Source organism: Salvia splendens, chromosome 1, assembly GCF_004379255.2.
Source record: "Salvia splendens isolate huo1 chromosome 1, SspV2, whole genome shotgun sequence".
Lineage (NCBI taxonomy): Eukaryota > Viridiplantae > Streptophyta > Magnoliopsida > Lamiales > Lamiaceae > Salvia > Salvia splendens.
The window spans coordinates 10,112,571-10,400,928 of record NC_056032.1 but is presented as its reverse complement, the minus strand read 5'-3'; the positions used below and the strand labels follow the sequence as shown (position 1 = coordinate 10,400,928).

The 288,358-nt window shown below is 38.7% G+C and overlaps 17 protein-coding genes, 2 long non-coding RNA genes and 3 pseudogenes across 33 annotated transcripts; 12 read left to right on the top strand and 10 right to left on the bottom strand.

Annotated features, from left to right (window-relative positions):
• Positions 1-14,825: 14,825 nt before the first annotated feature.
• LOC121741845 (MLO-like protein 6) lies at positions 14,826-20,100 on the top strand. The gene is made up of 15 exons (XM_042134777.1): positions 14,826-15,124; positions 15,196-15,253; positions 15,327-15,553; positions 15,632-15,748; positions 15,837-15,897; positions 15,987-16,075; positions 17,278-17,352; positions 17,511-17,605; positions 18,391-18,440; positions 18,700-18,740; positions 18,839-19,012; positions 19,107-19,142; positions 19,219-19,286; positions 19,371-19,431; positions 19,512-20,100. Exons 1-15 carry the CDS (start codon positions 15,005-15,007, stop codon positions 19,863-19,865), a joined length of 1,626 nt encoding a protein of 541 aa, XP_041990711.1. The 5' UTR covers positions 14,826-15,004; the 3' UTR covers positions 19,866-20,100.
• A 27,426-nt stretch (positions 20,101-47,526) lies between these two features.
• Positions 47,527-52,600, top strand: LOC121741813 (beta-galactosidase 8-like). Its single transcript, XM_042134741.1, has 19 exons — positions 47,527-47,921; positions 48,004-48,099; positions 48,296-48,408; positions 48,541-48,607; positions 48,699-48,791; positions 48,912-49,055; positions 49,171-49,259; positions 49,379-49,484; positions 49,570-49,657; positions 49,810-49,928; positions 50,003-50,167; positions 50,336-50,535; positions 50,608-50,717; positions 50,907-51,016; positions 51,093-51,206; positions 51,396-51,497; positions 51,576-51,787; positions 51,869-52,208; positions 52,294-52,600. Exons 1-19 carry the CDS (start codon positions 47,748-47,750, stop codon positions 52,447-52,449), a joined length of 2,598 nt encoding a protein of 865 aa, XP_041990675.1. The 5' UTR covers positions 47,527-47,747; the 3' UTR covers positions 52,450-52,600.
• A 2,627-nt stretch (positions 52,601-55,227) lies between these two features.
• Positions 55,228-58,544, top strand: LOC121741823. 2 transcript variants are annotated; one of them, XM_042134756.1, is made up of 8 exons: positions 55,228-55,450; positions 55,993-56,499; positions 56,640-56,802; positions 57,098-57,389; positions 57,509-57,581; positions 57,657-57,747; positions 57,922-58,001; positions 58,102-58,544. In XM_042134756.1, the coding sequence occupies exons 1-8, from the start codon at positions 55,349-55,351 to the stop codon at positions 58,315-58,317; spliced, it is 1,524 nt and encodes a 507-aa protein (XP_041990690.1). In that variant the 5' UTR covers positions 55,228-55,348; the 3' UTR covers positions 58,318-58,544. The 2 variants fall into 2 exon arrangements, with proteins under 2 accessions (XP_041990690.1, XP_041990684.1); XM_042134750.1 differs by having other exon boundaries at positions 57,098-57,395.
• A 3,588-nt stretch (positions 58,545-62,132) lies between these two features.
• On the top strand, positions 62,133-63,173 carry LOC121792474 (annotated as a pseudogene).
• Positions 63,174-65,206: 2,033 nt separating this feature from the next.
• On the bottom strand, positions 65,207-65,689 carry LOC121792402. The gene has a single exon (XM_042190359.1). The coding sequence runs from the start codon at positions 65,687-65,689 to the stop codon at positions 65,207-65,209; it is 483 nt and encodes a 160-aa protein (XP_042046293.1).
• Positions 65,690-81,490: 15,801 nt separating this feature from the next.
• LOC121792315 (proline-rich receptor-like protein kinase PERK10) lies at positions 81,491-81,982 on the bottom strand. Its single transcript, XM_042190249.1, has one exon. It carries the CDS (start codon positions 81,980-81,982, stop codon positions 81,491-81,493), a length of 492 nt encoding a protein of 163 aa, XP_042046183.1.
• Positions 81,983-110,225: 28,243 nt separating this feature from the next.
• On the bottom strand, positions 110,226-111,554 carry LOC121741808 (aquaporin PIP2-7-like). Its single transcript, XM_042134732.1, has 3 exons — positions 110,827-111,554; positions 110,588-110,728; positions 110,226-110,498 (listed from the first exon to the last, which is right to left on the bottom strand). The coding sequence occupies exons 1-3, from the start codon at positions 111,418-111,420 to the stop codon at positions 110,385-110,387; spliced, it is 849 nt and encodes a 282-aa protein (XP_041990666.1). The 5' UTR covers positions 111,421-111,554; the 3' UTR covers positions 110,226-110,384.
• A 19,108-nt stretch (positions 111,555-130,662) lies between these two features.
• Positions 130,663-131,524, top strand: LOC121803160. Its single transcript, XR_006050927.1, has 2 exons — positions 130,663-130,840; positions 130,961-131,524. It is a non-coding gene; the product is annotated as an uncharacterized LOC121803160 (long non-coding RNA).
• An 8,225-nt stretch (positions 131,525-139,749) lies between these two features.
• On the top strand, positions 139,750-143,728 carry LOC121741799 (double-stranded RNA-binding protein 2-like). The gene is made up of 4 exons (XM_042134719.1): positions 139,750-140,119; positions 141,202-141,421; positions 141,781-142,438; positions 143,416-143,728. The coding sequence occupies exons 1-3, from the start codon at positions 139,874-139,876 to the stop codon at positions 142,413-142,415; spliced, it is 1,101 nt and encodes a 366-aa protein (XP_041990653.1). The 5' UTR covers positions 139,750-139,873; the 3' UTR covers positions 142,416-142,438; positions 143,416-143,728.
• An 18,247-nt stretch (positions 143,729-161,975) lies between these two features.
• On the top strand, positions 161,976-168,802 carry LOC121741777 (homeobox-leucine zipper protein REVOLUTA-like). Of its 3 annotated transcripts, none has more exons than XM_042134687.1 (19): positions 161,978-162,266; positions 162,811-163,148; positions 163,251-163,410; positions 163,682-163,767; positions 163,873-163,963; positions 164,075-164,170; positions 164,276-164,389; positions 164,474-164,557; positions 165,005-165,160; positions 165,301-165,375; positions 165,662-165,768; positions 165,875-166,025; positions 166,436-166,624; positions 166,957-167,037; positions 167,128-167,262; positions 167,605-167,939; positions 168,027-168,132; positions 168,258-168,407; positions 168,475-168,802. In XM_042134687.1, the coding sequence occupies exons 2-19, from the start codon at positions 162,925-162,927 to the stop codon at positions 168,625-168,627; spliced, it is 2,493 nt and encodes an 830-aa protein (XP_041990621.1). In that variant the 5' UTR covers positions 161,978-162,266; positions 162,811-162,924; the 3' UTR covers positions 168,628-168,802. The 3 variants fall into 3 exon arrangements, with proteins under 3 accessions (XP_041990630.1, XP_041990621.1, XP_041990613.1); XM_042134679.1 differs by having other exon boundaries at positions 164,996-165,160; XM_042134696.1 differs by lacking the exon at positions 168,475-168,802 and having other exon boundaries at positions 161,976-162,266; positions 164,996-165,160; positions 168,255-168,396.
• Positions 168,803-168,934: 132 nt separating this feature from the next.
• On the bottom strand, positions 168,935-171,637 carry LOC121741791 (CASP-like protein 5A2). Its single transcript, XM_042134709.1, has 3 exons — positions 170,995-171,637; positions 170,304-170,436; positions 168,935-169,301 (listed from the first exon to the last, which is right to left on the bottom strand). Exons 1-3 carry the CDS (start codon positions 171,213-171,215, stop codon positions 169,140-169,142), a joined length of 516 nt encoding a protein of 171 aa, XP_041990643.1. The 5' UTR covers positions 171,216-171,637; the 3' UTR covers positions 168,935-169,139.
• Positions 171,638-177,257: 5,620 nt separating this feature from the next.
• Positions 177,258-187,883, top strand: LOC121795597. Of its 2 annotated transcripts, none has more exons than XM_042194142.1 (13): positions 177,258-177,600; positions 178,178-178,281; positions 178,407-178,493; positions 178,660-178,735; positions 178,855-178,929; positions 179,034-179,087; positions 180,097-180,156; positions 180,290-180,406; positions 185,601-185,683; positions 186,321-186,459; positions 186,544-186,576; positions 187,006-187,073; positions 187,424-187,883. In XM_042194142.1, the coding sequence occupies exons 1-13, from the start codon at positions 177,562-177,564 to the stop codon at positions 187,827-187,829; spliced, it is 1,341 nt and encodes a 446-aa protein (XP_042050076.1). In that variant the 5' UTR covers positions 177,258-177,561; the 3' UTR covers positions 187,830-187,883. The 2 variants fall into 2 exon arrangements, with proteins under 2 accessions (XP_042050076.1, XP_042050069.1); XM_042194135.1 differs by having other exon boundaries at positions 187,421-187,883.
• Positions 187,884-188,663: 780 nt separating this feature from the next.
• Positions 188,664-190,006, top strand: LOC121741772. The gene has a single exon (XM_042134665.1). The coding sequence runs from the start codon at positions 189,382-189,384 to the stop codon at positions 189,874-189,876; it is 495 nt and encodes a 164-aa protein (XP_041990599.1). The 5' UTR covers positions 188,664-189,381; the 3' UTR covers positions 189,877-190,006.
• A 1,288-nt stretch (positions 190,007-191,294) lies between these two features.
• On the bottom strand, positions 191,295-207,088 carry LOC121741763 (protein ENHANCED DISEASE RESISTANCE 2-like). Of its 2 annotated transcripts, XM_042134651.1 has the most exons (21): positions 206,657-207,085; positions 205,086-205,160; positions 204,909-204,962; positions 204,765-204,830; positions 204,639-204,694; positions 204,251-204,375; positions 204,136-204,182; positions 203,965-204,062; positions 203,553-203,648; positions 203,407-203,471; positions 203,255-203,326; positions 202,752-202,898; positions 201,666-201,973; positions 201,152-201,215; positions 200,852-201,027; positions 200,309-200,410; positions 200,130-200,180; positions 199,910-200,053; positions 199,667-199,762; positions 191,616-191,717; positions 191,295-191,511 (listed from the first exon to the last, which is right to left on the bottom strand). In XM_042134651.1, the coding sequence occupies exons 1-21, from the start codon at positions 206,810-206,812 to the stop codon at positions 191,419-191,421; spliced, it is 2,193 nt and encodes a 730-aa protein (XP_041990585.1). In that variant the 5' UTR covers positions 206,813-207,085; the 3' UTR covers positions 191,295-191,418. The 2 variants fall into 2 exon arrangements, 1 of the variants encoding a protein (XP_041990585.1); XR_006037921.1 differs by lacking the exons at positions 191,295-191,511; positions 191,616-191,717 and having other exon boundaries at positions 199,910-200,046; positions 206,657-207,088.
• A 2,658-nt stretch (positions 207,089-209,746) lies between these two features.
• On the bottom strand, positions 209,747-212,058 carry LOC121797120 (UDP-xylose transporter 1-like). Of its 3 annotated transcripts, XM_042195869.1 has the most exons (8): positions 211,962-212,004; positions 211,497-211,620; positions 211,170-211,354; positions 211,034-211,101; positions 210,827-210,959; positions 210,590-210,751; positions 210,246-210,512; positions 209,747-209,925 (listed from the first exon to the last, which is right to left on the bottom strand). In XM_042195869.1, the coding sequence occupies exons 2-8, from the start codon at positions 211,615-211,617 to the stop codon at positions 209,836-209,838; spliced, it is 1,026 nt and encodes a 341-aa protein (XP_042051803.1). In that variant the 5' UTR covers positions 211,618-211,620; positions 211,962-212,004; the 3' UTR covers positions 209,747-209,835. The 3 variants fall into 3 exon arrangements, with proteins under 3 accessions (XP_042051803.1, XP_042051794.1, XP_042051786.1); XM_042195860.1 differs by having other exon boundaries at positions 210,590-210,959; positions 211,497-211,617; positions 211,962-212,058; XM_042195852.1 differs by lacking the exon at positions 211,962-212,004 and having other exon boundaries at positions 210,590-210,959; positions 211,497-211,658.
• Positions 212,059-214,062: 2,004 nt separating this feature from the next.
• Positions 214,063-219,342, bottom strand: LOC121741749. 2 transcript variants are annotated; one of them, XM_042134643.1, is made up of 15 exons: positions 219,035-219,342; positions 218,432-218,574; positions 218,226-218,337; positions 218,006-218,128; positions 217,738-217,842; positions 217,212-217,295; positions 217,005-217,120; positions 216,526-216,627; positions 216,316-216,429; positions 216,141-216,197; positions 215,651-215,717; positions 215,222-215,275; positions 215,002-215,076; positions 214,505-214,540; positions 214,063-214,412 (listed from the first exon to the last, which is right to left on the bottom strand). In XM_042134643.1, exons 2-15 carry the CDS (start codon positions 218,449-218,451, stop codon positions 214,329-214,331), a joined length of 1,149 nt encoding a protein of 382 aa, XP_041990577.1. In that variant the 5' UTR covers positions 218,452-218,574; positions 219,035-219,342; the 3' UTR covers positions 214,063-214,328. The 2 variants fall into 2 exon arrangements, with proteins under 2 accessions (XP_041990577.1, XP_041990569.1); XM_042134635.1 differs by having other exon boundaries at positions 218,432-219,342.
• A 958-nt stretch (positions 219,343-220,300) lies between these two features.
• On the bottom strand, positions 220,301-222,201 carry LOC121791683 (annotated as a pseudogene).
• Positions 222,202-222,951: 750 nt separating this feature from the next.
• Positions 222,952-226,044, bottom strand: LOC121795687. 6 transcript variants are annotated; one of them, XM_042194293.1, is made up of 10 exons: positions 225,997-226,043; positions 225,681-225,734; positions 225,220-225,335; positions 224,671-225,084; positions 224,209-224,597; positions 224,009-224,108; positions 223,837-223,902; positions 223,619-223,708; positions 223,442-223,546; positions 222,952-223,357 (listed from the first exon to the last, which is right to left on the bottom strand). In XM_042194293.1, the coding sequence occupies exons 3-10, from the start codon at positions 225,298-225,300 to the stop codon at positions 223,049-223,051; spliced, it is 1,554 nt and encodes a 517-aa protein (XP_042050227.1). In that variant the 5' UTR covers positions 225,301-225,335; positions 225,681-225,734; positions 225,997-226,043; the 3' UTR covers positions 222,952-223,048. The 6 variants fall into 6 exon arrangements, with proteins under 6 accessions (XP_042050227.1, XP_042050222.1, XP_042050214.1 ...); XM_042194288.1 differs by having other exon boundaries at positions 225,220-225,318; positions 225,997-226,040; XM_042194280.1 differs by having other exon boundaries at positions 225,220-225,318; positions 225,681-226,044.
• Positions 226,045-229,203: 3,159 nt separating this feature from the next.
• On the top strand, positions 229,204-233,046 carry LOC121741738 (ruBisCO large subunit-binding protein subunit alpha-like). The gene is made up of 8 exons (XM_042134626.1): positions 229,204-229,371; positions 229,484-229,676; positions 230,519-230,640; positions 230,801-231,008; positions 231,141-231,286; positions 231,438-231,744; positions 231,889-232,340; positions 232,457-233,046. The coding sequence occupies exons 1-8, from the start codon at positions 229,315-229,317 to the stop codon at positions 232,751-232,753; spliced, it is 1,782 nt and encodes a 593-aa protein (XP_041990560.1). The 5' UTR covers positions 229,204-229,314; the 3' UTR covers positions 232,754-233,046.
• A 446-nt stretch (positions 233,047-233,492) lies between these two features.
• Positions 233,493-243,472, top strand: LOC121790757 (annotated as a pseudogene).
• Positions 243,473-266,699: 23,227 nt separating this feature from the next.
• LOC121741728 lies at positions 266,700-271,618 on the top strand. Of its 2 annotated transcripts, none has more exons than XR_006037917.1 (5): positions 266,700-267,267; positions 267,361-268,361; positions 268,772-268,810; positions 270,554-270,605; positions 270,677-271,121. It is a non-coding gene; the product is annotated as an uncharacterized LOC121741728 (long non-coding RNA). The 2 variants fall into 2 exon arrangements; XR_006037918.1 differs by lacking the exon at positions 266,700-267,267 and adding an exon at positions 271,567-271,618 and having other exon boundaries at positions 268,251-268,361; positions 270,677-271,024.
• A 5,160-nt stretch (positions 271,619-276,778) lies between these two features.
• LOC121795589 (high-affinity nitrate transporter 2.1-like) lies at positions 276,779-279,073 on the bottom strand. Its single transcript, XM_042194126.1, has one exon. The coding sequence runs from the start codon at positions 278,629-278,631 to the stop codon at positions 277,048-277,050; it is 1,584 nt and encodes a 527-aa protein (XP_042050060.1). The 5' UTR covers positions 278,632-279,073; the 3' UTR covers positions 276,779-277,047.
• Between the last annotated feature and the right edge of the window lie 9,285 nt (positions 279,074-288,358).

Sequence of the window (288,358 nt, the reverse complement as noted above, 5' to 3'; positions counted from 1 at the left end):
GGAATTTTTATAGCGTAATTTGAGAGTTGAAAAGTGAATCGAAAATTTACAAATGAAATCTGATGATGGGGTATTTATATAAACAGAATTTTCGAATTAAAAAAAAAAACTAAAATGCGTTGCATCGTCCGCATCATCGTCTGCGTCGGCCACAGTGGGCGAACGATGGCGCGGACGATGCCCTATCGTCCGCGGACTAAGCTTAGGGCGCGGACGACGCATCGTCCGTCGTCCGCGCACCCACAGTGGCGGACGATAGCGCGCCCGATGCACTGAGCGCGCTATCGTCCGCCTCATTGTGGATGCTCTAAGAGCATTAGCAATGGGGCACCCTAAGGGACGCCCTATGCACCGCCACGTCAGCATTTTATCCTCTTACCCTTCCACCTGCAGTGAGGCGCCCTATAAGCCGCCCTAAAGGCCGCCCTAAGCATTTTCTTTATTTGAATATTTAAATAACTACAAAAATTGGAAAAAAAATCTTCATTTCATTTAAAATTAATACATTACAATACGAATTAAAAAAATACGCATTCTCAACGACGGCGGTTACGGGCCTAAACTAGACAAAAATAAAATGACAAACGAGGTTTAAATAGACAAAAATTCGAAGAAAAAAAAAATGAAAACGCATTGCATCGTCTGCGTCGCCCACAATGGGCGGACGATGGGGCGGACGATGCCCTATCTTCCGCGGACGATCTATAGGGCGCAGACGATGCATCGGGCATCGTCCGCGCACCCACAGTGGCGGACGATGGCGCGCCCGAGGTATCGGGCGGCCTATCGTCCGCCCCATTGCGGATGCTCTAAGGTGGGTAGTCTAGTGAAGGTCATATCTCTTTTCACTTGGTTATAAATTATGCCATAAGAGCATCCACATATCTCTTGTAGTGGTTTGGAGGAACCATATTTTCCGTTTGTCAATGTGTTTAAATTTTCAAATCTTGCCACCACTTTAGTAAGTAAACTAAGTTAGAATTTAGTAAACTGAATTCGAACCCATTTTTGGGTTATAGTGTTAGTGCAAATTATTTTTGAGAGATATGCTAAAAAATATGTAAATTTTGAATTTAGTGTAAATCATTGAAGTAAAATTACTTTCTAATGTGACATATACTTAAAAATGGGTTTAAATTTGATGTAAATGGTTGAATATAGTCCATCAATTCAATAGATGACTTCATTATTGAAATGTTATGTGAGTTTTACAATTTGGGGTTAAGTTGGACAATATTCGTAAATGTATATTAATAGCAATTGTATGTAGGTTAATTAATTATGGACAGAGGCCCATTTTTTGCATCTAAAAAGTACTCCGTATATTAAAAATTAAAGGGTATTCGATATAAAGTATGCTTTTATTATTATTATTATTATTATTATTATTATTATTATTATTATTATTATTATTATTATTATTATTATTATAATAGATTTAAAGTATGATCAAAATATCCAATCAAGGGAAATAAAGTGGCACTAGTAAATAATGAAGTGCGTTCCACCTTTGAAGGTGACAATGTCAAAAATTTCCATGAACATCAAATAGAAAGAGAATATGGATTTGATAAAATTGAGTGAATTAATTGCGTCCTCAACTCCAGTCAAGCGAATACAAGTGGAGACCAGTTAATTAATAGACTTGATTCCAGGAAATTTACGTATCTTATTTTGGACAAAGATCGACTAGAAAGAGATATGTGTGTGTTCTACATGATTAATGGAGAAGCCGTATATACATATGCAAAATAGAGCGCAAAACAAAATAGTCTCTAAATATTAGAGAAGAATTTGATTGGCAGCAGCAGTTACTATTAATATATTGATGTACTATATTTTTACCCTTTTACGAAATATAATTTTATTTTCTCATTTGATTCATTCATTAAAATTAGTCTAGCTATGTCTATTTTAATGAAATAGTCTCTATTTTACTAATAATATGTCCACTACCTTTTTCCTATTTTGTATTCCAATTATTTTATCAATTTAGTATTAAAACATATATTATCTACTACTAAAACTATTTTTTTTAATACTACAAAGTATTAACTTGGATCTAATCAGCCAGAAACGAAACTTTGATTGGATGTTGTTGTTGTAGGTAGGATAAGGGTTTTGCCAATTCGATAAGGTCAGTGAAAATTAAACATTTAACATATTAGCGACATACAGTATTTTAGTTAGGATTGGATATTGTCTATACAGAAATATTATATATTGTTATATTTATACCTTTGTCTGGAGCATGATCCCTCAACAATTGTCAAATTATAGAAATATTTTCATAATTTCACATAATTAAAAAAATTTAAAAATCATATTCAAAATAGAATCTAAAATTAAAATCAATGTTATGTATATGATGTTCATATCTAATAATGTTTTGCTCGCTAATCACTCTAAGTACATAAGTCTAGCCGGCGTCGCGATATCTCCTAGACCACAAAGACTGGCATTCACCCACCCTCAGGCCTCAACTACATTAAGTTATCATAAATTTCTTTATTACTTTTACCATTTAATTAGTCTATAATTGTTATGAATAAACTTTGATAAAAATTGAGATTTCCAAATGGTTTTTTAATCTATGCTTAGATGGCAGAAGTAAAGCCTAAATTTGTTGATAAACTTTAAAAGTCGTCCCTAAATTATCGCATTTTTATGTGTGCGTGAGGTCTTCAGAAAAAATATCTTCAATAATACTCCCTCCGTCCTGGGCTACTCGCTCATTTCCTTTTCGGCTCGGAGATTAAGGAATGAGTGTATAGGAAAGTCAAAAATGACGGCTGTAGGTGATATTTTTTACTAAAAATGGAAAGAGTGCAAGTAACTTGGGACGCCCAAAAAGGAAATAAGTGCGAGTAGTGCGGGACGGAGGGAGTACATAAATTTAGTTATAATCACTTTTCAATCATTTTCACTTTTTTTTGTTTCTATCTTACAAAAGTATGCAAACCCCTTAACGGTTCGTTTAGTACACGGAATTGGCACGTAGATAATTGCGTCTCAATTTTTGCCATCTTTAAAAATTAGTATGTTTATTATAATGAGATGATTATAGGAATTCACAACTCTCCTTGTTTTCTCGTGATTAATTCCTATCAAATTATAGGAATTCCCTACAATACTAGGGTCCCTAGTAGTCACATTTGCATCTGTTGAATCGACAAAGTTTTATAAGGGTGAGTACTTAACCCAATACAGTTCTAGAAATTTTATCTAGGTAAGGGTGTCCACAATAAGGCGGACACCCCCAATAGCCCCGTCCCAATTTTTGTCCATAGCCCCAAAATTTTGTTTCCGCCCACTATGGTGGACACTTCCAATACCCCAAATTTTATAATCAATTTTCATTTTAAAATGTTTTTAGTTTTAATCAGGTATAATTAAAATCATCACATTGTAAATAATTAGAAAACGAGGTAATTTGGGCCGAATATTCGTTGTATTGCAAACGGGTAAATAATTAAAATTTTGTTTCCGCCCACTATGGTGGACACTTCCAATAGCCCCCTCGGGCTGATCGGTGCCCACCACGGGGTCCGATGTGATGATATCACACGCCCTCGCCACGGCAATGCTCTCATGTTTGGTGTAGGGCTTGCCCCGGTTGGAGCCAGAGCCGTCTCTACCGCCACCGCCGCTGCCCGAGCCGCCACCGCCTGCGCCGCTGCCCGATCCGTCCCCGACGCTGCCCGCGCCACGACTGCCGCCTCCGCCCCTACCACCACCCGCGCCCCGACTGCCGCCAGAGCCTCGGGTCGGAAAGGGCGTTTCCACCCGTGCCACCGGCGTATCTAGTGTGTCGGAAGTGAGCAGACCCATCATAGTATCCAATGCGTATTGATCTGCGTCTGTGAACGGAGATTGGCTGGATTGGAAAGGGGACTCCAGACGTGGCTGGTTAAGCGCGTCGAGGTTGGGTCTGTAATCTCCAAATGCGGAGCGACTCAGATTCCGCTGTATAGGTGGGGGCGTTGGAGAAGACCTCCACGACTGATATGGAGGAAGGTTTGGACTCGATGCCCACGGCGGGGGAGATTGATTCCAAATCCAAGGCTGGGACGGAGCCCCACCAAAGCCCGACGGCTGAGAAGCATAGGCGCTAAATCCCGATGGCTGTGAAGGATAGCCCGTCGACGGCTGTGAAGGATTGCTTCCATAGCCCGATTCCTGTGAGCCGGGTGATTCGTCGTCTCGACCGTGCATTTTTAGAGAGTGAAAGTGTAGAGAGTGAATGTAGGGATTGTGTGAAAATTGTGAAAAATAAGGGAGGGAGAGTTATATTTATAGAGGTAAATTTAAAAAAAAAATCTTCGAAATACACAGCAGCCGCGCCGCTCGCCACTCGCTATGGGAGGTGCGGCTATAGCCGCGGCGGACAGGAGAGCAGCCGCGCCCTCGCCCCCCGTCGCCTATCCGTCGTCCGCCGCATCCCACCCCAAAATCGTCGTCCGCCCCGTGGGCGGACACCTCCGCCACTATAGAGCGCCCCGAGCTAGCTGCGAGGCGCGGCTATAGCCGCGCCTAACCATTGTGGTTACTCTAAATCCATGTGAAAAACATTCATAGCCAGGGACCTACCTACATATTTATGTGATTTTGAGACAAATGTCAAACGCAGACAGCTTCAATATGGAGTTTTCTGGTCAAATCCATGACAGGGGAATTTAAATACTCCTGTACAAATGAATTATTCATGTTAAGAATTCATATAGCTAGTATAATTTTAATTCGTCTATAATATATTTATATATATTTAGTAAAACAATTAGTCCACCTACGTATATGTCATGAATGATTAAATACGATAGCGTATCTAATAAATTTCTGTTGATTAATCAAATATACTAGTAGTCAACTTAAACGCTAACTTCTACAAATACCAATGTTCCAATTGTATCATTCTCCTCTAATGACGCATTTAATTAATATTATTATAGTTATTATATAATGCAATGCAATTGGTATATCATAACTAACCTAACACAGATTACGATTCATCTCACATAGTTTGATACATTTGTTTTTAGAGTAAACTACGTCAAAAGTTCCTAACGTTTCCATTTGTGTCACTACAGGCCCCTAACAAAAAAAATATCGCCAGACAACTGAAGGGGCTGGCAGCGGAAGCGTGCGTTCAAAACGGATCACATGAATTTGATCTATTTAGCAGATTATTTAGACAAAATCTATTCGCGTAATTATCACATGTATCATGCTCATAACTTGAATTAAAACATGCTTTAGCACATAAAATCCCTAAAACATGCTTACTACGGAATTAGCCAATTTACCTTGTTGATTCAATCAAGAATCGATGATGGCTTGCTCCGTCTCCACGTGAAGATCTTCAATACAAGACCTCGGATCTTCTGACTGGTGTCCCGTACTATACGCTGATATTTGTGTGGGCAAATCTCACCAACGTACTAGGACTCGAATAATGGAAGACAAAACTCAGCTCACGGAGGAGGCACAAATTTCGAGCTCTCTCTTTAAAGGGGGACGGAAATTTTGATAATAAATTGTTATCTTTTCTGTCTCCTTTATTCTCCTATTTATATAAGTCACATATTGGGCCCAGTCAGGGATCTAAGGAAGAATTTGGAACATGTCTCACCCAATTAGCTTTTTACTAATTAAATTGAACCCACAATTTAATATAAGCTTATATTGGAATATTACGAGCAGCCACTACAGAAGTAATATTGCACTGCCTTCCAAATCTGAAATTACAAGTATTCCGGGTTTCCTTTAATTGCATTTGATTCATTTCCCGTGCTTAAGATGGAAACATCCATTAATCAATTAATGTCTGCTATAGACTTAATTAATTAACATATTTCGAATTCCAAGAGTGGACATAGCATGAAACTCTTATTTATTATTCATAGAGTAATCAAACTCCAACTAGCTAGGTTCCGAATAATAAAACCTCGTTTCGAGCTCCTCTTGTGGATGTTATCAAACGAGACTCTCCTCGCGCACGTTTCAACATAATAGCAATCCTAGCACCTCTAGATAATGATCACCACTACCCAATATACCTGGATCGTTGGGTTACAAAAAACCCGCACCTTTGGTAAGTCAAAGTAGTGGATCCTCAATATCGTATGCTCAATGCTAACGTACATTGATTAAGAAATTAATTTTCTAGACCTCGTCTTTCAGTAGATAGCATAAAGACTCGTCTTGCTGTTAGATCCATTCAGTGCTATACCACACCAACGTCATCTTATTTCAATAAGGTTTAGAAATAATCGGACTGACATTGCAACCTTTCGCGATAGGTAGTCTAGGCCTATCTAGGTTGTGAAATTCTTATTTTTCTTTGTTTAGAACTGACCGTGTTACCTTAAATTGGACGACGCCCACAACCGGTCTACTAAAACAAAGACTTAGACTTTGTTACGTTTGCTCATACATTTAAATATGTAATAAACAACCATTAAATGTAAAACATAACAACATTATGATAAAAATAATCTGTTGCATTTATTGGAAAATAACCATTAGAGTTTTACAGTATCCAATCACTCGAAAGGTGATTTCTAGTATACAAAACCCTAACAACAACCCTAACCTTAAACATAATCACACATCGTGTTTTTTCTGACTATATTGCCCTTAAGCCCTAAAAGGGCATTCCGGTCATTTCAATGAACATTCTGACAGTGGCAGCCTGCATGCTGCGACTTCTACCGTTCCTGACACAAGTGATTGTTAGCGATTGGACATATTGTGCAGCCATTTCGTATTCTTCACATATACACTTGGAGCGATAATTTTAAAACATTTCAAACTATTCACAATTTTGACTATACACTTCACAATATTTCCCTCCACACCACTTCACTCCCACACCCCTACTCAGTATCTGTTGTAAACCCTCCCTTCGTCATTGAAGTCTCTTGCATGAATGGCGCCAAAACGGAAGCGAGCTGGGTCCTCTGGTGCTTCCTCCTCGCGAAATGGGTCTCAGCGTAAAAAACATCCCGCACCACCGCCATCGCCACCGCGACAACCTAGACATGTATCGGAGGTCATCGATGTGAATAAAGAAACCTGGGATGTCCGAGATCCTGAACTGGATTTTTTCTATCCCGAAGAAGAATACAGTAAGTTAGGCTTTAAAATCGCAATTTACAATTTCACTAATAGATAGTCTCAGTTTGTGATTTAGGGCTCCGAAATTTCTAAATTTTGGTAATTTAGATTCATGTCTTGGTTTGATTTATTTCCATTTCTCAGTTTGTCACAAGTTAGGTTATTTAATTTTGTCTGATTTGGAATAATCTTAACAGAGGACGCTCTTGGGAAGTTTTCCGTTGCTTTTCATCATGGTGGTTCGTTCTTCGAAACCTAAGAAAAGAAGAAGTATGTTGGTGGTTATTTGACTTTCTTCGACGACTGCGACATTAACCAGTTCGAGCTGATAGACTTGTCTAGTATGGTACTTAAGTTGAGGTATGACAGGAAGACAATATGCGAGTTTTATTACTTTCATCCAAAGCATAGTCCTGGCTGTGAGGACAAAGTAATAGGAGGCCCTTTGATGTCCATTGTTGAGGATGCACACCTAATCAAATTCCTCAAGGTTGTTGCTACTAGCACAAAGCTAGTTCACATATACGTTTTGGAGATAACCCGGGCGGCCGCTATACTAAAAAAGTGAAAGATGAAACGCAAGAGGTTCTCAAATTCTGGCCGCCGAAATCCGCAGGAGTGATTATTGAAGAGATTGAAGAAGCTCAACCAATTGTCCCAAAGCGTCCACCGAGAAGGAAGAGGATGCAGGAGCAGGAGGTGGTGCAAGGGAATCAGCCTTTGATGATTGGGTGGTATGATAAGGATGTTGAGTTCGATGAATTTCTTATACAAAGTCTAGAAGATGTTCGTGCTAAGTGAAAAAGGGACGACGAGGTAGCACGTCAAAATTTGGAGAAAGCCTTTGAAGAGGTATCATCCGAAGCAGTACCATTCGAAGCCCAGTCTCTGAGGTTGAAGCTATGAAAAAAGTTGCAGACGCTATACCAGCAATGTCTGAGGTCGAAGTTATGCCACAAGTTGGAGAAGCAGTGCCAGACGTTGGAGAAGAAGTGCCGGAATTTGGAGAAGCAGTGCCAGATGTTGTTGAAGAAGTGCCAGAAGTTGTTGAAGCTATACCACAAGCAGACAGTGCATTAGAAGGTATCTTTGGCAAGGCGGAACTCCAATACCGGAGACTGTTCTACTACAAATCTGAATTGGAACAGACACACCTTGATTCGAGTGTGCATATATACTACGAGAACTTCAGGGATCCTGAAGCTGTAGGCCTGATATTCATGAGGTTTTATTGTTGCCTCGGGCCTTTGAAAAATGGTTGGATGCGTTTTTGCCGTCCAATTATCTTCTTGGATGCCTGTTTCTTGAGAGGTATGTACAGAGACCAACTTATGATGACCATGAAAATTGATCCAAACAACGGTTGGTGGCCTATTGCGTGGGCGGTGTGTAATATCCTTAACTTTAAGGATTATATATATATGGGTATATATATGATTAATATTAGAAAATAAGAAAATTGATTAAGAGATGGATGGGTAGAAAGAAACGTGTATTGATGAGGACTTTTAGGAGAGAATTATAGTAATTATAATTATTAATGATAAAAGAGTTGGAAATTAGAATAAAGAAAAAGACTTCCTCTTTCCTTCTCCTTCCCTCTCCCACGTATTCTTATCTCTATTGAAAACCTTCACTGCCACTCTTACAGTCTAAAAAATAGTTGGAATCAAAGGTTAGATTTTTCCCTAAGTTCTTCAATCTTGTTTCTAAGAAGAGTTTTGATGTTAAATTGAATGAATTCATGCCTAAGTTGAATAGGAAGAAAATAACCAATTTTGCCTTGTTGTTCAATCTTTAAAGTTTGGATTTTTTGATTGAATGTTGTGATGGAATAGACATGTATTAGAGTTTTCTAACATAATTGAAGTGTGAAAATAGTTTGATTGGTGATTATGTTGTGATGCCTTGTAATAGGCTATAGAAGAGAAATAGAGTGCCAGGCGGATATATGTGTTACAGAAGCCCTTATCGGGCTATAGTGCCCGTGTACCGTGTCTTTCACTAAGCAATATTTGGGGCTAAAAGTGTTGTTTGTGAGTGATCGTTATATGTACTTGAAATAATTCAAATTGCTATAGATGACTATTGTTTATATGAAAGAAAGTGATAAGTTGACATGATTATATGTTATAGAGTGTTATACGACTATGCATACGACTTTGGTTGATAGTTGGTATTTGATTTATGTGGTTATGTTGGTCGTGTGAAGTGATTGAATTATTTGGGGATGTTATATGAATTTGTATATTGATAACATATATATTGTGAATAGATATGGTTGATACATTCCAGGTAATAAAGTGTAGTTTGTGATAGTAATATAGATTGAAGTTTTAGATACTCTATTCTGGAATGCGTTTGCACTACGAGCTTGTCGAAGCTCATACCCCCTTCCCCCCCTCTTGCAGAGTATAGAAGCGAGTGTTATCGCTAGTTGGCAGTTGAGCGTGTCAAGTCACCACCCCTTTTTGGTGGTAATGTTGAAGTATACGTGGTATGCTTAGGTGGATTTTTGGGTTGTAAATATTGGTTATGAAGTTGTAAGGTTATAACTCTCTTTTGATAGTGGGGTTGTAAATATCTATCGAAACACGTGAAGTTGTTTTGTTATGTATAGCAATGAAGAGTTGTTGTATCATACCAGGTTTAGTGTTTATAATATAGTATGTGTGTAGAATAGTTTCTGTTTATTTTTAAAAAAAATATATAAGTAGTATTTGTATAGTTGTTAATCGAGCTGACCAGAAATGTGACACCACTTATTTGGTTAAGTCTAATCGAGTAAGGGGTGTTACATGGTGACTGAGGCAGAGAGCTATGATCGGTGGAAATGGTTTCTTGCCTACCTATCAGAGGACCTTCACATACATGAGAATGCCCCAAGATACGTCTTCATGTCTGATCAGCAAAAGGTACGAGTAATGTGATTTCAGTAAAAAGTGTATACTGTAATTGTGATTTTTTAAATAATAATACTTTAGTTATGATTTGACCTATAGATTAATAGTTCGATTTTGATTATAGATTTTGTATTGTGGCTTATACATGTGCTAATGGGTGTTGTGTTACATAAATTTTGTAGGGTCTTGCAAAAGCCATCCTTGAGGAATTCTCACAGGGCGAGCATCGCTTCTGTGTTCAGCACATATACAACAACTTCAAGAAGAAATTCATCGGGGAGAATTTTAAGGAAATATTGTGGGAGCTTGCGTCGAGTACAACCCACGAATAGTATATGGAGCGGATGGATGCGTTGCAGATTATATATCCCCAAGCACATCAATACCTACTTGGTGTTGTTCCAAAAGAAAAATGGGTGAAGGTATATTTCTCTTCACATGTTTGTTGTGATGTTATCCTCAACAATATCTGCGAGACCTTTAATTCGAAGATAGCAATTGCTCGAGAGTTGGCCATTATCACCATGTTGGAAGAGATCCGGACGAGTCAAATGGAGATGATTCAGATTAAAGGCCAGTGGATCAAGACATACGGTCACGCACTGCCGCCCGTTATCAAAGAGATTGTGGATAAGTTGTACGTGAGAGCTTCTTCCTGGAGATCAACATGGAACGGAAAGGATTCGTACCAAGTATCGGGACCGTCAGCCCAGTATGTAGTGAACATGCGTGAATTTACTTGCTCGTGCAGATCATTGCAGCTGACTAGGATCCCCGTGCACTCATGCCATCGCTACAATCAATAAGAATGAGAAGGATGTATCAGACTATGTCTCCCGCTATTATTTACGGTCCATAATGTCGATTCTGTATGAGAATGTCATGTACACAATCAATGGGATGGATAATTGGCCCAAGACTTCTGACGTTGGATTTGAACAGGCACCCCCGACGACAAAGCGACAGCGTGGACCGCCAAAGAAACTGAGGCGTGAAGAGCCCCAGGTTCGTCATCATGAGAATGGATCTGAGTCACTACGGCGAACCTTTGTACTCAGATGTCGTCGGTGCGGACAAGATGGTCATAACAGGAGAACATGCACCAATGATCCCCGTGTAGATGTTCGAACCGAAGTTGGACAGAGTTCATAGCCCAGTGAGCCACCCACGACGGATGGCGGTGACAGGGCTGAGTCGTCTAACGTGTTTCAAAATCAAGAGGTACTATTCAGTACGATTATATGAATTCCCTACCCGTTGGCCTGTATTTTAATGGTTTGTTTGTTACAGACCAATCTACCTCATCGGGGACGACCTAGCACACGTCGGTCTACGCGGCCAAACCAAGATGTAGTATTCGGTATCAATTTTTCACTTTTCATTTCCTAACCATTGGCAGTCAATTTGACCGGTTTGTTGTTTGTTGTAGACCAATCCCATTGGTCCAAGGGCTAGCACACGTCGGACCAGGACTCAGCCGCAACGCTGTGGCCGTCGCGGGGATCAGGATTGAATAATCGCAGTGATTAAGTTTGGGAACCTGAAAGTCTAAACAATGATGTTGGTTTTTGTTAGTGTATTGAAGCCTTTTTTTTGTCAAACATTATGCTGATATTATATTATGACTATTCTTGTTAGGGATCATCATGGGAAGGCCCTTGTATGTAGTTAACTGTCTTTTTTGTCAAACATTATGACTATGTTTTTGTCTATGCTTTATGGGAAGGCTCTTGTATGTAGTTATAGTTAACTGCATTTATTGTCTGTATTTTATGACTATACTTTTGTGTATCCTTTATGGGAAGGCCTTTCTTGTTTGTTGATAACTACTTATACGTATGTTATTAATTGAGTACTGCATATTTTAACTTTGTACGCATGATGTTATTTCACAAAAAGTCTTGTACGTCGGGTGTTATTAATTAAGTATTGCCTATTTTAACTTTGTACGTAGGGTGTTATTTCACAAAAAGTTTTGTACGTTGGGTGTTATTCAACAAAAAGTTTTGTACGTAGGGCGGTATTTCACCAAAAGCTGGGTACTTTATTCGTGATTATAAAACTTCAGAGTGTTAGTTTAATGTACCTATTGTATTTAAGGTACTTCATTCGTGATTATAAAACTTCATTCGGGAACTTCATTCGTGATTGTAAAACTTCATTCGGGAACTTCATTCGTGTACAATAATTAAAGTGTCACTTATTTACCCCTTATACTTACAATGGAACTTCAAAGGTTTAGTACTAAAAAATCTCCTCTTATTGATTGAAGAAGAAAAGTGTTACCATTACATTAGGAAAATAATTACAACGCATAACACCAATATTACAATCTTCATATTTCGGGACATTTTGGTGGTTTTAACAATTTCTAAATTAAGACGTACACACTCCTCAGTCTTCATGCTCAATTTTAACTTCAGCTCTTCACATTCGTCACTTTTCATGCGCAATTTATCTTCAAGAACACCTTCCACAATATTCTTGCATCGGAGTTGTTTTTCAAACTTGTCTCGTTCGAGCTTGATTCTTTGAAAGTAAGTGTCTTGGCTTGGCGATAGACCCGCATTAAACCAACGAAAGAATCTGCAATCATCTTCCTTCCATATTGGACAACGATAGTAACGTCGACCAGGATTAGCCGCCGTCCTAGATATCACTAGCTCAGCCTCAAGATCATGATTACAGTTCACAATCTCTGGACGAGGCCAATTCCAATTAAAACTTGACCCGTAAGATTGAGAACTAGAAGAAGACATTGCAACAATGACCTGAATTGAAAATTAAAACAAAAAATGTTTTAATTGGAATGACACAACCCAAAAATTGGAACGACACAACCTAACACACATAAACCCTAAATTGAACACAACCAAAATCAGCTGCAGGAACACACAAAAAGCATCCTACATTTTACCGGTCACAGTGGAACTTACCTAAATTGCGATGTCAAACTCAGCGATAGGGATGAATGAGTGAGTAAACGATGGTAGGTGCAGACACAAAACCCCCCAAGTGAGATAAATGATTTGAAGTGTGAGAAATGAAAATGAAGCATACCCCTAAACCCCTTACAATATGTATATATCGTGGGAAATTTCAAATATGACATGACATTACCGAGGGTAGGTCTGCAAGGCAGTAGAGGTCTGCAGTGTAGGTGTACAGGTTTTTGGTAAGTTGACTAAAATGCCCCTGAAGACAATTAGGCATTTTGGTCCGAAAAATGACTACAAATATATGATATGTGATTATGTTTAAGGTTAGAGTTGTCTAACGATATTTTTTTTTGTTAGGGGCCTGCAGTGACACAAATGGAAACGTTATGGACTTTTGATGTAGTTCACTCTTCTTTCTAAATATGAGATTTGAAAAATTGATGTTTCAAGGTTAAATGAAAAAATATAAAGTAAAAGAGAAAAACAAAAAATAAAGTTGATACATTTCTTTTGAGCATGAAATTTAAGAAATTGATATTTCAATAATAAATAAAAATAAATAAATTAAAAGAATAAAGTAAGAGAAAGAAATAGAAATAAAGTAGTAGGAGTTAGAATTAAGTTTTTGCTTAAAAAGTAAACGACCCCAACTCAACTCGTACATGATTGAGTACTATATTAATACATTATTACCTTTAATAATTTATGATGTAGTTTCAGTTTTTAGGTACATCCCGATTAAAGTGTTCTTTTTTTGTATTTAAAAAATTTACTACTACTATTAAAGTAGCTTATATATTAAGATAATTTTACAATTATTTAAAACAATATTGTTTTGCCGCGTTAAGAATTCTTGTTTTTATAATTTTATTTGTTTGTATTATAGAGTTATGAGCCATATTTACGGCCTAAGATGATCAATTAATTGTACAATCACGCTACATGTGTTCCCCCTTTATATACATCAACATAATACACTACTAAACCTCTACTCACCACTTATTTGGTATCGAGCAGCTCATGCTACTCCTATACGTAATTAGTATTCCCCGTCCCAAGATGGTTCACTTTTATTTTTTATTTGTCTCACTAAAGATGTTATATTTCCATGTTTAGAAAAAAAGTTTTCTTTTATAATAAGATAAATACTATATTTTCTCTTTCCACTTTATACATAAAATAAAACCTCCTAAAATCTCGTGTCGTCCTACAAATGTGACATCTTTTGGTGAGACGGAGTAAGTAATATGATTTGACATGTGCAGTATTATTGGAAATTCAACCACTGCGATGCTAATCAATAATACTAAAATGAAAAATCAATTCCATTAAAATGATTTTTTTCATTTTCCATTTTCTTTTTGAAAACCCTCCCCCAACCCGGGCAGCTGGTTCAAATCCAGCATCTGCCGGATCCCCGCTCGACTACACCTCTCGCCATTATCTCGACTCTTGATAGTCCACAAATCATTAATAAGAACTCCAATTTCAAAATAGAAATCCCTAAATTTTTATAACTTTGGCATTCGTAATATGTGGAGTATATTACTACCTCCAAAATTCAACGAACAAGACTAGCTAGACCATATATATAATTAATTAAAACAAAATAAAATGAACTACTACTTCTATTAACAATTACTACCCCAACTAGAAAATCACACTGCGTGTAATTATTCAGGAAAATAGTTTACATATATATATATATAGGGTTGACGTTACAGATTAACGAAAATAGTCACATGTTCACATATCTGATAAATTCAACAAAATTCGATCACGAACACTTTTATAACGCGTCTCCATTGTCCAAGTCTATTTTTTCAAATAGAGGTTTTACCATTATACCCTTAGTTCCGTATCTTCCCCAAACATCTCTCCCTTTCAAATAAAAAAGTTCACACTTATTTAATGCATTTCTTGATGATCAGATCTCATCTTAGTTTCAAATTTTACATTTAAAAATCATTTAACTTATCATATTTTTTGTACTGGAATCGATATTGAGTCATAATCAAGCAGTGGAATTTATTGGGAGCGGTGAAAATGGCCGGAGGTAGCGGAAGGTCGCTGGAGCAAACTCCGACGTGGGCGGTGGCCGTCGTGTGCTTCGCCTTGGTTGCGGTTTCGATCCTGATCGAGCACATCATCTACTTAATAGGAAAGGTAACAAATTGCAAAAGTCTTACTACAAAATTTGACATTTCTTTTTCATAATATGATCTGATGATCACCAGTGGTTGAAGTCGAAGAACAAAAGAGCTCTGTTTGAAGCGCTTGAAAAGATAAAGTCTGGTAAGATTTTGATTTCATACTCATGATCATAATTCTTCAAATTCTGATTTATCTTTTATCTTTTAATTTGAAGAGTTGATGCTGCTGGGGTTTATATCGTTGCTGCTAACAGTTGGGCAGACTCCGATATCTAATATATGTATATCGAAGTCGGCTGGTGCGTCGTGGCATCCGTGCAGCAAAAGCGAGGAGGAGTCGAAGGCGGACGACGAGGAGAGCCACCGGAGAAGACTTCTGTGGATAGAAGGCGGCGCTAGGCGGATATTGGCCGGCGGCGGCAGCGACAAATGCGCAGAAAAGGTATTAGTATTTGATTTTGATGTCGTGATAATTATAGAGAAAATTAAGCGTAACTAAATAATGTGTGCATGATTGCAGGGGAAAGTACCATTTGTATCATCGGATGGAATACATCAGTTGCATATTTTCATCTTCGTTTTGGCCGTTTTTCATGTCCTTTATTGTATCATCACCATGGCCTTGGGAAGAGCTAAGGTATGGTACATATGTATTTTCACCTCATCTTCATCTCGTGTTTAAAACCATCCAATCCACCTACTTAATTATACCTTTAATTAATTAGATGAAAAGTTGGAAAGCATGGGAGAAAGAAACAACGACTGCTGAGTACCAATTTGCACACGGTACGTCCATTTTTGTGTTTTAGGTATTACTATTAATTTCGAATTACTACAAATTGATTATGTTTCTTCTTAACTATATATATTTATAGACCCAGAGAGATTCAGATTTGCAACACAAACATCATTTGGAAGGAGACACTTGAGCTTCTGGAGCAAAACTCCTATTCTACTATGGATTGTAAGTTTTTCCAACTAAATAAATCACCGCCATTCTCTAATTATTTCCTCAAATTGTATCGCCAATATTTATTTTTTTAATTATTGCAAATATATTTCAAAACTTGTATAGTAGAGACATTATAAGTCAACAAATATGTTGTCGTCTGAATCTTGTTATAAATACCTGTGCGCATATATATGTGGATATCATTGCATTTCATAAAGTTGAAGCAATCATACTGCTTTTTCAGGAAATTATTATAAAAACTACACCTACTCTATTCATCTTTTATTGCGTTCAAATTGCAGATTCAAGGTCAATAATTGTACTGTATACGGGGCTTGACCTTTTCAGCTTTTATAGCGCTTCAGTGTTTACCTTTTTCACTTAAGCCATCCACAATAGGAATAGCCCAGCCATAGCCTAGCTATAAACTCCTTTTGCTACATCATCTACACTAAAAATCCTCATACCACATCATAAATAGCCCAGCCATAGCCTAGCCACATCATAAATAGAACAGGCACATCAATAGCCACATCACTCAAAACTATATAAAACAAATAATTAACAATCACATAAAATACGCAATTTAATTTACGATACATATACGAGAAAATTCAATAATATTATTAAAATTTTAAAAGTACATTAATTAAAAAAAATTACATAATTAATAAAAAAACTACTGCCGTGCAGTCCTCCGCGCCCATAACTCTTCAATTAAATCCTTTTGGAGTCGAATATGAGCCTCCGTTTGGCGCATGTCGGGCAAGTCGCGTATATATAGTGTTTCAGAAACAAAAAAAAATTAAAAATTCGCGCTAGGCGGTGCGCTAGGTGATCCGGACGCTGCAATAGCGCCTAGCGGATCGCCTAGCGCCACGGAACCGCCGAGCGCTAGGCGGTTTTTGTTCGCGAAAATCACTGGGCGGCTGCAATAGACCGCCTAGCGCACCGCCTAGCGCTGGCGCTCGGCTAGGCGGTGCGCTAGGCGCTATTGTGGATGCTCTTACCATTGCACGCACAGTAATAAATCAACTCAAGTTTATTAGTTAATTAATTAATTAATGCCTTCACAAATTAATATATGAATAGATCATTCTTGAAGTCTCAATCACTTTTAGTTTAGCTTTGAATGTTAGTATTAATTAACCTCAAATAAATCCGTTATTGGTGTCGTTAATTTTTACTATCATGTACTTTAATTTGATTTTCAGGTTAGTTTCTTCCGACAATTTGTAAGATCTGTTCCAAAAGTGGATTACTTGACTCTTCGGCATGGATTTATCACGGTAAGTAAATCCCAGTTTTATCTGAACTTTATTGATTAACAAAATCTAATTTGGTTTCAAAGATATTATTGTGAAAATATGGTTCTTTTTTTTGAATTGTAAGCATTGTTTTATTACAGAAACTAATATAAGGATTGTTTTGTAAAATTAATGATCAGGCACACCTTGCACCGCAAAGCCATGAGCAATTTGATTTTCAGAAATATATCAATAGATCGCTTGAAGAGGACTTCAAAGTGGTTGTCGGAATTAGGTTCGTAAATTTTAATACTCCTTCCGTCCCCTAAAAATATGAACTTTCAAAACGACACAGGTTTTAATGCAAAATTGATAAATTAAGAGATGGTTAAAAAGAAAAGATGGTTAGTGGAAAATGAGTCTCATCTTATTAGAGAGAAATAAATTTCCTAATATAGAAAGTTTCTATTTGGACGGACCAAAAAAAAGAATTTTCATTTTTAGGGAACTGAAGGAGTATCTTATTTTTGCATGCTCACGTATATCTCAACTCATTACGTAACCTGTGAACTATAAACCATATGGAGTATATATCTCTAATACATTAACATTAAGGAACAGAAGCATTAATTTATGTTAAAAAAAATTAATATCGTAGAGCTAGCATTAATTTGTGCGTAAGAACATATAATCTTGTCAAAAATCAATTTTGACCATTAAGATCTATCGACTAAATTGATCCAGTTAATAGAATCAGAACGATCCTGCTCCTATGCATATGTGTACATTATTATATTTGCGTGCAAATCCCTTATAAATTATTTAATCATACTTGGAAAAGTCTATTTATGTCAACTAAAATAATGTACATTGAGCCTTAATATATGTATAAGAATGATTCGTATAGGTAAGACAAATGATTTAATCCTAATACATGCGTTCATCTTTCCCCTGGTTAAAAAAGATGAATTCACATTATGATTAATATTCTAGTTTGAACAACATATTTTAAAGTAGTATTTATTAATTTCTCATCGTCATTACTTTAGTTCTAATATGCTTTAATCATCTTGTTTGCAGTCCACCAATTTGGTTTCTTGCTGTGTTATTCTTGCTCGCCAGTAAGCACGGTGAGTTCCACGCGCATATGTATATCGATTAATTAATTAACCTATATATATCCTGCATGCTCAATTGTCTTCTAACGTGACTTCAGTGATACAAAATGGCATTTCAAATTTATTTTATTGTAGTGCTATTTTGTAAAGAGAAAATTCCAACGAAAATATATCTTTCTTATTTCAAGAAGGTATATATGATTGATTCTAGAATTCTTGGCTCATTATGATTGACCATAATTTAATTAATTGCTATTTTGTATGTGGGCAGGCTGGTATTCTTATCTTTGGTTGCCATTCATCCCATTGATTGTAAGTTGTGAATTTTCTGCATACACATTCGAAAGTTGACATAGTTAAAGACTTTAATCGATTAATTAGGTTGAAATAAAAATGTTGAAAATGGACAGGTGATATTAGTGGTAGGGACGAAGCTACAAGTGATAATTTCCAAAATGGCTCTCAGAATTAAAGAAAAGGGTGAAGTCGTTAAAGGCGTTCTTGTAGTTCAACCGGGAGATGACCTTTTCTGGTTTAATCGCCCACGCCTTGTACTCTACCTTATTAATTTTGTACTTTTTCAGGTACCTACTTTTTTAATTACTAATTATCCTAAGTTAATTTTAAATATCTAATTAATTAAAATTAATATGAATCTTTTTTTTTGAAATGTTGCAGAATGCGTTTCAACTCGCCTTCTTTGCATGGAGTTGGGTGAGTTTCATAGATGAGATACAAAATTATCAATATACTGGCATATAAAATGTTAACCTTTTATTTTGTTGAATAGTTTGAATTCGGATTAAAATCGTGCTTTCATGAGCACGTGGAGGATATCGTAATCAGGATCTCAATGGGGTAATTAAATCTTCCATATAATAATGCTCGCTTGTTTGAAATTAATACAGTTGAGTAACGATTTGTACTAATTTTGATCAACAGGATTCTCATACAGATACTTTGCAGCTATGTGACTCTCCCACTTTATGCCCTCGTCACTCAGGTATTATTAAATTAAGCATCCTACAAAAATTAATTACGTATTAGAATTATGTGTTTATTTATTTAATAAATAATGTACAGATGGGATCAAACATGAAACCGACGATATTCAACGATAGAGTAGCGAGGGCGCTAAGAAACTGGCACCACACGGCCAGGAAACACGTAAAAGAAAGCCGGCAAACGACTCCGTTGTCGAGCCGGCCTGCGACGCCCTCGCGCCACACGTCGCCCATCCACCTCCTCCGTCACTACCGCTCCGAAATGGACACCGTCGACAACTCCGACACCGAATCCCCGTCTCCCAGCCGGTTCCAGCGCCCTGTCTCCCATATCGAGGCAGAGGTGGAGCTCAGCTCCTCACAGGATCATCACATCACCATTCATGTGTCTAAGGAATTCTCCTTTGACAAGAGACCCACACAAAATAATTGATCATACATTCCCATTATTATATTATTTGTTTTCTTTCCATTTTTCCCCCCAAAATCTTTTGGGGGAGGGGGGAGATGAGTTCATCACCGGAAATAAGATTGAATTTCTTTTCTCCTTCCTATCTCCCGGTAGATTTAACTCAATTATATATTGGAAATCAGTGTAAATAAACCAAAAATTAGTTGTAAAAACAACAAATACTTTTTTTATAAACTCCATATAGCTTGTATGTTTATATACTCCCTCCGTCCCTGAAATTTTGTCACATTTTTCCATTTCCGTCCGTCTCATAAAATTTGTCACATTTCACATTTTACTATTTTTGGCAGTAGACCCAACATTCCATTAACTTATTGTCACTCACCTTTTATTATAAAACTAATACTTTAAAAGTAGGACTCGCATCCTACCAACTTTTTCAACTCACTTTCAATTACATTTCTTAAAACCCGTATCCGGTCAAACTATGATAAAATTTAGGGGACGGAGGGAGTATGATATAGTACAATTAAACCTACACATTTACTCTTCATTCATCCGAAATTCTCCCAATTTAATAATTTCAATTTCGACCAAATAGCGCAATGGATCTTCGTTGAATTGCAAGGATAAAGGCAAAGGGAAAAGTTCTGACGACGAAAGACACCAAATCCAGCCTAGGGTACTCCGATAGAATGGACAAGATTATAGGCGCATTGTTTATAAAGCCATGCATACTCCACTATGCTTGAAACAAATACGTTAACGTAACGATGAGCGAGGCAACTAGGAAACGACATTGTGGTCGTAAAACTTTTTGGAGTATTATTTTTACTTTTTAAATTAATGTATTTTTAGATTTTTATTAAGTAGTTTTCAAATTTGTATTTATTAATTTAATCGCAATTCACAAAAAATATTGGAGAGTAACAAAATAAAATGATGAGATGGAAATCGAATTGAGACCGGATTTGGGATGCGAATGAGACTGCATTGTGGGTTAAAAAGTGAATTGGCGATTTGGCAACTGAAATTGAAAGTTTTTTTTGTCAATTGAAATTGAAAGTTGTGGTTGAATAAGGGCATAACTAAAAAATTATATTGATGGGAAAAAAAAAAAAATATATATATATATATATATATATATATATATATATATATATAGGGTGCTGTTAGGTTGAGATTATTTAGCTAAATTGAGAAATGAGATGCAATCTCAGCCACTAATCCACAAGATTAATGAAATGTCAACAACTATCACATTATGTCAACATGGGGGTATAAGTGTCATTTCATTAATAAGATGACAGAAAAAAATAAAATTGTATTTGAAATCATTTTCTAAAACCCTCCCTAAAATTCTCTCTGAAAAATCAGTTGATCTTCATACAATTCACACAATTGTGCAAAATCGAAGACCTTCAAAATCTATGAAGTATACAGAAGCTGAAATTGAAGCTGAAGAATTTGAGCAATACCGTTTTTTCCCCCAAATTGAAGCTGAAGAATTTGAGCAATTGAAACATGAATATAGGAAGTAAACAGAAGAGGAGAAGACAATTGCGATGGCGAGAAGGTAGGGGATGAAGACGAGCGTGTTGGCGATTAGGTAGGAGGAGAGGCGGTAGACGTCATTGGAGGCTTCTCGGAGGAGGATTGGGCGCTCGTTGAGGAAGATCGGGAGGGTTTCGGTGGTGGGGGAGAGAAAGAAGGTGAGTGTGAACGCGAAGAGACCTAATCGCTTCTCGATCCCCAATTTGTCTAATCCGATGTTGATGTAGATCGTGCCGAGCACGATTTCGACTCCTACGGCTTGCAATGTGTTGGTGACGAGCAATTGCTTCGTTCTGTAAATGATTTTCCAGAATCGGAAGGATAGGAGTGTGAATTCGTGGATTCTCGAGCTTCCAGATCTGATTTTGTGTTCAATTGGAGGAGGAGAGATGGAATTCTCCTTTGACAAGAGACCCACACAAAATAATTGATCACACATTCCCATTATTATATTATTTGTTTTCTTTCCATTTTTTCCCCCAAAATCTTTGGGGGAGATTAGTTCATCACGGGAAATAAGATATTGAATTTCTATTCTCTTTCCTATCTCCCGGTAGATTTAACTCAATTATATGTTGGAAATCAGTGTAAATAAACCAAAAATTAGTTGTAAAAACAACTACTACTTTTTTTTATAAACTCCATATTGTTGGAAATAATGAGTTGGGGTCTTAAGGAGTGTTGGAAATAATAAAGTTTGAGTATCAAGACTATTGGAAAGAGACATCTTATACGCTCAAGGAATATAACATTAATTCTATTATAATTCCAAGTGTATAGTACCTAGGAGTATTTATTTCTCTAGCATTATAAATAGGACGATCAAGTGTATCACAAATCATCTTAATTCAATACAATTCCTAGTTTTATCATGGTATCAAGAGCAGAAACGGTTCTGTGGTTCAATCGAACTCAGAATTAAAATTCATCATTGTTCAAACCCTTCCCAAACCTTTCGACTAAGATCCAGCAGAAATCCAAAAACAACCAATCTCGAACCTTGGCTACAGATCCAGCAGAAATCTCTCAAACCTACACCCAAAAACAGCCAAAATCAAGTGAGTGTCAATCAACATGACAAACACCTTTGAAAACGTCTCAACTGGATTCAAGTTCGATGGGAGAAACTTCCCTGTTTGGGCAAGAATAATGCGAGTCAACGTTGGCAGTCGAGGAAAACTCCATCATCTTGAAGGAGATGAAGATCCTCCAAAAGCCGACGACCCAAAGTTCAAAACATGGCAGGAGGCAGATTTCACAGTGTTCTCATGGTTGATCCAGAATATGGATCAAAAATTGGTGATTCAATTCGCTCAACACCAGACAGCGAAGGAGATGTGGAAAATCTTCAACATTACATTTGGAGTCAGGGCTGACCCTGTGCAGGTGTACGACCTCGAGATCAAGACAAACAAATTAGTTCAAGAAAATGAATCCCTCGAAAGCTACTTGAGCAATTTACAAAATCTGTGGGTGAACACGGATGCTCGAAAACCTTGCCCATATGATTGTTGCGACAAAGGTATCAACATTTACAGAAAGGAACAAGAAATTAAACGGCTTTACCAATTTCTTGCCGTATTGGATGACAAATATGACAACCTCAGAAGAGAAATATTGAAGGATGAACCAAACGCTGAAACTGCCTTCAGCCTCATCAAACAAGAAGAAGCTCTGGCCGAAGTCTGGAAACCATCAGATAGTACCACCAACGTCAACGCCGACATAGGCGCCGGCTTCGGTGCTCGTCAGGGAGCACCACCGCCCCAGTCCGGTGGTCAAGACAGAGCACCACAGCCACCGCCGCCCTATCGAGGACCACCTCCACCACCACAATCACACAACAATTCCTCAAATCAGAGAGGAATCGACAAATCAAAATTGTATTGTACACATTGTGGGATGACAAAGCATACCAAAGAAACATGCTTCAAATTGGTAGGATTTCCAGAATGGTGGGAGGATGGACACAAACTGAACCGGAATTCAACCGGCAAGGGAAGAATGCAGTGGGGAGAGAAGAAGGCGCCGGCTTTGTCACTCCGACGGGCAGCCAAGGGGCTGTCCACGCCGGAAACAACGGCGGAAAACCGATTGAAATCTCGGTAGGCGGCGGATGGTGGGGCGTGAACGAAGGAGGAATCAACCGAGAAGCGGAGGCGGCGGGAGGCTCTGCCTCATTTACAAAATCAATTAAAGGTACAGGGTTTGAGGGTTTGACTTTGCCTCAAACCCTTCCACTTTTCTTTTTTATAAACCCGCCCCCACCCTCTTTCATGACAACCCCCATATTTATAAAAAATCTCATGTTGACCCCAACACTAGCATTAAATACTATAGTAGCCCAATCTCAATCCAAAATCGTTTTTCCGTATTAAGAGATAACCCAGAAATTTCCATTGCATGTCAAGTCACAAAAATAGATGGAAAAAATGAAAAAGGGTGGATTTTTTTATTGTGGGGCAACAGACACAATGTCATGTGATAGGTCTGACTTTGGAGAGTTGACTAAATCAAAAAGGACTTATATTGAAATAGCCAGCGGGGAATTTATATCTGTTGAGGGGTCGGGAACCATTCAAATATATCACCATCGTTGAGAATCCCTAATTGTCTCTTTGTGCCAGCTTTGTCTAAGAAATTGTTATCTGTCAGCCATGTTACACGAGAACTCAATTGCACCCTTCTAATAAATCCCAAATTTTGTTGTCTACAGGATATCCGGACGGGGAGGACTATTGGGCGTGGCACTGAGCATCATGGGTTATACTATGTGGATGAGACGGTTCAAACTGGCGAAGGAATGTTGGCTCATGGAAATTCAGAACGGGAAGCTTGGTTATGGCATAGGCGGTTAGGGCATCCGTCTACTAGTTATTTAAGTATTATTTTTCCGCATCTAGATTTGAGTTCTGTTTTGCACTGTCAAACTTGTGTTTTGGCTAAAAGCCATCGAAAAACTTTCAGACCCAAAAACACTAGAGTTGATAATATTTTTTCCTTAATTCATTTTGATGTGTGGGGCCCATCTCCAGTTGTGGGGGGAAATGGTTTTTGATATTTTATTTATTGGTGATTGCACTCGCATGACATGAGTGTATTTTCTCAAAAATAAATCAGATGTTTTTTCCAAATTTTCAGACTTTTACACCATGATCCTTACCCAATTTCAAACAAAAATTAGAACCCTTAGGTCTGATAATGGGGGGGGGGAGTATGTTAATACTCAGATGAAAGAATTTTGCACCAATAATGGCCTCATCCATCAAACCTCATGTGCTTACACCCTCGAACAGAAAGGAGTTGCCGAAAGGAGAAACCGTATAATCCTTGAAATGACCCGAGCCATCATCCTAGATTCAAAAGTACCAAATTTTTTCTAGTCTGAAGCCGTGGCTACATCAATTTACACCTTCAATCGTCTCCCCACCAAAGCCCTTTGCCTTAAAAATCCTATCCAGATGTTATCCAGCATGACTACAATTCCTCCTGCCTTATCCCTCAAACCTCATATTTTTGGGTGTTCGGTGTTTGTTCATATTCCAAAACATGAGCGAACAATACTATCCCTGTGTGCAACCAAATGTGTTTTTATTGGGTATGGTGTCAATCAGAAGGGAGAAGGGGTATAGGTGTTATAATCCAAAAACTCGTCAAGTGATTACCACAATGAACAACACCTTCTTAGAATCTGAGTTTTTCTACAACACCCAACTTACCAGTCAGGGGGAGAGGGAAATTACTAGTGTTGACTCGATAAGTTGGCTACTTATGCCGAATAACCATAATCCCACTAAAGGTCCACCAGAGCCAAATAATACTGCCGACGAACCTGACTTAAACACATCTCAACCTATGGTTCATGGTAGCACTCCAATACCGCCCCCTCCGATATATGAGGTAAACAATCATGTTGAAAACTTTGTTACTACTACTGCTGACCCTGTCATTACAGAAGAAAGAATGGAGGAAGTCATAGACGAAGATACATGGCAGTATATCTTACCACCCCGAAGTAACTGTGGTGTTCCTCCCAAACGATACTCACCGGAGAGACCAAGTAAACGAGCAAAATATCCAGTAGGGAGTGTGGCAAAGGCAAATATGACAAGACTGGGAACAGCTTTTGAGGCAGCCCTATATGGAGAAGAAGAAATCCCACAAACTGTGAAAGAAGCCCTGAAGATCAAACACTGGAGAGAAGCAATGATGGTAGAGTTGAGAGCTCTAGAAAGAAATAAGACATGGAAAAAGTGTCGGCTACCAAAAGAGAAGCGAATTGTGGGGTGCAGATGGGTCTTCACTATCAAACGAAGACCCGATGGAACCATCGAGAGGTACAAGGCTCGGCTCGTGGCTAAAGGCTACACTCAAACTTATGGAGTTGATTACTCCGAAACTTTCTCGCCAGTGGCAAAGATGAATACTGTTCGAGTTCTGCTTTCTATAGCGGCAAACAAGGATTGGCCCATGTACCAGTTCGATGTTACTAATGTATTCTTGCATGGTGAATTAAAAAAATGAAGTTTACATGGAAGCTCTGCCAGGTTTCGAAGATGATTTTGAAGATGAAGAGGTTTGCCAATTGAAGAAAACCTTATATGGGTTGAAACAGTCTCCAAGAGCTTGGTTAGGGAGATTTACAGAAGCCATGAAGAAGTACGATTACCTACAGAGTAATGCAGATCACACTCTATTCATGAAGAAGAGAGGAGATAAAATCACGTGCCTGATAATCTACGTTGATGATATGATCATCACAGGAGACGATTGTGAAGAGATAGAGCAACTGAAGAAGAATTTGGCAAGAGAGTTTGAAATGAAGGATTTGGGAGCACTCAAGTATTTTCTGGGAGTCGAAGTCCTAAGATCAAAGGCGGGGATCTTCATAAATCAAAAGAAGTATACATTAGATCTCCTAGCAGAGACTGGTATGATGGAATGTAAGCCGGCAGACATACCAATCGCTGTCAACCATGGACTTAAAATCACGGAAGGAGCTAATTTGGCAGATAAGGAAAGGTATCAAAGACTGTTTGGAAAACTGATTTATTTTTCACATACCAGACATGATATAGCTTATGCTATTAGCGTGATAATTCAATTCATGCACCGACCTCAAGATGATCACCTTGAAGCAGCGTTGAGGGTTGTCAAATATCTCAAAAGGACTTTTGATCATGGGATAATGTTTAGACGTGGCAACCATCTTGAAATCCACGGCTATACCGACGCTGACTGGGCAGGAAATCCGATTGACAGAAAATCAACTTCAGGGTACTTCACATTTGTTGGGAGGAATCTAGTCACTTGGAAAAGTAAGAAGCAAAAGGTCGTGTCATTGTCAAGTGCAGAAGCTGAATTTAGAGGAATCAGGAATGGATTAACTGAAATCTTATGGCTCCGAAGATTGATGGATGAGCTTGGTCTTTTGTCACAGAAGACCTGTCAGATTTTTTGTGACAATAAAGCTGCAATCAGTATCGCAGAGAATCCAGTTCAACATGACCGAACAAAACACATTAAGGTAGATAGACACTTCATCAAGGAGAATATTGAAGATGGAATTGTTGAGTTCCCATTTGTTAGGTCAAAAGAACAACTTGCAGATATTCTGACAAAAGCAGTTGGAGCAAATGATTTTTCAGAAGCTCTTAGCAAGTTAAGTATCGGAAACCCTGTTACTTAACTTGAGGGGGAGTGATGGAAATAATGAGTTGTGGTCTCAAGGAGTGTTGGAAATAATAAAGTTGGAGTATCAAGACTATTAGAAAGAGACATCTTACAAGTTAAAGGAATATAACATTAATTCTGTTATAATTCCAAGTGTATAGTACCTAGGAGTATTTATTTCTCTAGCATTATAAATAGGACGATCAAGTGTATCACAAATCATCTTAATTCAATACAATTCCTAGTTTTATCACATATAGCTTGTATGTTTATATACTCCCTCCATCCCTGAAATTTTGTCACATTTTTCCATTTCCGTCCATCCCATAAAATTTGTCACATTTCACATTTTACCATTTTTTGTAGTAGACCTCACATTCCATTAACTTATTCTCACTCACATTTTATTATAAAACTAATACTTTAAAAGTAGGACTCACGTCCTACCAACTTTTTCAACTCACTTTCCATTACATTTCTTAAAACCTGTATCCGGTTAAACTGTGATAAAATTTAGGGGACAGAGGGAGTATGATATAGTACAATTACACCTACACATTTACTCTTCACTTATCCGAAATACTCCCAATTTAATAATTTCAATTTCGACCAAATTGCGCAATGGATCTTCGTTAAATTGCAAGGATAAAGGCAAAGGGAAAAGTTCTGACGACGAAAGACACCAAATCCAGCCTAGGGTACTCCGATAGAATGGACAAGATTATAGGCGCATTGTTTATAAAGCCATGCATACTCCACTACGCTTGAAACAGATACGTTAACGTAACGATGAGCGAGGCAGCTAGGAAACGACATTGTGGTCGTAAAACTTTTTGGAGTATTATTTTTACTTTTTAAATTAATGTATTTTTAGATTTTTATTAAGTAGTTTTCAAATTTGTATTTATTAATTTAATCGCAATTCACAAAAAATATTGGAGAGTAACAAAATAAAATGATGAGATGGAAATCGAATTGAGACCGGATTTGGGATGCGAATGAGACTGCATTGTGGGTTAAAAAGTGAATTGGCGATTTGGCAACTGAAATTGAAAGTTTTTTTTGTCAATTGAAATTGAAAGTTGTGGTTGAATAAGGGCATAACTAAAAAATTATATTGATGGGGAAAAAAAAAATATATATATATATATAGGGGAGTGATCAAGATATAACTAATCTTAAGTGTATAACTAGAGAACAAATCTCAGCCACATATCTTAATGGAACAAATATTATTTATTTTAATAATATAAAATAGGCCAAGGGTATTTTTGGAAATTACATTATCAAATTCAAATTTACGTGATTTCCTTTCTTTCTCCTTCCAAATCTGCGATCAAATCTCCTTCGATTTGGGGCGGCGCTGATGCAGGCACTGGCGACGTGGCAGAGTTGGGGCGGTTGGTTGTGATGGGCGTCGCATCGTGTTGATGTTGGTGGTGGTAGCCGTGATTTGGTGATAGCGGGAGCGGAGCTGCGTTGGTGCGCCACGGATTGTGTGCGGCGGTGATATTAGTTGAGAGAAACTCCGTCCAAGGACACTGTTGTTGAGAGCGATACGGCAGCAGCTGCGGTGTGTTAGTGATGGATGATTTCTTGGGCTTGTGTTTTTTGGATGGCATTGTTGGAAGTAAGGTTTGTGGTATGAGAATGTGGTGATGAAAGGGGATGTATCATGTATGTATATTGGTAGGTGGCCCTTGGTCCCAAGCTTGATCAATTATTCATTTTATGAAATGTAAATTGTTTAGTTTGAAGAGATTTTCAAAAAATAAGAGTGATGTGTTTTGTGAACAAGAGTGAAGCGTTTTGTGAACAAGAGTGAAGTAAAATCAGAATAAGAGTGATGTGTTTTGTGAACAAGAGTGAAGCGTTTTGTGAACAAGAGTGAAGTAAAATCAGAATAAGAGTGATGTGTTTTGTGAACAAGAGTGAAGTAAAATCAGAATAAGAGTGATGTGTTTTGTGAACAAGAGTGAAGCGTTTTCTGAACAAGAGTGAAGTAAAATCAGAATAAGAGTGATGTGTTTTGTGAACAAGAGTGAAGTAAAATCAGAATAAGAGTGATGTGTTTTGTGAACAAGAGTGAAGTGTTTTCTGAACAAGAGTGAAGTGTTTTGTGAACAAGAGTGAAGTAAAATCAGAATAAGAGTGATGTGTTTTGTGAACAAGAGTGAAGTAAAATCAGAATAAGAGTGATGTGTTTTGTGAACAAGAGTGAAGTGTTTTGTGAACAAGAGTGAAGTAAAATCAGAATAAGAGTGATGTGTTTTGTGAACAAGAGTGAAGTAAAATCAGAATAAGAGTGATGTGTTTTGTGAACAAGAGTGAAGTAAAATCAGAATAAGAGTGATGTGTTTTGTGAACAAGAGTGAAGTAAAATCAGAATAAGAGTGATGTGTTTTGTGAACAAGAGTGAAGTAAAATCAGAATAAGAGTGATGTGTTTTGTGAACAAGAGTGAAGCGTTTTCTAAACAAGAGTGAAGTAAAATCAGAATAAGAGTGATGTGTTTTGTGAACAAGAGTGAAGTAAAATCAGAATAAGAGTGATGTGTTTTGTGAACAAGAGTGAAGTGTTTTCTGAACAAGAGTGAAGTGTACTCGGAAATGATGTGGAGGAATTGGCGAAGATGCCGTTTTGATGAAAAGCTGTTGTCGTTTACTCATTTTTCATTTTTTTAAATTCATTTTCTGCCCCACAAAAGCATTATTTTACTTCACTCTCGTTTACAAAACACATCACTCTTAGGCATGATTTTACTTCACTCTTGTTTACAAAACACATCACTCTTGGCATGATTTTACTTCACTCTTAGGCATGATTTTACTTCACTCTTGTTTACAAAATACATCACTCTTAGGCATGATTTTACTTCACTCTTGTTTACAAAACACATCACTCTTAGGCATGATTTTACTTCACTCTTGTTTACAAAACACATCACTCTTGGCATGATTTTACTTCACTCTTAGGCATGATTTTACTTCACTCTTGTTTACAAAATACATCACTCTTAGGCATGATTTTACTTCACTCTTGTTTACAAAACACATCACTCTTATTCTGATTTTACTTCACTCTTGTTCACAAAACACATCACTCTTATTCTGATTTTACTTCACTCTTATCATCTGCTTAAAATCCAGCTAGTCAATTGATCAAACACCTTCTAGCATCAGCATTTACAAATTTCTCTCTGATCAAATAAATAATTAAGAATGAAAATTTAGCCGAATTAGAAGAGGATGAACTTCAATTACTATTATTACAAGAATTTCCGTAGCTCAATTCACTGTATTTATAGCTGAAACCGATCGCCGCCTTTGCTCGGGCAAATTCTAGCTTTGATGAACAGAGCTCCGAATTCTTCAATAATTCTTGAATTCACATACAACATTCAGCAACCTAAGAGTAATTAAACTCAATTTCGAGCCGGAATTCCCATACCGGATGATGATTCCGGCGAGCAGCGACTTGTCGATCACCGTCTTCAGCTTCACATTCTTCGGCCCGGTCAGCTTCTGCGCGCGCTTCGCGATCTCCGCCAGATGCTGCGGCTCCAGCTCCACCACCGACGCCACTGTCGCCACCTCCGTCTCCAACAGCCGGTTCGCGATCAGCTCGAACTCCGCCGCGATCTCCTTGATCAGATCCACTCGCTTCATGTCCGTGAAGTTAACCTTCAAATGAAGTAAAAATTTACATAATCTATTTTTTTGTGCAATGACCATTATACCCCACATTGTTATTGTGAAGTAAATTTGTGATAGATGAAACTAATTTCTCCTTAAATTAGAAAATTAACCCTAGCCCTTGATTTTGTTGATCTTGTGGTTGTGATTTGTTCTCTAGTTATTTGGTTAAGGGGTATTTGCCATAGATCACTACCCTATATATATATATATATAGTTTTTTTTTTAATTGAAATTGAAAGTTGTGGTTGAATAAGGGCATAACTAAAAAATTATATTGATGGGAATATATATATATATATATATATATATATATATATAGGGGAGCGTTATTCTCCTATTCATCCCTTAGATCCTTTATTCTTCTTAATATGGGTCGTTAGATCTCATTCATTAACGGTCCAGATGATCTGCATTATTACACTATAATGGTGCATTATTAGTCGGTGTGCATTATTCAACTGAAAATCTGCATTATTAAATGACACGTGGCACCAATCTAACCGTCGGATGACAAAATCGCGGGGCTGAGATTAAAAAGAACAAAGAACAAAAGATACAAAAAGGAAATGAATATATCCCTATATATATATATATATATATATATATATATATAGGGGTGTGTTAAGGTCCTTCGCAGCTTTTCAGTCCAAGCTTCAATCAGATCACAGCCCTTGGATCCTTGAATTGGATGGTTGTGATGATCTGCATTATTACACTATAATGGTGCATTATTAGTCGGTGTGCATTATTCATCTGAAAATCTGCATTATTACACTATAATGGTGCATTATTAGTAAGTGTGCATTATTCAACTGAAAATCTGCATTATTAAATGACACGTGGCATCAAAAGATACAATTGTGGGGCTGAGATTAAAAAGAACAATAGAAAAAAAGATACAAAAAGGAAATGAATACATCCTTATATATATATATATATATATATATATATATATATATATATATATATATATAGGGTTTTGATCCATGCAAAACCATTTTTAATACAAAAATGCAGAACCAAGCATACAAAAGTCATTTTTAGGTCATTGTAAGCTTATTTTTACGTCATTATAGTAAGGATGACATGAAATGATCTTAACATGACCTTAAACCCAAAGTTTATAGTATGACCTAAAACTGCTTTACAATGACCCTCCGTGTTTTTGTTTAATTATTGACCATTGGATTGTCAAATCTCATGGTCAGGATTTGGTCTGGATTTTGTATTGAGATCAAGTTTTGTATTGATCATTTTCCTATATATATATATATATATATATATATATATATATAATATGGATGTATTCATTTCCTTTTTGTATCTTTTGTTCTTTGTTCTTTTTAATCTCAGCCCCACGATTTTGTCATCCGACGGTTAGATTGGTGCCACGTGTCATTTAATAATGCAGATTTTCAGTTGAATAATGCACACCGACTAATAATGCACCATTATAGTGTAATAATGCAGATTTTCAATTGAATAATGCACACCGACTAATAATGCACCATTATAGTGTAATAATGCAGATCATCTGGACCGTTGATGAATGAGATCTAACGGCTCATATTAAGAAGAATAAAGGATCTAATGGATGAATAGGAGAATAACGCTCCCCATATATTTATATATATGATAAAGGGATATTTATTGATATTTATTTGTCCCAACAAACGAAGGGCTGGCTCGGCCAATATTGAATTTGGGGCAAAAAAAACCACTCTTATATAGGATTGCACTATTTTAATCTATAGAATTGGAGTGTGAAAGCAATGAAAAGACGTCGCGTTATAAGAATAGTGTGTTCCATTCTTATGGTTTTGCCCTATTGGGTTTGATTCAAAAGTTTGCAAGGTTAGACGTTAACATTCTTGAACTTTTCTGGAATTCGAATTGCCCATTTGGTTGAATCGTTGAATTATTATTATTATGCAAACAAGAATAATTTTCATGATATAAATTAAATACATGACATTAACGTGAATGCTGGTGGTACTACTACTATGTAGTAATGCAGTGCGTATGAAATAATGAACAACCTCTGTATATTTGTGTCTCAATAGTACACCGTACACATGAACCGACGCTATTATTATAGGTATATGTTTTCGAAATTTTGAAGTACTCTCATGTCATGTCTTATTTTATTTTATTAGTATAGTAGTTCATACTTATATTTCCTTTATTTTTTTATTATAGTACTCCCTCCGTCCCGGACTACTTGCACTTATTTCCTTTCTGAGCGTCCCAAGTTATTTGCACTATTTCCATTTTTAGTAAAAATTTTCACCTACAGCCGTAATATTTGACTTTGCTATACACTCATTCCTTAATCTCCGTGCCGAAAATGAAACGTGCGAGTAGTGCGGGACGGAGGGAGTACTTATTTTATTAACACTAGTATTATATAAAAATTAATTGAGATGTCACCTGCATTAAGAGCATCCACAATAGGAATAGCCCAGCAATAGTTCAGCCATAGCCTAGCCACAAACTCCTTCTGCCACATCATCAGCCCTAAAAATCCTCCTGCCACATCATCAAGACAAGCAAATAGCTCAGTCATAGCCTAGCCACATCACTCAAAATTATATAAAACAAATAATTAACAATCACACAACATACGGAATTAAATTTACGACACATATACGTGAAAATTTAATGATACTATTAAAATTTTAAAAAGTACATTAATTAAAAAAAAGTACAATAAAATCAAAAAATGCATTAATTAAAAAAATACTTTAATTAAAAAAATTCACTCCTCGTCTACGTAGCCTCCGTCGAAAATTAAAAAAAAATCCGCTGGGCGATGCGTAGACGTCACCACGGTTCGGGAACCGGCGGTTCACGGTTCGGAACTGCCGGTTCCGGTTCAAGAAAATCGTGAACCTGAACCGGCCGGTCCTAGGTCCGACGGTTCCGGTTCCTGAACCGTGAACCGGCGGTTCATCTCAACCGCCGGAACCGCCGGTTCCTATCCGGTTCCGGGCCGGTTCGGCGGTTCATAGAATTTTTATTTTTTTTATTAACATTGTAAATGTAATTTAAGTAAAAAATGTAAATATACTTGCATAAATAAAATTATAATGATGCGATGTACAAATGCAATTTTATTGATACAAATTACAACTTAAAATTTACAAATTACAATTTAAAGATTATAAATTACAAAAGATTTAAAGTCTTGATCACAATTTACAAATTACATATTCGAAACAAATGGGAGAAAAAAGAAATAAATGAAAATGACTCGAGCACAACTTAAATTTAAAATTTAAGTTGAGATGCCTACGTATCCTCAATGCTCAATTGCATTTTGGAATCAAAGTCCAAGTAGTTATTTTACCTTGCTTACCTATTTGGCTTGATAAGAGGAATTGGCCTACTCTTCTTCGCCGGGGAAGTAGTCTTGGTCGGGTTGTACTACTTGATTGTCCCAATCTACTAAAAGTATTTTATGTACCCAAACTTGCAAAGTATAGTTTTATATACCATACCGCCATATGTATTTAATACTTGCAATGTTTTGTACCCAAACTTGCAAAAACGTTGTACATCTAAGACCATTTTAAGGTTAAAGTATGTGAGAAATAATTTGGTGATGTTAGAACTATTTTAAAATTATATCATAATTATTTTTATTTTGATTTTGAATGTCATTGGAATCATTTTATGTAATAATTAATGTATAGAAGAATCTTAAATTTTGTGACAATAATGAAAAATAGACATTTTGCATAGTCAATATCAACAAAAAGTAAAACATTAAATGATAAGTTATAGTAATTTTTGTGTAAATAGACTGATTTGTATTTAATAAAATTGTACAAATAAATATTATTTTAGATAAAAATAAAATAAAATGACAACTAGAATTTAAAATCATTAAACTATTTAATATTAATTTTTTATAAAATATATATATAAAGAATAAGTAATGTTAATAAAAGTTGCCGGAACCGCCGAACCGCCGGTTCCGACGAAACCGGTGGTTCGGAACCGCCGGTTACGGTTTGCCAAAATTTGGAACCTGAACCGGCCCGGGGGAACCGGCGGTTCCGGTCACGGTTTGAACCGTCGCCGACGGTTCCGGTTCGGAACCGCCGGTGACGGTTCCGGGCCCGTTCGACCGGTTCGGTTCGGTTTGGGGACCTCTAGCGATGCGCTCGGCGATCCGGACCATGCAATGGCGCCGAGCGGATCGCCGAGCGCCCGTATATCGCCTAGCGCTAGGTGATTTTTTTTCGGAAAACCGCTAGGCGGTTGCAATGGTTCGCCGAGCGCACCGCCTAGCGCCGGGGCTCGGCTAGGCGATGCGCTAGGCGCCATTGTGGATGCTCTAATGTTTCTTTCTCATGTGTATTTGCATATAGGAGTTTGATACCTCATGCATTTGCCTAAAGTAATTGAGATGTCACATGTTTTACTGTATGTATATCTATCACATCTGCAGATAGTATTTGATGTCACGTGCATTTTTTTTAAAAAAGTAATTGAGATGTCAAATGCCTTACTTCTTTATTACTCTTTTTTACTGCAAACATGTCTACATGTAATTGCGGATAGTATTTGTGTCACATTCATATGCATCACTTATTTATCACTCTTTTACTGTAAGTGTGTCTATCATATGCATTTGCATATAGTACTTGGTGTCACGTACATTTTCCTGTAAAAGTAACTGAAATCAAAGACGTAGTCTGGGGTCGATGGGCCCCTCCCCCATTCCATTAGTACCATTGGAGTCGGGGTTCGAAGCTGCCGTCGACCATTGGAGGTATACACTCTTAAATTATCCCTCTCTTTATCATTTTATCATCTTTGTTTGATATTATTGAACGACGTCACGAAAGAATACAACGAGAGGGACATATGTACTATTTCTTATGAAAGGAATTTAAGTCGGTCGCTTTTTGAATATGAATATTTGTATGAATTAATTGCCGCGCATAATAAAAGATAGTACTACTTAATTTATATTAATATAAAAAAATAAAAATATAATATCTTTCGTGATATTAACTAAATAGAAAATGGGAATCAATATATTATAGGACAGATAGAGTTCAATTTGAATAATGATAGTAGAAAGGTCACAACTCACAAGTCCCTAGAAATTAATTGTGTAGTATAAAGCTAAAATAACGAAACAATAATAGAGGGAGAAGCCGCAATCCCAAACAAAACCATCAAAAGTTGAGAAATGTGATGATGCAAATTAAATATTCTGCACACTAAAAGACAATCTAGGAATTCGTATACGTGGTTTTTCTATATTTATCCATCGCTGCCGCCCTTCTCCACAAATTTCAAACATTTCAATTTTATGTCAGAATTTAGCACCGCAATGCTGTATGTACATAATCTCAATATACATTCGGTTTGACAATTATTTTACAAATTTTCCCTCAAAACACCGTTACCGGTAAGGGAACAGGGTTTCGGCACACAGCAACAAATGATTAAGTCTCATACAATGATCAAGTACAAAAAAGGTAACAGCTCACATGAGTGAAAACTGCAACCTACTCCACTTTTGTAATTAACAATTGTGATAAGTTTTTTGTTAATACATTATCAGTACTTAATATAATTATGTGAAATTAAATATACGAAAACAAATAGAGAAAATTGATTCAAAATATCAATAAACAAGATTAGAGTCCCAAGTTTATTCTCTATAAGAGAGTCACAACATAAACGCTAGACTAACACAAATAATTTACGCATCTAATCCCAAACTCTAACTTTTGTATTCATGCATTGATAATTATATCTATGCAATTAATCTAGCATGAAGTAATTAATGATTAAACTTCTCAATATTTTCAAATCAATACAACTCCAACTAAATAATTTCTCAATCTCATTATTCGTTATTTGAAAAGATTAAACAAGGGACAATTAGTACTCCTATAAAGCATATATACTAGTCCGATAAAACATAAATCATCAGAAACCACTATAGCAAAAAATCGGATAATGACATTTTTAATATTATAAAGAAGGCTAATTTGTATATTTAATTATCACTAACAAGTGTCCTTATTGTTGGTGTCCCAACTAAAATTAAAGAAAACAAATAAAAAAAGTAAAAAATTAAGATAATTTACTCTCAATTTAGGAGCGCTGTCTTTGTGTCTTAAATTATAGTAGTAGTTATTTTTACAAAATTTCAAACACTAATAATTACATCTCAATTTTTATCTCCTCAAAAAATAAGTTTTTTTTATCGAATGATTAAACTCTGTAGTAAAAGTAAACAAGTACTCCATCCGTTCCATAGTAATATAGTTATTTTTCCATTTTGGTACATTCCATAGTAATAGGGTTATTTTGTCATTTTGGTACGTTTCATATTAATAGAGTCATTTCACTTTTTAGTAAAAGTCAACACATTTTTCTACACATACTTTACTCTTTCTTATTTTTCTCTCTCCTCATCTCTCTACATTTTTCATTTTCCACTTTATTCTTCATTTACTTAACTCTCCTAACACAATTTTTCTTAATCTTCGTGCCAAAAAGAAACGTCTCCATTACTATGAAACGGAGGGAGTAGTACTACAAAACACACCTAAACGAAAAAGTAGAGAGATGCCTACAATTACAAATGAAACGCACAATATCTTAACACAAAAAAGAAATTACTGTTCTTTTATATAAAAAAATATTTTGAAAAAATAATTACTTTTATGAATAAATATAGTAGTATATATTAAAATTTATTATGAATAAAAGTAATAAAATATTAATGATTTTTATGTTTAAAAGTGAATATATTGTTTTTATTATTTAATACAGCTATAAATAAATAGGCTGCAACTGCTGCGCCCCTTGTTCGGCGAAAGAGAAGTGTTTTTATTCCATTCACAGTTTCACACACACTCATAGTAGTAGTACATTTGCAGCAGAGCAGAATTATTGCCATATTTCCAAAGAAAGGAAAAAAGAAATGGGTGTTTATGGTGGAGAAGCGCTGGTGAAGTTGAGCAGGCAATTTTACGCTGTGTTTTGCTTAGGTGTTGTTCTCATCTCTCTCGTCCTTGCTAATCAGTATTGCCACTCTCAATCCGACGACGATGAAGTTTCTGCCCCCCGCCGCCGTCAGCCCCCCAACCGCCGCCTCGCCGCTTCGAACTAGTTTGTTTCGTACTATATTTCTTTTTTATATTTCTATTAAGATCGATGTTTGTCTTTGTCTGAATATGTTTTTTGTTGGATTATGTTAAATGCAAGAAAATACTCTTTGCTAAAAGAGCGTGCCTTATCCTCTTCTCTATTATTATCCATTATGACAGAATCGGCCCACCCATAATTTTAGGGCCCCTAAGAGGATCTATATCCGTGCTCTTGTTAACAAGTATGGATGTGGGCTTAGACCCACTTTTACTCCCAGCTCTTAGGCAAGAGCACAACATCCACATCCGTACTCTTCCGCAAGGACAAGCTCAAGGGTCCCACCATTTTATTATTAATTTAAATAAAAACATTTCCATAATATTAAAATGCATTAAAATTAACCGAATTAATATTACCAATTACAAAAAAAATTTAAAAATTACATAATTAAAAATCCTAAAAATTAAAATTTTCATAATTAAAGTCTTAAAATTAAAAATTACATAATTTAAATCCTAAAAATTAAAAATTACATAATTAAATTCATAAAATAAAAAAAAAAATCCATTACTCGTGGCTGAATTTCGCCCAAATGTGTTTGATTAGGTCTTCTTGTAGCTCAACGTGGGTTCAGGTATCGCGCATTGTGTGCCTTGTTTCGATCCTCTCACCCACCGTCGTATGCACACCTCGGCGTGGGGGAGACCTCGCGGTTGAGCTTCCGGCTTCATCCTCGTCGTAAAAGCTAGCCGCTCTCGGTCCTTCGTCGGCTATAATCATGTTGTGCAACACATGATGTCGGCGATATTTTTCACGTACCACAGCCGAGACGTGGCCTTCACAATGTTGAATCGGGCTTGAAGGACCCCAAAAGCTCTTTCGATGTCTTTACAAGCGTACTCTTGACGCTGCGCAAAAAGAACCCGTCTCGGGTCTTGCAGGTTGCTGAGCGTTACGAAAGTCGACCTTGGGTAGATACCATCGGCGAGATATGCATGTCAAATCCATATGAGGTAGTCGACGACCGCTTCAAGGATAAGTGTTGGGCAGCCGCCTTTGTGGCCGCTTAAGTGTTGCCCCCTCTAAGCAGTCAGGCAATTCTTTCACCTCAAATGCATGCAGTCAATGCTGCCAAGCATACCGGGAAAACCATGGACTGTTTCGTGAAGACGAAGCAACCGTTGGCAATCATCGGTGGTGGGTGCCCGAAGAAATTCATCCCCGAAAGCTGAACGAACGCCCTCGCAAAAATTTTTAAGGCAAAGGATTCCAGTGGACTCACCGACATGCAAATACTCGTCGAAGAGGTCATCCGTTTGCCCAGTAGCAAGTTGTCGGATGGCACACTTACACTTCTGCAACGCCGAGAGACTTTGCCGACCGGCTGCGTCTGTACTTGTTTGAAAGTATTCAACACCGGCGGACAATGTGTTGACAATACGCATAAATAAACGTTTTGACATGCAAAAACGACGCCAAAAGTAATCTTCCGGAAACCGCGGCTGGTCGGAAAAAATAGTCGGCAACGAGTCTTTCGTTGGCTCCCTCCCTGTCACGATGGATGTATCGGCGAGTTGATCTAGTTGGTTGAAGAGGAGGGGTGTGGGTATTCGCTGCGACATAGGCTTCATAGGCGGCACGATGTTGTTCATAGTATTCTTGTTCTTCGCACTCCGTTTCCGCAATGAGATGAGTGAAATCCATTTGAGAGTTTGAGTGAGAGAGGAAGATATAGATATAAGTTGTATGAAAATATATGAATGAGAGATGATTTGATGTGAAAAATGAATGATGAATGTGTGTATTTATAGATGATTTTGGGGATAATAAAAATGAAAAATAATAATAAAAATCTAGAAAAAACGGTCAGATTTTTGGGATTCTGAAAATATATATATTTTTTAATTTTTGATATTATTTTCGATTTTTTAAAAAAAAATTGAATTTCCAACGGAAATGCCGTTGGCCAATCAGAACGCGCCACGTCAGCTGCTCGCTGGCACGGACGTGCTAGATGCATCGAGCAGCGCCGCGCCAGCGGCAAGAGCGCAACGGCGGACAACGGTGTCGTGCCGCTGGCACGGACGGACGGACAGCGTCCTGCTCACTTGCATCGAGCAGCGCCGTGCCAGCGGCGGACAGCGGTGCCGTGCCGCTGGCACGGACAGACGGACAACGCCCTGCTCACCGCTGCTGATGCTCTGGGATCCTGTCAAAATCGAACAAAGCTAATAAGTAGTAGTAGTAGTACATAATTATACAGAGAATATTATTATATGTAAAGTGCATAATCACGGAAAGAAGCATTATTTCTAATCTATGAAGATATAATCCCGCTTAAAAATAAATTTTGACAGTCCATCAATAAGATTTACGGATTAGATAATTTTTTTAGAAAATCTGACCAACCTTCCCATGTAATCACCAAAATTTAACCAAACGTAACTATCATCTACTATCACTTAAGATTTACATAAAAAATAATGTAATACTACAATGATTGAAAATCACGGGACTAAGATATAATTTTTTTTTTATCGATCAATATCAGAGACATACAATTATCATCAATAAAACATTAAGAATGAGATGTATAAATGTTCACAAAAGAATTGGACATACCTCACTATAATAGTAGGTGTAACTCAAAAATAATTTATATCACAATTTGACCGTTTTAGAACATACATCAATTTATCCGGAAACTCTCTGCAAAATTCGGCTAGATCAGAGAAGACATGACCATGCGATCGTAACTTGATCGCGGGGCTGTGTGCACTGTGAAGAACTTGGTAACAGATTTGTGTTTTTCACTTAGGAATGTCTTCTTGTTTTTTCACTTTTCTTAGATGAATTTTAGAGCTTTACTTAGAGTATGTTGTCTCCCCTCGTATGTGTTTCTTTACACTGATCTTCATGTGTTGGATCACTCTTAAAGAAACTTAAATCACTTCAAAGACTTAAAATACGAATAATCTCGTGATCATCCATTACTTTTCAAAGACTTAAAATTCGAATAATCTCGTGATAATTATAACCATTACTATAGTACTTCCTCATAGGAGGAATCCCAACAAAAATATCTTGTTATATGCATATTTATATGAAACTGTACGTGATATTTAATGTTTATGGTTATATGTGTTGGGTTAAAGAATATGCTTGATATAAGACTGGTGTGGAATTAAAGGTAGAGTTTTACACTGAGTTGAGAGACGTGTACACTACTAATATTTTTTTTTCTAGAGTAAGATATTTAGCTTTTGTAATTATAGATTTTGGGTGATCTTGTATTTTGGGTATGTGATTACATTATTTTATGTCGGATTTGTTTTTATAAGTGTATACGACAAAAGGTTGAGGTGTGACAGACAGGATTATATACACCTTCCAACTTCCCTCAAACTCTCGATGTGGGATGGGTTGGTACAGACAGATCAACCAGATCACATCGGGTTAAAGAATATGCTTGATATAAGACTGGTGTGGAATTAAAGGTAGAGTTTTACACTGAGTTGAGAGACGTGTACACTACTAATATTTTTTTTTCTGGAGTAAGATATTTAGCTTTTGTAATTATAGATTTTGGGTGATCTTATATTTTGGGTATGTGATTACATTATTTTATGTCGGATTTGTTTTTATAAGTGTATACGACAAAAGGTTGAGGTGTGACAGACAGGATTATATACACCTTCCAACTTCCCTCAAACTCCCGATGTGGGATGGGTTGGTAGAGACAGATCAACCAGATCACATCGGGAACAGACATATCAGACGCAGTCGACGCGTCGAGACATTACTCGAACTTGAGTCATCCTAGGCCCAACTCGACCTGACTCTGATACCGGACAAGATTATATGGTACAGACAGATCAACCAGATCACATCGGGAACAGACAGATCAGACGCAGTCGACGCGTCGAGACATTACGGGCCCGACTCGAACTTGAGTCATCCTGGGCACAACTCGACCTAGCTCTGATACCGGACATGATTATATACACCTTCCAACTTCCCTCAGACTCCCGATGTGGGATGGGTTGGTACAGACAGATCAACCAGATCACATCGGGAACAGACAGATCAGACGCAGTCGACGCGTAGAGACATTATGGGCCCGACTCGAACTTCAGTCATCCTGGGCCAAATACCACTTGTTCAGATTGTCGACTGCAACAGACGTTTGATATTGTCTGCTTTGGGTCAAGCCCGCACGTATTTATTTTTGGGTCACTCCTAAAAGACCTCAAACTGATTAGGGGTTGGACATGATTATATACACCTTCCAACTTTCCTCAGACTCCCGATGTGGGATGGGTTTGTACATAACACATACTCCCATTCAGAATTTTCATGATTAATAAATGCAACTCCGAAGTCCAATCATTTCAGGCTTCCTAAGAGCATCTCCAGTAAGACTGGACGTCAAATAGCCCTCACATAGCCTTCACACTGCCACATCATCAGCACTACAATTCTCCTGCCACATCAGCTTGCCACGTCAACTGGACATCAAATAGCCCTCGCATAGCCTTCACACTACCTATCCACATCACTAATAACAATTATATAATTTAATTTACACTCGTATCAACATACAGAATTTAATTTACGAGACAAATACGGAAAATTCGAATAATAATATTAAAACTTAAAAAGTACATTAATTTTTAAAAAAAAGTACAATAATTTTAAAAAAGTACAAAAATTAAAAAGTACATTAATTTAAAAAAGTAAAACAAAATCACTCCTCGCCGCCGTCCTCGTCTCCGTCGTCGCCCAGCGCTTCTTCACCGTCGTCGCCGCCACCTCCGTCGCCACCTACGCCGCGGCTATTCCCGCCGGTGTCCCTCCTCATCGCCTCCAATTCTTCACGCTGGCTCTGGAGCAATACACAAAGAAAATCCTTCACCTCGGGGTCCACCGCCGCTTGGAAGTCGGCTAAGGTCTTCACCATTTGAGCGCGCGTTTGTTGGCGCGCGAAGAATTTGAGCTCCTCGGTAGACCTGCCGAGGGGGGATGTCGAATGGACCCCCTGGGAACTCGGGGTGCCCCCCTCGCAACCTGTTGCGCCCGCCTTTGGCCAACCGGGCGAGGTCGGCGACCGAACGAACGAGGAGTCGGGACCTCCTGTGCCGTCTCGGGGAGGTCTGTCGAACCACCGCTGCTGCCGCTATAATCTCCGGTATAGTTCAGTTTCTGCCTCTTCCGCCAGCCAGCATCGACGCCTGCCCGGAATTTCTCCGACTCGTTGAGCACAACGTAGCAGTTCCAGTAGGTGAACTCATAGTACTTCTTCTGCGGATCGGGGTAGGCTCTCTCCGCAATCCTCCTGCAGTCTTCCTCTGTTTGGCCACTGGTCTGCATGCGGAGGGCGTTGGCATACAAACCCGAAAATCGAGAGACGTCAGACCTGATTCGGTCCCAGCACTTCCGGACCTCCTCCCCGGTGCACGGTCTCCCTTCAGGGCAAAATGCCCTGTAGGCTGCGGCTACCTTGGCCCACAAGTTGATGATCCTCTGGTTGTTCGAAACGAGAGGATCGTCGCAGACACTCACCCATGCCTTGGCAACCGCAACGTTCTCCGCGTACGTCCACTTCCTCCGGCCCCGGATTTCCGCCTCCGGCTGCGACGACTCGCCGACCTTCTTGGCCTTGCCCTTCTTCTTACCCCGCCCTACTCCATGGCTTTGAATGAGAGTTTCTGGAACCTCGTTCATATCAAAATCCAAGTCCGCTAAGGAGAAGGTCTCCGTATACTGTGCATCCGTTGGGGTCGATGTGTGCGAAGAACCGGTGGAAAAATCAAAAGTCGGTCGATAGGCGTTGTCCCCCCCGTGCGTCCCCTGCGCCGGGGGAATCATCTGCTGCGCCGGTGGAATCATCTGCTGCGCCGGTGGCTGCATCCCGGGTGCCCACCCCGGCATCATCTGCATAGGGGGCTGCATGCCGGGTGCCCACCCCGGCATCATCTGCTGCCACGGGTACATGTTGTAGTACCCGGTCATCGGAGGCCAACCACCTCCCCCAGGAGCCGGGGGAAGTATGGGACCCTACCCCGGGAGTCGGGGCCGTCTGAGACCCTACACCGGGAGGCGGGGGAGTCTGAGACCATCCCCCGGGAGTCACTGGAGTACCTTCGTAGTTGTTCTCCATTGCTCGTTATTGATCTTGAACAGAAAGTAAGGTAGAGAGAGTACTCGTTAAAACAAGTGGTGCGAATGAAAATGACGTTCAAAGCGCGTATATATAGTGTTTTCAAAAGAAAAAAAATAAAAAATAAAATCTGACGCCGGTTTGACGCTGATTCGGGACCCACAATGGCGCCATGAGGATCGGCGTCGGAACCGGCGTCATCGCGCGAATCGGCATGGCCACGCCGATTTTGACGCCGATTTCGCCGACGCCGGTTCCAATGGTTCGGCGTCAGAACCGGCGTCGGCGAAAAATCGGCGTCGCGATTTTGACGCCATTACTGGAGATGCTCTAATTGATCAGTTGTCACCATTGTTTTAGAATTCAGAGCCTATGCTTTGCAGTGAGAAATATACCACTAATATTTTGGAAATTTAAAATTTATGTTCAGTACAATTTGAAGCCAACTAATTTGGGCTTTATTAGAATGCCCATTTGGCCATTTCATGAGTTGGGGTCTTATGGCTTTAAAGGAATAATTTACCGATTCGGTAAAGCCACACTTGGGTGCACAGGGTCCAGGGACACTGCCGCACTTGGGTGCACCGGGACACAATGTACACGCGGGTTTATTTGATATCTGATAGTGTTGCATAAGTAAGTGACCTAGCTATGCAGATGCTAAAATCTTGGTTATTTGCAAACTCAAAATAAATCAATATTTTGTATTAAAATTAGAACAAATTAATAGTTAGATAATTTACATATACGAAATCAGAATTTAGCGAAATATTAGGAATTTACCTGCAATTCTTTTTTTTATTAGTTACAAGTGTTTAAAATGAGTAATGAATTTAAGAGCTGGGTTCGGACCGAGAGAGGCTCGAGTTTGGGCTGGGGATAGTTTTGAAAAGGGCTGCCCGACCCCACCGGCCTGTGCACATTAATTATCTGTCTAGGGTGTGTTCACTTTTCAAGAATTAGGCAATTCTTGGCCCAACTGAAGGAATTATGATTGTTCACCTTCCACTAATTAATTGGAGGAAGCCTTAGAATTGACAGAGGCTCGTCCTGTTCAAAAAATGGGTAAGAATTGAAATCTTGGACAATATGTAAAATTTGTTTGTGTATTGGGATCTCCACCAAGAAATGAACTTGATTTTACACATGTGCCCCACCTTTCCACCTCATTACCTTCTCTCTCACTCATCATTTGAGGTTAAATTTGTCGATCTATAATTCCATTAGATCAAAGTCAGCTTTTGGGTTACTATTTGGGCCATATTTGAAATCAAATTTTGTACACTGAACAATGGAGTCTTGAATTATATATGTGCCTAATTCTCCCTCAATTCTTGAAAGATTTCAATTCTTGAAAATGTTAAAATTAGAATTCTTATAAAGTGAACACGACCTAAATGTGTTTCACAAGTTCGGATAAGATGGTCTACTATTAAAATAGTCTCATTTATAAATTTTGATAATGAGTACACGCAGAAATCTGTGTTTTACAAGTTCAGATAAGATGATCTACTGTTAAAATAGTCCCATCTATAAAATTTGATAATGAGTATACGCAGAAATCTGTGTTTCACAAGTTCGGATAAGATGGTCTATTGTTAAAAATAGTCTCATCTATAAATTTCTATAAATTTTGATAATGATTACACAAATTTTGATAATGATTAGACGTAGAAATCATAATGCATGATTAATACTGAGAAGATTGCACTGAGAATGATGGATATCTAATTGCTAGTCTACTGCTGGTCCATTCCATTTCTATCACAAGCAACTATGCAAGTTCTGTCTTTGTACCATTATTGGATCTGGTCCATTCCATTTCTATCATGTTACTATATTACATTTATTGTTGCTCTCCTTCTCTAGTAGTATTCATTTTTTAATTAACTTACTCATACAAATCACGGAGACGATGTGAATTAAATTAAGTCGAATATTAATGAGACTTTATCCGAATATTCATTGAGCTAAAAATTGTTTCTAAAAATATTAGAAAATTATCCCCGTGTTTAATTTTAAAGTACTACAAAAATATTCACACTTTTGAAATAGGAATGGTAAAAATGTCATTAGTCGCACTTTTTAGGTATAAAAAATTGATGATTCTCGTTTGCGTAACTAGATGCTAGGTACTCCTAATTAGTAACGATTTGTAATAATTTTGATAGTTTGATTGTGATTGTGGGAAAGCGTTAAAATCTCCCAACCACACTTGAATAAGTATTAGTGCTTCCAAGTATCATCTATTTGATTGCTTACGATTTCATTTGAAGAACACATCTAACTACTTATTAACACGTCTTTTTTATAATCATCGTCGTTTTTATTATTAACTCGTCGTTTTTATAATAATTGAAAGACTCCGATTTATATATAAACTAGTATGTGCACAGATTAAGGAGTATATTTGTAAAACATTAATTTTTAATTTTTAATTAATTAAATAAAATTAGAATCAATATTAACAATGAACAATATAAGTAACAATTTTAGTTATATGAGAATAAAAAATCTATACAAATCAACATTGAAGCTTAATAAATTTGAAACAAATCGCATAATATGATGTTTAAACATTAAATCATGGAGTACGAAGATAAAAATATATCACAATAAAGAATTAAACACAATGGATAATTATTCATCATTTTTAAAACTTCTTTATACACTACATTAACTTTAAAATTAAAATCAATCTCATCATAATAAACTAAAACCTTCAATTCTTCACAATTCGTCACTCTTCAACAAAACTCATAGTTAAATAACTCGTTTGCCATCTTTAAATCCGCTCGCCTCACCTAAAACTACAATAAAATAAAGAACAAAATCAATTTGCAATGCACAAAATCAATAATCAATATATATTAAAACGATCATCCGTAGAGCAAAGCATAAGATGAGACTCATGAAAGTACACAATCGAACAATTCACACCACATGCATTCGATGAAAGAACAATTTTTTTTATTTGGAATTCTAATCAAACGTTTAAACCAAATTTAAATGATATAGTAAAACCTCCCACTCACTCCACTTAATCACACTTGGCATAGTAAAACCTCTCACTCACTCCACTTAATCACACCTTTAATGACCTTTAAATTATATATATTTAATTTAATATAATTTTTTAAATAAAATGGCAATCTTGTAAATTTCTCCAAAACTCCTCTTTGTATAGATGAGATAATTGAAAAAAAATTAAAACTTTATAATTTAATATTTTAATTGCAAAGATTATAGATCCTAATTTAACCAACCGCCATAGTTTTAATGACTATTGACCATTTTCAAAATACACTTTCTTTATTTAGAGAAATATAAAAATAATTAATAGTAAAATCATGAACTTTAATCAAATTCTTATATCTTCCATAAATTTTAAAATTAGAATATTAAATCAAGAAGTTTTAATTTTTGTCGTGTATGCACATACTCAAATAAAAGCATAGCTGTTGTCGTTAAGCTTAATCCAACTGAATTGTCACCCACCCCGCGCACAATAGCGCGGAGGACAAGCGTCCGTGAAGCTGAGTTAGTAGAAACGAAGACGACGACACGAAAAAATGCCACGTGGCTGCATTGGTTGCTTGTCCTCTCCGGCATACAGTAGCTTATAAATTTATTTTTAGGATTATTTTTCACCTTATAAACAAGCGAAGCAGTAACTAATTATTGAAGAAGAAAAATGATATGCGGAACAGTTGCGGCGGCGGCGCTTGATCTCTTGTTGATTTTGGCGGCGGCGACGCCGTTTTGTTTTGGCGCCAATGTGACTTACGATCACCGTGGGCTAGTAATCGGCGGCAGGAGACGCGTTCTGATTTCCGGCTCCATTCATTACATGCGCAGCACTCCTCAAGTTAGTAGAACTATTTACTATCTCTACATTTTCACACACACAGTGCTATTATTCAATTTTCTGAATATGAATGAGAGTGTAGATGTGGCCGGATTTGATACAAAAATCGAAGGATGGGGGATTGGATGTGGTTCAAACTTTTGTTTTCTGGAATCTGCACGAACCAATTCGAGACCAGGTGAATTTACATTTCGCATTGTTGTTATGAGCATTCATTGCTTCAAGGTTTAGGTTCTTTTTCCCCCTTTGCCTTTTCTAGCTCTTGTTTCTGCATGTGGGGAACTTTTTGAATGGTTGAAGTTAGTGATTATTCTTGGCTCATAAAACGAAAATAGAAAATGAATATAAAAAAATAATTCAAAGAATTTTTGCAGTATGATTTTACAGGAAGAAAAGATTTGGTCAAATTTGTGAAATTGGTTGGGGAGGCTGGTCTCATGGTTCATCTTCGAATAGGTCCTTATGCTTGTGCAGAATGGAACTATGGGTAAGCAGAATTTTCTTTTCAACATAAATCACTTGATTCCAGAAAGTATTACATCAAACATAATTGTTTTTGCTAACTTGCAATCCATGAAAAGGTATGCTTAACAAGAGTATTTACTCAAATTTCTCACAGGGGGTTTCCTATGTGGTTGCATTTTATTCCCGGAATAGTTATGCGAACTGATAACGAGCCGTTTAAGGTATCACTTCTACTGTCTATTTTCAATATTAAATCTGATTGCTGGTATTGATGCTATACAAATGATAATAGTACAACATTTTTCTGTTTAGGCTGAAATGAAGAGGTTTACGGCCAAGATTGTGAACATGATGAAGGAAGAAAATCTATATGCATCCCAAGGTGGACCCATTATTTTGTCACAGGTATAGTCTCACGAACTTTGGTACTCTTGCAAGCACTAAAAAACACTATGCATAAGGTATCATGAATTGTCTGCACGAAGAGACTACTAAGGACTTAATTTATTTCCTGCTTCTTTCTAGATTGAGAATGAGTATGGGAATATTGATTCAGCATACGGTAAGAGTGCCCAAACTTACATAAGTTGGGCTGCATCAATGGCTGTGTCATTGGACACAGGGGTACCCTGGGTCATGTGCCAGCAAAGTGATGCTCCGAATCCCATAGTGAGTCTTACTGTCCTGATCTTTCTTTTTTCTGTTTTGAGCATAATTAGTTAATCTTGGTAGTTAAGAGGTTGTCCTAAAGGCTCTAAACCAGTATTTGTGGGGAATTATACAGATCAATGCTTGTAACGGGTTTTACTGCGACCAATTTACACCAAATGCAAATAACAAACCAAAGATGTGGACAGAGAACTGGAGTGGATGGTAGGTCATTTACTTTTCTTCGTTTTTTTCGTGGATAAGCTATATGCATTTAACTTGCACGTTAGAGTCAAGCTTCTTCGACATGCTCTAACTGCCTATGGTGTTAACAAAAAAATCAGGTTCTCCTCATTTGGCGATCCTGTGCCTCGCAGGCCTGCAGCAGATACTGCTTTCTCTACAGCCCGTTTTTACCAGCTTGGTGGAAGTTTCCTAAACTACTACATGGTATTTTTATTGTCATCGCCACTCTTTGACAGCTTAAATTAGATCCTGCATGATATTTGATATGAACTATACTGCATTTTAACAGTATCATGGTGGAACTAACTTTGGTCGTACTTCTGGGGGACCTTTCATCACAACGAGCTATGATTATGATGCTCCAATTGATGAATATGGTATGCCATCGTTATCTGTTCTTACAGTAGGCATAGCTCTGAGCATCTAGCATAATGGACTGTCAAATCATAGAAAATTGTATTTTGTGATCCTTATTCCTTAATATCCTTCCTCGTCTTGATTTCTTAAGTTATGAGTTATGGTGTCATAGGCCTTCTGAGACAGCCAAAGTGGGGTCACCTGAAGGATGTACACAGTGCTGTAAAGCTTTGTGAAGAGGCACTAGTGGCAACAGATCCGACAACTACTTCTCTTGGTCCCAAATTGGAGGTATAATACCTAATATACCAATTACTCGAGAACAAAAGATGAGCAGTGAGAGTTGACCCTGCTTCCTGTTTCAGGCTACAGTTTACAAAACCAAATCAGGGCTGTGTGCTGCATTTCTTGCAAATGTGGACGACCAATCTGATGTGACTGTGAACTTCAGTGGAAATTCTTATCACTTGCCTGCCTGGTCTGTCAGCATCTTACCTGACTGTAAGACTGTGGCTATTAATACCGCAAAAGTATGGCCTCCTATCTTCTGCTTTATTTATCCTCGATAAACTTTTGATAATGCTGGTTTGCGCTCTATATTGTGAAGGCAAGGTGGATTTTTATAATGTTAGACCTTATAGTATCTTAATTCAGGTGGATATGACTGAGCTTCATAATGCTTCTTTTCCAAATGACAGATCAACTCTGTGGCCACCATTTCAAAGTTTGTTCGTCAACTCTCGCCAAAAGACACAACTGTTGAAGATGCATTCTCGGGGTGGAGTTGGATCAACGAGCCTGTAGGCATATCTAGCAACAGTGCGTTCACCAAGCTAGGCTTACAGGAGCAAATAAATACTACTGCTGATAAAAGTGACTATCTTTGGTATTCTCTGAGGTAAATGTCTTCCAAAATCGCTACTCTGTTCTGATTCAGTTCCAGCATTTTGATATTCCTTGATTGTTTCAGCACTACAATAAAAGGAGATGAGCCTTTCCTGCAAGATGGATCTCGGACAGTGCTTCATGTGAGTTCGCTTGGTCATGGGCTTTATGCTTTTCACAATGGGCAGCTTGTAGGTAACGGAAAGATTGTGCTCCTTTTTAGATTTTTTATCGGTGTATATACAAGACTGAGTTATGAGTGAGCAGAGAGGCAGACTTCAATCAAACTGTTTACACATTTTATCACTGCAAGTTATGGTACAGAAAATTGTATATACAAACCCATTATATTCTAGAAGTTGGTGTTTTTGCATGTTTCTGCAGGGAGTGCGAAAGGAAACTACAGCGACCCAAGTGTGTCTGTAGATATACCTATCAACCTCGTCTCCGGAGAGAACAAAATTGATCTTTTGAGTTTGACAGTGGGGTTACAGGTAAAGCAATGATCTTGTCTGAGATTCCTTTATGTAGAATCACAAAGTTTCTCTAACACAAAACTCTGTCAATCAGAATTATGGAGCATTTTATGATACAAAAGGTGCAGGAGTCACTGGTCCTGTGCAGTTGAAAGGTTCACATAATCAAGCTACTGTTGATCTTTCCTCAAAACTGTGGACATATCAGGTTCTTGAAGAATACTATAAATTGTGATTCATACTGAATCTTGCATCTAAATTCTAAATTGTTCTCTTCATATATACCACACACTCACAGCCTATATCCGGGATTCAGTTACACATATACACCAAACATGTTTTCTACACTTAATAAAAAAAGCTGTACATCTTTTTTATTTCTTGCTTTGAAATATAGATTGGTTTGAGAGGAGAAGAGTTAGGCCTATTCACTGGAAGTTCATCTGAATGGATAATGCAGCCTACTTTGCCCAAGAATCAACCATTGGTTTGGTACAAGGTTTGTTTGTGATTTACTTTATTACACCAAAGAATCAACTCTTGAATTGATGGTGTATGAAATCTCTCTCTCACATAGACAACTTTTGAGGCTCCCACCGGAAGCAGCCCAGTAGCAATCGATTTCTCAGGAATGGGGAAGGGTCAGGCATGGATAAATGGGCAGAGCATTGGCCGCTACTGGCCCAGACGCGTAGCTTCAAATGCTGGCTGCACTGAATCTTGCAACTACAGAGGATCATTCAGCCCCAGTAGATGCATGAAGAATTGTGGACAGCCAACTCAGCAATTGTAGGCACTCTTTCAACTTCTTACACAGAAAAAATGGATATCTTTGCCAATCAGGTACTTAACCATCATCATGTCTTGTAGCTATCATGTCCCACGTTCGTGGCTGCAACCAGGTTCAAACACCATGGTCTTATTCGAGGAAATGGGAGGCGATCCTACACAAATATCTTTCGCCACAAGAGAGACTGGAAGCATATGCTCTCATATATCAGAGACTCACCCCATCCCACTGAGTACCTGGATGATTTCAGATGAAGAAATGAGGAAACAAGCTCAACCAACTCTATCACTCGACTGCCCTTTAGACAATCAGGTCATATCTGAAATCTTGTTTGCCAGCTTTGGAACTCCTCAAGGGGCGTGTGGAAGTTTCAGCCATGGTGAATGCAGCAGCAAAGAGGCTCTTTCAACTGTAGAGAAGGTTCTACTCCTCACTGAATGAATCTCTTCACACTAGTTCATCATGATTGTTGGCTGCCTTGCTCAGTTGTGAATTATTTGTGCAGGCCTGTATAGGGTTAAGAAGCTGCAGCATCATTGTCTCAGCTGACACATTTGGTGATCCGTGCGGAGGAATCGCAAAAAGTTTGGCTGTTGAAGCTTCCTGCAAATGGTTAGATCCACATGAAGATGCATATGGTGGTAGTATCCGTTCTTTGTGAGGTCTTTGTAAGGTTGATAATAAGCCATTAAGATGAACGAGAATCGTCTATGTTTAGTATTTTGTTTTTCGATTGTATATATTATCATGTATCTTGTTGGAGCAGATTGTATATATTAAATATATCCTCCTATTATCAATAGGACCAACTATATCTATAGTCAATGTATTGGTAGGATTAGATTAGATTCAAATAAAAGCATACTCCATTTAAATAAAATTCCAAATAATTTTCACTTAATCTTTATAAAATATTTGCACTTTCATAATATTGGGTTCAAAATTTAAATCCTAGAGTCAAGATAATTACGACACAATCACAACCATGTGACCGTGAAAGTGCAGTTAGTCTTACGAAAAAACATGTTTTTGTGATACGTCAATGTATACTATTGATACCATTCCTTTGTTTTTTTGGTTGATAATAATAATTTTGATCAATCTATTAATCGAATTGAATAATAGATCCGTTATTTAATAATTCAATTTTGCAAGTGTGAACCAACTATTATATAATTGGACTTCACAAAGGAGCGCCTATTCTTGTTTTAGATAAGCCCAAATATAAGTGCATCCAATACCTACTTGTCTTATTGTATTTCTCCATGCAATAAATAATTTCATTTAGATGTATATAAGATGGAATTTATGAATGGGACTTGTGCTTAGCAAGAGATGCTCTCGGTCAGTAAGTGGGAAGTGGGAAGTGGGAGTGGGGCGCAAGAACACCTTTTTCTCCAACGTTATTTTATATGGAGTATAATTTAAAAAACGAAGTAAAGTTCCAAATCTCACATTATACACATACCTTTTACATAATAAAATATATTTGTAGTTGGAAGGTTCTATTACATAAACAAGTCACAAAAATCCTCGTCCATTGAAAGCCTTATCTCAGAATCTTTGCCAGATGATGACTCATCAAGCTTCATTATAATTTATTTAGGAAATTAGTCGATGTAATTTTTCACTACTTACTTGAGTGTAATTTTTTTACTAACTCTTGATCATATAAAAACATTAGATAAAATATACTTAGACAAGGGGATTTTGTAATTGTAGGTAGAGAATGATGCCATTGAGCGTCTTGTCCATAGGTTTGGATAAAACGTGGGATGTTGGATCCTTACATGGCATAACTCTCAATTGATGGTTGAATTTATCTAACACCACTGTCTTTTATATAATTCATATTAGGAGAATCTCGGGCTTATTTTCATTTACTAATTTGGTGGAGGAATTTCAATTGATTGTACATTATTCCTAAAACTTTAATTTTAGCTTTTTCAGTAAAATATCAAATTTATTTTATCATCCAGCTTGTTATGAAGGCAAACAAAATAATCGTAAATCTAATTTCAAGCAAAATAATTACTCTCTCAAAAATTTAATGCGGCTTTTGTGCGTAGATTCCATATTTTTCCCTCCATATTTTTGTTAACAATTGAGAGAGAAAGAGAGTGTATTATAATAGTATGAATAATTATGATGATCTGATATTGACATGATGATTATCATCTTTTCCCCCAACAATAGGATAATTGGAGTGGTAATCATATTCGAAGTAGGCCATTTCAAATCTGTCATCTACTTTTTTTCACTCAATTGGGAGGCAACCTACTCTTTTTTGGCTCTAATTTTCTATATGCGTATTGTTTTACACGTTCGTTACTACGTGATGCATTTCATACAATCTCAATTGATATTTCAAAATCAAATAATATAATGCTTCCCCATAATGTCACTTCAACTTCATTCCGGTTTCTCCAATTCGCTTTATGCATTATACAATTAAACTAAGATTATTTGTGCAAGTGCGATCAAGAAATGATGAAACTAAGATTCTTAAAATTATGGGCTCAAAGTTAAATGACAGAGAATATTTTAGTTACCTTTCCGATCATTAAGGTATTGCGTGGCTAGTTGTGGAGTTTTTAGTTTATGAAGAGATTTTATGGAGATTATTGAACTCCAATCTCTCACATTCTTAAATGGGCGAGGGAACACATGTATTTGGTACTATATATTAATTAAATTAAATACTTACATACATTTCAAGATTTTTGTTTTCACTTTCAATATTATACAATTTTATAATTTTATCGTTTCCGTATCTCTCACGAGTTGAAAAATGAGTTATCAAGTGAACTCAAGAATCATACACACCTTATGGCTTAATTCATGTCATGTGTGACCTAATATTCCTTATGTAAATAACGACCCATTGGCTACTCAGTAGTGATTTACGATCAGAATGTAAAAGTAACTGTGTCGTCTCATGATTACTATTTTTGGTTGTATTCTTTAATACTAGTATTAAATTGTAAAACATTTTATTACTAATATATTGGACACCTAATCTTGTAGTAGTAGGAATAAAGTTAGACACTTTATTTCTAAGGAAGTTAATTAGAGCCTTCTTAAAAAAAATAAGGTACCAGATTACTGGTGTCATCTCATCTTTTAGAGGTGTGGTAGGCACAAAAGTGCCGGATTTTTCAGCACCTACCGGAAAATTCAAACAATTAGTAAACTAAGATGAAAACTTACAAATTGTTGACCAAAGTCAACTAAGTGATTGACACACATTAGTTTAGGAATTGATCAATTCTAGATTTTGTTTTGTAACTCAAATTTGTTTATCTTTAATATTACTCCAGTTTATAATTTAACCAAACAAATATGATTAACAATAATTAAAGAAGTTTGATAGTATCACATAATATAAGTATATATGTGAAACACTAAACCCCAGAGTGGCAGTTAGTGAAGAGTGAAGCGAGGCCGCACTTTGGGAGTGCTATGAAATAGACACCAACACCTGTGGCAGTCACAGTGGCGCCAAATTCCTTCATCTATATAGGTTATTAGTGGTGGAGCACCATTTTTCAGTTTATCAAATGATGAATCAACTACACAACAACAACTGGGCTGTTCATGTTAATGATGCAGCACCTACTACTCCATCTCAACCTCCACACCTTGCTCTGCCTATTCACAAGGTATAATCTACTACTCATCCTCTTCTTGTGCTCCCTTCATCTTCACTTTGGAACCTTTAATTAATGAGCTTTTAGTTCATTTGGGGAGCTGGTGTCCTAGCAATCCAGCTTTTTGTGTATCTTAGCATCTTATACTTTATTCTCAGACTCAGACAATCATATTCTGCTTCACATCATCATCTACAATATACCTTCATCAACTTTTATTTTTATAAGCAAGTGTTTACAATACAAGAACTTGAATTTTCATTAGTAAGAATGTGTTAAGTTGTCAACATCAACAATCCTGTATCCATGAAGCTTGATGCTTTCATTTTCCAACTGTCTATGAAAATTTACAAGAAAGGAAAATCAGTGTTTATTAACACTTGTTTTATTTTGATTTATCAGTCACTGGAAATGGCTCTTGTTATGACTTGAAACTCTCTGTTGGAACTAAAGAACATTTGATCTTTAGTTATTCCAACTTGTCTGCTTGCATGACCATCAAATAAATCGTGCTTTCATTTTATAAGATATCAAACTTGTGTTCCTCTCCTCAGCTGGAAAAGTCTTTGGAAATGGCTGAAGAAACATCAAACAGCAAACAGTGGAGAAAATCGAACCTATTCTTGGAGATACCTAGCAGATCAATGGAAGTATCTCGCCAAGAATTCGTTCAAATAAAGATGCCTCCGGCCACACCAACTCCCACCCCCAAGAGAGTCAACTTCCTCTTAACACCTAGTCCTTCTGATTCAAGGCCATATGGATCACCTGGACCTTCCTCAACACGAGGCAGGTCATCCATCCGGAACCTCCTGCCAAAGGGCTTCAAGCAAAGAGCTTCCACTTCAGAGGCAGCCAACAATGATTCAATCTCTTCAACCACAGCTGTTGTTGGTTCACAAGATAATCCATCCATGTCAAGATCATGGTCATTTTCAAAGATGTTTACTCCTAGGGCTAAGAGGGCATGCTCGTTGCCAGTAACCCCTATAGCCAATTCAAATCCGGGCTCTTCTGACGCTGGAAATGCGCATGTAAACTGTCCTCCTGCACCTGATGATGTAAGAATTTGTTCTTTTTTCAATCTCAAAGAAAAAAAAATTGTTGCATTAGAACATACAATAATTGTTACTTAATACTATTGTTTCTGAATTATATTTAAGTTTCATGAAAAAAGTTTCTGGTTGATTATATGGTTTAGGCAAAAGGAGTTAGGCGCATGTCGAGGTCACTTTCTGTCCCGGTGATCAGAAAAGAAAAGGGCACCCGAAAAATGGATTCATTCTTTCGTATTATTCCATCCACACCTAGACTGACCAAGGATGGCCAACCTCAACTACCAAATGTCACAAGTATAGATGATGGTAACTTTTTATGGGCTTGCTTGCGTTCTTTTGAGAACTATAAGCTTTTCTACAGAGAGTAAGAACACACATATATAGTGAAGCGCATCATTAAAACTTGAAGAACTTTCATTATAAGAATTTCCTCATTTTTATCACAATAAAGCAGTTAGATTTTTTGTGAAAACATGTAATGGTATTGATTGAATATTCATTTCTGCAAAGCATTGTGACTGCATATAAATTTGTGGCGATATATATCTGAAAACAAGGCCTTTTATTTTATGCTTAATAGTGAAGTGGGGTTGATTTACAGAAAACAGTGAAGCTGATGGTGAAGATATACCTGAAGAGGAAGCTGTTTGTAGGATTTGCTTGGTTGAACTATGTGAAGGTGGAGAGACCCTTAAAATGGAATGCAGCTGCAAAGGAGAACTTGCTCTGGCTCATCAAGAATGTGCAGTCAAATGGTTTGCCCTCAAAGGGAACAAGACCTGTGAAGTTTGCAAGCAAGAAGTTAGAAACTTACCCGTCACACTTCTACGTATCCAAAGCTGTATAAATCGTGCTGCAGCCGCCAATAGCTATTCAGATTTGGAGATCAACGGGTACAGGCAAGCTCACCTTCATCTCCATCAAATCTTATAAGCCTCATCATAGAGATTGATTGAGTGAATTTATGCATATGTCTCTTAAATATGTAATTTGTTACTTTGTTTGATTACAGGGTTTGGCATGAAGTACCAATCCTTGTAATTGTGAGTATGCTGGCCTACTTCTGTTTTCTTGAGCAGCTTTTGGTAAGGCCTACTTTCATTCTATATAAGTATACTATTTGAAATTATTCTATACTCATACATCTGCTTCAACTGCAGGTTGGCAAAATGGGTAGCAGTGCAATCGCCATATCGCTTCCATTTTCTTGTGTACTCGGCCTCCTTGCATCCATGACATCTTCAACTATGGGTATGTTATGTCACAAACTCAGCCCCAGGGAAACAGATTTATACGGCTAAGACCTTATGTTAATTCAACACTGTTGTATTAAACTTAGAACTAATAGACTGCAACATTTCATATAACTTCCACTTCATACAGTAATCTCAAAGAAGGCTAATGCCATGAGCTTTTTTTTTCCAGTGAAGAGAAGATTTGTTTGGATATATGCATCAATGCAGTTCTCTCTTGTGGTTCTCTTTGCTCATATTTTCTACAACTTGGTAAAAATACTTGTCCAATTTTCTTCTTTAACTTGAGTGGTGGACACAAATTTTAGTTGAAAAACATGCAAGTTTGATTAGTCCAACGGTATATATGCAGGTTCATGTGCAAGCAGTTCTATCAATCCTGCTGTCTACATTTGCTGGATTTGGTGTTGCTATGAGTGGTAGTTCGCTCATCGTTGAGGTGATGAGGTGGAAAAGAAGACGAGACGGTGCTAGGAATCAGAACAACGGAGGTGATGAGATGATGCTGCATCCCAGCCAGCACCCTGGAGGTGAAGCACAGAATCCAGAAACTTTTAGTGGGATCTAAGGTTTTGGTTAAGTTAGAGAGGAGTTGTTATATTTATGTGTTTGCAGAAAATAGCTGGTTTTTTAGCTGTTCAATTGTGATGAATACTTAGCTTAAGCAAGGATATTGAAATGAGGAATTTTGGTATGACTACTGTAGTAATGTAGAGAGAGAGAGAGAGAGTTTGGTCATGCACTTACTCAATTGGATTATGGCAATGGCAGCCTCTTGCCTAGTAGTTTCCCAAAGCACTTATTTAAGGGCTTATGTTTTAAGAACGTTGATGTAGTACGACCTAGCATGCACCATAGTAAGTAAGTGCATGCTAGAGCTGTTAGAGCATGCTTTTATATGTGGCTAACATGTGGTCATCCATTTTAATTTTCGACTTTTGATTTATATTTTTTCCTTTTTTAATCCATATGAATATATATTTCTACATTCATACTCCATACAATCCCTAAAATTCACACACTTAAATTTTTCTCATTCCAAAATTATCTTATTTTTGAGCATTACCGCAGTGATATCACAAGATTCACAACTTAAAAGGAACTGAAAGAAAATCGCATTTAAAATTTTAATTACTAGCTATTAATAAAGAGATAAATCAATTTTAATCGACTCCCTTCTTCCGGCGGCGTCGGTCTGAGCTCTCTCCCAGTTTGATTCTTCAATTCATCCCTGTAACTGTAATCTTTCCACTATTTTCCATCATGTACGTTCCATTTTTGTTAGGTGTATATTTCGAATGATCGATAATTTTAATATATCTTCTTTCATACTATGTTACATGTTGGCAGTGCTAAGGAGGAGACATTTCCAATCCTTGAAAGATATGGTCTAGTAGAAGAAAATAGCGTCTCATGACCACATTCGCAATTCCCACATTTGAATTTGATCATTTTGTATTGCATAATTACTCTTCTCTTCTTGGTTTATCACGTTTTCTAATGAAAATTTATACAGAATCAATCTGACGGCGATACATGCATAATACTTTACTAACTTCTATCAGATTACATTCAAAAATTGTGTAGAACCTAAAGAATTTGAGAAGAAATACCATCAAGATTCATAATTCACGATTGCGCTGGAGATTGAGAGGAGGATTTCTAATTATCTTACATTATCCTAATCATATTCGAATCTAAAGGAACTTCAATGTATTTTATTTATTTGATTATTTAGGGTTGATAGTTTCTAAGGAATTTAAGGAAAAAATAAAAATAAAATAAATGTGCAGGGGTCTAGTCGCACACGATTTCTCAGAATTATAGATTTTTAATTGAAAAGAAATAGAGTTGATTTTTTTGCTTGAAAATAAATCTAATTAAACTTTGATTTTGTAGTATTCAAGTCTAATCATAGAATCAAAAAGCTATCTGCTAATGAACCGAGATTGTAGCATGGATTATTGCCGTGGATTTTCTTGATACAACTATACGGATTAAAAAATTATCTAAATTCATTTGTTGAAGTTGCACTTTAATAACTTAACTTTCAGTTTTGAATAATAATCCTTCAGTTTTTTTCTTAGAAACATTAGAAATGGGTTAATTCTTTTTTAGTACTAGGGTATTTTTTACATTCCATAAGTGTACTGGGCTTTTTTTAAATTCCGGCTTTGGGAGAGACGCATGACCCACATGCGTCACCCGTTAATGAAACGCATGAACGCGATGCGTTTTAGAGTAAGACGCATGACGTTAATGCGTCTTACAATTTTTTTTATTTTAATTGAACGATGCAATTAATTGAACGATGCATGACGCACATGCGTCTTAGGGTAAAACGCATGACACACATGCGTCTCTCTGATTTTTTCTGTAAACTAGAGAGTTCATGCTCTTTCTCAGTCAATACTCTCTCCATCTCAGCAGCTTTTTCTTGCAGCTTTTCGTTTTCCTCTTGCAACTCACTAAGTTCCTCACCTTTTCTCTTCAACTGATCTTCGAGTTCGTGATTCTGGTTGCTCAGGGTGTTGAGCTCCAGATTAAGATCTTTAATTTGCGACACAAGAATCTCTTTCTCTTCCACCGTTTTCTGTTTTTCTGAACTCCTGTCTTTAATCAGAGAGACGCATGTGTGACATGCGTTTTACCCTAAGACGAATGTGCATCATGCGTCGTTCAATTAAAATAAAAAAAATTGAAAGACGCATTAAGGTCATGCGTCTTACCCTAAAACGCATCACGGTCATGTGTTTCATTAACGGGCGACGCATGTGGGTCATGCGTCTCTCCCAAAGCCGGAATTTAAAAAAAGCTCAATACACTTATGGAAGGTAAAAAACACCCTAGAACTAAAAAAGAATTAACCCCATTAGAAATACATTTTTCTGAGTTTCCATGTTACAAATCGAAACTATTCAAAAAAATTGTCTTATGAAACTAGCATATAGTATTAGGAGGAGACATAAATTTAAATGTTTGTAGAGCCCAAAAATTACAGGTACCAACTATTTGTTGAGAAATTTGTATGGCTAGTGATCTTTGGCAGCTTTATCAGCTATCACAGCATTGGTTGCTCTCGCCAATTCTTGTATCTATATGATTCGCATATTCTGTTTCTATATTTCTACAAATTAATTTGGATGACACCCTTTCAAGCTCCCTCCACCGTCTATCATCTCAGGTTCTCAACCAAGTTTCTGTAAGATGGTTTCTTGAATTTTCTGTTTATGTCACTATGGTCTTTGGTTTGGCATTTGTTAATTTTAATTAATCCTCTTGATTGGTTCAGGAATTGCGTTTTTATTTTCCTTTGTATTTGATTTATCTTCTTTTTTGTTTTGTGTGTCTTGAGGGGATTTGTTATATTTTGAGTTTACAGTTTTGCTTCCCTTGCTTCTTGCCATTGAATGATGTTATATGATTATTCAACTCCTCCTCATGCGTGTGTGTTTTGAAATGAATAAAAATGGATGTTGTGTTTTGGAAGGGTGAATATTTCAGTAGGTGGTGGTGAAAATGGCAAGTGGAGCTGTTCCAGCTTAGTATCATCAGAGCATTGGATTTGCAAAAAGTTGGGATTTTGTTAGAGTTTCTAAGTTGCAAAGCCTTAAATTTCGACGTAGCAAGGGCGTTCCTGTTATCAGAAATTCCACCAACACTATTGAACTTGAGCCTGCATCAGATGGAAGCCCCTTATTAGGTATTCTTGTTTATTTGTGAAGGCCATCGTTTGTTTTCCTTATAGATGTGTTTCGAAGTATTCACTATTAGAATTTATTGGTCATTAATAGTTGTTGCATGGCTGAACCAATTAGAAAAACGGGAAAGCTCATGTAAATGGTTTATGGTTGGTTTAGGTGGAGGAGAAGCATGATAAAATGGACTACAACTTAATATCAACTTGCTTTCTTCCATATATCTGCAGAACAGTTTCATGTTCGATCTTGTAGTTATTTGGGGAGTCATTGCAATATTTCCCTTTTTTCCTGATTCATGTGATGAAAGTTGAGTAGGCTTGCTCCAGTGTGATCCATGGTACTTTTGAATGTAGTTCCAAGGCAGAAATACTGTGAATCGATACACAAAACTATAAGGAGAAAAACCTGCACGGTGATGGTGGGAAACGTGGCTCTTGGTAGTGAGCATCCCGTCAGAATTCAAACTATGACCACACAGATACAAAGGATGTAGCTGCTACAGTTGAACAGGACTTCGTTTTTCTTTTAATGTTATCCCTTCCATATTAGAAGAGGTTTTTGATAATGTTGAGGACTTGAAGGCCTGTGTTGGACGAAAAAATTTCACTTCATAATAATAAGACATCATTGTTTTTGGAATTTGACCACTACTTTCTCGTGTCCTTAGTTGAGTCGTTAGGTAATGACAATAGCAGACTGGGGAGCAGATATTGTTAGAATAACTGTTCAAGGAAGGAAAGAAGACGATGCATGCTTTGAAATTAAAAATGCACTTGTTCAGAAGTAGTACGTAACGTGATGCATATAAAATTTTTATATCTGTATATATTACTAGCTAGTATAATCCTCATGTATCCAATTAATATGCACAGTTAAAACATCCTTCTGGTTGCGGATATTCACTTCGATTTCCAGCGTAGAAGTGGTCAGTTGCCAGTTCAAAAGGAGGTCTGGCTATGCTCGTTAGTGTTGATTCTTACTAAGGCTTTGCAAGTTAGAAACTCTAACAAAATCCCAAAGAAGACTAGCAGAGTCCATGCTGCAAGGAGGTAGTTTTAATCTAGTTCTAGTATGTCAATGATGGATTGGGAGATGAAGTCCTACTGGAAGCTGCGGATCAGGACTTTGATTTCCTCAGAAATACGTCTTTCAATCTGCTACAAGGTTGCAGAATGAGAAATACAAAGACAGTAAGTATGAATGGAGGATTTCACAACCAATCGAACTAAATTTCAGCCACTGACATGTTATGATGCGTCCAGGACATGTGGAAGAACTTTATTTGATCTTCAAGAGATAAGCGCAGAAATAAGAGAAAAAAAACATCTCATTTGCCTGGTGTTTCAGTAAGATCACTTATTCCTGAAAAGAACGTAACAATAATGCATCGTCTGTTGTTGAATGGCATTATCTTACCTTGTTGTAATATGCAGATTGCCATCATGGGCTGCATTGTGAATGGACCCGGAGAAATGGCTGATGCAGACTTCGGCTATGTTGGTGGCGCTCCCGGGAAGATCGACCTGTATGTCGGAAAGGTACCACTACCCACTCATATTTTTCCTTTTTTTTTTCTATAAACACTAGCTTCTTTAAGTTTTGCTGATCCCTTCATTTCATGGGAGTTAAGACGGTGGTGCAACGAGGCATTGCCATGGAAGGAGCAACAGACGCATTGATACAGCTGATCAAAGATCACGACCGCTGGGTGGAGGATGCATAAATACAGTAGATATGATGAATGATGTAGCTTTGTCATTTTCATCTTATTGTTATACATGGAAGAGATACATGGAAGAGATACGTGAAACACAAACACAGATGAACCATAACTTACTAATAATACCACAAAATATTGACTACTAATAGTACCTCAATTGTTTGTTACTCTAAAACCTTATCTACAACAATAGAAACTAATATCCAAGATGTTGCCCATATGTGGATATTTATAAACAACTAGTTTTCGAGTTCCAAAACCTATTGCCTTAGCATATTTCATTTAGAAATCATATGCCTCAAGTTCCAAAACCTATTGCCTTAGCATATTTCATTTAGAAATTATATGCCTCAACTTCCATTTCGATCTCTATTCCTATCTTAAGAATAAGGCCTTTTAATGTAGTATCATCCATACTTGTAGTAAACAAAAAAATTAGCACCACCGAAGTTGCATTACATCTTTGCCAAATAGTTAAGGATTTAATGATAACCATAGTAACTAACTAGTCGTCCAAACATTAATTGATCTGTACACATTTTATATAAGAGGGAACTACACTAATAGTCTCTGATCTTATCGAAAAATGCACCAATGGTCCTTAAAAAATTTTTATATCATTTTTGGTACGATAAGACTAAAGTAACCCTAGGAACCACTAGTGTGAATATTTTAAGTTTTGGGGCATTTTGGACCTTTCTACTCTCCTTTTAATTTTTTTTAATTTTTTCTTCCATCACTATTTTCTTTTATAAACTCAATTAAACTTTCATTTAAATAATATTTGATGCTTTATGATTTCAAAATTTTAAATAAGAAACTACAGTATATGTTTTAATTATGCTTTATTTGTTTTTAAAATTAAATATTACTTTTTATACAGATTAATCTATATATTTGCGAAGAAAACATTATATTTAATAGTAACATTTTTAAATATAAATATTAAAGTGAATTATAGAAAATTCTTTGTGGGATTTATTTTTACTTCAAAATTTAACTAATTTTTTTTTAAATTTGAGAAGAAAAAGTATTATAGTGAATTATAGTAATTTTTTATTTAAAAAATGTTAGTTAAACATTTAAATGTTACTATACTTAAGTGAAAAATAAATATTTTAATTACGTTAATTAAAATATAGTATAGTGAAGAATATTTTTTAAATATAATAATTAAAATTTAAATGAATTATATCTAACATAAATTAAAGTAAACTCTTGCAAGTAACATTTTTTTTACTTAAAATATTAAAGTGAACTATAGTAATGTTTTCATTATAAAGCTTAATATATACATTATTCAAGTAATTATTTAAAAAATTCAAGTGAATTAATTCAAAAGAAAATATTTTTGTTGTAAAAGGTGCTTTTATGTATGTCTGAAATAATTACATGATTGAATAGGTACCAAAATTGTAATTTCCAGATACCGAAAATGGCCTCTATGGCATTTAGGAGATGTACGGTGAATGCAACCATTTAGGAGATGTATGATGAATGCAACAATTACCAGAAAGGGTTGCAATGCAAATAATTCAACGTTGCTTGCTAACGGCTCTTATTTAAGATTAGCGCATTATACATACAGAGTTTAAAGGTATATAAGAGCATCTACAACGGCGGACGTCCGGCCAACACGGGACGTCCGCCATTAGGCGTGGGAGGGACGAATGCGGACGTCTGCTGTGGACACCACAGATCCGTAGCTTTCCGACGACGTCCGCCATTGCAGGTTCCCGACGGACGTCCCAATTTTTCATTTTAAAAATATATATATACGGCTCGTTGAACTTTATTTCATTTGCACCACTTGTTTTAACGAGTTTCTCTCTCTACGTTTCTTTTATATATCCAGAATGGCTAGTGGTAGTGGTAGCAGTGGCGGATCCAGGAATTTATATTCGGGGGTGCGAGTCATATGATAAATCATTATATAACATACCAAAAATAAAAACTAATACTAAAAGCAATATATTTTGAAATATACAAATTTTAGAGTCATACATTTCAAAATACAAAAATAAACTACATTATATCTAATTTATTTTTCGACGAGTCTTCATTTCTTCAAAATGATTCACCAGATCATCATCGGATACTTGTAGAAACACAACTTTCTCAATGAAAGTGACCAAACAATCATTCAAAGGTTGATCACCCATTCTATTTCTCAACTTATTCTTCACAAACGTCATTCCAGAAAACACTCTCTCTACACTTGCAGTGGCAACCAGAAGAATCAAAATCAACTTGATAAGCAAAACCACATGCGGATAAACCACATCTCTTTTTGTTTCAACAAGCTTCACCAAAAGAGAACTAATATCTCGCAAATTCTGAAAGTCTTCATCACTTCTCATATCTCCAATGAATATATCAAGTTGGCACTCAAGGTCCATTAAATCAATGTTTGAAAAATCGGAAGGATAAAAAGTGGCAAGTTTGAGTACCTTTTCCTTGTCAAAAGAAGAGAAGCCATCTTTAGGATTGAAGCAAGCCATACATCTGAGCAACTCCATATTAACTTCATCGAATCGATTATCAAGTTCTTGAAGTAATTAGTCAATCACTTTGATAAACACATCAACACGAAAATGATGAAGATATGAAACTTGTTGAACAAAACGTTTTGATCTTCCATGAGGGCTATAGTGAGCTTTCATATCTGGAACAACAATGCCATGTTTATTGCAAATTGAGATTACCTTGTTCAAGTGAATCTCTCATTCATCCTCCCTCATTTTCTGTAGCTGATCTTTGGTTAAAGTGACCATTCAATTCTAATGTTGTGCATTCACAACAATTATAACTAGACATAAAAAACAACTTATCATAGAAGTCAGAAGATCAAATTTTTAAAATTGAAACACAATAATTTAGAATCCAAAACAACAATTAAGCTATTTAAAATTAAATACTTGTGCATTTAATACTCTATAATCCCTAAAATAATACTTAATTGAGAATTTCTCATCCACAAATAATTGGAAGCACGGCTGTTTTCAATTCACCCCAATTCCAAGACAATAAGAGAGAGTCATAAAGTGTAAAACATTATTCTATTTTGCACAAGCTGCCAAAATCCCTAAATTATTTAATGAACTAAACTTTTACACCTAAATTCCTAATCACTCACCTTTTCAACAAAGAACAAAGTGTATGATGAAAATTGAGGCGGCAAGTCACGGAAGAAGGCAAGAAACCGGAGTTGGAGAGCGGTATTCGGCGGCGGAAGAAGGCAAGAAGCAGAAGCAGTCGGCGGTTTTCAATTGGGGATGGCAATAGGTTTGTTATTTTTATTGTGTTATGTAAAAAATGCTTTGAATTAAAATTGAGTTTTACCACTTTTTGATTTATTAAATGTATTTTATTTATTTTCCAATATTTATTGGAGGAATAGCCAAATATGGATTAGGGGGACATTAGTTTTTGGCCGCGTAGTTTTTGGAGTAGCCAAATAGGGGGACATTACACATATATTATTAATATAAACTCAGAATTTGTATTTAAATATATAATACTACAAAAAAAATTTGGGGGTACACTTGTACCCCCTTTGTCCCTACTCCCTCTGCCACTGAGTGGTAGTGGTGCGGGTGGTAGTGGTGGAATTTCTAATGACGTACGTCGGCGAATTAGAGAACAGTTGTGGGCCGTTACGTCCAGGGAGATAAATCGCGCGATACAAGCGGCCTTGCAGCAGCAGGTGGCGCTACCTCGACCCATCCATCGTCGAACTATAGTACCCCGGGACCACATCGCTGCACACCGTCGGTTGTATGAGGACTACTTCGCTCTGGAGCCGCGGTTTGAGGAGAACATGTTTCGGCGACGTTTAAGGATGCATCGTCCGCTATTTCTGCGTATCGTGGGCGCTTTAGAGCGTCGATACGAGTATTTCAAGATGAGGGAGGATGCGGTTGGTAAACTCGGCCACACGCCGATACAGAAGTGCACTGCCGCAACCAGGCAGCTGGCATACGGAGGTGCGACCGACATGTTCGATGAGTACCTCCACATCGGCGAGACGACTGCCCGCGATTGTCTGAAGTATTTTTGTGAGGGCGTTAGGGAGATATTCGGGGATAGGTATCTTCGGAAGCCTACCCCCGAAGATTGTCAGGCTCTGATGGATATGCACGGGAGTCAGTACGGAGTTCTGGGAATATTGGGCAGCATAGATTGTATGCATGTATTATCATGCACAACATGATTGTTAAAGATGAAGGTCCAGCACTGACTGATTGGGCCAATGATGATGTTGATGCTGTCGGTCCAAGCCATGGCGTGGCCACCGCCAATGTACGTATGGGGATACCCCATGAAGAGGTCGATCGAGTCCGTGCATTTGCCGACATGCGCCAACGACAAGCCCATATTAACACATAACTTGAATTACTCCCATTACATTATTTCCCATTATACACGCCCCTTTTTATTTCCCCACTTGGAGATGCTTGAATTATTTTGTTACCTTATTTATGAGATACTCAATATCGTTTTACCTTTTTTGTGAGTATCTTTCTCTCCAAGTAAATACCAAATAAATATTTATGCTAATTAAATAGCAATTTTTGAAAATTACTCCCCCACATACTACACGCCTATTTTCCTTTTAATGGTGGGATTTATTCATTGACCTCTATTTTATTCTTCCACAATTTTAATTGCTTTATGTGGGATTTATCTTAGACTATAAATTAAAAGAAGCCTAACCCTAGCCCTCTTATTTTCGCCTCCATCTTCTCTCCATACCACACATCTCTCTCTTCCTCTCCTTCTCCACCAATCCTTCACCAATTCCTTGTTCTTGCATCATTGTGGAGTTGGAAACTCAAGATTCATCGAAGAATCGCACCATTCGTCATTCCTACCGATTGTTTTTCAAGAGAAAGGTATACTTTGATTCATCTTTCTCCTTCTTACCATTGAATCCATGTTTCTTGATCCCCTCATGCATATAGTGAGTGTGGAAATCGTTTATCTAAAAATTAATCGGTTCGGAAGGATGTTTGCATGAGAAAGTATGTGTATGTGCGTGTATGTATGTGTGTGTGAGAGTTTGTGGATGATTCATTGGTGAATGCTATGTATAATAGGAGGACATGGTTGTGATGTCGTTTTTGAAGCGTGAATGTGTTGAAAGCATGAATATGTGTGTGTGCGGATGAATGATAGACAAACCCTAGTTTGTAAATGTTGAGCATGAAAACTGTGGTGTTCGGACAGTAGGTTCCGACGAGTGTTTTGCCGACCAAACGATCTTATTGTGGAACGAATTTTTAACTGAGTGGAATTTTAAGTGTCTTCTGTGTTGTGTCAAAATTTCAGCCTCTTTTGACAAAAGATGATTTTATAACGAATTTTTTAATTGAACTGCGCAGTCCTGTCAAAATTTGTATTCTCGTCCAGTGAGTTTCGTTTTAATTTTTGACCGACCTAAAGATGTGATTTTGGTGTGGATTTTTAACTGAATGAACCTTGATGTGTCTAATGTGTGGTGACCAAATTTTAGCTTCAAATGATATCGAAACGACTACGTTGTTCTGCCAGATTCATGTCTTGATTGAAATAGTCTTGTTGGCAAGTTTTGAATGAAATGCATGATACATGTGTGAGTAAGAACTTATCCTATGATGTGATTATGCGTTGCACGTTGATGTATGCCAAAGGGTTCGTATCGTTTATGATGGTGAACGTTGGGATGGGCAATATGAGAAAACGATGAAAGGAACGATAGGGCATGCATGAGTATTGTGTTGATAGAAAACTGATTGTGTTGTATTATGTGGTTATGACGTTGATAAGGGTTGTTGTGCGTACGTGGGTACGAAGAGCAAGGATTTCAATAAAGTTGTGAACCGTGTTTGTAAGCAATCGAGGTGGGCTTTCGAACAAAAATTTTACTGTGGACTTTCTTTACTAAAACTCTTTTACGATTTCAAAAATTATGATATTAGAGATATAATGGTGGTTTAAAGTGTATGTCATGCCATGATTGTTTTCGATGTTGAGATTGTTGCCTGATGCCTAGTTCGTTTGATCTTACTCCGTTAGGCTATAGGCTGTAATTGTTTTGATGTTGAGATTGTTGCCTGATGCCTAGTTCGTTTGATCTTACTCCGTTAGGCTATAGGGCTATGTGTGAAACGAATTCGGGTCTGAGTATGGCCGCAAACCCTATCAGGCTGTGTACACAGGTGGGATCGGGAGCCGTCCTTGCTAATCGGCCGGTCTCGTGGGCGAATAGTGTGGCCACACTTTCGTCGCACTATGGTAAGAGGATGTGATTGATTGATTGATTGATGAGAAAGTGGGGAGATTGTTTTGACTGGCCAGTCTACGAAAATGTTTTGTGATACTCGATGATATTCTTTTCTAAAATGTTAAAACTCGAGTTCACTATGGTATGGATGACATAACTTTTATCAAATATTTTGGCGTGTGTCCACTGAGTATGTCAAGTACTCAGCCCTACATATGTTTTCTTTATGTGCAGGTTGAGCGGTGATGTTGCGGCGGATGTTGAGTCGAGCCTTAAGAAATTACGGATGCGTCGTGTCTTCATACATAAGCGTCTCCCTATTTATCTCTAGACACCTTTATTCCTCTGCCTTGTTTCGAATCGTTCTTGATAAAGTCTTTCGTTTTGCTCTACACTACTTTATGACATTAATTACCTTGAGATATTAACCCGCTGCTTAATTGTTTAATCGATTAAAACTTTTCTTTTGAAGCTTTGTTTAAGATGTTGTCTTTCATTGTTTTCCCCTTCTTCTTCCCCGCTCCTTAGTCCCTTCCCTTGTCACGATTTCCCCGTCTTTACTATCCTTAGTGAGGGCGGTCGTGACAAAGTGGTATCAGAGCTTCGTTCTTTCGCTCTGGTCCGAGAGTTTTCTTTCAGATTAAGTCTAGATTAGTACCCCTAGACTAAATGTGTCATGAAGGCTCAACATTCGAAGCATCACGTTCAACCGAAAAATGAGGTATGTTTTAAGTTGTTGAAAGGATATGAAATCGATGATGAGATGATAAGAATGTGTTTGCAAGAGTACGCATGTGTATGAAAGTTATGTGTGAATATGATAATGTGATGGTATTATTATGTTGAAACATGAGCATGAAGTACATGATGTCATAAGTATGTGTTATGTGTGAAAGTACTGCGACATAAGCATGCGAACATAGGAAGCCACGTGGGAGTTAGAAGATAGGATGAAAGAAAAGTACCCCGAGTTGTTTTTGTGAGACGACCAAATTTCGGGACGAAATTTCTGTTAAGAGGGAAGGATGTAGCACCCCAGAAAATTGTGACTTTTTTTATTATTTTTATTTGGTGGCTTATTTTATTTTAATTAATGTGGATGTTGAATGAGAATTTCTTTTATGGAAATTGAGTCTCTATGTGTTTGAGTTAATTATGTAAAATTAGTTGTTGTGAGTTATGTGAGTTAATGTGATTAAGCTTCCAATGTGTAAATTAAATTAAATGGGATAATGCATAATCATTCTAGCCATTTTATTTGAAATAATACGTATGCTATTCTACATGATTTTCGACCCCTTGGCCATCCCTTGAGATTTTTGAAATCTCCTATTAATTAGGATAGGGAATTATTTTTGTAGATTTTATTGGTATCTTGTTTATCTCTTTCCTAATATTAAAGTCCAATTAAATCTTACCATATCTTGCCAAATCTCTTCATATCCTATGTTAATTAAGATTTGACTCTTTCCTTCTTTGAGACCTCATTATTTTCGCCCATATGCCTTTCAATTACTTGTGGGATTAATTTATTTGTTACCTATTTTGTGGGAGTCTTTTCCTACAAGAAATTACCAAATTTAAATCCTATTCCTATTTGATTTGAGGATTTAAGTATTTTCCTTGATTTTTCCCATTATACACGCCCCTTTTTATTTCCCCACTTGGAGATGCTTGAATTATTTTGTTACCTTATTTATGAGATACGCAATATATTTTTACCTATTTTGTGAGTATCTTTCTCTCCAAGTAAATACCAAATAAATATCTATGCTAATTAAATATCAATTTTCAAAAATTACTCCCCCACATACTACACGCCTATTTTTCTTTTAATTGTGGGATTTATTCATTGACCTCTATTTTATTCTTCCACAATTTTAGTTGCTTTATTGTGGGATTTATCCTAGACTATAAATTAAAAGAAGCCTAACCCTAGCCCTCATAATTTCGCCTCCATCTTCTCTCCATACCACACGTCTCTCTCATCCTCTCCTTCTCCACCAATCCTTCACCAATTCCTTGTTCTTGCATCATTGTGGAGTTGGAAATTCAAGATTCATCGAAGAATCGCATCATTCGTCATTCCTACCGATTGCTTTTCAAGAGAAAGGTATACTTTGATTCATCTTTCTCATTCTTACCATTGAATCCATGTTTCTTGATCCCCTCATGCATATAGTGAGTGTAGAAATCGTAGATCTAAAAATTAATCGGTTGGGAAGGATGTTTGCATGAGAAAGTATGTGTATGTGCGTGTACGTATGTGTGTGTGTAAGTTTGTGGATGATTCATTGGTGAATGCTATGTGTAAATAGGAGAACATGGTTGTGATGTCGTTTTTGAAGCGTGAATATGTGTTGAAAGCATGAATATGCGTGTGTGGATGAATGATAGACAAACCCTAGTTTGTAAATGTTGAGCATGAAAACTGTGGTGTTCGGACAGTAGGTTCCGACGAGTATTTGGCCGACCAAACGATCTTATTTTGGCACTAATTTTTAACTGAGTGGAAGTTTAAGTGTCTTATGTGTTGTGTCAAATTTTAGCCTCTTTTGACGAATGATGAATTTTTAACGAATTTTTCAATTGAACTGCACAGTCCTGTCAGAATTTGTATTCTCGTCCAGTGAGTTTCATTTTTATTTTTGACCGACCTAAAGATGTGATTTTGGTGTGGATTTTTAACTGGATGAACCTTGATGTGTCTAATGTGTGGTGACCAAATTTTAGCTTCAACTGATATCGGATGGATGTTATGATTTTTACAAAACTACTGCGCTGTTCTGCCAGATTCATGTCTTGATTGAAATAGTCTTGTTGGCAAGTTTTGAATGAAATGCATGATACATGTGTGAGTAAGAACTTATCCTATGATGTGATTATGCATTGCACGTTGATGTATGCCAAAGGGTTCGTATCGTTTATGATGGTGAACGTTGGGATGGGCAATATGAGAAAACGATGAAAGGAACGATAGGGCATGCATGAGTAATGTGTTGATAGAAAACTGATTGTGTTGTATTATGTGGTTATGATGTTGATAAGGGTTGTTGTGCGTACGTGGGTACGAAGAGCAAGAATTTCAATAAAGTTGTGAACCGTGTTTGTAAGCAATCGAGGTTGGCTTTCGAATTAAAATTTTACTGTGGACTTTCTTTACAAAAACTCTTTTACGATTTCAAAAATTATGATATTGGAGATATAATGGTGGTTTAAAGTGTGTGTCATGCCATGATTGTTTTCGATGTTGAGATTGTTGCCTGATGCCTAGTTCGTTTGAGCTTACTCCGTTAGGCTATAGGGCTGTGATTGTTTTGATGTTGAGATTGTTGCCTGATGCCTAGTTCGTTTGAGCTTGCTCCGTTAGGCTATAGGGCTATGTGTGAAACGAATTCGGGTCTGAGTATGGCCGCAAACCCTATCAGGCTGTGTACACAGGTGGGATCGGGAGCCGTCCTTGCTAGTCAGCCGGTCTCGTGGGCGAATAGTGTGGCCACACTTTCGTCGCACTATGGTAAGAAGATGTGATTGATTGATTAATTGATGAGAAAGTGGGGAGATTGTATTGACTGGCCAGTCTACGAAATGTTTTGTGATACTCGATGATATTCTTTTCTAAAATGTTAAAACTCGAGTTCACTATGGTATGAATGACATAACTTTTATCAAATATTTTGGCGTGTGTCCACTGAGTATGTCAAGTACTCAGCCCTGCATATTTTTTTTTATATGCAGGTTGAGCGGAAATGTTGCGGCGGATGTTGAGTCGAGCCTTAAGAAATTCCGGATACGTCGTGTCTTCATACATAGGTGTCTCCCTATGACTCTCTAGACACCTTTATTCCGCTGCCTTGTTTCGAATCGTTCTTGATAAAGTCTTTCGTTTTGCTCTACACTACTTTATGACATTAATTACCTTGAGATATTAACCCGCTGCTTAATTGTTTAATAGATTAAAATATTTCTTTTGAAGCTTTGTTTAAAATGTTGTCTTTCATTGTTTTCCCCTTCTTCTTCCCCGCTCCTTAGTCCCTTCCCTAGTCACGATTTCCCCGTCTTTACTATCCTTGGGCGGTCGTGACAGGGAGGATGCGGTTGGTAAACTCGGCCACACGCCCATACAGAAGTGCACTGCAATCAGGCAGCTGGCATACGGAGGTGCGGCCGACATGTTCAATGAGTACCTCCACATCGGCGAGACGACTGCCCGCGATTGTCTGAAGTATTTTTGTGAGGGCGTTAGGGAGATATTCGGGGATAGGTATCTTCGAAAGCCTACCCCCGAAGATTGTCAGGCTCTGATGGATATGCACGGGAGTCAGTACGGGTTTCCAGGAATGTTGGGCAGCATAGATTGTACGCATGTATTATCATGCACAACATGATTGTCGAAGATGAAGGTCCAGCACTGACTGATTTGGGCCAATGATGATTTTGATGTTGCCGGTCCAAGCCACGGCGTGGCCACCGCCAATGTACGTATGTGGATACCCCATGAAGAGGCCGATCGAGTCTGTGCATTTGCCGACATGCGCCAACGACAAGCCCATATTCAACTCCAGAACGATATAATTGAAGAGCTATGAACACGGAGGGGTCTTCCTTGATATTTGGAATGTAATTTGTTTAGACTTTTTTTTGTTGAAATGTACTTTTTTTATTTTTTTATTTAATGAAATTATCATTGCACTTTCTCCGTCCGTATTCGTTTCGAAATTTTAATTCCGTAAATTATTTAATTCCGTAAATTGTTTAGTTTGGTGAATTTGTGAATTTTTATTATTGTGGATATCCGTCGGGATGTCCTTGGGGATGTCCGTCATTGTGCAGTGATGTCCTTATGACGTGACAGTGCAGTGGGATGTCCTTATAACGTGGCAAGAGGTATTTTTGGGAAGTCCGTCGAGATGTCCGCCGGGACATCCGTCCCACTGTAGATGCTGTGTCACCATTTATCATTAGCGCATTATACATAGAAAATTAAGGTATCCATTTAAAGTATTATGAGACGGTTCAATGTAGCCACCTCGCAATCATTCAATGCAAATTTATGGTTGGTACTTGGTGGGTTTATCAGACACTAATACTTTTCGTTTATAAATATGTGTACCATTTGCTAACTTATAACCCACTTTTTCATCCTCTTCTCTCCCATTGCATGAAAGGATTTTTTGAAAAAAAGAAAATTTGTTTTCATGATTCTTACTCTTTACCAATAATAGTATATTTGAATTCATCTATTTTATGATTCTTTTTGCGTGTATGTTGCTAACATTGTGATCTTACAAGCAAGCGAAAATTAAGCCATAGAATTCACCTTTCTCAATGACCTATAATATACCATAATTTCATTAGTTATCAAAGTTCGGTGTGTGCATTTATGAAATGACCAAACCTAGACAACAAATCAAATGTTGTGAGCTTGAGAGCATGAAATGTATTTTCCATGACTCTATGGTATGTGTTTTATCATTTTATCTTATTATATATAGAGTATACTTTAATTATTTATCTAAAATCATTAATTGTTAGCTTTTTTTATCATGCAGAGAAGAGCCTTAGGATTCAAGGAACATTTCCTGAAATCGTACCAAATTAGTTTCGTGATCAAATTAGGGAAGGACCATTTCTTTCTATATGCTATTTTGACGGTTGAGATTTGGTGTTGGGGTTTTGGGGGTGGTTTTCTTTTTTGTTTTTTTTTTATGTTGCTGCCCTTTCTCTTTTTGTTTTAAAAATAGTGGAATTGAGAGAAGATCAATAGTAAAAGAATTTTGATTTTTATCTTAAATTTTGTAATGAACTTTTTTACCTTGTGGTAAAGATAAAAGATGACTTGGAATATCATAGGCTTATATGGCATTCTTAAAGTATCAAAATGGGTAAATTATTGATTTCATAACATCGTTTTAACGTTTTATTAGAAAATTACTCATCCATATATAATCGTCAAAAACTTTTACTCATCTTTTATGGATTAAAAATGTTACTATCTTGAACATTTTTTTCAGATAAAACTTAAAAAATGACGGGATATAATTGCATGGAGTGAGATAATATTTAACCAAAATATAATAAAAGCGAGACATTTTTACTATTATAATATGATATGATAATTTTGAATAAATGTTGAAATGATAGCGCACATAATCGATCTCTACCTTTGGGTATGAAGTAGCTTTAAATTCTTCGACCAGCTGTTCCACCCATTGAAATGCCTACAAATCAGCATGAGAAATAGTTATTGAACCCGCCGATGGATACCCTTGGTAATTACCCAAAAAAATTACTAATCTACCCAATATTATCTTCCTCGCACGAGGGTTCAACTAGGGTAAATTGAATTTTAATTAATCCAATCAAGCATTAAAAAACTTCTTTGTTTACATATTGTTAAAAGATGAGGACTAGCATCAACAAAAAAATGTGTGGATTAGTTGGTAGACTGTTGCAACAACTATCTCACTAAACTAACCGTTGGATTTGCTAATGTTCGAGGTGATAAGTGATGTCAGCAACACTAACTAGCCATAATTAATTAGTGAATTTTGGTAAAAAAATTCACTTTGAAATATACAAACTCGAAATATAGTATTAAATCGTATTTATATTTACTACACAAAAATTTATGCATTAAAAATATAGAATTTTCTTAAATAATAGTAAATAAATAAATTGAAACATGTAATACAAGATATTTTAACTCGGAGCCGCAACATCTATAGAGGACGAAAAGTGTTCTAACTTCTAATACAATTAGTTTCTAAACTTATTTAATTAGAAGAGTTTTTATTGATTTAATAAATTGTTACTGTTCATTTGAGAGTTTAGAACTTAATATAATAATGTTATTTCTCATTTCATAAAGTGAATTCACAATTTTAAAATAGTGTAGATAGAAAATTAATTGGGTCGTGCGGTTTGATACTAGTCTATACATATATAAAAGGGAAGTTTTGGGGGTATTTATGGAATTACCATTTAAGTTTAAATATATAATTTAGATACTATAATGTAGACATTTAAGAATAAAAACTATAATATAGACCTGGTCTTCCCATGCTTTGAATCATTTCACACCTTCCATTGAATATTATTAATACTGGAAAATAAAGACTCTGAATCAAGATAAAAAAAACTATAATTTATGTAAAACTGATTTAAGCTTAAAATTATAATCTAGACATGCACATGCAAAAAAAAAAGAGAAACATACAAGTTTTGGCCTTAATTTTGAATAATTACAAGTTTTGGGCATGAATTTGAATATTTATAAATTTTGAAATGTCCTTTTTCATTAAAATTGATGAAACGTAGTTCTATTAAAAATTTGCTATTAATGGCGTCAATTTTAATGTTTCATGAGAAATTTGGGAATAAATGTCTCTGTTCATGAAATTGATGATGAAACGGCCGACAGTTTTAATTGGCTGCCATGAATATTTATATTATGGGCTCAAGGATTTAACTATAGTTAACGGCGATAAACTTCATATTTTGAATGAGATATATACCATTAACCTCTATGATAGATACTCCATATAATTGTTGTTACATAAAATATAGGCAAATTGCTATGAGATTTCTACTTCATAATGGATTAAATCAACATACACAATAAATATATAAATAAAGGTAAATTCTAATAAACTAATTTAGATAATTAGTTTTACCATAACTAAAACACTCAAACGTTAGGAAAAAAAATTAGAAAATGCCAATTTTACATTTAATGTATAATCATGAATTTTAAAATTTAATGTACAATCATAAAATTCTATCAAATGTTGTTATGCATAGAGAGATGTAACCGTTATTTACTCATAAATATATAACTTAACTTATGTTGTATAATTAATTGGACCCAATATTAATAACATTTTTGTAGGTTTTGATATTTACAAATTTCGATATTAGGGAAGTTAAAAAGTTTTTATTTTATTCGTATTCTAAATGGGAAAAGTGAAAAGTTTAGGAAGACTTTCGTATTTTTTTTTTAATATAAATACATGGAATTTGTTATGTTATAATCCACCCGTTCCTACATTTTTTGTCATTACATTCTTCGTTGAAATTTCTGCTGAAATTTACTCACTTGGTATTCTTCCCCTTCTTCATCTATATTATTATAATGAAGTCAGTTTTCTATTTTATGATTCCTTTTTGTGGTTTATGTGTTAATAATGTTTGTTTTGTATCCTCAATTCGCTTTCAGTTGTTTTGTGATTACTTGTTTTGTGATTGTGAATTGTTCTTTATTTTTGATATTAAACTTTTGCCTTTGTTTTTCTAATTTATCAGATGGTGAAGATGGACTTTAGGTAGGACAATCAGCATTGTTCGTGTGTTTATTGGGAGTTATAGCTTCGGCTAATTCGTTGTTGTGTCGCGAGTCGGAATGGGTTGGTAATCGTTGTATATTGACGGGAATAGTTGGACGAAAAAATAAATATTGAGGATGATGAATATCAACTGTAAAGTGATTCTTGGTGCAAATTTATTATTTTATATATTGATTTATTATTATTTTTGTTTATTTATGTTCCTATTATTGAACACAATTACAAATGTTACAGATCTAAAACCCCCAAAATAGAATAAGTGATTAACAAAGTAAAATTGGGCTGGGATCGAGGGAGAATTTTATTGATATTTGGCTCATTTGTTGGTCATGATGAGTATATTTTAAAGTTAAGGGTTTAGGATTTAGGTTTCAAGGTTTGGGTTTTTATTGTATAGGGTCACTATATTGCAATGAAATGAAGCTCAGCTAGGAAGTGTCTCACCAGTGCAATCTTAAATTATAGCTTTTGATAAACAATATCTTAAATCACATTAGGAGAAGTGGTAATTATACAATTCTTTAGTTTTTTTTTGTGTGATGTAAATTTGCTTATTTTTTAGTCTCACGGTCAGAGTCATTTTTCCATTTTACAAAAATAATGTACAATATTATTTTTCATGTATTTATATTTTAGCTGAATCCTAACTTCCTTTGTTTGTTTTTACTAAGCGGGCTATATTAAAACTTAAACTAAAAACAACTGTTTTACTAAAAAAAATGGAGTAATATATAGAGAGTTTAAATGATTCATTTTTCAATTTTAAATGCAAAACGGTTAATTCATATTTTCACATAATTAAATGTATCAGTTTCAAATCCGTTATTGTGTATCAGTTTCAAATTGGTTATTGTTTGTGTTGTCTCTATGCTGAATTAATTGCTTAGTTTTGTTTGTGTTGTGTGCATTCATCTTGGTGATAATTAAAATTGTGATTTATTAATGAATTTGAATCTTTAATAATGGCAGTTTCATATATATATATGTATAAATGTAATTTACAAGAAAATAATAAATGTACACCTCCATTTAGAATTCTTTTACTACAATTGATTGCATATTAATTAGAGAAAATAAGTTTCCATCATTATGGTGCAATTGTACACAAACCGACGGCAGCAATACAAAATCAATTGATTCAAATTATTTTTTTATTACTAATAGATTATAACGTGAAAGGTCAAATAATTTGTAACTCATTTATTATTAATTTAATTTATAACAAATAATTTTAAAATTATTTGCATTCTAAAATTAATATTTTAGTTAATTAATTACATTCTAAAATTAGTATTTTAAAATTACTTTAGTCCGTGCATAGCACGGGTGTAATATTAGTATATATAAAAGGGGAGTTTTGGAGATATTAACAAAAATGTCATTATGAATAATTTAATAATATTATAAATTGAAAAGTTCTTTTTATCGATTTTATGATAATTGAAGGGAGTATGGAAGAAGAAAAGTTTTAGAAAACTAATGCTGATACACTTCTTTATATATTTGTGATGAATGTAATAACTATTAATGTAATATAAATGTAGACGTGCAAAGCTATTTAAATAAAAATGTGGTTGATATATGCAATATGTGAGTGATTATCATAGCCATACTTTAAAGGCATATGTCATTACTCTCACGAGGAGTATAATTCTTGAATTCTGAAAGCAGTCAAAACGTTGGGCTACTAAATTGTTTAAAAGACGATTAATGGCATCTAATTATCTCACAAAACCTTTCATACACATTCACATCGTGGATCGTAACTATATCAAAATTACTTTACTTAAATTTCAAAATTGCACACAATGGAAAACTCATGTGGTGAAACTAAATATTGTCTTTTTTTTAATTCAAGATAATTAGAAATAGAAGTGAAAAAGTTTTGGAAATGAAAAGGTTTTGTAAGCCAAATTAATTACTCATCTCAACAAAACTCTATAAATAGCAATTGACGTGAACGAACTCACTAAATCGAAAATAATGTATAAATTCCCTTTTACTTAAAAATATTGAATTATTTTTTCAAATTTTTGGCTCATGTGCTTCGACATACATAGAGACAAGGCCAATGTTTCGCTCATGCATTCATCAGTCTCTTCACCTACATATATTTATTTTAGAGGTATGTTATCCTCCATTATTTTCACATAGTGTTTCTTCTAACAAGTTATAACTTCTTTTTTTGGAGAAAACAATGGCAGTACATTATTGGGATCCGTGAGATGTGTTCGGGGCATGGCCATGCCTGCGAAGAAAGTGAGATGAGGGAGAGCCGCCGACAACCGATGGACTAGTTGATGGTGGAGACTTGAGAGAGCCCTTGGAAACAAGGTGAGAGTAATATGAGGTAGAAATAATATGTAGGACGAGGAGGTGATGTAGTATTTGTATATGTATATTGTTAGTTGTTACATGCATATGTATTAGTATTAAGATTCTAGGCCTCCCATGTGTAATACTTGTAAGGATTGCCAGTGCAATGTATGCAGAATTAGCTGCAATCGTATTATTTTAAAATTTAATATATGGAGTATATTATATTTATGTGTGCCACAATATGTGTATGCACAATATTTTCCTTATTATAGCTCATTGTGGATGATTCATCTTTTAAAAATATCTTAGTCTGTGAGCACGAGTATAATACTAGTTTATTGTATAAAAGTGTTGTGTTACATAACAATATTGATTTGTTTTGGCATGTCATTATATGATTTTGAAGGTGCTAGTACTTGTGAGAAATTTCCAACAAAATAGTGATGTATTTATTTGGTTTTGAATTACACATTATGTCTCGTTAGTATTATCTACTCAATGAGTTTGTTTATTTGTTTGTTTGTTTTGGAGAAATGCTTATAGGAAACGTCAAACCCTTTGTGACTAGAACTAGCCAGATAGTTTGAATAATGCTTCTTTTGTCTTAAAAATATAAATTATTTTTTTTAGTTTATATTTTAAAATTATGAACTTTTTAATTTTAAAAAAACTCTATCTTATTATGTGAGACTCATTCTCCACTAACAACTCTTCAAATCACTTTTTATTCTATCTCTTCCAAACAACATAAAGATAACTTTAGGATATGGTAGAAGTTTAATGGAAATGCTTAACAAATCCGTAAAATCTCAGGCCATAACAGATCAAATAAATTTCTTCCACAAAAGGTAAAAAGGTATGCCATAGACTCATAGCAATTAAAATTTGGTTGGAGATATAAATGTTTTTATCAGTGATCGATGAATGACAAATTGACAACGAAACCAAACATGTTGGTGGTATCCCACCATTTTATTTCGCGACCAAACAGCACAAGAGTGTCTTACCGACCAAATTTATTGTTACGCTTAATTAGTCCATACCATATGGCATGTGATCTTTATATAAAAAACTACTGTATAGATAAATAGTAGTACTAGTATTAGGGTTCATTATATACTAATCTTGTGTTTTCACACTTTCATGCTGTGTTCCGAAAATCGATTGAAATATGCAAAATATAGCAAGGTTGCTACTTGCTAGCTACTTATTGCTAGTTGCTCTAGAGACTTCATTGGAATGGAATAAGGATGGAAATGCCTACATCTCTCATGTCAAAATGTACATGAGAATAACAAATCATTCAACCAATCAAATAACAAATTTATTGGAAAAAATACAGTGATAAAAAACAAGCACATAATATACTACTATGATCTGAAAATTTCAATCTACAGAATCTCTCTCCTGGCGGCGTACCCATACTGCGACCGCTGAATATTCTGCTGCCGCTTTTTGTACACCACCACCCCGGTGCCGACAATGAACACTCCGGCTATGACTCCGACAGCCACGCCGACTTTCTGTCCGCTACTAATTCCGTCGGATGAGTCGCCCTTGTTGTCAAGATGAGCCGCATTGGGCTCACTCTCGCGCTTTATGTCTCCGGTGTCCGCTGCCGGCGCGGGAGAGGTAGAGGGAGACTTGTTGTCCGGAGTCGGTGCGGGAGAAGGTGAGTGTGAGTCCAGATCTGGAGGCGGCGGCGCCGGGGGTGAGGAGAGGGAGTGGGCGGGTGATGGCGCGGAGGATGGAGGCGTAGAAATTTGGTCGGCGGGTGGATGCGGATGTGGAGAAGGGGAATGAGCCGGCGAATGATCGGAGAGGACGGGGTAAGTAAAGAGGAGGAGCGAGAAGACAGAGATAATTGGGGAAATGGAGGCCATGGGTGAGATCTGATTGTTGGATTGGAGCTTGAAAGTGAGTGGAATAGTGATTGACTATACGAGAGAGAGAGAGAGTTGGCGATACGAGAACAAGTAAGACAATCTTTAACCATACACCAAAAATGAGTTTTGGTGTAGAAATTTTCTCCAACCATACGTTAAACTCAAATCCATTTTTAGTTTTTTTTGAAATAACATCAAATATATCAAATATGGTGTTACTGCAAAAATTTTGTGAGACAAAAACTAAAAAATCGTGTAAATTTTGAATTTGTTGTAAACGGTTGGAGTAAAATATTTTTGATGTGATATATACTCAAAAATGAATTTGAGTTTGGTGTAAATGATTGGAGATGACCTAACGAGAGATACAAGAGCTTTGTGAAAATGGAAGATCTAAGAGCATCTGCAACGGCTGTCCGTCCGTCCGTGCCGCTGGCAAGGACGAGCTCCACCGCCGCTGGCACGGCGCTGCTCGATGCATCGAGCACGTCCGTGCCAGCGAGCAGCTGACGTGGCGGCACGCGATTGGGCAACGGCATAGCCGTTGCCTTTGAATTATTATTTTTTTTATTAAAAATCGGTTTCTAATTTAAAAAACCGATTAAAAAAATTTCTACTTCCCAAAAAAATATATCCGTTTTTACCGTTTTCCATCATTTTTAAAAAAAAAATTTTCCCCCAAAACTACACATTTTCATCTATAAATACCCCACTTTCACACCCAAAAATTCACCTCACACTACACAATTCTTATCTACACTCTCTAATTTCCATTCTCATTCTCATTCTCATCTTCATTCTCTCATATCCATTCTCAATCTTTCTTCCACTCCTACAACATAACGATGTCCGGTCAAGGCGATGACCCCCTGCCCTCCCACGGTTGGAACCCCAAATGGTTCGGTTCACAACCGTTTCCTAGACCGAAAACGGAATATTCGGCCCCTCCTCAAACCCAAAGTTCGGGCGTTCCGGGTGGCTACCGGCCATACCCAATCGACGACCAAGGTGCCCCCGAAGGGCGATACGGGTAGACACCGGAGCCTAGGCCGACCGCCCCCTCCCAAACTCCGACTCCTCCTACTCGCGGTGTCCGCACACCGTACACTCCGGTGGAGATGGATAAATTGTTCACGACGTACTTGGAAATCTCCGAAGATCCGGTGGTTGGCACGAACCAATCCGGCGATCACTTTTGGTGGCGCATCGCTCGCCAGTACAATGAAAATCGGCCGCCGGGAACAATCGAGCGCAACGAGAGTATGGTGCGCAACTCCATCTACCGAGCCAACGATGAAATTGGCAAGTTCAATGGCTATTTCCTCCAGAAAGAGCGGAATGCGGGGAGCGGCCGGAGCGAGGTCGACATCATCACTGTCGTGTTGAGCACCTACCAATCCATGAACTACAAGTCGTTCAAGTACCTCAACGTTTGGCAGGAGACGCGGACGCACCCGAAGTATATGAGAGGCGTAACATCCTCCTCTAGCGGCTCCTCCAAACGGTCAAGGTCGGTATCCCTATCCGACGCCAGCTCAGAAGAAGTGGCTAGCCAACTCGTCGGAGCTAACTTGGGTAGCCCCGACGCCGGCCCGAGCAGTTCCCAACGCCGACCGCAAGGAAGGAAGAAGGCGGCGGCCAACTGCCGTCGAGCCGCGGCTGCAACCGCCGATGCTCCAGTTCCCGCTCCTGTTCTCGTTTCATATGCGCCACCTCCACCCCCCACCAACTCGTTGTGGCAGCTTTTGGCCCAACTCAATATGGTCGATAGGTCCACTATGACCCCCTCGCAACTTCGATCGCATGAGGCCATGATATTGGGCCTCCAAAGACAATTGAGGGTAGTGCCGCCGGATGAGCAGTCGTCCTCGGGGGTATTTTTAGCTTTTAATTATGTAATTTTTAATTTTTAGGAGTTTAATTATGTAATTTTTTATTTTTAGGTATTTTTAGTATTTTAATTATTTAATTTTTAATTTTTAGGATTTTAATTATGTCTTATTTATTTTATTTGTAATTTGTAATATTTATTGTGGTTTTTTAATGAATTTTAATTTTATGGAAATGTTTTTGTTTAATTGAATTTTAAATTGAATTGTGTTCGTCATTGTGGAAGAGCACAGCTGTGGGTGTTGTGCTCTTGCCAGAGAGCAGGCAGAAAAAGTGGGGTCGGGCCCACAACCATGTTCGCTGGCAAGAGCACGGTTGTGGGTGCTCTAAGAAGGGGGGAGATGAGCATTTCAGAAAGTAGAGTATCTGCGCACGCGTGAGATAGATAGACGAGAGAACGTGGATGGAATGGTGGTGTCAAAGAGGGAGTTTTGTTTTACCTTATTTATAATCCAAAATTTCTGAACAATAGGATGGGCTGGGATCCCTGCTGTGGCATTTTGCACAGCCGGGAATCCCCTTCTATTCCTGCACCGCATTCTACGTGTATAATTTTGTCTAAGAGCATCTCCAATGGTTCTGGATCCGGGTAGGCTCTCTCCGCAAGTCGTAGTACTTCCCGGGATCCGGGTAGGCTCTCTCCGCAATCCTCCTGCAGTCCTCCTCTGTTTGGCCACTGGTCCGCATGCGGAGGGCGTTGGCGTACAAACCCGAAAATCGAGAGACGCCAGACCTGATTCGGTCCCAGCATTTCCGGCACTCCTCCCCGGTGCGCGGTCTCTCTTCAGGGCAAAATGCCATGTAGGTTGCGGCTACCTTGGCCCACAAATTGACGATCCTCTGGTTGTTCGAAACGAGAGGATCATCGCAGACACTCACCCACGCCTTGGCCAGCACAACGTTCTCCGCGTCCGTCCACTTCCTCCGGACCCCGCTATCCTCAACCGGCTGCGACGACTCGCCGACCTTCTTGGCCTTGCCCTTCTTCTTAGGGGCGCTCTGACCCCGCCCTACTCCCCGGCTTGGAATGGGGGTTTCAGAAACCTCGTTAATATCAAAACCCAACTCCTCTAAGGAGAAGCTCTCAAACGGCGTGTATTGTGCATCCGTTGGGGTCGATGTGTGCGAAGAACCGGCGGTGGCATCATCTGCTGCGCCGGTGGCTGCATCCCGGGTGCCCACCCCGGCATCATCTGCATAGGGGGTTGCATCGACGGTACCCCCTGCCAAGCCGGCAAACTTCCCCCGGCGACCATCGGTGGCATCATCTGCTGCCACGAGTACATATTGTAGTACCCGGTCATCGGAGGCAAACCACCTCCCACGGGAGCCGGGGGAGTCTGAGACCCGGTCGTCACTGGAGTACCTTCGTAGTTGTTCTTCATTTCTCGTTGTTGATCTTGTACAGAAATTAAGATAGAGAGAGTACTCGTTAATACAAGTGGTGCGAATGAAAATGACGTCCAAAGCGCGTATATATAGTGTTTCAAAAAATTTTAAAAATAAAATAAAATTCTGACGCTGATTCGGGGCCTACAATGACGCCGTGAGAGTCGGCGTCAGAATCGGCGTCAGTCCAAGAATCGGCGTAGGCGCGCTGATTTTGACGCCGGTTTCGCTGACGCCGGCTGCAATGGTTACGGACATCCGCAAAAAATCGGCGTGCCTACGCTGACGCCGCCATTGGAGATGCTCTAAACGCATGATTCCAACATAAATTTAATTTTTTTTCATCTTTTATCTTTATAAATACTTCCTCCTTTCAACTGAGTTACGGACAGCGATAAAGAAATAATTTTAAATAGATTAATTAAAAATAAAATATACTCCCTCCGCTCTCAGAGAGTATAAATATTTGATTCATTACAAGGTTTAATGCATAATTTGAAAAGTAAGAGAGTGATAGATAGAAAAAGTTTTTAAAGTACTGTTAGTGAAGACTGGATCCCACCTCATTAAAGAGAAAAATATTTTTCAAAATTAGAAAGTTCATACTTTTCAGGGACGCACTAAAAAGGAAATAGTTCATACTTTTCAGGGACAGAGTGAATAGTAAAGTAGGTGATAAATAGAGTAATACTCCTTCTGTCCCATGTTACTCGCACTTTTCATTTTAGGCCGTAAATTTGGGATTGATTTTTTAGTATAATTAAATTAGAATTTTAAGTGTAATGAGACATAACTTAATAAATGAGCTCTTAACTTAATCTAACATATTAATTAAATACATTAATTCTAACTTAAACTATAAATAATGTAAGTAGTTTGAGACGAGCCGAAATGGAATGATGCAAGTAACATGGGACGGGGGAGTAGTGATTGAATGTTTTATTTTTAAAAATAAATTAATAAATAACTCAACTTAGTTAGGACGAAAAGAGAATTAAACATTGTAAATTGAATTATTGAAATGACTTGAAATAAAAATGACTAAAAGTAAAAATACTTAAAAGTAAAATAAATATATTAAAAAAGTAAAATTAAATATTAAAAGACAACAAAAGATACTCGAATATGATTTAAAAAAAATTGCTAAAAGAAAAAATAACCGAGAGTCAATTCAGTACACGAAATTGGAATTGAAATTGGAATTTTACAGAATTCAATTTGAAGGAATGGCAAATCCTTTGTTTTCGGTAAAAAATGATATGAAGTGTGTATATGCTTGTCTAGTGTACAGTTTGTGTGTGTGGTGCGTGGTGCGTGGTGCGTGGTGCGTGGTGCGTGGTGTATGCGTGTATGTTTCTATGTGTAGTGTGTGTTTGTATGAATGTGGTGTATGTGTGTATGTTTCTATGTGTAATGTGTGTTTGTATGAATGGCCCAATTTTATAGTAACTATTACTTCCAATTATATATTTTTGGGTACTAAATACTGCTGCATTTGGAATTGAATGCTTCAATTTTAATTTTGCAGGCTTAATTCCATTATACCGAATGGAGCCTCAGTTAATTTGGATCATACCAAAAAAATATTATGAAACAATTAATAATGGAAAACATATTTACAAAAGTCTATAAAAAATTAGAGATTACATCAAACTTGATATAGATACATTTTCTTCAAATCAGACGATCCATTGTTTGTATAAATTTGGAGTGTGTTTGGCTAAATTTAATTTAACAGGTTATTGATTCTTGGATTAGAATGATGCCGAGCAACTTAAGAGCATCCACATCCATGCTCTTGCCAAAGAGCATGGATGTGGGCTCGAACCCACATTTATTCATTTTTTACTCCATGCTCTTTCGCAAGAGCACAACACCCACATTGATGCTCTTCCGCAAGAGCATGCTAGGGTCCCATCATTCTATTATTCAATTTAAATAATTCACTTACTAAAAACATTTCCACAATATTAAAATGCATTAAAAATACCCAAACTACTATTACAAATTAAAATAAAATAAAAATTACATAATTAAATCCTAAAAAATAAAAATTACATACTTAAAGTCCTAAAAAATAAAAATTGCATAATTAAAATCCTACAAATTAAAAATTACATAATTAAATCCTAAAAAATACATCCGTGAAAAATTAAAGAAGACTAGCCCGATGTCGATATCCCCAATGTTTGTCGGAGAGCTCGTATCATTGCGAAATGTGAATCAAGTTGCTCCGGAGTCATTCGAGAGGTATCGGCCATATTGGGTTGAGCCAAAAGAGCTCCCAACGAGTTGGTGGGGGTAGAGGCGGCACAAAAGGGAGCGGGAGCTTGCGGTGCTGCTGGCCGTCGCATGTTTCCTTCTTAGCGGCCGGCGTTGGGAACTGCTCGGGCCGGCGTCAGGGCTATCCAAGTGAGCTCCGGCAAGCTGGCTAGCCACCTCATCCTCGCCGGCGTCGGATAGGGATACCGACCTCGACTGTTTGCTAAAGGAGCAGGAGGAGGATCCGACGCCTCCCTTATACTTCAAATGAAGACGCACCTTCTGCTACGGCTGGCAATTTCCGACACGGCACGATAATTCGACACGAATCCGCACAATATTATTGGGTTGGGGTCAAGTCTTATTGAGTCTGTATCCTTATCGGGTTGACCCATTAAGAACCCGATAATTTCGGGTTGGGTTCGGGTCGGATACTGGTAACCCATTAAGAAATAATATTATTATTTTTTATTATTATTTAAAAAATATATTGCTTTAATTTTTTAATTTCTTATAAATTAGGTTTAAATAGTATAAAGAAATTTAATTGTGTAAATTAGGTTAAACATTAAGGTTTAATCGTGTAATATCAGGTTTGGGTCGTTATCGTGTCGTGTCAACTCATATTATATCATGTCGATAACAGGTTCGTGTCGGGTGCAGGTCGTGTTCGGATTTGAAGGTAGCAGGTCGGGTTCGTGTTTGGATTTACGATTTCCTTAACAGGTCGGGTTCGGGTTAGGCCTTGTTGGGTTGGGTCGTTATCAGGTTGACCCGATAATGACCCAATCCGCACGATTTGCCAGCCTTATCTTCTGCCAAGCGTTGAGATGGTTGAATGATTTGTAGTGCATTGATTGGTAGGTCGACATGGTGGCCGTGATGATGTCGACCTTGCTCGTGCCGCTCCCTGCCGACTGCTGTTCCTTGAGGTAATACCCCTGGAACTTTTGGATTTCTTCGTTGGCTCTTCCGATGACATTGCGCACCATACTCTCATTGCGCTCGATGGTTCCATCCGGTCGGCTGGCATTTACTGGCGAGCGGCGCGGAACCAACACCTGTCCCCGGTTTGGTTCGTGCCTGTTTCCGCATCTTTGGAGATTACCAAATAGGCTTTGAATAACTTCTCCATCTCCCCCCGGAGTGTACGGGGTGCGGACGTTGGGGTCACCGGTATTGCCACGAGTACGAACACGGGCACTATGAGGAGGAGGAGCGCCAGGACTGTCGGAACCGCCCTCCGGTGGCGTCGAGGTGCTCCCTCCCATGCCTGTTTCGGGAGCCCACCCGTATTGCCCCTCGGTGGCATCTTGCTCGTCCACCGAGTAAGGCCGGTAGCCACTCGGAATATGCGAACCTTGGATTTGAGGAGGGGGCGAGAAATCCGTATCCGGGTTAGGGAATGGCGATGAGCCGAACCATTTGTGGTTCCATTCGCGGGAGTCGGAGGGGTTATCATCGGAGCCAGAAATTTTTTGCAAGATTGAAAGAGTGAGAATTTAAATGAGAATTGATGAGAGAATTGATGAGAGAATTATTTTGTGTAGTGTGGTGTGAAAATTTTTGTGTGGAAATGAGAGTATTTATAGATGAAAATGTGAATTTTGGAGTAAAAATAATGAAAAATAAAAATAAGTGGAGAAAAAATGGATATATTTTATTAGGAAGTGGGAAAATATTTTTTTTAAACCGATTTTTTTATATTTTTAAATTTTTTTAAAAAAAGGAAAATAGCCAACAACATTGTCGTTGGCCAATCACAACACGCCACGTCTCATTGCTCTTCGGCACGGTGGTGCTCGATGCTAAGAGCAGGATGTTGGCCGATGCAGATGCTCTAATTAATTGGTAAAGTGGTGTTTTAAAAAAAGTAAAAAGAAATTGAAATGAACAATTATATTGGGCTTAGCCCATTAGCCCCTACCCAAAGCCTATTTTACGATCAAGAACAATAGCAGGTATTCCTCTTCCTATCATAATCCCAAATCCCAATACCTTGGAACGATGATCAGCGTTCTAGCTCAGGTTTTTCGCTTTGTATTTCTTTTTAATCAAAACTGTCGCATGGATTTGGGCAATTTGTGTATAGTTTTCATGAGTATTGTTTCTGCATTTTGATTTCTGCGCAGGAGCGTCTATTGGGCGCGGCGCTAGGGAGCCTCTTAACCGGGGCCGTGGTTTTTGAGCAGCGTAGAAGCATCTATAAATCAATTAATCACTATAAACCTCGGGTAATTCTATTGTTGACTAGTTCCAATGGATTTTTATGAGTTGCTGGAATGATTGAAGTGGTTGGTTGTGCCAATTGTTGAACACATGTGTGTTCTTGATTGAGATAGTTGACTAAGTGCCCCAATTGTCTTCCTTTCTTGAGTGGATTGGCTCTAGTTTTGGAAAATTGATATTGGAGCTACAAACTTACAAATAACTGTTGTTTTTTTTATTCATTGCTCTTCTTTGAAAAATTATAAATGGGAGATACCACCATATTTCGGCTAATTCCTTGCCTTATACACACATAGATATAGGGGGTGGGGACTAGGGAGAGGGAGAGCGAGAGCGAGGTCAGATGTAGTTCAAACTTATAGAAGGAAAAACTGAGTTTTGTGTCATTGTTATTAGTACTACAAATGGTTCTTTCACTAATTATGCATACAGTCTTTGGTCATGGTACAAAGAAGCAACATCTGCTAGTTTTCATGGAATCTCAAGGTTGTGGTAATTGGTAAATTCCATTTGTTTAGAAAATATGACTAATAACGTCCACTTCCAGCTATGGGAAAAACATAGTTATAATGTTTATCAACCTATAATATTGCTTGCTTGCTGGTGCGTGAAATGGAACTACCACTGTTAATTGTATGATTATTGGTTTCCACAATGCTGCATTAAATTCTTTAATTACTGGTTGCTACAAAATAAACTTGCCACCTATAGGGCCTATAGGCGGCAAGTTTAACTGCCTCCGCCATCCACTATTTAACAACACTGCTATAGGCTATAATTATCATCTGTGTTTTTTACTGCCTTTTAGTAAAGATTTTTACACAGATGGGGCAACCTTTATTGTAGTTCAGATTTTTTCCCTGAGTAGGAGATAAACTATACCTTTTTCTACAGTTATCAATCTTTTCTATGGAGATATATGCTTGTGTTGGATTGGTAACATTTAGCATCCAAGATATTAATTTGTTACAAAGTATCAGGTCTATCATATATTCATATTTGATACAAGTGGCCATTTTACTGAAATTAGGACATTTGATCACAATGAAAAGGCTATATTGAAGATCCTCCTGATCACATAAAAAGGTTTATATATGGTCCCAAGAATATTTATGAGTTGGATCAAAGGAGAGAAAATTATCCATGTGCTAATGGAAGTGCTAGGGATTTATAACATTTAGTTGCATTATGTGTGTGTACTAAACTGGATAATGCCCTGTAGGTCCCTAGGCTTATGTAGACAAGGCTACCTGCGTGTGACCCTCTTGTGTCACTTCAAATATGAAAAAGGAAGCAAGAGAGAGAGTACTAAACAAAAGCGTCACATGGATTTAGCCAACTTGGAAAAAGGAATAAGATATGTTTAAAAAAGAGAGGATTCTGTGCTAGACAAGCCGTTCATACGTACTCTGCATTGCAAGGTTTATTGTTTTCATGAACGGGTTTGTGGCATGTAAAATAGGTCCTTAAGTTCTCTGTCGGTGAGACTTTCCTTTTGATGAGGAAATAATGCATGCTAGTCTAACATATTTGCAAAACAAACTGATGGTTATTCATTTCTCTTTTGAGGGAAACTGATGGTTGTATCCTTTGAATCACACCAAATTTGGTGAACTAAAATAATATGTACAAACTTCTTAAAACACAAAAAAAAAAACCCTTTGCAATTTATTGTTTTTTAATAAAATAGGTGTGTTTGTTGTTTCAATCTCTATTTTCCTCTAGTTCCTCTCTCCAGATTTTTTTCTTGTTGGGTTTGTACTTTGTATTCAAGTGGTCTAATCGATATACTGATACTTTCTGAACTTAATTTTGAATTTGGTGGCGTTCATCTGGGGACATAACGCCCTAGTCCATTAGATGCTACTTCTTGATGATTTTTGTGGAGACTGTTCTTGAATCCACAAGATTACCTTTAAACTTTAACGATGGAGTTGATACTTTGATAGTCAAATACTTCCACGAATGGTTTTGCCTTCTAAATGTTTGTTGTGTGGCTTCATTCTTTAATCTCTTATAGAAGGGATGCTACTTCTTGTTGATCTTAGTGAAAAAATATAACAGTAACACCTTCAAACTTCAAAGATAAAACTGACAGTTTTATATCTTTAAATTTTGGGGCTTTGCACTTTATTTTCAGATTGAACGTTACTTCATTGATGTTATTTCCAATAAACACTGAACATATATTGAAGATCTTGAATTACTTGACATCATTTTTTCACTTGATGATTTTACTTTTGACCCTTAACTTCAATTCTGACTTGTTTGAAATGGCTTAAGGAACCATTGATTGATAATTTGATAGTTGTTGGCTTAATCATATTTGCAAGACATCTCTCTCTTACTTTATTTGGTGTGTGAACTGTCACAAAATTGATGGTAATCATTTTCATATCTGCTGGATGCACATCTTTAATAACAGATTTTGGGCACAAGTTCCCGATTGATAAAACACGTACGGAGTATTAAATTATCATTTAACTATGAAGTTTAGAAATTAAATTTGATTAACTTCCAAAAGTGTTACTAGAATTGTTATATAAGTTGCACGTCGTCATTTGACCAGGTAAATACTTGCCACTTATATTTTTTTCTTTTACGATTTTGGACATGCCATCCAATTTTTTAAGTTCACCAAGTTACCAAACCGTTGGATTTTGGACTTGTCTAAATATGCAATTATGTATATGCATGTGTGCATAGATGGGCTTGGGTGAGTGCCAGTTGGGGAATCATTGGCAAAACATTTTTTTTACCTTGTTAGCTACTCTACATCTCGTGGTTATTAGTAATTCTATTGCTTTTCAGTGACTTGAGCTTCTGCTTTTATTTCAGCCAACGGAGCCTATTTTTGGGCGGAAGTCTCGCCAAGAGTTTGCACACATTTGGAATAAATCTGTGGATAGCACATTTGGACCAATGATTGAGTATCTAAGCTCACGTGGATGGTAGGAATGCTCCCATGCTATCGCTATGCAACTTTTGCAGAGGTTTTCTTGGTTATAATAAGATGGCAACTGCCATGGGTCCTTCCATCTCCCAAGCTCCAGCTAGTTTTTTGCTTTCTGAATCTTCCTGGAAAATCTTTACTGGGTGGATGAGTATGGATGTGTCGTGTAGCATATGTACATTTTTTCCTAATACAAGAGTGTTTTGTTCCTATCTAATGTGTTTGTTTTAATGTTCGGTTGACCCCACTGTGTTTTCTGTGGACGTACCACCTGTATTCTACATCGTGTGTGCTGCACCTCTGGTCATTTCTTAGGATGAAGAGAGATAAATTCCAATATATTATCGTATTTGTATAGCTCCTGTGATCGCCTTAATACAGGTCATGATTTGGGCATGTTGCTGCCTTCATACATTTATTCTATATTAGGGCATCAGCAGTGGGGCGCCCTAAGGCGCGCCACGTCATCAGTTTTATCCTCCTTCTCCCCACCTGCAGTGGGACGCCCTATGGCGTGCCACATCATCATTTTATTGTTTTATTTAATTAATTTAAATATTTTCAAATAACAAGTAACGAGTAAATAAAAAACGTCTAAATAACAAATAGCGACGCATTAATAAAAAACGTCTAAACAACTCATTGTAGAGGCCGGCGATGCGCTCCCAGTACGCGCCCTGCCTCTGGTTGTTCGCGAAAATCGGGTCTTCCGATATATCTACCCAACACCGGGCCAAAATGAGGGTTTCGTCGTCGGTGTAGTTCGTACAGCCGGGGGCGTACTCATCGCAATTTCCGGGAGACGGCAACTTCTGCGCCCGCTGCTGGTTCCGCTTCTTTTTGGCTGGGGCGGAAGCGGTCGCGGCGAGTTCGGGATCGGCCGCTGCGGCGTCACGGCGGGAGGGAGCGCTTGGTCGGTTTGGAGACGGCTCCATGTCAGACAACCCGTACAATTCCGTACTGAAATCGGGATCGTACTGGGTGTCAGCGTCGAACGAACGATTTTCGCCGGGTTCTGTATCCGGCCAACGCGCCTCTCCGCTAAACATAGGACTATTGGGACTCTATTTATAAAAAAACGAAACCGCGTACCGTCGTCCGCGTCGATCGTCCGCGTAGCCCACAGTGGGCCGGACGATGGCGCGGACGATGACCTATCGTCCGCGGCCATCGTCCGCGTAGGCCGCAATGGGGTGGACGATGGCGCGGACGATGGGCATCGTCCGCGCTATACTCCGCGCCCTTAGTATAGGGCGCGACGATCGTCCGCGGCCTATGTCACGCACCCGCAATGGGGCGGACGATGGCGGGTGCGGACGATGCGCGCCATCGGGCGTGCCATCGTCCGCCCCATTGCGGATGGCCTTAGACTTTATTCTATATATTAATGCATGAATAAATGTATATCGTTATAGATTTTCATTTTATTTGTATCTTAAAACAAACTCCATTAATCAAACTAAAATACATGAAAAAAGTCTAGATCTAGAATTTTATACAAGCTAGCAGAGAAGTAGAATTTGGCAGTAGTTGAGAAAGCTGCAAAATGGTTCCATCTCAAACCTCGGTAAGGCCACCCGCAACGCGTCATGCGATTGGCCCGTATTCCGTCACAAAGGGACGAGACGAGACGGCGGCGTGACGCGTTGCAGCGCCCCGTCTCGTCCCCAGGCCGTTCCGCGTTCCGTCCCGCCGTGACGAATGGCGAGACGTCTCACCACGCACCGAGGCGACGTGGCGCGCTCCGGCGCCATGCGCGACGCCCACTCGCCGGCCAGGGAGTGGGCATCGTCACGCTGAAGCAATAATTCATTTAAAAAAAAAATCGAATTAAATAAAAAATTTTAAAAATGAAAAACGGTAATATTACCGTTATATTACCGTTTTTTCAATTTTTTACTCTATAAATACTCCTAATTCATCATCATTTCACATACAAATACACATCTATTTTTTCGAAATCATCTCCATTTCCTCTCCAATTTCCATCTAACCCCTCATCACAAAATGTGCGGCGACGGAAACTCTGGCGGTGGCGGTGGCGGCTGGGGGCATGTATAATGTCCTCAGTGGTGGTTCCGGTTCGTCGACGCCGGGCACCCAGGGTTCGTCGACGCCGAGGGGTACCAACCACCCCATTTTGATGTGGATGCATACTCTCGTCCCTCCGCCCCGAGGTATTCGCGGGATTATCCCAGATTCGTGAGGATTATTCCGTTGATCCCACTCCGGAAGAAGGCCGAGGCGGGGGAGGAGGCTGAGGCGGTGGAAGCTCCAGGGCGGAGGCGGACGAGGAGGAGGTGGAGGAGGATCTGGGCCGGCATCCGTACGGCCCCAAAGAAACGCTGGCGGTGTATAACGCCTGGATCAGCGTCTCGTACGATCCCATCTTCGGGAATCAACAACCCTAGAAGTGCTTCTGGGAAAAGGTCACCGAGGCCTACCACGAGATTAAGCCGAAGGGGTCCCGCCGCCGCACATATAAGATGCTTCGCGCTCACTTTGACCGAGTCGACAGAGAGGTCAAAAGATTCTGCGACATCCACAAGAATGAAGCGGCTCATTACCAAAGAGGAGCCACAGGAGCCGACATTCTGAGGTCGGCTTTGCGAGTCTACTTCGACGACACCGGCAAATAATTCAAATACGTCGATGTTTGGGAGGTCGTCAAAGACGAGGAAAGGTGGGCCAGCGGTGTCCGATCCAGCTCGAGATCGACCTCGAAACGTACGAGGCCGCAAGGGAGAAATGCGGCGAAGGCGGCTAGAGGGAGGAGGGGCTGAGCCGAATCAAGCCAGGCGGGCTAGGGCTCGGGGGGACCCTCGAACTCCCTTATGTCCATGTACATGACCGCCACAATGGTGGACACTTCCCGCATGACGCCTCCCCAATACCAAGCCTATCTTAACGGAATTGCGTTTATGGCAACACAACTTGGCATTCCGCCTCCTCACGGCTTCAGTGCACCTCCATCGCCTTCGGGGGATGATTCCCCGGCGGAGTGGTTTTTTTATTTTCTTTAAAATTGTATTTTAAATTATGTCATTTTTATTTTTTAGGATTTTAATTAAGTGTTTTTTTTATTTTTTTGAATTTTAAGTTGTATTTTTATTTTATGTTGTAATTTTATTTTATTTTTAATGAAGTGTATTTTTTTTAATTGAATTTGGTTGGAAATAAAAATAAAAAATGAAATTGAATGAATAGTAATTTAAGGGACGTGGGATTGCAGGTTCCGTACCTTAGTTAAGAAATAGGGTAAAAAAGTACAGTGTGGCTCATGAATAGTAATTTAAGTGACGGATAAGTGACAGCGTTGCGGATGGCCTAAGCTTCTGTGGTTTGGCTCTGGTCGATGTTAGCCTTCCGCTTGTTCATCACATAGTAAACTCCCATTCACGCGACTGCGAGGGCAACCAATAAGAAACTTAGCGAAATGCTGGCAATGCCACCGGCTCCCAGCCCGTGGCTGCCCTTGGTGGGGCTCTGTGGCTTCACGGTCGCTGCTTGAGGCAATGTGGAACAGTGTGACGAGTCACACGGGTTAGTTCCGCTCCCATCCGGGTGGGAAAATGTGAATGCCTTCGGGGTGACTGCTGTCAAACTTACCAAACATCAAAGGAGCAATTGGAGGAATCAGTGAAGATTGCTTTACCAAAATCAGAGGAAGCATTAAAGGGAAAATATACATAATTGATATGGCATTCATTGTCCTAGAATAAAATTATCTTCTGCCTAAAATACGTTGTACTCCTATCTATATAAAGGAGAAGAATTAGTGTATTATACACACTGAAATAAACACAATCATCTTCTCCTAACACTTACAATATGCATAGCCCTTTCAATTCTCTCGATTACCATCGTTAAGATGGTATCAGAACAGGTTTCCTCGGGATTGAGACTCAGAAAAATGTCATCATAGTCTCAAATACCTTTCCCGACCTTTTTTTTTACCTGCAAAACCAAACCGAAAACCATGTCAGATTCTGAAGACCCACCACAAACCAACCAACCGGTAACCCTCTCAGCCGAACAGTTCGCTGAGTTCATGAGACTAAGTATGTCTCAGAAAAACCAAACCCAACAGCCTCAATCCATTGAATCACTAGGCGAAGTGCGCCTGGCCGAAAAGCTCAATGGAGACAACTACCCATTGTGGGCAAAATTGATGAGACGAGGAATCCGCGGGAAGGGTCTGGCATCTCACATAACTGGAGTTACAGACCCTCCCCTACCGACGGACCCGAGCTACAACCGATGGCAGCAGCGTGATGACTGCTGCTTCAACTGGATTATAAGCAACATCGACGCTAGCCTCGTAAACGAGGTCTCCCAATACGAAACGGCTTTCGACCTATGGGATAGTCTAGCCACGACGTATGGGAGCGGCGCCGACCAATTCCAGATTTCAGATCTGCATAGGCAAGCATACACCATCAAACAAGGCGAACAGTCATTAGAGAATTTATGGCAGAAACTTCAAGATCTTTGGATATCGATCGACACCAGAGATCCAAACCCGATGGACTCGCCATCAAGCATTGAAAAATACAACCAAAACACACAGAGACACAGGTTGTATCAATTTGTATGGGCATTGGACGACCACAGATATAGCAAAATCAAGAGGGAAATCCTAAATATGGACCCAATCCCGTCGGCTAGAAAAGCATACGGACTGGTGAGACGGGAATCCGTAAACGAAAAGCTATTAAATCCAGAACCTGGAATCGGCGTAGGTCTTGCGGTGTTCGACCGCTTCCGAACACCCACGAGTCAACATCACCAACCGCAGCCACAGAGGAATCCCAAAGATGAAGATAAAAGTAAATTGGTGTGCAGCCACTGTGGGGGAAAGAAGCATACCAAGGAGACGTGCTTCCACATTCACGGCTTCCCGGAATGGTGGGAAGAGATGAAACGAGCGAGACAAGCCCGAAATGCTGGTCGGAACGGTGGAGGCAGAGGAAGTGGAAGAGCCTCATCGGCCGTTGCTCTCGAACACGCCACCTACACCGAGTTACCGGCGGGCGGCAGTGGAGGCAGCGGCGGAGGCGGAATCAACCCCAGGAGCGGCGAAACCCGAGCGGCAGAAAATCCCCAAATCGCGCCCGTCGCGATAGCGAGGACATGGTCAGAAGGTAACGATTCACAAATCGGAGCCGCCATCGGTGGTGGCGACGCAGATGGGGCAGCAATGGACGCTAGGGTTCGGATGGGCCAAATGGGGGAGACGACGAGAGTGTGGGAAACGGCTAGGGTTCCAAAACCGTGTTTTAACAATCAACCTCCTCATTTTTCCGAAATCGCAAATCCACCCCCGAATTCCCCTTTATTCGGTCAAACACCCCATAATCTACCCATTTCAATTAATAGCCCCCATCCTGAAAATATCCACCAAATACCACCCCAGAACTCTCAAAAATTCCAAAATCACCCCAGCCGAGTGCCCATATCCCAGAAACAACCCCAAACTTTCACCAAAGTTCAAACTAGACCCTTACTTGCAAAAACCTTACAAATTATACCCCAAGAGTCCACACTCGTCCACCATCAGCCCAACATACCGTGTCGAAACTCCTTCGACGCCTTAGCCTGCTCCTCTACTTCCACTTCCGGCCCAAAAGACACACACTGGATTTTTGACTGTGGAGCGACCGACACAATTTCGTTCGAAGCCTCAGACTTTGTGTCCATCACCACTTCAAAAAAATCCTATGTCCAAACTGCCAGTGGGGACCTAGCACGTGTTATGGGGGCGGGCACTATACACATATCACCCACTCTTTGCCTCTCTAATTGTCTTTTTGTTCCGTCCTTGTCTCATAAGCTATTATCCATTAGTCACGTGACTAAAGAACTGAACTGTAAATTACTAATGCAACCTCGATTTTGTATGTTGCAGGATATCAAGACGGGGACGATAGTTGGGCGTGGCACTGAGCGAAGCGGACTGTACTATGTGGATGAGATAGCCCAACAAAGTGCTGCAATGATGCTGACTCCCGGACCGACAGACAGGCAGGCTTGGCTTTGGCATCGTCGGTTAGGGCATCCATCCTTAGGATATTTTCGCCTTCTTTTTTCAGAATTAGCTAGATCGTTGAACTCTTTTCATTGTGATACTTGTGTGTTGGCCAAAAACCATAGACACTCTTTTAAGTTAGACAATACGAGAGTCAAAACTCCTTTTGCATTAGTACATTCCGATGTTTGGGGTCCTGCTCCTATCACTGGGGGGCAAGGTTTTCGTTATTTTGTGCTTTTTATTGATGACTATTCCCGCATGACTTGGATCTATTTTCTGAAAAACAAGCATGATGTGTTTGATAAGTTCGTAGATTTCTATAACCTTATTCAAACTCAATACAACCATACCATTCAGACCCTTAGATCCGATAATGGGGGAGAATTTGTCAACAACAAAATGCAAGAATTTTTTAGGATAAAGGGCCTAATACACCAAACCTCGTGTGCTTACAATCCGGAACAGAATGGGGTAGCAGAAAGGAAAAACCGTTACATCCTCGAGATTACCCGAGCCCTCTTAATTGAATCAAAAATACCCAAGTCTTTTTGGCCAGAAGCCATATCCACTGCCGTATACCTCATAAATCGTCTTACCACCGGTATTCTTGGCTTTAAGACTCCATTAGACATTTTTTCTCAACATTTTGAAATCCCATCATCCCTATCTCTTGAACCTAGAGTTTTCGGATGCTCAGTTTTTGTTCACATACCCAAACATGAACGCACCAAATTTGACCCTTGCGCCCTCAAGTGTGTCTTCCTCGGCTATGGAAAAAATCAAAAAGGATACCGCTGCTATGACCCAAAAACTCGTCGAATCCACACCACCATGAATTGTGATTTTGTGGAAGGAGAATATTTCTACGACCAATCTAGTAGTCAGGGGGAGACGTCAGACAATAGTCCAAAAGATGACCACCTAGATTGGCTACCAGACATAGGAAACCACTATTTAGAGGGAGAGTCACAGACAGGGGGAGAGTCACAGCCAGGCCCTGTCACAGACGTTGGTCCACCTGAGGAAGTTAGCAACACCGCCGGGCCGTCGAGTCCTGTAGTACAGAACGAAGACCAAAGTAGCAATGACCAATCATCAGCCCCGTCTTCGATTCCTGAGGTAAGCAGTTCAGATTTTGATAATACACCCTCAGAATGCACTAATCTTGATAGGGGCACTAATGAGGAATGTGGAGTTAGTGGAGAGACAAACGGCTCCTACGAGTTACCCCCAAGAAGAACAAGAGGAGTCCCTCCACGACGGTACTCACCGGAATGGAAAGGAAGAAAGACAAAGTATGCAGTATCTAATATCGCTCACAGCCACCTTTCAGAAATGGCTAAGGCATTCAAAACTGCCTTGTATGAGGAAGAAGATATTCCACAGTCCTTTGAAGAGGCCAGCAGACATAAACACTGGAGAGAAGCCATGAAAAAGGAGATAGATGCCCTAATGAAAAATGACACATGGGAGAAATGCGCACTACCAGTAGGAAAGAAGCCAGTTGGATGTCGGTGGATATTCACCATAAAGAGAAGAGCAGATGGTTCAATCGAGAGATACAAGGCAAGACTCGTGGCAAAAGGGTACACCCAAGTATATGGAGTAGACTACGACGAGACATTCTCCCCAGTAGCAAAGATGGAAACAGTGCGAACACTACTATCAGTAGCAGCATGTAAAGATTGGACACTACACCAGTTTGATGTGACCAACGCCTTTCTCCATGGAGAGCTAGAACAGAACAAGGAAGTATACATGGAGGTCCCACCAGGATTCTCCGAAGAGTTTGGAGGAGGAGAGGTATGCCGATTACGAAAAACTCTGTACGGGTTGAAGCAGTCTCCACGAATTTGGTTCGGAAGATTCTGCCAAGCTATGACTAAGCATGGATTCCAACAAAGTCATTCAGATCACACGCTCTTCACAAAAAGGAGAAACAACAAGGTAACATGTTTGATTATCTATGTTGACGACATGATTATCACTGGAGATGATGTAGAAGAAATCCAGAGGTTGAAGGAAAACCTGTTCAGAGAATTTGAGATGAAGGATCTGGGTGCACTGAAATACTTCTTGGGGATAGAAGTGTTGAGATCTCGACACGGAATATTCCTAAGGCAAAAAAAGTATGTCTTGGACCTGTTGGCAGAAACAGGTCTCCTCGAAAGCAAGCCTGCAGATACCCCAATGGTTCCAAACCATGGTCTGAAGATAGAGGAAGGAGCAGAACTAGCAGACAGAGAAAGATACCAACGACTTGTCGGGAAACTCATCTATCTCTCACATACTAGACCAGACATCGCATATGCAGTGGGCATTGTGAGTCAGTTCATGCACCAACCTCAAGTTAATCACATGGAGGCCGCTTTGAGGATCGTACGCTACCTGAAAGGCACCGTAGGCTTCGGAATATTTCTAGCAAAGAGAGAAGACTTAGAAGTTGATGGCTACACGGATGCTGACTGGGCAAGCAATCCAGTGGATAGGAAATCTACAGGAGGTTACTTTATGTTCATTGGGGGAAACTTGGTCACTTGGAGGAGCAAGAAACAAAAGGTTGTAGCTCTATCTAGCGCTGAAGCCGAGTTCCGAGGAATGAAAAGTGGACTCATGGAAATCCTATGGCTTAGAAGATTGCTCACTGAGATTGGTTTCCCACCTACTCGGAAGAGTCAGTTGTTCTGTGATAACAAGGCGGCCATTAGCATCTCAGAGAATCCAGTGCAACATGACAGAACAAAACATGTGGAAGTGGACCGGCACTTTATCAAAGAAAAGCTGGAAGGAGGCATTATCGAATTTCCTTTCGTCCGATCTGAAGAACAACTTGCGGACATATTGACCAAGGCAGTTCACCCAAGGATCTTCAAAGAAGTATTGGACAAGTTAAGCATCGGAGATACCATTGCTCAACTTGAGGGGGAGTGTCAAACTTACCAAACATCAAAGGAGCAATTGGAGGAATCAGTGAAGATTGCTTTACCAAAATCAGAGGAAGCATTAAAGGGAAAATATACATAATTGATATGGCATTCATTGTCCTAGAATAAAATTATCTTCTGCCTAAAATACGTTGTACTCCTATCTATATAAAGGAGAAGAATTAGTGTATTATACACACTGAAATAAACACAATCATCTTCTCCTAACACTTACAATATGCATAGCCCTTTCAATTCTCTCGATTACCATCGTTAAGAACTGCAACGGGAGGTTCACTGCTTAGGTCGTGAGCTCGATCTTCAGCATTGGTGGAAAGAGAGAGGAACGAAATGAGCGCCAAGGATAACAATGGAGCCATTGAGTGTTTCTTCTATGGATTTGGGTAATGGGATTAGTGTTTTTGGATATGGAGTTGTGGTTTATATATAGGTTGGAAATGATGGAGGAGTATTGTAGAAGACGGTAATTGTATTCAATCTCACTTACTTAAATAATGTACAAGATATGAGGTATTATATAGGCTAGGTTTAAAAACTATACATGGTAAACCTAATTAACATTCAATTGTATTCTATCTATGGTATGATTTACCAATCACACATATTAGGTTCCTGATTTTGTGTGATCTCTTCTCAACACTCCCCCTTAAGTTTAGTAACGGGACTTTCCGATACTCAACTTGCCTAGTACTTCCTGAAATGATTTCGAGTTCACCGTCTTCGTCAGGATATCGGCTAGTTGATCTTCGGATTTGACGTATGGCATCTCAACTATCTTTGCTTCGATGTTCTCCTTTATGAAGTGCCTATCTACTTCAACATGCTTGGTTCGATCATGCTGCACGGGGTTCTCCGAAATGCTAATTGCCGCCTTGTTGTCACAAAAGAGTCTAACTGGTTGGACTGGGCACATGTCCAATTCGTTCATTAGTTTCCTTAGCCACAATACCTCCGTCAACCCACTTCTAATTCCTCGAAACTCTGCTTCTGCACTGGAGAGTGCCACAACTTTTTGCTTCTTACTTCTCCACGTGACCAGGTTACCTCCAACAAAGGTAAAGTATCCTGCAGTCGACTTCCTGTCGTTCGGATTCCCTGCCCAATCTGCATCAGTAAATCCATGTATCTCCATGTGCCCGTGTTTTTCAAATATGAGCCCGTGATCAGCCGTCCCCTTCAAGTATCGAACAATTCTCAAAACTGCTTCCCAGTGTTCTTCTTGGGAAGCATGCATAAACTGACTCACTACTCCAACAGCATAGGCAATGTCTGGCCTTGTGTGGGAAAGGTAGATCAGCTTCCCGACTAGTCTCTGATATCTCCCTCTATCTGTTGGCTTGGCTCCTTCCTTCATCTGTAGTCCGTGATTCTGGACCATCGGAGTGTCTGCTGGTTTGCAATCTATCATCCCAACTTCGGCCAGCAAATCCAATACATATTTCCTCTGATTGATAAATATTCCCCTTTTTGATCGTAGAACTTCTATTCCCAAGAAATACTTCAACAGTCCCAAGTTTTTCATCTCAAATTCTTGAAACAAGTTTTTCTTTAGCTCCGCTATCTCATCTGTATCATCTCCTGTAATGATCATATCATCGACATATATAATGAGGCACGTGATCTTACCATCTTTCTTTTTTAGGAACAGAGTGTGGTCGGAGATGCTTTGCTTGTACCCATATTTTTTCATCACTTCGGTGAATCTTCCGAACCATGCACGTGGAGACTGTTTCAGTCCGTATAATGTCTTCTTTAGGTGGCAGATCTCTCCATCTTGAAATTCTCCCATGAAGCCAGGTGGAGGTTCCATATATACTGGCTTTGGCAACTCTCCATGAAGAAAGGCATTGGTCACATCAAACTGATGAAGTGGCCAATCCTTGTTTGCGGCAATCGAGAATAGGACTCTAACGGTGTTGATCTTTGCCACTGGGGAGAAGGTTTCATCATAGTCTATGCCATACGTCTGGGTGTACCCCTTTGCAACAAGTCGGGCTTTGTATCTTTCTATCGTGCCATCTGGCCTTCGTTTAATGGTGAACACCCATCTGCACCCAACAGTCCTCACTCCTTCGGGTAGCTTCCCTTTCACCCACGTATTATTCTTCATTAATGCCTTCATTTCAGTAAACATTGCTTCTCTCCAGTGTTTAATTTTCATAGCTTCCTCGGCTGACTGTGGAACCTCTTCCTCTTCATACAATGCAGCCTCAAACGCTCGGGCCATTTTGGTCAGATTTCCTTTCACAAAATTCGCCACTCCATAGCGACTCTTCTTGCCAATCTTTTCTGGGGAATATCGTTTTGGTGGTACTCCCCTTGTGCTCCGATAGGGAAGTGTATACCGTCCTGTGTCTCCATCAATAACATTATCATCCTCCTCTCGAGGTTCAGTGTTAACTGGGTCAGTGGAAACCGATATGGAAGTGGGATTGGGCTCAGGAATTACCTCAGGAATTACCTCGGATATCGTCGGAGGAGGAGTCTGAGGTGGATGAGTTATCGTTTGAAGCAGGTTTCCCATGTGTGTTTTTGTTTTCCACAATGAGAACACCATAACTTTGAAGTGTCAGGGCGGTGGTTTGGTCGGCCGGTGGCTGTGGTGGCTGCGAGGCGTTGCGGTGACCCGTTTCGGTGCGGTGGGCGGTTGCTCTGTGCAGCTAGTCCATGTCCGATTCCCCCAGATGATGAATCGGCTATTTCGCCGTCGGCGTCTGTGGTGGTGGGTGCGGCGGACGTTGGTGGCATGATTCGACGTCGAGCCGCCTCCGTCTTCACCCACCCGTAGGCTGCCTCCACTGATGGGTAAGGGTCCTCTTTCAAGATTTCTCGTCTGATTGAATCATATTCCTGATTCAACCCTGTTAAGAACTTCACCAAGCGTTTTTCGTTTGAGTGTATTCTGTATTGGTCGATCCCTTTGTCACAGCAGGTCACGGGTTGTCTCTGGCAACGATCTATGTTGATCCACAGTCCATGGATTTTTCGGTAATAGGTCTCTAAATCCATATTTCCCTGTCTGATTGCAATTACTTTCTCCTCTAGATCGTAAATCAAATACTTATCTGCCTTGTTTTCAAATGTCACGGCGAGGCTATCCCACAAAGCCTTCGATGTTTGGTGGTGCGCAAAGTCGGAGATGATGTCGTCCTCAATGTTATCCACTATCCAGGAGAACACTATGAGGTCATTCTCCTCCCATTCCTCAAAGCCCTTGCTCCCGGGGCTTGGAGGTTCGTCTTTGATGTAGGTATAGGCCCCCCGGCCTCCTATCTTCACTTTGATCAATCTTGACCATAAGGGGTAGTTTCTGCCGTTCAGCTTGAACGCTACTGTGATCCCCTTACTGTTTCTCAAACTTTTTGTCTGATCTGGATTGGGTTTGTCTTCTTCTGACATGTTTCTGGCTGTAGAGATCGATTTCTGGATTTGTTCTTGGCTGAAAAGGTCGGGAATTGGTATGTTTGGGCTATGATGAAGTTTTTCTGAGCCTAGGATCGTTTTCCTGCTCTGGTGCCATGTAGAAGACGGTAATTGTATTCAATCTCACTTACTTAAATAATGTACAAGATATGAGGTATTATATAGGCTAGGTTTAAAAACTATACATGGTAAACCTAATTAACATTCAATTGTATTCTATCTATGGTATGATTTACCAATCACACATATTAGGTTCCTGATTTTGTGTGATCTCTTCTCAACAAGTATGATTTATTTGAAAAAATATTCTGGGAATACCGTTTTATTATTTCATGGTACAAATCGATTAGTATGTATCTACAGTTCTACTTAATTTCGCATTTTTCTGTTGGGAAATTATCTCGCCAGATAACAAAAGGTATTCTTAAAATTTTTGAAGCGAGAATTATAGTATATTTGATTCAACTAATCACAATTCTTACTCTTAGTAGGGTATAATCAATGTGCTATTTCAAGTCGGTAATCATTGACATTATATTTGGTTCAACGACTCACAATCCCAATTAAAATCGTATTCCTACTCAATTAGGTTAATCAGATATTCTACTGTGCTCGTAGCATATGCCCTACATAGTAGACAAACTATAGACATAATTATATATTAGTATTAATCTTTTGCTTAAAAGAGTCTTGAAAATATCCTCGAACTTGTTTTCTGTTTAATTAATCAAGAACATGAAGGATCATCAATTATAGAATGACATTTCATAAATTGTACTCCCTCAATAACTAGTATATTTTGTGATGTCCACATCTATTAATGAATTAAGGAATTGATATAGTTCTAAGTTCCCAAGCGATATTTGCGAAGAGAACCTTATAAGTTATAATAGTACTCCTAATACGTATATATATTTCTCGTTTCGTTAATGATACTCGATTAGTTTAAATATATTGGCGCCGTGCAATAACAAATAAAGCATATTTCTCAAAGTTGAAAATGTCATCATGATCCTATATTATAATTTTTTGTTATAAATTATGGAGAAGATGATTAAGTAAAAAAATGTATGTAGATGTGGAGTGTAATTATAAGATGCGACTGCTGCACCATTTTCAAAACAAAGTGTATTCTCACAATTATTACATTTTATTTAGATCCAAATTTTTTAAAAGTTGCAAGCGCATGCTATACTACACCATAAATCACTGCCCCCTCTTTCACACCTAGATACGTGTTTGTGATGGATAGTCACGATAAAAAAAATGAACATATATATACGCTATGTTGAGATTTTTTAGCTTAATTTAGAATTGAGATGCATTTTCAGCCACTCATCCATAATATTTTCGAAATATCAACTGTAAGTAGATTATATCAACTCGTAGGTATTATCGTCAATAGTCTGTACACCAAATGTCAATAGCTTGCACATCAAATGTCAACAACTTATAATTGACATTATATGTGTATAGTTGACATAAATTGTATATGTAGTTGACATGAATTGTATATGTAGTTGACAAGGATTGTACATATAGTTGGCATTATATGTGCGTAGTTGACATGAATTGTAGTTGACATTATATGTGTGTAGGTGACATGAATTGTAGTTGACATTATATGTGTGTAGGTGACATGAATTGTAAATGTAGTTGACAAAAAAAAATAAAAAAATATTATTTTTAAAAAAAAAGTATTTATTGAATAAAATGTACCATGAAATTACCATTCTGTCCTTTCATAATTAATTAATCTAAAAATATTTTCCATGTGGTAAATTCTGGACCACTCATTTAATAAAAATGAGTGGCTAATAATGAATCTCAATTCTCAATTAGGCTAAAAAATCTCAATTGATCACAACCATATATATATATATATATATATATATATATATATATAGGACTGTGATCAATACCAAACCACTCCTAAATCTTAAACGCCGAACAACATCATTATATGATAATCCGGAGTTCATTATAATGAACTAATAACAAACTTATAATGAACTTCAGATTTCTAAACTATGCATGATGATGTCATTGTTTTTAAATCTCAGAATTCCCTATAATGAACTACAAATAAAGTTGTAATGAACTCTGCGTTATTATATAATAATGTGTTTGTCGTTTAGTGTTTTAAACTAGTTTGTTATATAATACAACCCTATATATACCTATATATATATATATATATATATATATATATATATATATATTGTATTATGAGAGTGTTATATTGATAACTTAATACTTAATTGTTCACTATAATTAAATAATAGCCATTAGATATTCAAATCAAGGGCCTAGATCATCAGCATCGGAATGTCAATAAGATAAAAAAATGTCAATAAGGGTATTAAGGTCAATTTACAACAAATTAGTTGTAATTAACTTTTGAAAAATATCCCATAACTTTAAAACGTATATAACTTTTTCGATTTAAATTATTTTTTCGCACAACATATATCAAATTAAAGATAATTTCATAAGGATTCTAACGAGATCTCACTTGCATATGTTCCGATGTCAAAATTTGAAAAAAATTTCAAAAATTTCGTTAACAGCTTTATATCAATATACAACATATAATATGTCAATATGAAATTGTATTGACATTGTCATGTCTTTGTGTTGATGTATTTCATACACTGTATTGACATTGTGTTTCTAAACCCTAAATTTGATAGTTGCTATTATCTTTTTAATATTAAAAAATGAAAAACGAAATTACACATGACAAATTGTACACCACAAGATTTCTAAAATCATATCATCTTAAATTAGTTGTAGTTAACAATTAAATGATGAGTTAGCAATTGATCACTCATATTAATTCTAGCCAATTTTATACTCCACTAGAAACGAGTCAATTTTACGCTTTTAAAAATCTATATTCTACTATTTTACAGATTTTCGGAGTTTATAGTATCAAAACTGAAAGGGGTGATTTAAAAATACTAACTATTATACTGGGAGAAGCAACGACTCTAGCTAAGATGTGGAGTTCAAAGTAATTTCAAATTTTAAATATAATTTTTTCTTTTAGTATTTATTAAAAAGAATATATAATAGTAGGAAATTTTGGACATGGATGACCATGATTATTAGTACTAGTATATTTTTTAGTATTAACTTTTACTTTATCAAAATTGATTATTTTAAGTTTGCCTCTTTAATTAATAGACAGCTCACTAGTTTTAGACAATGGTCTCAATGGAGTGCGAATTAGTTCAATAGAGAATATGCTGGACGTGCTCAAGTGATGAAGGAAAGATAAATAATATGAAGCTTAATTAGCACTAGAAGGCATCATCGTTTGATGGTTACGTTACAGTAAGATAGTGAGAGATTAATCCATATTAAAGTGTGTGTTTTAGTAGCTATCTTTCACTATTTAGATGATTCAATTTTTAGTTTGGTGTCTAAAATCCTAATTACTAACTAATTCAAGTAGAAATGAATAAAATAAAATAACAAATAAATTAGTGTTTAGAAAATATGGGGGAAAATGCCGAGTTTTAAGATCTAACTTTAACAACTTAATACTATTAATTACACATTAAAACTCTTGTTGTCTCAAAATTGTCTATTTTTATAGGATGGAGAGAGTTTACCATTTGCAAATTTAATTTGATATGTTTAAGCAGAGTTATTAAGGTCCGCTAAGATAAAGAGTCAGTCCATTACGGTCCATCATATGCCCAAGAAAAGGCTTTGATGTAAAACATACTCCTCAATTACATAATCCAGGTACGCATGCTTAATAATAAATAGATAAACAATGTTTTTATTTTAGAGGGTTAAAATTCATACACACAAAGGTGATGAACATTAAATGACTCAAACCCTAATTTGTTAGTAACTTCTTACCAACGCCGTAAAAAATGATTCCTAAGAATGTCTATAAGTCAAGAATTGGTTAATAGTATTCGTCATGCTTATTGAATTTTTATTGAAAGAAACGTTTTACTACTATGAGTATGAATTATTTGGGCTGAAATAAACAAGGGGTAGTCCAAATATTTTGGCAGATGGGCCTAATAAAAGGCCCATTATCTAATGGTTTGTGAAAAACAAACCATCTTATTTTATGCATTAATATAATAAGGTAATAACCATCTTATATCATTATGCCATTATTTCTTGATCAATTGTCATCTTATGAAATTTCTTTTAGGTGGAAAGCCAACGGCTAAACCATTACTAGCAGCAGAATAATGAATAAACAATGAAGGACAAGATAAGAAGGATTAGGTTAATGACTCTATGAAAATGACATATAATGATGTGTATGTATACCTGCAACTTTTCATTGTGATAAAGACTAGTTGATAAATTAATTTAATGTGTACTATGCATCGACACATCGACTATTCCTAATCCAAACATTTTCTGCACAAACAATTGCCAATTATTTCCACCCTATTAATATTATACTTTATCAAACGACTGCACTTATGACAACACATACATACCATTTTGATATTCAATAATGTCAAATGCGATTCGGTGGAAGTTATGTAACCAAACCACTTCATAATTAAGTCACAATTATTGTGACCATTTTACTTATCATTTTAATTAGTCGTTTGTCACAATTCTATGTACTTACAGCCCCCATTCCACATTAATAGAGTCAGTTTTTTTCATTTAGAATGTCCATTATAATAGAATATCATTTCTATTTTTGACCAGTTACAAATTTCTTCTTTATTACTGTTTTATTCTCTTCATTTATTGTTTTATTCTCTTTTATTTTATTATATCTCCACATAACACATTAAACGTCTATTTCTTATTTTACGTGTTGAAAAAAATGTCCTTAACAAAAAAAAGGAGTAAGTAGTAGCATTATTTTTTGACCAATGATTCATTATATGAAATTTTAATTATAGCATTATGTGTGGCAATTAACTAGAAAATAAGGGAGTATTATTTCATGATCAATAATTCATTATATGAATTTTTAATTATAGCATTATGCGTGGCCATTAAGACAAATTCTAAAATACTCCATATTGTAGGTGTAATAATAATCTTCTATGTCATACTCCATCATTTCTCGATCAAATTAAATGTCATAAATCCGAAACGAGATAGCAAAGTGTAAAATACACAAACATTTTCTTGAATTAAAAGAAAAAAGATGATGATGACCAAATACACCGGAATTACAAATAAAGAAAAAAAAGGAAGAAGAATTCAATACACGCAGAAGAAAATATGTACAGATTGATAATGACGAGAGAATAGCCATATTATTATGATAAATCAGGCATTGCTCCTGAATGATCCCAGAGCTTTAAGGGCCCCTGCCCTCAAGATGAATACATGGTAGATTGCAGCAATCGCAGCTCCAATAAATGGCCCCACCCAGAATATCCACTGCACACACACACACACACACACACACACACCAATTATTATTTTATATGAAATTTGTTTAAACTTTAAAGAAGGTGATGAAAAATTACATGGTCATCCCAGGCTTGTTCGTTGTTGTAGATGACTGCGGCACCGAAGCTCCGAGCAGGGTTGATGCCGGTGCCGGTGATGGGGATGGTGGCCAGGTGAACCATGAACACCGCGAATCCAATTGGAAGCGGAGCCAACACCTTCATTCACCACCAATCATCAGTACAATATCAAACTAATATACCGTCGATGACGATAAAAAAAATATTAAAATGCAAACAAATGATTAATTACTTACTGGAACATGGGAATCCCGGGCGTTTCTCTTGGGATCGGTGGCGGAGAAGACGGTGTAGACGAGAACAAAGGTACCTATAATCTCGGCTCCGAGGCCGGTGCCTTTGTTGTATCCGTCGCTGAGGGTGTTGGCCCCGCCGCCGTAGCGGTTGTAGTATGACTTCTGGAAGGCCTTGACGAGGCCGACGCCGCAGATGGCACCGAGGCACTGAGCCACCATGTACATGACCGCCCTGATGAGCGACACCTTCCGCCCCAGGAAGAGCCCGAAGGTGACCGCCGGGTTGATGTGGCCCCCCGAGATTCCGGCGGTGCAGTAGACGAGGATGAAGATCATGCCGCCGAAGGCCCAGGCGATGCCGAGGATGCCCACACCGCCGCACTCGTCGGTTGCGCTCTGGGACTTGTAGCCGATGACGGTGAGGACGGTGACGTAGAGGAAGAGGAGGGTGGCGATGAACTCCGCGATCAGGGCTCTGTAGAAGGACCACTTGGTCAGCTCGTCCAAGTCGAACAGCGGAGCCGGCGGCGGGTCGTGGTAGTCCTTGGCGGAGTACTCCGCCGCTGGCTCCACTGCTTCCACATCCTTCGTCATTGATTCTAATCAGCAATTACTGTGTGTGTTGAATGTTGATAGAGGTGTGTGATGGCCTGGGAGTGACTGTGGAGAGTTGTTTGGTATTTATGGTGGGGGATGCATGGAATAATTAAGATAATGCATGATTAAAGATTAATTTCTAAGGCCGCCTAAACTAATTCTGATTAACTAATAATTAATCGGAAATAATTTATAGCCGACCAATATAGGTCAGTGGCCATTTTCTTCGCTTGCATGGTCCCACCCTCGTCACTAATTTTGGCTCTTTACATTTTTTAACAAGCTGGATTAATGGATATTACATGAAATTGTGTCAATCATTGTTCATTGACATTTATTGATATGTATGTTTCAATTACAATGGGATATAACATTAAATACTATAGATGAAAGAGCACAGCCTCAGCAGCATCTCTGTTTAATATTGATTTTAACTAGTAAATTCTAATTGAAGATAAATTAATTTTGATCGAAGATAAGTAAAATCTTTAATTGATATAACTAAATTATGTTAAATATGAATAGGTTGACATAGTTTAATAATAATTTTTTATAAAAAGATTATAACTACTGGAGTATGTACGTATTTTCCCAACTCAAAAGAATATACAAATTTCAAGTTCCAACCGTTGTTGGTATATAAGCGTAATTAATTCCCAAGAAAGCAACAGATCAGAAATTAAACTAGTGGTATAATAATTATAGCGAAAGCCTTTTGTGGCTGAAACTGAAACCACTTCATTTTTTTGTATCATCATGTCAAGTTTGAATGTTTGATGATTAGTGTTTAATTATCACAGAGTGTTTTTGCATTAGTAGTAGTTTTTGTGAATCTATCAGTTCAACTTCCAATTTAATTGTTTGTTGTTTTTATTCGATTTACTTATTACTACTATATATCAACAAATTATGATACTATGTGATTTTAATATTTTACACCCAGCGCTAGTTGCCGTGGAAATTGTTCTCAAATTTTGTACAATAAATATAATAAACTTCTATAACGCCTCAGAAATAAATTAATTTTAGCATTTCTTTTACTCTTTTTAAAAAGATTGCCACCTCATAATTACACCAATTTAATTATTTACTTAAGGCTGCGTCATATAAGGTAACAATACAGCGATTCGCTATACACTTACATTATTCGTCTTGGGTGGCATAGTTGCTTTAGCACTCAATCTACAAAACTTTCAATAAAAATCATATTTATCAAGAAAATACTTCATCTATGAAAAAGATGTAGATTGAATATGCTTGTGCTCATATGCGAATCCACTATGGTATGAGAAATAGTACAACAGCACAAACATATCAATAAAGTGCTGTAATTATTAGTTAATACTCCCACCGTCCCCGATTAAGAGTCACTCTTTTCCATTTCGGTCCGTCCCCGATTAAGAGTCACTCTTCCTACTTACTATATTTGGACATCAAAAATACCTTAAAAGTCAAAGAAGTCCCACGTTCCACTACCTAACTCCATTTATTATCTTAAGCTCTTCACTAATGATTATCAGATAATATTATTTATATTGATTATAATCTACTGTTGAGTTGTTAATCGTCTATATATAATTTTGAATGGGGCACTTTTGCGTTGTCATTTTGTATGATAATGAATGGTATGAATTGCCTTGCCAGATGAATTTATCTGTCTTACACCTAAAAAGTTTTTCAATAATTTCTAAACTTATGGTGCTTGACATTTGCTTTTAAGATATAGGACAGGACTTCAAATGTGAGAGCTACATGTATCTAAACCATGTACTAGTAATTATTAAGATTCATTATTGTGCGCGAATAGTTGGCTTTGGTTATTTTAATAATTTGGTTGGTAAAATGGGGATTGTTCTACTAATTAAACTTTTTCTTTCCGGCAAGTACTCACGGCAACTATTTTCGATGTGCAATAATCTATCTGCATATAAACAACTTGGTTAGAGCTAGAGTACTAATATATGAAAGGTAAAACTAGCTAGGAGTGATTAAAAAAATATTCAAATATCTAATATTCTAACCGATTTAAGTCAAATTTTAAAATTCAATCCGTTTTCGTTTAATTTTTTGGTTCCTTCAGTTTTAATTTTCTGTAAATTTCAATTATTCGGTCTGGTTCTGAGAAAAAAATCCAAATAAAACCGAAAACAAAACCCAAACAAAAAGTATTCGATAAACTCAAACGTATAGTTATATTGGTACTATTCGAACACAATACATTTGTCCTAGAGAAAATCCATAGCATCTCTAGGACATTTCATCATAAAAAAATAAATAGAGGCAAAATTAAAAATATAGCCTCTGATATAAGGAAGACAAATTATATCCACAAATGTACAATATATATAATATTCACTCTCACTGTATTAGCATGTGTCATACGAGTAAACTCGTATCGGAAGATAACTGCGAGAGATCGCAAAGAAGATATTGGTTCGTTCATGAGGAAGATTCCCGTCGAGCAGCCAACTATCGTTCAACTAGGATTCTTGATAAAGTAAATTGCAGAGAAAAGTAAAATGCGATAAAAGATACATTATATTTCTTCAATGAATGACTCCAATGATAACAAAAACTCTAATTTATAATACTAATTAATAACCTAACTTAATGATCAAGAGATATGAGAATATCTTGTAGATATACTTGTATCAACTCCCCCCTTGTTGAGACCCTCCTTGTCCTCAAGGAGCAAGTTAGGATACTTCTTTTGTAGAACGATCGCTCGATGATCTAGAACCCCCATCGTTTGCAACACTGATTTACCACGATTAAACTCTTTCAGCTGGGATGCTGCTGTTGTCATCGGCTCGCCCTCCACAGATGCGCTTAAGTGACTCACATGGCTGTCATTTCCTCGTGCATCCATGTCCCACGACACTAACTTATACCCCGCGTAATTCAAAATTTGAACAACGGCTTCGGCATCCAATAGCAGCACCTGGTTGTGAAGCCTTAGTGTAGCATGAGCAGTAACCACAATAATACTACTTTCCTTCCCATTTTTCATGACCTGCTCCACATTCGTTGAGCCTTCACGAAGGGCAGCAACAAGAAGCGTGAACTGAGGATTCGCAAGTCCCTCAGCTTGGACACCATACTTTGTAATTCTTCCATAAATGCTCACAAGAGTAACCTCCATGTCGACATCTGAAGTCAAAAATTTTGAAGCTCCAACAATATGATTCTCTGAATTATTCTTCCCCACTGCAAGAAAATTAGCAAATGTTCCCCAATGTTGCTCAACATCAATTATTGTAACTATAGCCAAACTAGGAACATGTACCAGGTAACCAATATATCCCTTCAAGCCATTGAACTCCAACATAGCTCCAATTGCAGTGACCTCATGAAACAAGTTGTAAAAATTGGCACTCACATAAGGAACATGTGAGAGATCCCTACTTAGACCTCCAAGAAATGTGAAGGGAACCACTGGATCTCCATGTGAAGCCAAAATCCCAGGAATAGGTGTAAGAAACATGACATCCGAGTCTCATTCTTGAAGAGAGATGAGTTCTAAGAGAGATAAGTAATAAAACTTGTTGCTGACAAAAGGCCACCAAGCCATTCTCTGATGCATTTTTGCATATGCACTCATAATGCAACTGGTGAATACAAAACAACTCCCAACATTTTGATCTTCTTTTTCATGGGCAGTGATGGAACCTACAAAATAGTTGCTCTGTTGTGCACCTATATCCTCTGAAATGGCGACATCCCCATATACAGATTGTCCACTCCAAAACATCAAATCAGCAACTTTATTGATATGGCCATTTATGCAATACTCCTGGTCATCTGTGTCGTACAATATCTTGTGATACCCCAATAACCTACGATTACATAAAATTGATTTAGAGCCTAGGATCGTCTCCGTCACAGCTTCTCTCACCAGAATTTCTCTGCTACCTAGTGAATAATTAGAAGGCTCCACAAAAATAATTCTCAGGATAAAAATTATACCAACCAAGAATTTAAAAGTTGCATAATCGAAAGTTGAGCTGCCTGTATCCGTGGGCGTTTTCCCAAGTTCTCTCTTTAGATGGGTCAATAGCATGTCGGCAGAGATTGTCCCATGTTCCCCTTTGTGAGGATTCCATTGCAAAATCCTACTAACAGATAACTCTAGCCTCCTGTCCAACAAGCGCAGGTAACTTGCTAACTGTAAGTCTACATCCCTGATATCGAGGCTGCACGGCTGAGCCGGAGGAAAGCCGGAGAGCTCAAATCTTCCGAGCAGGTTGTTGTCACGGGTCCTCGTTCTTTCTCCTTCATAAACCTGAATCAACACACGAGGATGGTTGTCGGAGTAGGTCATGAAGACTTGTTCCTTCTCGGTGGGAATGGTGGTGTTCCTTGGTATCAAAGAAGTCAAGACACCTCTGGCAGTTTCCAAACCAATGGGGAGAGGAGTGACATCGAAAAGCAATAGATCCTGGACCTTGTCGTTAATCTCGCCGCCCAAATCAACAACCTGGGCTGCAGCTCCATAGGCAACAGCCTCATCGGGTTTGATATCTGTTGTCCCCGAATGAAAAAATTCATGTTATTTTAATAGATTGAAGAACAATTTTGGAGGGTGTGCTTCAAAAAAAACTATCTTCAAAGATTGAAAAACTTGAAGCTCTCAAAATTGTTGTCGAGAAATTACGAAAAAAAAATCCTTATCATAATATTATTTGTGACAATTTTTTCATTCGTGGGAAAAAATAAACTCGGGGTAAAGTTCATGATATTATTTGTCAATTCTAAAGTTCGTGGAAAAAACTCAACTTTTTGAAAGTTTCATGATATTAGATGCCAATATCCCAACATGTTATTATGAACCAAAACTCAAATCAAGATAATAAAGCACGTTTGAAGAAATAGTACTATCTTCATGGAACGCAATTCACAATTAATCACGATCTATATATTTTCTAGCCAAACCACAACTAAATAAAATACCATAAAATTAAATAAGTGATGAATTGAAGATACATCATTGCTCGCTAAAAAAGAAGAATGAAAGTATTGGAAGAGGTAAAAATCGGTAAAAAGGTTTATTTCTTATTCACTGTTATTGATTTACATAGGTACATAGTATATATAACACTAGGAGTAGCCACATAAGGAAAACCTAATTAGCATAATTACATGATTTGATATCTTCTAAGTATAGTATAGAATAAATCAAATCCTCTGATTGTGATCTTCCGTGATTTCTTCTAACACTCTCCCTCAAGTTAAGTAACGGGATTACCGATACATAACTTGCACAGTACTTCTCGAAATTCAGCCTCAGCACTAGATAGTGCCACCACTTTCTGTTTCTTGCTTCTCCATGTAACAAGGTTTCCTCCAACAAAGGTGAAGTATCCGGTAGTTGATTTCCGATCAACCGGATTTCTTGCCCAGTCAGCATCCGTGTAACCATGTATATCCATATGACCATGTTTCTCAAATAGTAGCCCATGTTCTGCCGTCCCCTTCAGATACCGAACAATCCTTAGGACAGCTTCCCAATGTTCTTCTTGAGGCATGTGCATGAACTGACTCACTACCCCTACTGCATAGGCAATGTCAGGTCTCGTGTGAGATAAATAGATCAATTTCCCTACCAGCCGTTGATATCTCCCCCTGTCCGCCAACTTTCCTCCTTTGAGAATTTGAAGTCCATGATTTTGCACCATTGGAGTCTCTGCAGGTTTGCAATCCAGCATCCCTACTTCTGCCAAAAGATCAAGTATATACTTCTTCTGATTGATGAAGATTCCCTTCTTAGATCTCAAGACTTCAATCCCTAGGAAGTACTTGAGCTGTCCCAAATCCTTCATCTCAAATTCTCTGAAAAGATTCTTTCTCAACTCAGCTATCTCTTCTACATCATCTCCGGTGATAATCATGTCGTCTACATAGATGATCAAACAAGTAATCTTGCCATCCTTTTTCTTGAGGAACAAGGTGTGATCTGAGTTACTCTGCTAGTACTCATACTTCTTCATTACTTCAGTGAATCTCCAAAACCAAGCTCTCGGAGATTGCTTCAAGCCATACAATGTTCTTTTCAGCTGACAGACTTCCCCATCCTGAAACCCTTCCGTGAACCCAAGCGGAGGTTCCATATACACTGGCTTTGGCAGCTCTCCGTGTAAAAAGGCATTAGTTACATCGAACTGATGCAGCGGCCATTCCTTGTTAGCTGCAATGGAAAACAGGACCCTCACAGTGTTTATCTTTGCCACCGGGGAGAAAGTTTCAGCGTAGTCTACGCCGTACGTCTGAGTGTATCCTTTCGCCACAAGTCTGGCTTTGTAGCGATCTATAGTGCCGTCTGGTCTCCGTTTGATCGTGAAGACCCATCTACATCCCACAGTCAAAAATCCATCCCCTATTAGTACTCTCAATCCCGTTTTGAACGTGAAATGCAGCGGAAAATGGTCTAGTGGTGCAAAGGGGTTTTTTGACTCAAATATACTTAGTCTAGGGGTCAATTTACGGTTTTCAGGAGTCTGGGGTTCATATTCTAATTTGTGGAAGTCTGGGGGTCGGATATTCATAACATGGGGTATCATTTGGTATTTAAGCAATTCTGGGGACTCAATTGAAAAACATGAATTAGGGCTCGGTTGAAAACCAAGCCCTATACCTCTTTCGCCGTTTATTCCTCTTTGGGAGTGTTCTCCCGTCTCGGCTCCTCCGGTCACCATCTCCGTTCTCTCGGCCAAATTTCCGGCACCCCGCACGCTGCCCCCACCGGGATTCCATTCCCCGCTGGTTGACCCTCTGTTTCCGGTCACGATTTGACGCGGCTACGTCTGTCCTGCTCCATCAGCGACGGCGAGCTTTGCCATCGCCTCTCTCGCCTTCTGCCTTTCTTCCCACCACTCAGGGTATCCTATCCTCTGAAAGCATGTTTCCCGAGTGTGCTTTTGCTTCCTGAATGAGAACACCACAGTTTGGATGTGTCGGGGCGATTTCCCGGTCGGTTGGTAGCGGCGGAGCGCTGAGGTGGTCCACTTCGGTGCGGCGGACGACTGTTCTGGGCGGCGAGACCCAACCCGATTTCTCCAAGTGATGAGTTCCCGGTGTTATTGCCGGTGGTATCTACGGTGGGCAGAGGCGATGCCGGTGGCATGATTTGACGTCGAGCCGCCTCCGTCTTCACCCACCCGTAGGCCGATTCAACTGATGGGTAAGGATCCTCCTTGAGGATATCCCGTTTGATCGAGTCATATTCTCGATTGAGTCCGGTCAGAAATTTTATCAGTCTTTTTTCATTCGAATGTGCTCTGTATTGATTAACTCCTTTGTCGCAGCACGTAATGGGCTGCTTCTGACATCGATCGATGTTGATCCACAGCCCTTGGATCCGTCGGTAGTATGTTTCCAAGTCGAGGTTCCCCTGTTTTAACTCGATTGCCTTTTCTTCCAGGTCGTAAATCAGGTACTTGTCCGCCTTGTTCTCGAATGTTACCGCTAGACTGTCCCAGAGTGCCTTTGATGTCTGGTGATGAGCGAAATCAGCGATGATTTCATTCTCGATGTTGTCGACGATCCAGGAAAACACCACCAGATCGTCTTCTTCCCAGTCGTCGTATCCTTTGCTCCCCGGTGCGGGGGGTTCATTTTTGATGTGCGAATAGGCTCCTCGGCCTCCGATCTTGACTTTCATTAGTCTTGACCATAGTGGGTAATTCTTTCCGTCGAGTTTGAATGCCACGACAATGTTCTTGCTATCTTTCAGTTTTGCTGGCCGTTCTGGATCATTTTTTGTATCGTCTGTCATGGTTTCTATTGATCTTTGCTGGTTGGTTTTGATAGGAGTTTGGTTTTCTGGCTTGATCTATGCCGTTTGGTCGGGATTGGTATTTGGGCGGTGATGAGCTTTTTTTCCTGAGCCCTAATCGGATTCAAGAACCTGCTCTTGATGCCATATTGGAAGAGGTAAAAATCGGTAAAAAGGTTTATTTCTTATTCACTGTTATTGATTTACATAGGTACATAGTATATATAACACTAGGAGTAGCCACGTAAGGAAAACCTAATTAGCATAATTACATGATTTGATATCTTCTAAGTATGGTATAGGATAAATCAAATCCTGTGATTGTGATCTTCCGTGATTTCTTCTAACAGAAAGCCTTACAAAAAAGCATAAAAGACACCCCAGACACTGCCACACAAAAACAAGGCAGTTTCCGAGTTGCTACAAATCATCACACACTAATGCTTGTCTTTTTATACTATCTGCAGCCATGGTGATAGAGCCTATAGAGGCATCTAACAAGAGTAGTCAGTGAGGCAAGGCGTGGGGAAAATGAAATATGATTTGGAAGAAGAAAGATAGATTGAGACGAAGAAAGGAGGTTTCTTCATGGCCTTCTGATCTGCCTTCTCTAATAGTCTCCAGATATGGAGAAGCACGACGACGTTTTTGAGGGAATAGGGTAGGTCATGGCGCCACCTCCACGCTATGCATCTTTTTTGCCATTTTTCAAGATTAGTATTTTTGTTATGAGAGAGAAATAGGGGAACGAGCTTATATAGGGGCAATGAAGATGGAAAATATCTCCATCCAAATTGATTGGTATGATTAGGGATGTTGATTCCTCAACGTACATTTGGCAAATATGCAGATATTTACTTACCTCATTCAATTCTAAGACCAAATACCCACATCTTTCACTTGCCCCAAAAATTAGGGCAACCTCGTACCCTGACACGTGCTCAAGAAATCTGTTGGAGATATAGCTATAAAAAACACTAACCGGACGTAATACAACCCGAGAGAAGACAAATAAAACAGAAACGAAAATTACAGTTGAAATTCGAAATTGTAAAGATGAACTTAGCCGAGTCGAGGAAGGCCTCTTTCCGCAAGACGAGATACGCCCCGGTAGTGTTCTCGGTTTTGGCGTATCGTCCCCAAAGATAAACCGCTACGTCTCGTTCGTTGCAACACCGCAGTTAGAACGAGCTCCGGCGAACTGGAAAAGGAAGAGGGCAGAGCTTTCGACAGAAAAACAATGCAGAGAGGGGAGAGAGCTTATGCTTGTGAATGTTGTTGTTTTTAATGCAGTGGAATGGCTAGCCTATTTATAGGCCAAGCCACCATGCAGGGTCAACCAAGCCATGAAGGCTCATCATGGCAGATTCGTAACCGTCGGCTGTTACAGGCGTGTGGCAGGAGTGTGCCTTTCGCGTGTGGAGCGTGTGGATTTCTCACGTGGCAGCCGTGACTGTGCCACGCTTGACGATGTGTCAAGCCATTTGGATTGCTGACTCGGCGGTGGTCTAAAAAGATTAGTAATGGTCCAAGTTCAAGTCCAAGATCGAGATCGGGCCCGCAGCCCGCGACCACGAGCACGAGCACGGGCTCGGGCGGGCGGGTGGCGCGCGCGTGTGCGCACGTGTGGGCTCTTTCACCCATCTTGTTCCACTATAATTATTAAGTAACATAAAGTCACTTAATTTAAACACATTAAAAGATGTGTTACTTCTCCAATGTGGGATAATTAACACTAGTTAATTGTTCCCTAAGCTCAAACTTCAAGCTTTAATTAAAAGCTAATTATGTCCATCTTTAATCCACTATTTCTCACTCACCGGAAATCGTATTAGAGAAAGTGAATATACTACATTTATCTACATAAAATGTAGATCGACGCTATATCATTTGATTTCACAAAATTAAATGTCTCGTCATATTTATTGTTTAGTCAAAATCCATTGACCGAGCATATTTAATCCATGATTTTACAAAATCAACCCACCCAACCTCGCTCCAACAACCTGTATAGACAGAGAGGGAACTAAAGCAGTTAGGTCCGACTTGCCCCAACAAAAAACATACATTCCACGTTAAATTTACATGGGTTATATAGAAAAATTAATAAGAACTAAAACAAGAACAAGAGATAATCTCTACGAGAATAATGGTGAACTCCAGTAGAACACCTTCTACTCTTAATTTCTCTCTGCCCTTCAGCTGTGAAATCTCTATTTCCAGCTTATATATGAATGTGCAGCTCGGCCTGCAAACTTCGCATCCAACATTTAGCTCAACCGCTCAGAAACGCTTATAACTAACTCATGAGCTGTCATTTCCAGCTCACCAACTTTTATCCCTTAATTTTCAGCTCATTCTGTATGATTCATTCTTCAACCATATATATAATAGGGCAATGCTATGCTACACTATGACTATCCATAAAATGGCATTTTAATAAATTTAGATGGTATGTCTATTAATGTTTCAAATAAGTCATTTACTGCTCAAATAATTTTACCCTATTACCCTTCTGTTTAATTCTAGTTGTTTTTTTTATTTCATTTCTCTAATCCAATTTTTACACTTTTATACGCATTTCTTTTATTAGATTCATTCATTTTTTTATTTTCCGTTTTCAATTATTTATTTTTACACTATTTTTTAATTTAAGATTAAATTTTTGTCCTTTTAAAAATGTTTTCCTATTATACCAAGTTGGAATCAATATTAACTAAGTTGTGACACGATTAGATTGTCTACAATATTTTATTATGTTATATTGTAAAAACTATTAATTATACTAAAAATATAGTGTATTATAATATAATTTCATATATCAATATACTAATAATTGTTTTATAGTTGTTTATATAATTTTCTTTTTTGTTTTTTATTTTAAACACGTTATATCAGGTTCTGGCTTTAATTTTATTTTTAAAATAATAAAATCTTAAAATAAAATATTTTTTTTAAAATCACAAGAAATTTCCCGCTCCCCTTAAGTCTCTTCCATCTCCCTACTCTCTTACAAAAACTAATCCTTCCCACATTATTGCATTAGTATATTAATCTATGAGCCTATAATAGACTAATATAGTAGTATTTAAAAGTAATTAATAATATCAAAATGTAACATTATACATAATAGTCTATTATATTAATGTACTTTCCAATTAGAACTTGTGATATAATCTAATAATAATAGCAATTAATATTATTATTGTTAATACAGATTAGAATATGTTAGAATTTTTTCAATTTAAATGAAATTGATAAACTATTTAACTACCACACCAATCTTTATTCAAAATAATGTAAAACGCATAATATCAACATGGAAAAAAAATTAAGAAACTTTTTACCGTATTTTGAATTACTACTTGGTTCTTGGGCATACACGGATGAGGGTAGTTGTTACTTTGCCTATAGTGCATTTTTTTATCATGAAGTTGTTGTAATTGTATTGTTTTCAATAAATTGCAATTGCAACCAGCCCTCTTAATCTTCATTTGGTGGCAAATGAATATTATACTAGATTCAATTGATAAAAAAGTTCAGTAATTTAATTTAAATAGAAGAGATTATGAGGAATTTAACTTTCATTTAAAATAAAGTAATTAAGAAATTTAAATAAAAACATTAAATGGAATGAAATATAAAGTTTAGTACTCCTTAAGAAATAAATTGATTTAGGAACTAATTTGATACATGCTCTGTAGTTTAGTGATCATTTATAATATTAACCCATGATTATTAATATAAATAAGTATATTGATCAAAGCTCAATTTTACTTATTTATAAATATACAAACATTTAGAGTATTTTAAGTAAATATGAAAAATAAAAGTATTACCACGATGAGTTGGTATTATAAATATAAGAAAGAATTAAATTAATTATCATGTAACCTTAATAAATATTGATTTTTGTTTATATAAATTTCATGCAACATGAGTTAACGAATGATCCAATTGAATAAATTCTAGTCTCTTCATATTTATATTTCATAACTAATGGTACAATTGTACACTATCTTTTATGAATTTTTTATTTTTATGGCCGGCCATAATGTGGCCATTTAGCACTACTCTATATAATATATCCAGTTTGCAAAATGATAAATAAATTTATGAGATTTTATTTATCCAATGCAATTGATTTTGGGTGATTAAATTACACCTCAAATTTAGCGTCCAATAATTTGCTATATTACCCTCTCTGAGGATCTTTTGTTTATTTTTCTTAATTTTCTTCATCCTTTCTTAACTCTGACCAGTACGTATCCCATAGCCAAAACCACAAATAAGGTGTGCATATCCTAATTTCTTTTCAGACGATGCATAATGATTGTTCTTTTTCTTTGATTAATTGGATTGTTATATAACTTGACTAATTTAATTTGTGGGCTAAGATTGATAGCTAATCTACGGGTTGGACGGATTAGTGAATTAGTCTAATAAACCTAATTGCAATCCTGAATTTCGATTTACCTATCAACAGTAAAATACCAATGGACAAAATCCGCTAGTAAAAAATTTTCACAGACGGAATTTTGGGATTCACTAACGGTCAAGTACTCCATATCTCCCCTGTCAAACGACACCTTGGCATTATATAACCTTTATTAATATCATTTCTTCAGCATTCTTGTTGATGCTGAACGTAATTATATCATTAAAATGGAGTATGATATAAATTCGAAATTTTGGTTCTCTTTATTTTATTATCGAAAATCTAACCTCTAAGTAATTTGGTCTTCAATGTGCACGATAGCTACACTGTGTCCATCCCTTCTACCCGATTTTACTAAGCAATTAGACCTAATTTTATCCAACATTATTATTTTTGTTAGAATATGTTACAAACAAACCTTCTAAAAATATATGGGAAGGTTCAAAAGATCTACTAAGTTACTAGCATGTACCATGAGAGGTAGTTCGGGGTAATTAAATCATATATACATACAAAATGTTTAATCAATATTTCAAATTGATACTACAAAATGTTTTAAGATTATACAAATAAAAAGTTTCATTTTTATTTCAAGTTAATACACTCCTTGTTTATTATTAACATTTTGAAAGAATTAACTTGAAACAAAATTAGAAATTTTTTGTATTATATAATCTTTTTTTAAAAAAATTCAATTTGAAATATTTTATATGTAAGGTGTAACTATCACAGAATAGCTCATCTTAAATTTTGTAACTTCTTGAAACAACTGACAATGAATTATTGCTCATTTTGTTCTCCTACAATTTTGGGCATAGTACTGTGAGATATTCCCTCCGTCCAGCAATAGGAGTCCCCCTTTTCATTTTAGGACATCCGGGAATAGGAGTCCCGGTTCTATTTACCATATTTGGACAATCTAAGGGCACCCGCAACGCGTCACGCGACGCGAGTGTCCCGCGTTCCGTCACGGAGGAACGGGACGGCGGCGAAACGCGTTGCAGCGCTCTGTCCCGTCCCCAGCCCGTCGCCATCCCGTCCCGCGTTCCGTCCCTCCGAGACGCGTAACGCGACGTCTCGCCACGCGCCGAGGCGACGTGGCGAGCTCCCAGGCCATGCGTGACGCCCACTCGCTGGCCCGCGAGTGGGATTCGTCAAGATGACGCAATAATTCATTTTTTTTAAAAAAATCGAATTTAAATATAAAAAAATAAAAATTAATCCAAACTGTAATGTTACCGTTTTATAGCCGTTTTTCAATTTTTTTATTATTTTTTATTTTTTTACTCAATAAATACTCCTATTTCATACTCATTTCACGCACAAACACACATCTATTCCTCTCAAATCCTCTCTATTTCCACTCCAATTTTCATCTCAAACCAACTCTGTTTTTCTTCTCCCAAATTTAATCGAACTAATGGATCCTTTTGAGCAAATGTGTCAAATAATGGAACAATCACTTGAAGAAGATCGACGTCGGGAGGCAGAGGAAGACGCGCCGCCCCAACGACGCTCCCGGACGTACATCCATCGTAACCGGGAGGAAGCCGCCGCAAGGTTAGTACGCGACTACTTCTACGATAACCCGGTTTGGGAGATACCTACTTTCGTCGCTGTTTCCGCATGGGAAAACCGCTATTTCTCCACATCGCGAATACTTTGGCAGCTCGGGAAGAGTTCTTCCGGGAAAGGTTCGACGCGGTCGGTCATCCCAGCCACACGACGCTGCAGAAATGTACTGCAGCATTCCGTCAGCTTGCGACTGGACAGACGGCCGACATGTTCGATGAATACCTCCACATTGGAGACAGCACTAGGCGAATGTGCTTTCTCCAATTCTGCAAAGGCGTCCGGGCGGCCTTCACCGATGAATTTCTCCGGAAGGCAAGCACGACAGATTGTCAGTTCCTACTCGACCTGCACGAACAAGTGCACGGGTTCCCCGGGATGCTTGGCAGTGCCGATTGCATGCACTGGCAATGGAAGAATTACCCGGTGGCATGGAGGGGGTCCTACACAGGCGGCCACAAAGGCACCCACCCAACCGTTATACTCGAGGCCGTTGCCGACTACCAGCTATGGATCTGGCACGCGTACTTCGGGGTCCCTGGGTCGAACAACGATGTAAACGTGCTCCACCAATCCGACCTCTTCACCTAAGTTTTGGAGGGTAAAGCGTCGGCCATCAACTTCGTCGCCAACAACCGCCTTTACAAAATGGGGTACTATCTCGCAGACGGCATCTACCCGAAGTGGCCAACCTTCGTGAAGACGTGCAGCAGGTAGGGGTGAGCAAAAAAACCGGAAACCGAATATCCGAACCGAACCAAACCGAAATTTTGAAATTCGGTTCGGTTTTTTCAGTTTTTCGATTCGGTTTGGTTTTAAAAATAAAAAAATTCAGTTTTTCGGTTCGGTTCGGGCGAAGAAAAAAACCGAAAAACTGAAAAACCGAATTATATATATATTCTATTAATTTAATATATTATATTATATATAATAGATATATTCTTTTAATATATTCTACTATATAATATATATTATATGTATTATTAATTTTATATTATATATAAATATTCTATTAGTATATATAAAATAAAATAAAATAAAATACACATATATAAATATATATTTATATTATATTTATTTTTTTCAGGTTTTTCGGTTTTTTTTCGGGTTTTTTGGGTTTTTAAGTTCGGTTTTCGGTTTTTTCGGTTTCGGTTTTTCGGTTTTTTCGGGTTCGGTTCGGTTTGGATTTTGAACTAAATTCGGTTTTTCGGTTTTGGTTCGGTTTTGGCAAAAAACCGAACCGAAACCCGAATGCACACCCCTAGCAGCAGGCCTGTGAACCCAAAGCAGGCTCTTTTGCGCAGAAGCAGGAGGCTGCTCGCAAAGATGTGGAGAGGGCGTTCGGGGTTCTCCAAGCGCGCTTCAACATCATCAAAGCCCCGGCTCGTACGTGGTTCATGGAGAGCATGGTCGACATCATGTATACGTGCATAATCTTGCACAACATGATTGTCCAAGACGAAGGACCCGAGGCAGGAAATTGGTTCGACCCCGAATCCCCCGGAAGCTCAACCGCAAGTAGTCCGCCGCGAAGTGGAGTGCATCCGTCTATACAAGAATGGTTGTTTATTCGGGCAAGGACACGCGACTCTAGCGCCCACGCCTAACTCCAAGAGGATCTAATTGAGCACATTTGGGAAAACTTTGGTGGAGGAAATTAAATTATGTAGTTTTAATTTTGAGGGAACATCATTTTAGGTACACGAACTTTGCCAAAGTATCATTTTAGGTCCGTGAACTTTGAAAATATCATTTTAGGTACACGAACTTTGAGTTAGTATCATTTGAGGTCCTTTTTACTATTTCCATGTTTTTTTGGACGAAAATACCCTCAATACAATTCATTTATTCCTAATACAATTCATTTCCTAATACAATTCATTTATACTCATTTTTCCTACTAAATGTTATTTTTTTGGCACCATTATTTTTTCTTTTCGCTCTTCTCACAATATATTTATAAATGTTATTCATTCATGAAGTATACTCAGTTATTTAATTGATCTCTATGTGTCAAATTTATATATTACAATAAAAATTAATTAAGAACATCAATCATGCAATTAATATACAAAATGTTTTACAGAAAGGTATGCATAATTACGATATGTGAGGTAGTAATTATGAAAATATAAGTACAATATTATACAGCAGTTTATTGCGTGGGAATTACAGAAAAAGGAGTTTGTGACAAGTATGGAGTTTATGGATTAATATTACAGCAATTTATTGCGTGGAATTGCAGCAATTTATTTATATAAGCAGAAGATTCGTACACCGAAATATGTAGAAATTACACCATGAATTGACATATAGATTAATTTTGGTATTATCGAATTGTGATGAAGAAAATATACGGATTGTGAGGAAAAATGAGTATAAATGAATTGTATTAGGAATAAATTAATTGTATTAGGAATAAATGAATTGTATTGAGGGTATTTTCGTCCAAAAAAATTGGAAATAGTAAAAAGAACCTCAAATGATACTAACTCAAAGTTCGTGTACTTAAAATGATATTTTCAAAGTTCACGGACCTAAAATGATACTTTGGCAAAGTTCGTGTACCTAAAATGATGTTCCCTCTTTAATTTTTTAAGGATTTTTATTTATGTTTTTTTAATTTTTTACGAATTTTATGTTGTAATGTTATTTTATTGTTAATGAAGTGTGTTTTTTATTAATTGAATTTGTTGGAATAAAAAAAAGAAATTGGATGAATAGTAATTTATGGGACGGAGGGTTGCAGGTTCTGTCCCTTAGTTAAGGGATGGAGTAAAAAAGTACAGTGGGGCCCGCAAATAGTGTTTTAAGAGACGGTATAATGTCAGCGTTGTGGATGGCCTAATTACCCTACTTATTCACTTAAATTTCAAATGCCATTAAAAACCCCCCCAAATTGATTCCCTAATTTCCACCCCAACCCCTTGTCTCTACCCTCATTTACGAGAATTCTCTCTCTCTCTCTCTCTCGGCAAACCTAAGGCCATCCACATTCATGTCTCAATACATTCTCATCTCTTAACTATTCATGGACCCTACTACACTTTTTACCTCATCTCTTAACTAAGAGACAATACCTGCAACCTTCCATCTCTTAACCATCCCATCCCTTAACTATTCATTCAATTTCTTTTTTTTTTATTTCCAACAAATTCAATTAATAAAAACACACTTCATTAAATAAAAGAAAATTATAATTTAAAATCCTAAAAAAAACATAATTAAAATCTTAAAAAAAATTAAATAAGACATAATTTAAAATACTAGAAATTAAAAATTGCACACTTAAATTATAAAAACTACTCCGCCGTCGAATCATCCCTCGAAGGCGGTGGCGGTGCACCCGTTTGAGGCGGAATACCAAGTTGTCTTGCCAGATACGCAATGCCGGCAAGATGGGCTTGATATTGGTTAGACTTCATGCGGGAAGTGTCAGCCATCGTGGCGGTGAAATACATGGACATTAGGGAGGGCGGGGCCCTAGGGAGCCAGCCTGGCTTGATTCGCCTCGGTCCCTCCCTGCGCGGGCTCTAGCCGCCTTCGAAGCCTTGTTCCCTTTCGGCCGACGTCGTGTACCGGAGGAACCCCTGCATCGGATGTCGGAAACTCAACCTCTTGTGAGGCGTTGCCTTCCCCGCCCTCACTAAACGAGTATCGGCCACCCGCCGTGTGCTTCGTGCGTTTCAAGCTCGAGCCCGTGCTGGACTGGACACCGCCAGCCCACCTATCAAGCTCTTTGGCCGACTGCCAAACATCGGGATGTTTGAAATCTTTTTTGGTGTCTGATTTAAAGACTCGCAAAGCTGCTCTCAGAATGTCGGCTTCACTGGCTCCGCTTTGGTAATTCTCCGCTTCATGCTTGTAGATCCAACAAAAATATTTTGATATCTTTGTCGGCTCGCTCAAAATGACTACGAAGCATCTTCATGTTACGGCGGAAGGTCCCCTTCGGCTTTTGCTCGTTGTATACGTCGGTGACCTTATCCCAAAAACACTTGCGAGTTTGTTAATTCCCGACGATGGGATCGTACGACGTGCTGATCCAAGCGTCGAACAGAGCCATCGTCTCCGCGGAGCTGTATGGATGACGGCCTACGTCCTCCACTGCCTCGTCCTCCTCCTCTTTTGGCTCGTCCTCCTCCGCCTCCTCCTCTTCTAGCTCCGGTTGGAAGGTTTTCCGGAGTGTGTTCCTCCAGAATATTCTCCCTAATTTGGGATAATCCCTGCGTTTGCCCATACCTCGGGGCAGAGAGACGATACTATGCATCAACTGGAAAATATAGTGTTTGGTACGCCGACGTCGACGAGGCTTGGGTGTCCCTGGCGACGAACCGAAAGCACCTAAAACATTGTACATGCCCCCAGTCGATAAACTCGTTCAAGTCGTAGCCGCCCTCGCCGCCGGAGTTTCCGTCACCGGACATTTTTGCAGAAATTGGAAAGGAAAGAGAGATGATATGATAGTGGTGAGAAGAAAAAAATATGAGAGATAGTGTGTTTGTGTATAAAATGAAAGAGGTAATGAGAGTATTTATAGAATAAAAAATAAAAAAATTAAAATTAAATTCAAACGGTAATATTACCATTTTAAAATTTTAATTTTTAAAAAAAATTTTCAAAAAATTGATTTTTTTTATAAAAAAATTATTTATTGCGTCAGCATGACGACGCCCCCCTCACTGGTCGGCGAGTGGGCGTCACGCCTCGCGCCAGAGTTTGCCAGCTTTCTCGTCTCAGAGGGACACGAGACGCGACGGGAGGGCTGCATCGCTATCTCGATGCTGGCTCGTCTCGCCGAGACGAGTCCGAGCCAACATCGAGATGGCGATGCGGATGCTCATCCCTCGCCGCCTCCACTGTGCCGCCGCCATCGTCTCCTTATCGCCCGTCGCCTCTACCACGCCACCTCCACCACCCCATATCAAACCCTAATCGGTTGTGTCCTTCTCTCTGGAATACAGTCCAAAACATTGTCCCTTATCTCTCTCTCTCTCTACGAACCCTAATCCCCTTCATCTTCTTGAAATTAATTGTTGTGTTAAGTGTAATTAGGGTTTTTCGACTGGTTGTGTATTTCATTTATAAATATATAAATTAATTATTTGTATATTTCATTTAAAAAATATTTTATTCTTTCATATTTCAAATAAAATTTTTAATTTTATTTGGAGATGTTCCTATTTGATATTCTCACTCCATGATTCGTTGACATCAATTTATACAAATATTTAATTTCATTATATTTTTAGTAAGTATTTAATATATAAAAATGAAATATACAAATATGTATTCCATCATAGTTACAATTTATAAGTATTTTAATATGCATATATAATATTTTAATATACATATATAATAATTTAGTATTTAAATAAAAGAAATATGTAAAATAAAAAGAATATTTTGCATTATAACTAGAAAAAGAGGAAAGTATATAGCATGGAGTACGTGTACATGTATATCTATTTTGCCAAAGGCTGTATATGGCCCCACCGCCCACAGTAAATTAAAAAAAGAATTTAGTTTGTAAGATTGGATGCGTTTCATGAGCATTGCCCTGCGTTTCAACCACAGCAGCCTCTGCTGTGTTTTTTAACACAGCAGAGGATCCATGGCCAATAGACTCTCAATAGGTAGTTTTATAAACCTTATCCATTTCGCCCCATTATAAAGCATATCAAAATTCCAGTTTTGAAGCACCAAATTAACATACAAAGGTCAAAGTACTAACAAAATCCCGATTTGTTTTCCAGCGGCAGAATTCCGATCGATTCAATGGCGGCGCCTAAGAGCTACTTCCCGCGAGCAAACTACAGATTTCTCCCCACCTTTCGGGAAACAACTAACAACTCCATGATCTTCGAGCTCGACGAATCGGAGGTTTGGAACTCCCACGGCCACTTGCAGTCGCCAGAATTTCGCAAGCAGAGTTCCAAATTATCCAGGAAGGCGAGGCGATCGGCGACCGGGTCTGCTTCCTGAAGGATGAGTACAGAGGCAACCGCCGGAGAGACAGCGATGAAGAAGAATTTGACGTGGCGGCGGAGAACGGCGATCGTGTTCCGCCGCACGAGTTTGTGGCGAGGAGTAGAATCGCCTCCTCCGTGCAGGAAGGGCTCAAGGGCAGAGACCTCAACAGGGTTAGAAACGCGATTTAGCTTAAAGTCGGGTTTCAGGATTAATTCATTTCAAATTATTTTTCATCCACCCCATTAGTTAGCAGCGATTTTTTCTGCTGCTCTCTAATCAGTTTCCCTTTTTTTTTGTAGTATCGTTTTCGTTTTTCTTCTTTTAAATTGAGGGAATGCTTTTCTATATGACTTTGTTGCTACTTAAGAGCATCCACAACCGTGCTCTTGTCAGCGGCATGGTTATGGGCCCGGCCCCACTTTTTCTGTCTGCTCTCTGGCAAGAGCACAACACCCACAGCTGTGTTCTTCCGCAAGGACGAGCACAATTAATTTAAAATTCAATTAAACAAAAATATTTCTATAATACTAAAATTCATTAAAAAACCACAATAAATATTACAAATTACAAATAAAATAAAAAAGATATAATTAAAATCCTAAAAATTAAAAATTACATAATTAAAATACTAAAAATTAAAAATTACATAATTAAACTCCTAAAAATTAAAAATTACATAATTATTGGCTAATATTACCCGAGGAAGACTACTCATCCGGCGGCACTAACCCCAATTGTTTTTGGAGACCCAATATCATGGTCTCGTGCGTTTGAAGTTGCCTGGGGTCATAGTTGACATATCGGTCATATTGAGTTGGTGAAAGAGCATCCACAGCGAGTTGTTCGGGGGTGGAAATGGCACATAGGGAGCGGGTTCGGGAGCGGGGGCAGATGGAGTCGCGGCGCGACGGCGGTCGGCAGCCGCCTTCTTCCTTCCTTGCGGTCGGCGTCGGGGCTACCCAAGTTAGCTCCGGCGACTTGGCTAGCCACTTCTTCGGAGCCGGCGTCGGATAGGGATACCGACCTTGACCGTTTGGAGGAGCCGCTAGAGGAGGATGTTATGCCTCCCATATACTTTGGGTGGAACCGCGTTTCCTGCCAAACGTTGAGGTACTTGAACGACTTGCCGTTCATGGATTGGTAGGTGCTCAGCGCGGCAGTGATGATGTCGACCTCGCTCCGGCCGCTCCCGGCATTCCGCGTCTCCTGGAGGAAATAGCCATTGAACTTGCCAATTTCTTCGTTGGCTCGGCCGATGCAGTTGCGCACCATACTCTCGTTGCGCTCGATCGTTCCCGGCGGCCGGTTTGCATTGTACCGGCGAGAGACGCGCTACCAAAAGTGATCTCCGGATTGGTTCGTGCCAACCGCCGCATCTTCGGAGATTTCGAAGTACGCCTTGAACAATTTATCCATCTCCGCCGGAGTGTACGGTGTCCGGACACCGCTACGAGTAGGAGCCGGCGGAGTTTGGGAGGGGGCGGTAGGCCTAGGCTCCGGTGTCCACCCGTATCGCCCTTGGGAGACACCTTGGTCGTCGATAGGGTATGGCCGGTAGCCACCCGGAACGGCCGAATCTTGGGTTTGAGGAGGGGCCGAATATTCCGTTTTCGGACTAGGAAACGGTTGTCCACCACACCATTCGGGGTTCCAACCGTGAGAGGGAGGGTGGTCATCGCCTTGGCCAGACATTGTTATGTTGTGGGGTATGAGAGAATGAAGATGAAAATGGATATGGGAGAATGAAGATGAGAATGGATATTGGAGAATGAAGATGAGAATTGTGTAGTTTGATGTGAATTTTTTGGTGTGAAAGTGAGGGTATTTATAGATGAAAGTGTGTATTTTTGTGGGAAAAAAATTAAAAAAAATTAAAAAGGTATAAAAAACGGTAATAAACGGATATATTTTTTTTGGGAAGTGAATTTTTTTTTAATTTTTATTGGTTTTTTAATTTAAAACTGATTTTAAAAAGTGTCATGCTCGCTGGCGCGGCGCGAGCGCAGCGGCGGCGAGACACCACCGTGCCAGCGGCGCGGACGGACGCCTGCTCTTCCGCCACCGTTGTGGATGCTCTAATGTCTGTTGGACATTTTTCATATAATTTGTGTGCAACAGCAGAACTGAAATTTTGAATTCAAATTTGGCCTCATGGAAATATTGACCGAATTCAGGTATGTAGGTTAGTTAAACATTTATATTATGGCACATGATGAATACCGCCTACTATAAATTTAATACGTATGGTGCTATAACACATTTTAAATTAATTGAAGAAGTAAAAAATAATACTCTCTCCGTCCCCAAAGAATATGCACTTTGGATTAATTTTAATGCAAATTTAAGAGATAAAGAGAAAAAGTAATTAAAGTATTTTTAGTGGAAATGGATCTCATATCATTAGAGAGGAAAAAGTTATCAAAATTGAAAAGTGTATATTCTTATTGGACGGACTAAAAAGAAAAGAATGCATAATTTTATGGGACGGAGGGAGCATAATTTTTGGAATGGTAAGGAAACGAATCTTCATTTACTAGTACTACTACTTTTTAGTGTAACGTGTGTAGTTTGGTTAAATACATCAATACCCAACTTTGCAAAATCATGAACTGGGGTTTGATTTGGGTTTGTAGCCCATTAAACCAAACGTAATATTCAGTACTCCTTACTCTGGGCTTCACTCTGAAATCTTCTTCAACTCTACTCAAAAGCCTTTTATTTCTCAATCTTTATTGCCCCATTCATACAGAGAAGTGTTTATTCATTTATTAGGAATCACAAAATACCGAAAAGAATTCGAATAAGAATAAAAAAATTCGATTATCTTTTTACATACCAAAAACAAGGGCAAATGGATAACAATCATAAATCTGGGTAGGAGTAGTATATTAGGCTCAGTTTTCATTTCTGGAAGTCTAAATTAAAAAACACAATTTTAAAACTAAATAAAGAAATGTAAACTTAATAAAAAAGCATAACTTAATTACAACAAAATAACAAGGAGTAAAATATTGTTAATCATATTGTCCATTGACCATCGCTATACATTGACCCAAAGTACAAGGGTGTTTATTTGGGATGTTACCTTTTGCATTAATAATAATAATAGCAGGGGCATATAAGGAATTTGAAAAGTCAAAGATTATTAAACGCGGGCATAATTATAATCTCATATCCTGCTCCCCACTGAATTTGTAAATTGACTTGTTCCAACTTACGGTTTTACTTTTGCGCCCCCTTAATTCTAAATGGGAATTTCAAAATATTCGGTTTTGCTTTTTTTTGCCTCCACTCTAAATCTAATCATGTTTGCTTCACAACATTATTACCGAGACCAGATCGCTTATTATTTTCCACGTTGTTTAATTTTATTGGAGGTCAAATTGGAATCATAAGAGCATCCGCAATGGGGCGGACAATAGGCCGCCCGATGCCTCGGGCGCGCCATCGTCCACCACTGTGGGTGTGCGGACGATGCTTGATGCATCATCCGCGCCCTATAGATTGTCCGCGAACGATACGCTGACGATAGGGCATCGTCCGCGCCATCGTCCGCCCACTGTGGGCGACGCGGACGATGCAACGCGTTTTTTTTAATTCAAAAATTATTTTTATATAAATACCTCCTACCCCACATTCACATTTTTAACATTTTCGTTCACATTTCCACTCTCAAATTACACTATTAAATGGATTCCGGTGAATACCCAAGTCCGAATAGTCCGATGTTTGGGGGTGGTGCACGTTGGTCGGGTACAGACCATGACGAATATCGACCCTTCGACTCCAACACGCAGTACGATCCCGAATTCAGTACGGATTCGTACGGTCTGTCCGACATGGAGCCGTCTCCAACCCGCCCCGCCGCCGTCCCCGCCAGAAAGAAGCGGAACCGGCACCGGGCGTACAAGTTGCCACCTCCGGAAATGAATGAAGAGTACGCCCCCGGGAGGACGAACTACCAACCTGATGAAATCCTCGTCTTGGCGAGGTGTTGGGTGGATATTTCGGAGGACCCGGTATTTGCGAACAACCAAAAGGAAGTTGCGTACTGGGAGCGCATCGCCGAGCGATACAATGAGGCGAAGCCGCCGAACGCGTACAAGCGCCATAGGGAGCAGCTCCGCAAGCACTGGGATCAGGTGAAGAAGCAAGTTAACCTGTTCTCGGCAGAGTACGAAAAGTGCTTGAGGGAGCAGGGAAGCGGCGAGAGTTTGAGCGATGTGCGCGATAGAGCGCTGTTGTCGTACCAGTCATTGTACAACGACTTCAAGCATTTCAACATTTGGGTGCTCTTGAAGGACAAGCAGAAGTTTCAAGGCTGGATTCTGCCATCAGCTGCGCCAAAGAGGACGAGGACCACCGAAGCCGGTGCTTACACGAGCAGCGAAAGCGGCGCATATCCGGTGGACCTCAACCGGACGATGTATAAGGAGAAAGAGAGTTCCGGCACATCGGTGTTCTCCCGGCGTCCCGTTGGCGTCAAGGCTGCGAAGAACAAGGGGAAGGCGAATGCGACATCCTCCTCATCGCCGATCCCGACCCCGACCCCGACCCCGACGTCACTTGCCTACGCGGAGTTGGCAACGGCCGCCAACCGGAGGACGTTGTTGGACACGCACAACGCCCTTGTGCAGTGTCAGGATCCGGCCAAAGCCGAATACCTACAGGGGATGATCGATGAGTTGCGCCGCAAGTTGGGACTTTTGTAGAGTAGTCAACTTTTTTTTCATTTCTAACTCGTGTAACTTTTTTTAATCAATGTAGGATTTGTTATTTTTAATTAATCGTTGTGTTTTTTTTATTATTTTGCATTGACATATTTAAAAACATTTAAATTAATTAACAAAATAATAGTGAAACCTATAGGGCGGCCTTTAGAGCGGCTTATAGGCGCCCCACTGCAGGTAGAAGGGTAGGATGATAAAATGATGATGTGACGATGCATAGCGCGTCCTATAAAGCGCCCCATTGCTAATGTCGTATTTCAAAGTACTAGCTAGTAGTACAATATAAACTAGTTGAGTAGTATATTAATATTGCCGTTATATCTGACTTGCAGTATTAAACATTAGTAAATGAGCGGATATTATTACAAATTTGAAGAACCAGCAATGATGGACACTGGATTGTTTATGGGGTAGCATTTCCTCACTCTCTGATGCCATGCAACGAAGCGTTACATTGACGTGATCATAAGGTAATTGCAGTCTTCCAACTCGATTGATCAGAAGTGTTTGAACCACCACGTTACAAACTGAATCTTTGATATTTTAATCCATACTAAACTCTATATTAGGTAATAATTGAGTCCTCAAATGTAATATGCTATCATTACATCCCTTCAATAACTTAATTATAAGTCATACTCATTTCCTCTTTATAATACTTAGTGGACTAACAAAGTGCAACTGTCGTTCTCTAAGCATTATATTGAATTAAAACTCTATTTTTTTCAGATGACATATTTATATCGTTAAAATAATGGTAATAATATAGAGATAAAAGAAAAAAGAAAAAAAATTATTGTGTGAGATGATGGTTCAATCACGGTATAAAGTATAAACTACGTGCAAATAGCAAAATCATCCATATATGATAATATTACATGCAGCATTGTCATATTTGCTACCACATGCTCTATTGATAATAGCATGCAGCATTAAATTAACAATAAAAAAAGGGAAAGTGAATAGTGGTATATAAATTTGGAATTTTGAAAAAAGACAGAAGATTACAAAAAGTGAAATAATTTTGAGAAAATCAAGAGACGAGGGGCAGAAAAAGGCTTCAGAAATGCAGAGAATCTCCAGCCCACATACAGTTGACTCTATTAGACCATTAGGCAGTGGGGCGCTCTAAAGAGCACCCTAAGGCGCGCCCTATGGCGCGCCACGTCAGCATTTTTATCCTCCTCCTTCTCTACCTGCAGTGGGGCGCCCTAAGACGCGCCCTATGACGCGCCACATCATCATTTTGTTGTTTTGTTTAATTAATTTAACTGTTTTCAAATAACACGTAACGAGTAAAAAAACGACTAAATAACAAGCTGTGAAGTTTTAATAATAAAAAAAATTACACCATTCAACTAAAAAAAGAAAAAAACTAAGTCGAGTCAATTCCCAACTTCCTACGCAACTCACCGAGTAATGCACGGAGAAACCGCGTGCCATCGTCCGCGGCCTTCACAATGGGGCGGACGATGGCCATCGTCCGCGGTTTAAGTCGCGCCCGAAGCATAGGCCGCGACTATCGTCCGCGGCCTATGCCACACACCCACAGTGGGGGCGGACGATGAATGGCGCGGACGATGCGCGTCATCGGGCGTGCCATCGTCCGCCCATTGCGGATGGCCTTAGGGCACCCGCAACGCGTCTCGCGGGTGTTCCTTATCTCGTCCCTCCGAGACGAGACGGCCGCGGGACGCGTTGCAGCGTCCCGTCTCGTCCTTAGTCCGCCGAGACGGCGCGCGAGCTGTCTCGCCACGCGCTCGCGCAACGTGGCGCGCTCCGGCGCCATGCGTGACGCCCACTAGCCGGCCCGCGAGTGGGCGTCGTCACGCTGACGCAATAAATTATTTTTTTTAAAAAAAATTCAAATTTAATAAAAAAAAAATTAAAACGGTCATATGACCGTTCAACGGTAATTTTCAATTTTTTTTTTACTTTTTTTTCTTTTTCTATTCTATAAATACTCCTCTTTCACACCCACAAACGCAATCTATTCTTCTCAAATCATCTCTTTTATTCTTCTACCAAAGTTAATCTATTCATGGATCCATTTGAGCAAATGCGTCGAATAATGGAAGAATCACTTGAAGAAGATCGACGTAGGGAGGCGGAGGAAGTCGCGTCGCCCCAAAGACGATCCCGGACTTACATCCATCATAACCGGGAGGAAGCCGCCGCAAGGTTAGTACGCGACTACTTCTGTGATAACTCGGTATGGGGAGATACCTACTTTCGTCGCCGTTTCCGCATGCGGCGACCGCTATTTCTCCACATCGCAAATACATTGGCAGCCCGGGAAGAGTTCTTCAAAGAAGGGTTCGACGCCGTCGGTTGTCCCAGCCACAGGACGCTGCAGAAATGTACTGCAACAATCCGTCAGCTTGCGACTGAACAAATGGCGGATTTGTTCGACGAATACCTCCACATTGGAGAAAGCACTGGGAGAATGTGCTTGATGCAATTCTGCAAAGGCGTCCGGGCAGCCTTCACCGACGAATTTCTCCGGAAGCCAAGCACGACATATTGTCACTTTCTGCTCCACCTTCACGAAGAAGTGCACGGATTCCCTGGGATGCTTGGCAGCGTCGATTGCATGCATTGGCAATGGAAGAATTGCCATGTGGCGTGGAGGGGGTCATACAAGAGAGGCCACAAAGGCACCCACCCCACCGTTATACTCGAGGCCGTTGCCGACTACCGGCTATGGATTTGGCATGCATACTTCGGGGTCCCCGGATCGAACAACGACGTCAACGTGCTCAACCAATTCGACCTCTTCGCCGAAGTTTGGGATGGTAAAGCGCCGACCATCAACTTCATCGCTAACAACCGGCGGTATAAAATGGGGTACTATCTTGCCGACGGCATCTACCAGAAGTGGCCAACCTTCGTGAAGACGTTCAACAGGCCGGTGAAAGAAAAGCAGACTCTTTTTGCGCAGAAGCAGGAGGCTGCTCGCAAGGATGTGGAGAGGGCGTTCGGGGTTCTCCAAACGCGCTTCAACATTATCAAAGCCTCGGCTCGTACGTGGTTCATGCAGAGTATGGTCAACATCATGATTGTCGCCGACGAAGGACCCGAGGCGGGAAATTGGTTCGACCTAGAAACCTCCGGAAGCTCTACCGCAAGTAGTCCGGCTCGCAGTGGAGTGCATCCGTCTTTGCAAGATCGGTTATCTATTCGGGCAAGGACACGTGATTCTACCGCCCACGCCCACGCCCAACTCCAAGATGATCTAATGGAGCACATTTGGGGAAAATTTGGCAACCGGTAGACGCACATGATCTTTCTTTTGCTTCTTTGCGCTTTGAGATTTTGAATTTAGAGAGAGTGAGCGGAAGAAATTAAATTATGTATTTTAAAATTTTTTAGGATTTTTAATTATGTTTTTTTTTTAATTTTTAAGAATTTTAAGTTGTAATTTTATTTTATTTAATGAAGTGTGTTTTTATTAATTGAATTTGTTGGAAATAAAAATAAAAAATGAAATTGAATGAATAGTTAAGGGATGTGACGGTTAAGAGACGGATAAGAGAGCGTTGCAGATGGTCTTACCTCCTCCACATTCAATAATTATTACCTTATAAAAAATGAAAAATAAAACAATGTACACATATTTATTATAGAATGCTATAGTTAAATTAACATATTTTAAAAAATTATAATCTTATACTATATTTTATTCTTTTTTAATTTAACAAATTAATATTAGTGTTGAACAAAATGCATCACCAATTGATGGGATGAAAGGAGTAATATTTTTAAAAAAATACTAAGTGACGAAATGGGAAACCGCAAAACTACAAAGAGCATATGGACGCATATAAAACTCAAAAAGCCAAAACTTTTGCTTAAAACTGCTACGCATATCAGAGCGTCGCGTCGCGTCTTCCTCCATAAAACGCCACCATTTCTTTTCTTTTTCTGCAACAAAACAAAACAAAGTTGATCCGTTTCGTCTAAAACATGTACAAGAACCAGCTACAGGAGCTGGCGCAGAGGAGTTGCTTCAGCCTTCCATCCTACACCTGCATAAGAGAGGGCCCCGACCATGCGCCGCGCTTCAAGGCTGTCGTCAACTTCAACGGCGATACCTTCGAGAGCCCCCACTTCTGCTCCAACCTCCGCCTCGCCGAGCACGCCGCCGCCGAGGCCGCCCTCACCTCCCTCTCCTCCCGCGGCCCCTCCCATTCCCTCGCCGCCCGCATCCTCGTACGTTCCCTCTCCATCCCTTCATTTCTGTTAGATCTTTCACCTCCACCATTTACTCGATTAGTTTACCTCTCAGATTTAAGGCGCTAAAATTAATTACTATTTTTTGCTGCGCGCGTTTATCGTGATTAGTTCCGTTGAGTCTCCGGCCAATTTGGTACTTGACTGAAATTATGTTTAACATTAACAAACAAAATTAGGAGCCATGGATTCTGTCCCGTGACCTTGACTTCACCTTTTAGTTTGCAGCTTTTTCCATTAATCGAGAATTCTAGTAACTTCTTTCGGTGCATTTTTAATCATCAAATACTTCACGCCTATTCAAATTGAGGTGGAACCAGTCAACACCATGTGAGAGAAGGCATGAATGCCGTTTTCACTTTCTTTAATGCACTAGTTAGTTATTGGGGCACGACTAATTTTCTTCTGCGCCTGTTTGTGTGTGTACATTTTTATCATTAATAAGGTCGGATTAAGTATGAAAACATTGAAAATACAGGGGACTCACCTAATCTTCATTAAAAACAGTAATTAGGTTGCTATAAAATAAGGATTGTTGACTTTTGACATGAAATTTTGAAAAGTCATGGTTGCAATGCATAGCTGAAAATCGTTGACTGTGGTAATGAATCTATGTAATGTAACCATGCAATGCCTGGGTTGTAGATTATTATTAGTATAGGTTGTGGTAAAAATTTGCGGGGTGTGAGGATAAAAAATTACTTGTAGCGTGATGATAGAGATTACTTCTTCCAGATCACATGAAAGTTTATCTTGTAATGAATAAGCATTGATAGCGCAGTAATAATGCAGTTAGAAGCTGTATATCTTGTCCTGATCGTATGAATAGGCATAAGTAGCATACACAACACAAGCATTCCTTATATGCAGTTGGTTTTGGTTTATATGACAGTTTCAACAAGGATGTGCAGGTTTTCTTAGGTATGTGGAACTCATAAAGAAAAGGAGTTTGGTTGTTGAATATCTGAGATTATATGTACATGATATCATAGGATTCTTGATCCTTGTTTTCAAATTTGTGAAACCTTGCTAAAATTTCTCTCTGTTGTTCTTATGCTTAGGATGAAACAGGGGTTTATAAGAACCTCCTGCAAGAGATTGCGCAGAGAGTTGGATCTCCATTGCCTCGCTACACAATTTGTCGATCTGGTTTAGGACATCTACCCGTCTTCACGGGAATCGTGGAATTGGCAGGAATCACGTTTCAGGGAGAACCTGCTAAGAATAAAAAGCAAGCGGAGAAGAATGCTGCACTTGCAGCTTGGCTGTCTTTAAAACAATGTAAGTTCTATACTTAGGAGTAGTGGAGAAATGTTGTAGTACATTGTTCATGCTGACTCCAGAAACAGCACAGACAACTTTTTTGTGTAGTTTTACATCCAAATCCCTACAGTTTACACCACCACATGTCAGTGTCACGGACTCACAATGCACATATGATGCACCATGGCAGAAATGCCAGAATATATGATAGAATATATGAGATGAAAGGCCATTTTGCAATATAGATTCAAATGCTGTCTAATAGGCCCGGGAACTTGATTCTTTTGTGTCCTCCTTGTACTGCAAGCGAGGTGTTTTGTTGTCTATTTCAAAGGGTTCAAGACATTTTACACGTTTTCATTTTTTTTATTGGGCAGTGGCACAGAAAGATGCAGGTTCTTCACTTGAACACGAAAATAATGAGGAACAGGAACAGATAAAAATAGCAAGGGCCTTGCAGAACTACCGGATGAAGGAAAGGATAGGCGTGGCTAACTCAAGGAACATCACAGTACCATTTCTACAAAACAATTCAGTTCCAACTCCTCGTCCCTCTAGTCCACAGCGCCCTCCAATGTCCGCATCCAAAATCCTCCCTTTATTCTGCCAGAAAACTGCTTCTCGGAGCAGGCCATCGTCTATCATAAACAACACAATACCTCCCCGTCCTCCATCACCAGAAGTTGGGACTACACATACTCAGAGGTATCCTACTATTGGGGCAGCTCCTTACATTCCTGTCAACCAATACAGGACACCTTACCATGGGATTGCTCCGCCAGTTACAATGAGAACATCAGTGCCAGTTTTCTCAGCACCACCACTTCCACCACCTGCTGCCCAGGTGATGCATTGCCGACCAAGTGGAGTAGTCCCACCAGTACGTATAAGGCAGGCCGTTCCTGTTTCCTCAGCCCTTAAACCACCATCTGTCTCAGCTGCTGAAGCTGACAGAACTTGTGATGTTGATGAATCTACTGCCATAAAATGCTTGGAGCAACTCGAGATTTGACTCCACGTGTAGACACGACACAGGTATGCAGAAATGCAACATTTCTGTGTTGGTCTTTTTTGGTTACCCTTCTGTCTGCAGTAGGTGAACTCTTGCTTTCTCACTCTTTTTATTTGGCATGATATTTTTTGTCCCGCCCGAGCTAAAGCTAATGGTAGTATTTGGAAGTAAGACTGGTTTTAGGGATGTTATACAGTTTAAGTATGGTTTGTGTTTTGCTGGACGACTGTGTAAATATGAAGTTGAATCTCTACTCTCTCTTGAGCATATACGTATCAACCAATCATGATTCATTAACAGTTCAAACCTCCTAGCATAAATTGACTACCTCTATTTTCTGTAATCATTATCCTTTGGAAATACTAGGTCGTAATCAGATTCAGTACTTGGGTCTTGGTATTGGGTCAACTGCATGTTTTCAATAGCTTGAGATCATCATGCATATTTTTCTTGTATCTAATTAGTGTCCTACTTTGGTTTCAATTCCTTTAGTTTTAGGTTTCATTAAATCTAGTTAAGATTAATAGAATTTTATATTTGTTACTAATAAAGTAAATAATCTATTGTTCCAGCCGTAAAATCAGAATAGAAACATTATTGTTGCAAGTATTTCTGAACCTGTCCTTTTTTTTGGCAACCAAAAATTCGAGACAACTCTCTACCTACTTGAAGATTGAAATATACGACTATACGAGTATTGCAAGTTTGAAAGATGCCATTATATCATACTCGTTTCCTATTTACCTCTTAAGGGATTTTCACCTACAGCTGCATAAAGATGTGTGAAAATTGCAAGTTGGAAAGAAATAATGAATTTTGATGATGGTATGAAGTATATGCATGTTGTTTTTAAAAGAGATATCTATAAAGAGACTAGAAATAGTTGATGGTCAAAAGACAGAGTGCACGAAAATGGGAAAAGAAGTGGTTGCATGCCTTGAATATACGATCATGTTCACTGTCTATGCTTGAATTTTGATTGTTATTTTTTGTGAAGCAGGGCATTTTGTCAAAATGTGTGGTGGACCATATCTTCCACTTCAAGGACACCAACCCATCAAAGTAAATGAGCATTAGATGGATCCAACCAAACAAATATTTTGGTGGGGCCGGTCCTGCTCACCTTTGACCCACTTTGGATTAAGGAGGCACGCACAAATGCACTGGCCCAGAGAGAGAGAGAGAGAGAGAGGAGAATGTCAATCCCTTCAAATTCACTTTTGTTTAATAGTACATCATGCACCTTTGATTGTATTTGTAGTTTGTACCTATGAACAACCAGCTTATCTTCTACTCAATCTTTGTTCTCTTCACTGTGTGCTTTGTTTTGCCCTTTCTTTTTGCTACCTTCCAAACAGTACTTTCTATATTGAGTTGCAACTTGCATTGTTTTTGCAAAAATATTCAACGTTTATTATTGTTTTCGATTTTAAGAATTTTTATTTTGCAGTATCAAAATAAAAATTATTTTTGGTAATGGTGATTAGGGTGTTTATATACATTTAAATTTAAGGTGAGAAACAACTTTTGCAAAATGATTAGTTTAATTTTTGCCTCTTTAGTTTCCATTCTACTCTGTTTGTTTAATATTCCCTCCGTCTCACAAAAGATGTCACACTTGTGGGACGTCACGAGATTTTAGGAGATTTTATTTTGTGTGTTAAATGGAGAGAGAAAATATAATTTTTATATTCATGTGAGAGAGAACTTTTAAAAAAAATAAAAATGTGACATCTTTTGCGGCATAAATTAAAAAGAAAAGTGTGACATTTATTATGAGATGGAGGGAGTATCTCTCAACATAATTCATGTGAAAATAGTAGTATTAGAGTGTCCACAATGGTGGCCTTCAAAGGCCACCAATTGTGGCTCCCATGTGGCCTTTGTAATGGCAAATGTAAAAAAGTCAATGCAAATTCAAAGGGCCACCAAATGTGGCCCTCTAAAATGTTAAATTTTTTTTTTGCTTTTTTTAATGTTATTTTTTAATTTAATTTAATGTTATTAAATTTTAGTAGATTAATAATTTAGATAATAAAAATAATTTAATAAAGAGAGAAGTAGAGACAAATTTTCGTCGTACACATTTTAATCTAAAATGTGGCCCTCGCCTCCCACCGCCGCCGCCTCGCCTCCCACTCCCACCGCCGCCACCTCGCCCCCCACCACCGCCGGTTCGGCGACCCCCGGTGGGGGCCTCCATCTCCACACTACCGGATGTCGGGGTCTCCGGTGTACCCATCAACTGTTCCCATGTGAATCTATCAGATTCAGACAGAGGAGACGGGGAGTATTGGAATTGGGAGGATTGGAATTGGGAGGATTGGAATTGCTGGGATGGGTTGTTGATCGCGTCCATATTCGGTCGGTAGTCCCCGAACCCCGATGGTTGGCGAACCAAGTTCCTCTGCTGGGATGGCTGGACCCGGAATTGGGGCGAGTGCGGACTCCACGTCTGATTGGGGAAGTTGCCGTATCCCGAGTCTCCATACCCCGGGGAATTACCATCTCCACCTTGCATTTTTTGTAGTGTTTGAGAGTGTAAAATGAAGAGATTTGAAGTGTAGAATGAAGTGAAAAAATGGAAATGAGAGTGTATATTTATAAAAAAATTTCGAAAAAAAAAAAAATTATATTCCGCGGCCCAGCCGCAATTCGCAGCGCTTGCAATGGGAGGGCCGCGGCTCACACGGCTCAGCCGCGTGAAGGCCGCGGCCGTGGCTCAGCCACGCTTCTCGCCTCTCCGCCCCGGCTCTCGGCCTTTGCAATGGGGGGCCGCGCGCCGAGCCGCGGGCCGCGGCTCCCCCATTGTGGACACCCTTAGGCATACTACCCAGGAAGTGTTAAGTTGTACGATGTTATGTTATTTAGTGAGAAAGTGTAAACAACAGCTCAACGCTATCAATTTCAGATCTCGAGCACAATCAAGATCAATACTTGAACGAATAAGAACAACACACGCAATGCTGATTGAAAATGAGTAACCAAGAATTTATGAACTCAAGGAGAAACGGTGAAGAACCTTTTTTGAATCTCTGGAAGAATTCCAACTAACTCAAGATGAAGAACTCTCTTTTACTTTTGTTAGTTACACAGCTCGATCACTGAAGCCGAGACTCTAACTAATTCCTCTCATTCTATATACAAAGTTTTGAAGGGAAAATTCAAACAGAAATTACAAGAATTTGCATATTAGACCCTGAGCTTTTACACATCAGTCCCTGAACACTTCATTAGTTGTCCAGTTATGCCCCAACTCCATAACAAATCTCCACCTTGGGACATAACTGGACAAACACCAGAGCCTTTCAAACTCTTTTATTCACTTTAGCTGGATCAGATTCACTAGATCCATGCAATACTTCAACTTCAATCCGGGCAACACCTTTGTGAGCATATCAGCTGCATTGTGTTCAGTAGCCACCTTCTCAATCCTCACTGAACCTCTTTCAACCTCATCTCTCACAAAATGCAGCTTGACATCCACATGTTTGCTCCTCTCATGAAATGTCTGATGTTTAGATAGACAAATAGCACTATTTGAATCACATAGCACTGTTACTGCTTCTTGATCAACACCAAAATCAGAGCAAATGCCTTTCAGCCAAATACTCTCTTTCACAGCCTCAGACATGGATATGTACTCAGCCTCGGTTGTTGAGAGTGCCACTACCGATTGCAGATTTGATCTCCAACTCACTGCAGCACCAAACAAACAAAATATGTAGCCTGATTGGGACTTCCTTGTATCTATATTTGTTGCAAAATCAGAATCACAATACCCCATGATAGGCTGCTTCTCAACTCCCTTACTTCCATCAAATAAAATTCCATAGTTCTAAGTTCCATTCAGATATCTGAGTATCCATTTTAAAGCATGCCAGTGATCTAGGCCAGGATCTGCCATGTACCTGCTAACAGCACTAACAGCATGGCTGATGTCTGGTCTTGTACACACCATGGTGTACATGATGCTCCCAACTATATTTGCATATGGGATCTTGTCCATTTGTCTCCTCTGTCCATCATTCTCAGGGCTCTGACTTGTGCTGAGCTTGAACTGCTGACTCAAGGGAATAGTCACTGGTCTACTGTTGTTCATTTGAAACTTATGAACAACATCCTTGATGTAGTCTTTCTGAGTCAGCCATATTTTCCTCTGATCTCTATCCCTCATGATCTCCATGCCCAGAATTTTCTTTGCCTTCCCAAGATCTTTCATATCAAATTCAGCCTTCAAATCTGCCTTCACTAACTCCACCTCTTCCTTATACTTGGCTGAGACTAGCATATCATCCACATACAACAACAGATATGCCACAGCAACTCCATCCCTTCTCTTAACATAAACACAATGATCATATAGGGATTTTTCAAAACAATTTTCTGCATAAATGCATTAAATCTCAGATACCACTGTCTTGAGCTTTGCTTGAGACCATATAAGCTTCTCTTCAACAAGCACACCATTCCTTCGTTTTCTGGTTGAATGAAACCAGGAGGCTGCTCCATGTAAATCTTTTCTTCAAGCTCTCCATGAAGAAAAGCGGTTTTAACATCAAGTTGCTCCAATTCCCAATCTCTGTGGGCAACTATAGCAAGAAGAACTCTAATGGAGTTGTGTTAAACCACGGGGGAGAATATTTCATTATAATCCACTCCCTCCTTCTGTGTAAACCCCTTGGCTACCAACCTAGCCTTAAATCTGACTTGGTTGTTGTTGAAAGCTTCAATTTTCTTCTTAAAAATCCATTTACAACCTACTGTTTTCTGATCAGTGGGTCTTAATACCAAGATCCAGGTGTGGTTTTTGTACAGACTATCTATCTCCTCTTGCATAGCCAATAGCCACTGGTCCTTCTCTGGGCTTCTTATTGCTTCTTTGTAAGTTGAGGGCTCATGATACTCCATCTCCTCAGCTATAGCCAATGCATAATGCATCATATCAAAATCATTGAATCTTGAGGGCAGCTTTATATTTCTTCTGGCCCTGTCTCTAGCTATCAATCTTTCTGGAGTCTTGCTGTCAGTTTGAGGTTCAGGAGATCTGCTATTGTCTGATGTGTCTGATGAGGTTTTTTTTCTGACTCTCCACCTCAATTTGAATTCTCTGGACTTGTGAACTGAGGAAAGGCATCTCTGACTCCCTAAAGATGACATCTCTACTGATCACCACCTTCTTATTTCCTTCCTCACAACACCATAATCTGTAGCCCTTAACCCCCTTTTGATAGCCTATCATCACACATCTGAGAGCCCTTGGCTCTAACTTTCCTTGTTTAATATGGGCATATGCTCTGCACCCAAATGGCCTTAATATGGAATAATCTCCATAAGAGCCATACCACCTACTATTTGGGGTTTGATTCTCAATAGCAGCTGATGGGCATTTGTTGATCAGGACAACAGCAGTGGAGGCTGCTTCAGCCCAGAAAGGCTTTGACATTCCAGAGGCTATCAACATGCATCTGACTCTTTCAAGAATGGTCCTATTGATCCTCTCTGCAACCCCATTTTGTTGGGGGTTGTGTGGGACTGTTCTATGTCTCTTCACACCCTTGGCTCTGCAGAACTCATCAAATTCATGGGATAAGAACTCTAGCCCATTGTCAGTCCTTAGACATCTCAATGGCTTTCCTTTCTCCAACTCAACCTCAGTGCACCATTCTTTAAATCTTTGAAATGTCTCTGATTTATCTTTCATGATCACAATCCAAACCTTCCTTGAAAAATCATCCACAAAGGATAAGAAATACCTGCCTCCTCCAATGCTATTCACTGGTGCAGGGCCCCATATGTCACTGTGAACATATTGGAGAGGCTCTGTTGAGTTGTGTTTGCCTACTCCATATGGTAGCTTCTTGCTTTTTCCAAGAATGCACTATTCACATGATCCAATGGCTCTCTGTATCCCAGATTCATCCATCTGAATAATGCCTTGCTTTACCAGCTGTGTCAGCCCAGTGTCTCCCACATGGCCCAGCCTAGCATGCCAATTGATGATCTGTGAAGTAGAGTTAGCCAAACCAGCCACTGCCTCAGCTTGTAGATAATAGAGCACATTGTTTCTGATAGCCTTCATGATCGTTTTCCCATTCTTTGTAACAAGCATCTCTCCACCAAAAAGAGTCAATCGATAGTCATTCTTCTCAAGAAGCCCCAAGGATATCAGGTTCCTTTTGATGGATGGGATGTACCTCACATCAGTGAGAGTTCTCATAGATCCATCATCCATCCTCAAACATATCTTCCCCACACCCTTAACATCACAAACGTGATCATCTCCCAGCAACACCGAGCCATCAGATTCCTTGAAATCCATGAACCATTCAAGATTTGAGGACATATGGAAACTGCAGCCAGAATCCATGATCCATAACTTGGATATAGGACTTCTCTGGACCACATTTAGAGCTCTAGCTTCTTCAATTTCTTCAGTGATTGCCGCAGTTCCTTCTTCCTTATGATTTTCAGCTTGCTTTTTCTTCCAAGCAAAGCAATTCTGCTTGATGTGTCCTGGTTTTTTACACCAGAAACAGCTTCTTGTTTCCTTTTGATCTCCATCTTTTGCAAACTTTGGCTTTCCACTTATCAGATGATTGTTTCTTGAACTTGAACGGCTTCTTTGAGGTTGCTTTCACATTCAGACTTTCAGCTGCTTGATCAATCGGTTTGTTGATGGATTTCTGCATTCCTTTCAATTTTAATGCAGAATAAACTTCTTCCAAAGTCACCTTGGAATCTCTCCCTAGAAGTATGGAGTCCTTGAATTGTTCAAAATTCGGGGGCAGAGCATTGAGCAACATCAGCGCTTTATCTTCATCCTTCATAGGATCATCAACACCCTCAAGATCATCTATGCATTTTCGAAAATCTTCCAGCTGATCCGCCAGATTCTTGGAGTCCGAGAATCTAAAGTTGAACAATCTTTGCTTGAGATGCAACCTATTGGAGATCGACTTCTCCATGTAGATTTTCTCCAATTTTTCCCATACTCCTGCGGCATCATCTTCTTTCTGGACTTCCCTCAAAACCCTATCACTGAGGCATAATACGATTGAGCTATAAGCCTTATATTCCAGCTCCTGCGCTTTCCCCGCATCCACCCCCTGAAGTTCCTTCTTGTCCATCTTGGATTTGACATAATCCCAGACACCTTGCTGCATCAGAACAGCTTTCATTTTCAATCTCCAAAGGCCAAAATCATTTTCGCCGGTGAAACGCTCTACATCGAATTTTGCGGTAGGCATACTTGAATGCGTCGTCTTCTCTCGTTCCCACAGACGGCGCCAATTTGTAAACAGCAGCTCAACGCTATCAATTTCAGATCTCGAGCACAATCAAGATCAATACTTGAACGAATAAGAACAACACACGCAATGCTGATTGAAAATGAGTAACCAAGAATTTATGAACTCAAGGAGAAACGGCGAAGAACCTTTTTTGAATCTCTGGAAGAATTCCAACTAACTCAAGATGAAGAACTCTCTTTTACTTTTGTTAGTCACAGCTCGATCACTGAAGCCGAGACTCTAACTAATTCCTCTCATTCTATATACAAAGTTTTGAAGGGAAAAATCAAACAGAAATTACAAGAATTTGCATATTAGACCTTGAGCTTTTACACATCAGTCCCTGAACACTTCATTAGTTGTCCAGTTATGCCCCAACTCCATAACAGAAAGTGCAACTCATACACTCCCTACTTTTCCTTGAGTACTTCAATGACAATTACCCAGACTTCTGAACTATGGTCTTTTGTCCTTTTCTTCCAATAATATGTTCATGAAATCATTTGATATTTGAGCATGACGCCTACTTAATTTAGTTCGGATCTGCTGAAGAAACACAAAGTCAATATCCACATTGAATGTTTGATCTTATGTATCATCGAAAATCAGCAAATATCTTGTGTAATCTATGAAGGAGTATGAGGTTGCAGACTTACAGTATGTCAGTAGTACAACGTTGCAAGCGCAAAAAAATCTGTCCAAGTTCAAACAAGAAAATAATTGCAACAAATAAGATTTGAGGGATTTAATTGTTAGGATCACATTAGTTTGATCTTGTCCGGGTCAAGCTCGCATGAATTTATTTTTGGGGTTAGACATGAATTATATACATCTTCCAACTTCCCTCACTCATGGGATGGGTTTGTACCCAATAAACCTCCCCTCAAACCGAGACCACATCGGGAACACAGTCGACATGAACATGGGTCGTTCCAGCCCTGGCCCCTGGGTCATCCAAGGCCCGACCCTAACCGGGGCTCATCCAGGCATAACCGAAAGCCACCTGGGCTCTGATACCACTTGTTAGGAAATTAACACAGACAATCACAAATATGAAAAAGTATACTGTATTTGTGAGTATTGGTATGCTTATTCATATCCAAGCCCCTTGGCCTAGCGGTAAAGGGTGCTGGATACCGCGTCTATCCTGGAGTTCTCGAGTTCGAACCCTGGGTGGCGTAATTTGTCTTTCCTCCTTGTTATAGGTGCTGTGCAATTTTGCCCAGCAGGAAATACAATAATATTTATTTATTTAATTTAATTTTTTTATTCTTCTGTGAGCAACCGCAGCTCCCGCTGTGCAAAATTGCACGGCAGAGGATCAGCCCCCGGTCCCAAGACAGGCACACAACATAGTTAAGTAGAACTCCTAGTCCTACATAGACCATAGTAATATAGCGGAAGTTTTCTTATTTTAGAATTTTGAAATATAATTAATGCTGGAAATAACACATTAGTTATGAATTCATGTGATGTTTACAACACTGATACCACTTACCAATGTACCAAATTACGTCAATAACTAGTCAAATTTTTTCTTTCCATTTGACATACTTTTGATTAAAATTCTGTTCATGGAAATTCACAACTCACAAGCTACAAATAGACATTTTGAAGATTTTCAGATTATTAGATTGAGCTATCTGATTCGCTGCCTATTTTGTCCAGATGATTGTATTAAATTTCATAGATATAAAATCATGTGAGTTCACTTTTTCCTGGCCTAAGGCTAAGGCTAAGGCTAAGGCTAACTTAACCTGCTTTTATATAAGGCTATCACAATAGGAATAGCCCAGCCATAGCCTAGCCACTGCTACATCATCAACACTAAAAATCCTCCTGCCACGTCATCAAAACAAGCAAATAGCTCAGCAATAGCCCAGCCACATAATATCCACATCACTATTAACAAATATATACAAAATGAAATAATTAACAATCACACAATACACGAAATTTAATTTACGAGACATATACGGGAAATATTAATAATACTATTAAAATTTTAAAAAGTACAATAATTTAAAAAAAGTACAATAATTTAAACTGGGGCGATAGACGTCCCCCGGCATCCCTAAGTACAATAATTTAACAATCACACAATATACGAAATTTAATTTACGGAACACCGAAAAGATCTATCCCCAAGTCATCGAAGGAGAAAGTGTCAAACTGGGCCGGAGGCGCAGCCTCCGTTGGCGTCGATGTGTGCGACGAACCAGTCGAAAAATCAAAACTGGGCGATAGACGTCCCCCGGCGTCCCCTGTGTCGCGGGCGTCCCCTGCGTCGTCGGTACCCCCCGGGCATCATCTGCATCCCGGGTGCCCACCCCGGCATCTGGACACTGGGTGCACACCCCGACATCGCCGGAAACGCCCCCGGCGGACTCCCCCCCGCTGGTATCCCGGGCATCATCTGCTGCCACGGGTACATGTTGTAGTATGGGTGCATCTGACTCGGGTGCATCTGACTCCATCCACCTCCCACGGGGATCGGGGGAGTTTGAGATCCGCTACTCCCTGAAGTAGGCTCGTTGTTGAGATCAATTTACCGTTATTGATCTTGTACAGAAATTTAGATAGAGAGAGTACTCGTTAATACAAGTGGTGCGAATGAAAATGACGGACAAGTCACGTATATATAGTGTTTCGGGAAAAAAAAATTAAAAATTCGCGCTAGGCGGTGCGCTAGTCGATCCGGACGCTGCAATAGCGCCTAGCGGACCGCCTAGCGCACCGCCTAGCGCCGCGGAACCGCCGAGCGCTAGGCGGTTTTTTTTCGCGAAATCCGCTAGGCGGCTGCAATAGATCGCCTAGCGCACCGCCTAGCGCCGGCGCTCGGCTAGGCGATGCGCTAGGCGCTATTGTGGATGCTCTAAGTGGTGGAATTATACTAGAAAAAATCATTTAATCAATAAACTAACTATTATTGCTCCTCAAAGGTGGATTTTAACTCGACGCTCTTTAATTAAAAGCTTCTTTTTATTATTTTGTCACTATTATTTACATCTGTTTGGTTTTCCTTTGTTGTATCCGACTCATATAATATAACCTTGCAAAAGATAAATAACGTCGTTACGCATTATTCTATTCAAAAGCACAAAACTGCAATATGTTTATTAGTTATTGATTAATATTTTAATATGGTTGGACCTTTTTTAGGGGAAAGGTATACTTTATTGTTAAATTTGGATTATTGCTTATCATCAAGTAATAATTTAGTTGTTTTACGAGATTCTGTTCACTTTATTAAAGCATAATATGGGTATATAATTAATGAGTTTTAATCTATGTAAAACTAGATTTAAATACAACATAGCAATATCATTCGGAGGACATTTTTAGGTCATTGTTAGCTTATTGTTAGGTCATTCTAACAAATGATGACCTAAAATGATCTTAACATGACATTAAACTCAAATCTTATAATATGACCAAAAATTGCTTAATTATGACCTTCCGTGTTTTTGATTAATTATTGACAATTAGATCATCTAATCCTAGCGCCAAGATTTAGTCTGTATTTATGGATTTAGATGCATTTTTGTTTTGATCATCTCTCCATAATTAAATATTTACTATCACACTTATCCCAGGTAAAAGCATTTTCCCGGTTTCGCATTTAGAAGTTTTCTTTTTTCAAGTAAAAGTAAATATAAATTGCTTAAGGGCTTGTACTGATTTCTAGAAAAACGAATTAACATACTTGAATCTCAGCTTCATTAAATCTTGAGGATTGTATTTGTGTTTGTAGGAAAAATATCTTTGTTTAATTAGTAAGTAGTATAATTCAACAATTTATGTGAGCATATTCGATACAATTCTTCTAAAATATGTACTTAGATTAAGAATATCACTCACATTGGTCTCTCTCCCCTATATAAATAAAAAAAATTAAAAATTAAAGAGTGGTCTCTTTTTATAATGACAAGCCTCGATCATCTTGAGGATTGAGATCACATGATTCCTCTCTCTCCTTATGTGTATGCGTCAATGAGGTGTGTAGTATGTTATTTATCACAATTTCATTGATACATAAATATTTTTGTTAATATTCAGAGATCCTTAAAAATTTTAAATTTCATAAAATTCTCAGGTTCGACATATATAGACCCAATTTTTTTATATAATTTTACTCAAAATATATCTTTTTTTTTCTCCATCCACAACCTTCTTCCTTACTACAATCTCTTATTTTTTTTAAGTACTATCTCTTTTAATTTACTATGGATAATGAGAATAATTTATTCTCGAATTTCGTAAACTTTAATTTAATCCAAAATTTCAATCCTTTTAAGATTATTTCCTGGTTTTAATAATTTTTGTAATTTATATTATTTTTTTGTTTTAAATTTTGTAATTTGTCATTTTTTGTGTTTTTTTTATAAATTTTGAAAATATGAAAGATGGATATATTAAATAAATATAGAAAAAGGTGAATAATTTGCTTGATAAATGAAATGCATGCATAATCTTATATGTTTCAGAGCATCCACAACCGTGCTCTTGCCAGCGGCACGGTTGTGGGCCCGGGCGGTACTATTCATGCCTGCTCTCTGGCAAGAGCACAACACCCACAACTGTGCTCTTCCGCAAGGACGAGCACAATTAATATAAAATTCAATTAAACAAAAACATTTTCATAATATTAAAATCCATTTAAAAACCACAATAAATAATACAAATTACAAATTACAAATTACAAATAAAATTAAAAAATACATAATTAAAATCCTAAAAATTAAAAATTACATAATTAAACTCCTTAAAATTAAAAATTACATAATTAAAATCCTAAAAATTAAAAATTACATAATTAAACTCCTAATAAGACTACGCATCCGGCGGGATCAACCCCAATTGTTTTTGGAGACCTTTTATCATGGTCTCGTGTGTTTCAAGTTGCGTGGGGGTCATAGATGACCTATCGGCCATATTGAGTTGGCTTAAGAGCATCCACAGCGAGTTGTTCGGGGGTGGAGGTGGCACATAGGGAGCGAGAGCGGCTTCGGGAGTGGCTTCGGGAGTCGAGCCGCGACGACGGTTGGCCACTGCCTTCTTCCTTCCTTGGGGGCGGCGTTGGGAACCGCTCGGTCTGGCGTCGGGGCTACCCAAGTTAGCTCCGGCGAGTTGGCTAGCCACTTCTTCCGAGCCGGAGTCGGATAGGGCTACCGACCTTGATCGTTTGGAGGAGCCGCTAGAGGAGGATGTTATGCCTTCCTTATACTTCGGTGCGTCCGCGTCTCCTGCCAAACGTTAAGATATTTGAACGACTTACCGTTCATGGATTGGTAGGTGCTCAGCGCGGCGGTGATGATGTCGACCTCGCTTCGGCCGCTCTCGGCATTCCGGGACTCCTGGATGAAATAGCCGTTGAACTTGCCAATTTCTTCGTTGGCTCGGCCGATGCAGTTGCGCACCATACTCTCGTTGCGCTCGATCATTCCCGGCGGCCGGTTTGCATTGTACCGGCTAGAGACGCGCCACCAAAAGTGATCGCCGGATTGGTTCGTTCCAACCACTGCATCTTCGGAGATTTCCAAGTACGCCTTGAACAATCTTTCCATCTCCGCCGGTGAGTACGGTGTGCGGACAACGGCGCGAGATGGAGGAGTCGGCATTTGGGAAGGGGCGCGAGGCCTAGGCTCCGGTGTCCACCCGTAGAGCCCATCGGAGGCACCTTGATCGTCGATTGGGTATGGCCGGTAGCCACCCGGAACGCCCGAATCTTGGGTGAGAGGAGGGGCCGAATATTCCGTTTCCGGACTAGGAAACGGTTGTGAACCGAACCATTCGGGGTTCCAACCGTGGGAGCCCGAAGGGTTATCGTCTTGGCCGGACATAGTGATGTTGTAGGGTATGAGAGAATGAAGATGAAAATGGATATGAGAGAATGGAGATGAGAATGGATATTGGAGAATGATGATGAGAGTTGTTTAGTTTGATGTGAATTTTTGGGGTGAAATTGGGGGTATTTATAGATGAAAGTGTGTATTTTTGGGGGTAAAAAAAATGAAAAAAAAAATTAAAAAGGTGTAAAAAACAGTTATAAACCGATATATTTTTTTGGGGAAGTGATTTTTTTTTTTATTTTTTTATCGTTTTTTTAACAAAAAAAAACGATTTTTAAAAAATAAAAAATAAAAAATGTTTAAACACAACGGCTATGCCGTTGACGAATGGGAGCGCGCCACGTGTGCGTCCGCTGGCACGGACGTGCTCGATACATCGAGCAGCGCCGTGCCAGCGGCGGCGGATGGCCCCAGCGGCGCGGACGGCTGTGGCGACGGATGCCACCGCTGCGCATGCTCTCATCCATGCAAATAACTTGGGAATGTAATTGATTACGCAAGCACCATTATTATAAATATTAAAATATATTTTTTAACTTAGAGCAATATTATATAGTATACTATAAACAATATAACATGGGAGTATGTCTTTTACTTATTTGAGTTTATATAAATAAAGTGATCTTTTTCGCGCGTGCCAAAAGTTTATGGGGATGCAATTCCATCCATGATATAGTATATGGACTTGGATAGATGGATTTATACAATCACTATTCGTATGAATTAGTTTAATCACTATTTGAGTTATTAGGATAAGTAGTGTATGTTGAAATTGAGAAGAAACATACCTCTATATGTAGATTTTATGCAATTAAAATCATATGAATATTATAACTCTATTTTAACTTATTTTTAATTCAGTTCTGTACGATTAAAAAAATAATTTTATGAAACTCGAATTAAGTTTAAAGCAGTCATTATAATATCTTGTTTTTTTTTTCAATAAAAATAATACTCTTCATAATCATATGTGGTTGCAAAACTTGTAGTAGCATTTCGCTAATCTCACCAACCGATTGATCAAATGTCACCATTGCTATCACAATTTATTAAGAAATATGACAATTCTCCCGAAATTAATAAACGAGAAAACTACTTGTATGGTTCCATCAAACTTTAAGAATGTAGGCTGAACGATCGAAGTGTGAGGCTTCATTTAATTGAATCAATCATCACAATATCAATTTCCTAACATATTTCTTTTTCATCAATTTTAACACGTATCCACCATTTTTGCTTCATCAAATATATATAGTAGAGCGCGCGGCATGACATTTTTTTCCTTTTTTAGTTTTAGATGCTATATTTGATTGAACATGTTAGATAGAGTAATCATTGTTTATTATATGGAGGACGTTGCATTTGTATCACCACTGATATAACACATCAAACGTAATTTTAAAAATATAACTAATTGGAAAACAAAATTAAACTATTCATAAACCATAATATGATTTCAATTAAAACTAATTGAAAAATAGGCAGGGAAACATTGTGTTTGTTTAGCATCTTTCAATTTGAGGAGACAGGACATTGCATTAAATGACTTTTCCATAAAAAGAAATTATGTGGTGATAGCTGCTAATAGACATTGAAATTCACCAACCAATTACTATCATTTAGTATAAATTATACTCCATCCATCCCCAAAGAATATGCACTTTGGGTTTGACACGAGTTTTAATGCAAAATTAATAAAGTAAGAAAGATGTAGAGAGAAAAAGTAATTAAAGTATTGTTAGTGGAGAATGAGTCTCACCTCATTAGAGAGAAAAAAGTTCTAAAATTAGAAAGTGCATATTCTTGTGGGACAGACTAAAAAGGAAAGAATGCATATTCTTGTGTGACGGAAGAAGTAGTAATTAGTACTACAACAAATGCAATAAGATGTTCTAATTATGCCCCCAACCCCTAATTAAACCAGCTTCATACCACCAGATGTTCTCACACTCTTAAATGTGGTTACGACTTCACATTCATTAATTTAACACAAGCCAGGCACCAAACAGATCGTTACTATTTTCTGCATGTTTCATTTCTCACAACTTGCAAAAATTAAAAGAATAGATTAGTAGTAAAGGGTTTTAAACAAAAGGAAGGACATGACTTCTTCGATACCTACTTACTTGTAATAAGGATTACATCTATCCGAGTACTTCTCGCTATTACTGCATTGCACAATCTTGAGATTCATCAAATGGATGTGAAGACCGCGTTTCTAAATGGTGAACTAGAAGATGAAATCTATATGGAACAACCCGAAGGGTTTGTAGTACCTGGACAAGAGAAAAAGGTATGTAAGCTCGTAAAGTCTCTATATGGATTGAAACAAGCGCCATTGCAATGGCACTTGAAATTTGATAATGTGATGTTATCAAATGGGTTCAAGATCAACGAGTGCGACAAATGTGTCTACATCAAGAGCACTAATAATGGTCATGTTATAGTGTGTCTATACGTTGATGATATGTTAATCTTGGGTAGCAACACTCAAGTAATTAACGATACAAATGTCATGTTAAAGAGAAACTTTGACATGAAAGACATGAGTCTAGCCGACGTAATTCTTGGAATGAAGATTCTAAGAACGTCTGATGGAATCATCTTAAGACAATCGCATTATGTTGAGAAGATATTGAATAAATTCAAAGCCTATGACGGCACGCCGGTTAAGACTCCAATTGAACTTGACGTTCACTTGAACAAGAACAAAGGCGAGCCCGTTGCACAAGAAGAGTATGCACGGGTCATCGGATGCATTATGTACTTAACTAATTGCACTCGACCTGACATTGCTTGTGCCGTGAACAAGTTGAGTCGTTACACGAGCAATCCAAGCAAAGAGCATTGGAGAGCTCTTGTGAGGGTTTTGAGATATTTAAAACATACTTAAAATCTTGGGCTACACTTCTCGAGATACCCCCGGTACTTGAAGGGTACTGTGATGCAAATTGGATATCCGACAATAGAGACTCACTTTCAACAAGTGGATACGTCTTTACTATTGGGGTAGTGTTGTATCGTGGAAATCCACAAAACAGACATGTATAGCCCGATCAACCATGGAATCGGAGTTCATCGCCTTAGACAAGGCGGGTGAGGAAGCCGAGTGGCTTAAGAACTTCCTTGAAGACATTCCATATTGGTCTAAGCCAGTGCCACCAGTGCTGATCCACTGCGATAGCCAAGCAGCTATTGGAAGGGCAAACAATGGCTTCTATAAGGGTAAGTCTCGACATATACGTCGACGACATAACACCGTGAGACATTTGATCACAACAGGGGTGATTACAATTGACTACGTGAAGTCAATAGATAATCTAGCGGATCCGCTGACCAAAGGGTTAAACCGTGATCAAATGAATAAGTTACTAGAGGGAATGGGTTTGAAATCCACAAACTAAAGAATTATCATAGTGGTAACCCAACCATGATGACTGGAGATCCCAAGAACATGGTTCAAAGGGACAACTAAGCTATGAGAGTTCATGAGAAACACTCAACTATATCTATTCCCTAGAGAGCAATAGAGTGTAGGGGTGTGCATTCGGGTTTCGGTTCGGTTTTTTGTCAAAACCGAACCAAAACTGAAAAACCGAATTTAGTTCAAAATCCGAACCGAACCGAACCCGAAAAACTGAAAAACCGAAACCAAAAAACTGAAAACCGAACTTAAAAGACCGAAAAACCCGAACAAAACCGAAAAAAACCGAAAAAACCCAAAAAAATAAATATAATATTAATATATATATGTGTGTAATTTATTTTATTTTATATATACTACTAGAATATTTATATATAATATAAAATTAATAATACATATAATATATATAATATAGTAGAATTTATTAAAATAATATACTATATATTATATATAATATAATATATTAAATTAATAGAATATATATATAATTCGGTTATTCGGTTTTTCGGTTTTTTTCTTCGCCCGAACCGAACCGAAAAACCAAAATTTTTGTATTTTCAAAACCGAACCGAACCGAAAAACCGAAATAACCGAACCGAATTTCAAAATTTCGGTTTGGTTCGGTTCGGATATTCGGTTTCCGGTTTTTTTGCTCACCCCTAATAGAGTGTTGCAAAACTTGCCTAGTGGTAAAGGCTAAGTCTATGACTTTTAATGGTTCTTAAGGATCTCAAACAGATGGAGTTCTCAAAGAGACCAAGTATGGCAAGGTACTTGACTAAGAATCACCTATGTAAGTGCGAATTGTGGTCGCTTCATAAAACACACTTATGAATCCAAAGTGATGTCCAAGACCGCAATGGACACAAAACGTGAGAACGGATAAGGTTGAGGTGTTTAAGCGTTAACACCATTGTCTCGGTGCACGTTGTGGGGGATTAGTTCAAAGCTTCGCGCTACTAAGCCGCCTGTGTATCCGATGGTGTCGACTATGGAGGGTTCAAAGCCAACAACTACCTATCCTTATGCTTATATACCTCTCGAGGGTTGAGCTTGTGTCTGTATGCATATGCATTCAGCTATTTCCACTCATGTGGGGGATTGTAAAAATCATGGATTAAATATGCCCGGTCAATAGATTTTGACTAAATAATAAATGTGACGAGACATTTAATTTTGTGAAATTAAATGATATAGCGTCGATCTACATTTTACGTAGATAAATGTAGTATATTCACTTTCTCAAATCCGATTTCCGGTGAGTGAGAAATAGTAGATTAAAGTTGGGCATAATTAGCTTTTAATTAAAGCTTGGAGTTTGAGCTTAGGGAATAATTAACTAGTGTTAATTATCCCCCATTGGAGAAGTAACACATCTTTTAATGTGTTTAAATTAAGTGGCTTTATGCTACTTAATAATTATAGTGGACTAAGATGGGTGAAAGAGCCCACACGCGTGCGCCACCGCCGCCGCCCGCCCGCCCGAGCCGTGCCCGTGGTTGCGGGCCCGGGCCCGGGCCCTATCTCGACTTGGACTTGGATCTTGGCAATTGGTCTTTGGGCCTGGGTCTGGACCATTACTAATCTTTTTAGACCACCGCCGAGTCAGCAATCCAAGTGGCTTGACACATTGTCAAGCATGGCTCAGTCAAAGCCTACACGGCTGCCACGTGAGAAATCCACACGCTCCACCCGCGAAAGGCACACGCCTGCCACAAGCTCTCGTAACGGTCGTAACGTTCGGTAGTTACACTCTCGCAATGATGACACCCATCATGGCTGTTGACCCCCAGCAGTGGACTGAGCCTATAAATAGGCCAGACATTCCATGCATCTCAACACAACATTCACAAGCATTTGCATCATAAGCTCTCTCCCTCTCTGCATTGTCTTCCTGTCGAAGCTCTGCCCTCTCCTCCATCCAGTTCACCGGAGCTCTGCTGATAGCGGTGCTGCTTCACCAGAGACGTAGCCGTTTTACCTTTGGGGACGACACGCCAAACCAAGAGCACTACCGGGGCGTATCTCGTCTTGCGGGAAGAGGCCTCCTCGACTCGGCTATCAAGCTTCACGGTTTAGTTGTTTCAATTTTCAGTTGTAATTTTAGTTCAGTTTTCCATTTGTATTCCTTCTTTTGGGTTGTATTACGCCCTACTGTTATCTCTTGTAATCCCAGAAACCAACACATTTTGGTATATCCGTGACCGTGAATAAGAGTTCAAATTTATAATTACTAATGAAATGACTCCATATTCCACTATCTCATTCCATTCATATATACTACTACAGTATCATTTAAGCAAGGGATATCCATATTTCTATAATTTTCTTCCGCCTAATTTTCTTATTAACATTTCTTATGCAAAAATTAGTACGAAATGGATGAATAAAGTGAGTAAAAAGGAGGGTGGAAGACTATGGAATTAGCCGGAGTCAGAAGATTTCTTGCGGTGTGATTTGACCAACGCATTTATTGCCGGCGATCCCCTCCCTCTGTAATCTGTATGTTTGAATTACTTTTTCTTTTGACGGAGTAACTGCTATTTTAATTTGACTATTTTTGTTATTCCGGTGTAATAAAAACTCATTTTTATTTTTAACTTTTGCCAAATCCATGTTAAGGTATTAGGCTATTAGTCGTCCATCGGCCACGACATAGGTTTTCAATTTACATCAAAATAATATTGAATAAAAATATATGCATAATTGTGACTATTAACATTATATGATACGTTCGTAATTTTTTTTATCATTATTTACCACATCATTGAAATCCCTTTGTGGTCATGCTCTTCATGACCGACTCTAAAAGCCGATATTAATAAGTGGAGCATATGATTAAGATTAACTAAACTAAAAAAAGTACTGCTAGTAGATAAGACATGAGAGAGGAAATACCGACAACATTTACCAATTTTTACACTTTGTATAATTATTTTTTAAATTTTGTAAGTAAATAAATAAACGAGGTACTGTTTGGATAGTTGATTCACTGCAGAAGCACTATCTGCCATTCATCCCAGCATTGCAATTTGCAACCACATTACCCGTCTCTTCCTTGTCGGAGAAGAGCTCCACTTCAATCCCAATATAATACTACTACTACTACGTCTCCTGATTCTTGAATCCCTCAATTCATTCACTCTGTGTTTCTGGTCACCTTTTCTCCCTGCACTTAGCAACACCGAAGAGAATAAGGAAAACCTTATTGACATATCTGCACTCTGCAGCTTCTTTCTCTTCATTTCCATTCTATCCTCGTAGATCTTCAACAAGTCTTGTGGTGCGTTGAAAAAAAACTTCTTCCTCTACACAGATAGAGAAGCATTTTCATTTTTCAGTATTCCCTTTACTGTTACCGCCACTTGTCCAATTCAATTACTCTACAACCTTTTTTTCCACATAAAACAAGAATTACTCTCGAATTTAAAGGCGGATCTCCTACTCCAATACTCCTACTTCTTTCCTACTACAATACCTATAATACAATAAAATAATGTATAAACATGTAAGTGGTTGTGTGATTTTATAATATTATTTTATTGCATCGTGAATGGAGTAGGATAGTTGGAGTTGGAGATCCTTTCCGCTCAATTAGGCATCAAGCTTCTGATTCTCTGCGGTATTTCGTCCGCTTCTAATTTCACTATATCCACTCAATTCTCTGTAGCCTACACAGAAGTGAGGCCGACAGCTCCGTAATACTATTAATTATTGCTTGAATTCGCATAGAGCTGACAATAAAAGGAAACAAATCATATTGTCGTTTTGCGTATTGCTTATAGGCGCAACACTGATTGATTGGCGCTGTTACCTTTTTTCATTAGGTAACTGTGAGAGTGAGAGGTGTGCGAGTTTTTCTGCCTCTATCAAGATCCTTCATCTTATCCGTCTGCGAGTGAAAAGTCTTTGTCAGTCAGAGAATTGGTTTGTGAAGGAGTATGGCCATGGTGGCGCAGCATCATAGAGAGGGAGAAACCATAAATACGCATCTGGATTCCGGCAAGTATGTAAGGTACACGGCTGAACAGGTGGAGGCGTTGGAGAGGGTTTACTCCGAGTGCCCTAAGCCCTCCTCCTTGCGCCGCCAGCAGCTCATCAGGGAATGCCCCATTCTCTGCAACATTGAGTCCAAACAGATCAAAGTCTGGTTCCAGAACCGCAGGTGACTAATTAAATTTGTTGCTAGTTAAGGGAATAATAAAAGATTAAGTCTTGTTTAATGTTGATCTGAGGTTGAGGATTGGGTTGTTGCATATGAATGCAGGTGTCGAGAGAAGCAGCGGAATGAATCCACCAGGCTTCAGAGTGTCAACAGAAAATTGAGTGCCATGAATAAGCTATTGATGGAGGAAAACGATCGTCTGCAGAAGCAGGTTTCTCAGCTGGTTTGCGAGAATGGGTATATGCGCCAACACTTGCAAACTGTATGTAGCTAACTCCCTTTCTTCTTTCCTTTTATACCTCTCTTCTAGATTACTGCTGTTGGACTTGGATCTATTATCGTCTGTGTCCACCATTTGTTGCAAATTTTATCAGTCTTGTTGTTGTGTTTTACTTTATCCTGCATCAAATGACTTGCCAAAATGAGATTGCACTCTGTACGTATTGAATGAATCACTTGAATTCTGAGTTTATGACAACATCTTCCTTATTTCTTCAAGCCTTTCATAACTTATATTATAAAAATTTCTCCAGGCATCTGTACCGACCACTGATGCCAGTTCCGAGTCAGCGGCCACGACCCCACAGCATTCTCTTAGAGATGCTAACAATCCTGCTGGGTACTTCATCTACTTGTTTGTTCCTTTTTTATTCTTGCATTTGCAGAACTGTCAGCCTTCTTACCATTTTGTTGTATATTTGCGTGTATATGATGCTTTTGGCAGACTCCTCTCTATTGCTGAGGAGACCTTGGCGGAATTCCTCTCAAAGGCTACAGGAACTGCTGTTGATTGGGTCCAGATGCCTGGGATGAAGGTTCGACTCATCTAAAATGCATATCGGCTGTTTTCTGTTATTATCCTGTTTGAATCAGTGAGGCAGTCCTTTCAATCCTGAAGAATCATTATTATGATTTATTCTGTTCAGCCTGGTCCGGATTCGGTTGGAATATTTTCCATTTCGCAGCGTCGGGGTGGAGTGGCAGCTCGAGCTTGTGGTCTTGTTAGTTTGATACCTTCCAAGGTAACAAACTAATTCAGTTATATGTTTGTTTGAATAACTTTCACTGATAGATATCTCGAGCTGCATACATTAGCTCCTTTCCTGAGAGTATTTCAAGTTTTACAGATTGCTGAGATCCTTAAAGATCGTCCATCTTGGTTTCGTGACTGTCGAAGCCAAGAGATTTTCACTATTTTTCCTGCTGGAAATGGAGGGACCATCGAGCTCTTACATACACAGGTTGATTGGTTGATATGTCACTGTTACTATGTTTGCGTACAGGTTATCATTTCAGAAGCTTGAATAACTGATAATTGTTTGCAGACATATGCACCGACTACTCTGGCTCCAGCTCGTGATTTTTGGACTCTAAGATACACAACCTCATTGGAGAATGGTAGCCTCGTGGTAAGTAGTCTTTCTATATTACCTGATGGTCGTCATTATATGGTTGATACTTCTCTATATAATTCTGTGTGCTAAGTACTAATTTCATGGTTTATGGTAGGTAATACAAGGTGTCTGTAACATGGTGTATCAATTGTCTCAGTACGTCTTAGATCTTGATCCAGCATTGTAAAAAATTGCTTTCATTTTCTGACTGAGTGTTTATGTGTTCAGTACCCCATGTCAATGCCATCTTTCTTTAGCTAGTATGAAAATTCTCTTATTATTGCGTTCAGAGTTTTATGGTTATGGACAATCCATCTATTAAGAGGTTAAACTAAAAAAGAACCCCAAAAAGCGCATGCGAGGTTTGCAGGGGAAGCCAAGAATAGAAGAAATTGATTATTGCTGTAGTCTGTGTGCTGATATGGATGTGATCTGTAGTTAATATTCTCTTAGCATTTGAAGGTATGTGAGACATCACTTTCTGGTACTGGGGCTGGGCCATCTGCAGCTGCTGCATCACAATTTATCAGAGCTGAAATGCTTCCGTCTGGATATTTGATTCGGCCTTGTGAGGATGGAGGGTCAATTATGCACATCGTAGATCACCTTAATCTCCAGGTACTCTTTTTCTCTTTCTTTTTGTTATTTTCCCCTTTTCCTTTTTCTCTTTCTCTTTCCCTTTCCGAGCTTAATTAGCTCAAAAAGTTATTTATCAATGGATGCAACATAATAGAGCAAGTCTCACTGCACTATTTCAGGCATGGAGCGTGCCAGAAGTATTGCGGCCGCTTTATGAATCATCAAAAGTTGTGGCGCAGAAAATGACAATCTCGGTCAGAACTACATATAAAAAGCTTTCATAAATTAGTAAATTACTCGTTTCTGGTTTTGACTATGGAGTTGATGACATAGCTATCTTGTGAATAAAAATAATAACAAGCCAGGGAAGCTTTGAATAACTAACTTTGCTTTGGACTTTGGAGAGTTGCGTAGTTTTCTGTTTCCTTTTTGAAGTGGAGTATGGACCCGATTGCAGAACAGTGGTTTCTAAATTTTCCTTCCTTCTCTTTGATGTGGCTAGTTGCTTATCTTTGCCCTCTTTAAATGTTACAACTACAGGCGCTAAGATATGTTCGGCAGATAGCCCAGGAGACAAGTGGGGAAGTAGTATATGGTCTCGGTCGGCAGCCTGCTGTTTTGCGGACCTTCACCCAGAGATTAAGCAGGTAATAGTCTTTCGACTGAATTCCTCTGCGAACTATTATGATTATATAATTTTGTGTTCTATCATAGATATTAGGAATTGTTATAACTATGGCTTGATCCTTGCAGAGGCTTTAATGATGCTATTAACGGATTCAATGATGACGGGTGGTCGATATTAAATTGTGATGGTGCTGAAGATGTAGTAGTTGCCACTAATTCAGCCAAGAATCTAACTACTGCAAGTGTTCTCTGTGTAAAAGCATCTATGCTGCTTCAGGTTCCCTTGTTTTTTAATCCCCTGGAATTATTATGCATGCTGCTCAGCACTTGTTTCATAATTCAAATAATTTGCCTAGAGATTTCCTCTTGTTTTTTACATTTTATTGGGTTTATTTTGTCCGTTTACACTTAATCTATATATTTCCCCATTATGGAAGTAATCTTAATCTTATTGAGCATCCTTTCATGTATTGCTTATCCATGATGATACAAACCCTCTACCCTGAAGGTATAAAGATTGGTTTATAAATTGTTGGAACTGATTGAAAGTTAAAAGCATAGCAACTTGTAGCCTTTTTATATTGTTAACTAGATCTGTTAAATATGTTTCTCCCGTGTGATTGGATGAAGAGCTCCACCACCATCCTGTATCATTTTTACTAACCTGAGCCCAACGTCTCCTACCAGAATGTCCCTCCAGCTGTGCTAATTCGCTTTTTGAGGGAGCATCGATCAGAGTGGGCGGACTTCAATGTTGATGCCTATGCTGCCATGTCATTGAAGTCACGTGCATGCTCATATCCTAAAATGAGGCCGACGAGATTCACCGGAACCCAAATAATCATGCCTTTGGGTCAAACGATTGAACATGAAGAGGTACATGCCTTTCTTTTTGTTTTCTTTTGCAAGTTTTTATGCTATCCAGCATCAGATGGCTTCGTTTTTTAAACATGATTTTGCATAGAAGATCAATATCCAATTTGTGGATCTGACTCTTGTGAAATATGTCCAAGTAGTAAATACACTGACAAGCATTACTGTATCTATCCGAACTTTGTACTTGTTTTCCCTTTTTTTGTTCCCCCGTAATATTTTCATGAAGAATTGTAATGAAAGAGCTTGATGAATATTTTATGTGCTTAGTCATCTGAATATGATGTGTATTCACCTCATATTCTCATAATTGTTTTGGTTCTTCGGTATCCCAGATGCTTGAAGTTGTTCGTTTGGAAGGCCACTCGCTTACTCATGAGGATGCTTTTTCATCCAGGGACGTTCATCTTCTACAGGTCCTCTAGTCTCTTGCTCATATAAATGGATCTCGACTTATCCCCAGAATATGTGATTTTTTTAATTTTGAATGCATCTATATGTTACAGATGTGCAGTGGGGTTGATGAGAATTCTGTGGGAGCCTGCTCGGAGCTTATTTTTGCACCCATTGACGAGATGTTTCCAGATGATGCACCGCTGCTGCCTTCTGGTTTCCGCATAATCCCACTTGATTCAAAATCAGTTGAGTTTTGCCTGACTTATCTATTCAATTTTTTTACATGTTTTAGAAATTGTCTAGCAATATTGCAGTTGGCAAACTCATGAAGATTTGAACTGTGATTCTGTTATTTTATATTTCACTTGCCGTTATAGATTGAGTTATGTGAAAAATATAAAATTTCTGCTTGGGTTCTATTGCTTCAAATATGGTTTAGTCTCTGAAGATGAAACATGTTGTAGTTGAGGCACTTAAAGGAAGAAAACAAACATAAATCTGCATCCTTAGCTATTTTTCTACCCTTAACAAAACCTATAGTCGAATATTAGTGAATTATGTTTAACTGGAAATATATGTCCGAACAGGGCGACTCACGTGATTTATTGGCCTCGCACAAGACACTAGATTTGACATCGAGCCTCGAAGTTGGCCCAACAGCCAGCCATGGTGCAGAAAATGCAGGGTCATCTTACAATGCACGATCAGTGTTGACTATTGCTTTCCAATTCCAATTCGAGAGCAATTTACATGACAATGTTGCCACAATGGCTCGTCAGTATGTCCGTAGCGTGATCTCCTCAGTGCAGAGGGTTGCCACAGCCATTTATCCATCGGGGTTGAGCCCAACAGCCGGGCCAAAGGTGTCTCCGGTCTCTCCTGAAGCTCAAACGCTCGCACATTGGATATGCCAGAGCTTTAGGTACTGCTAATATAAAATTCCACACCATCACCACATTAGGTTCGGGAACATCAAAATGAGATGCAGTTGTTGATTTTGCATTCGCAGCTTCCATATGGGAACCGAGTTGCTAAGATCCGAATCTACAGGCGGCGGCTCAGTATTGAAGACGCTTTGGCATCACCAGGATGCCATCTTATGCTGCTCCATGAAGGTACATCGACGACTCATCTCAGTTATATTCTTAGTCTATGACATTCCTCAAAAGTACTTATATATGTTATTTGTGGCCGTGAATTTCTTCCTTACAACGATTTTCTCTCCCTCTCGTTTTAGTAGGCTCTGCCAGTTTTTGTATTTGCGAATCAGGCTGGGCTCGACATGCTGGAGACAACGCTGGTTTCTCTGCAAGACATCGCATTAGATAAGATATTTGATGACTCTGGTCGCAAAGCATTGTTCTTGGAATTCGCTAAGATCATGCAAGAGGTGACAACTTGTACATTTTACTTGAGTATCTTCTGAGTTTGATTGAACTGGTTTAAACCTTTGTCAGGGATTTGCTTGCTTACCTGGTGGCATTTGCACGTCAACAATGGGGCGGCATGTCTCGTACGAACAAGCCATCGCGTGGAAGGTCTTTGTGGAAGAAGAGAGCTCCTCCGTCCACTGCCTTGCTCTCTCTTTTGTCAACTGGTCATTCATTTGAATCTCTCAATCTCACTTTCCCAGAAGAAAATTGAATATGGGCGAAACAAAAAGTTTGGACATCTATTTCTGTTTTTTTGCTAATTTACAGTGGTCTAAATTGTGATTCTCCAATGTATATTCTCTTCCGCCCTAGCCACCTTAATCTATTGATAGAATCCTTTTCTTGTTAAAAACTTACAAGTCTAGATTTACATAGTGATGACAAGCTACCATCTGTTGCCTAAACCACATTGAAAAAATCTACGGAGTAAGTGTTTCCTGCATAAATAAACATAATTAAACCAATCCTCATATACAGAATAGCATTCAACTAACACTATTTGTCTATTTATATACACGAGACAGCACCAGTTTTGGAGTTGTACACGTCAATAATCACACAGGAAATGATGGATTGATTACATGGAACGAAGAAGAGAAATAGTAATACTAATGTAGTCCTTCAACACAAAATTTGTCTGTAATCACAGTATATACGTTACTTTCATCTCGATGCCGCTGACCAAAAATTTAACAAGAAGGTAATGCAGCAAACCAACTGAGGAAGGCCATAGCTGTAGCAGTTTCAAATTCTGTGCAATGATTTTTACCAAAGGAGCCCAAATCATTCCCAATCAGAACAGTAATGCCTGCTGATGCACAGGCTGCAGCAAAAGTTAAGTTAGAAGTAACCTGCAGCAGCCAACAAGAAATTGGTTTTAATTTAATAAACACGAATTATGCTTCTTAGTTCATAAACCAACAATGCATTTTTTAAGAAGTGGTGTACTGCAGTAAAATTGAACATGGCACAGAGAGCCAATGTTATGAGAACTGTTGCAGAATACAGCTGAAAACTATTTTACCCGGGATGAAAATCAATAGAAGTCAGCCATAGTTACATAAAGAACTCACAAAGCAACATTAAGTTGTGGCAATACTAACAAAAATAATAACTGGGAGTATTATTAATATAAGAGGGTACTAACATGCCACTTTCTCCAGACAGATTCCATTCTAAAAATATGTAGCAATCTCATGTACTTTTAGTTTGGGTTCATCATTAGCATATCTCACAGTCTGCACACCCTAGAGAGAGTTTGGTTTTACTGTGGAAAATGCCAAAATCAGAGTATATGCTAATGGGGCGCTATGATATCGATTGATGATACAAGTGTTCTATCGGACTCTAGCAACCAGCATCTAAGAGGGAAGTCATGATCACCGCGAGAACTTCATTAGTACAATAAGTTCATAATGCTTCTAATTGACTGGGTTGAGCATAACCAAAGTTGGAAAAATGCAATTGGTTGTCAACAAACAAAAATAGATCACAGATGTCAAGTGGCAGAGAATGAAACTAAAAATTAATGTTCTCTCTCAAAATGTTAATAATGCTTGATACCCTATGCACCACACACTCTGCATTTAGTTTTTCATCGGACAGCCAACATACTTCAAATGGACATAGCTTCAGAAACTAATTACAAAAATGGACTAATGTATACGAATATGTTTTCACACACAGCAGAAAGTGTAGGCACCTGCCACCAAATTTCCTCCTTACCAGTAAAAGATCAAACGGCATATAATGTTGTAACCCCAACACTAAGACAAAGGTGATTGCTTTTTAACTAGTTTGCTGACATTATGATCTGAAAATATATGGTTTCTTAACCTTGGAGACAGACTTACCCCATCACCAACAGCAAATAACCTAACCGCTCGAGGATTCTGCAAACGGCGTCCTACAAGAAGTGCATAGGCATCGGTAATTCCTAATACAATGCTCCATATGCTCTGCAAACCAGTAGCAGCAACAAGGTAGCTAAAAGACAAAAGAAAAAGGAAAACTAAGTCAGATTTGTTGTGGAACATCATCTACAAAGAGATTCAGCACATATCATTCTCATCTGGTGGTATTCACAAATTTCTTTTGATTGCATGTACGGCTAATATTCGCTGGTTTGAAACTCTTATCGCATTCATTCTCATTATTCATTAAGCTCAATATCCAAGAGCACCAATAAAAAATACCCGGTCTTCAGCACGAGTTTTAAGAAATGTAATAGAAAGTGGGTTGAAAAAATTAGTGGTGCGTGAGTCTACTTTTATATTGGAGTATTAGTTTTAAAATAAAATAGAATAGAAATGAGAAAGTGAGTTGAAAAAGCTAGTGGTATATGAGTCTTACTTTTATATCGAAGTATTAGTTTTAAAATAAAATATGAGTAGAAATGAGTTAGTAGAATAGAAGGTCTATCCTAAAAAATGAATAGAAACGGACGAAAAATGAAATAAGTGACAAATTTTCAGATAAGAGGCCGTGATTGATTAAAGTATATGTATATATAGTGTAAATTTAAAGGATTACTCATTACTTTACCAGAAGGCGGTGACAGACGGGAAGTCAGTGGTGGTTGCCATGACGGCGAGCGCCACCGCCGCGGACAGAAACTGACACCCGCGCGGCACTAGACCTCCGACCGTCCCCGGCAAGCCTTGGAGATCCTTCATCCGCACGCGAGGCAGTGGCACGTTCCCCGCACCCTCCGTCTGCAACGGCGGCGCCTCCACTGGATGCACCGCTCCCTGACTCAAATTCATCTGCCTCGCAAATAACTCTACGGCGCAATTGAATCCACGATTTCAAAGACGACCTAGAAAAAACAGAATTTACGAGCGAGACCGTGACGGATGACGCCGGCGGCGATGAGATGTCACCTGAACTGAGGTTCGGAATCGCCGGTCGCGACGGCGGAGGAAGACCGGCGGACCGATTTTCAGGTGCGGTGGGCTACGGCAACTGAGTAGGTGGGGCCGTGGAGGGGTCCACTTGGGTAGTAGATGTTCAGTCGATAGAGCTAACTTCTGGCTGTCCTGTAATTTTTGTGCATGAAATAGAGGCTTCATGGTCACTCTACTCATAAATTAATTCCTCCGGTCTCATTACTTCTGTGCACTGGTAGATAAGACTTCTTTATATTATAAAAGGGATTATTTTGATAATCGTGTAAATTTCGAGTTCAATTATCAAGTGTAAGATCACACAAGTTTAATAAAATAGCTCTAATATTACAGCAATACTGCAAGAGTACAGCGTCAAATGTAATAGTTTGAGTGTCGATACACATGGAAGGAATTGATTATTTAACTCTAAAACAAAGGAAGACATACTAAAAGGTGATTTGTTTTGAAGGTTTTGATTTCCAAAAGTTAATGACAAAATAAAGTTACAAGTTAACTAAAGAAAGACTATTCGAACGGGAAAATATGTCACTCCAAGTTGCCCACTAGGCTTGTATTGTTCTACACCTTTAACAATGAAACATATGAAGGGATTAAAACATCAACCTAATCACATACACTGAACATGTACACGATGAGTAGTTCGCAATTAGCTGAACACATAACCTATGAACCAATCTTCAATGTTTACAAACTCCTACGAAACGCTAAAGAAATAAACATCTACTATAATCACCTACTTAATCCACTATCAAATTATCCTTTGAACAATTTTAATTCAATAGCAATCCAACAATCAAACATTCCTAAACTATGTTAAAGAGACAATAGCAAAGGAAATAACAACACTACATTATTAGCCAAAAACATAGTGAATAACATTAAGCACATTGTTGGTAACAAACATATGAGTTCAATGGTGTAAAAACATCTATACAAAGCCTAGATTACAACTTGGAGCAACATAAAGAGCTTAGCCTAAACACATATTGATATTTGCAATAAACACCATAGGAAGCATGCTCTCGTTGAGTGGAATTGGGATTTGGAGACGGATAGTCGGAATATTGGCCGGAACTTCTTCCTTTTCTTCTTCCTCCTCTCTTTCTCCCCTTTCTCTCTTTTTTCTCTCAATTCGTCCCCCCCAAAACATGCCAGCAACTCCCCTTTTTCTTCCAGCCCAACTCCCGAAAACTCCCCATGAAACTGCAATATTGCAGTTTGAATTGATTCACCCGGCCGGGTGGAATTATTAGGCATAAAATTTACCCCGGCCGGGTGGCCAATTTTGAGGACTTGCTGGAATTTTCGTATTCTGAAAATCATACCCGGCCGGGTGGAATTATTAGGCATAAAATACACCCGGTCGGGTGCCTCATTTTGAGAGCTTTCTGGACTCACGACGCAAACTGGGCAGTCTGTCAAATTGGGGATTTTGTACAACTTTTTTCACCATCCGAGCTTCATTTCTTGTTTCTTTTCACCATTCATTCCTCTTCCTACACCCTAAAACATACTTTTGCAAGGATCAAACTATATAAATCATGTAAAGTTAGTGAACTAAAAATGTACAATTTGATTCGCATCAAATACTATGAATTATAGTGGGATTATGAACTTTTCTATGTACTTAAAATTTGGTTATAAATGTCATCAACTTTGATCTTATTTGAGATTTTTTATAAATTATATTTTCAACAAAACCGAATTAAACGTGACTAGTCAGGTACTACTAACATATGTCGCCTAGTTAGATTGGTTATTTCTATTTAATTTCTTCGACTAAAATACGATTGACGAATTTATCTTACCAATTTATTCTTGCGCATTGAATATAGGTTGAGACATCCTTATAGTTTTTCTTCATATTCGCCGAATTTGTTCGTCTTCAAAATTATAACTTATTTGATTAAACTACAAAAATAGTCTCTGAATTAAGGGTTTATTTAACTAATAGTCAACAAACTTTAAAAATATCCTCATTATTCTCTTAACTAAGGGTTTATTTTATTCGCTGTCCTTTTGCATTTTTCAAGGATAATTTCATCCGAAAATGCCCCCAAAAGTGAGGTGGGCATTTTTGTCCATCCACAATTTCACATTTTCAGACTTATCACTTTCAAACTCAATCTGGTATTATTTCAAACTACTTGCACTGCGTGTGATATTATTTTTTTATTATGAATCTGTTTTGCATTACATGTACTCCCTCTGTCCCATTACAAGTGAGACGTTTCTTTTCGGTCGTTGTTTTGCGAATATGATAATAAATAGTTAGAATGAAAAGAACGTAAAGTAATAAAAAAATAATATAGAAAAGAGTAGTATATACATTATTATCTTACTTACTTTACTTTCTCTCAATTTTAACTACTCCCTCCTTCCTAAGATAAGTGAAGCACTTCTTTTAGACACGTGATTTAAGGAATTAATATTTAAATAGTTAAAGTGGAGAGAAAAGTAAAGAAGTGAAGAGAGAATAAAGGAGGTGCATAATAAAGTAAGAGAGCGGGATTTTTGCTAAGAAGGAAAATGACTCACTTATAGCTGGACATCCCAAAAAGGAATACGACTCGCTTATCTTGGGACGAAGGGAGTATTTTTTAGTATCATTTTTGCAAATGTTCGAATTGAAGCGTCTCACTTGTAATGCTGATTTCATGTCTCCAAATGTTTTGGAATATGCAAAACAAAGAAAGGAAATAAAGTATCGTTAGAGGTGTGCATTCGGGTTTCGGTTGAGTTTTTTGCCAAAACCGAACCAAAACCGAAAAACCGAATTTAGTTCAAAATCTAAACCGAACCGAACCCGAAAAACCGAAAAACTGAAACCGAAAAACCGAAAACCAAACTTAAAAAACCGAAAAACCCGAACAAAACCGAAAAAAACCGGAAAAAAAAAAACAGAAAAACCTAAAAAAAATAAATATAATAGAAATATATATTTATATATGTGTATTTTATTTTATTTTATATATACTAATAGAATATTTATATATAATATAAAATTAATAACATATATAATATATATTATATAGTAGAATATATTAAAAGAATATATATATATTATATATAATAGAATATATATATAATTCGGTTTTTCGGTTTTTTTCTTCGCCCGAACCGAACCGAACCGAAAAACCGAAAAAACCGAACCGAATTTCAAAATTTCGGTTTGGTTCGATTCGGATATTCAGTTTCCGATTTTTTTGCTCACCCCTAAGTATCGTACTTCCTAAAGTTCTATATTGTTTTAGAGCACCCGCAATGGCGCTCGTCTCGACGGACGTCCGATCGGTGTGTCGGACGTCCGCCATTATGCAAAGGTGACGCGGATACGGACGTCCGATGCGGACACCGGAGTTCTGCGGTATTCCTGGGACGTCCGTCACGACGTCCTTGCGGACGTCCGCCATTGCGTTGACCCCACGGACGTCCCGATTATTTTATATTTTTTTGGGAAGTCCGTCGGGATGTTCTTTGAGATGTCCGCCACAGTGCAGTGAGAAGTTCTTATGACGTGGCAGTGCAGTGAGAAGTCCTTATGACGTGGTAGAAAGTGTTTTTGGGATGTACGAGGGGATGTCCACCGGGACATCCGCACCACTGTGGATGCCCTTACCGCAAGTGATAAATGACACTCCATCCATTACACGTAGGCTTCTCATCTTCCCTCAAAAAAGGCATTAAGAGCATCTCCAATGGCGGACGTCCGGTCGGACATCCGCGATGGGCGACAGGGACGTTCGCCATTGTGGCGTTTCAACTCGGATACGGACGTCCCGTAAGGACGTCGGATGTCCTCGGACGTGCGGGCGACGGGCGGGCGGACGTCCGCCATTGTGGCGTGGGTCGGACGTCCGGTATTTAATTTTTTTTAAACTCTATTTATACGGCTTGTTGAACTTCATTTCATTCGCACCACTTGTGTTAACAAGTTTCTCTCTTCTTTTACTACAAATTTCATTTCTACTTAATGGAGAACGACAGGAACTCCCCCGCCACGAGCGAGTCGCAGACTCCGACGTTTCCCGCCGAACTGGAGGGAAACTCTAGCGGAAATGCGACAACGGTTCCGGCAATGTCGGGGATGGGTGGAATGGGTAGGATGGGTGGGATGGGTGTCCCCTTACTGCAATATGTACAATTGGATGGGTGGGATGGGTGGTATGATGCCCAGGGCAGCGGGGATGGGGGCATGACCCCAAATATTATGGGGATGGGGATGGGGATGGGGGGCATGACCCCAAATATGATGGGGATGGGCGGGATGATGCCGGGGATGGCAGGGGCCCTGAACCACTAGCGGACGATGTCTATCGGCCGGTTATCGATATGTTGTCTACTGATACCCCCTCCAGTTTTGTTCCGGAGACTCAGTTCACCGGCGTGGATACTTTCTCTTTTGAGGAGTTGAGACTATCTCCAGTCAGGGAGACTCCCGATGATGTGGGGACAGCGGCAAGGGGTAGGGGCAATGGCCGTGGCAGGGGCAAGGGCAAGGGGAAAGCCATGGGCTCTTCCTCGCGAACGGTGGCTGAGGAGGAGGATGATGAGGAGACGAGAAAGAGGACGGTCTGGAGCGTGTGGGAAAACGTCGCGCTTTCGAAGGCTTGGGTTTCAATAGTCGAGGATCCCTATGTCAGTGCTAACCAGCATTTTGACAGACTGTGGCGTCGCGTCGCTGAAGCCTACCTCACACACAAACCGGCTGGGGCGAAGTGTCGCGTGCCCGAACAATGCCGGAAACAGTGGGAGCGGTTGAGGCCTAAGCTTAGTCGATTTGCCGGCCTCTACCAAAACAATCTCCGCCAGGCAACCAGCGGTATGTCCGAGGAGGATGTGAAGAACCGTGCCTTGGCGCAGTACCCCGACAGATCCTTGAAGTTCAAAGATTTCGACCAGTGGGAGGCCTATCTCGTGGTGAAGGATTCACAAAAGTTTTGTGGGGGTGTCGAATCGGGCTGGCAGAAGCGGACGAAGATCAACACTTCCGGTGAATACAGCAGCAGTGCTGGTTCGCACGAGCTCCCGGAAGCCGAGGAAGTGTCCCCGCTACCTCAATCAGACTCCCGCTGGCGTCGTCGCCTGATTGGGCAAAAGGCTGCGCAACGGAAGGCTAGGGGAAGCAGCAGCGGTAGCGGGTCGTTCGAGGTCCAATCGGAGGCCCCTGCTCCCCCAGAAGAGTACGATCGTCTCACCCGCGCGCAGATAACGACTAGTTTGGTCCGGACCATGCATAGGTGGCATATCACGACAGATCCTGTGTACAAAAGGATGTTGAAGGATGTCATCGATGGATGTCGGCGCGATTTGGGGATGCCACCCATTGGAGATGATGGCGCCGAGATTAGCGGCGGGGACGACGGGGGCGGCACGGGCGAGGACGAGGGCGGCACGTGCGACGAGGACAATGCGGAGTGAGCCGAGTCTAAATTTTCCCGTATTATGTTATTTTTATTATGTAATTTTTTTTCTTTTTTATTATGTAATTTTTTCTTTTTTTATGTAATTTTTTTTAATGAAGCATTCGCAATTTTCTCGTATTCCGTGTCAAAATTATAATTCCGTTACGTTTATAAATAATTGTGATTTTTTTATTGCGGGAAGTCCTAGTGGGAAGGGCGATGGGAAGGGCGGATTGTGAAGGGGATGTCCTAGTGACGTGGCAGTGAGATGAGAAGTTCTGGTGACGTGGCAGGAGGTGTTTTTGAGAAGTCCTAGTGGATGTCCGAATGTGACATCCGTGCATTGGAGATGCTGTAAGGTCTTTTCATCCTGTCTGGGTTACATGTCCCGAAAATCGGAATCAAATGCCAAAATGTAGACATATCCAATACAAGACTATTACTGTTATTTTCAGATATTTGCAGAACACAATAACGGAAACGGAAACGAAAACTTATACCGCCAAAAAATTTTAAAAAAAAAACGAAAGGGAAAGAAAAGAAAGGAGTCAAGCGATCTCCCGCATTTGATCTCCAAAAATTAGGGTTTTTGTGCCCCCACCATTCCTCTTTCGCTCCAATTTCTCCTAAACCCCTCGTTTCAAATTTCCACACACCATCTCCTCCTTTGCCTGTCGTTGCTTCTTCTGATTCAATATTATTATACAAATCCGTTCAGCTACTTCTGCTCGTCTGGCCGCTCGCCTTCGCCGCTGTTACATTCAGGCACCATTTCCGTGTGTGTATGCTTAGACAATATGTTTTGGAAGCTCGCAGCTCTTTCTGCTTCTTCCCCTGTAAGCCAACAGGACAAGTGGTTGCTTCTTGTTTTCAGTTATCTGTTTCGGTTGAGTCGGTTTTTTAACTGTTGGATTCATGATCCTTGAAGTGATTTTATTGTTGAATTACCTTTTCCAGCTTGGTTAGTAGAAAATCCAAGCTGCGGTTCGTTTGCTTTCATTATGTGCTGAACATTGGTATGGATGTATGGCACTGTATACATTCTGTACATTTCTATTGTTTTTTGCAAAAGAACGAATTCACTTAGCTTTATCCGATTGATGTGAAACTTAAAGCTTTTGCTGGCCGAACTATCAGCTACTCGTTTTTCCATATTTGTGTATCTGTTTGATTCAGTAGATTACGTTTACAAAATTTGTTTATCCTAGTCCTACGAACCACTTATCGTATTACATCATGAGGTTGCCTGACCTTAACCACCTCCAGTAGAGACTGAGAGTTGTTTTAACTTATCTATAGTATCATCTCTCCTCTGGTTCGTTGCCCAGCTTGAACTCTAATGTGCACTTTGTCTCTCTTCCTGTTTCATTTATTTGTGTTCTCTGCTCTGAAGAATATGTTTTCTTGCTTCAGGTTGAGTCTGTGCTTGACAAGGAAAATTTTACACTGGAAGAGCTTTTAGATGAAGAGGAAATAATCCAAGAGTGCAAAGCATTAAACAGCCGTGTCATAAGTTTGTATGGACCCTGCTTGCCTCTGTTACCCATTTACCACCAATATTAATGGCATGCACTTGTTCAGATTTCATTAGAAATCGGGAGCTGTTGATTATGCATTCATCTTTGAACTTATTTGGTTTCAGTTTGAGAGATAGAGCTCAGGTTGAGCAGCTGGTGCGATATATTGTTGAGGAACCACCAGAGGATACAGATAGCAAAAGGACCTTCAAGTAAGTTGACATACTTAGGGATATGAATTTTGCATATTTCATAATTTATCTTATTATTTGGTTTTTCTCTTAGGTGGGAATAGAAGTTTGGCATACATAGAGGCAATTGTATTTCAGTACTTCTGATGTTTCATTTGTGGCTAAATCCTTTCTTCCCATGCTGTAGGTTCCCTTTTGTCCCATGTGAAATTTTCACTTGTGAAATTGATGTCATCTTGAAGACTTTGGTGGAGGAAGAGGAGGTTAGATAATCCTTCTGAATATTTGATAATATATAATTAATTTCCACCCTGGAGTTGATATATAAATGATAGTTCAGTGTAATGTCTAAACGGTGGTTCAATGTACTCTCTTGTTGCAGCTTATGCATTTACTCTTCTCTTTTTTGGAACCAAACTGCCCTCACACTGCATTTTTGGCTGGGTACTTTAGTAAGGTACGGATTTCTGGCTTTTTAGAAGTAAAATTTATAATTTACTGTAGGCTAACTACCTCATTCCACAACCAGCTTGTTTGATGTGATGATGTCTGGCTGTGCAGGTTGTGGTTTGCCTGATGATACGGAAGACCACCCAACTATTGAATTATGTCAAGGTAATTGATTCTGCATTTTTTAAAGTTGTGCATGCTAGTCATACACTAATGCTCATGCCTTGAATTATTGAAAGCCGAATGCCTGATTTTGTTGCTCCGCAGACTTTCCTTCTCCTCTATCTATCTTTTTCCAATTTTATTTAATTTTCCTTTTCTTTTGATTTGGGCATGAAACATTACAAATTGATTTCTTTATGGTCTGGTATGGATCATATTTCCATAAATATGTTTGCTTTTCTTTTACATTCAGGGTTCTTGAGTGGTAAACTCGTGTTATACTTGGTGTAATTTTATATTTTACCTGAGCCATGCATGCAGTTTATCTCTATCAAGTTGGTATTTTAGATGATAACATATAATGATATATATAAAGTGCATGTCTGGAGAAGGTTTTTTTTGGAAGTATAGGCCTGCCTTTCTGTTGCAGCATTATTGCTACAATATCCATGTAGGTTTTGATTTGTAAATTCATGTCATTAATTTTGAAAAATTACTATAGGGAATCGGAGATTAGGAACAAAACATGTCTGAGAGATGACTTACGAATCCCCTACTCTGATAGCTGACTTGAAATATTCAAGTGATGAAGGCCACAAAAATATTTTATACCCATGTCAAATGGTGAGATTTGAGGCAAAAGATCTGTGTTCTTAACTTCGGTTGCAATGCATACTTGTATAAGCGGACACTTAAAGTTAAATGCTGCTGTGCTCATATAGCAAGAACAGGGAGGATATTGGCGACTTTTTTGTTTTTACATCAAGAGCCTTGCTGCTCTTCTATAAAACTGATGTGGCTTGCAATGGTTTTAGCTTTTAACTGGCCTGATGCTCAAATGGCTGCCCGGCAATGCTGATTCTAAGAGCTTCCTTTAGTCAATTCAAAATGATTTTGGGCAGCTGGACGGAATAAAAATTGTCATTAATGCAAAGAATCCCTATAAGTAGATTGCTTAAAGAATACTGCTATTACAATTTGTGAAAATTAATTATTACAAATTTCCTTCCAGGCCCACCAAGATGTTCTTCAACAGTTGGTTGATTTGATTGGTATAACATCCATCATGGAGGTAGAGTCTCATATATTTTTGTCTTCTGCTTGGAACACACTGTGTTTTTCTCAATACCCCTGCCCTTATAGACACTTTATCTCTTGCTGCTTGTTGGTTAATGTGTCGTGACTGTCGTCTTCCTTGTTATCAGATCTTGGTGCGACTTGTAGACGCAGACGATCATTTATATCCAAATTCTTTGGATGTTATGCAATGGTTGACGGATAGCAACTTGTTAAAAATGATTGTGGACAAGCTCAATACCTTGGTAAGTTCAAAACTTGCAATCTCCCATGTAAGGATTGTTTTCTGCTGACTTAGTAAATGATGCTAGTTTAGTGAGTTGCTAATTATATTTATGATATCTGGGATCAATATGCCGCCTTTCTGTTGTCATGAACAGTCTTGTTTAATTGATCAATTGTCAACTTTAATGCTACTGTATGGAATAAGTAAGCAAGGTCCACTATGGTCATATTTGATTGGTTGAGACATTAACTTAATCTATTCTCGGCCAATCTGCGTGTAGAACTTCAATATACTGCACCACTGTCTTGTGATTGTTTTCTTCTTTAGCTGAGGTGAGGTTATAAAATCACCTCCAGCAAGAAGCACTTCATTTCTAATAGTTATTTTTCTTTTTTTAAAGATAAAATACCTGGAGTTGGTTACTTCATTAGTCAGCAAACAAACCAATTATGCCTTTTTTTCTATTTAAGTATCATGCAGATCACCTCTATTTTCTACTGCTTACATTAGTTCCCCTGTGATACGCATCTTTATTCCCTGTAGATGAACTGTAGGACTTATCTTTAATTATTGTTTAGTTGTTACTATAATTGGCGTGTTGTTAAGAGCGTGGGGCGCACCACGGGGATTCGGATTTAGTCATTTAGGGTTGGATAGGATGTAATATTCTATAGACTTAGACATTGTAGGCTATTATTTACTTCCTTTTGAAAATATCAAAAGATACATTTATCAGATGTTTAATTGACATTAGATACACTTTTCATATTTCCTTGGCAGACACTGCTTTTCGTGCATTTCTTTTGAATTTTGAGAAATCAAAAGCGACATTAGTAATCGGTTTTATAGACCATTCAGTTTTTCTTCTACTGTATATAAAAAAATGAAACGGCAGAAACTCTCCATCTTCACCAGCGCCCACCTCGGGAGTTGGGGCTATTCAAGTTGAGCCCCGTGCGCCTTTCTCCCCGGGCACACTGTCTTTTTATTTGTAATTGTTAAGAGATATGTTTTATCTTTTAAAGTAAGTCTAGATAAAGTTTTATTTCAGTTAGGTATCTTCAGTAGATTATTATAAACAGGCTATGTATCCTATGTTTATGGGTTCAGGAATAAAGTTTAGTTTCAGCAACTGCCTACTTGTGCTCTTTTCGGAGGATGACCTTTTAGTCATAGGATGATTGTTTATATTTGTTTATTTTCTTCTATCGTTCTTCTGTTTGTATTTTCGAGCAACTTTTTCATTGTTATCATGTCAACGTGCGATATGCTTCGCATGCTGGGATCTAGCGAATGTTTGTGGTACACTCGCATATCACTCTGTATCAAAAGGTGCTGACTTACCTTGCACGAGGGAGAACCCCCAAGGTTCGGAGAAGGCGTTTTGAGGATCCGTACAAAGACGTGTGGGCGTAGCTCCACACGGCTCTCACTATATGCGAGTGCAAGCAGCGGTGTGTTGCTGCATAGTCCAGCTATCCACCCGCATCACTGCTTGTGCCAGTAGCACCGTCTTTGTCCTTGCTCATCTTGATTTCAACTGACAAGGCAGTGAGTGCGCTGCCATAAGCACCAGTTCTTCATTCGTGGCTCGATGTCCCGCCTACCGTGCTTGTGTCATTATCCCATGCTGCCTGTTGAGAATTCCACATCCATTGCGCCACCACACATACTTCCAGTTGACCCCGAGGATCTGACACCACAGCCCTGCTGTCTACCCAAAAACACACACTACACCCTGGCCCTGCTCAACCACCGTCACACGTTCCACCTCCCGATGTAGCGACAACAACTTTGGACTCCTTCGCTTCTGGTCCGCTGTGGCCGTAGGAGCTGTCCACTTCAGTGAACGTGTGTTTGGTTGTCACGCCCGCATTTTCTAAGGATATAAAACACGGTTGATCGCGACTAGGGGAGGATTAGAGAAGCGGGAAAGAAAGGGGAAAACAACGCAACTCGACCATAGCTCGAAACAAATGGGAATAGCTCGAATAAAATTAGAGTATCTCAACAATCAACATTCAACAACTTGAATATTATCTCAACGATACAAGAACTCAAAAGAAGGACAACTACTTAGCGGAAGCATTTGAGAGAAGGAATATGCCACGTGTGAAGACATGACACATTCTACACACTTAACTTTCTTCAACGGTCTTGCTCAACACCCACCGCACCCGTCACGCTCAACCTGCAATTTTTAAAAAGAAAAGCAGGGCTGAGTACTTGATGCACTCAGTGGACTCATGCCGAAAACATTTTATAAAAGTATTTATCATGCCACCATTGAGTGACCTTGGGGTTTTAACTTTAGAAATTTCCCAAGACACTAAAATCATTTCCATCGTAAAACTCGTGACTGCAGTCATTTTCCCATAGATGTCTACCATATCTGATCCATTGATGACAAAAGCCACATCAGATAGGTTCCATAGAATAAAACAAAACACGGCATGACAAATATTCACATCATTTTCACATAAAAAAATATATTTAGGGCATAGCCCTTATTTAAAAAGAAAGCCCACCTCGCTTACTTATACCACACAATCACGACTTTACGCAACCTTTTACTCTTGGTACCCTCGTACGTGCAACAACCCTTGTCAATATCACCACACAATCAGGTTTTCCCTTATTACAATTATCATGCATGTCCTATCGTTCCTTTCATCGTTTTCTTAGATTGTCCATTCCCGAACGTTCATCAACATAAAGAAAAACATGCCATAATACTTCTCAACGTGTTACACACAATCATGCCATAGGATACCTTCTTAAATCATACATGCATCATATAATTCATTAAAACTTAGCAACAAGTGATATTTTCACCTAACAACAAAACTGGCAGAATTGCGCGGTTGGTTTGTAAAAATCATTTAAAATTCATCCGGTCTCCGTTGGGGCTGAAACTTTTCCACAATACAGTAGACACATAAAATATCATTCAATTAAAATTTCACATCAAAATAATCTTTTTAGGTCGGTCAAATCGAAAACGTAACTCCCTGGTCGAGAAAAATAATTTCTGGCAGAACTGCGCAGTCAACTTCAAAAATTCACCAAAAATACATCTTTCGTCCAAATAGGTTGAAATTCACACACCACACAGAAGACACCTTAAGGTTTACTCAGAAAAAAGAATAGTATAAAAAGGAGTTCGTTTGGTCGGTCAAACATGCGTCGGAACCTACTGTCCGAATACTACAGATTTCATGCTCCAAAATTCGAGTTATCCTAAATGAATGCAAGGAAATCAAGGCTGGGAATTGATCGGTGATTACCTTCTTAGGCGGCAGAAAACTCTCTTCTCCAACTCGGTTCTTTCTCTAAATTTTAGTTCCTGGTTTTTCTTGGTATTGAATTTATGTGTAGAAAGATCGTGGGATTGATTGGATATATATAGGCAAAACTGATAGATATTGATGGATTTGGTGGTTGGAGAGATTTTAGGGAGTATAGATATAGGGAAATCGTTTGGTGATATGGTTTAGAGAAATATATTTGACCAAGTCAACTAGGAAAAGATTTAATTAGATTTATTTGATTTTTTTTTTCTTTTTTTTTACGGGTGTTACATTGGTAGTGGGCCTTCTGCAGCAACGATTGTTTCCAGTAGCCTCCGCTATCCGGTTCAACGGGTAGTTTGGCAACTGTGGGTTTCTTGCCCCATGTAGCTTAAATGCTTTTCCATTCCTTGCATTTTTGGCTTTTCTATGGAGTTTACACATTGACTCGTGTCCTTAAACATGAGTATGAGCCCCCTTAATCAGTTTTAACTCCAGCCTCGAGGACAAGGCTGTTTCATGAGAGACGCTGTTGATAACTTGATATGCATTGTTATCCTGCAGATTAACTGTAGGACTTATTTTTAATTATTGTTTAGTTGTTTAATTGTATAGAGATATGTTTTACTCCTCCGTCCCATGTGACACATTTTTCATTTTGTTTGATGTCCCACTCTAATTGACACTTTCTCCAAAATAGAAACATCATTATCTTTACTTTAATCTCTCCACTAACTCATAAAACAAAACCGCATAACCAAATATGAAATGCTCTACTTAGAGTAGACGGAGGGAGTATATTAGAGTAGACGGAGGGAGTATATTAGAGTAGACGGAGGGAGTATATTTTAAGTTCTACTGTTCTAGACAGAGTTTTATTTTAGTTAGGAGTCTTCAATAGATTATACTCCCTCCATCCCAAGGAAGATGGCCCCTTCCTTGGGCGGCACAGAGTTTTATGCAGTTTTATTTTATGTGTTCAGTGGAGAGAGTAAAGTAAGAGAGATGGAATAAAGTAGAGATAAATGTATTTCTATTTATAGTAATGGGTCATCTTGAATGGGACAAACCAAAAAGGAAAGTGGGTCATCTTTAATGGGACGTGGGGAGTAATAAATATGGCTAAGTATCCTATGTTTTATGGATTCAAAAATAAAGTTAGTTTTGGCCTTTTCAGAGTATGGTCTTTTGGTCATAAGAGGAGTATTTTCTTTAGACTAAAGTTCAAAATTGGTCCTCTACATTTATCTGAAAAAATATTTTGGTCCATATTTAACGGTTATGTCAAAAAATTAAATGTCAACAACTTTTTGACGTTAGTAACTTAATTGCATTGAAATTATACTCCCATAAAAACAAAGTCTTTTGGGATGACACGAGTTTTAATAAATAGTTGGTAAAGTTGAGAGACAAAGAAAAGTGATTGGAGTTTAGTTAGTGGAGAATGGGGCCCACTCGTTAGAGAGAAAAAAATTACCAAAAAAAAGTAGACTATTTTTATGGGACCGTCCAAAAAGGAGAAGAATGTCCTTTTATGTGACGGAGGTAGTAAATTAAAAGGAGAAGAATGTCCTTTTATATATTTTTTTACTAATTGTGCTTTTTAAAATTTAAGCATTTCTTAACTTGTGTAATTAGGGCTCGTTTGATACATTAGAATGCCAAGATAAGGAATTGTATCTGCATATTTCCACTTGTTTGGTATCTAAGTTATTTCTACCTCATGGCCTGCAATAAGGAATTGTATCTTCAGGTCCGTAACATGTTTAATGCTTGTCTTAGATTAATGACAGTCAATTCCAACTTCTAAGGCAATATACTAGAATCTCTTAATGGAGCATAATGTGGTCAGCAACTATGTTTGACACAATTTTCTTATGTTCTCTATGAGTCTTTAATCATTATGTTTTCTGTTTGCTTCAGGAAAATAATGAGTGGAGTGAGTGGAACACTACTATCCTACAGGAGCGTAACCTGGTTGAAAATGTACATCGATGGGCTTGTGGGTAAGACTCCTTTGTCATATTTTTAGTTTCTTTAACTCAGCAAAACGTTACTTGTTGTCATTATCCATTTATTAACAGTACCCTTAAGTTACAGTAATCACTTCACTGTTATTACATCACTGTAACCCTCATCTCTTTGAATACCTTCTACTGCCGTAAATTACCTGCATGCAAAGACATAATTTACTTTTTTCCCTTCCTTTTCAGGAGACTGATACGAGTCTATTATTATTATTATTATTTTGTTTAGATATATTAGGTATTTGCATATCTTTTCTTATATTTGTTTCTTCCCTAAGCTAGTATTCTAGTATTATAAATAGGATAGATTGTTATCATTTTATTCATTCAACCAATTAATGAAATCAGTATTTCGCTCAACTTGGCTTGAATCACAAAAATTCTATTTCTCTATCGCTGCCGACGAGAACCTCTCTCGCGCCCAGCACCCCCTCTGCCAGACGTCTTCGCCGACCCAAACCTCTTGGGCGCTCGACGACTACGGTCTTTGTTTCTTGATTTTGTGTGGAATTCGACGTTAAGGATTTAGGTCCTTAACAGAGACTAACTCCCTCTGCTTGCAATGTGTCTTTAGATTGTTCTGATCTGAAATCAGTTATTCTTAACCTCTTTGCAGGAGCCCAACTGCATTGCAGGAGAGAACTAGGGATAGTGACGAGGAAGATGTTCAGGATAGAGATTATGATATTACAGAACTAGCAAACAATTTAAGCCAGAATTTTAGATACACCATCTATGACAATGATGAAAATGAGGTGAGTTAAAAAACAGGAGTATTCTTGCATCCAAAATTCTTATATGATTTCCTTAAGATCTATTTGTGATTTTCATATTTACAGGGTCATGGTGGATCTTTCGATCGTAATGATGAGGTAATTTGCATTCTAGTATTCTGTGGTATTCTCACTTTGTTAGCTAGAAAGATGGATCCCTTCTGGTTCAACTTTTGTGTTTCTAACTCCATGGAATTAGCTATATACTCCATCCGTCCGCCATTAGGAGTCCCATTTGAGTTCGGTACGAGTTTTAAGAAATGTAAAGGAAAATGGGCGAGTCGAATGTGGGGTCCATTTTTATATATTGGTTTTATAATAGAATGTGAGTGGAATGAGTTAGTGGAATTGTGGGGTCTTACCTACCATATAGTAAAAGTGAACAAGGACTCCTAATGGCGGGCGGACTAAAATGGTAAACCGGACTCCTAATGGCGGATGGAGGGAGTACTTAATTAATTATAACTTTGCTTGTGCTTGCTCTAAACGATTTTCCCAGTGCTCATATCTCAAAATTTGGACTTGTAGGTTTACTTTGATGATGAATCTACTGAGGTCGTAATTTCATCCCTCAGGTTGGGTGATGATCATGGGAGGTCAGTAGTTTTCTAACCTTTTGTCATGATAAATATAGTAGCATTGAGCTGATTAAATCTCTATATCTGCTTATTTTTCTTTATGGTGTGTATTTGGGTTGCTCAAATGTGGGAGTTAGTTTTTGGAATTTTCTTTTTCACTGGCTGCTGCTTGTCTTAAGTAAAAGCTCTGAATATGCTGCTTTACTCTACTCATAAGGTGTTTTTGAATCACTGAATTTTAAAGTTTAAGGACATACGTATATTTTGAGATGTGGATGGAAGAAGCTTTTCGACACTATAAGACATGCCTGCCGGTCAATTTTTAGGAGGCTTTGTTTAGAAACTGAAGTTATTTCTATTTGCAGCAGTTTGTTCACAAATTCCAACTGGTTTGCCTTCCAAGATGATAGAAATGGTGGTGATGTGCCAATGAACACCTCATCTTCTGACATGGTGGATGATATTAATTTGAATGGAATAATGAATGGTGGTAACAGCAGCAGTGATGATGAGGTTATGGTTGGAGAGGATGAGGAAATGACAGAGAGCAGCAGGTCATCTCCGAATGGATCATCTAGTTTTCAGGCTAATGGCTTTGATGGATTCAGTGTAAACAACTCTATGGGTGACAGAGACTCCTCAGATACCATGGATGAAAAAACTGCTGCTTCTAATGACTTGGGTTTCTTTCGCTTTGAGTCACCAGACAACAACCCTTTTGGAGACAGACTGTCACACCTCAACCCCTCTGACGTTTACTCTTTTAATAAATAAATCCTTTATCATAAAAGCAATCAATACACGTGTCTAATTCATAGAACACCCATATTATATAAGTTCAAACCAACTCTTATCTGATACATATTTCAAAATATCCTATAAAGTAGTGGAACCTTCTCACCACTCTATATACTATATATTAATCTACATGCAAAAATGATGAGGAAGAGAAGGTTTCCAAAATGCGTCAGCCGCCGAACCTGATAACACGTTGAGTTCCTATGATCCACGTCAGTCAAAACTTTACTGTTATCTTATTCCTGAAAAATTTAGTGATTTATATAAGCCACAACTCAGTATATATAAATTTCCACCTTTAATCTCACATGATACAAACATCAAGCATATTCTTTTATCAATACATATAATCAAAAACAATATATAACATAATTTAAAAACAAACCAATTCATATTCATATGCATATGCCACTCTATGCAGTTTATTATTCTGTAACAGTCAAGCCTGGTATCTGCCCGGGATTCCTCTATGATTGACCCGTAGGTCCCATTATGATTTGACCCGAAGGTCCCACTGTGTTTGACCCGAAGGTCCCTCTATAATTGGACTCATAGGTCCCTTTGTAATTTGACCCGAAGGTCCCTCTGTAATTTGACCCGTAGGTCCCTGTGTAATTTCAGATCCAGGGCAAGACCGTCACAGATCCTCTTTAGTCCAATGATTCACATAATCGGTATCATAAACATATCCTTTGCACTAATAACATATACATATCCTATTCCATCAAATTATCCAATATATCTAAACAAACATGTCCATTTCAGCAATCAAATATTCATATCAATTTCACACCATATAATCCAATAATTCACTCCAATTTAACATATAACAATCAACCACATAACACATGTAAAACTAAAAGTGTGATTTATACACACCTGATCACGGTAAATGACCTAGCCAAACTCCCAAATTTGTCTCCTAATCTACCACTTTCACTTCTACTTGAGTCCGGGAGAGTGATTTCTTCACCTATCACTATGTAAAATTTTATTCTTCACCATATCCTCTTCTCCCTAATTTTTCCAATGAAAAAAAAGTACTATGCCCCAAAAATGTAATCCGTGTAGTCTCTTATTATATGTAAGTCGGTCAAAACTTTGTTGACTCACTTTACCCATTTTAAAAGAAAACACGTAAAATAATAAAACTAGAACGTGTAATTTTATAGAAAAACTTGAGATGCCAAATAATGCAAGGTATATAAATGCTTGTTTGATAAGTACCGTACATACATCAATTCCTTCAATGCATATAACTTTTAATTTATCCAAACACACATATAAATATTATATTTATACATATAATAACGTTGGAGATTGTACACAAACACATGCACACATATTTAAATAATTATGGCATATATACACTAATTTAATTATACAGTATATACACATCCCTTTTAACAATTCCCGTAAATCAAAACTATCCATATATTCGACTATATTGAGTCGTCATAACAATAAATATATTCTCTATGACTCACTTAATATCTATGTAGTAAAAATGACAATATAATATGATAATATGCAAAATAATGCATGTTTCGGGTTAGGGATGTTACACAGACCAATACCTGAGTGGTTAGCATGGGGAGAGGGGTCTGATTTACAAGTTGGTGGATCTGGTGTTAATCCATTTGATGACCATAACAACATCACAGAAAACGCTACGAACTCATTGGAGGGTACTCCTGCTCCTATTTATCCCACTTCAAGTGGAGAACATGTACCCAACGGAATTGGTCCCATAGATATCTGCGAAGGTTTGGCTAAACCCACTCCAAGTCAGAAAAGTGTTGCCATGCCTGCTTTGTTTGAAGAGGATGTGGAATTGGAGGGCACAGAGAAGGCTATGGAACAGGCTCTCAAGGAAGGCATTGTCGGTGAAGCTGGGCCGTTGAAAAGGAACACCAGTCCAAAGAAATCAGAAAAGGATGATTTAGATGACAGTGCTGGAATGAAGGAATACAATGACACCAACTATTGGAGAGTCGACCAGGAGGTTGCAGTGTCGGAGTAAGTACAGTACAAGTTACTCTCAATCTTGAACCTGCCAGTGATCCCCTTCTGTATTCAAATGCTAATGAGGAGAAGGTATGTACAGTATATTCTTGTAAGAGTTCGAATCAAATAGACAGGCTACAAAATTGCTGTCGTTGGTTATTTATTGCCACTCAGTTCAGTTCTCTAGGTTTGTTTTAGTAGTAGTATATTTTTTTGTTGCGTACTGTGGGGATTGTTCTCCTCTTTTACAGTATTCTTGTTTATTTCCTTCTTACTTGCCAAAGTAAACGCAGTATTCATCTTTGTGTAACATCATATATGACATAAAATTCTTCATCGAGTGGATGTCATCTTCATGAAGCACTGTACCTAAGTCTCCTGTCAGGTTATATAATCTATGCACGTTTAGTTTATTAATGTGTATAAGTATACTTAACTCTCAATTTGCATGCAGTATTTCAGGTGTAGAAGAAGAAACTACTATCGTATTCTAAATTCTCTATGGATTGTTACCAGGTGAGACCAAATGTTTTATTCGGTTTCTCAGTTTAGGTTTCTAAAATTGTCACCCAATGCCATTATGAGTGGACAAGTAATGTATATAATTCTGCTTAGTCGCTAGATTTTATAAATAGAGTTTTGAAGAGTGTTCTAGAATAGTGTTGAACTCAAATGATGTTAAATTTCGGCATTCTTTTGATTTGAATTTACCTAGGAGTTCATTGCGTTGATTATCTTCTGTGAATTTGTTCAACTCTCAGCCTTTACTTGAACTTGATGACGTAGAAAATGAGGAAAACACACTGGCTGGGCTCAATGGAATGAAATGAAATGAAATGAAATGTAGAGCCGTGCAAAATTCGAATTGATGCTACAATATTCCTCTTTTCTTCAGACAGAAATATTTCATCATAATAATTTAAGTTAGCATCACATAATAAAGATTTCATTACTAGTGAACAAGTTGGAGCAGTTGCAGCCAGCCATAATACATGAGTGAAATATAGTAGCTAACATGCACTAATCTTCCACCTTATGTGCAAATGCATTAGTTTTTCAGTCATCCTACGGTGACGGAACTAAATCCTTTAAACGCTCAAAACACTTGTAGAATATTGTATAAACATCATGGACAAGTCAAAAAAATTTAGGGTTGTAACCTTTTTAATATTGTGTGTGGTGTTGAGGTCTCAACTAAGTTCAAATTATTACTCTAAAAATTGACCCTACATACTGAAACAATTTAAAAAATAAGAAAACTTATACTCTCACAACTTCTAAATCTATTTTATAAGGTCAGACTATATTACAATTTGAAGATGGAGATTAAATTGGACGAAGTCACAATTCTGCCCTATAATAGTAGTTCTAAAGGTTAGAAGATGAAGCAGTGAGTATTTTGAAAGATGATAGCAAAGACAAAAAAAATGCTAATTCGAGTAAGAATGAAAGAAAATCAAAACTAGCAAGAACATTTACGATCGTTTGTTATCAATACAATTTTCATACTGGTATATTTCAGCAGAAATTGTGTATATTTCAGCAGCAATTGTTCAAATTATGGTTTTACTAGTACAGATTTAGCTACGTCCAAATGGTTAAGGCGACAGGTTCCAATGAGATATTCCGGTAGCTCATCAGTTGTATTGGCCTGCATAATATGGAAAGAAATCAAAGAATCATTGCTAGAGAGAGAGAGAGAGAGAGAGAACAAGGTAGAATTCCATGTAAATGACCAAAAACAATAAGGTTTACCTGAACTAAGAATGCCATCTCAATGACTAGGTTGTTGAGGTAACCTAGAACAAGGCTGACCACCCCCCTCGCAACAGTTGACGACCCAATATCAACCCCAAGCTGTAAATTGTGTTTCATTATCACATTCACACAAATAATATTTCTAAAATAAAAGGTACTACATGTCAGCTAAATTCTAGCGTCACAAACTAGTAGAAGTACGATCATAATTGTTATGTTTATTCACTATTTGAAGAACATGATGGAGCCATAGTAAAAGGCACAGTTAAATCTATTTCCAAGAAAATACTTTACACAATAAAGCTTGAGTGACAACCTATCATAACATAAGACAGCTAGAACTTCGTCATATGATTTATTCATATTTATTATTGATGGAGTACGTACTAAACAAGCCCAACAGCAGTAAAGCCCATCAGCCTAAAGCCCAAGAAAGAGTATCAGTTCGGCATGACTAAAGAGTATCAGTCCGGCATGACTAAAGAGTTCAGTTCGGCACAACCAAAGAGTTCGGCCCCAGCCTACAGCTCGGTAAAAGCCAACCAATCAAACTCTGCTCTCAGGTCGGCATCAAGCTCTACTCTCAGATCGGCAAAAGCTGCTCGGCAATAATTCAGCAGTTCGGTCTCAGTATTCGACCGAACTAGGAGATAGTGGACTCATGCAGGATTTCCACCTCCACTACACCCACGATCTATTTAGTGGTGTCAAGCAGTCGTTAACTCATGCAGGATAGTGGACCCATGCAAGATCGCCACGATCTCCACGACATCCACTACCTAGTAAATGGTGCTGCATGCCACGATCTTGGTCCTTTGTATAAATAGAACCTAGATCAAATAGATAGGGTTAGACTCTCTCGCTTTCTAGAGATCAAATACAAAATAGCAAGTCTGTATTGTAAGCTGTAGAAAACAGATCAAGCAATACAACTCTGCCCTCTTTTCTTCCCGTGGACGTAGATTTACCTCAGTAAATCGAACCACGTAAATTCATTGTGTCGTGATCTGCATTTTCCTGCATTCACTAACATCAGAAGTTCGCGGATTCATCACTGGCGCCGTCTGTGGGAAGCAGAGAACCAAATTTGTGATAAAGCGAATTTTTGACCCTTTTTCCACCCCAAAAAAAATGCATACCAGATCACATAACACCCGTAATACCGTTCGTGATAACCGTGAGGAAGCTAGTCCAGCTCGCAGGTCTGAAAAACGGCCTCGGGAGACATCTACCTCCGGTTCTCACGAAGAAGGAACAAGCCACTCCAGGAGTCATCGCACCGAGTCTTCCCAGCAGCCCGATTTAAATGAAGCTGTCAAGCTGTTCTTGGCCGAGAAGCAGGAGGAGTTCTTAACCTTCCTGCAGAAGAGCCAACAGCCGGAGAAGACAACGGCGGATTCTCCCTCCTCATCCAGACATGAAAGTCACTACCGCAGTAGTGACGTGTCTTCCAGGAGAAAGAATCCTCAGCCCCGACATGTTCCTGTTCCTCCTCGGTACCGGAACCACAGGAGAACTCCATCTCCTCCGTACCGAAGAGATGTCGGGTTCGCCATGTACGGAGCATTAAAGACTCCGTTCTCGGACGATATCACCCGAACTCCTTTGCCGCGGAACTACCGGACACCGTCAATGACTTATGACGGGCTAGTGGATCCTCATGACTTCTTGGGACGCTATCAATATAACATGGCGAACCAGGGTCTCAATGAGGTCCATATGTGCAAGCTGTTCCCCGAGCTGCTTATCGGGAACGCCAGAAGGTGGTTCGACAGCCTTCCTCAAGGCAGCATTAGATCCTACCGAGATCTAATGGATGCTTTCCACAGGAGGTTCTTTCAGAAAGCGGAAGTCCGAATCACTTCGGCTCAGCTGCTTTCCATTCGTCAAGGTCGCGACGAAAAAATCAGCGACTTTATGACAAGATTCCACAAGGAATGCCTGCAAGTAGACGATCTCAACGATCTGCTTGTCATCTCGGCATTCCAAAATGGAATCCTGCCCGGAGCTCTCTACAGGAAGCTCGTTGAGTGCGGTCCGCAGACAGCTCAGGAAATGTGGGACATTGTGGACCAGTACTCCCGGGCCGATGAGGCAGACCGTCGCAAACGGTCGTTAGACAGCTCATCGTCCCGAGGAGACAGAAGGAAGCCCGATCATAGCGATCAGGGGCATCCTCGCCGGACTCCATTTGAAAGAATTCAAAGGGCTCCGGTGCAAGACAGATTGGGACCCCGTCTCAATCCCGAGAAGCCGCCCGCTCAGTTCGTACCGCTGAACAAGTCAAGAGCGGAAATTTTCGAACTACATTCCGATATGTTCGAAAGACCAAAGCGGATGACGAAATCAGCCGTGCGGCGACCTCAGGATCAATATTGCTCCTTCCATCAAACCCACGGTCACGATACCGAGGAGTGCCGAAATTTGGCTGCAGGTATTGATGTTCTTGTGAAAACAGGAACATTAAAAAAATACCAAAGCAAGCAGCCGAAAAAGAACAAAAGGCAGAGAGGTGCAAACTGCAATCCTCAGGATCCGAAAAGGCATGAGGATCCCGAAGACGACGACGAGCCGCAATATGATGGAGTAATCCAGACTATTGATGCTCTCCCTGCCGGGAAGACTAAGTCGTCCCTAAAAGCAGAACGCAGAGGTTCCAATCAAGAGGAGCCAACACATAAAAGGCTGAAGAAAGACGAAGTGATTACATTCTCAGATGCCGATCCCGTCCCAGCCATCTCTCCTCACCAAGACGCTATTGTCATTCAAGCCGGAGTGGCAAACAAACTGATCCACAGAGTATTTGTGGATACAGGAGCGTCAGTCAGCATTCTTTTTAAAGAATGTTTCGATAAAATGGAAGTGGATCCAGCTCGGCTCAGTCCGGCTCCACTTCCTCTGAAAAGTTTCGCCCAGGAGGACACCCGCCCTGAAGGTATTATCAGCCTTCCGATCACGGTGGGAAAAGCGCCTACAAGCTCCAATACGATGATCGAGTTCTTTGTGGTGAAAGCTCGGTCCCCGTACAACATCATCCTGGGGAGAGACTGGCTCAACACAGTTCGGGCCGTTTGCTCTACTTATCACCTCACCATCAAGATCCCCACTAAAGGTGGGATAGCGGTCATCCGAGGTGATCAAAAGAGAGCAAAAGAATGTCTGCAGATTGCGCTTAAGAGTGCCGAACAATCAGTTCGGCACCATCAAGCATAGCAATCACAGCAACCGGAGTCAGAGGCAAGCGAGATGACCGAAGTCACTTCAGAGCCGAACTCAATGACCGTTCAGTTATACGAAGATGATCCATCCAGAACGGTCAAGATCGGCTTCGCAGGAACGCCTCTACTCCGGGAAAAGACCATTCAGCTCCTCAAGGAGTACAAAGATGTCTTTGCATGGTCTCCGTTGGACATGACCGGAGTGCCCCCCGAGGTAATCACTCATCGGTTAAATATTGATCCTTCAATCCGGCCAGTAAAACAGAAGCAAAGACTCTTTGCGGCAGAAAGAAGCCAAGTCATCCATGACGAAGTCCGCCAATTGCTAAAAGCGGATGTACTATTCGAGGTGAAATATCCTTCTTGGGTGGCCAATCCTGTGATGATCAAGAAAAAAGAAGGAGGATGGCGGATGTGCATAGATTTTACCGATCTAAACAAGCACTGTCCTAAAGATTGCTATCCCCTTCCGAATATAGATAAAAAAGTAGAAGCTTTGATCGGCTTCGAAATTTTCTGTTTTCTTGATTTATACAAAGGATATCACCAAGTGTTGATGGATGAGAGTGACGCTCCGAAAACAGCTTTCATTACCGATTTCGGCATTTTCGCTTATAAAAAGATGCCATTCGGTTTAAAGAATGCCGGAGCCACTTATCAAAGGATGGTAGACAAGCTTTTTCGGCACCTAATCGGAAAACAGGTTGAAGTGTATGTCGACGACATAGTTGTCAAAAGCAAAAGCACTTCGGAGTACGAGCACAACCTCAAGTCCACTCTCAACGTGCTCAAGAAAGCCAACCTCAAACTTAATCCCCAAAAGTGTACCTTTTTGGTAGATTCGGGAAAGTTTCTGGGTTGTTGGGTTTCAAAGGACGGACTCAAGGCAAACCCCTCAAAAGTTCAAGTCGTTCAGAACATGGCAATGCCGAAGTCCATACATGACGTGCAAAGGCTAACCGGATGTCTAGCCGCACTGAATCGATTCCTTTCCCAAGCAGCCGAAAAGCAACTGCCGTTCTTCAAAGTGTTGAAAAAGGCACCAAAATTCGAGTGGGGAGCCGAGCAGAAAAAGGCCTTTGACGAGCTCAAAAGTTATCTAGCCGAGCTTCCTATTCTCTCTGCTCCAACCGAAGCCGAAGTAATATTCTTATACTTAGCGGCATCCGATCAAACCATTAGCGCGGTGCTTGTACGAGAAGAAGGCCTAAAGCAGTTTCCCATCTACTTTACAAGCCGAGCATTAAGAGGTCCAGAAACAAGGTATCAACCTCTGGAAAAAATTGCTCTGGCGTTAGTAAATGCAGCAAGGAGACTGCGGCCATACTTCTATGCTCACAAGGTATGCGTCTTAACCGATCTGCCTCTTCGGCAAGTTTTGACCAAGCCAGAAGCATCAGGCAGAATCGCCAAATGGGCCATAGAGCTGGGAGAACACTCAATCGAGTATCTACCTCGGAAAGCCATCAAGGGACAAGCCTTGGCAGATTTTCTTACAGAAGCAAAGTTCGATCAAGCAATTTCTGTTATTGCCGAACAGAAGAATTCTGCCAATACCGAACTAGCACAGCCCTTGGAATCCGAAGTAGAGTCGCCGGACTGCTGGAGCGGATTCGTAGATGGAGCTTCAAACAAGATGGGAAGTGGAGCTGGTATTTTACTTGTCGCTCCCGACGGACACGAGGTAACCTACTCACTTCGGTTCCTATTCCCCACTACTAATAATGAAGCCGAGTACGAAGCCCTCCTGGCCGGACTCCAGTTAGCGCAAAGTCTGCTCATCAAATCTCTCAAAGTCCATTGTGATTCACAAGTCATAGTAAATCACATGTTGGGTACAAGTGAAGCTCGTGACGAGAGAATGAAGAAGTATTTGGACAAAGCGCAAAGCATCAGCCGAAGTTTCTCCTATTTTCGGATAATCCGCATTCCCAGAGCGGAAAATAGCCGAGCAGATACCTTAAGTAAGTTGGCCTCAGATCCGAGCTCAAACGCGGAAGAATTAATGCATCGAAGCATTGATGAAGCTGAGGTACATTCAGTATCCAGCTCGCCGAACTGGATGACGCCGATCTTGCAGTATCTGGATCAAGGACAATTGCCCGAGGATAAGAGAGAAGCTCGGAAGATCACGTGCCGAGCACTTCGGTACGAACTTCATGAAGGAGTCCTCTTTAGAAAGTCTTACCTCCAGCCGTTATTGCGGTGCGTAGGACCAGAAGAGACGGACTACATCCTCAGAGAAGTTCATGAAGGATCGTGCGGCAGCCACATCGGAGCTAGAGCTTTAGCTAAAAAAGTTCTAAGATGGGGATATTATTGGCCAACCCTGGTACAAGAAGCAGTGCAGCTCGTCAAGACCTGTCCGAAGTGCCAAATCCATGCAAATATCCCAAGGATGCCGCAGACCGATCTATCCACTATGCAGAGCCCTTGGCCTTTCATGCAATGGGGCATAGACATAGTGGGACCACTTCCTCAAGCTCCTCGGCAAATGAAATTCCTAATCGTTGCCGTGGACTACTTTACGAAGTGGGTGGAAGCTGAACCATTAGCTACGATAACGAGCTCGAAGGCATTGGATTTCGTCTGGAAGAACATAGTGTGCCGATTTGGCATACCCCACATCATCATCTCGGATAACGGGACTCAGTTCACCGACAAGACGTTCAAGAATTGGTGCCAAGAGCTGAATATTCAACAGCGGTTCACTTCGGTCTCTCATCCACAAGCAAACGGACAAACGGAGGTAACAAATCGTATCCTGGTGAAAGGGTTAAAAGCTCGGTTAGAACAAGCCAAAGGACAATGGGTAGAAAATCTCCCTCAAGTCCTATGGTCCTACCGAACTACACCCACAACCTCCAACGGTGAAACCCCGTACAGTCTGGTGTACGGCACTGAAGCCGTAATTCCGGTGGAGATCGGCGTACCCAGTCCCCGAACTCTAAATTTCTCCTCAGAAATGAATGACGACGGACTGAGAGCCGAGCTAGATCTTGCCGAAGAAAGAAGAGAATTGGCATGCATAAAAGCAGCCAAGTACAAGGAGCAAGTAGCCCGGTATTACAACCAAAGGGTGAAGAAGCTGCAATTTCAAGTGGGAGATCTCGTCTTGAGAAACAACGAAGTAAGCCGAGCAGAAAAGCTGGGCAAGCTCGAACCCACATGGGAAGGTCCGTATCGGGTGTCAGAAGTCCTCGGCAAAGGGTCTTACAAATTGGCTCACATGTCAGGAGAACAGGTACCCCGAACATGGCACATTTCCAACCTCAAAAAGTTCCATTTGTAAGAGACAGTCCGGTCAGTCAGTCTTGAGTCCTGTTCAGTCAATGTGCTTTATTTGGTTTACTTGGTCTTTATTTGTCTCTATGCGTTTTGTCTGTGTGTTTTGTCTGTCTCTGTGCGTGTCGTCTCTTACAAATGTTACTGAGGTATCTTGTTCTTCGAAGGCTGATCCCCTTCTTAGAACATATACAAGCCAACGATTGTGAGTCAAAGCTTCTAAAGAGGATACAAGACCACAATTCAGCTTAAACAAGCAGTTCGTCTGAAACGAACTGCAATAAGCCAACGATTGTGAAGTCCAAGCTTCTAAAGAGGATACAAGACCACAATTCGGCTTAAAAATCAAGCACTTCGTCTGAAACGAACTGCAACAAAAGTCCGATTCACGCGATAAAACTTGCCTGAATTAGGACAAGGGAAAGTCCGATCCACGCGATAAAACTCGCCGAATTAGGACAAGGGAAAGTCCGATCCCCAAAATTAGGACAACGGAAAGTTCGATCCGAGCGATAAGACTCGCCAAATTAGGACGCAAATCAAGTCCGGTCAAAGAAGAGTTCACTTCATCAGGCCGAGGACAAACATCAACTTACCCCGTACCTTTATCCAGAATGCCGAAGTGATTCACTTCACTTTTCGGGGGGGGTAGTGATGGAGTACGTACTAAACAAGCCCAACAGCAGTAAAGCCCATCAGCCTAAAGCCCAAGAAAGAGTATCAGTTCGGCATGACTAAAGAGTATCAGTCCGGCATGACTAAAGAGTTCAGTTCGGCACAACCAAAGAGTTCGGCCCCAGCCTACAGCTCGGTAAAAGCCAACCAATCAAACTCTGCTCTCAGGTCGGCATCAAGCTCTACTCTCAGATCGGCAAAAGCTGCTCGGCAATAATTCAGCAGTTCGGTCTCAGTATTCGACCGAACTAGGAGATAGTGGACTCATGCAGGATTTCCACCTCCACTACACCCACGATCTATTTAGTGGTGTCAAGCAGTCGTTAACTCATGCAGGATAGTGGACCCATGCAAGATCGCCACGATCTCCACGACATCCACTACCTAGTAAATGGTGCTGCATGCCACGATCTTGGTCCTTTGTATAAATAGAACCTAGATCAAATAGATAGGGTTAGACTCTCTCGCTTTCTAGAGATCAAATACAAAATAGCAAGTCTGTATTGTAAGCTGTAGAAAACAGATCAAGCAATACAACTCTGCCCTCTTTTCTTCCCGTGGACGTAGATTTACCTCAGTAAATCGAACCACGTAAATTCATTGTGTCGTGATCTGCATTTTCCTGCATTCACTAACATCAGAAGTTCGCGGATTCATCAATTATGTTCTCTCAGGTAGAGAAGTCACATACAGAATCATTAACCATTAGTTTTGAAAGACCCTGTAATCTCCATTTTTTCTATTCTAATGGTTGGCCTAGTACAAGAAATGAACTAGGGGTGCTCAAAATGCAACTGCGTAGAGCAATGAAACAGAACGTGAATAGAAAAATTTGTGAGTGGCCCATAAGTAAGCTCCTTAATATGATACCTCGAGGTAGTTCTTCCCACGAAAATAGTTAATTTCTAATGCTTGACCGACCAGGCATGCCTTTTTTCCAACACTCTGCTTGACTATCCATGAGCCCTGAGAAACAGATTGTATGATCAAGTTTGAGATGCCTAATGTGGGAAGGGATTCATGATATCATCCACAAATTGTTATTGTTACTCAATATAAGAATATACAAAAAAAAAAATTCCTAGACAATAACAAAAAAGGGAAATAACCAACCTTTGAAATATATGGTATGAGCTTGAATCTAGAATTTCTATAAGCATCATCTCCTTTTACGAAGCTCTCGAGCAGAGGGGCCTCTTCTAGAGGAGTACTCATCATATAGTATAAAGCAAGATTGTATGTTGTTGAACCTGGAACCTATGCCAATGAAGTCAGTAAAGGAATTGCTCCAATCTTATAGAAAAAGTAAAAAACAATAAACACCTTAACTCACCTGTATGTTCACAATAAAAAAGAACTCGGGACCCCCCTTAGCAGCATATTTCTGCACATTAAAAATTATTTCAATTTAAGCTACACAGACCAATAGCAATAGTTGTTTGAGGCAAATTCTGAAGGGGTGAATAGTGTCTATAATTTACAGAAAGTAAAATGCAAAACGTGAACATTTACCTGAACTATGCCCCCGGACCGGCCACCAAGATCATCTTCTCTCTTGTCAGATCTCAACCAGTCAGCACCTACCATTTCCATCAGTGTACCATTTGCTTTAATCTGGGTAACAAACAGAGCATATTAATGAATCGTACACAGATGGCCAAGTTCCCCACTTTGGTATTCACAAAATAAAAAGAAAGAAAAACTACAGAAAATAAAAACAATTGGGCATTGTTAGCAATAATTGTTTCAACATCAGCAGCTGCATTATTACTACTCTAGCTATCATGTTTCATACTTACATTTCAATATTTCTCCCAAAAGAAAGTGCAAAACTAAGCAATTGCCATCAACCTTTAAAAAATACAAAGAAAACAAAAATGATGGAAGCATCTACATCTCTCAAATACACTATTCCACCAAATATTATGTTTTCCCCATGTATAAGCAGCCATTGATTACACATAATACTATTGTATCTTAGATATGAAATACTACTTGCTGGAGCTAAAGCAAAGTAAAAATACTGTAAATCGAAATTCTAGAAAGGGAAACTACCTTTTTTCTGTCATCCAAATAAGTCTTTCCACGGATCAGATATGTTGATGGATCTGTTGCTGTCCAACTGCAGAGCACATTACAAGTTGGATCCTTCGGAAGAGTGTATCCATATTTGCACAATAGACTCTCTTCCCTTGCCATGTCATGCAAGTCTACATAACCCTTTTTCTGAACTGCAGTACCAATGTCTCAGACCATTAGACGTAGGAAGACAGGAGGCATTATCGTGAACTGGTTGCATACCTTGGGGACAAGTGTTATTACCTAATTATATACACATTAGTGAATGTCCCATACCTGCAAGATCATGCAACTTTTTGACAAAGACGGCAGCAGTCGACAATTTTGGTTGGCGTGCATCCTGGGAAGCTCCAACTTATGAGATGAGTAGAGAAAATGGCTAGCCAATTGTGTTGCAAAAAGAAAAGAAAAGAAAACAAAATACAAAGTACAAATAGCCTACAGAGGTAGATAACACAAGGATGTTTATCATTTTCCGGCAAACATAGAGAAGTACCATCCTTATGTTTGTATACTATGTACATAAAAACTCGGTACTTTTTTCCTAGAGAATAATATGCCTGTTCCTAGAGAGTGAAATCTCCAGATTCATTAGTGATTTTTTCCATCCATATATCATACCAACAACCAATGCATAAACATAAATCCAATCCAGAGAAGAAGGGAAAGTTATTTCATTTGTTATTGGTCCCTCAGACATGAACTACACCCCAATCAGTTCACTTGAAGCTTTGTTATGATAAAACCACTTTGATTTCATGCCTAATATCCTAACCTTGACTGGCAATACCTGAGAATACCTTTCTGGACCATAATCAGATTGCCAACCAGTTTCTGATTGATCATAATCCAGAGGTTCTGAGACATCAAAGAATTCATCTGTTGCATCATTCAATCCCACAAGACTTGAGTGTTCAGAAGGTGTTTTAAGCGATTCTTCCTCCACATCCTCCCTAGTCGTTCCATTATCCATCCTAGTTCGAACATCAACGTTCAGATCCATCTTCTTTTGCTGCATGGTACTGTTTCTTATCAGCTCACCTGATGAGAAATAGGATGACGAACAATCCACCTTTGTTCTGAACAGCTCCCGTAAGGCTACAGAAAAAGCAATCAAGTTGAATCAATTCAAAGCATATGCTATATTAGACTACCTAAGTCATATATTAAGTTTGGAAGAGTATCAGTTAATCTATCAAGTTATACTTTTAAACACGCTTATGATTAATTCTGCCATGATTTTCCTTCTCATAACAAATGGAAGATAGTCTGCACATTGATATCATAGGAAAGTACAACTTTGGACCTAATGTAATTGCATAGGTTCAATTTTAGACTAATGGACCTCATAAATCTAACTGATTTATATCTAAAACTGACTAAATGTTATGACTCATTTTATCTCTAAAAAATTAAATAAAAATGACATGTAAAAATTTATTTCTACCTCTACAACCATACAATGTCGTTAGACCACTAATATTTGGAAAAATGAGCTGGAACATAGAGTTGACTATAGATTTGAACTGAGCTATATATATGGCATCTGTTTTTTGTAAATACCAAAATTGCAGCTAGAATTGAAACTCCGCTAATACCTGGGTCCAGAATTGTACATATATCGTAATATTACGAGCTTGATTTTCTATAGAGAATGCATACACATCCTCAAAGAACATCATGTGAAAGCTCTTGAACATTTTAGGTCATGCCCAAAAACAGGCAATATATCAATAGAGCATGGGAATTTTCATTTCATCCATATAAAGAGATAGAAGAACTTGAAGAGAATTATAAGGAACTCAATTATAAAAACAATTGAGACACAATGGCACATGCATGGGCTAAAGTTATGATAAAAAGGCACGTAGCACACCAGCAAGTCTTCCCAGCATGCTTATTGTTATTGACCTAGCCGAGGATGTTGACAAATAAGATTTCCAAAATTTCCAATCAATAGCAAGCATGTGCTTCACCACAGAATGCTTTCCTTGATTAACTGGAGATATTACATATCCTCCACCTGCCAGGAAAGTATATACACAACAATGTCAAGCTACCATCATAATATGCTTAGATTTTTGTTATCTGAGATTTAAAAAATGGCCAAATGCTAGGACCTCATCTTGCAATACACTAGAATAAAGAAGCATGGAAGATCATAGTCATGTCATAATACAAAAATGGAGGGCATATTATGCCAGCCAAATTCAGTTACTTTCACTTTAATATAATGGCAAACACAAGATGCATGCAGACGTATTAGGATGAAGATAAATTTTGACAAATTTCATGGCAAACATGCCAAACAAAAAACGACCATTTAACAGTTACGACAAATATAAGCCCATTAATTACATATTTACAAGCATACATTACTTTTAAGGCAGGCGCGTACATAACCCCTTTTTGGTGGACACTTCAGATGAAACACAGAATGATACAGAATCACTGCAAAATGCAAAAAAATTATTGTCATTTTTCAAATCAAACAAAGATCCGGAATATGATTTCAGCCAGAAATGGATTACCATATGTACCATCATCCTCCCTTCTCCAATACCGCCTTAACAGAAGATCCCTTCTTTTCATACCCCTGTAACAGATTATGCTATATATAACTCTTGAAGATGAATAAATAAATGTTCAATACTGACAGAAAATGTATAGATCAGACCAAGGAAGCCAATCGTGGAATAGAAGCTTGTGAACTATATCAGTATGGCCATCAATATGTTCAATCACAGAACCCTTATGAAAACAGAAGTCCCATCTGCATAAAGGTAAACATAAGGTTATCAAGAAAGGGTGAGTGACAACTCAGATGAACAGCTCTACGGTAACTGTCTCCAAAACGCATACTGGCATCTTTCTTAGTTGCCTCCAGTCTGATATGTAATAGAACTACACAGTGGAGGTATCATAAATGGCATATATTTCACTTGTACAGAAGCTATAAAGTTCTATGACATTAATTTAAATCTGGGAATGGATTTTTATGAACATGATTAAACATGTATCAAAGTCTAAGACTGATTGTTTATTAAGTTCAGATCTGTCTTATGTATAGCTTGATAGTGTTTACTTACTCTGATCTTGAAGGACCAAGAGACATTAGAGTCTGAAAAATAGCCTCTGAAGTAGCATCAATTACACCAACAGCCATTATTGCAGGATGATCATCCCACTACAGTATATGGAAATAATTCATATCAATTTAGCTTAGAGATATCATGCGTCAACTAAACTGCTCAACCTACCTTCCTATGAGATTCTTTGTCCTTAGCCTCCTTAAATAACCGGAGACCTGCAGATTTTTACATTAAACAAGGCACCCAGTAGTTTTACAAGATAGGAAACAAGCTTAAAACATACCATTCTGGCAACCAAATATTTTCCAAGGTGATGGTGCAATAACATCTGATGTCATTGCATCACTGACTGAGGATGAGTAGACTGTCCAGTCAATGGAATATGAATGCTTGCTGGAATAGTTTAGCCTGAACAATATGGAAGGACAGTGAGCATTAAAACAGATCTCATTTAGGCAAAATTAGATGCGTTGAAACAAGAAATTAATGACGCGTAAACTTTCCAGTCATTGTGAAAAAAAGTAAAAAAAAAACATATGGAAACGCTTGACTTGCTAGTGAAAGGTACATTCAGCAAGGTAGAACCAACTCAATAAGGTTGGTGACAATTGAGTAGAGCAGTTTCATCTGAAATTGTTTGGTCAATCAGTAATAAAAGCTAAATTGTTCACCTCAACGACTGCGGTACATGTCTCGAATGGTCAAAATCTCCTCGATTCTGGTTTGGCTGTATTAATTGGTAACATTAGTTTTCAGTCTATAATTACAAGAGAATTCACAAAAAGAACAGTTTCAACCTCTAAAGCTGATTCCTGGAAAGACTGGATCCATCTTGCGGCTTCTTCAGGCCTGTTTGCTCCCAACTGCAGTTTGCAGAAATTTCTACTTGCAACGTTGAGTTAAAGGAAAGGGCTAAAATTCAGAGTAGAAAGCTAGCATACCTTCAGTTGGTCGTTGTGATTAGACGTGTTATAAAGAGTAAAGATGAAAAAGACCTGCAAATTACATATAGAAGAGAAACGTGCCATTCAGTATTTAGGACGGAACACAAATTTAATTATAGGATAAAAAAGGCACATAGAAAAGGAAATTTCATGCAACACCATTCGGTGGCATACCTTCCTCTGAATGCTCTCCCTTCCATTGTCAGTCACCCTTATGCAAGAATCAATAATGGCACTTCTAACAGGATCCTGAAACAAATGTTTCATGTAAGTCTTTAGGCAATACATGACCTATAAGTATTTATTGGTACCAAATATCTATACTAAACGAAAATGTGATAGCATCAACACTGGATTGAATATCAGATTTTCACTATAAGTTCGATAATTCTAGGCTAACAGGCTAACAGCTACTCCAGCTGAATCATGCACTAATCTACCTTTTAGTGAAGGACAAGGTAAATGAATGCTAATTCTATAACATAACTGGTAGAACAGCATACAAAAATTTGGAAAACTATTCAAGTCAACAGAGTGTCAGGTGGCAACTTTGGTAGCTATGCAAATCAGTTTCTATTTGTAACCATCATATATCATCAATAATGAAAGGAGAAACAGATAGGCCCATGACCTTTTCTGTAATATCAATCAAATTAACAAATTATCATCAAATACATGTTCTGTGCTGGACTATTCAGATAAAGTGTCAGATGAGTAAGAGGTGATGATTGCTTTTAGCAGATTCCCATCTATGTTTCTCAGATTTATTAATTAAATGCGCATTGTATTCTGCTTATCACCTTGAGAACATCCAGTTCTACCCATCAGATAGTTATACTCATAAACTAAATAAAGTAAAGAACAAATTAAACTCAAAAATATGTTTACTCATCATCCAAACGTGCATCCTGGGACACTTGCAAAATAAGAAACACAAAATCAGATTTGAATCCGCTACATCAAAATTATGCAAAGAGTACGGAATTCGTGAACCACATTCTTGCTGATTCTTCAGCATCATCATGAAGAAAAAAGTAGAGGAGTTAGATGCTCACACTTACAGCATGACAACAGACCACTAAATGAAGCCACTCTAAAATTATGCTTGATACTATACGCATAGTCCTAATTCTTGTGACTCGATATACATACGCGTTAATGCTAAGGAACCAATACACGCATCTCCATATTATGCATGATCGTATGTCTGTGGCATAGAAAAGGCTCACAAATTAATTGACAATAAGTCCTACTATAACACAAAGAAATCCCAAGAGACAGACTCTCCTAAACTTCAGTGCATACAAAAGTCACGCTCTTATACAGTGCACCAAACCTGATCAAAAAATGTCACCCAACAATACAAATTATCCCAGTCCATGTTATTTGAGGCTTCTATAACTCTCTGCCAGACTACATAGTCCTGATTCAGTAAGCAAGCGCCAGATTGATACAACTAATCAATAGAAGAGATCAAACTCTCCGTTAACACGATATAACAATAACATCAGGAGATTTCAACCGATGAACGAGGTCAAACCTATCCGATTAGGAAATTTTACCGAACCACTGGACTCCTACTATACAATGGGGAAGCACAAGTACCGAAGCCAATCAAAACAGCAAGCAGAAGTCGAAGTTCGCCAGTCATAGAAATGCAATCAAATTACACCACTGGACACTCGTGCATTTACACATAAACAACCGAAACATACAACGAGATTGACTGAGTTAACAAAGTAAACCTCGTCGGGTGAAGCTGGCGCCGATTTGAAGCTCCTAAGCAGGTGATCTTGTAGAATGAAGTAGCGTTTCCTCGAATACTGAAGTCCAATCCGATTCGAGCGTATCGAATACAGCCAGCCTTCCATCCTTCCACCATCACTCTGCAAAGCCGCCATTTCTATATCCGCCAATCCGAAACACGACCGCACTCCCCCCAAAATCGTTGGATATTGTAAAGGAAAATGCCGGATTGAAGTCAAATCATGGAAGCGTGCGGCAATTCGCGGAGGTCGCGCAATTCGCAGCTGCTCTATGTTTGTGTGTGTGAGAAGGAATATGAATATGTAGAGAGAGAAAGTGGTTGTTTAATGGCGTCGCCCGATAACTTCTTCTTTCTCTCTCCGTAACTAGCTATAGCTATACGTTAGTTGGATGTTTGTTTTTACTCATTTGTTAAAAGCAACAGAAATCGATGCAACTGCAAATGTGAGACAAAAGCTTGTCATTCTACAGAAGCCTAATGATTTGCCACTTGAATGTACCAATTTACCCTTTCTATCAGTATTAAATTGATCATCCTTTCACTATTTACGCCATCTAATAATACTTGAATAAAAGTATTAATTATTAATTGACTTTTGCTTTTTCAAGAAAATTGGTTACTTGATTTGTAAAAAAAATTAAAAAATGAAATTGAATGAATAGTAATTAAAGGACGGAATAAGGGACGGTTAAGGAACGGAGCGTTGCTGGTTCCGTCCTTAGTTAAGAGATGGAGGAAAAAAGAACAGTGGGGCCCTCAAATAGTGGTCAAATAGTAGTTAAGGGACGGTATAGAGACAGCGTAGTGGATGGCCTCAGCACATTCAAATTTTTGGATGCCGTAGCAAGATACTGCTCCCTCTCTATATCCCACTATAAGTTAAGCGTTTCAGTCGTTGTTTTTGTTGTTATGCAAAAATGCAAATAAATAGTAGTTAGAGCGAGAAGAAAGTAATGTAAGAGTATAAAAAAGATTTGTATATACATCATTCTCTTACCTAATTTACTCTATCTCCATTGAAACGTCTTACTTGTAGTGGGACGGAGGGAGCACTGAGTTCTATTTTTGTGGTTCCAACTAGTACTCGCTCCGTCCAACTAAGTTGAATCGGAACATTCATTTTTAGAATGTCCAAACTAAATTGGGTCATTTCTCTTTTTAACAAAAATAAAACATATAATCACTCATATTTTATTTTATCACCTACTTTATTTTTCCTTTATCTTTCATACTTTATTCTTTCTTTGCCCAAAAGTTTTAACTCAACTTAGTTGGGACGGAGAGAGTATCTTTTTTAGTATTACAAATTTGTTTTTTATTTTTCAATTTCGATTTGAAGATAATAATAAATTATTGCAAATAGGAGTACATGCTATTTTTACGAAACATGAATATAAATACTTAAATACTCAACATACCTAAGGCTAAGAATAACTGATTTTCTAATTATAGCTAGATAACAATTATCTCAAAATCATGTGCCAACAACCAATGCAATCGAGAATCCCAACAATTAAATCATTTTAACAAACACAAAAGTATTATTGACTATTGTTCTTTAAAGTAGTCGTACGCTGTCTTGATGATATAATAACAATAATTCTAATCTTCTTATAAGTGCCCATCAAATAATAATATTGATATTATAGATACGATAAAAATTAAGTGTGGTTATTTTATGTTTACACGCTGCAGCTGCACTTTGATCATAAAAGCGTGTCAAAAAAAAGTGGCAAAATCTTAATTTCATAGGCAATAATGTACAAATACCTTGTCTTTAGAGGGTGATTTTTGAATTCCCCAAAAAAATAGTAATACAAACTTTAAATGAATAAATTAGACAAAAAATAAGGATAGGGTTTGTATGAGTGGTAATTAAGCATGATCGAGACATATGTGGTGGAGTTAGCCAATCTACTTAATTAATAGGAATATTCCATCTTTTTAGGTTTGTCTCATTGTAATGGTTCCAGTAGTCAGGAATAAATTTAACCCAAATTAACACGCGAATACATTTAATTAACCTAAAATACATCTTTACTTTTCCCCCTCACCTTTAAAGTGTAAAGAACGGAAGAATAGATTAGGCTTTAGTATCTTGCTTTTTTTCCTTTTAAAAGGTAAGGTAAATTAGGTTAATTGCGAGGATTACACACTTGAAAAGTTTGAGATAAAAAAAACAAAAATAGATAAATACAAATCATTAATAAAATGCTATGTATAATTAGTATAGTTGGGTAGCAGCAGGCAATTATTGAAAAAAAAGGAAACAAAAGTTGGCTACGCTTGTTCAAAAGTGGTTCTTGTAAGTTACTGGAAATAACAATATTCACTATCAATTAGATCGATATCCGAAAACATGTAGTACGTGGTTTCTTAAACTATAATTTAAATAGTAAGTAGCATCAGAGAAAATAGTCAGTTGCATGGAATATAGAGAATTATAAATAGTTTAGAAAATTAACATAAAGTGAAAATATAGATACAACATTTTAAAATCATAGAATTAAACTACAGTCTACAAATAATAATAAGTGAGTATAAAGTTAGTACTCCTATTTTATAAAAAATCAAACTTCAGTAACTAAATTGATACATAGTTTGAACTGTAAGTAAGTACTGACTGATAAAGTAAGTTATAATAGAAAATAGTAATAATAAATGTAAAAATTGTTACTCACTTTTGTAATTATGTTTATCAAGTTCATGCATATAATATACCATCTCAGCCCATTATTTATTTTGAATGTGACAGTTTTTATTAACCTAATAGTATTTTATTAAAATTCATGTTGCACACTATAGTTTGGTAGAGGTGGTTGATGAGCAACGTGCAAATATGCCCTTTCTGTTTTCTTGAAATGCATTAACATTTCTCATATAATTACAAAATTCGTCTGAAATGTTTCATCTAATAAAATCGGAACCAGCATACATAATTACAGTTTTATTACTAGTATTTAACTAGTACTTGCTTTTGATGCTAAGATTCCTACTATCACGGAGTAATTTTCATTATGATAAAGACTTGTCGTTTGTGTTTAATTGACCCCAAGAAAAGGGCTAATTGAACATTAACCATGGAATCTTATTAATTAAAAATAATCAAAATGTTTAGAAAAGGAGAAAATTAAGAAAAGTTTGATGAACCGAAAATCAGGCATGGGTCTCTATTTTAAACAATTGAAATTTAGACTCTTTGTCTAGATGGCTCACTAACAGCGTTGTGCTTTCCCTCTCTTTAACCTGAGACAAACAAAATGATTAAAATTATGATTAACTTTATCTTCTAAAAAATGATTAAAATTATGAAATTAATAGCCGGAGCCCGGATACAAAAAACTATGGCACAAATGAGCTGAACTGTCAATTATAAGTTTGTTGGCCTTTACTATCATCATTTAACAAAACTTGACACTGTCAAACTCATCAAGATGAGAAAAAATTAACTATTACACCATCACAGTCACCATCATATCTCATATAAAACGTCAAGAAGGCAAACATATGAGTATTTGTAGAAAAATTGAGACAAGAATGCATAGTTGCATATGTATGTATATTACCTGGGAGGAGAGAGAAGGGGTGTGCTTCCTCTTGGTTTCAAGAGTGCAGAAGTAAGAATATAATCCCATCCCAACCATGGCAACAAGTATGCCAAAGATGTTCCTTGCAGTGAATGGATCATGCAAAAGAGTATATCCAAATCCAAGAACAAGGCATGTCTTAAGATGCCCCAAAACCTGGTATGTAACAGGAGAAGTCTTGCCTATCACCAAGAATGTGCTGAAGTTCACAAACACAGCAATCAAGCATGACAGCAATATGATAACCTGCACCAATCATTTCAAACTTTACTACTACTAGTATTCTTGCTATTATTGTAAGTGTTGGTTTTCTTGATAGATACCATGACACTGGGGGAATATGTGTAGGCGAAGACGTTCTGTCCGGTGAGGCACTGGTCCAAGAAGGGGCCGATGACGAATAGAATGGCTGCTTGGAATGGAGATGACTGATACAGAAGCTGAGTCGATGACACATTTAGCCTCTTTTGTATTGTGTTTGTCAACTGTAAAGGGATTTGTGAGTAACTGACAGATATATAATATGATAAGTTATTTAAGAAGTTAAGATATATACACACAATTTGGCTAATGCAAGTTGTTAGGATGGCTATGAGCGACAGAATGGTTCCAACGAGGTTTAGCTGAAGATCGGTCACAGATGCAATGCCAACTCCAAGTAGTAGTATTGACAAAGAGATCTTGATCTTGTCACTGAATGCCCACAAAAGACATATATATGTATATCAGTCAGTGTTGAGATCCTTTTGTGAGTCAGTTTCACTAACCTGAATTGCTTCTTGAGGAACAGAGTTTCCAACATGACTGTGAAAGGAATTATTGCAAGTTTTGTCATCTGCATCATTAGAATGAGTGTCATCACATCAACAAGATTGGTGTTTTAAGCAAGAATTGATCAAGAACCTGATAGAAGCCAATGGAGTTGAATCCCAAGCTGAGGTTGAGGAATCCAATGGAGATGCCATTCAGAATGCCAAAGAGCATCACTGTCTTCATGTCAATTGTCTTGTTTTCGAAGAAATTTAGGCGCGACGCAACGTGGAGAGTGCAATATGTTACCATCAGATGCCAACTGGTAAGTGTTGTGGCTGCAACAAATGAAAAGTAGTTGATCTATTTGTTCATTTTCACCGAAATTTGTCTACATGTTCTATGAAATAATAAAGTTGTAGACCATGCTAATCTATATTACTATTGCTTATGATGTTTTCACACACACACATCACATACCAAATTGGAAACCAAGATTGCTCATCAATGCCTTGTTGCAGATGACTATGGAGACGGACGACGCCACAGAGAGGAACAGTGCGCCGATCACTCCCAATTGGTTGTTCGACATCTCCCCCATCTTCTATGGAGATCATAAAAAAATAGACCAATTTTTTTTTCATGAAAACAAAGTTATATTAGCTATGCAGATATCTTTAATATAAAAGACCTTATTTCCTTCTCTCTCTTTTTTTTTTGTTGGAGGTCATTCACATTCACATTAAGTGAAACATTTATTGGAAAGCACACATTTAGTAAAATTTTAGTGACAAGGGAATTACAAACCATGTGGCCTAATTGATCTGGAATTCCAAGGTAATCAATCTTTCATGTGACAATTAAAATCATTTAAGTGGGATGGAGCAATATATGATTATACAACATATATAGTATGAGATGTGCAAGATAAAGTTAGAGCCAAACCTCTTGTGCTCTCCAATAGAGAGAGTGAGAGAAAGAAAGAGAGAGACTTGTAGTAGAATGAAGAAGAAAGGAGAGTTGGCTTATATTATATCTATATATTGTCATGTAGTTGTTACTAAGGTTGTTTGATATGGCTATTGTTGGCTTTGCCATTATTAACGACCATTTTAAGCAAAGGGTAGACCTTTCGATTCATCATACATAAGGTAACTTAGCCCATCATTCATTCAAGATGTTGAAATTAACAGTATGTAATAATTATATATAGTAACATATATAAAATTATCCTTAAATTGTAGATTTTGGCTAATTTTGCTATGTCAACATGACTATACTAATTAGCATATGGATACCGTGCAATGAAGCTGGAGTCCGATTTGTGCATTATTAATGCTGCTAACTAGTAACATATATATTCTCAAAAGATGTTGCTAATGCTAATTAACATTTATATTATTATAGAGTGTAGATAATGTGTATTGTTGGTGATTCTGATTTGTATAGTCTTGGCACGGAAGATAGGAAGGTGAAATCAGAGTAGTTTGTTTGTGCATAAGGAAATGTTGACAAAACCTTACAAAAACTCTTGTTGTTTGGTGAGATGTTATATGAACTTTAATCTTACCCCACAACGTTCGTGAAAATATGACATTGGAGTTTTTTTAGAATGATATGGGAGTTAAACCCATAATTCTATACTCGAAATTATTGATTTGTTATATTTTTTACATTTCGTCATATTATATGGATGGTGGGATCGTGATCCGAAATTGCTACATAGAACTAGTATATTAATTAAAGAGTGACACTTGCGTTGGGACGTCTGCCATCTTCAATTAATTATAATTTATTATAATGAGAATATAATTAAGGGGTTAATTAATAATTTAGTAAGCCATCATTTAATTTATTAATCAATACTAGTTAGGATTAAGAAACTGTTAATGTGATGAAGAATCGATGATCATGTAACTTTTTTTTTGTGAAGAAATGATCATATAACTTTTTTATTTTACTTTTTAGCTTTTGGTTTTGCAGTTTCTATAATTGCACCTTCTTAAAGGGAATCACGAAATGAAAAGACGGTTAAAGATTCTCCAACTTAGAAGATCTTGAATGGTTATGAGATCCATAAGCAGAAATTTATATGTCCATTTATAGAGTTTTAAGTACTTTTGGAGTTATTTTATAAAAATTAGTACTACGAATTGGCGTTATATAATTCTTAAAAGCATTTTACAAATATAGAATTTCATAATTTAGATTTTAGATATCTTGAACAACAGATGAAGTAAATGTGGAATCGAATTCTCTAAATCAAGTAGTAGAATGATAATCACCCCATAATAAAAGTCGAGGTCACCTTGTTACCAGTTTCCGTTTCCACCTTGTTTTCCCTTTTTTTTTTGAAACACCATTAAATTTACAAGCAATTATCATAATGTAAATATATGCAATGTTTTTTAACCATAAACAATAATAACTTTGTATAAAAGTCATAATCATGTTTTTAAATATTTTTGAAGTATACTTCAATACGGAGTTAAAACAACAATAAAAAAGTGTCAAAATACATGTACTGCTGTTGTATTCTATTTTGAGGACATGTTTAATTTATTTATGCACAAATAAGTATAATGGCGCGATGCATACAATAAAATTTTGATAGTTCCCCTCAGACCTAGATTAGTGTTAATGTGTGTGTGCAAGTGTAATTTTCATTAAATAAAATGTTCAATGAGGTGATGCAAACAACGATTTTTTATGCGTAGTTATAATATAAGTAGAAAATAAAGGATCATCCTCTGGTTTAACATCGATCTATAGCTCCATTTGCTACCTAAATAATACTCCATTCATCCCCTATTAATTATCCACTTTCGCCATTTTCTTTTGTCTTCGATTTAATTGCTTGTTTTCACTTTTTACCATAAATAATAAATAGATCTCACATTCACTAACTCATTCTACTCACATTTTATTACTATACAAAAGTGGGACTCATATTCTTTTAACTTTTTCAATCCACTTTCCTTTACATATCTTGAAACCCGTGCCAAAATCAAAATGAACCATTAATAGGGGGCGGAGGGAGTAATAATAGTTTGAAGTTCACACTGGAATAGAAACATAGAAGAGCACTTGAACAAGAATTCAAGTAGACAAATCTACGTACCAGCTCCTAAAATCCGCTATTTAAACATCATCCAAAGATGATTTACACTAAACTTAACGTGGTTAATCTACGCCTCGCGAAAAGCTGCATCTCACAAAAAGAATAAAGCTACAAAACAACACTCGGGATGATAGGAAGTAAAGGGAAATGCCATGCAATATACACACAATAGAGCCGTCCGTCACATTATTCTACAGCTGGGAAAAGTATGCCTTGTCTGCAGTAGAAAGCCGATCCTGAAAAATCTTCCATTCGTTTCTGCATCTCTCTCGCACCTATGATAGGATGAACAGAACAGGAATGGATTGAAACACTGCAAAATTATACGATACTCAACCAAGATATACATAGTTCTGGATGTACATACCCCTTGCCATGGAGCTTTTCCATCAACAGTCTGTCCCTGTGGATTTTAAGAAATTTGGCTTTAGTGGAACTTCCATTGAATATTCTAAGTAGTACAAGAATGATGTAGAATATGTAACACCAAATGAAGGCCAGGTAACTATTGCTTATCAACAATGGCAAGGTAGAGAGGATTTAATCATCATCACTGACAAATATTTAGAGCAAAAGCATTCCACACATCCTAAACATTTGAAAGCCTGATTGACTGTCAATTTAATTATCAAATCCAATAACTATTAAGCGTCAAACTCTGGTCACTTTCTAACTCCCACACACAAAAACAAGTAATGTCCTTATCAAACTTATCTCTAGTGAATAGAAATAATAGTTCAATGTGATGGTACAACAAACTATTAGAGCTCAAATACACCATTAGATTCAAGAAAATGATTTAGATGGACAGAACCAGCAAGTAGGTTGGAAGATTTAGCTGTTAGCGAGGTGTTGATCTCTAACCTGATTTCCAAGTGACGGAATTACTTGATGGATAATCCATTGTGAGTCAACAACACCAATTTTTTCATGTGCAGGCTGCAGGGCAAAGCTCAAGTGAGAAGGTTTTGACCTAAGTGGTGGAAATTGGGAACTCACCCATGTCCAAAAGCAAACTCAACAGAAAGCGAGAAAACAGAGGAGCTAATGCCCCTGACACACAGAGAGAGAGATTAAAACTAACATCTGCACATCTTCTTAATGCAAAATCCAATCCCCAGCCATGTACCAAATCATTCTGCAAGTATAAGATTGTAAAGGGTAATAGTTAAATAGCTATACATCAAACACTGACATAAAAAATACTAAAAAATTAGGGCAATGTGATAAGCTCTAAGATATACTCCCTCCGTCCCATTGAAGATGACTCACTTTCCTTTTTGGTTTGTCCCAACCAAGATGACCCATTACTAAAAATGAAAATATTTTTCTCTCTGCTTTATTCTCTCTCTTACTTTACTCACTCCACTTCACACACAAAACAAAGTTGCATAAATTCCCGTGCCGCCCAAGGAATGGGTCATCTTCCTTGGGACGGAGGGAGTATTTATATATGTGGGAAAGACTTGAATGGAGGAGTGGTATTCTCCATTTCTCCAAATTTGATAAACACCTGGATCATATGCCAAACACATCTCCATGCTTCACGAGAAAATACTGGAGCCATGATTTCTACAAAGCTGCAATACGGTAAATTATGAATTACTCTAGTGCATTTTCCAGCTGAAAGTGTCTAGGTTACGAGTTAATATAAAAACTGAAGATCTATAAAGATGTAAATCCATATGCATCGTGAAAATTAACAAATGGTGCAAGGAGAGGTCAAAGTTTAAATCCTTCACAGATTGTATATAGCGAGGGAAGTTCTCGAATTAAGAGGCACCCTATCCTTCTCACTTAATAGCACCATAGCATAATTGTCAAATACAATGCCCGAGCACTATCTATATAGAAATTATTCCCTTAAATAGCAATTTGGTATACAAGATATCTCAGTTGATGGTATTCCACAGGAATTCCAGACAGACAAGTACCCAGTGCATGCATATAAAAATCCAGAAAGAAAAGAAATACAGAAACACATCATGGAGGAAACTACGTACGCTGCACATGGAGGCAAGCGCGGATCACTGCACCAGCCTGGTTTCTCCTCTGTATCCCTGTCAATCAATCAATTCACATTTGAAAAATGAATATCTTCTCTTTCACGGGAAGGAGGTTGAGGTAGAAAGAAAGGGTGGGAGAGGTGGGGTTTAAACTGTTAATCGGTGGACTTACTTGTGGACTTCTCTGTCACCTCTCCTCTTAGTCATCTGCCAGGTAAGTCCATTATTGGGTTCAAGACCTGGTTGGGAAATCTCTAAACCATGTTTTTTAACCAATTGAATATACCTAGTAAGTGGAGAAGTACCAGATAAATTGATAGGAAAATATTGTCATATAAAACAAATGACCTTATGTTTTTATAAAACAGAAAAAGATTATTACTTATCAGCATTGAAGTGTTCAACTCCAAGATCTTCATCCCAAATGAAAATGTAATCATAAGCTGATACAACATCTGGGTGTAAAAATCTTTTTGCGTACCACCTGTAAAGGCCGGCAACATTCAGAACTTGATAAAGGTGGAGAAAGTTATTCTAATATTCCAGAAAAACAAGATAAGTCCATATAAGATTCTTAATTTTATTATGTGTGTCTAAAAATGAATTAACATGATGTAATCAGCTTGAGTTTCAGCAAAGCAGTTTCAAAATCCCTCTGTAGAACCAGGTTACAAATTTGATAGTGAATTAGTCAGCAAGACATTTAAACTGAGTATAAGGCACCAAGAAACTTGTTATTCTAGTATAAAGTGTGGAACCTAAACCTTCAAAACACGCCTCATAGGTTCTACACGAAAATAAACAGGCACGGAATCATAATAGAAAAGGCCCAGAATGTAGCATAAACCTGAAGATTATTACCACTTTGTTTGTTTTCTTGCGCTGACATGTATGGCACGGCGTGACCACTCAAATTGATCCCAGTCACTGGCTCGACCATCATAATGGAAAAGCAGTATTTGAAAATCCTCCGAGAACTACAGAATTATAACAAAACCAAATTTGATATAATTGCTCTCTGGGGTAAGAAAAGACTGTTTATAGCATAATATAACATTCTAAAGTAACCTTTTTAATTGTTGCATCAATACGGTTCATTTGTTCAAAACCAACTGTAAATGTCACTAGGTACTTTGGCTTCCTTTTCAGATCCTGAGAATTCCAGAATGTAAATGTAAGCACACTCATATTGCATAAAATCTCATGCAAGATATATATAAAGAGTTTATGATGTGGTACATATATGCTAATGCACCGACTATTGACAATTATATCACACCAATACTAATAACCCCAGTCAACAAACTGCATTAAGATCAGGAAACATATAATTAGTGAATCCATCAGCAGTAATCCACCAATTCATCCCATGCTGCAAGTTTGCTACAGCCATTATTAAGTTAGTTAATTCAACAAATAACTGAAGCCACCTACGACTGTGAGAATCTAAATACTCCATGTTTTCAAAATTAAACATATTACATACTATATCACACTGGTAAATGATCACACATCACTGGAGAGATAAATATCAAGAAAAAACACAGATTCATTCAGAGTGTTTGGGTTATAATCATTTCCACTTATTGATTACCTCATTAGGGTCACCCCATAATCTACGAAGATAAAGGTCAGATTCTGAGACAACGATTCCTGGTGGCAAAGACTCTGCACCACGGGGATTTGTAGGAACATATATCTGAGATCCAAAAGGATGGTGGTTTAACATAAAAATGCCTCGCATAAATATTAAAGCCAAACATATAAGAGTAGATAGCGCAGTTGTGGCAGGTTTATGTTAAAACAATCAGGGGAAAAACAAGAGACAGGAATACGAAATGACATACTAGCAAAAGACAGACCTTAGTTGTCAAAGGAGTACTTCCGGTAGCAAGGTTTTCAGGTAAACTGCGACTAGTAGAACTATGAGGATCATCATTTAAGGCCATGTCAAGAGATTTCATGAAACTTGAAGGTGGATTAATCTGCCAGCCGAAGACAGACAAGAAGGATGGAGTATAATGAACCTATTTGGTGATAAACATTTTCATTGAGCAAGTTACTCGGAAATTCAGATCATACCTTACTTAAGTAAACAGATGGAAATGAAACACCTATAAAATATCCCAAGACAATTCCCATGATTGTTGTTAATAGAAGTCGGGCAGTGTCATTTGATCTCCTTAATATCCCACTGCAAATGCAAATAAAATAATATTTAAGCGACCCATTTGTTAGATGTAGGAGTTTATACAATTCTGCAGAGCAACATCAACATACATACAAACCTGCGATGTGAGGTTCCCATGATGATAATAGAGTCGCTCAACTCAAGTTTGGTAAGGAAAAAAAACAATTATTTAAGAAACTCAAGCAGAATATATTGAAGTTGCCTCTTCAATAACTCGAATTTGCTCCATACCATAGATTCCTACAAAGCATCAAATTTTGCATCATAGGAGATTCTTAAACTTCATATTATATTCCCATTTCCTGCTCAGTAACTACTTCCTTAATACCATTTCCAATCATTTAGCTGTTTTCCTGAGCGGGGTAGATGAAATGAACATAAAATCACCAAAAGGAAGTAACTTCAAATACTCATTTACAGCATAAAATGACAACAAAACAACAGCATTGCTCAAGTTTCCATTTTTCGGAAACTGCTCCAAAAGCAACTGCCGCAGTACGTTCCACTTTCGGCGCTATCAGAAACTAATAGATAGAGTTACATAAACACGCTCGACACTGATCTTAATGTTGATTTTCCAGACTCGTAGTAGCATTACGGATGACATAAATCTAAAACCCAAGCTTCTTTTTGGAAACATACAGTAGAAAACTGAAGTGTCACTAACAAGCCAAAATTATCACTGGAAACGCCGAAATACCTTCCTAGCTCCGCCTCCTAGTGAAAGATCGATCACTAGAAGCCCCAAATGTATAAGAAACAAACACAAATTTGAACAGAAAATACTAGATTATTCAGAAAAAAGAACAAAATTAATCATATAAGTCCGAAATTGAAATATGTGGGATTGTAGAGCGAAAAGAAACTAGAGTTGGGAGAGACAGAGAGAAATCCAGAGATCGGCGTGAGTGGTTATTGGTACATATGGTTGGCGAATGCCGGTGGAAATTAGCTGAGATGAAGTTATTGCAAATTAACCCCTGTGATTTTAAGAAATTACATCGAGTAATGTCGTTTGAGTCCTGTCGGCGTTCCAAATCCAATTAAATATAACTTCATAGTATTTATTTATTATACATATTTTTTTCAAATATTTAGTACTACTAGTAGTACTATTATGTTTTCCTTTTTGAGAGATTAATCTATAAAGGTGCAAGTAGTTTCAAAACTATTTTCATTGTTTCCTTTTTTATAGAAGAACTGATTCTCGAATTCGTATGGTTTGTTTGTTCAAGTAAATAAATTAATCATATAGGTACGTAATTTTATTTGGTATTGGTAGTTGGAGTTTTCCAGATCTAATTAGTTGTTACTTTTGTCCGAGTCCACTTTTAAGTTTTGTATTGTAGATCTAGTGATCGGTAGAAAACACTCCAATGCATAAAAAACTCTTAATGGAAAAATGTGTTTTTTATGGGTTCAACATCTTTAATATCCTATACTCTAATCTCGTACCCTCTTTGTTCCACAGTAGTTGAGGCATTTCTTTAGGCACAGAGATTAAGAAAAATTGTGTTAAGTAAGTTAAGTATACGAAATGAAAAAAGTAGAGAGATGAAGAGAGTATAAAGTAAGAGAGAGTAAAGTAAGTGTGAAAATTTGTGTTGACTTTTACTAAAAAGGGAAATTACTCCACTAATATGGAACGTACCAAAATGACTCTATTACTATGGAACGGAGGGAGTAGTATAATGATCGGTAGAAAACAAAAGAACTCTCGAATGGAGGTGGCGTGCTTATTTCAACTGTAGGAAGAATTAAACAAATTTTATGGGTTTTGAGGGAAATTCAAATAATCTTAATTTTTTATGAATAGCGTAACAGTATTTAGATATAGGTAAGTTGTGTAGCACAAGCAACAGAATAGGACTTTATTTATTTTTAGTACAACACACGTACCCACGTCCCAATTGAACACACATACTATGATATATGGAGTACATAGTCTTAACTTAGGTGATGATGATCATGCCATGGACCAGGTAACGGGTACGACGCCAACGTCGACATCGAGACCCAGAGCCTTCCACACGGCATCTGAGCCGTCGACGATGTTGTTGTCGCAGGGCGGCTGCCCCGCGTGCTCGTCCACCACCTTTGCCGTCGTGCTCCTTCCGGTGTACCACCCTGTCGACAACGCCACTACGCTCTCGCTGTTGTCATGGTACCGATCGTTGCACTCCGCCGCCCTCGCTGAAGTCGTTCCAGGTGAGTTTCGCCGCTGTGGAGGAGGAGATAGGCGGAGAGCATGTGTATTGAGGGTACGATTTTCCACCGCAGTGAAGCGTGCCGGAAGGACTGCATTGCCCTCCCCCTCCTCCTCCTCCGCCACCACCACTGCCTCCTCCTCCACCGCCGCTTCCAAAGGTATGACTTCCGACGTCTGGATCGTCGCTGCACTTCCCTTTGATGCAGATTAATTGGCCGGCGCAGTCGTCTAGGGTTTTGCATGGGCCATTGCAAGATTGCGCATTTCCAGGGGTAAAATTGGTAACTCCCACAACGAGGAAAAGTGAAAGAGAGATTAGAAGTGTTATGTATGCCTTATGTTATGCGTATCAATCGGATAACGTTTTCTCGAGGGCTAAAGGAGATTAGAGTTTGTATCTATATATAGTACCCATAATTTCACTGTTACTCATTAGTATTTCATCGGTTCCACAATAGCTGAGGTACTTCTCGTTGTCGCGCAATTTAAGAAAAAATTGTGTTAATTGAGTTAAACAAAGGAAGAATAAGTAAGAAATTAAAAAGGTAGAGAGATGAAATGAAAAAAGAATAAAGTATGAGATCGAGTAAAGTAATAAAGAAAAAATGTGTTGACTTTTGCTAGAAAAGAAAATGACTTCACTATTGCGGACCAAAATGAGTACTTGGGAATGTATGGAATCGACTTGAGATGGAATTTTATGTTAAATTTTGATAGGTTGGGAGTCAAAAAAAATTTTTGATAGGTTGATATGGACTTATATAGTGAGGACAACAACTTTATATCACATGAGTATAAGTTTATAATAATAAATACTACTTATACTAGTGATAATAATTTACTTAAATTTTCACGATCAAAGTACTTACTGACAACAATGGCTGCGTGGATACATATATACAATATACTATTTCCTCCGTCCGCGATTATGAGTTCCATTTCTTTTAGTTCGTCCACCAATAAAAATCTCAATTCACTTTTAATTAATTTTCATTATATAAAACATACTTTAACATATGTAGGTAAAGCTAATATCAATTCAAAATTAATAATAATGAATTTATCTTCCTCGTAAGTTTAGCTAAACATTTGATTGGATTAAATGTTTTATTTTGACTCAATACGAGTTTCAAGGAAATTAAAGGAAGATAGAATGAAAAAGTTAGTAGAATAAAGAATGTGAATCTCATTTTTATATATCAGTTTTATAATAAAAATATGAGCGAAATGAGTTTATAGACTTTCAAATTAATAACCAAAAATAACAAATGTGAAATAAATATCCTGAAATGAAATAAGTATACTGTGGATGAAGAAAAGTGAATAGAGAATTAGTCTACCATAAAAATAGTAAAAATTACAAGAAATAAAATTTGAATAGTTTTAGTGAACACATAAAATTTGCTACAGAAGATTATTTTTAATGGATGAAGGAAGTAAATTCTAAGGATGAATCAAAATTAATAATAATGAATTTATCTAAAAAGTTTAAACGAAATAAAAACACCATGCGAATCCTAATTATAACTTCAAATAAAATTAAAGTACGGAGTAGCATAGATAGAAACTGAAAAATGAAACTAGCAAAAGTAGATTGGGATGCATAGCCACATAAAAATTGGAATAATGATTTCAAATCTCACTTTCAATACAGTCATTTTTTGTAACTTTTGTAGGCAGCGTGCCGCTAATGCTGATATGGAATTCACTATCGGACATTTAGTTACGCCAAATACTCTAAGAAATTCAATGTGACATCTGACCAAATGTATGTGAATAATTCAATTGAGTAGCCGCCAATTTCATTTTATTACAAGAAATAGATCTAACTTTCTAATTTAGTGGCAAAAATATGCTGATTGTTACAGTTATCTTTCAAAATACATCCCAAACAAAAGAATATTGCCATACGTATCATTTTCAACATGATCATTTTATTAATTAAATTAAGAGTTAATTAATTAATACTATTCCACATAAATCCACACTGAAGTTGATCGCTGTTTGTAGCACTTTGTTCACATGCCCATAGATACTAGCATCTATATACTTGTCTAGTCTTTAACAACTTATAGTTGTCAGTAATAACGAATAACGACCTGAATAAAGATTCAAAATTAGTGAAGAAAATGCTTATATGAAATCCATTTTATTCTAATCCCTCTGTCCCATAAAAATATGTGCACTTTCCATTTTCGCCCGTCCCACAAAAATATGTGCATTTCATTTTTGGAAATTTATATCAATTTAATAATATAGGTCTCACTATCCAGTAATAATACTACTTTAACTACCATTCTCATCCTCTTTCTTACTTAACCATCCCATTCTCTTTTCTCTCTCATATTTTACTAATTTTATCTTTATTTCTGTGTCATACCCATTTTTTATGGGATGGAGGGGGAGTATAATAGTAATGTTTTCTAACCATCAATCATTTTTATTTGAAAGATACTCCTACAAGATTTTTGCTTTCAGCTAAAAAAATTAAACTTGAATATAGCATCATACAGAGAACAAATACTGAAACTCAAAGTCATAAGGCAACATCTCCACCACGGCCGACGCCCTGCCGCCGTTAACTTGCTTGAAGCAATCGACGATCGATTTTCTGAGAGACCCCGATGCCGGAAGCTGCTGGCAGAGCCACTCCACCAGCGAGCCCATATCCTGTCCGAAATCGAACATATTCCGCAGCAGAAGCTCAGGAAGTGCTATTTTTTTGGTGCTTGTCACGACTATCGAAGCTTGCAGATATTCCAGCTTCGATCGCTGTAGTTCACCTGTGACACCCTCTGCTGTGTATATCTTCACCTAAATATAGCCAATAAATACGATCATAATAGAAATATACGCATAAAATGAAGAAAAATTTAATCAACCGCCAAGTTGAGTTACCGCTGGAGAAGAATGAGTGGCACAGCATAAGGCGAATATGATGTTTGGATCCGAGGATTTGAGGCCGTAGAGGTCGTGAAGCATCATCTCTTTACCACCAAGTATCTATTGCGCAAATGACAAGTTTGTCAATCAGATTATCAAGATTTGAACGTGTCATGAGAATAATACTAGTACCAGTTTTTCTTGTGAATTAACTGGTTTTCTTAGAATACTGCGTTCGATTGTTTGAGCGTTGATTGAGTTGCCAGCAATGTTATGAGTTGCCTGATTAACCAACACGTTTTTACAATAAAATAAGCGCATTTAAATGAGTACAAATTTACTGATATGGAGTAACAGTTTTCTTATAAATGAAAAAGGTAAGTGTTTCTTGATTTGAGTCAATTTATTACCTGGTTGATAAGTTTTAGCATCTTCTCAGGGCTAGATGTAGAGGAAATTCCATATTGAAGATATCCCTAAATCAATAAGTATTTTTATAAGTTCATGGATCCAAAACACGAATGTATATATTTAATCGATCGATTTGAGTGTATGTAAATGGTAGGAGTATGTATTATATACATGCATGATGCAAGCGTTGTACATGTTGATCCAAAAGGCTAGCTTCTGTCTATGGCTCAAGAACCTCAAATCCACTTTCTCAAGACCATCCATCAAAGTCCTATTTTTAAAGAAAATGAAATAAAAAAGAATCAGTTAGTACATAGGAGTATAAAAAAAGATGACAAGAAGTTTAAAAATCTGTTTATATTGTTACTCACTTCAATTTCTGGAACAAAGGAATGGAGGCAGAATTCTGAATGCATTTGAGATCCATGGAGGTTGATGTGAATCTAACCAAGTTCTTGTAAGGCCCTATATCCCTAATCAAAGATTCTTTGGAATCAAAGATTCCATAAGGATCTTGCTGTCGCGAGTCTTTTGGGAAGACAAGGCCAGCCGAGCTTGTTTCAGCCCTGAAGCTAAGTGAGAAGTCTGTGGATCGAGCAATAGGCTTCTCTAGTTCCACAGTTCTAGACGTCTGGAGCAACCTCAAGTAGATGAAGATGAGACACCTCATTATGTTCTCAGATAGCTTGTTCGGTGACCATTTGTGGATGCTGTCTTCCTCTGGATGCAAAGGAGTTGACATCACAAGAGCCTGGTCCCTCTGAAACAGCATTAATTGAGTTATTTAACTACAAACAACTTTAGTTATTATGATCAAGATTTTTGTACTGCACCTTTGGTGTTGGATGCCTCGATGGAGAGGGGCGCCTCAGCAAAGGGCCTCTCTTGGAGGGCTTCTGATCATTTACCGTGTTTTCCTTGAATCTCTTTGAGTTTATGGCTTTGTCATTGAGGGTGAAGTCACTCAGCTTGTAGTCTCCTTTAATGGCCTTGGTGATGAAATGGAGAGCCTTCATCTCAAACGACGTCACCTTCTCATTAGACCTCTTGCTGATGTTGCAAGGATCGTGTGCAAGTGGTGCTTCCTGCTGGACACTTCTCTGATTTGCAAGCTCCCATTCTTGCAAAGCTGGTTGTGTATGGACTCGTTCGTTGTGTTCTGGTTCTGCTTTGAGCAAGATGATTTGATTCTCGAGTCGACTTATTTCCTTCTCCACCATTGCTAACTCATCAAGTAGCTCTGTCATCTGTCAACTTTTTCAGATCAGAATCCATTCTTGGATTATGGAGTTTGGGATACTAATAGTTGATACTAAACACATGTGAATAATATGACATGAAGAGCATAAATTTTGTTAAATATTAAAGTGAAGTAGACTTACTTTTGGAGAGAGAGTTTTGAGAGCAGAGTCATGTTGTGGACGCGCCTGCAGTCGATCTTCTTCGTAGCATTTTTGCACCATTTTGTGGAGTGCAGAAACCTTATAGAATGTTTCAACTTTGAAATTTCTGTATAAGCTTGCTAGTTGAAGCATATTAAGTCATGAAAGTTTTTGATTGAAATCTACTTTGTAAGTGGATAGAAGCATGTAAAGATTAGAAAATCAATGGGAAAAAAATCAGTGTTGATTGTTGATAAGGTGGCTAGAATTACAGAGGCAACCCATGACCTATGTTTGTACTACTGTTCATTTATGGGTCTGTACAATTCTGCACCAATCAATTTTGACATTCTGCACATGCATATACTAATCTCAATCCTTAACTATACAAATCATCACAAAATATAAGTATTTGTGTGCAATAATTCCACTGAAGTATGATCCTACAAAATAGGCAGTACCTCTCTTGCAAGTTCTTCCTTTTTTTCTTGGCGATAAAAGTTACTACTTTATCTCTGAAACGCAAGTCAGTTAATTAGTTAAACCGTACGAAGAGCTAATAGCAATTGTAAAAGATACAGATTACTTTTTTGAGTTTTAGAATAAACTTTTAAGGGAGACTGATTTAATGTGGAATATAAAAAGTAAATTGATGGTGAGGCATGTGCATGGAAAATGACTCAACCACATTTAAACACATAATATAAGGTGAAAAATGTTACTGAAATTAAGAAAAAATGCATGAAACTTAGGTATTTCAAAGAAAGATTGACTAACAAATGATCATGCTGGCTAGCCATAAACAGAAAACTATAAAACCAAAGATTCAACCTGTCTCTTCTTGCAGTAGAGAGGGACACTATACTATATATAACCACAAATAAACTATACGATTAGGAAGACAGAGAGTGAAGGGGTGGTTGTTAATAAAAAAAAATGATGGGAGTGATGGTGGGTGTAGAAATTGTTTGTGGTGTGGCATAGCTTGCACTTGCAGTTTTGTTTAAGCTTTTTTGTCTTTGGTGTTTATGAGTATGATTTCTTCTTTGTGAAGTGATTTAGATAGTAATTATTGTTGTTAGTTGTTACCAATTACTACCATACAAGAAATTGCATTGATTTTGTGGTACCAGGGGACAAATATATATCACAAGATTTGCCCTGGATTTCCGGGACGAAAAAAAAAATACTTCAATATTTACTTGTCAAGTGTATTTTATTATCAATGAATGTAAAATGATGTATTGATCTAATTCACGTGATAGACGAACAAATTAGTAATATTTTATTTTCTCGTCAATGAATTAGCTTGCTACATGGAGTCTGAATCAAATGATTGATGACTCTGGGTCATGTATGATGTAGTATCCAAAATTACAATCGGTGCTCTCAACTTTTAGCATTTGGCAAGCTAAATCATATTGCTAATCATTATAGATTATTGTACAAGTTCACCACAATCATTAGGATATATATGTATACATGATGGTATGGTTTAGAGAATTACTATATTTTACAAGAAAGTAGACGTGGAAAGGTTAATTTTTCATGGGAGATTGCCATTTAAGTGCCAAATTGGTGAATTATTACTACAAAGTAGTACTAAAAAATGGACATGTTTTGCTAGAGTGCTATATCTTTTTTTTTTTGAAATTTATTACTCCGGCCGTCTCAAATTATTTGATTTGGACATGAGAATTAACAAAAGATGCATTTAGTTAATTAAGTAAACATATAATAAAGTAAATGGACAAATAATGCATGAAAGAAAACAAATCGAACGATCACTTGATTAGGAAGTAATGTTTTTTTCCATGACCTTATTACTTTACAATAGGAAAAGAATCAAAAGTATTGCCATGAAATAATACTCCATCCAATCCAAGCTATCTCCATCGTATTCTATTTTGGATCGTTTTAATCTACTTTGCACAATTTTCGGGTATTAACATGTAGTATAAATACATATATAATGTCAGTATTAAATTGTGTTGACATACTAATGTCATCGTGTTAATAGAATATTTAGATGAGGTTGAGTATGCCCAACGGAACAACATGATCTAGGAGCTCAGGAAAAAAAAGAGATTTTACTTTATAGATTATGATTTGTTTTTAGTTTTTAATTGTAGTTTATAGATTTAAATTAATATAAATTATTATTTTCAAGTAATATGAAGTAAATTTTTTTTAAATGATGATTGTGAAAGTAAGTTATGATTGAAAATGAGGTTAAAAATGAAGTTGTCGCATTGCAAGTGTTAGAGTCGAAATAAGAAAAACTGATGTAGCAACTAAAAAATGAGATTGAGACTGATTTTTTTGAGGCGCATTATGAATGCCCTTATTTCCCTTCCACTAGTCTTTGTACGAGAGATAGAAAAACAACACTTTCCATATCTCTTAGTACACTGTATTTAATTATTTTCTTATTTCCCTATGGCACAAGTCATTAACATTGATATAATCTATCTTATAATTATTGATTTCGTACCATTTTTCTAATATATCTATATCTATTTTTTGTTTTAGTTACTTTTAGTAGTATGAAATTAATACTCACGTGTGTCAAGGTAGTTAAATCATTCTTTTTTTCTTCACTCATTTTGAAAAATAATAGGAGTAATAAATACTCCATCCGTCCGAATAGGAGTCTCATCCCTATCTGACACGAGTTTTAAGAAATGTTAAGAAAAGTGAGTGGAAGAAAGTTAGTGAAAGAAAGTTAGTGGAATATGAATCCCAATTATATATATTGCTTTTAGTGAAATATGACGCCTCTTTACCACTTATAGTAATTATGAACCGGGACTCCTATTTGTGGATGAACCAAAATGGAAAAATGAGACACTTATTCGCGGACAAAGGGAGTAATTAAAGTAGAGAAAAAGTTAAGTAAAAGAGAAAATAATATAGAGAAAAATCTTATCTATGTTATTCTCTCTCTCACTTTACTCTGTCTCCATTTTAAGTATTTATTATCATTTCTTTAAATTAAGTGCAAAAAGAAACGCCTCAATTACTTTGAAACGAAGAAGTTACTACTCCCTCCGTCCCAATAAATATGTAACATTTGCTTTTCGGCACGAGATTTTATGTAGTGTTGTTTTGTGAGTTAATGAAGAGAGAGTAAAGTAAGAGAGAAGAAAAAGTAGAGAGAATATTGTTTCCATATTTAGAAACGTTTCATTTTTAATGGGACAGACCAAAAAGGAAAACGTTTCATTTCTAATGGGACAGAGGGAGTACTAATTATCGGGATGGTTTATATAATTACTAGTATTACTATGAGAATAAACTTGATATGTTGAGGAGGTGACAAGCAGGGCCGGTCTAAGTTGGAAGCAATGCTAAAATATCTGATCGAATGGACTATATATGATTACATAAAATAAACTGATTTAATATGAAAAAATAAAAAATAATGGAGTATTTTCCCTGTGTGAAAAGTATACACATTTTTTATGGAGGAACTAAAATGATAAAATTGGAAGACTTATATGGAAGGAGAGAGTATTTTAAAAGTTGTAGTAGAAGTATTCCGGTAAATATATATTCTCTCCGTCCCACAAAAGATGTCACATCTGTGGGACGATACAAGATTTTATGAGATTTTGTTTTTTGTGTTAAGTGGAGAGAGAAAAAATAAACTAATATTTATATTAATGTGAAGAGGATTTTTTCATAAAGAAAATGTGACATCTTTAATTGGACAAACTAAAAAGAAAAGTCAAACATCTTTTATAAGACGGAGGGAATATTGTTTTGGACTGAATGTGAAAATTTAGAATTTGTAGTTAGGTGGTATATATATTCATTATCATCAAAATGTTTTAGAACTAAAAACTGTTTTAGCAGTTTGGTTGGTAGAAAAATAAATCTGGTAACAAGATTATGTTAGAATTTGTTTAGTTTTCCTGTTTTGTGACTAAATACAACTGAAATTGAATAATAAGAAGCTTCTGGAACCTAAACAACTCTCACACACACACTAAGCCCTAGTTTGTCAGACTCACTACTCACTCATTCCACCTAACCCCTAATCTTCGTTTTTCTTCATTTCCCAAACCTCCCAAAAACCCTTCTTCCGCAGAAATGGCGTCTGCAAACACAATCTCGACCGCCTCCATCCTCTCTTCCTCATCTAAACAGGTACTGTACTTACCTATACTTCTCTATGACTATGTATTTTGTTTGGTTGGCCTCTGTGTTTGTGTTTGTTTTCTATGTATGCTAATGTATTTATTCATTTGTGCTTATATAGAATGAGTTGAAGAATGGGAAGGTGAACCAGTTATTGCAGCAGGGGCAGAGGATCGGGCAGAAGCAGTCCAGGAATCGCTTTGTGGTGAAGGCCAATGCTAAGGAGATCGCCTTTGATCAGAAATCGCGCTCTGCAATGCAGTCCGGGATCGATAAGCTCGCCAACGCCGTCGGTCTCACTCTTGGGCCCAGGGGTAATTACTGGAGAACTGGTGTTGTTAGCATGTTTTTGCTTACCGCAGTTTCATTGAACTTGTGAATTTTATCAACCAATGGTGCTGTTGGTTTTGGTATTTGCTGTTTGTCTTTGTTTTCGGCTTTATTATGAGACGGGGCGAGAAAGAAATGATGTTTTTTGTTTCTATACGATTGATCTTCACCTTGATGATCTAGCAGAAGATTGTAACTATTGTATGTGGCATTGAATGTCGATGTTTTAGGCTTAATTGCGTACTCCCTCCGTCTCACAAGAATATGCACTCTTTCCTTTTTAGTCCGTCCCACAAGAATATCCACTTTCTAAATTTGGAAACTATTTTCTCTCTAATGAGGTGACACTCATTCTCCACTAACAATACTTTAATTACTTTTTCTTTTTACTTCTCTTTTACTTTACCAATTGTGCATTAAAACCCGTGTCCAACCAAAAGTGCTTATTTTTGTGGGATGGAGGGAGTAGTAGAGTTTTGCTAGTGTCGTTTGCTTGTTTGAATATGGTAATAATTGTGGAATCGTCCAAACTTGTGATGCATTTTGTAGACAGAGTAGGGACAGAGCATATTTCATTTTCTGACGATTTCAAACAGTGCTAACTTAATTGAAATGTATCCAATAATTTTCAAATGATTGTGCTAGGGAGTTTACTGAATTAGGCAATGTAAGCTGCTGGTACAAGATTTTTTTTCTGTTCTTTGTTAGTATGTGTTCTGCACATTCTGGTTGCTGGTTTAGCTGGTGTCTAAAAGCATGTTCAGGCTCTGCTTTGTTGCTATTTTGTGTTGTTACACCCAGTTTAAGTTTGTTTAACTGTGCGCAGGAAGGAATGTTGTCTTGGATGAGTTTGGGTCCCCCAAGGTGGTCAATGATGGGGTTACAATTGCACGTGCCATTGAGTTGCCTGATGCTATGGAAAATGCTGGCGCTGCTCTGATTAGGGAGGTTAGTTCTTCATCTTTTGTCTTCTCCGTTCTTGGAAAATCAGTTTACTATGTTAGCATTCTTGCACATCAGAGCAAGCCACTTGTTTGGCTGATTTTGACAAATATCCCGACCCTCCGTTTGTTATTCAATTCTTACTGAGTGCGCAAGTTATGTGAAGGTTGCTAGCAAGACAAATGATTCCGCCGGTGATGGGACTACCACTGCATCTGTTCTTGCACGTGAAGTTATCAAACTTGGCCTGCTCAGTGTTACATCGGGTGCCAACGCAGTTGCTGTGAAGAAAGGAATTGAGAAAACCGTACAGGGTTTAGTTGACGAGCTCGAAAAGAAGGCTAGGCCAGTCAAGGGCCGGGATGATATTAAAGGTATTTTGCATTCATGAGGTTGCACCTGTGATTCTGTGAATTTCATGTGGTCTTCTTCTAATGATGTCACTACTCACTATAAAAAAAGGATTAGTAGTTTCTATACTAAAAGTTTGATTTTGTTGCTTGCAGCTATTGCCTCCATCTCTGCTGGGAATGATGAGATAATTGGGACAATGATTGCTGATGCGATTGACAAGGTTGGACCAGATGGTGTTCTGTCCATTGAGTCATCCTCCTCCTTTGAGACCACTGTTGATGTAGAAGAAGGAATGGAGGTGTGCATCAAGGGTTTTCTTCTTCGAGACGTGCATTGCTCTCTGCTATTACATTTTTTGGGTGTTTGGGGGGAGGGGTGCTTGCCCTTAACATGTCATGTTTTAATCTTGCTTAAAGTACTTGACCAATGCTGGTATTTTCTAATCACAGATTGACAGAGGATATATCTCTCCGCAATTTGTCACAAACCCAGAGAAGCTGACTGTTGAGTTCGAGAATGCTAGGGTATTAGTTACAGACCAGAAGATCTCAGCAATCAAGGACATCATTCCTTTGTTAGAGAAAACCACCCAGTTAAGGGCACCTTTACTCATTATTGCTGAAGATGTCACTGGAGAAGCTTTGGCAACCCTCGTTGTAAACAAGCTCCGAGGTATCGTAAATGTGGCAGCCATCAAAGCCCCTGGATTTGGAGAACGGAGGAAAGCTCTTCTTCAAGATATTGCCATTTTGACTGGTATGTGACATGTCTGTGAATGTGTGTAGTGAAAACAGAGGGGGTTCCACAGGTGAAGAACTGCAGTCGAGCATAGAAACATCATTTATTGTATTTGTTGAGGATCTTGTGCGAAATTTTTTATTCAGTATTGCTGTGTTGCAGGGGCTGAGTATCAAGCTACTGATTTGGGATTGCGTGTGGAAGACACTGATATTGACCAGCTGGGTATTGCTAGAAAAATAACCATCTCCAAGGACTCGACAACTGTAATTGCTGATGCTGCATCCAAGGATGAGTTGCAGGCTAGAATTGCTCAACTTAAACGGGAACTTTCTGAGACTGATTCGGTTTACGACTCCGAGAAACTTGCTGAGAGAATTGCCAAGCTGTCTGGTGGTGTTGCTGTTATCAAAGTTGGTGCTGCAACAGAAACTGAGCTTGAGGACCGCAAGCTCCGTATTGAAGATGCCAAAAATGCAATATTTGCTGCCATTGAGGAAGGAATTGTGCCTGGTGGCGGAGCTGCGTTGGTGCATCTCTCAACTTTCGTCCCAGAGATCAAGGACAAGCTTGAAGATGCCGATGAGCGACTTGGTGCTGATATCATACAAAAGGTGACGACTGCTTCACTTCTTTATATTGATAATAATTGATCTGGTATTAGCATAAAGAGTATGTTAGATGTGCATGAAATGAGAATGTATTCATGAATTTTGGTAAGTAATTGCAGGCTTTAGTAGCGCCGGCAGCTTTAATTGCCCAAAATGCCGGGGTGGAAGGCGAAGTAGTTGTGGAGAAAGTGAGGGCCAATGAATGGGAGTTTGGTTACAACGCGCTTACTGATTCGTACGAGAACTTGGTAGAGTCTGGAGTGATTGACCCAGCCAAGGTGACGAGATGTGCCCTGCAAAACGCAGCTTCAGTTGCTGGAATGGTGCTCACAACACAAGCCATTGTGGTCGAGAAAGCCAAGCCTAAGGCAGCAGCCGCTGCTGGTCAGCCACCTGCAGGCAGCTATGCAGTCTAATCTGGGAATAATTTTTGAAGGATTTAGTGTATGTACTATTTAAGGAGAGGGATTGTTTTGGGTGTGTTTTAAGTGAGCTGAGTTTCGTATATTAGTCGACAAGATAAAAATGTAGTGTTAGATAATAAAATGACTCTTTGCATTCTGCCACTTCTTCATGCTTACTCCGAGCTGATGGATACTAGCGGTTTCAGAATACTAGTACGAATGAACACATGTTTTGCTTTATTGACAATTCGGATAAAAATGGGAATCGAATTGAGCCAACCGTTTCGGTTTATTTGAATGTTTTATAATGGCTTTATTGCGTGCAAAATTTTTTTATTTGCATCAAATTTTGATTTTATGTAGGTTTGTGTGAAAATACAATAAATTTGGCCACATTGAGGTCCACGTGGCTTCTAAAAATATCTACATACTGTGTCTATTAAATTTAAAAGTGAGCTTCACTATTTGATGCCCAATTGGTTATAGAATTTCAACTCAATTATTGCAAAAACTAGTTCCATCTGATCTCAACTTATATCATGGGATGGAGGTGGGGGACACTCAAAGATTATTTGTTTGAGTTTTATAATTTCCAGTTTGGACTAGCCAACAATCACTATTTACATGTCACATTTCTCTCATTAATCAGTATGGGATAGCAAATAGAGTAGTGCTCATTGGTATTTTAGTATATCTCACTTTTTTTCTTTTTTGCTTTAATTGGCTACTTTTATTTGAATTTTAACAGTACATGTTTTCTAAAATTGGTTAGTGGCTTTGTTTTAATATCTAATCACTACCAAAATATCAAGTTTATATCTAATCAAGTTTACACTGTTCAATATAAATCAAATAATATGCCCACTAATTTTTTATTCTTTTCTCTTGTCAATGAAGGTCCCATACTTTTCTTTAGAATGCTTGTGCTAGTTTTACTGTGGGAATCAAATGGAGAAGCCGAAACTTTAAGGAATCACGTTCGTGTGAAAACTACTGCAATTGAATGCCATGGTCCCATGGTTTCCAATTCCCATCATTCGTAAATCAATTAAATTAAGTTATAAATAAAAAAAGAAATTACAAATAAGAATTGGGAAAAAGAAAAAATTAAGTGAATAACATAGTTTTCAATTTAGAAATTCTTTTTAAAAAGGGGGTTAATAACGAGCACCCTGACTACTGGAACCTCAAACCCATTAATTAAAGGTGGAAGTATTTTACCAGTGGCGGATCCACATTGGAACAAAGGGGTACGAGTGTACCCCCAAATTAACTTGGTGTAGTTAGTCCAGTGGTATCCTTCTCCGTCTCTTACAGTGGAGACCTGAGTTTGATACTCCTTGCCGGCAGCGCCTCTTTTATTTTTTGAAGCTTTACTTTTTGCTTTCTAAGATTTTCTGTTTACCAATCATATGTAATTTTTATACTCCATATTTTATCTTTTTAGTTTTTTTTAAATATTCTATTTTAGTTTAAAACCAACATAATTATATACTCCTACATATTTTTTTGTTTCCAAAATACTGGACGCATTTTTATATCTTTATTATTTTAGTTTTTTTAATATTTTAATAGTCGTTAATTCTCTTCTAATGCATTTTATTGATCATAATATAACTTCTCTTTCCGATTTTCTTCTAATATAAATTTATGTGATATTTTTAATAATAAAAATAAAATTATACATTTTGAGTTAGAAAACAAATTAAATTAAATAAAAAACAATTGATCAGATTTTGATGCTTCGAATGATTATAGTTATATATCGCACCCCCGAACGAAAATTCTTGGATCCGCCACTGTATTTTACCGATTGAACTGTTTCATCGTTAATATTTCTATATTCACATTCTCTTCCATAAATTGGTCGCAGATACTACCATTTAAAAAGAATACTCCATAAGTCATTTACTCTTAATTAACAAATCATCTACTAATATATCATCACTACTAAAAACATACTTTTAAAGACAAAACTTAAGATGCAATTACTAGTGTTTGTAATTGTTTTAAAATACCATAATTTAGAACGCAAAAGAAAGCGTTTCTTAGTTGAAGATAAATTATTTAAATCTTTTGTTTTAGCTTCCACTAATTTTAATTGGGACATTAATAATAAAGACACTTTATGATTTATGAAGTGTTGATGATATAGCTAGGGTCATTAATAACATTAAAAAGCATTCTTAGCCAATATTTTTTTTTATTGTAGTGCATATAGTACCATTTGGTTGGTTGAAGCCTGAAGGTTAACATTTCCCACTACACATTGATAATCATGCCATGACCTAAATCTATAGAAGGTCAGTATTTCTCACTACGCATTGGTAATGCTGTTTATCTTCAACACGAAATTAATGATGGCAAGGATTGATTGAGCGCATCATTTCAATGTATATGTCACACATTTCTGTGCCAAAATTTGAAAATTTAAACTATTAAGTGGTAGGGGGGCTCGGCTGCACCACTACCAACAGAAACTCGTGACTAAAGCTTCAATCTCTTGAGTAAAGCATGTATAATTATCATATAAGGACAAAATCAATAAATCAGCATTACTTGTTGACTAATTGCAAATTTCATTATCTTGCTCTATATATATCTCAGTTCACACATTGATAGAAGCAATTCAAACACAACTAAGGATATTGCAGCTTTTGTGATAATAATTTTGGAGGTTTTGAGAAGGAGGTTAAGACTCCGGGAAGCTATGGGTGGCCGATTCTGGGTGAAACAGTGGAGTTCTTCCGCGCTGGAGTGGATGGAGAGCCGGAGAAGTTTGTGATGAAGAGAGTGGAGAAATACAATTCTCAAGTTTTCAAGAGTCATATAATGGGGGAGAAGGTGGTGTTCATGTGTGGAGCTGCAGGTAACAAATTCTTGTTCAGCAACGAAAACAAGACGGTTACAGTGTGGTGGCCGAGGCTCCGTCAGGGAGCTGCTGGGCTGGGGCAGTGCGTCTCCACCACCGCAGGAGAAGAAGGCTGCTGCCTCATGAGGAAGCAAGTGTGTTATTTCGTCAGCCCCGACGCTTTCACAAAGCTTTACATCAAGAGAATAAATATGGTTTCCCAACACCATATCAAGACTCACTGGCAAGGTATGTATATAAAATCGTATGGCTCAGATTTGGTTCTAAAATACATATGCTGTTTGTGTTTAGGTAAAGATGAGGTCAGAGTGTTCCCTACGATCAAGCAATACACGTTTGAGCTAGCATGTAGGCTGTTCATGGGGCTTGAAGATGAGGTGCATATTGGAAAGCTTGCTACTATGTTTAATATATTTCTGAAAGGGATAATATCATTCCCATTAATTTTCCTGGGACAAGATTCTGGAAAGGAAATGTTGGAAGAAATCAAGCTAAAATCAAGAAAAATATGCGAAGATTATGAAGTCAATTAAAATTATTCTTTCCTGATTTATAGCTAGGGTAAATCATAGTGGATCTTACCATATGTAAATATTTCCTCTGCCTATTTAGGCGTGTAACTCCATTCTTGTGAATATACTGAATGATACGAAATCCTTTCTCAACATGGCATCAGAGCAGAGGCTCAGAAAATAATTTCATCACAACCATATACCTTGTCCCGGCCAGAAGGCGGAGGACCACCGAAACCTGAAAATGTCCGAAGAGGAGGATGTTAAACACAGTGATCTGAAACTTAAAGCAAACAAGAATGTTGTGGTAGCATTCAAGCTAAATGGAAGGAACTATCCATTATGGGCTCGACTGATGCGAGTTGCCACCGGGAGCAGAAGAGCACTATGGCACATCACTGGAGTGCCGGAACCACCAAAACCAACTGATAAGGAGTATCTGGAGTGGGAGGAGACCGATCTAGTGGTCTTCTCCTGGATCATGGACAATATGGAGATCGAGATCGTTGGGGACTTTGCACATCACCAAAGTGCGAAAGCAATTTGGGATAGCCTGGCGGTGACGTACCAGAGTACGTCAGACTCGTATATGATATACGATTTGGAGGACAAGGCCAACCGAATTGTCTAAGGAGAAATGGATCTGGAAACCTACTGGAGAACCCTGCACGGAGTATGGATGGAAATCGATCGATGTCAAAGCAAGACAATCACTTGCTGCGACAAAGGAATCGGTGAATACCGAAACATCATCAACACCCGACGATTGTACAAGTTCTTGGCCGGACTGAACCCTCAATTTGAGGGGACCAGGAGAGACATCCTTTCCTGGCTCCACCAGTGGACGTCGCATACGGGTGGGTCAAGAGGGAAGCCACCCGACTGAAGATCATGCCGGCGGCAAACCCTGACCCAACCGGCGCAACGAACGGTGTAGGCCTCAGATTTGGAGCCCAAAACGTGCGATTTCCACCCCAACAAGCGATGCCCCGTCCAGGACACAATCTCACCGCCACCAACAGCTGCCGCGCAACACCCAAACCCGACAAGACCAAATTATGGTGCTCGAATTGTGGGATGAACAAGCATACCCGGGAGACGGGCTTCAAATTGATCGGTTTCCCGGAGTGGTGGGAGGAAAGTCAAAAAGGGAAAGCAAAATTGGCCATCGGAGTGGAGGAAGTCAGCGGAACAGAGACTGCCGTCTGTAGGCGAGCGCTCGACTGAGGGAGGAGGCTCGCGCGACTGCGGCGGCAGACGATGGGACAACGTGGGGCAGGCGGCTTTCGTCGGACGAATTGGAGGGGCCGAGAACGGCAGTATGGACGAAGGAGGTAATGGGCTAGGGTTTTGCAAACCCTGCCCACTTTATATTTTAAAGCCCAATCCCTTCTCTTCTTAAAAATTACATGAATTACCCCATTTTATGCAATTTGCCCCCATACTTTGCCTATTCCGAAAAAGAAGCACATAATTTGTGATGATTTATGTGTGAGCCCTAATAGTTTTGAAATATTGCATAAGTTGCCTATTGCATGTGCGGTACAAAATAAGTCTAGAGAGAAAGATATGCGGTGGATTTTTGACTGTGGGGCCACCGACACTATGACACATGATAAAGATGATTTTGTAAATTTCTGTGATACTATGAAAAGTCAGATACAAACCGCAGATGGGGAATTAACTTCGGTAGAGGGGAGTGGAACAATTGAAATTTCACCAACGTTAAGGCTGTCTAATTGTCTCTATGCTCCTAAGCTATCACATAAGTTGATGTCTATTAGCCACGTGACGAAGGAATTAAATTGCACATTGCTAATGCATCCTATTTTTTGTGTATTACAGGATATCAGGACGAGGAGGATAATTGGGCGTGGCACTGAGCGTCAAGGCCTCTACTATGTTGACGAGATGGCTCACCAAGGCAGTGCCGCAATGCTGGCTCGCGGATCTGCGACCCGAGACGCTTGGTTGTGGCACAGACGTTTAGGTCATCCATCTCTTGGTTATTTTAAACTTCTTTTTCCTAATTTTTCCCATCTCAAGGATTTTGATTGCGAATCGTGTGTTTTGGCAAAAAGCCATAGACAATCTTTTAAATCTACTGAAACTCGAGTTACGAGTCTTTTTTCACTAGTATATGCTGAAGTTTGGGGCCCTGCGCCTGTCGTTACTGGTGATCATGGTTTTTGATATTTCTTGTTATTTGTGGATGATTGTTCAAGAATGACGTGGGTATATTTTTTGAAAAACAAATCTGAAGTTTATGAAAAATTTGTTCTTTTTTACAAACTTATTCAAACTCAATTTCAGACAACCATTAAAATCCTTAGGTCTGACAATGGGAGGGAGTTTATCAATCGTGAAATGTCAAATTTTTTTGTGGATAACGGGTTAGTTCATCAAACCTCATGCCCATATACCCCCGAACAAAATGGAGTAGCCGAGAGGAAAAATAGAATCATTATGGAAATCACTCGTGCTTTGTTTTTTTATTCTAATGTTCCAAAATTTTTATTGGCCTGAAGCAGTTGCAACTTCTGTTTATTTGGTGAATCGTCTCCCTACAAAAATTTTGAAAATGAAAACTCCATTACAATTGTTGTCCTCACTAGCCGATATACCTGAACCCCTCACCCTACCCCTTAAAATATTTGGATGTTCTGTGTATGTTCATGTTCCAAAACACGAAAGAACAAAATTTTCCGCTTGCACCATCAAATGTGTTTTTTTGGGGTACGAAATCAATCAAAAGGGTTATAGGTGTTTTGATCCATCGTCTAGGAAGATCATAACGACCATGAACTGCAACTTCTTGGAATGTGAGTATTACTATACCAATTTTAGTGGTCAGGGGGAGAGTTGTGAAATTAGGACTGTTGATAGATCAAGTGGACCCCTAAATTGGTTTGTGTCATCACCAAGCGAATCTACTGTGGAACCAACAGAGACAGTTAGCACTGCCGCCGAGCCCATCTCGTTGCCAGTAGATCCTCCTCAACCGCCGAGCCCGAACAGTCCTCCTCTAGTGGTATCTGAGGTAATTACTGAAACTGGGGTCAATAGTGCAAATATTCCAAACGACTCTGTTGCAGAACCAATGGAGAATGCTGCAATTGACGGGGATACTGGACAGTACATACTTCCCAATGGAAGCACAAGGGGTATTCCTCCCAATAGGTACAGTCCAGAACGGATATCAAAGAAGAGCAGATATTCAATGGCGAATTTGGCGACAACAAACATAACAGAAATGGCAAGGGCCTTTATGGAAGCCCTATATGAAGAAGAAGAGATCCCAGAACGGCAGAAGAAGCAATGAAAATCCAACATTGGAGAGAGGCAATGCTCGTTGAAATGAAGGCACTAATGAAAAGCAAGACATGGGAGGTGTGTATGAGACCAGGCGGATCAAGACTAGTGGGATGCCGGTGGGTGTTCACAATCAAGAGGAAACCGGACGGATCAATTGATCGCTACAAAGCAAGGTTAGTAGCAAAAGATTACACTCAAACATATGGAGTTGACTATGCAGAAACATTCTCACCAGTAGCTAAGATGAATACTATTCGTGTGTTGTTCTCTATTGCTGCAACGAAGAACTGGCCACTGCATCAGTTTGATGTCACCAACGCTTTCTTGCATGGAGAGCTTACTCGACCGATCTGTATGGAAGCTTCGCCCGGGTTTGATGGGGAGTTCAAGGCAGGAGAGGTGTGTAGACTCAAGAAGACCCTATATGGTTTAAAGCTGTCACCCAGTACATGGTTCGGTAGATTTACGGAAGTAATGAAGAAATATGGATACAAAGAGAGTAATTCAGATCATACTTTGTTTCTAAAGAAGAAGGACGGGAAGATCACGTGCCTGATTATCTATGTGGATGATATGATCCTTACTGGGGACGATGAGGAAGAAATAAGGCAGTTGGGAAAAAATCTGTTTGCCGAGTTTGAAATGAAAGACTTGGGCCTATTGAAGTATTTCTTGGGCATTGAAGTGATGCAATCCAAGAAGGGAATATTCATAAGCCAAAGGAAGTATGTGTTGGATCTCTTGGCCGAAGTAGAAATGCTGGATTGCAAGCCGGCAGAAACCCCAATGATGCAGAATCATGGCCTTCGACTGACTGAAGGAGCCGAACTCACCCACCAAACGAGATATCAACGACTGGTGGGTAAACTTATCTATCTCTCTCATACTAGACCCGATATCGCATATGCCGTGGGAGTAGTTAGTCAGTTCATGCATAAGCCTCAAGTCGATCACTGGGAAGCAGCTTTGAGGATTGTGCGCTATTTGAAGGGGACACCAGGACACAGGATCTTGTTCGAAAATCATGGAATTTGGAGGTGCATGGGTTCACTGATGTGGATTGGGCCGGAAATTCAAATGATCGAAAGTCGACCGCAGGCTACTTTACCTTTGTTGGAGGTAATTTAGTGACTTGGCGAAGTAAGAAGCAAAAGGTAGTAGCACTATCAAGTGCAGAAACAGAATTTCGTGGGATCAAAAGTGGAGTGACAAAAATCCTATGGTTGAAGAAGTTGTTGACGGAACTTGGCTTGATGTCAAAAGGGTCGTGCAAACTGTTTTGCGATAATAAAGCAACAATTAGTATATCCGAAGATCCAATACAACATGATCGAACAAAGCATATGGAGGTAGACCGACATTTATCAAGGAGAATATAGAAGCAAAAGTGATAGACCTTCCGTTTGTTCGTTCAAAAGATCAGTTAGCAGATATTCTCACAAAAGCTGTGGATGCAAGAAGCTTCGCCGAAGTTTTAGGCAAGTTAAAAATGGGAAATCCCATTGTTTAACTTGAGGGGGAGTGTTGGAAGAAATCAAGCTAAAATCAAGGAAGATATGCGAAGATTATGAAGTCAATTAAAATTATTCTTTCCTGATTTATAGCTAGGGTAAATCATAGTGGATCTTACCATATGTAAATATTTCCTCTGCCTATTTAGGCGTGTAACTCCATTCTTGTGAATATACTGAATGATACGAAATCCTTTCTCAACAGGAAAGATAGCTACAAGGGCTATCAAGGAGGAACTGCTCAAGATAGTGAGAGCAAGGAGAGTTAGTTCAGAGCAGAAAGTAGACCTTCTCTCTCATCTACTAAACACCCCAGATGAGAACGACAAGTACATGTCTGAGTCTGTGATTGTCAACAACATTCTCATGCTTCTTTTCGCTGGACACGACACCTCCAGTGTCGCCATAACTCTAGCGATGAGGTGGCTCGCCGATCGCCCTGATATTTATGACAAGGTCTTCACAGGTATATGTTTCCCTCTCTATCTTTCTTTATTAGTTAGTAAGTGTGTTTTTTAACTAATGAATGATTGGAGACGTCGACAGAGCATGAGGATATAGGAGAGTCTGTGCAGTGGGAGGACTTGCAGAAGATGAAGTACACATGGTGGAGCGTGGTGTGTGAAGTGATGAGGCTGGCACCACCGGTCATTGGTGCCTTCAGAGAAACCTTGACTGACATAAGCTACGGCGGCTACCCCATTCCCAAGGGCTCCAAGGTATAAAGTCTAAAGAGAATAAAACTGATATTTCTATTTTAAGAAACGTGAGACCGATGAACTATATATATGTAAATGATGCATGGTTATTAATTATGTTTGTTTGTTGTTTTTAGTTGTATTGGAGCGCCAACAGCACCCATATGGACCCGAGCTATTTTACTAGCAACACCAAGTTTGATCCATCTAGATTTGAAGAGGCACCGGGGCTGGCCCCCTACACGTATGTGGTGTTTGGTTGGGGTCAAGGATGCGCCTCGGGAAAGAGTTTGCTAGGCTCGAGATACTACTGTTTTGCATAATGTGGTGAAAAGATATAGGTGGAAGCTCGCCAATCCTCATGAGAAAGTTGTGTTGGAATCGTGCTTGGTCAATCGACTTTGACTAATAATAAATGTTAAAAGACATTTAATTTTGTGAAATTAAATGCAATAGCGTCGATCTACGTTCCAAGTAGATGACCGTAGTATATTCATTTTCTCAAATCCGATTCTCGGTGAGTGAGAAATAATATATTAAAGTTGGTCACAATAAAACTAGAAATGAGCTATGAGAAAAACTAAGACCATGTTTGGTTGTCAGGATTCTGTCTGGGAAAGTAATCTGATTCATTAAATTTTAAATTCCTGTGTTTGTTTCCGTTTTTAATCAAACTGGGAAAGTAATCAAAATCCTGAAACAAGGAAAGTTAGTACAACTTTCCAGGATTCTGAATCCTAACTTTTCTTAGGTATTCTTTTTTCCAGTTTTAGGATTCTTACATATTTAATGTAATATAGTACAGTTTATTATTATTATTATTATTATTATTATTATTATTATTATTATTATTATTATTATTATTATTATTATTATTATTATTATTATTATTATTATTATTATTATTATTATTATTATTATTATTATTATCATTATTATCATTATCATCATCATCATCATCATCATCGTTATTATTTATTACAATGTTTTAAAAATAATTTAAAAGTATAAACCATACTTAATTTTAGGATAATAAATTATTATAATTCAAATTATCATAATTATAACTATATTATTAATATTTATTTTATTTTTATTATCATAATAATAATAATAATAATTTATTAAATAATTAAATATAATTATAATTATATAATAATATAATAATTATTAATTTATAAAATAGTAATTAACAATAAAATTGTAGTGAAATTTTAAATTATAAAATTTATTCAATTAAAAATTAAGTAAATAAAATGATAATAATAATAATAATAATAATCTTATTTATTATTATATATTATGATGTATAATCCATATTTAAACTATCCATTGTAATAATAAATAAAATAATATAATTATTATCATTTGTAATTATTATTTATTAAATAATATATATTATTATTTTTTATAAATAAAAAATGATAAGTATATTTTTAGTATATTGTTTAAATCAAATATATACTTTCAAATCTTGATATTTTCCAAACACGGGAAAGTAAAGTTATTAGAAATCATATTCCCGGGATTCATTTTCCCAGGAATCATTTTCCTTGCCAACTTTACTTTCCCACCAACCAAACATGCCTAAGGGATTAATTAACTGAGTGTTAATTATTCCACATTGGGGATGATAAACTTCTTTGATGAAGTATTTAATAAGATGAATTATTATGTTTAATAATTATCATGGAATAAGATGGGTGACTGAGCCTGCCCGTTCGCAAGCCGCGAGCCGCGCACCGTGCACCGTGACTCATGCCCCGTGCACCGGGCGCCGTGTGCCTTGGATCTTGGCAATTGGTCTTTGGGATGCTCTTTAGAGCTGGTCGTTGAGCGTGGTTCAAGCCCTGCTTGTTCTTTTTAGACCACCTCAAACTCCACGCTATCCCCGACGGACCCCGACTCATGGTGGTCCTGTCTCCGCTGGACCCCGACGCATAACGGGAGACAAAAGGTCTCCACTGGACCCCGACATATAACGGGAGACAAAAGTTCCCCGATGGACCCCGACAGTCCATGATGTATCCCGTCGTGTAGTGTGTCCAGATGCGTCGTGTCTCTTCAGCTCCCAATGGCTAGTGCACCAGTCAGTAACCCCCGGCGGTTACAGTCAAGCCATCATGGCACACATAATGGTTGTTGACTCCATCAATGCCCAATGGATGGACTTGGCCTACAAATAGGCAGTCACTCCATGCATTGCATACGATTGAACACACAACAAACTCATATAATTTGCATAGCTCTCTCCCTCTTTGCATAGTCTTCCCGTCGAAGCTCTGCCCCCGCCTTACTCCTGTTCGCCGGAGCTCTGCTGCTAGCGGTGCTGCTACTTCAGAGACGGAGTCGTTTTATCTTTGGGGACGACACGCCAAACCGTGAGCATTACCAGGGCGTATCTCGTCTTGCGGAAAGATGACTGATAAGCCGTATTCTAGGACTTGGTTACTGGTTAGTATAATGTGCATAAGTGGAATATATCTGCAAAACAGTTGCTAAAGTGTGTAGGGAAGTGTTCTAGCCAGTATGGGAATGTTAGGAGAATTCAGGTGAAAACGACGTCAGGATGTTGCTATCCTGACCAGTATGCATGCCAAAAAGGCTCGAGATGGAGAAGAAGGATAGCTGGGAAGATTAGCCGCAAGCAAGGGGGCAAAAGAGTCTTTTCATGTTTGAATTCTACCCTAAAAATCAAGGGAGGCCTCCCTATAAAAGGAAGCCACTTGGAGAGAGAATAATAATGAATTAGTTCATCAACTCCTACACTTAGTTAGCAATCTCTCTTCGGTAGATCAATCCTTCAGCATTATCTTTCATATTCTCGTTCCTCGCCACAGCCATGGTCACTTGAAGATCATCAGTTCGCCGGAGTTCCATTCTATCGTTCCAGTCAGCACGCTTCGTAGTGTTAACAGTTTCATCGCCCGGAGTGGCAAAACAATCTTTATTGCTTTCTCAGTTAATCGCACTTTGTTTTCTTACGTTGGATTGTTGCACTTTCAATACTTGCTTACTTTGAAGTCTTAGTTGTGATCCAACGTTTCTATGATATGAAGTTGTTTTTGTGCATCGGTTCTTGTTTGATTTCGTTCTTTTCTGCCTAGATAGCTTAGATCTAATCGTTACGGTAATTTCCAGTGTTGAATCGCATGTTTTCATTTATGTAGTTAATCTCTCTGAGTTTGCAAGTCTAGATAGCTGTTAGATTTTAGATCTGAAATGGTTAAGTGTGAAAGCCTAGTTTACGTGATTTCGGCCACCTTGCATGTCACCCAGTAAGTTTAGTTGCAGTTTCGGTATTTGATCTTTTGATTTGAGGTTTTAATTGTAGATCTGTGTTCATGAAGTTGTTAATTTGTGTTTCTATGGTGATAATTCTGAATTCGCTGATCTGATTTGAGTCATGTTGAAGAAGATAACATCTCCATCCAACTTTGGGGCCACTTTTGCTTTTTAACCACTTTTTACTTTTATCCTTTACTTTTCAGCTGTTACTTTTTAGATCTGTAGGCCTAGCCACCTAACTACCTTTTTCCCTCTGATATTCCGTTTAGCCTTTTATAGTAAACTCGTACCTTCCGCACATTCCTAAACATCATGTTCCCCACTCTCACGTACACAAACGCCTGTCAAACATCTTTCACACCTCCTAGTCAGTAGAGTACCATCTTAAATTCTAGCCTAGATAAGTCTCAACCCAAAGCGTGGTAGCTAACCAAACCTCTCCAGAATATAATCACAATTCCCAAATCGCATTCATCTCTGTGGGATTCGACCCTTACGTCCACTATACTAGTCAGTAGAAGTGGGTTAAGGAATTATTGATACCAGGTTCAGGCATAGCTGGGGTTCCATCCTGATCAGTAGGATACATCCTGTGCTCGACACGACACTTGACACAAAACCTGCTCTTTCAATGACTCCTCGACTGACTTACATCTTTACGGTTTATTGTTTCGAATTCTTCTTTGTAATTTCAATTCAGTTTATTTTCATTTAATTTATCCATTATTCATTGGGTCGTATTATGGCCAGTTAGTGTATCTTTGTATCACAGTCAGATCTAAAATCAACAAGTTGTATGTGATCCAATGCCCACACCACTAAAATCAACAAGTTGTATGTGATCCAATGCCCACACCACTCTGTGGTCTTCCAATTTATCTCCAACCATATGTCTACTGCTTATTTACTCTCTCCCCTCATAGTCGAGGCATTGTTTTTGGCAAGACGACTAAGAAATCGTGTTTCTCTTAATTTGGTTTGATAATAAAGCTATTCGATGTTTTCATTTAAAATCTTGATTTGATATTATGCTATTTTAACATTGTTAATTGAATTTCATTTTTATATACTCCTCCGTCCCAGAAAAATAAGAACACTTTCATATTTTGTCGGTTGATGGGGTACGTACTAAACAAGCCCAATAGCAGTGACAGCTCGGCCAGCCCAATAGCAGTGACAGCTCGGCCAACCCAAAGCCCAAGAGTTCAGTTCGGCATTACCAAAGAGTTCGGCCTCAGCCTACAGCTCGGTAAAAGCCAACCAATCAAGCTCTGCTCTCAGGTCGGCATCAAGCTCTACTCTCAGAATCGGCAACCAAAGCAGTTCGGTCTCAGTTTTCGACCGAACAAGGAGTTAGTGGACCCATGCAGGATTTCCACAACTTCCAACACACCCACTACCACGTGGCGTCAACTCAGGCCACGATCTTAGGCCATGACCTACACGACCTCCACGACCTAGAGTGATGATGTCAGCCACGATCTTAGTTCAATGTATAAATAGAACTTAGATCTGATAGAAAAGGGTTAGAATCTCTCTAGAGAAATAGTCATATAGCAAGTCTGTGTTGTAAGCTGTAATTCGCAGATCAAGCAATACAAACCTGCCCCCATTTCTCCCCGTGGACGTAGATTTACCTCAGTAAATCGAACCACGTAAAATTCTCTGTGTCGTAATTTATTTTTACGAGCATTCATCATCATCAAAAATTCGCGGAATCATCACTGGCGCCGTCTGTGGGAACCAGAGAACCAAATTTGTGATAAAGCGAATTTTTGACCGTTTTTTCAACCCAAAAAATGCATACCAGATCGCAGAGTACCCGTATTCCTGCCCGTGAAAACCAGGAGGAAGCCAATCCATCCCATAGGTCTGGAAAACAGCCTAGGGATAAATCCACCACCAGTTCTCATGGCGAAGGAACAAGCCGCTCCAAAAGCCGTCACACCGAGTCTTCCCAGCAGCCCGATTTGAACGAGGCTGTCAAGCTGTTTTTGGCTGAAAAGCAGGAGGAATTCTTAACCTTCCTGCAGAGAAGCCAAAAGCAGCCGGAGGCGAAAACGGCGGATTCTCCCTCTCCCTCCATACGAGACAGTCACTACCGCAGTAGTATCATGTCTTCCAGAAGAAAGAATCCTCGGTACCGGAATCATCACAGGAGAACTCCATCTCCTCCATACCGAAGAAATGTCGGGTTCGCCATGTACGGAGCATTGAGGACTCCGTTCTCGGACGATATTACCCGAACTTCCCTACCACAGAACTACCGAACTCCGTCGATAACCTATGACGGACTCGTGGATCCTCATGATTTCTTGGGACGCTATCAATATAACATGGCGAACCAGGGTCTCAACGAGGTCCACATGTGCAAGCTGTTTCCCGAACTGCTTATCGGGAACGCAAGAAGGTGGTTCGATAGCCTCCCCAAAGGCAGCATTAGATCCTACCGAGATCTAATGGATGCTTTCCACAAGAGGTTCTTTCAGAAAGCGGAAGCCAGAAGCACTTCGGCTCAGCTGCTTTCTATACGTCAAGGTCGCGACGAAAAGATCAGCGATTTTATGACGAGATTCCACAAGGAATGCCTACAAGTAGATAATCTCAATGATCTACTTGTCATTTCGGCATTCCAAAATGGAATCCTGCCCGGAGCTCTCTACAGAAAGCTCGTGGAGTGCGGTCCGCAAACAGCTCAAGAGATGTGGGACATTGCGGACAAGTTTTCTCGTGCCGATGAGGCAGACCGTCGAAAACGGTCTTTAGACAGCTCATCTAGAGAAGACAAAAAGAAGCCCGGTCATAACGATCAGAGGCATCCTCGCCGAACACCTTCTCCACTAAAGGAGAGATAGCGGTCATCCGAGGTGATCGAAAAAGAGCAAGTGTGTTCGCAGATTGCGCTTAAAAGTGCCGAGCAATCAGTTCGGCACCATCGAGCATAGCAATCACAGCAGCCGGAATCAGAGGCCGGCGAAATGACCGAAGTCACACCGGAGCCGAACTCGATGGTGTACGGCACTGAAGCCGTGATTCGGTTGAGATCGGCATATCCAGTCCCCGAACTCAATTTCTCCTCAGAAATGAATGGTGACGGACTGAGAGCCGAACTAGATCTTGCCGAAGAAAGAAGAGAATTGGCCTGCCTAAAAGCAGCCAAGTACAAGGAGCAAGTAGCCCGGTATTACAACCAAAGGGTGAAGAAGCTGCAATTTCAAGTGGGAGATCTCGTCTTGAGAAACAACGAAGTAAGCCGAGCAGAAAAGCTGGGCGAACTCGAACCCACATAGAAAGGTCCATATCGGGTGTCAGAAGTCCTCGGCAAAGGGTCTTACAAATTGACTCACGCGTCGGGAGCACAAGTACCCCGAACATGGTACGTTTCCAACCTCAAAAAGTTCCATTTGTAAGAGACAGTCCGGTCGGTCAGTCTTATGTGTTTTCTTTGTTTTTTACTTGTTCTTGTCTCTACGTGCGTTGTGTCTATGTGAGTGTCGTCTCTTACAAATAAAACTGAGGTATCTCGTTCTTCAAAGGCTGATCCCCTTTTTAGAACATACAAGCCAACGATTGTGTGTCAAAGCCTCTAAAGAGGATACAAGACCACAATTCAGCTTAAACAAGCAGTTCGTCTGAAACGAGCTGCAACAAGCCCACGATTGTGTGTCAAAGCTTCTAAAGAGGATACAAGACCACAATTCAGCTTAAACAAGCAGTTCGTCTGAAACGAGCTGCAACAAGCCCACGATTGTGTGTCAAAGCTTCTAAAGAGGATACAAGACCACAATTCTGCTTAAGAATCAAGCACTTCGTCTGAAACGAACTGCAACAAAAGTCCGATTCTCGCGATAAAACTTGCCTGAATTAGGACAAGGGAAAGTCCAATCCATGCGATAAAACTCGCCGAATTAGGACGACCAAGTTCGGTCAAAGCAGTTTGCCTCATAAGACCGAGGACGACCATGTCTAGTCAAAGAGGTTTACTGCATAAGACCACTTCGGTTAACTGGGAAAGTCCGATCCACGCGATAAAACTCGCCGAATTAGGACAAGGGAAAGTTCGATCCCGGCGACAAAAATCGCCAAATTAGAACACAGACCAAAGACGAGTCCGGTCAAAGATGTTTATTTCATCAGACCAAAGACGAGTCCGGTCAAAGATGTTTATTTCATCAGACCAAAGACGAGTCCGGTCAAAGATGTTTATTTCATCAGACCAAAGACGAGTCCGGTCAAAGATGTTTATTTCATCAGACCAAAGACGAGTCCGGTCAAAGATGTTTATTTCATCAGACCAAAGACAAGTCCGGTCAAAGAAGTTTACTTCATAAGACCGAGGACAAGTACGATGAAATTTTTTCGCTAAGCTGTAAATACAGTGTTAGAAGCGAAAACAAAAACAAAATTTCATTTTCAAATCTTGTTCGGCACACAACTCCGCTACCCTACAAAATGGCGATACGCTATCACAAAGGACTATTCTACTGTCCAGGGTTGCTGAAGTTAAGCCACCTATCTGCAAAATCCTCTGGAAGCCGAGTTCGGTTGTTCCGAGCAGATGAAGAATAAGCAGGTCGACGAGATGCTATCCTCGACCCAACGCCTCTTCCCCGAGCCCGAGAAGTCCTAACACCTCGGCGATGAAGAGTCTCTGCAATAAGCATCTGCTGATCTTGCTCGCTCATAGTCACAACTCCTCGGCGAATTTCAGTCCGTCCCCGTCTTGACGATTCCGGTTGCTCCTGAGCCCGTTCTCGTCTTGACGTTTCCGGCTGTTCCGGAGTTCGTTGTTGGCTGGGAGTAGGATTTTGAACAAGGGAACCAGAGGTTTGATCTGGAGTGCGAGCATCTGTTGGCGCGATATGCCGGAGGAATCTCTCAATTGAGGGACGCCGGGCAAGAACAATGTCGTACCGAGAAGCCCAGCGCCGCAATGATTTCACGACTTGTTGGCAAGCCGAGCTCTCCAGCGCATTGTTCCTCCGGAGTACATTATACTCCTCCCACAGTTCGTCAACTCGTTCCTGAACATCTGAGATGGTCAATCCCCCGCGCACACGGATGTAATCCTCGTACGCAGTCCTCTCAGCAATGGTCGTATTCAGCTCGGCCTCCAGATCCTTCTTATCGGACTCTAAGTCCTTATTATCGGCCTCCAGCTTCACTAAACGAGCCAGAAGCTCGTCATTCTTCGTCTGATCGGCTATAGCTCTTCTCTCAGCTTCGTCTAAAGCCGAAGAGTACAGCCGTTTCCAGTGAAGTATCTCCATCTCCTTGAGTACAAAGCAGCTATATTAGTTCGGCAGCTGTACCGAGCAGATAGTAAAATACAACAGGAGTAAAGGCGAGTACGCAAAGCTATACGAAGACAAGTGTAGAGAATTTTTCATTCACAAGGAAAATTTTTTACACTAGGGCTTCAAGGCCATTTTACAAGGAAGAAACTAGACTAAGAGAAGGGAGACGAAATCATACTCCGCCAGCTTCGTCTCCGGCTCCTCGGTCTGGTACAGCTTCTTTCTCTTGGGCTACCTCAGCCTCGGCCTCGCCTCCTGCCGGCCTCGCCTCCGCCTCCTGATCGGCTTCCTCCTCCGGATGCCCGGCCCGCTCGACTTCGGCCTCCGGCTCCAGCGGCTCGGCCTCACCCTCTCCGTTGTAAGTCGAAGCGGGTGAAACGGGTCCCACGGAGGCAAAGATAGCCTCCAGGTTCTCGTCCCGATCAGCTCGACAACTCCGGACTCGGTCTGCAGAAAGCAGGACCGAGGATGAAGCGAGCTCCTCAAGGAGCGGCAGATTCTGAAGCCGAGCAGCTATCTCTCGGCTGTACAGAGGCAGCACGACGTCGGGCCCCTGCTCGCCCTTATCGGCAATTAGCCTTACCAGACTACCGACAAAGGCCGAGAACTGGCTGCTCAAAAAGAGTCTCTCCGTGTAGGCACGGAGACCCTCTCCTTGGGCAACCACGGCGGCAGCATCCCTCCGTTTCGTCTGCTCTCGCTGGATGACGAGCTGGTTTTTGGCAAACTGAGCTTCATCCTGGGCCGAAATCCTAGCAGCTCTGGCTTTCTCAAAGTTTGCCTCGGCCTGCTCGGCCCGGTGACAAGCAGCCGCCAATTTCCTCTGCATCTCAGCATAGTCGTTGGACGCTTTGGAGAGTTCGACGGCGACGAGCTTGGAGAGCATATCATTCCTCTGAAAATGGATAAGGAAAAAAGTTAACAGAGGGCACCAAAAATACAAGACAGAAGCCAAGCCAAGGAATCAAGAAGACAATTCACCTCGGCGAAGTCCGTGGGCCATAAAAATGGCTCACAGATATGCTCCGAAGGAGGCGCCAAGACCACGTCTTTCTCTGGCGCCCTTGGGGGCTTCTGGGTCTGCCCCTTCTTGCTTGCCGAAGTCGACTCCGGCTTCTTTGGACCCGAAGAGGTCTTTTGCCTCTTCGGATTCTTCTCGGCATCAGGCGCCGAGCTGGTAGCCTTCTCTCTCTCCGGCTCCACAAGCTCGGAGGACTTTCTGATAGCCTTATTCAACATGAACACTGCCAAAAAGCAAGAAAGCAAAGTCAGATTTTCTTCGTTAAAGCAGTAGAGCATAAAGATAAAGAGAAATCCTCACCCTCGGCCTCTTCGTCCGAAGACGAGATGTCGAACACGACGTCGCCCTTGACGAGCTCAGACTCCGTGTATTGTTTCCTAACTATGGGAATCTTGTTGAGCTCGCCATCGAGCTCGTCCAACGGTTCAGGCCGAGGGTGACGGATAACGGACTCCGGCCCTCTCCAGGGAAAACTAGGAGCCGCGGTCCTATCATAGTAGAAGAAGCGATTTTGCCACTTCGGCCACTTCGTTTTACAAAAGGCCCTAAAGGGCTGTAAAGGGATCAAGTAAAACCAAGACCCCTTCCTCTTAAATTGAAAGAATTTAAGGATCGCCTTCAAAGACAAATCCCTTCCTAACCTACGGAGTTCGGCAGCAAAGGCCGACAAGTGCCTCCAAGAGTTCGGAGTCACCTGGCCTAAAGGAAGCTGAAAAAAATCTAGTAAATCTATAAAGGCAGAAGGGAGGGGGAAACGAAGCCCGCATTCTAAGCAGGCCTCGTACACGGTGACGTAACCCTCCGGCGGGGAGTCAGCCCTGTGATCACCGTCAGGTACCACCGCCTTCCCCCCAGGAAAAGAGTATTTTTCGTAAAGGGATATCACAGTATCCTTACTCAAGATACTGTGAAAATACTCTACGGTCTTCTCCCCGGATTCTTTCCGACTAGAAGACCCCTTACCCCCTTTCCTAACGCTACCCGACTCCGAAGAAGAAGAAGAAGACATTTTTCTTACTTTTTGAAGGTGAAGGTAGTCTGAAGAAATTTTTGAAAGCGGAAGGAAATTTTTCACGCAGAAGATAGAGAGTGCAGAAGAAGCCAATAGCAAAGGTGTTCAAATGATGAAGAAAGACGGTATTTATCAGATTTGGAAAAGATTTCAAATCATCGCACCGTTTCATATCCCACCTTTTCAGGATTCAACGGCCGGATTTTACTGTCGCATTTAATGCCGCATTTAATGCAGTCACGCGCAGGGCACGTCCCCTGACTTCAGCCTCCCCCGTACCCTTTTCCAGAATGCCGAAGTGACTCGCTTCGCCGAAGTGAATCACTTCGCTTTTCGGGGGGGGTAGTGATGGGGTACGTACTAAACAAGCCCAATAGCAGTGACAGCTCGGCCAGCCCAATAGCAGTGACAGCTCGGCCAACCCAAAGCCCAAGAGTTCAGTTCGGCATTACCAAAGAGTTCGGCCTCAGCCTACAGCTCGGTAAAAGCCAACCAATCAAGCTCTGCTCTCAGGTCGGCATCAAGCTCTACTCTCAGAATCGGCAACCAAAGCAGTTCGGTCTCAGTTTTCGACCGAACAAGGAGTTAGTGGACCCATGCAGGATTTCCACAACTTCCAACACACCCACTACCACGTGGCGTCAACTCAGGCCACGATCTTAGGCCATGACCTACACGACCTCCACGACCTAGAGTGATGATGTCAGCCACGATCTTAGTTCAATGTATAAATAGAACTTAGATCTGATAGAAAAGGGTTAGAATCTCTCTAGAGAAATAGTCATATAGCAAGTCTGTGTTGTAAGCTGTAATTCGCAGATCAAGCAATACAAACCTGCCCCCATTTCTCCCCGTGGACGTAGATTTACCTCAGTAAATCGAACCACGTAAAATTCTCTGTGTCGTAATTTATTTTTACGAGCATTCATCATCATCAAAAATTCGCGGAATCATCATCGGTCCCATAAAATTGCCCCATTACCATATATGGAATTTCTTCCAAACTTATTGTTCATATACATCAATTTATTTACAACTTATATCATTATGGTCCACCATTAAACACTAATAATAATAAGAGTTTCATTATTCACTAACATAAGAGTTTCACTATTCACTAACAATATTTTAACTTTCCTTCTTCTCATATCTCTTAATTTACCAATTACACATTAATTCCCGTGAGGTCCCAAATGTACTTTTTTTGGGGAAAGAGAGAGTATATTTGTATCCAATTTTTCAATATATGCTTTAAAATTCGCAAAATTTAATTGATTGACTTTATATGAAAAGATTTTTGTCGAAATAAAAGGAAGAAATTTTTATAAAATCTCAAAGTTATAAATAAAGATGAATCCATTAAATATTCAGTAATTATATACTCCCACTGCAACAACAAAAAAAACCATTGAGGATAATTTTTTTTTAATACAATTAAGTACGCTAAATTGTGTTTCTAATTTTATCACTATTTTTTTAATATAATTAAGTACGCTAATTTGCGTTTCTAATTTTATCACCAATGCTTCAATAAATGTTCTTATAGTTGGTGTCCCAATTAAAATTATAGGTCGCAAATGGAAGCGTCCTAAAAAGCAAAAGATTAAGTTAATTTCTTCGTAATTTAAAAATGTTTTATTTGCATCCTAAATTGTTATGTATTAAAAATATTTTCAACGCAAGTAAATTGGATCTCAATTTTTGTATCCTTAAAAGTTAAGTCTTGTCCCACTATTTCTTAAAATTGTTTTGTTTTGACATTTTGGTTGGTCACAAAAATAGTTAATATCTATTTTTTAAAGTTATGATAATTTTTTATTAATAATATTTTAATTATTTTTTTATTTATCATGTTTTACTAATTTTACATTAACATCTGTGTTGTAATTTCTAAAAACGCACCGCTTGAAAAATTGACCATCGTGAAGAATTCAAAATCCAAATGTAAGAAGAAGACTCATGTTCAGTAAACCAAATTTCAAAGCTCATGATACCTTTAAAAGTAAACCTTGAAAGCTCTGCCACGTTAAACCTTCACAATAGAAAAGAAACTCTCGAAGGATGAACAACTCAAAGATTTTCATTGTACACTATATAAGTCTTGAAGATGGTAACCGAGAGGAATAAGGGATAAAAGGCTAGGCATGGTGAATTGCAGAGAACAAAGTTTATGATTCTCTTATTTCTGCATTTCTGTGTGTTTTACATTGTATACAATGATCTCTTTTTATAGGAGAGAAATACAAGTATATTTGGAAACATATCAATCTATTCTAGGTATAATCACTAATTGATATTCTCCTAAAATAGATTTATTTCTTTCCTTGATTCTTTCCTTGAATTGTGTCTTCTAGGGTTTGACACCCCCCCTCAAGTTGAGCCGCGGCATCTCCGATGCTCAACTTGCCAAGAACTTCTTTGAACACTTTAGAATTCACAGCTTTGGTTAAGATGTCTGCCAGCTGATCCTCTGACCTCACAAAAGGAAATTCTATGACTCCTTTTTCTAGGTTCTCCTTAATGAAATATCGATCTACTTCCACATGCTTAGTCCTGTCATGTTGCACTGGATTTTCTGAAATACTGATTGCTGCCTTGTTGTCGCAGAATAACTGACTCTTCTGTGTTGGAGGAAATCCTATCTCCGTAAGTAACCTCAGCAACCACATAATCTCCGTTAAACCACTCTTGATTCCTCGGAACTCTGCTTCCGCACTAGATAAGGCAACGACCTTTTGTTTCTTGCTTCTCCAAGTGACCAGGTTTCCCCCTACGAACGTGAAGTATCCTCCCGTAGATTTCCTGTCAACTGGATTGCTTGCCCAATTAGCGTCAGTGTATCCATGAACCTCCAGATCTCCTCCTTTTTCTAGGAGTACTCCGTATCCTACAGTCCCCTTCAGATATCTTACAATCTTCAGGGCAGCCTCCATATGGTCTTCTTGCGGTTTGTGCATATACCAACTGCATAGGTAATATCTGGTCGAGTATGTGAGAGATAGATCAACTTTGCCACCAATCGTTGATAGTTCTCTCGGTCTGCTAGCTTTGCTCCTTCTTCTATCTTCAATCCATGGTTGGGTACCATAGGAATATCTGAGGGCTTGCAATCTAGTAAACCAGTCTCTGCTAGTAAATCCAGTACGTACTTCTTCTGTCTCAGGAAGATTCCCTTCTTCGATCTCAAGACTTCGATTCCAAGGAAATATTTCAGTGCCCCCAACTCTTTCATCTCGAACTCCTCAGATAGATTCTCCTTCAGATTCTTGATTTCCTCTTCATCGTCTCTTGTGATAATCATGTCGTCCACATAGATGATCAGACATGTCACATTGCCGTCCTTCTTAATGAACAATGTGTGGTCAGAGTGGCTTTGTTCATACTCATGCTTGAACATTGCCTGGCAGAATCTCCCAAACCATATCCGGGGAGACTGTTTTAGTCCATACAAGGTTTTCCTCAATCTGCACACCTATCCGTCTCCGAATTCTCCAAGAAAACCTGGAGGGGCTTCCATGTAGACTTCCTTATTTTCTTCCAACTCTCCATGTAAAAAGGCGTTAGTGACATCCAGCTGATGTAAAGGCTAATATCTAGATGCAGCTATAGACATCAGTGTTCTAACTGTATTTAGCTTGGCTACCGGAGAGAACGTCTCTGCATAATCCACTCCATAGACCTGAGTGTATCCCTTAGCCACCAGTCGTGCTTTATACCTCTCGATTGAACCATCTGCTCATCTTTTGATTGTGAAGACCCATAGACATCCTACTGGCTTCTTTCCCTTTGGTAGAGTACACTTCTCCCATGTTCCATTCTTTATTAAGGCATCTATCTATTTCTTCATTGCCTCCCTCCAATGTTTGTGTTTCATCGCCTCTTCAAAGGATTGGGGAATCTCATCCTCATAGAGGGCAACTTCAAAAGCTCTAGCCATTTCTGTGAGATGTCCCTGCACAAGATTAGTTACAGAATATTGGGACTTTCGTCCTTTCCAGTCTGGAGAGTATCGCCGAGGAGGAACGCCTCTCGTACTCCTTAGCAGTAACTCATAACCCATGTCTGCTTGTTCCTCAATTTCCTCATTCTCCCTGTCACTATTAGTTTCTTCCACATGAGTAATATTTCCAGAGTTATGACTATTTACCTCAGGATCCCTGACCGGGGTAGATAGCGAGGTGTCGCCGAACTCCTCGTCCTGCACATTGGAACTTGACGGCTCGGCGTTACCGCTAACTGTCTCTGGTGGACCGACGTTTAGAACAGGTTGACTTGGACTCATCAAGTTTCCCTCCCCCTGACTGTTGTGATTCTCTTCCTGGTTTGGTGTAGGCTCGGGTATTGGTGTAGGTGTAGGTTCGAGTATTGGTGTCGGTAGCCAGCCTAGTGAGTCATTTTCCGGAATTTCTGGTCGACTCTCCCCCTGACCGCTAGGTTGGCTATAGAAGTATTCTCCCTCAACAAAGTCGCAGTTCATGGTGGTATACATGGTTCTTGTTTTAGGATCATAGCATCTGTAGCCCTTTTGATTCCGGCCATACCCTAGGAAAACACATTTAACAGCACAAGGGAAAAATTTAGACCGCTCATGTTTGGGAATATGGACAAAGACGGAGCACCCAAATATCCTAGGTTCTAGACGAAGAGATGATGGGATAGTGGCTTGGGCAGATAGGATGTCCAAAGGTGTTTTGAAGTCCAGGATTTTGGTAGGGAGACGGTTTAGAAGGTAGACAGCAGTGGCTACGGCTTCTGGCCAAAAAGATTTTGGGATTCGGGATTCGATTAGGAAGGCTCGTGTGACTTCTAGAATATATCGGTTTTTCCTTTCTACTACCCCATTCTGTTCAGGAGTATGTGGACAAGTGGTTTGGTGGACTAATCTCATTTCAGTGAAGAAAGACTGCATTTTAGAATTGACAAACTCCCCCCATTATCGGATCGAAGGATTTGGATATTGTGTTTGTATTGAGTTTGTACGAAGGTATAGAATTGGGTGAACTTGTCAAAAACTTCAGATTTTATTTTTAAGAAATAAACCCAAGTCATGCGTGAATAATCATCAACAAACAACAAAAAATAGCGAAAGCCCGATCCCCCAGTAACAGGTGCAGGACCCCACACATCCGAATGAATTAATGAAAAGGGAGTTTTCACTCAGTATTATTTAACTTAAACGAATGTCTGTGGCTTTTGGCCAAAAAACATGTTTCACAATTAAAGGTAAAAGAAGAATTCAACTTAGGAAAAAGCAGACGGAAATATCCTATAGATGGGTGCCCTAACCGGCGATGCCAAAGCTAAGCCTGCTTATCGGTCAGTCCGTGAGACAGCAACGCAGTACTTTGATGGGCCACCTTATCCACATAGTACAGTCCATGTCGTTCAGTGCCACGCCCAACTATCGTCCCCGTTTGGGTATCCTGCAGTAAACAGAAACGAGGCTGCATTAGTAACTTGCAGTTCAATTCTTTAGTCGCATGACTAACTGACAATAATTTGTGAGATAGTGACGGAACAAATAAGCAATTCGAGAGTCGAAGGGTTTGGGAGATAGTGATGGTTCCCGCCCCCTGAACAGGTGCCAGATCTCCACTCGCAGTTTGAACATGAGTTTTATTTGACTTAGAAATACTTTCAAAATCAGACATATCAAAAGACATTGTGTCAGTTGCACCACAATCAAAAATCCAATTTTTATTCTTTTCTCCTATTTCTGAGGTAGATGACATGGCCAAGGCTTCAAAGGAATTTTGGCATTTTATTGTGGGATGTATCACAAGATTTTCACAAGGTTTAGGGGCTGGAATGTGTTTATGAGGAATTTTGGGGAGTTTAGAGGAGTTATTTTCGAAGTGGGGTACATAGTGCAATATGTGAGGAGTTTTGGGGCTGGAAACAATAAGTCTATGGGGATGGGGTAAAAAATGTGATTTGGCAGAACTTGGAGGGTTCAAATGAGAGAACCCCCCTTTACCTTCACTCCAAACCCTAGACGGGTCCGCCGCGTTTGCTTCTCCTCCAATCTGCACTCTCGCCGCCGTGACAGTGGCCACGGCTTTCTCCTCCCCGCGTCCGCCATAATTTCCGGTGGTGGTTGGAGTACCGAAGCCACCCGCCACGTGCTCGGCGTAGGCGGCTTGGCCTCCGACCGCCGCTGCTGCTGATGCCGATGCCCTCGGTTCGCCGCGATTTGCCGCCCTCTGGAGCTTGGATTTCTTCATTTCATCCCACCATTCGGGATACCCATGAATGAGGAAGCTGGTATCTTTTGTATGCCTCTTTCCTCCACAATGGCTACAAAACAATTTGCTTTTATCTTTGTCGCCTTTGCGGTGATTGGCTGGATACCGGGACGGCGCCAGTGGTGGCGGTGGAGGCTGACTGGTCCTGTTGCGGTCGAATACGATCAATCCCGCTCCAATTCCGGAGCCTGGTTGTTCGGTAGGTTTCAATATTCGCGCATTGTCGGCATTGCGCCTCACCATCGCGTATGCCTCTCGAGGAGTCGGTAATGGCTCTTTGTTGATGATCTCCTTCTTGACTGATTCATACCGTTCATCGAGTGCGGTAAGAAACTGATACACCTCATCATTTGGGTCCGTTGATTGTCTTTTTCGATTGACGGAGGATGGTTAATCGTGCTTGGATCTCGGGCGTCTATGGATATCCACAGATCCTGTAATTTTTGCCACAATGCTTCCAAGGTCATTCCTCCTTGTTTGATCGTCATACATTGTCTGTGTAGGTCGTACACCTGAAATGGATCTCTCCCGCTGCCATACGTGATTGTCAGGCCCTCCCAAAGGTCCTTGGCGGTCGCGTATTGAGAAACTTCGTTTACAAGGTCGGATTCGATGTTGTTGATAATCCAATTGAAGGTGCAGTGATCTCTCTGCTGCCACCTCGGGTAATTTGGGTCGGTTATCGGCGGTTCGGGGTCTGAAACTCCTATTATATGAGAGGTCAGCCCTTTACTGCCAATAGCCCTCTTCATCAGGTTGGCCCATAGGGGATAGTTGTTCCCGTTGAGCTTTGTTTTGATGGTTACTTCCCCCAGCGATTCTGGCTAGGTTGAGGGGTTTTTTGAGCTCTGCCCTGATGAAAATTCCTTAAATTTCAGGAATTCGGCAAATTGTGCTGCGAAATCTGGTGGAAAATTGGTTGGGTTTGAAGTGTTTGTGTTATGTGGATCTGTGTTTGAACTCTCGGTGGTTTCTGACATTTTGTTTGCTCACAGGGTTAAGGACAGACGGTCGGGAAAGGTAGCCTTGGGACGGTGATGAACTCTCTCTGAGTCCCCACCTTAATAACCTGCTCTGATACCATCTTGAAGATGGTAACCGAGAGGGATAGGGGATAAAAGGCTAGGCATGGTGAATTGCAGAGAACAAAGTTTATGATTCTCTTATTTCTGTATTTCTGTGTGTTTTACATTGTATACAATGATCTCTTTTTATAGGAGAGAAATACAAGTATATTTGGAAACATATCAATCTATTATAGGTATAATCACTAATTGGTATTCTCCTAAAATAGATTTTTTCCTTGAATTGTGTCTTCTAGGGTTTGACAATAAGATTCCATGTCGAAATCCAAAATATGTTATATTTATTGGGAGTTTGGGAAGGAGGGAGTACTTAACGCTAAAAAGCACTAAAGCAGTATCAATGGGTTTGGAGTTTGGAGGCAAATTATGGTAGGCATCTAACACATATCCACCGCCAATATAGCATAATCTACAAAATAACCCATCACCTCATCGCCTGATTTTTGTTAAATTCATAGCTAAGAACTTGGTTTAATTGGACTAATGACTCAGATCTTAACGAACACACAATCTAAATAATAATAATAAAAATCTTAATTAAACTGAAAAGTCCATAGACCATAGTTATTGTTCAACTAAAACTCAGTTGACCAATCAAAACTAAAGGAAAAAAGGAATCAATTAAGGCTTGCACTAGTGGTACTATTAGTCGAATACACCACATGAGATGACCCAGGACCCAGATAGATGCCTTCTAAATTTTGGTGGTTCCCTCTATATAAATTATTCTCCCGTAAGTATATCTCCCTCCGTTTTTTAAAATAATAATTATTTCCATTTTGAGCTGTTCCTTAAAAATAAAAACTTTAAAACCTTTCTATTTTAGGACATGAACCCCACAATCCACTAACTCTACTTTCACTACTTTTTCTCTCTTCCTCTCTCTTTCTTTACTCATTTTTCTTTTGTTCTCTTATTTTACCAATTCTTCTCACTTAATTTACCAATTATGCATTAAAACCTGTGTCGTTTCAATGTTTCTATTTTTTGAATATGGGGTGGGTATGTAGTAAATTATTGAGATAGAATTAACGAAAACAAATGAATTAATTCCCATTTTCAGTAAATTGATGGTGAACAGTTACAAAAATGGTCTTATAAATATGCTATTTCCATCTCTTAATTAATTCCCATTTTATATCGACAAACCACGGACCCTACATTTATATCACTAGTTTGTAAGATATTTTTGAATGATATTAAGTGAGAATTGCTGCCAATCACCGATATGAATCAATCATTGTTTGGGAGAGAGAGAGAGAGATACACACAAATTTGAACTTTACAACGACATAAATTCTCCATGCAAGATTAACATTATTTGAACTTGGAGAGGGGGAGCGGCGTTAGATTTGATATCTACTTACAACTAAGGCTTTCACTACTAATTGAATGTCCTCCAAGAGCAACACATACAAACGATCTCTTCTTACCTATATGTATATGTATAGTGTATATATATATATATATATGTGTGTGTGTGTGTGTGTGTTGAGAGATTGAAAGAGGAGTTACGTTGATTAGGGTTAATGTTCGCAGTTCCGCAGCAACCCGGATGTGTGAACAAACTAGAACACGCACCGCGTACGTACATCTAAATATACATCTAAATATACTCGATATTTATTAACATTTGAAATTCATTTGATGATAGGCTGCATTTCCTCTTGCCCATATGCTTTGTGGGGTTGCCCTTTCTGTACGATTCAAACTCATATTAATTCAATGTTTGAAAAAACATTACACAACATAACCTCTCACTTATTAATCTGTAACAACCTGAAAAATTAAACAAAAACTCATCTCTTAACGCAATAAAGAACTCTATAGTACCATGTAACAAACGATGTTCTCAGACATGATATCTAATAATCTATGTTGCCTCCTTCAACATAGATTCATCTCATATTGTGAACAGCATAAGATCCTAGCTGGTCCACTAGGACAACAATGATGAACTCGTTTATATCAATAGTAAAATCACACACGAATAATTTCCTCCATTACTTCAATGAATTGTCATTCAAATGAGAGTAGATACTGCAAATCTCAAAACAAATTGTAAAGCAAGGGTTTTTTTCATTAAGAAGAACAAGTTACTGATTGTCAAGCTTTATTTCTCGTATCTTTCAAGAAGGCTTCTCTCCACTGAGAATAACAAGTTGATGAACTGCCGAATATTTCAAGTATCTTTGTCTTGTTTTGAGAATACTAATATATCTGATGACCAAGTAAGAATTAAGAAAGCTAACAGAGCAAATGAACTACAGTACTTCTAAACTCTAGCTGGTTCAACTGTAAATATAGAGATATTACAAATATTGAGAGTGGAAATTGCAACAATTAGAAGCAGTTAAATTGCCAAGCGTCCCCTCCCAGGAGGTGGACAGTGGAACCAAAGCACATCCCTTTTAAATCCGATTTGCTTTGGATAGCTTAAAGTGCACAAATCTTTTGGGAATGAAATACTAGGAACTTTCCAAATTGGGTGTTCATCCTACTACCAACAAGCCTCAGTGTCAGTGAGCCAGAATAGGGGCAAAGGGGAAAATTGACTGACCAAGAACTGGAATAACAGGATCTTGGTTTCAATAACAAAACTAGCTAGGCTGGCGCTGCAAGAAAAAAGCTCAAAATTGATCCTGTAATGAATGAGGATCAACAAGTGGAAGGAAAATACACATTTATGTTTTGAATGAAGGGGTCACTGAGGATAAACCTAGAGACGGGGAAGTGTACAATCAGAGCAACTTGCAAACTGCAGTCGATGTGTAACAGAATAGTAGGTCTACCTACCTCCTTTTCACTCATATATTACTATCATGCTACCCTTTTTCATATTTCTGAGTTTTGTATAGTTACAATCTACTGAATTTGGACTATGATGTACATGTTCGAATTAGCATAACATCCAATATGCACCAATTGCTTGATGCACCACGCACACACATAATTATGCAAGTATTTCGATTTAATGAATTGAAAACATATAACCAGATTTTCTCACCTCTAATTTCAACTTCTTTCCCAAAGACCAGGAGATAATAATTCTGCTAAAATTGAAAATCAGATGTAATTACAAAAGTGGAGGAAAGACAAACATTATACTATAAATAATTCCAGCCATTTATGATAAAATCTTGGATATCCAAATTTCTGAAGAAAAAGAATAGAAAAAGGAGTTGCATCAAAACTTTTTTCTGTGGCAGAAGAATAATCAGCAGTGATTCAGTAAAGTTTCCATACCATAAGAGAGAGAGAGAGACTATGTAGAATTTTTAAAAAAATACTATTGAGTTTCCCAGAAAAAAAAGCTAATTCCCATCTGACAGAAACCATACAAACTAGGGAAGATTGAGTTTTTAGAAGTCTTTTAACTCAAAAACTTTCCAACCGACCATTTCTAGTCATTTATTGCCGATGCAGCATCATCAAGATTCTCACCATTCAAGCTAGCTTCCATAGAGAGAGAGAGAGATGATGGTATGGTAGGTATCAACTTAGCAGCCACCATGCTTTTGCATGTGAATCTTGATGATGCTACACCAGAAAACAACAACTGTATCTGTATTTCTGCCCAACAGATCTCTCCACCAAATCTCCAACAAACAACACCTATAAATTTAATGGGACTCTCAAAAATATTTTCTTTACAAAGATGCAAGAGTATTTCATATTGTGTGTGTATTTGGAATGGAGAGATAGAAGGCTGATATTTATAGGCGCATTGGAATCAAAGCCCCCAGCAACGATGCTGATGTGGCTCATTACCAATGGATGAAACTCACAGCAAAAAGAATTACTGTGACATCATCAAACAAGAATCTCTAGTTTTCAACTCCATTTTCAGACAACACAAGATAACAAAAATAGAGTTGCCAAAAAAGTTAGAAATAGGTGAATAGTGTGGTTTAGTGGTGAAGAGCATAAATAGGTGAATCTATTTTTGTAAAAGAAAAATAGAAATAAATTCCATTTCAAACTCAAATTTTCTTGTTTTCTATTCCAGATTCCGCAACCAATTAACCTTATCTTAATTTTATAATTCACCGAAAGGAAAAATTAAAGATGATTAGAGATATAGTTGTTAATTGAAAAAGGACAAAAAAAATGAGTGATTGAGAAGATAATGAGTATGAGGAAAAATAAGTAATCAGCAATTCAGCATCTCTGAAAGAAAGGGAAATGCGCCAAGTAGGTAATTTAGAAAACGATGCGAAGAATATAGACTTGGCCTTATTTTGTTTTTTAAAAACAAAAATAAAAATAAAAATAAAAAGAAAAAGAAAAGATGATGTTGGAGCATGCGTGACGACTGGGATCTGTGACGTTTAGTGGTAAGTAGAAGAAGAAAAAGGACCGGAGGTAGGTGTCAAGCAGCTCAAGAATATTCTCCCAAAAAATCCCTAAAAAACTAGAAAATTGAACATTCCAAAAATAAAAGAAAAACATTTGCATTGTTGCGATGGCGGAATGGATTTGCAATATAGTAGTAGTAGTAACTCAACTAATTGATCAAAGACATGAAAATCAAATGAATAAAAATATTGTTACCTAGTAATCATATCTAATTAATATTAAGTACTCCTATTAACCTTATTTAAATCATTTAACGTTTTAACATTTTATGAAATTTCACTCGGTCAGAAAATCACTTTCTCTATCCTAAAATAATTTAAATAAATTATCAATTATATGAGTAATCGTCTTCATATTAATTCTGTATGGGTAAACAATATCTCACATTGAAGAATGAACAAAAGTTGCAAGCATATATATGGGCTATCACAACTCCATTAGCATGAGGCCTTTTGGAGAGTACCCTAAAAGCAAAACCATGAGGGCTTTGCCCAACATGGACAATATCATACTAATGTGGAGTTTCGGGTGTGCACCACCGAACCCTGCAAATTCAACTATCATGCATGCTAAGAAGGCAAATCACTCATATACATAATTAAAATCTTAAACAGTTTACATATTATGTATATGAGTAATGAGTTGGTGACAACTTTCCATGAATAGAAATGTGCTACTTTTATGGTTAGGACGGAAAAGGAAATTGTCCTTATTTTTATGGGACAAAAAAAATATTTAGTTTCAATTGTCAACACTCTTCCTCACAACATTCATGGTGAACCTTGGAGGATTTGAATTTTTTCTTAATTAGTTAGATCACTGGTCCAAAATTTTTTTGATCGGTTGGACCACCGTCTAAAATTTAAAGTCCAAATAAACACCTAATTGGTTATGCACATCAGAAATTTGGTACATTATGTGTCATATGTATTTATCGAATCTCTATAAAATCTTCATAACTACATTTTAAAAGGTCACGGGTTTTATTTGAGGTAAAGCATTGAAAAATAAAATGAATTTATGCATCACCTTTTATTCATATGTCATGAAATCGGACAAAATTGATTCACCAACCTTGGAGGATTTGAATTTTTTCCTAATTAGTTAGATCACTGGTCCAAATTTTTTTGATTGGTTGTTCCACCGCCCAAAATTTAAAGTCCAAATAAACACCTAATTGGTTATGCACATCTGAAATTTGGTACATTATGTGTCACATGTATTTATCGAATCTCTATAAAATCTTCATAACTACATTTTAAAAGGTCACAGGTTTTATTTAAGGTAAAGCATTGAAAAATAAAATGAATTTATGCATCACCTTTAATTCATATGTCATGAAATCGGACAAAATTGATTCACCAACCTTGGAGGATTTGATTTTTTTCTTAATTAGTTAGATCACTGGTCCAAAATTTTTTTGGGACCACCGCCCAAAATTTAAAGTCCAAATAAACACCTATTTGGTTATGCACATCTGAAATTCGGTACATTATGTGTCACATGTATTTATCGAATCTCTATAAAATCTTCATAACTACATTTTAAAAGGTCACAGGTTTTATTTGAGGTAAAGCATTGAAAACTAAAATGAATTTATGCATCACCTTTTATTCATATGTCATGAAATCGGACAAAATTGATTCACCAACCTTGGAGGATTTGAATTTTTTCTTAATTAGTTAGATCACTGGTCCAAAATTTTTTTGATCGGTTGGACCACCGCCCAAAATTTAAAGTCCAAATAAACACCTAGTTGGTTATGCACATCTGAAATTTGGTGCATTATGTGTCACATGTATTTATCGAATCTCTATAAAATCTTCATAACTACATTTTAAAAGGTCACATGTCACGCCCGCATTTTCTAAGGATAGAAAACACGGTTGATCGCGACTAGGGGATGATTAAAGAAGAGGGGAAGAAAGGGGAAAACAACACAACTCGACCATAGCTCGAAACAAATGAGAATAGCTCGAATAAAATCAAAGTATCTCAACAATCAACAACTCAAAAATGAATATTATCTCAGTGATACAAGAACTCAAAAGAAGGACAACTACTCAGCGGAAGCATTTGAGAGAATGAATATGCCACGTGTGAAGACATGACACATTCTAAACGCTTAAATTTCTTCAACGGTCTTGCTCAACACCCACCGCACCCGTCACGCTCAACTTGCACATTTTTAAAAAGAAATGCAGGGCTGAGTACTTGATGCACCCAGTGAACACATGCCAAAATAATTTTCATAAAATATTATGTTAGCATTTAAAAGTGAACTCGGGGTTTTATAAAAGACCAAGTCACCAAAATATTTTCTCGCTCAAAAGTATGGCTGCAGCCCATTTTTCTCTATCCTCGTACCATATCTGAACCTCATATGTGAAACGAGAACGTGGCCACATTCTCAATCACTGGACCGGCCAACTCGAAAGATAGCGCACGATCCCCTCTGTGTACACTAGCTTGAATAGGGACTCACTCCCTAGACAAACCCGAATTCGATTAAACTCATAACTTCTAGTAGGGACTCACTCCCCACTAGAGCGATCAGATAGGCACATCCTCAAAAATAAAATACGGCATGACGCAATATATTTGAAATTTAAGCTCATAACTCATATTTGAAAGATATTGCGTAAATTTAAAAGTAAGCCTACACAATAATGTAGGATATAAAGCCCACCTCAAATGCTTAACTCCTTAATCACTTTCTGCTTCAACCACAAACGACGTGCAAAGTTCACCCTTTTTTAAAAATAATGTGATATGCTAAAATTAGACTTTGCAAAATAACTTAATTTAAAACGATGCATGCCTCCGATGTGCGTGTGCTCCAGTTATTGTTCGTTCTTTCATAGAGAAAACATCATATAATAACTTGAATTAAAGTCAACTTAAAAATAAGAAATCGGACTCGTCAATTAAACAAAACAGCCTCAAACAAAAACTATACTCCTACCTGTCGTATTAGCCTTACGTACAAGAGGCACTCATGAAACTAAAATAGTGTAGCCCAATACTAATCCTTTTATCAAATTAATTCCCAACTAACCCATAATAATAATGGCCCAACAACTTTAGTAAATCAAAGAAGGCAAACATAATACTCCCAGCCATTAACACGTCTACCACTCCAGTCTCAATATTCTAATCTCTCTCTGTTCCCCCTCTCTCTAAAACTCACTTTCTCTCTCTCCTCTCTAACTCAAATTGGAACAAACTGAAATTCTCAAATCTGGAACACATTCCCATCTCTTCTATTAGATTTCTTCACCAGCCTCTGCTTGACAATTCGTCTGCTACAGGTAAGTCTCCTCTCCCTTTTTCCCAAATCTAAAACTTTTATTAAATTTCTAATTGTTTGATTTAAGCTATTACCGGGCCAACAAAATTTGCAGAACAAGAATGGAAGAGAACAAGCTCTAATGACATAAAAGTTTGCAACTTTATCAAGAATGAATCATTCAACAATTTCCAGAAATTCAACAAGAGTCTAAGTTCGATTTCGTGAACTACTATGACTGTGTGGAAGCATGTCATAGAATTGAATGCGAGACTTTCAGAAATTGTGGGTATACCTTTTTGGAAGGGAGAAAGATTTTGCAATTGCAGGAAGGAATGAAACTCTCACGGCTTTCCGACTCCTTTTGCTATCTCAGAATTGGGAGGAAAGGTAAAAATTTGTGGAACGGTTTGAGTGTATATATTCATATATAAATTGTAGATTTGAAACTGATATAGAGTAGTTGAGATATATATGGGCTACACGTTTGGATATGGGAATTGACAATATTGAGAATATATATCTCTTTCCAGGATGGTGAAGATATGAGAGAAACCGTATGGTAATAGGATTGAGAGAAATATATTTGACTATTTTTTACTAGAATGAATAATTAATATTTTGGACTTCTAAAAAAATTCCATAAACTCTTAAAATAAAATGAAACGATATTTGGTTAAAATTCGACGATCATCCAAAAACTAACTTAAAAGAAATAGAAAAAATCGGGGCGTCACATCACAGGTTTTATTTGAGGTAAAGCATTGAAAAATAAAATGAATTTATGCATCACCTTTTATTCATATGTCATGAAATCGGACAAAATTGATTCACCAAATTTTGTCAATTTAGTTTGGGCTGCATACATACGACACATCAGCCCAATCTAATGGGCGTGTGCATTGCTGCTAATTCACATAATTTCACCTACTTTTGGCCCAATCATACTGTCTCCTCAATCGAAACAAATTTTTTAATCAATTTAGTATAATTATAAACAGATAGAAAAATTCTAATAAGCAAAATAAATGTGATTTTCTCTCGTAAACGGAAGCATTCAGATCTCATACATATTCAGTACTCAATTGAATCTATTTTATTAGAGGATTTCACTTGGTAAGAAACTTTCAATTGCAAATTTTATTTGTAATTTCTATCCAATCTCTTAAAACACTTTTTGTGTCATTCCTTTTTGCAATTGTTATGAAATCTTAGGTTTCTTCACCGACTTCTTCTTTGGCGATTTTCTTATCATTTTTTTGGTTGGTTGAGGGGTTTGAAGTTATATGCACACAAATGAAGCTACTCTTCCAGAACTTGTTATTCTTTCATTCATTTTTTTTGTATTGAATTTCTCGGCATCTTGAAATTTGTGCTGAGATGGCTTTCTCAATCGTCTTAATTTATAATGAGATACTTCCATTAATTGCATGGATAATTTTTTCTGTCGGATATTTATTTGTAAAGGTATTATTTTTCGACCCTATTATGCATTAATTACTGAGCGCAGAAGTTGATTGTCGCAGTTGATCGTCAATTGAAGCGGCCGAGCCTATTTTTATCAGGTTCATACTGATTCCGTAATTGGGTTATCTACATATGATCTCAATAGTTTTCTAATTAAGCGGTTATTTGGCAGTAGTTCCTTGTGATTTTTTTACCTGGACTTGGTTGTTTGATTTGCTTTTTACTCCCTCCGTTCCATAGTAGTGGAGTCATTTTGCCATTTTGGTACGTTCCATAGTAGTGGAGTCATTTCCCTTTTTAGTAAAAGTTAACACATTTCTTCTCACTTACTTTACTCTCTCTTACTTTATTCTCTCTTCATCTCTCTACTTTCTTAATCTCCGTGCCAAAAAGAAATGCCTCCACTACAATGGAACGGAGGGAGTATATGTTTATCCTCTATGTTTGTGTATGCGTGTGTTTGTGGCATTTTGTTAGGTTAATGGAATGCTGATATTTCTGGATATCATGTTATGATATTTCTAGAATGCTAAGGCTCAACCAAGGCTATGATGCAGATGATATTGAGTTATAGTACTACATAATCTTCCCTTATTTGTCATTAGTTTACTGTGTCTAAATCTAATACTTGATACTATCAAACTTGACCATACACATTCAATACACTTATCCTATAGATTTGTGTTGTATTTATTGAGTTCTCCTATCATCGTGGAATGATTTAAATCCTAGATGATACCCCAGTATCAGATTACATCCTGCCTTTTTGAAGTGATGAATCTTATTAAGACGCAACTAGGTGCACCAGGCACAAGTGATTTAAAATTGTAATGTTAAAACTATAAGGCCCTTCTTGGTATGATGAAATGGAATGATGGAATGAAATGTGATTCCTATTTCCATTCTATTCATTTAAGCGGTACTATAGAATGAAAACGCAAAGAAATGTGTCATTTCATTCCCACCTTTATTCCATTCCACCCTCATTCAATTCCATCATACCAAGAAGGGCTTAATAGTAAGTAATATGATAGCAGCACATTAGAATTATGGATAATTTAATTGAGTTTGTGTTGTTCTCCCGAATGAATAGGAAAAATGTGTCTTGTGCTGAATGTAATTTTGGAGTTTTTCTATCATACTCCCTCCGTCCCATAGAAATAGGTCATTTGGGGTTGGAATGAGTTTTAATGCGTAATTGGTAAAGTAAGAGAGGAGAAAAAATAGTTCAAATTGTGTAGTGGATGTTGGGACCCATAAATGATAAAGTAAAAGAGAAGGAGAAAAAATTTGCCATAAATGGACATGGACTATTTCTATGGAACGGACGAAAAAAGGAAATATATTTCTAGGGGAATCTTTTTTCCTTTTCATGAGCTTGCCTTGATTGATATCTTTGATATAATGGAAGTTAATGATCGACAACTTTAAAGACCCATTGACCCAAATATGTTATTCCTACTTGTTGAACCAAGTGAATACTATCTACTATTTAATAACTTTACTCCTTGTGGCTCGATTCTTTCAAAACATTGTTTGATCTATAATTAAGGATATGAAAGTATGCTCTTATATGCTAAATTTGATCTAATTCTAGGATCTCATCTGTACAATTGTTGCTGAGGTAAATACAAGTTTGCTACAGCCCATAAATAGATGTCAAACTTGTACTTCTCCATTTATTTTAAAATGCACTATACCTATAAAAAACCCAAATGATAAATTGAGATTCAGAGGTACATTTTGGGCAATATATTGCATAACAATGTTTTATTGATATATCAACCATCTTAGGGGATCTAATTCTGAATGCTCATTGAACATCATTGTGATACTTGCAGGCTCTGCGGTCTCTGTTAAGATACAATGAACAATCAATATGGAGAAGACCAAGTAAGTTGAGAAACATTGGTGTCATGTTATCTGACCAAACGAACTGCTCTTTAAATGTGATTCTTTTACAGGATCAGTGAGTGTTGCTGGATTTGATGTTCCTGTGTTGCTGGATTTGATGTTCCTAACTCGCCTGAAGCAAGTTACAATAATGTCTACCCTGGAAGTGGCGATGACGGGAGAGAACCACCTACGCTACCCCCTCACCAGCAGCATACCTTGCTAAACTATAAAAGGAACAGTGATCCTTGTGGACCATCCCTCCCATCTCCACAGAATGTCACTCTAAATCATCTGTACATTGAGAACAGAGAACCTCCAAGATCGGTGATGGTGCTTGGTGTTTCGCATCGCTTTCGTTCAAAATTTATCACCGTTGTGCTCTATAAACCTGTTCCAAGAAGGTGAAAAGGTGGCAGGTAATTTGTGTAAAGACTACTCGTTATGTTGGTCGATCATGTATCTGTGTTGATTATAGCGTGCTGTAGAAAACTAGCCAAATCCGAATTTTATCAATAGAAGGTACATATTTAGGCCACCCGCAACGCGTCCCGCGGGTGGCTCGTATCCGGTCCTGCCGAGCGAGACGCGTTGCAGCGTCCCGTCTCGTCCCGGTCTCGCCGAGACGCCCGTCCCACCGAGACGTCTCGCGGGCTGGCTCGCCACGCGCCCGTGCCACGTGGCGCGAGCTGGCGCCATGCGTGACGCCCACTCACCGGCCCGCGAGTGAGCTTCGTCACGCTGACGCAATAAATTATTTTTTTTAAAAAAATCGAATTTACTAAAAAAAAAATTAAAAAATGAAAACGGTAATATTACCATTTTTTCGATCGTCTTTTTTATTTTTTTTATTTTTTTTATTTTTAAACTCTATAAATACTCCTATTTCATCCTCATTACACACACAAACACACATCTATTCTTCCCAAATCATCTCCATTTCCTCTCCAATTTTCATCAGAAAATGTCCGGCGACGGAAACGAGGGCAGCTCTGGCGGGTTTGACATCAACGCTTTTGGCGACTGGGGGGAATGTACAATGTCTTGGGTGGTTCCGGTTCGTCGACGCCGGGCTCCCAGGGCTCGTCGACGCCGGTGGGGTACCAACCACCCCATTTTGATGTTGATGCATATGCTCGTCCCTCCGCCCCGAGGTATTCGCAGGGATTATCCCAAATTCGGGAGGATTATCCGGATGAACCCACTCCGGAAGGAGGACGAGGCGGTGGAAGCTCCAGGGCATTCGACGCCGAGGAGGAAGAGGCGGAGGCGGCCGAGGAGGAGGAGGATGTAGGCCGGTATCCGTACAGCCGCAAGGACACGATGGCTGTGTAATTTTAAGTTGCAATTTTATTTTATTTAATGAAGTGTGTTTTTATTAATTGAATTTGTTGGAAAAAAAATGAAATTGAATGAATAGTTAAGGGATGAGATGGTTAAGAGACGGATAAGAGATGGAGGGTTGCAGGTTCTGTCTCTTAGTTAAGAGATGGAGTGAAAAGTATAGTGAGACCCATGAATAGTTAATAGATGAGACGGTTAAGAGACGGATAAGAGACAACGTTGCGGATGGCCTTATGCCTGCTATGTCGAGATTCCTATGTGTTCCATATCTATATTTGATTACAAATGACAGAAATCCTAGAGTTATGAAGTGACTTGTCTAGTTGCATGCTTAAACTTCGCTGTAACTTTCTGGGTTGTGTTTTTTCATTAAATTATACTCCCTCCGTCCCATAGAAATAGGCCATATTTCCTTTTTCGTCCTATAGAAATAATCCATATCCATTTATGGAAACCTTTTTCTCCTTTTTTTTTTTATCATTTATGGGTCCCACAATCCACTATACAATTTCAACTACTTTTCCTCATTCTCTCTTACTTTATCAATTACACATTAAAATTCGTGATGATCTCAAATGGCCTATTTCTATGGGACGGAGGGAGTATATGGAGATCTTAAATGTTGATAAGTTAAAAGTTTGGTACGTTTGAAGATACTACTCCTAATTTAATTATGTAATGCATCGACTTCTTTGATACTTATGTATTCATTGTCTTGTAAGAAACGTGTAAAATATGGGGAAACTTTTGATGTGGCCAAATCTTTGGCTATTGATCTTGTGTAACCTCCAATTGGTTTATGTAATGTCTTTATGCCTTGATCTTTCATGTCTCCATCTCTAGCCTATATAAGGCATAGAGTTGTAGAGAGGAAAAAAGACCAACAACAAACATTCTCTCTTCTCTCAAGGTCTCTACATCATAGTGTGCATCTTAGGAGCATTGTGTAGCTCGATTCTCGGAACTCCATCAAGTTCGCCGGTGCCTAGCAGGTTTGAGGTGCTTCTACACGCTAGGAGGAAGTCGTTTTATCTTTGGGGGCAATACGTCATTCCGTGAGCACTAGCCGGGGCGTAATTTGTCTTGCGGAAAGAGGGCTTTCCTCGACTCGACTTATAAATTTCGTTTGCTTTATTTCCGTTGTAATTTTCATTCCTCTTTTGTTGCAAGTTTCCTTTCGATTGTAATAGTTAAGAGTACCGCCTGTACACGGCTTGGGAATTTCTTCCCATTATTTCTAACAATCGCAAGACAAATCAGTGTACTCTTCTAAGACAGGGTTATATCAATCGAAGTTGGAGAAAACATGAGCTTCAAAGCTGGAATGAAAAAACGAACAGTACCAATGTTCATAGGCTACGAAATGGTTAATTCCTTGAGATCTACTCTCTTGAGAATTGTGTTTATCGTTTGTCATTTGACAAGCAAGACCAATTTAGACTTGGTAGTAGTAATTGGGATGCATGAGTTGTTGAATATACCAATGCACATATGGTTCAATATAATTGTGTACTTATTGATGGAGACAATATTGTGCAAATTATTTGAACGTGTTGTTATAAACTACAATATTGTGACTCCTTATGAGTTGTGGAAAGGCAAAAAACCTTCGTATTCATACCTCAAAGTGTGGGGGTGCTTAGCGAAGGTAGAAGTGCCTCCTCCGAAACAAGTTGCAATAGGTCCTAAAACAGTCGATTGCATCTTTATTGGCCATGCACTTAATAGTAGTGCATATCGTTTCCTAGTCCATAGGTCAGCTGTGCCTGGCGTGGCTGAAGGAACAACAATTGAGTCAAGAAATGCTATATTCTTTGAGAATGTGTACCCTTGCAAGAAGCAGGAGGATCGTTCTAGTGAAAGAATGATGGAAGAATCCACTAGTTCTAAACCTCCAAAAATGACGAGTTCAAGTCCTGAGGATACAGAACCAAGACGTGGTAAAAGAGTTAAAATTACTAAGACTTTTGGTCCAGAGTTCATAACTTTCATGTTGGATGGTGAACCAAAGTCAGTGGCGGAAGCTTTGTCTGGCCCAGATGCAGCGTGGTGGCAAGAAGCTATCAACAGTGAAATTGAATCCATCATGAGAAATAACACTTGGGTGTTAGTAGACTTGCATGAAGGCTGTAAGGCTTTAGGGTGCAAGTGGATTCTGAAAAGGAAATATAAGCCTGATGGCCTAGGAAGTGAAAGCTTCCTAGGAACAAACCCTTTTGGTTGTTCCATATATATTTCTTCTTCCAGATCACCATTCAGAAACGCAGTTTTCACATCCATTTGGTGAATCTCAAGATTGTGCAAAGCAGCAATCGCAAGAAGCACCCGAATGGAAGTGATTCCCGTAACAGGTGAATAGGTATCAAAAAAGTCATGCCCTTCTTTCTGCTTAAAGCCTTGGACAACTAGGCGAGCCTTGTACTTATCTATAGTAAGAAGAAATATATATGGTGATCAGGGAGCTTTCACTTCCTAGGAGGTCGTAGGTTCGAATCCTAGGAAGTGCAGATTTGGGGATTAATTTCTCCTTGGGCCCACAGGCCCCAGAATGACAACGAAGCGCACCTACGGGGTAAGACGCTTCACCTCCAACTGTTAGGTCGGGGGTCCGAGTCACATCGGAGGGTAGATGGGGAACCATCGTCGATCCTCCTAAAATTTAAAAAAAAAAAAAAAAAAAAACCAAAAGGGTTTGTTGTGCCTGGGCAAGAGCGTAAAGTATGCAAACTGGTAATATCATTATATAGGTTGAAGCAAGCGCCGTTACAATGACACTTGAAGTTTGACAATGTGATGTTGTCAAACGGGTTCACTATCAATGAGTGTGATAAGTGTGTTTACATTAAGAACACATATAACGGTTTTGTTATTGTGTGTCTTTATGTAGATGATATGTTGATTATGTGCAGCAATAGTGCCATTATCAACGAAACCAAAAATATGTTGAAGAGAAATTTCGACATGAAAGATATGGGTTTAGCTGATGTGATTCTCGGAATCAAAATTAAAAGGAATCATGAGAGAATTGCTCTGACACAATCTCATTATATTGAGAAAGTGCTAAAGAAATTTCACTCGTTCGATTGTGAGTCAGCTAAGACTCCATTGGAACCCAACGTGCATTTGAGTAAGCACACGGGTGAGCCTGTAGCTCAAGAAGAATATGCAAGGATCATAGGGAGTTTGATGTTTATCACAAACTGCACCCGATCAGATCTTGCGTGTACGGTGAATAAGCTGAGTCGATTTACGAGCAACCCAAACAAGGAACATTGGAAAGCTCTGCGTAGGGTATTTGAGATACTTGAAGTATACTCTTAACTTTGAGCTGCAGTACACAAGATATCCCCAAGTACTTGAAGGGTACTGTGATGCAAATTGGATCTCTGATTCAAAAGACTCATTTTCGACAAGTGGGTATGTGTTCACTGTGGGGGGTGGTGCTGTCTTGTGGAAATCAACGAAACAGACGTGTATTGCTCGTTCCACCATGAAATCTGAGTTTATCGCATTGGATAAAGCAGAGGAAGAAGCCGAGTGGCTCAGAAATTTCCTAGAATGTATTCCATGTTGGAAGAAGCCAGTGCCGACAGTAGTGATATACTGTGATAGCCAAGCAGCTATAGGGAGAGCACATAGTGGCTTATACAACGGTAAGTCTCAACATATTCGTCGGCGACATAATACCGTCAGACAATTGATCACAAGTGGTGTTATCACAGTTGACTATGTAAGGTCAGTTGATAACTTAGCAGATCCGTTAACAAAAGGTTTAAACCGTGATCAAATGCTTAAATTGCTAAAAGGAATGGGACTGAAAACCACATCTTAAAAAGATGATTATAGTGGTAACCCAACCATACGATTGGAGATCCCATGGGCTTGGTTCAATAGGAAAACGAAGCTATATGAATCTAGTTGTAACACTCGGAAGATTTTTAATCTTCGTCCATTCTTTAGAAAGCATTGAGTGTTGTAAACTGCATGTGGTAGGAGGCTAAGTTTTGACTTTTAATGATTCTTGGAAACCTCAAGGGGTGGGTATTACAGGATACCTGGAAAAGAATCACCTATGTAAGTGAAGAAGTGTGGACCGCTTCAACATGTGAATCACTTATGAGTCCAAAGTGATGTTCCATGGCCAGTAAAGGACACAAACGTGAGAACTGATGAGTTTGTAAATAATATTGTGTCAATATTATTGTCTCGGTATACACCAAGGAGGAATGGTTCAAGGCATCACGTCCACCAGGCCGCCAGTATGCCCGATAGTGTTGACTATGGAAATTTCAAAGCCCCAAGCTACTATTCCAAATGCAATATTGTTTCTCGAGAATTGAGCAATAGAGTCTGCATGCATTCATACACGTCTTGTGTTGGTTTGAGTTTGCAGTGCTCTAACCAATGTGGGGGATTGTAAGAAACGTGTAAAATATGGGGAAACTTTTGATGTGGCCAAACCTTTGGCTTTTGATCTTGTGTAACCTCCAATTGGTTTATGTAATGTCTTTATGCCTTGATCTTTCATGTCTCCATCTCTAGCCTATATAAGGCATAGAGTTGTAGAGAGGAAAAAATACCAACAACAAACATTCTCTCTTCTCTCAAGGTCTCTACATCATAGTGTGCATCTTAGGAGCATTGTCTAGCTCGATTTTCGGAACTCCATCAAGTTCGCCGGTGCCTAGCGGGTTTGAAGTGCTTCTACACGCTAGGAGGAAGTCGTTTTCTCTTTGGGGGCAATACGTCATTCCGTGAGCACTAGCCGGGGCGTAATTTGTCTTGCGGAAAGAGGGTTTTCCTCGACTCGACTTATAAATTTGGTTTGCTTTATTTCCGTTGTAATTTTCATTCCTCTTTTGTTGCAAGTTTCCTTTCGATTGTAATAGTTAGAGTACCACCTGTACACGGCTTGAGAATTTCTTCCCATTATTTCTAACATGTCTGACTTGTAAATAACAAGAAATATGCAGACAGTGAAAATGGACTTTACAACAGCATAGGAATTTGAAAATTTGGATCCATATTTGATCAATGGAACCATTGATCATTGGGAAAATGAAATGTATTAATTAGAACCGTTGATTGTTACATGAGATCAGACATAGTTGGGAGTAGCGTTGGGTGGGGTTGGGGCGGAGGAGATACGGTTGCCGCGCTCGGAGCGGCTGTTCTCGGCGAACTTGAGGCTGTTGTGGTGCATTCCCTTCTGGACCTCTTCCTCTGTATACTCGGAGGTGTAGTAGTGCTCTTCGGAAGCCTTGTTGTTGGGAGGAAGGAACATGCTTCCCCACTGCGGGAAATGCACTAACATGACCGGCAGAGTGCAGCATATTATCATTATCCCCATATACTCCAATCCCTCCTCTGTCGTGTATTTCGAAGTCGAGAAAAACAGCAGCTGTGTCAATCCTGATCCGAAGTTTCCTCCGGCCCCGGCCAGCCCGGAGATGATTCCCAGCGATCTCCGAGACACAAAAGGGATGACTCCGAAGGTGGCTCCACAGGCAGCCTGTGCTCCAATGGAGAAGATGATCATAAAGGCGACAGCCAGAGGAAGAGAATCCGCCCTTCCCAACAGAAGACAGAAGACACCGCCAAGCGTCTGGAGGATCCAAAGCGTCCACAATCTGCCCCTCATTCCAAAATATCTAGCTGAGTAATCAGAAGCAAATCCGCCAAAGGGACGAGCCAGGAGGTTGGCCATCCCGAAAGTGGCAGCGATTATACCGGCCAGGTGGAGCTTCAGATCAAATCTGTCGTAGAAATACTCAGCGATGACGTTGTCGGTGGACAGTTCGACTCCCATGGAGTAGCCGTAGAGGAGGGCGAAGATCCATGTTCGGTAGTTGGTAACAGCATACCACAAGACCTTGCCAAATTGGTCCTTGGCAACATTCCCCTTCTTCTGGAGGGCACTGCGGTTTCCGTCAGGCAAGTCTTGGCCTAATGTCATAACAAGAATCCCCATAATGATATGAAGCCATCCTGGAATGAAAAAGGCGATCCTCCACGCGGTGAAAGGTGTGGACCCCGTCTTCTTGATGATGTCGTACAGCACCGGCATGATCAGCTGAGTGGCGCCGCCTCCCATGTTTCCCCACCCCGCGGCTGTGCCGTTCACCGTCCCTATGATCTTGCTGTTGAACATCGTGCTCATCCAGTACTGGCACGACACGAACGTCGCCAGCGAGAACCCAATCATGAACCGCACCGCTACGTATCCTCCCGCCGAGGACACTAACGACATGCAGAACACGGTCGGGGCTGACAGCATCACTAGGAAGGCGCATCCGTAACGCGGCCCCAGCAGATCGCACACTGCTCCCATCACCAGCCTCGAGAATATACTTCCCGACACTGACGCCACTCCCACATTCCCGATGTCGCTCTTTGTCAGGTTCAGATTGTCTCGGATGATCGGCACCAGCGGCGCCGCAGCAAACGTAGACACAAAACATGTGAAGAAGGAAATCCACGAGAGATGGAAGGTCCTCATGTGCGGATTCGCAAATGAAAACAGCTTGAATTTCTTTGCCTTGTGCTCCGAGTCCACCGGCAGATCAAACTTCGCCGTTGTGTCCGTCGGTACGATCGGAGACGCCACCGAGAAGGCATGCACAGGCTCCCTTCCTGTAACTCCATGCATCGAGCTCCCAGGAGACCCTTCAATGCCTGCCATGTCCTTGTAGTTTAATGTAGAAATGAACTTCTGTGTGTTTGTGAGGCAATGAATTTGTGGTTTAAATAGGTTGAAAGTTGAAAGTTGAAAGAGTTGATATGGTGAATGTTGATAGATTAGCCGCTAGAGTTTCAAACAGGCAACATGTATGATATGATATGATATTTGTGGAATGAAAAGAAGAGAGTTGTGAATCCATTTCGCCGCATCGGACCCCGTCGTAGATACTAAACGATTCGATAGTTCTATGTAATAAAAGAAATAAATTAGAGCAAACAGCCATTACATTATAATATTAATGAGAGGCAGTAAGCTGTTTGACCTCAATGGACATTCACACAATATGAGGTTGTGCCAGTATAGTCAACTGTGAATGATGCATACTCGATTCAAGTTGGAATTTTAAATTCATTTTCAAATACATGTATTTCATGAATTTCTTTTAATCTGCTACGCCCAATACTGTACTCACACACAACCCTGTACCTGAATTATATTTTTAACCAACATTGTTTTTCTTAGTTACGAAACGGTGCACGGTGCTACAAGCAACCATTTTTAGTAAATTCATAGTACAATATTTCTAGCTAAAATTATGATGATACTATGTTGAGTGCCATGAATGGTATTGGTGCTATTGACAAACGGCAAAGGAAAGGAATTTGGGGTAAAGCTTGATGATTTCTTATTACCACCGTATGGATTAAATAGGAGTTACAAGATCTTGTATATGGTAACTAAATCATTATACTCTATACATGATTTGAATCAATCCCTTGATGTAGGGAATTGATTCTTAATTTATTCTTTCCTAACTTAATCAAATCTTCTCCTTTATTCTAACACTCCCCCTCAAATTGAGTAGTGGGATCCCCGATACTCAATTTGCCAAGAACATCTTCAAAACTCCACGAGCTAACCACCTTGGTCAATATATCCGCTAACTGGTCTTCCGAACGCACAAATGGGAATTCGATCACTCCCTCTTCAATCTTTTCCTTGATGAAGTGTCTATCCACCTCAACGTGCTTTGTCCGGTCACACTACTAGAAAATTGGCTTTTAATGGCACTTCAAAATGCCACAAGAATTATGTTAATGTTACACTTTATCTATAATGGCAGTTGAAGGAAGTGTCAGCCCATCACATGTAATAATAGATCAAGTGCCAGGATAGACTGCGTGTTACTTCACTGAAAAACGCCATAAAATACCTTATGTAATGGCACGCATAAATGTCACGAAATATCAAATCTTATGGCACTTGAAAGTGCCAACATACTGGCGATATGTACTATATGTAAAACAAAATTGCAATAGATTATTCCTAAAACAACAAAAGACAACATAAAAATCAAATAGTAGTAAAATTGCAAATCCCCCAATATCAATCAGGCTCATTCCTACATAAAAATCGAATAGTAATACTTTCATGAAGCTGAAGAAAGAACTTGCACTTTCACAATGAAAAGAAAGTCGTGTGCATCCTTCTGACTCTGTCATCAAGGATTAGTTACTATTGTTGCTTCAAATAAAACAAACTTATCTAAACTCTGACAAATAAAATTTGAACAATATATGCGCATTTACTCAGAGAAATTACATTCAAAAAACGAGGGTTGTAGAGTGAAAGGTACCTCGGGCGGCGAGGGCTGCTCTTGTGCCCACATCAATTTCTCATCACCAAGTCAATTGATTCAGAGGTGTAAATTTATCCATTCCGTCCTCTTCCTGAGATTTGCAGTTGATTTTGAGACATAAAATGGATGGATTGGGATTTGCAACTAGGGTTAGATGCGAATGAAAATCTGATTTGGTGGGAAAGTTACCGCCAATGGCTGTGAAAAGTGAAAACAATCCAATTTTTATTTTGCCTTTTTTTTTCTTTGGTCAGTTCAATAGAAAACAAAATTTGACTAGTAGTACTAATTTTTGAGGCTTGACTAAAAGAGGTTATGATAACTAAAATATTTTTTTTGATGTTATAATAGTCTAAAGCAATCATTTTTTAATTTATATAATATTATAATTATTAATTTCTCAGTTTTTATTATTTTCTTAAACACTTAAACTTAATTACTGAGTATTTTTTGAATCCATAAACAAATTTAGTTGAAAAGACAATAATCACTCGGTCAATTATTAAATCTAAAAAAATCGATGGATGGTCGTTTAGTGTAGAAGCATGTGATATTCATCATATCCATTTTTATTTTCTATTTTTATATCTAAATTTAGGCATAATATTTCGTACTATTATAATCATAAGAAAAGTAATGAAAATGCCACTACATGATTTCTATTATGACATTCAATTAAAACGCAGCAACAATGAATATTATAAATGCAGTGAAACGTTGATGTAATGACTGTGTATCTATAATGGCATCTATAGTAAAGTGCCACAAATAAAGTGTAAGAATAGCTCATTTTTCTAGTAGTGTCATGTTGTACGGGATTCTCTGAAATGCTTATCGCGGCTTTATTATCGCAGTACAATTGACTCTTACTTGGAACAGAATCAATCTCTGTCATCAATTTCCTTAGCCACATGATCTCAGTCAGACCACTCTTAATTCCTCTAAATTCTGCCTCTGCACTAGACAAGGCTACCACCTTCTGCTTCTTGCTTTTCCACGTCACCAAGTTACCTCCAACGAATGTAAAGTAGCCTGAGGTCGATCTTCTATCCACTGGGTTACCTGCCCAATCTGCATCAGTATACCCATGGATTTCTAAGCTTCCATTTTTCTTGAACACTATTCCATGTCCAACGGTTCCCTTCAAATATCGAACTATCCTCAGTGCAGCCTCTAAATGTTCAGCTTGGGGTTGGTGCATAAATTGACTTACCACTCCTACCGCATAAGCAATATCAGGTCTAGTGTGAGATAAATAGATGAGTCTCCCAACTAAACGCTGATAACGCCCTCGATCTGCTGCCTCAGCTCCATCTTGTATCTTCAAGCCATGATTTTGCACAATCGGGGTCTCGGCTGGTTTACACTCTAGTAGGCCTGTCTCTGCTAGGATGTCCAAGATATATTTCTTCTACCTCAAAAATATCCCTCGCGGTGATCGAAGAACTTCAATCCCCAAAAAATACTTAACGTCACCTAAATCCTTCATCTCAAATTCCTTGAAAAGCTTCTCCCTCAAACTCTTAATTTCCTCTACATCATCGCCTGTAATAATCATGTCATCAACATACACGATTATACATGTAGTCTTTCCATCATGCCGTTTCAGGAATAGTGTATGGTCTGAATTGCTCTGTCTATATCCATAGCTCTTCATTGCGTCAGCGAATCTACCAAACCAGACTCTCGGTGACTGCTTCAGTCCATATAGAGTTTTCCTCAATCTGCATACTTCGCCTACCTTGAACTCGTCAGAGAAGCCCGGTGGTGCCTCCATGTAAATTTCTTTCTTTAACTCGCCATGAAGAAAGACGTTTGTGACGTCGAACTGGTATAGTGGCCAATCTCGATTGGCGGCAATGGAAAGTAGGATCCGGACTGTATCCATCTTGGCTACTGGAGAAAAGGTTTCTGAGTAGTCTATTCCATAAGTCTGAGTGTACCCTTTAGCCACCAGTCGAGCTTTATACCGCTCGATGCTTCCATCTGGTCTCCGCTTAATGGTGAACACCCACCTACACCCAACTGGTTTCTTTCCTTCGGGTAGTATACACTTGTCCCAAGTGTGGTTGCGCATTAAAGCATCTATCTCCTTCTTCATGGCTTGTCTCCAATGTTGGTTCCTCATTGCCTCGTCCACCGACTGTGGGATCTCTTCCTCATCGTAGAGTGCTTCCTCAAACGCCTGAGCCATCTCGGTGAGGTGACCTTTGGCGAGATTCGCCATAGAGTATCTTGCCTTTCTGTTGATTCTCTCTGGACTGTACATCTTCGGTGGTACTCCCCTGTTTGCCCTTGGAGGTAGGATATATCTCCCAGTGTCGGGATCAATTCCCTCAATGTCATCTGTCTCACCCTCATCAGACTCCCCCTGAGTCTCATCAATAACATTAGCTTCAATAATCTCATTGACAGGAGCAAGAGTACTTACATCCGAGATCAGAAGCGGAGAGTCGTTACTAGGACTTGTGTCACCTGCTGCTTCAGTCTGTACAACGTCAGAGACTTGCCCAGCGGAGTTGCGTACTGCTTCCTCTGGTAGGTCCGCCTCTGGTGCACTTGGCATTGACACCCAGCTTAGTGGGTCACAATTTATGGTCGTGTACATACGATTAGACTTAGGGTCAAAGCATCTGTAGCCCTTTTGGTTTACCCCATAGCCCACAAATATACACTTAATGGCGCAAGGGGATAACTTTGTTCGTTCATGTTTTGGTATATGGGCAAAGACTGAGCATCCAAAGACACGGGTTTCTCGAGAAAGATGTTGGGGAATAGTTGTTTGTAGGGCTAGGGTATCGATTGGTGTTTGAAATTTTAGTATATGGGTGGGTAGCCGATTTAGAAGGTAAGCGGAAGTGGCAAGGGCTTCAGGCCAGAAGGTCTTTGGAACTTGTGATTCTATGAGCATGGCTCGGGTCATTTCTAGTAGGATTCTGTTTTTCCTCTCGGCTACCCCATTCTGTTCTGGAGTGTGGGCACAGGTGGTTTGGTGTATCATTCCTTTTTCTAGGGTGAACAATTTCATTTTGGTATTGACAAACTCTCCCCCATTATCAGATCGAAGGGTTTTTATGGGTTTTTGGTATTGTGTTTGGACAAGGTTATAGAAGTGGACAAAGTGTTCAAAAACTTCGGACTTATGTTTCATAAAATATACCCACGTCATACGGGTGCAATCATCAACAAAGAGAATAAAGTATCTAAAGCCTTATCCCCCAACTACTGGTGCGGGCCCCCAAACATCAGAATGTATTAAATCAAAAATGGTTTCAGTACGAGAATCACTCAAAGGATTAGAGTTTCTATGGCTTTTAGCTAAAACACAAGTCTCACAGTACATGCTTGATTTTGGAACAATAGTAGGAAATAACATTTTTAAATAACCCGAAGAAGGATGTCCTAAGCGTCGATGCCAAAGCCAAGCTTCCCTATCAGCAGTACCGTGAGTTAGCATGGCAGCTCCTTTTTGGGCTATCTCATCCACGTAGTACAGCCCGTTACTTTCAGTGCCACGCCCAATAATCTCTCCGGTCCTGATATCCTGTAATAGACAGAAGTTTGGTTGCATCAGCAATGTACAATTTAATTCCCGTGTCACATGACTGATTGACAATAATTTATGGGAGAGTGAAGGAACATGCAGACAATTAGATAGTTCTAAAGATGGAGAAATCTTCACAGTCCCTGCCCCCTTTACGGCCGTAAACTCTCCACTAGCAGTCTGAATATGAGAAAAATGAGGTTTATGAAGTTTAGTAATATCTTACTCATCATACGTCATCGTATCAGTAGCCCCGCAATCAAAAATCCACCTATTAATTTTTCCCGAACCTGTAGACACGGCACATGCTGTCCCAAAATTTTCTAGGACGTGAAAACGATTTTCACATTTAATTGGGTCTGATTTGTAGTTCTCAACACTTCTGGGGGTCACTTTAAAATTTCGGGAAACTTTTGGGGCGAAATTAAAAGAAACATGGGCATGGGGTAAGTTTTTAGAATATAAGAGAGATGGAGGGTTAGGTTGCAAACCTAACCCTAATACAGGGGTACCTCCCGCCGCCTCCGTCATTTCTTCCTCTGATCGGGTCGGAGCAGCGGCGAATTGTACGATCCCGGTCGTCTTCGGCGGTGCTCCGATCAGCTGCTCGTTGCCCCGAGCGTGAGCGGCCACATCACGGTTGCCCTCGGTGGTGGCGAGATTCGCTGCTCCTCCATCCGCTCCGACAGCCGCGGCGGCGTGGCCCTTGCTCCATGGTGGCCGAGTGGCCGCCGGTTTGTGTTTTGACTCCCACCATTCCGGATATCCCACCAATTCGAAGCATTGCTCCCTTGTGTGCTTCCGTTTTCCACAGTTTGTGCATATCAATCTGGACCGATCTTCATCTGTTCTTCGTTCATCGGATGGTCGCTGGTTCTACCCTCCGTTCCTGCTATCGCTGCCGCGGCGTGGGGCATTGGTGTGATTCGGCCTTCGCACCGTGAACAGCCCTGCTCCGATTCCATCTCCTGGGGTTTTTCCGTCTGCAGGGCGGAGGATCTCCGATCGGATATCCTCCCGCTTCGCTACGTTGTATGCTTGTTCGGCCGAGGGGAGTGGTTCCATCTTTAACACTTCTCTCTTTACTAACTCATACTTATCATCCAATGCCGTAAGGAATTGATAGAGTCAATTTTGTTCTGTCTCTTCATTGTAGATTTGGACATCCTATGAACATTTCATCCGGTTAGGCCGCTTCTGGTCAATCGCGGTCCAGATCTCGTTGAGGTCGTTCCATACTTCCTCCAACGTGGTGTTCCCCTGTTTTAACGTACTCGCTCTCCGATGGAGATCGTATGTTTGCAACGAATCTCCCCCACTCTTGTATGTTACAGCCAAGCTGTCCCATATGTGTTTTGTCGTCGGTTGTTGAGCAACTCGGCTGACCAATTTGGTTTCGATGTTTTGAACAAGCCACGTAAATACACAATGGTCGGCTTCTTGCCACTGTGTAAACGTCGGGTCTGTTCTCGGCGGTGGGGATGGGACTCCAGTGATGTGAGATACCATCCCCCTTCCGCTTATTGCGTTATGCATCAGGATGGACTATACCGGATAATTGTCTCCGTTGAGTTTGAATCCCACCGTCAGTGGCTGGGAGTCGGTTTTGTATATGGTTTTCTCTGGTTTGGTTTCGTTGAATTCTGGTGGTTGGTTATGCATAAGGCTTTTACGCATAAAATTTGAAAAGAGGCGTGCAAACTCATCCGCTTCGGATGTGTTCGGGCCGCCGGTTGATCCTTTTTCGGTTTCTGACATCTCTCTCTGTCACAAGTTCTTAGTCAAGGGTTTGGGAAAGGGTTATGAGCGATGATGATATTGATTCTGAACTCCCAGAATTGTCGTCCGCTCTAATGCCATGACAAACGGCAAAGGAAAGGAATTTGGGGTAAAGCTTGATGATTTCTCATTACCACCGTATGGATTAAATAGGAGTTACAAGATCTTGTATATGGTAACTAAATCATTATACTCTATACATGATTTGAATCAATCCCTTGATATAGGGAATTGATTCTTAATTTATTCTTTCCTAACTTAATCAAATCTTCTCCTTTATTCTAACAGCTATTGCCTATTAGGGTTAATAGAAGAGGTTTACACGATATGTTTTGTGTTTTTTTGGGTTTGTGTTTCTTTGTTTAGTTGGTTGTTAGTTTTGCGTTGACTTTAGGCTTTTGGTGCTTTGGACTGAGTTGTTTTGGTTTGCTTGCTAACTATTTTTTCAGTTGAGCGTTTTGATTATAAAAAAAATGTTTACACGATATGTTTGGGATATATTTTCTGATGAATTCATTACTTACCAAGCTCTCTTTAAATATCTATAGAACCAAGATAAATCCAATTTCAGAGGATCCCTAATCTTATTCTTGGATTGATCTTTGTAATGGTCTACAATACTCAACTTGCTGAGTTGACTGCCTTAGTGAGTATATCTGTCAGTTGGTTTCTGATCTGACGAATGGTAATTCCACAATTTCATTTTCAATCTTCTTTTTTATGAAGTGTCTGTCTAATTCAACATGTTTGGTTCTGTTGTGTTGAACCATGTTTTCCGAGATGCTTATTTTTTAGAATACGGAAGATATTAGGGGTTGGACAAGCTCAACGAAAAAATGATAGGGAAGATCGGATATTGGACGAGACCAATGAGAGTAAAGAGAGTCCTTCCTCAGCTCGCATGTAGAGTTGACGGTCCAGTTTCTCTTTTTTTTGTATTTGGTAGCATGTGTGCGACTTCCTTTGGGATTGTTTTTTGTTTAACTATGGCTCCCCATTTTGATAGTCTCAATCATTTTGTTTTAATGAAAATCATATTCTTAATTAAATATAGATTTCTTTTAACTAGAATTGGGATCTAGAATCTTATAAAAACATAAAAAGTAGCCAATCATATGATAGTTTTTCTTTATAAATGACAAGTTATAAGTTTTGCACCTAATTATTGGGACTTCGGATATTAGGGTTTTGATCTGTGCAAAACTAGATCTTAATACAAAAACGCAGAACAAAATCATACGTGGGCATTTTTAAGTAATTTTAATAAATGATGACCTAAAATGATCTAAAAATGACATCAAACAAAATTTTATAAAATGACCTAAAACTGATTAATAATGACCTTCCTTGTTTTCTGGTTAATTATTTACCGTTAGATCACCTAATCCTAAAGCTAAGATTTGAGCTACATTTCTAGATTTAGATGCTGTTTTGATTAATGCATCGATCATTACTGAAAATTAAATGTTTAGTGTATAGCGTTAAAATGAACAATAAATAAATTAATTAGAGAATTAGCTGTGCGTAAAAAATGCAAGAATGTCGTAATTTCGTGACGCTTGATTGATAAGTAATTATAGCAATAAAGTCTCCGTGCTTACTCCTTAATACACATTATTGAGTTAATGATTAAGTCAACTTAGCCCTTCACAGGCTCTTAGAGATTTTAAGACCGGATACTTTATTTGTTCTAGGTCTTTTTAACCGTATATTTACAAATTACAATTAGTACTTGTCCTTTGAACAATATCTATAACTGGTACTTCCTCCTTCCCCCGTCCCATTAAAGATGACATACTTTCTCTTTTGGTTTGTCCCAATTAAGATGACTCATTACTTAAAATATAAATACCTTTTATCTCTACTTTATTCCCTCTCGCATACTTTACTCTCTCCACTTAACATACAAAATAAAGTTGTATAAAATCCCGTACCGCCCAAGGAAGGGGTCATCTTCCTTGGGACAGAGGGAGTACCTCTCGTTATACCTTTACACCTTTTTCTTAATTTCCCGTGTATTTCATTGTCCTCAATTTATGTGTCAAACCACAGGGTTTGTACAACACACCTTTCCCTTAATTTTAAATTTTGATTTAAAAAAAAATTAATTTTAAAAAATTGAATGACATTATATAAAACAAAATCACTCCATTGAAAATTATAAAGTGAAATTTGTTGGTATTATTTTATAGAGTTTGTTTTACATATACTAAAAAACTGCATAAATATGTTTCTTAATTAAATTACTACTCCTTATAAACCAAAATTGCATAATTTCAATATCCGTTTTTGTTTAAAAAAGTTATCAATTAAAAAGATATAGAATTAAATTAATTATAGTAAAAATTCGAATAAATAAAAAAATCTTGCAGTGTGGGATCGCGGCAGTCTCCGTCCCGCACCTCCAGCCCCCCTTTCCACTCCACTCCCTATATAACGAGCGTCGCATTGCACTGTGCACCTCCCAAATTTGTGTATTATAATTAAGTTCATACGTCAATGGAATAGAGGGAGGATCATATTAAGACCTTTTCCTTCCTAGTATCTTAAGTCTTAACCATACATTTATAGTTGTCATAAAAATTTAAAACATGCATTATGGGGTGGGGTGAAAAGTTTTACACCAAACATATCATAGTTTCCACAAATATCAATTGTTCAGACTGAATTTTAATTAATCAATAAAGGCAATGAGTAATAAATACTAATATCTGTGTGTACATCATGGTATGAGTTATGGAGTTTAGAATGTTAACAGATCGGCT

Excerpts from the sequence above, each read along its gene's own strand:
- LOC121741845 (XM_042134777.1), top strand. The coding sequence starts at position 15,005 with ATGGCCGGAGGTAGCGGAAGGTCGCTGGAGCAAACTCCGACGTGGGCG. Across the intron at positions 15,554-15,631 it reads GCGACAAATGCGCAGAAAAG|GGGAAAGTACCATTTGTATC; the intron begins GTATTAGTATTT and ends GCATGATTGCAG. Across the intron at positions 18,441-18,699 it reads CTTGCTCGCCAGTAAGCACG|GCTGGTATTCTTATCTTTGG; the intron begins GTGAGTTCCACG and ends GTATGTGGGCAG.
- LOC121741813 (XM_042134741.1), top strand. The coding sequence starts at position 47,748 with ATGATATGCGGAACAGTTGCGGCGGCGGCGCTTGATCTCTTGTTGATT. Across the intron at positions 48,608-48,698 it reads CTGATAACGAGCCGTTTAAG|GCTGAAATGAAGAGGTTTAC; the intron begins GTATCACTTCTA and ends TTTTCTGTTTAG. Across the intron at positions 51,207-51,395 it reads CAAAACTGTGGACATATCAG|ATTGGTTTGAGAGGAGAAGA; the intron begins GTTCTTGAAGAA and ends TTTGAAATATAG.
- LOC121741823 (XM_042134750.1), top strand. The coding sequence starts at position 55,349 with ATGATGAATCAACTACACAACAACAACTGGGCTGTTCATGTTAATGAT. Across the intron at positions 57,582-57,656 it reads GTTTTCTTGAGCAGCTTTTG|GTTGGCAAAATGGGTAGCAG; the intron begins GTAAGGCCTACT and ends CTTCAACTGCAG. Across the intron at positions 57,748-57,921 it reads CATGACATCTTCAACTATGG|TGAAGAGAAGATTTGTTTGG; the intron begins GTATGTTATGTC and ends TTTTTTTTCCAG.
- LOC121792402 (XM_042190359.1), bottom strand. The coding sequence starts at position 65,689 with ATGGAGTTGCTCAGATGTATGGCTTGCTTCAATCCTAAAGATGGCTTC.
- LOC121792315 (XM_042190249.1), bottom strand. The coding sequence starts at position 81,982 with ATGGCCTCCATTTCCCCAATTATCTCTGTCTTCTCGCTCCTCCTCTTT.
- LOC121741808 (XM_042134732.1), bottom strand. The coding sequence starts at position 111,420 with ATGACGAAGGATGTGGAAGCAGTGGAGCCAGCGGCGGAGTACTCCGCC. Across the intron at positions 110,729-110,826 it reads CCCGGGATTCCCATGTTCCA|GTGTTGGCTCCGCTTCCAAT; the intron begins GTAAGTAATTAA and ends TGGTGAATGAAG. Across the intron at positions 110,499-110,587 it reads AACAAGCCTGGGATGACCAT|TGGATATTCTGGGTGGGGCC; the intron begins GTAATTTTTCAT and ends GTGTGTGTGCAG.
- LOC121741799 (XM_042134719.1), top strand. The coding sequence starts at position 139,874 with ATGTACAAGAACCAGCTACAGGAGCTGGCGCAGAGGAGTTGCTTCAGC. Across the intron at positions 140,120-141,201 it reads CCCTCGCCGCCCGCATCCTC|GATGAAACAGGGGTTTATAA; the intron begins GTACGTTCCCTC and ends TCTTATGCTTAG. Across the intron at positions 141,422-141,780 it reads TTGGCTGTCTTTAAAACAAT|TGGCACAGAAAGATGCAGGT; the intron begins GTAAGTTCTATA and ends TTTATTGGGCAG.
- LOC121741777 (XM_042134679.1), top strand. The coding sequence starts at position 162,925 with ATGGCCATGGTGGCGCAGCATCATAGAGAGGGAGAAACCATAAATACG. Across the intron at positions 163,768-163,872 it reads GATGCTAACAATCCTGCTGG|ACTCCTCTCTATTGCTGAGG; the intron begins GTACTTCATCTA and ends TGCTTTTGGCAG. Across the intron at positions 167,038-167,127 it reads GGGACGTTCATCTTCTACAG|ATGTGCAGTGGGGTTGATGA; the intron begins GTCCTCTAGTCT and ends TATATGTTACAG.
- LOC121741791 (XM_042134709.1), bottom strand. The coding sequence starts at position 171,215 with ATGAATTTGAGTCAGGGAGCGGTGCATCCAGTGGAGGCGCCGCCGTTG. Across the intron at positions 170,437-170,994 it reads CCGTCTGTCACCGCCTTCTG|CTACCTTGTTGCTGCTACTG; the intron begins GTAAAGTAATGA and ends TTTGTCTTTTAG. Across the intron at positions 169,302-170,303 it reads TATTTGCTGTTGGTGATGGG|GTTACTTCTAACTTAACTTT; the intron begins GTAAGTCTGTCT and ends TGGCTGCTGCAG.
- LOC121795597 (XM_042194135.1), top strand. The coding sequence starts at position 177,562 with ATGTTTTGGAAGCTCGCAGCTCTTTCTGCTTCTTCCCCT. Across the intron at positions 177,601-178,177 it reads CTCTTTCTGCTTCTTCCCCT|GTTGAGTCTGTGCTTGACAA; the intron begins GTAAGCCAACAG and ends TTCTTGCTTCAG. Across the intron at positions 180,157-180,289 it reads GTATAACATCCATCATGGAG|ATCTTGGTGCGACTTGTAGA; the intron begins GTAGAGTCTCAT and ends CCTTGTTATCAG.
- LOC121741772 (XM_042134665.1), top strand. The coding sequence starts at position 189,382 with ATGCAAAATAATGCATGTTTCGGGTTAGGGATGTTACACAGACCAATA.
- LOC121741763 (XM_042134651.1), bottom strand. The coding sequence starts at position 206,812 with ATGGCGGCTTTGCAGAGTGATGGTGGAAGGATGGAAGGCTGGCTGTAT. Across the intron at positions 204,695-204,764 it reads TCCAGGAATCAGCTTTAGAG|CCAAACCAGAATCGAGGAGA; the intron begins GTTGAAACTGTT and ends CAATTAATACAG. Across the intron at positions 191,512-191,615 it reads AGATGGCATTCTTAGTTCAG|GCCAATACAACTGATGAGCT; the intron begins GTAAACCTTATT and ends CATATTATGCAG.
- LOC121797120 (XM_042195860.1), bottom strand. The coding sequence starts at position 211,617 with ATGGGGGAGATGTCGAACAACCAATTGGGAGTGATCGGCGCACTGTTC. Across the intron at positions 211,102-211,169 it reads ACTCCATTGGCTTCTATCAG|ATGACAAAACTTGCAATAAT; the intron begins GTTCTTGATCAA and ends CTAATGATGCAG. Across the intron at positions 210,513-210,589 it reads CATATTCCCCCAGTGTCATG|GTTATCATATTGCTGTCATG; the intron begins GTATCTATCAAG and ends TGATTGGTGCAG.
- LOC121741749 (XM_042134635.1), bottom strand. The coding sequence starts at position 218,451 with ATGGGAACCTCACATCGCAG. Across the intron at positions 216,628-217,004 it reads GCAAGAAAACAAACAAAGTG|GTGGTACGCAAAAAGATTTT; the intron begins GTAATAATCTTC and ends CGGCCTTTACAG. Across the intron at positions 216,198-216,315 it reads GGTGACAGAGAAGTCCACAA|GGATACAGAGGAGAAACCAG; the intron begins GTAAGTCCACCG and ends ATTGATTGACAG.
- LOC121795687 (XM_042194258.1), bottom strand. The coding sequence starts at position 225,372 with ATGCTTCAACTAGCAAGCTTATACAGAAATTTCAAAGTTGAAACATTC. Across the intron at positions 225,085-225,219 it reads TCAAAACTCTCTCTCCAAAA|ATGACAGAGCTACTTGATGA; the intron begins GTAAGTCTACTT and ends AAAAGTTGACAG. Across the intron at positions 223,547-223,618 it reads TTAATTCACAAGAAAAACTG|ATACTTGGTGGTAAAGAGAT; the intron begins GTACTAGTATTA and ends TTTGCGCAATAG.
- LOC121741738 (XM_042134626.1), top strand. The coding sequence starts at position 229,315 with ATGGCGTCTGCAAACACAATCTCGACCGCCTCCATCCTCTCTTCCTCA. Across the intron at positions 230,641-230,800 it reads GCGCTGCTCTGATTAGGGAG|GTTGCTAGCAAGACAAATGA; the intron begins GTTAGTTCTTCA and ends AGTTATGTGAAG. Across the intron at positions 232,341-232,456 it reads GTGCTGATATCATACAAAAG|GCTTTAGTAGCGCCGGCAGC; the intron begins GTGACGACTGCT and ends AAGTAATTGCAG.
- LOC121795589 (XM_042194126.1), bottom strand. The coding sequence starts at position 278,631 with ATGGCAGGCATTGAAGGGTCTCCTGGGAGCTCGATGCATGGAGTTACA.